At 35.7% G+C, this 225,938-nt stretch overlaps 17 protein-coding genes and 2 long non-coding RNA genes across 37 annotated transcripts in view; 9 read left to right on the top strand and 10 right to left on the bottom strand.

Annotated features, from left to right (window-relative positions):
* The window catches only part of LOC119070916 (aryl hydrocarbon receptor nuclear translocator homolog), a 145,370-nt gene extending 126,263 nt beyond the window's left edge, over positions 1-19,107 (bottom strand). Inside the window, exons 1-2 of one of the 2 annotated variants that reach the window (XM_037175453.1) lie at positions 18,888-19,107; positions 18,553-18,613 (exon numbers count right to left, since the gene is read on the bottom strand). In XM_037175453.1, coding sequence (XP_037031348.1) covers positions 18,553-18,613; positions 18,888-18,915 — 89 coding nt within the window. In that variant the 5' untranslated portion in view covers positions 18,916-19,107. The remainder of the gene's footprint in view (positions 1-18,552; positions 18,614-18,887) is intronic. The other variant, XM_037175452.1, reaches the window with a different exon arrangement.
* Positions 19,108-20,694: 1,587 nt separating this feature from the next.
* On the top strand, positions 20,695-22,898 carry LOC119070930 (guanine nucleotide-binding protein subunit beta-like protein). Its single transcript, XM_037175474.1, has 4 exons — positions 20,695-20,909; positions 21,251-21,459; positions 21,812-22,270; positions 22,617-22,898. Exons 1-4 carry the CDS (start codon positions 20,801-20,803, stop codon positions 22,791-22,793), a joined length of 954 nt encoding a protein of 317 aa, XP_037031369.1. The 5' UTR covers positions 20,695-20,800; the 3' UTR covers positions 22,794-22,898.
* A 12,272-nt stretch (positions 22,899-35,170) lies between these two features.
* On the bottom strand, positions 35,171-37,980 carry LOC119070918 (protein Spindly). 2 transcript variants are annotated; one of them, XM_037175456.1, is made up of 9 exons: positions 37,734-37,980; positions 37,176-37,558; positions 36,945-37,110; positions 36,779-36,870; positions 36,526-36,649; positions 36,326-36,467; positions 36,160-36,258; positions 35,500-36,095; positions 35,171-35,442 (listed from the first exon to the last, which is right to left on the bottom strand). In XM_037175456.1, exons 1-9 carry the CDS (start codon positions 37,873-37,875, stop codon positions 35,252-35,254), a joined length of 1,935 nt encoding a protein of 644 aa, XP_037031351.1. In that variant the 5' UTR covers positions 37,876-37,980; the 3' UTR covers positions 35,171-35,251. The 2 variants fall into 2 exon arrangements, with proteins under 2 accessions (XP_037031351.1, XP_037031349.1); XM_037175454.1 differs by having other exon boundaries at positions 35,171-36,095.
* A 1,800-nt stretch (positions 37,981-39,780) lies between these two features.
* Positions 39,781-53,169, top strand: LOC119070921 (wiskott-Aldrich syndrome protein family member 3). 5 transcript variants are annotated; one of them, XM_037175463.1, is made up of 6 exons: positions 39,781-39,964; positions 49,203-49,710; positions 49,792-49,926; positions 50,019-50,807; positions 50,873-51,089; positions 51,183-53,169. In XM_037175463.1, the coding sequence occupies exons 2-6, from the start codon at positions 49,324-49,326 to the stop codon at positions 51,359-51,361; spliced, it is 1,707 nt and encodes a 568-aa protein (XP_037031358.1). In that variant the 5' UTR covers positions 39,781-39,964; positions 49,203-49,323; the 3' UTR covers positions 51,362-53,169. The 5 variants fall into 5 exon arrangements, with proteins under 5 accessions (XP_037031358.1, XP_037031359.1, XP_037031356.1 ...); XM_037175464.1 differs by having other exon boundaries at positions 39,781-40,061; XM_037175461.1 differs by having other exon boundaries at positions 39,781-40,061; positions 49,792-49,950.
* Positions 53,170-69,381: 16,212 nt separating this feature from the next.
* Positions 69,382-84,944, top strand: LOC119070906 (tRNA selenocysteine 1-associated protein 1). 4 transcript variants are annotated; one of them, XM_037175432.1, is made up of 6 exons: positions 69,382-69,713; positions 69,781-69,891; positions 74,886-74,896; positions 83,986-84,113; positions 84,181-84,633; positions 84,740-84,944. In XM_037175432.1, exons 1-6 carry the CDS (start codon positions 69,423-69,425, stop codon positions 84,868-84,870), a joined length of 1,125 nt encoding a protein of 374 aa, XP_037031327.1. In that variant the 5' UTR covers positions 69,382-69,422; the 3' UTR covers positions 84,871-84,944. The 4 variants fall into 4 exon arrangements, with proteins under 4 accessions (XP_037031327.1, XP_037031328.1, XP_037031329.1 ...); XM_037175435.1 differs by lacking the exons at positions 69,382-69,713; positions 69,781-69,891; positions 74,886-74,896 and adding exons at positions 83,285-83,354; positions 83,412-83,514; positions 83,606-83,883 and having other exon boundaries at positions 83,946-84,113; XM_037175433.1 differs by lacking the exons at positions 69,382-69,713; positions 69,781-69,891; positions 74,886-74,896 and adding exons at positions 83,267-83,354; positions 83,606-83,883 and having other exon boundaries at positions 83,946-84,113.
* On the bottom strand, positions 71,990-77,593 carry LOC119070908 (low density lipoprotein receptor adapter protein 1-like). The gene is made up of 3 exons (XM_037175437.1): positions 77,339-77,593; positions 72,859-73,044; positions 71,990-72,794 (listed from the first exon to the last, which is right to left on the bottom strand). The coding sequence occupies exons 1-3, from the start codon at positions 77,379-77,381 to the stop codon at positions 72,208-72,210; spliced, it is 816 nt and encodes a 271-aa protein (XP_037031332.1). The 5' UTR covers positions 77,382-77,593; the 3' UTR covers positions 71,990-72,207.
* Positions 84,945-85,946: 1,002 nt separating the features above from the next.
* On the bottom strand, positions 85,947-87,196 carry LOC119070910 (mitochondrial fission 1 protein-like). 3 transcript variants are annotated; one of them, XM_037175440.1, is made up of 5 exons: positions 87,028-87,196; positions 86,803-86,979; positions 86,555-86,671; positions 86,318-86,488; positions 85,947-86,258 (listed from the first exon to the last, which is right to left on the bottom strand). In XM_037175440.1, exons 1-5 carry the CDS (start codon positions 87,037-87,039, stop codon positions 86,121-86,123), a joined length of 615 nt encoding a protein of 204 aa, XP_037031335.1. In that variant the 5' UTR covers positions 87,040-87,196; the 3' UTR covers positions 85,947-86,120. The 3 variants fall into 3 exon arrangements, with proteins under 3 accessions (XP_037031335.1, XP_037031334.1, XP_037031333.1); XM_037175439.1 differs by having other exon boundaries at positions 86,555-86,668; positions 86,800-87,196; XM_037175438.1 differs by having other exon boundaries at positions 86,803-87,196.
* Positions 87,197-89,474: 2,278 nt separating this feature from the next.
* On the bottom strand, positions 89,475-91,090 carry LOC119070911 (mitochondrial fission 1 protein-like). Its single transcript, XM_037175441.1, has 5 exons — positions 91,000-91,090; positions 90,398-90,550; positions 90,021-90,134; positions 89,785-89,955; positions 89,475-89,720 (listed from the first exon to the last, which is right to left on the bottom strand). Exons 1-5 carry the CDS (start codon positions 91,063-91,065, stop codon positions 89,598-89,600), a joined length of 627 nt encoding a protein of 208 aa, XP_037031336.1. The 5' UTR covers positions 91,066-91,090; the 3' UTR covers positions 89,475-89,597.
* Positions 91,091-96,599: 5,509 nt separating this feature from the next.
* Positions 96,600-97,937, bottom strand: LOC119070912 (mitochondrial fission 1 protein-like). The gene is made up of 4 exons (XM_037175443.1): positions 97,654-97,937; positions 97,247-97,360; positions 97,009-97,179; positions 96,600-96,944 (listed from the first exon to the last, which is right to left on the bottom strand). The coding sequence occupies exons 1-4, from the start codon at positions 97,771-97,773 to the stop codon at positions 96,822-96,824; spliced, it is 528 nt and encodes a 175-aa protein (XP_037031338.1). The 5' UTR covers positions 97,774-97,937; the 3' UTR covers positions 96,600-96,821.
* A 940-nt stretch (positions 97,938-98,877) lies between these two features.
* On the top strand, positions 98,878-103,917 carry LOC119070907 (lysosome-associated membrane glycoprotein 1-like). The gene is made up of 5 exons (XM_037175436.1): positions 98,878-99,086; positions 99,803-100,156; positions 101,341-101,556; positions 103,254-103,496; positions 103,582-103,917. Exons 1-5 carry the CDS (start codon positions 99,029-99,031, stop codon positions 103,671-103,673), a joined length of 963 nt encoding a protein of 320 aa, XP_037031331.1. The 5' UTR covers positions 98,878-99,028; the 3' UTR covers positions 103,674-103,917.
* A 2,172-nt stretch (positions 103,918-106,089) lies between these two features.
* Positions 106,090-107,196, bottom strand: LOC119070646 (transcription factor IIIA-like). The gene is made up of 3 exons (XM_037175075.1): positions 106,719-107,196; positions 106,587-106,661; positions 106,090-106,516 (listed from the first exon to the last, which is right to left on the bottom strand). The coding sequence occupies exons 1-3, from the start codon at positions 106,745-106,747 to the stop codon at positions 106,150-106,152; spliced, it is 471 nt and encodes a 156-aa protein (XP_037030970.1). The 5' UTR covers positions 106,748-107,196; the 3' UTR covers positions 106,090-106,149.
* A 2,993-nt stretch (positions 107,197-110,189) lies between these two features.
* LOC119070956 (UV radiation resistance-associated gene protein) lies at positions 110,190-112,772 on the top strand. The gene is made up of 5 exons (XM_037175511.1): positions 110,190-110,403; positions 110,537-111,990; positions 112,053-112,127; positions 112,215-112,502; positions 112,568-112,772. Exons 2-5 carry the CDS (start codon positions 110,540-110,542, stop codon positions 112,695-112,697), a joined length of 1,944 nt encoding a protein of 647 aa, XP_037031406.1. The 5' UTR covers positions 110,190-110,403; positions 110,537-110,539; the 3' UTR covers positions 112,698-112,772.
* Positions 112,773-114,891: 2,119 nt separating this feature from the next.
* Positions 114,892-117,614, top strand: LOC119070696 (odorant receptor 94a-like). The gene is made up of 5 exons (XM_037175149.1): positions 114,892-114,998; positions 115,781-116,053; positions 116,110-116,221; positions 117,146-117,412; positions 117,606-117,614. The coding sequence occupies exons 1-5, from the start codon at positions 114,892-114,894 to the stop codon at positions 117,612-117,614; spliced, it is 768 nt and encodes a 255-aa protein (XP_037031044.1).
* Positions 117,615-118,625: 1,011 nt separating this feature from the next.
* On the top strand, positions 118,626-119,695 carry LOC119070642. Its single transcript, XM_037175071.1, has 2 exons — positions 118,626-118,738; positions 118,823-119,695. Exons 1-2 carry the CDS (start codon positions 118,681-118,683, stop codon positions 119,617-119,619), a joined length of 855 nt encoding a protein of 284 aa, XP_037030966.1. The 5' UTR covers positions 118,626-118,680; the 3' UTR covers positions 119,620-119,695.
* Positions 119,696-125,780: 6,085 nt separating this feature from the next.
* On the bottom strand, positions 125,781-136,522 carry LOC119070681. Of its 2 annotated transcripts, none has more exons than XR_005086544.1 (3): positions 135,161-136,522; positions 126,367-135,093; positions 125,781-126,297 (listed from the first exon to the last, which is right to left on the bottom strand). It is a non-coding gene; the product is annotated as an uncharacterized LOC119070681 (long non-coding RNA). The 2 variants fall into 2 exon arrangements; XR_005086543.1 differs by having other exon boundaries at positions 125,781-127,267; positions 127,323-135,093.
* On the top strand, positions 134,596-153,509 carry LOC119070682. Its single transcript, XR_005086545.1, has 2 exons — positions 134,596-134,725; positions 153,113-153,509. It is a non-coding gene; the product is annotated as an uncharacterized LOC119070682 (long non-coding RNA).
* LOC119070679 lies at positions 136,565-208,947 on the bottom strand. 6 transcript variants are annotated; one of them, XM_037175120.1, is made up of 6 exons: positions 208,929-208,947; positions 191,422-191,517; positions 148,814-149,318; positions 148,468-148,747; positions 138,877-139,014; positions 136,565-138,781 (listed from the first exon to the last, which is right to left on the bottom strand). In XM_037175120.1, the coding sequence occupies exons 3-6, from the start codon at positions 149,306-149,308 to the stop codon at positions 136,917-136,919; spliced, it is 2,778 nt and encodes a 925-aa protein (XP_037031015.1). In that variant the 5' UTR covers positions 149,309-149,318; positions 191,422-191,517; positions 208,929-208,947; the 3' UTR covers positions 136,565-136,916. The 6 variants fall into 6 exon arrangements, with proteins under 6 accessions (XP_037031015.1, XP_037031020.1, XP_037031017.1 ...); XM_037175125.1 differs by lacking the exons at positions 191,422-191,517; positions 208,929-208,947 and adding an exon at positions 154,331-154,933 and having other exon boundaries at positions 148,814-149,088; positions 149,149-149,318; XM_037175122.1 differs by lacking the exons at positions 191,422-191,517; positions 208,929-208,947 and adding an exon at positions 154,533-154,830.
* On the top strand, positions 199,998-201,988 carry LOC119070680 (carboxypeptidase N subunit 2-like). The gene is made up of 3 exons (XM_037175126.1): positions 199,998-201,355; positions 201,424-201,790; positions 201,850-201,988. Exons 1-3 carry the CDS (start codon positions 200,041-200,043, stop codon positions 201,887-201,889), a joined length of 1,722 nt encoding a protein of 573 aa, XP_037031021.1. The 5' UTR covers positions 199,998-200,040; the 3' UTR covers positions 201,890-201,988.
* Positions 208,948-217,643: 8,696 nt separating the features above from the next.
* LOC119070664 (replication protein A 70 kDa DNA-binding subunit-like) lies at positions 217,644-219,875 on the bottom strand. Of its 2 annotated transcripts, XM_037175098.1 has the most exons (5): positions 219,220-219,870; positions 218,975-219,155; positions 218,764-218,920; positions 218,071-218,272; positions 217,644-218,007 (listed from the first exon to the last, which is right to left on the bottom strand). In XM_037175098.1, exons 1-5 carry the CDS (start codon positions 219,239-219,241, stop codon positions 217,709-217,711), a joined length of 861 nt encoding a protein of 286 aa, XP_037030993.1. In that variant the 5' UTR covers positions 219,242-219,870; the 3' UTR covers positions 217,644-217,708. The 2 variants fall into 2 exon arrangements, with proteins under 2 accessions (XP_037030993.1, XP_037030992.1); XM_037175097.1 differs by having other exon boundaries at positions 218,764-219,155; positions 219,220-219,875.
* Positions 219,876-225,938: the final 6,063 nt, after the last annotated feature.

The following is a 225,938-nucleotide window of genomic DNA, read 5'->3' as shown; positions in this document are numbered from 1 at the left end:
AATTTGGATTTGAAATGAAAAATATTTTTTTTATAGTTTCAATGTCAATAAAATGATATAACGTCGAATTGTTTAGTAAAATTCATTTTAGCGCAAATAGACGACCATTTCTTTCGTTTCAGCACACATGTCGTCGATTTGTGTGCATTTTTTGTGCATATAAAAAAAGACAAGTAAATTGAATACCGCAAATACATTTAAAAAGGAACATTCGGTGAAATACTTTTTAGCAATTCAATTGTTTATTTGAATCATTTTATTAATTGAATACACAGAGAAAAAATTCGGATTTAATGTTTAATCTACGGAAAGATTACGAATATTTTAAATATTTCGAAAGATTTCGTTTCAATCTTTTTTCAAAGATTACAAAAATTAAATCTTTCGATAGATTGAGTTTCGGTTTAAAATGTCTAAAATTGATAGTAGCAATTAGAAGTGAAGATTTTGCCACGAAAATGTTTTGTTTTTGTTAAAAGTTCATTGTCCTGGTATCTAGAGTTTATGATTAGAAGCTACTGCCATGTGTAATTTTTAGTCATCTGTTAGCGATGCAAAAGTAAAAACCACAGCATCCAAATGTTTCAGATTTTTTTTTTTGCTTTTCTTAAAGGATATTGATTTTCGAGTAAAGAAAATCGGTGAAAAAGTAAATAATTCTTCCATGCAAACTGGTCTGTTATACTTCTTAATCAATGGTACAATTAAATATGGGTGAAAAATATCGTTATTATAATATTTTCCATACGCTTATGGTACTTTTCAATAGTTTTGCCAGGCTCAACTTCCTTATCGTTGCTCATACAGATTTATGAAGTATGATAATAGTTTATTAAATAATTGGTAAAATTGAAAAAAAAATGTTGCCTTCGATTAGGATTTGAACTCGTCTACTATGATGGTTACCTCAGTTGGTACAAATTTTTCGTTCAGAAGATTAATTTTTTAATCTTTGAAAGAGTAAAATCTCCGTAACAACGGTGCGAAAATAAATCTTGCTAAGATTACGAACCCAATAGCTCAGTGGTAAAGTACAGGACTGGAGATACGGAGGTACCGAGGTGAACGAGTTCAAATCCTGATCAAATTAAGTAAAAAAAAAACATTTAATTTCAACTAAACAAATATTTCCAATTTCAGAATAAATAAAACAATTAAATCTGACTCAATATTTCAAATAAATGTTGGAAAAAATTTTTTAATTTCAAAATAATAAAATTGAAATCCCTTTGAAGATTTCGATCTAATCCATCGACAGATTATTTTCGAAAGATTAAATGCAAGTAATCTTTCGAAGATTTGCAGGCAAAAATGCTAATTAATCGATAGTTCAAATTCAGTTTAGGGCAAAAAGTCTGTTTAAGAAATATTTAGAATGAATGAAACTAATATTTAGTCAAATTAAAGCAAAATCGTCCAATATAATTTCTGTAGGGATAAGCTCGCGGAAGCTTATTTTATATTTTCCATTACGTATAAGGAAAATTAAGTTCGCCCGAATGTAAGAGGAAAATGACTAAACTGAAATTGGTCTCCGCGGAGGCTTATTTTTACAAGGTTTTTGTTGATTTGTTCTTTATTTCATGCGGCATGCGGGTGAATTTTTATGCGTACATTTCAGAGACTTTCGGATTTGTAGACAAAAATGCTCGTTAAATCGAGAGTCACTTTAGGGCAAAAATTCTGTTTAGGGAACTTATTTTTAGTCGAATTATCTACGAGTAATTATACCTAGAGGGAGGCAGCCATCACAGCCCACAAACCTTTTTATATTTTTTGAGAAGGAATTTGTAGTTGGAAACATTTAAAATTCCCCATTTGATATAATAGTTATTTGTTAACCAAGGAAAAAAAATGGAAATTTCATTTCGACTGTGTTTTCTTTGTGGCCAGAGCGTAGCGAATTTTTCACCCGAGAAAATGAAATTTCCTACTTTTTCCCCGAGGTCGACACATAATTTTTCACAAGGCATCCGGAGGTTCATCGGAGGTGAGAAAATGACTATTGTCTCTCCCATCGAAATCAAATGGTATTATATCTGAAGTTATCTCGTACGCGTACATTTTCTTTTTGATTTCACAAAGTTGCCGATCACAAAAATATGCCGTCGATTCATATGCATTTTTTATGCATAGAAAAATAAGACATAACAGGAACAAGCAATTTGTCTTACAAGAAAGTTGGTAGCATAACAATAAACACCAAAATGGTTTTGTGAGCTGGGCTGTTTATAGACGGTACATTCCCTGCGAGAAAATTGTTTAGTTAAAATTCAGCGAGTTTTACTATTTTCAGAAAAAAGCGTCCTTCGAAAATTGAATTGTAGTTATGTAGTACGAAACATTGTAATTTTAGAGATTACCCGGATGATCCACAAAGTCTACCTTTCTCACTTGCTTGCAGCACTATCAAGATTGCCTGTCTTTTTTCTATGCACAAATTATGCATGCAAAGCGACGACGATTATTGTCGTCTTTGTTGATTTGTTCTATGCGGCATGCGGGTGAATTTTATGCGTACATTTCAGAGACTTTTCGGATTTGTAGACAAAAATGCTCGTTAAATCGAGAGTTAACATTCAGTTTAGGGCAAAAATTGTGTTTAGGGAACAGAATGAAACTTTTTTTTAGTCAAATTGTAGAAAAATCGTCCGTAGGAATGAGCTAACGGAAGTTAGATTTATATTTTCCATTATGTATAAGGAGAATTAAGTTGGCTCGAAGACAAATAATGTATTTCATGTTTTGTAAAAGGAAAATGACAAAACAGAAATTGGCTTTCGCCGGGGCTAATTCTTACAAGGTTCTCGAGGAACATTTTCTGTAACATTTTCTGTTGAACGGAACCTGCCTGTACTAGCACAGTGAGAAAAGTCGAATTCATCCGTGTACAAAATCTCTGAATTTTCCAGAGATTGTTTGAGAAGAAATTCGTAACTTTTTAAATTCCCCAGTTGATATAATAGTTATTTCAGAAATTTTGTTTGAAAATGATTCCAACTTATTTATTTGTGGGAATTCAATCCCGTATGATTGCTAACAAATATCATCGCCCGTAGGCATATACGATGACAAAGAGTTTTACTTATAATAATTCCTAACCGGTGGCGCTATTAACGTTATTGACCCGGAGAATGGCCTGAACCCTTCAGTGAGGAAAAGAAAAGCAAGATATTATACAAAATTGAATTGTTTCCCACGATTGTTTCGTTTGCTCAGCTGTTGATATCGCATACAGGTCATTGAACTAAGCCAATTGATCAGCTGTGAGGTGGTGATTGACATTCGTATTCATAATCATAACAAAGGACATCGTTGACCAGTTTCCACTCGAAACACTTGTTTTGACGCCGCGTTCTCTTTGATTCAACTAAAATTGTGCTCGATAAATTTGTCCTAAACGGATTGAAATTTAAAGGACCTTGTTGGATAAACCATAACCAGATCGACCAGAAAAATGAAATTCTCAGCGAGAACCCATTTGAAGTGATGAGTTTGGTTTTTGCTTGACTAGTGTGTGACGAATATTTATTTCATAAATGGAGCACTAGTTGATGGGAACGAAACGTGCTTAAGATGAATCGTTTGGTGATAAAGGAAGGAAGCGTTCGGTGGAGTAAACCAACGGCCAAGTCCTGTAATTCGACACCAATACTGCAACGTTGGATGATTCAGTTGTTTATTAAAGCGATGAACCAACACAAAAATTTAACTGAAACTCGATCAAAGCTAAGTGTTTGTTGATATTTTATCTACATTTGTCAACTTCCCTTTTACTTAATCCTAGGTTTGCAAGTGGGCCAAGTTAGGGACTAATAGCGACCCCAAACATGGGTACTGGAACAACCATGTTCGTGGGTTGTTTCAAACGATTCGGTCATCAAACTGTATCGGATGACCATGATATGGATGTGACTCGAAAATTTGTATGACTTCATGAAACGCTCCGGAATTTTTGTGATGATACGGTCAGTGAGTTTGTTTTTCTTTTTTTGTTGAATGGCTGACTGGATTGTATTTATTGGTTTTTGTTGATCCGATATGACCTAATTGTCCTTATAACGTAGCTATTGTTGTCGATATAATTATTGTTGCCGGATGGAGTTTAATCCAATAATTTGGTGTTGGTCTTCCCGACCCCAAGTACGTTCATCAGCTCTACAACCGAATTTCTTTTGATTGGCCACCAACTCATCAAGGATTTGTTGAACAATTTTCCAATAATTTCCAAACGGTAACGCCCATTCTATGATTTCGAAAAAAAATTGTCACGTTCGGACCAAATTTGAAATACGTTGAATTAAACGCAACGCCTTTAAATGGAAAATCTTCGATTCTGCTTGCTGCTAACGGTTGATTGATTCAAATACGACGTAAGGGTTTCGTCGATTGTAGGTGCGGTAGACTTTCGCTAATTGATGCTGCTGCTTGTTGAATTCTGGCGAGTTTGCCAGAACAGTGCCATTACATTTTCTTTTTGTTGTTCGATGACCCTCACTACCTCGCTTATTTTGAATTGATTGATTGGAAACTTTGTTGCTTCCAGAAGGTCGAAGTATGAATATGTCAGCACAACGGAAGCATCGAAAATACTGAAAGCTACGTCATACTTTTTCGATACAGTTTCTTCATAGTTTGATTTGAAAACTAAAATCTGGTTGACTCCATCATCGTTGTATTTAGCATCGTTAAATTTTTGTCCCATAAAAGTCGTGACGACCTTGAGTTTTCTTATCGAGAAGTATCTTTGTAATTTCATCGACCTTCAATTTCCTCGTAGAATTCCTTCCAAATCTTTGATATTTCTGTTCATGTATCTCCAATAATCTTTGCATTTTAATATTTTCTATTCATTTCCAGATATTCAAACACACAGTAACGTTTGGATCAATTTGCTCATGATGACGAAGGTCAACTCTACGACCGTTTAATTATGAATTTAATAGATTCCAATGTACGGTTGATTTTAATAAAATTGTTGAATTAGTTGCTGACTTCGTTGTTCCTCTTCACCAAATTAGGGAAACCCTTTGCCAGATGAATTACGTTAATGACCGTCGATCCACAGAAAAATGTTATGCTGGCAAAGACTGTTTCTCGTACTGTGTATAGTATGTGTGGCGACTTTCATTTTTGTTCGTTCGCAATTCGTTTACTTGATGATGGTTGCACTTTATGTGATTTTATTAAAAATTAATCTTGTGCGGGCCGGTTTAATATGCTGTTGCCCTGATTATTTGATTTTATTACAATTATTTGTGGCCTGTTAATTTTTTCATAGTCGTTTCTTTAATTTCTCGGTTTTTTGTCTGTTTGGCCGGAACTTTTCCACTGTCGGCGTTTTTAACTTTGTTTAGCCGATAGTTTTATGTAATTTATTTTAAATTGTTTGGTGTAATTGATCGATATTTAATAAATTTTAAATTCGCAGCCAAATTACAGATGGCCTTCCTTTGTTCTTTAATTCAATTTTTTAATAGTGGACTGTATTTTATTTTATTTCACTGGGGAATTAAAAAAAATTTGACTATTGTCTCTCGCATCCGGAAATCAACAAAGTAGAAATGTATGACAAATCAACAAGCACGACCACTTTTGTATGCATAATTTATGCATAGAAAAAAAGACTTGTGTAAGTAAATAAGAAAAGTATACATCTAATCCGGGTAATCTCTAAAGTTTAAAAAATTTTCTCACCAACTAATTTGCTATAGGACCAGCACTTTATTTCTTATATGCATATTTCTTCATACATATTTATCTTGAAATCGTTAAGTTTTGTCCTATTGAAGGCCAATTTCTTCAGTCCATCTTGCACAACGCAAATTTAATGCTTATTATCCCTTTTACGAAATTTTAGTGAAGTAAAACTGTGTGTGAGTTCACCTATTTACGCAGTTGAAAAATTGCGTTATTTTGCACCGTGTCCAAATTACCACACGCCATTCAGCTCACTATTTTATAGAAAAAAGCAAATCAAATTTTACGTCTAACGTCTTAATGTCAGTCTTTATTTCTATGCACAAATTATGCATACAAAAGCGACGACAGTTGTCGTGTTTGTTGATTTTTGCTATAGGTCAACGCACTTCAAGCAAAAGTGATCATAGTTGACAGCTGCCAAATAGAGTAATATTTTGTATGAAATGGTTTTTTACAGTGCTTGTACAGTTGTGTGACACACTGTCACGTTTCGGTACCCCATTTAGAGTACCACGCATGCTTGAAGTGGCGTTGTATCGGGTACATCTCATAAAAGTGAATTTTTGAACGTAACTTTCACAGAATTTTTGGATCTGTAGGCAAAAACGGTCGTTAATCGAGAGTTAAAATGCAGTTTAGGGAATAAGTCGTAATGAAACTAAGTCAAATCATCACAAAATCCTTCGCTGATAACATTTATGTAAGAAATTGGCCCGCGAAGCCTATGTTATGATTTTACCTTGAACAAAACATACGCCTCTCTGGAAGACATTGTAAACGTTCTGGTTAAGGTACTGCGAAATTGTGCAACTTTTTTTTTATTTTCACATTTGGATCAATTTTTCATAAATTATTCTGTGGAAAGAAATTTGTATCCAAAACGACGGCCCATTATAGACACTCGGTGGCTACATGCAGATTTGCAACAGATTTGTTGGTGTAGTCTTCGTTCTTCACTCTAACACCAGCTCGAACACCAGCTTTATGTTGCGCAGAGGCATTTCGTTTTTAGATGCGACAATTAAATGAAGCGGAGACGCTTAATTGAGATCGTGCACAAACGACTCCATATATCCACTTGAATCGACAGAACAAATCAAACATTCTTCAGGTCATCTTTAATGATCGCTAAACGTAGGAAATTGCGACTTCCTCTGATCCATCTGTTCAGTTTTTGATAACCACATACAAAGCTCTCTTTTTGTCACCGTCCGATCGAAGTTTCAAGCAGTCGCAGAGCAGATGAAGCGGTGATACAAATTTCCTTAGCAAGCTATCTTCTCTCTTCGTAGTTGACGCAGTGAATCTAAATCACAAGCACTTCTTATCTAGAACACAGCATCTAACTCCGGTCCCAGTAACAACAAATAATATTGTCATTCTTTGGCTGGCACTATGCGACCAACTTTCATGTAAGACAAAAAAAAACCCAACCCGCTCATCTCTAGTCGACGGAATAATACATTTAACTATCAACAGAGTAAAAACCTGTTTTTCTGGAAAAGTTTCTAGATCCGTAGGCCCATCTTTGAACTTAATCTCGGGAATTCCATTCTTCGTCGATTAAAAAAAATAATAATCAAAATCGGTTTTATTTCCATAAGATCGGGGGGAATAAACAGTTTTGAGATATCGTAAACAAAATTAAAATTGACGAATTTGCCGACCACAAAAATATGTCCTCGATTTAAATGCATTTTTTATGCATAGGAAAATAAGACAGGAATATTTTTCTTATAAGAAAGTTGAACTTTGTAGTTGCAATGTCAATAAGATGATATACGTGGTATTGTTTAGTGAAATTCATTTAGCGCAAAGAAACTGCGAGACAAATATTATGTTCCTGCCTTCTTTTGCTATGCATAAAAAAATGCATATACATCGACGACATATTTTGTGATCGGCAACTTTGTCAATTTCTATCTATTTTTCAATGACAAAATCATTTTTTTTTGCATTTTTGACTTTTTTTAAATGTTAAAATTAAATCTATTTTGAAAGTGTTACACTAAAAGCAAATAAAATGCCGACAATTCATGGATTACTTCGGAGGACAAAACAGTTTTGAGATCTCGACAGATATTTGTCTTACATGAAAGTTGGTCGCATAGTGCCAGCCAAAGAATGACAATATTATTTGTTGTTACTGGGACCGGAGGTAGATGCTGTGTTCTAGATAAGAAGTGCTTGTGATTTAGATTCACTGCGTCAACTACGAAGAGAGAAGATAGCTTGCTAAGGAAATTTGTATCACCGCTTCATCTGCTCTGCGACTGCTTGAAACTTCGATCGGACCGGTGACAAAAAGAGAGCTTTGTATGTGGTTATCAAAAACTGAACAGATGGATCAGAGGAAGTCGCAATTTCCTACGTTTAGCGATCATTAAAGATGACCTGAAGAATGTTTGATTTGTTCTGTCGATTCAAGTGGATATATGGAGTCGTTTGTGCACGATCTCAATTAAGCGTCTCCGCTTCATTTAATTGTCGCATCTAAAAACGAAATGCCTCTGCGCAACATAAAGCTGGTGTTCGAGCTGGTGTTAGAGTGAAGAACGAAGACTACACCAACAAATCTGTTGCAAATCTGCATGTAGCCACCGAGTGTCTATAATGGGCCGTCGTTTTGGATATAAATTTCTTTCCACAGAATAATTTATGAAAATTGATCCAAATGTGAAAATAAAAAAAAAGTTGCACAATTTCGCAGTACCTTAACCAGAACGTTTACAATGTCTTCCAGAGAGGCGTATGTTTTGTTCAAGTAAAATCATAACATAGGCTTCGCGGGCCAATTCTTACATAAATGTTATCAGCGAAGGATTTTGTGATGATTTGACTTAGTTTCATTACGACTTATTCCCTAAACTGCATTTTAACTCTCGATTAACGACCGTTTTTGCCTACAGATCCAAAAATTCTGTGAAAGTTACGTTCAAAAATTCACTTTTATGAGATGTACCGATACAACGCACTTCAAGCATGCGTGGGTACTCTAAATGGGGTACCGAAACGTGACAGTGTGTCACACAACTGTACAGCACTGTAAAAAACCATTTCATACAAAATATTACTCTATTTGGCAGCTGTCAACTATGATCACTTTTGCTTGAAGTGCGTTGACCTATAGCAAAAATCAACAAACACGACAACTGTCGTCGCTTTGTATGCATAATTTGTGCATAGAAATAAAGACTGACATTAAGACGTTAGACGTAAAATTTGATTTGCTTTTTTCTATAAAATAGTGAGCTGAATGGCGTGTGGTAATTTGGCACACGGTGCAAAATAACGCAATTTTCAACTGCGTAATAGGTGAACTCACACACAGTTTTACTTCACTAAAATTTCGTAAAAGGGATAATAAGCATTAAATTTGCGTGTGCAAGATGGACTGAAGAAAATTGCCTTCAATAGGACAAAACTTAACGATTTCAAGATAAATATGTATGAAGAAATATGCATATAGAAATAAAGTGCTGGTCTATAGCAAATTAGTTGGTGAGAAAATTTTTTTAACTTTAGAGATTACCCGGATTAGATGTATACTTTTCTTATTTACTTACACAAGTCTTTTTTTCTATGCATAAATTATGCATACAAAAGTGGTCGTGCTTGTTGATTTGTCATACATTTCTACTTTGTTGATTTCGATGCGAGAGACAATAGTCAAATTTTTTTAATTCCCCAGTGAAATAAAATAAAATACAGTCCACTATTAAAAATTGAATTAAAGAACAAAGGAAGGCCATCTGTAATTTGGCTGCGAATTTAAAAATTTATTAAATATCGATCAATTACACCAAACAATTTAAAATAAAATTACATAAAACTATCGGCTAAACAAAGTTAAAACGCCGACAGTGAAAAGTTCCGGCCAAACAGACAAAAAACCGAGAAATTAAAGAAACGGCTACTGAAAAATTAACGGCCACAAATAATTGTAATAAAATCAAATAATCGGCAACAGCATATTAAACGGCCGCACAAGATTAATTTTTTAATAAAATCACATAAAGTGCAACCATCATCAGTAAACGAATTGCGACGAACAAAAGAAAGTCGCCACACATACTATACACAGTACGAGAACAGTCTTTGCCAGCATAACATTTTTCTGTGGATCGACGGTCATTAACGTAAGTTCATCTGGCCAAGGGTTCCCTAATTTGGTGAAGAGGAACAACGAAGTCAGCAACTAATTCAACAATTTTATTAAAATCAACCGTACATTGGAATCTATTAAATTCATAATTAAACGGTCGTAGAGTTGACCTCGTCATCCATGAGCAAATTGATCAACGTTCTGTGTTTGAATATCTGGAAATGAATAGAAAATATTAAAATGCAAAGATTATTGGAGATACATGAACAGAATATCAAAGATTTGGAGGAATTCTACGAGGAATTGAAGGTCGATGAAATTACAAAGATACTTCTCGATAGAAAACTCAAGGTCGTCACGACTTTATGGGACAAAATTTACGATGCTAATACAACGATGATGGAGTCAACAGATTTTAGTTTTCAAATCAAACATGAAGAAACTGTATCGAAAAAGTATGACGTAGCTTTCAGTATTTTCGATGCTTCCGTTGTGCTGACATATTCATACTTCGACCTTCTGGAAGCACAAAGTTCCAATCAATCAATTCAAATAAGCGAGGTAGTGAGGGTCATCGAACAACAAAAAGAAAATGTAATGGCACTGTTCTGGCAAACTCGCCAGAATTCAACAAGCAGCAGCATCAATTAGCGAAAGTCTACCGCACCTACAATCGACGAAACCCTTACGTCGTATTTGAATCAATCAACCGTTAGCAGCAAGCAGAATCGAAGATTTTCCATTTAAAGGCGTTGCGTTTAATTCAACGTATTTCAAATTTGGTCCGAACGTGACAATTTTTTTTCGAAATCATAGAATGGGCGTTACCGTTTGGAAATTATTGGAAAATTGTTCAACAAATCCTTGATGAGTTGGTGGCCAATCAAAAGAAATTCGGTTGTAGAGCTGATGAACGTACTTGGGGTCGGGAAGACCAACACCAAATTATTGGATTAAACTCCATCCGGCAACAATACTTATATCGACAACAATAGCTACGTTATAAGGACAATTAGGTCATATCGGATCAACAAAAACCAATAAATACAATCCAGTCAGCCATTCAACAACAAAAAGAAAAACAAACTCACTGACCGTATCATCACAAAAATTCCGGAGCGTTTCATGAAGTCATACAAATTTTCGAGTCACATCCATATCATGGTCATCCGATACAGTTTGATGACCGAATCGTTTGAAACAACCCACGAACATGGTTGTTCCAGTACCCATGTTTGGGGTCGCTATTAGTCCCTAACTTGGCCCACTTGCAAACCTAGGATTAAGTAAAAGGGAAGTTGACAAATGTAGATAAAATATCAACAAACACTTAGCTTTGATCGAGTTTCAGTTAAATTTTTGTGTTGGTTCATCGCTTTAATAAACAACTGAATCATCCAACGTTGCAGTATTGGTGTCGAATTACAGGACTTGGCCGTTGGTTTACTCCACCGAACGCTTCCTTCCTTTATCACCAAACGATTCATCTTAAGCACGTTTCGTTCCCATCAACTAGTGCTCCATTTATGAAATAAATATTCGTCACACACTAGTCAAGCAAAAACCAAACTCATCACTTCAAATGGGTTCTCGCTGAGAATTTCATTTTTCTGGTCGATCTGGTTATGGTTTATCCAACAAGGTCCTTTAAATTTCAATCCGTTTAGGACAAATTTATCGAGCACAATTTTAGTTGAATCAAAGAGAACGCGGCGTCAAAACAAGTGTTTCGAGTGGAAACTGGTCAACGATGTCCTTTGTTATGATTATGAATACGAATGTCAATCACCACCTCACAGCTGATCAATTGGCTTAGTTCAATGACCTGTATGCGATATCAACAGCTGAGCAAACGAAACAATCGTGGGAAACAATTCAATTTTGTATAATATCTTGCTTTTCTTTTCCTCACTGAAGGGTTCAGGCCATTCTCCGGGTCAATAACGTTAATAGCGCCACCGGTTAGGAATTATTATAAGTAAAACTCTTTGTCATCGTATATGCCTACGGGCGATGATATTTGTTAGCAATCATACGGGATTGAATTCCCACAAATAAATAAGTTGGAATCATTTTCAAACAAAATTTCTGAAATAACTATTATATCAACTGGGGAATTTAAAAAGTTACGAATTTCTTCTCAAACAATCTCTGGAAAATTCAGAGATTCTGTACACGGATGAATTCGACTTTTCTCACTGAACTACATTGCTAGTACAGGCAGGTTCCGTTCAACAGAAAATGTTACAGAAAATGTTCCTCGAGAACCTTGTAAGAATTAGCCCCGGCGAAAGCCAATTTCTGTTTTGTCATTTTCCTTTTACAAAACATGAAATACATTATTTGTCTTCGAGCCAACTTAATTCTCCTTATACATAATGGAAAATATAAATCTAACTTCCGTTAGCTCATTCCTACAGCGGACGATTTTTCTACAATTTGACTAAAAAAAAGTTTCATTCTGTTCCCTAAACACAATTTTTGCCCTAAACTGAATGTTAACTCTCGATTTAACGAGCATTTTTGTCTACAAATCCGAAAAGTCTCTGAAATGTACGCATAAAAATTCACCCGCATGCCGCATAGAACAAATCAACAAAGACGACAATAATCGTCGTCGCTTTGCATGCATAATTTGTGCATAGAAAAAAAGACAGGCAATCTTGATATGTGCTGCAAGCAAGTGAGAAAGGTAGACTTTGTGGATCATCCGGGTAATCTCTAAAATTACAATGTTTCGTACTACATAACTACAATTCAATTTTCGAAGGACGCTTTTTTCTGAAAATAGTAAAACTCGCTGAATTTTAACTAAACAATTTTCTCGCAGGGAATGTACCGTCTATAAACAGCCCAGCTCACAAAACCATTTTGGTGTTTATTGTTATGCTACCAACTTTCTTGTAAGACAAATTGCTTGTTCCTGTTATGTCTTATTTTTCTATGCATAAAAAATGCATATGAATCGACGGCATATTTTTGTGATCGGCAACTTTGTGAAATCAAAAAGAAAATGTACGCGTACGAGATAACTTCAGATATAATACCATTTGATTTCGATGGGAGAGACAATAGTCATTTTCTCACCTCCGATGAACCTCCGGATGCCTTGTGAAAAATTATGTGTCGACCTCGGGGAAAAAGTAGGAAATTTCATTTTCTCGGGTGAAAAATTCGCTACGCTCTGGCCACAAAGAAAACACAGTCGAAATGAAATTTCCATTTTTTTTCCTTGGTTAACAAATAACTATTATATCAAATGGGGAATTTTAAATGTTTCCAACTACAAATTCCTTCTCAAAAAAATATAAAAAGGTTTGTGGGCTGTGATGGCTGCCTCCCTCTAGGTATAATTACTCGTAGATAATTCGACTAAAAATAAGTTCCCTAAACAGAATTTTTGCCCTAAAGTGACTCTCGATTTAACGAGCATTTTTGTCTACAAATCCGAAAGTCTCTGAAATGTACGCATAAAAATTCACCCGCATGCCGCATGAAATAAAGAACAAATCAACAAAAACGACAATTGTCGTCGCTTTGCATGCACGATTTGTGCATAGAAAAAAAGACAGGCAATCTTGATATGTGCAAGCAAGTGAGAAAAGTAGACTTTGTGGATCATCCGGGTAATCTCTAAATGTTTTGTAGTACAAAACTGCAATATAATTTTCGATTGACGCTTTTTTCTCAAAATAGTAAAATTTGCTGAATTTTGACTAAACAATTTGGCAGCTGTCGTCGCTTCGCATTAATATTGTGCATAGAAAAATAAGAGAGTCACTTATCTTGGCTTGAGTGCAAGTACACTTGGCTCAAGAAAATAAAATTGTTTACTGAATTTTTGTACATTTCACCCGATCGGAAGTGAGAGTACTGAAGTCTGAACGACGTCGGTCCAGTGGTTTGAGAACTATGAACAAAAAACATGTGGAGCAAAACATATCAATTGTCATTAAAATACTTTGAGTTTTTTCAAACAATGTTCACGGTGCCTTCGAAGCCCAAAAAACCATGAAATAAAGATTGCCCTGCAAGTTTTCAGAGTGCTGAACAAGTTCATCGAGAACCTTGTAAAAATAAGCCTCCGCGGAGACCAATTTCAGTTTAGTCATTTTCCTCTTACATTCGGGCGAACTTAATTTTCCTTATACGTAATGGAAAATATAAAATAAGCTTCCGCGAGCTTATCCCTACAGAAATTATATTGGACGATTTTGCTTTAATTTGACTAAATATTAGTTTCATTCATTCTAAATATTTCTTAAACAGACTTTTTGCCCTAAACTGAATTTTAACTATCGATTAATTAGCATTTTTGCCTGCAAATCTTCGAAAGATTACTTGCATTTAATCTTTCGAAAATAATCTGTCGATGGATTAGATCGAAATCTTCAAAGGGATTTCAATATTATTATTTTGAAATAAAAAAAATTTTTCCAACATTTATTTGAAATATTGAGTCAGATTTAATTGTTTTATTTATTCTGAAATTGGAAATATTTGTTTAGTTGAAATTAAATGTTTTTTTTTTTACTTAATTTGATCAGGATTTGAACTCGTTCACCTCGGTACCTCCGTATCTCCAGTCCTGTACTTTACCACTGAGCTATTGGGTTCGTAATCTTAGCAAGATTTATTTTCGCACCGTTGTTACGGAGATTTTACTCTTTCAAAGATTAAAAAATTAATCTTCTGAACGAAAAATTTGTACCAACTGAGGTAACCATCATAGTAGACGAGTTCAAATCCTAATCGAAGGCAACATTTTTTTTTCATTTTACCAATTATTTAATAAACTATTATCATACTTCATAAATCTGTATGAGCAACGATAAGGAAGTTGAGCCTGGCAAAACTATTGAAAAGTACCATAAGCGTATGGAAAATATTATAATAACGATATTTTTCACCCATATTTAATTGTACCATTGATTAAGAAGTATAACAGACCAGTTTGCATGGAAGAATTATTTACTTTTTCACCGATTTTCTTTACTCGAAAATCAATATCCTTTAAGAAAAGCAAAAAAAAAAAATCTGAAACATTTGGATGCTGTGGTTTTTACTTTTGCATCGCTAACAGATGACTAAAAATTACACATGGCAGTAGCTTCTAATCATAAACTCTAGATACCAGGACAATGAACTTTTAACAAAAACAAAACATTTTCGTGGCAAAATCTTCACTTCTAATTGCTACTATCAATTTTAGACATTTTAAACCGAAACTCAATCTATCGAAAGATTTAATTTTTGTAATCTTTGAAAAAAGATTGAAACGAAATCTTTCGAAATATTTAAAATATTCGTAATCTTTCCGTAGATTAAACATTAAATCCGAATTTTTTCTCTGTGTATTCAATTAATAAAATGATTCAAATAAACAATTGAATTGCTAAAAAGTATTTCACCGAATGTTCCTTTTTAAATGTATTTGCGGTATTCAATTTACTTGTCTTTTTTTATATGCACAAAAAATGCACACAAATCGACGACATGTGTGCTGAAACGAAAGAAATGGTCGTCTATTTGCGCTAAATGAATTTTACTAAACAATTCGACGTTATATCATTTTATTGACATTGAAACTATAAAAAAAATATTTTTCATTTCAATCCAAATTTTAATTGTCTAGAATGCTCACAAAACGATTTTGGTGTTTATAGTTGTGCGACCAACTTTTATGTAACACAAATATTACGTTGTATGTTACTGTCTTCTTTTGCCACGCATAAAAAATGCATAAAATCGACGACAAATTAATTTGTCAACTTTTATTTTGTTTACGAGATCTCAAAAATGTCCCCCCGAAGTAATCCATGTAATTCGAAGTAATTCTATTTGCATTCAATGCAACATTTCAAAATGTATCTTATGGTTGTAATTTTAACATTAAAAAAAAACTCGAAAATGTAAAAGGAAAAACTGACAAAGTTGCCGATCACAAAATATGTCGACGATCTATATGCATTTTTTATGCATAGCAAAAGAAGACAAGTACAAACACCGTAAGATTTGTCTTACAGGAAAGTTGGTATGTACAATACACGGAAAATAATTTGTTATCTCGTATCACGATGAGTAAAAGTACCTAGATTGGAAGCTACTATTTTTTATATAGTTTCAATGTCAATAAGATGATAATAACGTCGAATTGTTTAGTAAAATTCATTTAACGCAAATAAATGACAATTTCTTTCGCTTGAGTACACAAATTTGGAAAAAGAATGGGACATTTCTCTTCCATAATGTAAATGTAACACATAAACAATTGATTTTGCTTTGTTTAAATTACATGCACATCACTGATGTTGATTTATTATAAAGATAAACATATTTGTATAAAATGATAAACATTTGGTGTGATAAAAAAGTATTTCACCGAATGTTCGTTTTTAAATGCATTTGCGGCATTCGATATAGTTTCTTTTTTTGCTGGGATTGGGTTTTTGCTACTGGGAGAGAGAACGTACTAAAACGTAAAAAGCTGTCAAAAGATGTGACAGAAGGATTAGCTAAATATACTGAAATCAAACATTTTAGAGAATTACTCACTGTAAAAGATTTCACATCAAACTCTCTGCTAAACAATAGAAGTAACAGATTTTCATCGTTATATGGCGAGCATGTTATTAATTGTTAAAAACGGAATGCATTTTCACGAAGTGCCATTTTTATGAACGCTCTCCTCTGTACACAAAAAGGATTCGTTTTCAGGAATTGACAGAGCTTTCGCATTTTATTGAACGAATTGAAGTGATTCTGTGTGAATATTTGTTTTTTAATTAAAAATATTTTAATTTCTGACTAAAGGGCAGTGGTATTTGAAATAGCAACAAAATTCATAGCCAATCTCAATACTTATATGGGGAGTGTGGGAAAGGACTGACAAATACTTTAAAAATGAAATAGAACTGTGAACTTTGTATAGTTAGGGCTTTAAGCCAAGAGCCAAGAACTCTGCTTCTGACTTCGGACCATTATTTTTTACTTGAAGTGTTTCCATTACAAAGAGCGATTTATAAAAACCGACCGACAATTTCGGCTAAATTCAATACTATTCGTATCTTATCGCATGCGGACGTTACATTACATACACACACGTGTTGTAGTGTTGCATACGGAATGAATAAAGATAGAATTGAAATCAAAATTCAAAATGGTTCTTATAATTCGACGACAACTCGACGGATGTTAGGCCGGAAGCAGACGAGCAATTTTGAAGTGATGGTATTGACAATTAAGCTGCGTCTTCCATTGTAATTCTATGTTCACCACAGACTAAACAATGGAAAAGTAACGTTTTTGTCGATCCCATCAAAAATTGAACATGTGTATCCAGGTTAACGTTCGTCTCGTTTTCATTCCGAGTAAATGCACAAAATTTTAGGCAGAAAACACACGAGCAATTTAGAGCTGCTGAGATTGACAATTATACTGCGGTTTCTATTGTAATCCGATTTGCAACATAATTGTCGTTTTCAGTAATGCAAAATTGCTCGTGTGTTTTCGTCTTTAAGAAAAGAATTGACCAGTTGATAACCTGTCACAACAAATTGCTTTTTCGAAGGGAGTGTCAAAGTTCTTTTTTCTTATTTCTAATGTGGCAAATAATCAGACTGGAAATCGAAGACTGAAATTGTTTATTTTCTGTTTGGAATCTCATTGGAAAATTCCAATCAGTGAATAGGTAAATTGAAGGGCCAATTCTTGAGGAAATACTTCCATGAAATTTTCTCGAATTTTGATAAAAATGTTTTTGAAGACGTTTTCAGGAAATTTCGATAAAAAATCATGAAAATTCTAGAAAAAAATTATCTCAAAAAAGCTATGGTGAATGGTGTCCCATTCTTGGGAAAAATACAATACGTTGAAGGTCACCTAGTAGCAAGCCGTTTTAATCATTCTATTCCATTATAAAGTGTTGAACAATGTTCCACCCATTTTTTTAAAAGCCTAAGACCTAGAAGCAGAAAGCTACAATCCCTTTGACCTTAAATTACAAATTCACTCTAAAGATTCAAGTTATCGCTTAATCAAGAATAATTACCTTGACCGTGAAAGTAAAGACCATTCAACATTCATACAATTGTCGTTCATCAAATCCAATTCAACATTAGATCATTATGCATCACATAAACAGATCGGTTCTCATACAGATTAACACACGTTGAATTTTAGCTTATTTACAATTCTCTACTTTTTCCCATCATAATATCGAACGTAATGATTTTCTATCGTCATCGTCAGTCTCAGTTCAATCGTATGAAGAGAATTTATTATCGCAAGACCTTTAAGACCTATTATCCACTGTTGAGTTGAGTGTTAAAAACACCATCTACGGAGTCTACACAATGTTACATTTCTTTCTAATTCCGTTTGACCATTTAACATCAATTTATTTACTCCGATCTTGATGAGTGTCAATAACCTTGAGTGTAAGCGAGTACTAAGTTTTTCGTTCGTTTTTTCTTCTTCTTCTTTTCCGTCCTATTTGTTTCAAATCTTATTTAATTAACGAAAGAACAAAAAACAACAAACTACCGAAGGTGTCTATTGTGACGCTATAAATAATGAGACAACTAAATGATATCATTGCCGTTGTTGCTGTTCAATCGAACCACTTGAAACTTTACAATCTAATCGTCTGATGATATTATTGATAATTGAAAATTGCTTATTTAATCGACAACAGGCGGCATGAAGTAATAATATTAGAGACATAACTTTTATTCTGTACTTACCCAACGCTACTGGCGCGACGTTTATGTATAACCACTACTTCTGCCGATGGTGGGTTAGTCCCTGAAATGATAAGACCACACACAGAATAAGGAAAAGTCAATCTAAATTACACAATATTTCGGTGAATCGATGTAAGCCCCATTGCAAAGCAATAAATAAACAACCGAAACGTAACCAGACAGACTAGACGTAAAACAATACAGACACCCAGTAACCCGACAAAATCGAATTCACGAAAACATTAAATTTATTGATCGCATTTTTTGAGTGGAATGTAAACTAAATTTTGATAATCACACACAAGAGGCAAAATACAGAAAAGTGTATACCGTACCTGAAAAAGGGTGAGTTAAAGTCGACATGTGCTGGATAACATCTGAACAATGTACACAATTTAAATAAACACAAATTGTCTTTTCGCACAATCACTTGAATTCACCGTCAATTTTCACTTTGTTGTTTTTTTAGAATATTTTTTTACATAATTCAATCAAATGTTTATAGTATGCAGAACGCCATTTTGCTTGACGAAGGAATATGACACTCGGTATGTCACTGGTTTTGATTTTTAGTTTTATCACGTTGAATTTCCATGTAAACACTGATTGTACCACTTAAATTACCAAAGACCGATTACCAGTAGGAAATTCAACCTAACAAAAACAAAACAATTTCTGGCCATTGCATGTCGAAGGAATATGACACTATGGGACACTATGCAGATGACACTTCATACATTGAAAAAAAAAATGGTTTGCGAATGAAGTACTAAAATGTATGTGTTTTTGTTAGGTTGATTGTTCTCGTAGGAACTTTGCTACGTTAGCAAAGGTGTGAGATTTGTAAAACGTACTGGTTTATGACAAAATCAATAAACACTGAAGGTAATGAAAACCCACCGCGGATCAGAGTTATTTTGGATCCCTTCAGTTCATTATGACGGGAATGTGTTTTGAAGGGGAAATTTGATTTAAACAAAGAACTTGCAGGAACTGTCAAATGCTTGTATAAAAGAATTTATCATTCATTTTACACTTCCTGCAAGTTCGAATAAAAGAAGATTTCTCTGTCATAAGTCTATGTTCCAAGGTCAACCTGTCAAAAGGTCATCCATAGAGACATTACGAAAAACAATTATGTTTGACAAAATGTTCAGAAAAGCGTTGAGGTTATGGGTCTGTGATGCTCTCGTTCGTTTTCGGCTTGTCGAAAATCGTTTTTACAGTACAATAGAAGATGGGGCAGACCTATTTTCATGTGAATTCATTTTTGTAGCGTTGCCATAGTCATTTTTTTGTGACTAATGTTGTTGGACCATTTGCATTTACGAAATTTTCGTTTGATTTCTTTTATAACAATAGTTATTTTTGGCAACGAAGTGAAAATTATTTGAGCTTGTTTAACATCATGTGCCTAAAAAGCATTTACCAGAGCTGTTGCCTACAGCCTACAACGTTTTTCCCATTAAGGGCACGGAAAGTTTTTCTTTTCGGCACTGAGTTGGGAAAATAGTTATATGTGGTGGACGGTATATTTTAGGCAATTTCGGGAGTCTTAAAGAAATTTAACACGGAATTTGCATCAATGAGGCAAAACGGAACGACTGTGAATTCAGACTTAGATTTCGAATATCTAGGCTAGAGCAAAATGTATGTTCTGAAACTTCAAAAATTTAGGCAACCTAGATAGCCAAAATAGACTGACCAAGTGCTTATATGTCAAAGATCTCGAATTTTTTGTTCGACATCCGTCCCCTATCAGTTATTGCTTGCTTATAAGTGCTTTGCTTGCTTATACGACTCATTTTACTCTGTTTCTGAGTCTTCTTCATTAATTTCGCAACATTATTCTAATCTGAACAAACCAAAGTATATAAACACTGAAGGTAGCGCAGTCCCTCAGGGAATATCAAGAAATACGTATGACTCCAATACATATATTTACAGCATGTTGTGCGCATGTGTAATGATATACAATAAATTCACCTCAAAGTAGGGATTCGTATGTTTTTGCGGATCTGCGCTACCTTCAGTGTTTATATACTTTGGAACAAACAAACCAAATTTCAAATTTCGTGTCAAAATTGTACTAGATTGATAGTCGTCAGTGCCACCTTGTGACATTTTCTACAGAGCCCGCATGACATTTTGCAGTTCAGTGCGTTTAGTGTTTGACAACCTGAAAGCTTCCTTTCTTTTCCAAATTTACGTTCGTACTGGTTGGACGTCTTTGTAAATTTAACTAAAAATGAGTGAATCGCTCCAATTGCGTGGAACCCTTTTGGGGCACAATGGCTGGGTTACCCAGATTGCCACCAATCCAAAATATCCCGATATGATTTTGTCTTCATCAAGAGGTAAATTGATAATTTTATGCCGAAATTTCATTCATGTCGGTGCACGGTGATTATGTGCCTATGTGTAGCTCTTCGCGAACGATTTGAATATCTTTCGGAATTGTTATCATCCGTGATGGAAATGTGGATTTTATTATTAGTTTGGGGTGGATTGGGATTGCTGAATCGAATTTGTCGAACATTTCCAGAGATTTTTGATGAAAATAATTGTTTGTGTCGGAGATTGAGGTTATGTCGATTTCTGAGGTTGTGATGTCAACATTTGGGGTGGTTATTGGTTATGTTGTCGGTTTCCGGTATCCGCAATGTCATCTGAAGCACGATTTTTTTCCATTTTACAGACAAGACGTTGATCGTTTGGAAATTGACTCGTGATGAGACACAATACGGCATTCCACAGAAGCGTTTGTACGGTCACAGCCATTTCATCAGTGACGTTGTTCTATCGTCCGATGGCAACTACGCTCTTTCCGGATCGTGGGACAAAACTCTACGACTGTGGGATTTGGCTGCCGGAAAAACGACTCGCCGATTCGAAGACCATACCAAGGTGTGAAGAGAAGTTTTATTTATCTTATAGTGCGGCTATGAACACTGATTGACATAATATTGTCGGCGCTTGCATTCACGGAATGTTTACGTTCTGTAAATGCAGCGAACGCAGTGTGTGGGGTACGGGGGGAATGTAAACATTTGAATGAAAAAAGAGCCTTTGCGAGGCAGAAGAATTTTGTTGCCGATTGTCAGCTACACGCACCTATCAGTGGAACTTGTAAGTTGTACAATTTACGATTTGAAACTCCACGTTTCGTTTTATTTATACTAGTAGCATTCAGCACACACACACCTGATGCACCATTACAATCTCTCTAACATTTTTTTTTCCTTTCCTTCCCCTCCAGGACGTTCTGTCAGTTGCATTCTCCGTAGACAATCGTCAAATCGTGTCCGGTTCTCGGGACAAAACCATCAAATTGTGGAACACCTTGGCCGAATGCAAGTACACCATTCACGATGAAGGTCATTCCGATTGGGTGTCGTGCGTCCGATTCTCGCCGAATCACAGCAATCCAATCATCGTATCCTGCGGCTGGGATCGTACCGTCAAGGTCTGGAATTTGACCAACTGCAAGCTAAAGATCAACCATAAGGGACACAATGGCTACTTGAACACCGTCACCGTGTCTCCCGATGGTTCGTTGTGCACTTCCGGCGGTAAAGATGCCAAGGCTCTGTTGTGGGACTTGAACGAAGGCAAACATTTGCACACTTTGGACCACAATGACATCATTAATGCATTGTGCTTCTCGCCGAACCGATACTGGTTGTGCGTCGCTTTCGGACCATCCATTAAGATCTGGGTAAGTCAATCGATCGTTTTGTTTCGTTTGTAGATATTCTGATGATGCAAGGAGATGGAAAATTGATTTGCTGGCATTGACAGCCTCAAAGTCTGTTCCGACCCGGCAAGACAATTTTCCATTTCCCAATGTTACACGGCATTTGAGTTTTATTTTCCGTCTTTGTTTCTCTCTTCTACGGATTGAACAACGATGCCAGAGTAAAATTGGCTTTTAAACGTTGTGCGTTGACTTTCCATTCAATGTATAGCACCTGTCTAGCCTTACACTGACTTCTGTTCAGAAATTGATATCCTTTCTCGAGGACCAAAATTTTAATTTGTTTTTCTTCATTAAATATTTGCAGGATTTGGCATGCAAAAAGACCGTCGAAGAACTTCGTCCCGAAGTTATTTCTACCACATCGAAGGCCGACCCACCACAATGTCTGTCGCTTGCTTGGTCCGTCGATGGTCAAACTTTGTTCGCTGGTTACAGCGACAATACCATTCGAGTGTGGCAGGTGTCCGTTTCAGCTCGTTAAGTAGGGGAACAACAACATGAAAAATTGAAGAAGGCGGTTGGCCGGATGTTTTATATTTTGTTGAAAGAAAATATAAAATAAAAAGACAATTTGCTATGACAAAAATATCTACAGTTGTTCACCATTTTTATTGCTAGTGATTCGATGGTCCAGGGAGGGATGGGAGGAAGAAGAAGCGCGCTCTGTCGCCAGTGTAAATAATGTTTTGTAACTTAAATTTACTGTTAGGCTAAGACTTTTTTTTAATATACGAATTTTGACGACTTAAATCGATGATTTATTGAGATGGAATGTTAATTCGTTGAAAAGAAAGTCTCCCCCCCAAATATCTGGAAATACAGTTCAATCGGTGTAAGTCATAAGACTCGGTTCACATTTAACGAATCAAAGTTATACAAACAGCATCCCGATTGTTACCATTGATGCTATAACTCGATGTTAAAATCTTTGAAAACAACGCTGGGATTATTTGTTTGATTAACCAAGTTATAGATACAAAAGAAAAGCAGAATAACATCGATATTTTGCTCTTTATATAGATATTTCAAAACATGCACAAAATTTCACTGTAGAAGCACACATTTCATTTATTCATCCAACATATCGGCACTGTTGACATGAGTCATTGCATGTGTGGTGTCGATGGACAGCAGAGACTTCCAGCATTCCAGCAATTTTAGTAAGTGCGTCTCAGGTGCCTCCGAAACCTGCAGATTTTACCAAATATGAGGGAAAAACTTTGAGCTACTATGTCGGCCTCTATGTAGTTGGTCTCCAAAAATATTTTTTTGGTCATTAGTAGAGGAAATGTTGCTCTACTGCTAGAACTATTTATTAGCTTCATTCCTCAAGTATCCACGCCTCTATAACTGTTTAAAAATCACGTTTTTTTTAACTTTAGCATGTCTCTGCCGGCTTCACTTGCACCTAGGGTACCAAATTTTTGTACATTTGTTATTAGAATTTCAGGCACTATCGATTGAAACCAAAACCAATTTTCCACCACTCTCTCTGTAGACAGGATGGGCTATGCACCAATGTCACCGACGGTACGGATGAAAATCAAAAATTTTTGTTGAACCTTGTTCAGGGCTCCGAGATGACTATTAATATCCAAAAATATCAAAAGTGCATCGAAATGCTCAGTTAAAATTCATTCAACCGCACCGTGTACTATTTACACAAATCCCGGAAAAAATAGTATTTTTCGTCACAAGTGACGAAAAGTAGAATTTTTCAGGACTAGTCTTAAGCTTGTCCTAACGAGGCGAAGCCGAGTAGGATAAGCTTAAGACGTGTCTAAAAAAAAATCTGCTTTCGTCACGAGTCACGAACTACGTTTTCTGTGCCGTAAGGATCATAAAGACTAAAAACAAAACAAAAACATTACAACAATTTCAGCTTTTCTTAGCAATCACTTTTCGATCGTAGGTGCAGTGACGAAATACGTCGAATTATGATTCTAAGGCACAGAAAGTCTTTTTTTTTAAATCGGGTCAGTAATCAATTCGGCTTATTCAACTATTTTGCTTCAATGTAAAATTACTGCAATTTGCAATGTGTTATTAGCTCGTAGTGGATCCGAGTTTGAGTTAGGTACTAAAAGTGGAAGCCTACTCGGCCCTAAGTTTTGTGTGTGCATATAAAACGCCGGCTTTGGAGGTGAGAGAAGATGACTACGGATGTTGAAGTCGCACCTAGCGTTTTTAGAGGTCTATCAATATTCCTGGCAATTTAAATGAAATATAATTTGAGATTGTTAGGGCGAAATTCTAAATAAAAGGCTGCGAATGAGAGAAGAATAAGGTGAAGGAGAAGGACGATGAAGAAAAGAGGATGTGCGAAAAGAAGAGGCTTTTGTAAGGATCTCGCACGGGTCTGCGCAATCTATGTTTTTCTTTAATGGCCCATCGTGCCGGACACCTAGGCAAAGATGAAAGTTTTTTCTAGCGATTATATCGCATTGGTAACGTCCTTAGTTCACTCAAGCTTCATAATTTGGGTAGTTGCGGTGTGTTTGGTGGCTGCAACGATGTACACACTGAATGAATCGTATGACGTAACCCAAATACGATGAATTTGTGTACATATGTCTAGCCTACATTAAGGCGAGATATCAATTTCGCACCTAACTTTCCTCAGAGAGTAATTACATACTTCGAGGCGTGGTTCGGAAGTCACGTAAAGCCGGTGGTCCAGACTGAACTTGTTATTGGCTGTAAAAGGCTGTTAGAACGGTCTCAAAACCAACAAATAAATAAATAAATAAAAATCACTGTATTTTGACACCAATATCACGGCAGAGTAAAATAAACCAGGCAGGAGCGGTTCATTTTCGAAACATCAAATAAGGGACCTAATACATGGGATGAAAATGAACTCAAATGAACACTGACATAAATTGAAAAATTTTATTCGCAAAATATCAAGGGCTACTAGATTATTCAGGTCCCTAGTCAAACAAGCGCTACTGCCTGGTTAACTTTACTCTGTCGTGCCAATATAGATTATTTTAGGATGCGTCACCATTGAGATAGACATTTGTTAAAGACGTTCTAGTGTTCCAACACATACTCACTACTCACCCCTCCTCAACAATAAAGAAGTTTTTCCCGAAACGCACTCAAAAACTAAGAACGTACATCGGGGCCCAAGTAGCATTTGATAACCGCGGTTATAAACGTTACTAATTCGTTGCCAACTTTTTCGTTCTACAACAGTTATGTAACGAATAAGTTGTATTCAGTTTAACTTATTCGTTATATAACCGTTATACAACTAATTGGTCATCAACCAATTTTAAACGAATTAGTTGCAAAACGGTTATTTGACCAATAAGTTAACCGATAATATTTGTTGAAAACTTATTCGTCCAGAAACCGTCATACAACCAAAAAGTTCGAGTCATTACTTTAACTAATTCGTCGTAAAACGGTCATGGAACTTTATAGAAATGTTGATTATCCGTCAGTACGAATCAAGACGCCATGATGGAAAGTTCGATTTTTTGTAGATTTTACATCTACTTCTTTCATGTTTCAGTAGTTCGGTTTGAAAATGTGTGTGAAAGTGTGAAAATTGTCAGCATCATCGTAATGGAAAACCTGCTATTTCAGTGTAACTAATAAATTTTGAAAAATTTTCTTTATGCCAATTTGTAAATCAATATTTTATTCACCGACTTCACTATTTTTGTCTGCCGCTGTTGTCGAAGTTAGGTTTCTTATGTCTTGTTAGGTCTTTGATAGGAGTTAGGATCGACAACAGTATCATCCAATAAAAGTGAATTTGATGGATAAAACTTTGTTGAATTGGCATTAAGACAATACAGTGCAATCTTTCGTTATCGAAAATGTAGAAAAAGCACGTCTGACTGACTGAATTGTTAACCAAAATGGAACTGTGACTGAAATAAGAACGTCATCGTGTCTTTTACACACCAAATGATGAATGATAAAAACATCTTCTCAGTGCATAAATAATGTGAATTGATTTACGAATATTATCCTATTGCACATACAATTTTCCAGATAAAACGTGGGCTTGAAAGTGAAGCTAGAAGCTTAAATCAATGATATACGAAAAAGTTGTGAAACGGTGGAACAACAGTGTTACAACGAATAAGTTAGTCAGTGCTGAATTTCCAAATGTGACTTATAAGTCTTACGACGGTTGTACAACCGTCTCACAACTTTTAACCATTTCGTTGTATAACCGTTATACAACTAATTCGTAAAAAGAATTTCGCAACTTTCGCAACTGGGCAAATACCGTTGTACAACCGTTATTACAACGTTGCGGCAACGTTGCGACAACCAATTCGTTATCGTCTAATTTTTACAACCGCGGTTAAATTACGATTATACAACCGAATTTTAACCGTTGAATGCTACTTGGGGGAGCTCAGAACAGCATTCAGTAAAATCGGTTGGGTTCCTTCCCCATACAAAATTTTTCATTTCATGAAATTTCATACACCCCTCTGAAACCGTTTTATCACAAAAGTTCTGTGAGTGGACATATTTTGATCGAAGTTAATTTTTATCTTATAGTCAGAGGTCATACATTCAGTGGGGTGTCCCAAGAAATACGTGTTTGTCCCAAGACTAGGGCTTGGTCCTACAATTTAGTGCGAAATCATAAACTGTATCCGCCTAACTTCAATGGCGTTATCTATTAAATGAGTTGTTCTGGTCTATACTAAGGGAGAATCCTTGATTAAGGAAAAATTGATTGTTGACCCCGTTATTAATCATAGCGATCGTGTTACGTACGGTGTATTTTCTGTTGTAAGACCCATAGTCAAGGGAACTAGGTCCCAACTAATGGGTGGGTTAGGTCTCTTGACTGATGAATTTATCGGAGGACATTCTTTTATTTTAATTCAAAACTTCATTCTCTGTATTAGGACCATAGAATTACATAAGCCCAAACGCGTTGCAATGAGTTAAAAACGACTGTAAAAAGGAACTTTATCGTTTAGAAAGCCTGCATTGTGCCTAGGGAGTTGCGGGATCGTATGTATTTGATAACTTTACAGAAATTATATCGAGCGACAAAAAGACTTGTTGTAAAGTTATTAAAAAATTTTCACTTTTGTGAAACTTTGTAAAATAATTTTGAAATCCAATTCGATTCTTACAGTGAACGACATCTCAAATGTCTCACTGTCAAATTTTTCTGAGAATTTTATTGTGTCATTGCAAATTCACAATGACATTCTCTGAAAAAAAATGACAGTGAGACATTTGAGATGTCGTTCACTGTATTTGAAAAATGCCTAAAAATTGTAAAAACAAAAAGTTTACCCAAAAAATGTTTGAAAAAAAGTAAAGGAAACTAGTCACAACGACTTTTCTGAAATCAGGCTGAACAAAGGGAAGTCCTATGTCTTCTTCAGCGTAATGCGTTTAAATAAAATCATTATGCAAACACACACATGTAAATGATCATCATTTATTGCAGTTTATTGCTTTTTAACGTAGAAACTATTTTAAAATTTCAATTAAGTTTGGCCGGTTGTCGATACGTGAATTTGGTAACTGTTCGAATTAGCATGAGCATTCGAGTCCAAGACTACCCAAAGAACCCTGAAGAGTTGCAAGGATTTGGTCCAAAGTGGCCTTTAGGGTGACAAGAGCCGTTCGTACGTCAACGATGATGTTATCAGCAAGAATGCTTACTTCGATGAGAAGTGTTCTGAAAATAGCGTAAACTTCTTCGATCAATACACCAAAAGTGCAGCCGGCTATGCTGTGGAGCTTGACCAATAATTCAGTTACGGTTTCACCAACGATTTGGAGGACCGATCGGAGAGCCAATTGAAGTTCCGCAAGTGCTTGATCAACGGCAGCGCTGACTTGGCTGAGGAGTTCGGCAACGGCTGCTACGACTGTGGCGAGAAGATCTTGTACGGCACAAAGAAGGTTGTTAAGAAGACCGTCAAGTTGTGCAACGAGGCCATCAAGATCGCCAGTGACATTGTCAAGGATTCCTCCAACAGCGGCAACAACGTCGTTAAGAGTGGTTCCAACATTGCCAACGAGACCACCAACAATGTCGGTAAGTCCACCGCATCCACAGAGTGGAGTGAGTCCTTGGATTTGGGCAACGATGTCGTTTAATGCGGCGGTGATGGCATCAAGCAATTGCTGTACAACGGCAAGAATGTTTTCAACGGCAGAGCCTAATTGGCCGAGTACACCTTGTACGCTGGCAACGATTCCATTAAGAGTACATGACAAATCGCCAACAACATCGGTAACTGAGGTAACGACACCGTTTGCTGTGTTTAGAACACCTCCGAGTGTGCTGCCCAAGTTCAATTTACCCAAAAGTGGGGTAGCACTGATGGACTGTAAAGAACAATTTATCAAATTTTACCCATTTGTATAATGGCAAGATGAACTTACGCCAACGGCAAGAACAGCCAAACAGACGATAAGTTTCATGGTTAGGAGTGGTTACAATTGACGAAGCAAACTGATAAACATCGATGAGCGTCGCTGGCCTTATATACTACACGACCGAATGAAAATCATCGTCACCGCCTGATTAACAAATCGAAAAGAAAATTAATTCGCAATCGATCAACTGAACAAACAGCATCATTGCTTGTTATCTTCAAATAATAATTCAGTTTTGCCGAAAACTGCTTCACCTCTTAGTTACTTTAGTTCAATGAAACAATAGCATATCATGTTTTTTCATTAGGACCAGATAGGTGCCGTTTTGACCGAGATATGGTGAAAACGTCTAAGGATGTAGCGAATGTAGCTTCGCTTTAATCATACAAAATTCAAATTTATCTACGAGTCTAGCTAGATATTAATCTACGAGTCTAGGTAGATATCAAGGGTGTCGAAGTGAGTCAAATAAATTGACAGTAACCTGGATAATTATCATTTGTTTCGAAACCCTCCGTTCCTTTGTTTATTAAAAAAAAAATCCTTACAAATACAATAGTCGTGATACAATTAACAGGGAAATTTCCCGATCGGTAAATATATGCGACGGGAGCCTTAGGCTGATCTGTTGGTCCGGTTCTGAAAAATCGTGAGGCTGTCTAAATCGAGGTTCTTCAGATCCATACCCTAGAGAGAAAATACAGGTTTACCTAGCAGATTATGTCTGCTTCTGCTGTATCTGGTACAGTCACTAATTATATGATAACCCTTTTCCTCACCGTAACCACATTGGCACTTCCGGATTATTCTTTATACACATATCATAAAGATGTTTTTGTTCAAGTCACAGTGGTCTGTGACTACTTCAACTACACTCTCTTCCCATTCACGCTTTTTGCAATTAAACCGAAAAATCCATTTTATTGCTAGTCTATCACGAATATATTTCCTTACAAGACTAAATAATAAAAATTGTCAAAATTTCGAATCTGTTGTCGATAGCGCGAAGGTAATGCAATTTAATAACGCTAATCGGATGTGCGGTGGCACGAAAGATCGATACAAACAAACAATCTCCTCCCTTCATTCGTCCATACTATATCTACCTTGGTAGATCCAAAACAATAATAATCATTCAAAATCAAAATTATACACAAAAATGTGAGCCAACATGCGAATTGAATGCTCTAAGTGAGTTTAAACGTTTCAGATGTTATACATTAAAGTGCTACCGACTGCTTTCTGTTAACCGTTCACGTTCAGAAATTTACTAAGTGATATTTTGACCAAAATATGCAATCTAACTCCACCAAACTTTAGAGAATGAAAAAGGTATTCCTAACAATGCAGTTTTCACTCATTTGCTAACTCGGGACAACCATAATCACTCGACGAGTCACAAACGGAGGCGTAAACACATAGGACACCAATACTTTGTACGGGTCTAAAAATGCACACCATGACCAAAGATTTTTAGAGATTCTTTGTTAAAATTCGAATATAATTTTCTCAAATTCATAAAAATATTGATCCAGGAGGGAAGAAAGTGCGTCAATCATTAAAGTTGCGCTCATAAATAATTAAGTATTTTCATCCGATAAAGATAACTAAAAAACCATCTGGCGAATAAATTTCGCTCAACAACAAATTCGCAAATTAATTTTGTTTACTCGGACTAAGTTATACAGAGGATGAAGCAAAACTGAATCAGTCAAAAAAAACCTTACAGAGTAAATGTGACGCAAGTCCTTGTGTTTTGACTTACAAAAATAGCGATATCAGCGATATCAGTTATTTTGTAAGTTAAGACACAAGGACTTACGTCACATTTCCTCTGTAAGGTTTATTTTCACAGATAAAGGCAGGGTAAATTGAATTAACTCCAAAAGTTCCAAAATTGGTTCCGGATTTCTCAAGTTATTGAGTCTGGATAGTCTAATAATAAGTGGTAATAAAACCAGGGATCACGACAGAGTAAAGTTAACCAGGCAGTAGCGCTGATTTGACGAGGGACCTGAATAATCTAGTAGTCCAATATTTTTTGCGAACAAAATTTTTCAATTTATGTCAGTGTTCATTTGAGTTCATTTTCATCCCGTGTATTAGGTCCCTTATTTGACGTTTCGAAAATGAACCGCTCCTGCCTGGTTTATTTTACTCTGTCGTGCAGGGAATGTTTTTGGGAATTTTTATTTGAAAAAATTCCGATTTTTTGTAATTCTTCGGAACTTTCCCAGAATTAAAATTCCCAAAAATAGGCCCTGTTAATGAGTGAGACAACATTAAATTGCAGGGCTCCAACAACCACCTACAAATCCTGACAAATGATGGATCTGAAGACCTTAGTGAAAGTTTGTTCACATTTGATCTATTAAAACAAAATTAAGTGGATGGAACTGCTGTTTCCACAGATTGTTTCCGTTGTATGGTCCTCAACCAGAAATTCCAGTACTACTCTTTCGACGCTCTACGCTTTCATAAAGCAATGGAAAGAGAAAACTGCATCATCGTTTGCCCAAGCTTCTCAAACAAATTCTGACAATTAGTCAAAGAAACGAGATTCAGTGACATCCTCGCAGACCACTGCTCAATAAATTACCATCTGAATTTGATAGGTTTTAGGGGCGCAAATTGCGGATATGTCGAAGCACCTGAGCACTACCTTTGACATTGTCCAGCGTTTATAATGAACCAGGTGACAGTTCTTGGTAACTTCACTACTCAGTACAGTTCCATAAGACACATCCGCCCGAGACACATTCTCTGGTACATAAATAGTACTAATTTCTGAGGGTTCCACCTACTTTTCCAAATCCTTACTTACGTAATTTTTGTTGTGGCTTGAGTGAATACTTCACTCTCACAGTTGCCAAAACAACAAATTCACAAGCGGGTCCGCTTCGGGTCGGGCTATAACGTCCCGTCCACGTCAAAATAAAAATTGGGAAACCACGGACGCTCATTCAATCTTTCTACAATTTTTGTAGATCAAGTCTGATCATTTAATTCAATCCATTGTTCACCCTCAACAATAGAAATTTTTAATTCTTCGACTCGATTCACTAGGACCAAGATCTCGACATTTATTTGGCGAGGTTTTGCTAATTCCTTTCCGGCAATCCAATATATTACACCATTTGCAAGAACTAAACCTGCTAACAGTCCTTGGACAATCTTCAGCGTTGATGATGCTGCTTCCTCTGCTGCGCAACATTGTAAAATATTGGTCGTGAAGTGTATGGCACTCCCAAGCATATTTGTTCTCAGATGACGTCGTAAATTCATCAAAGATCTCTTTGTTTTACGTACCTTTATTTTCAGATCGTCAATTTTGGTGCTCGTGGTAATGTGCAGTCCATCTAATTTTAAAGCTTCCGTGCGAATACGAGTCATACTTTCGCCATCAGTCGCCCTTGTCCAACGTCTTATTAAAGCTTCAATTATATTGACACCATCCGACATTTTATCGACATTCGAACGAATTAATTGCATAATAACGCGGTGCTTTTGAATTTTGTATTTGGCTTCATTGATCGAATTCCAACCGTCTGCGATATTTGGGAATTGATTTATAATTAGGGTCGTGGAAGCCCAACCGTTGCTTGAGAATGTCTTCAGTGCGCCTCGCTTAAGATTGTTCATTTCCATATGTGCTTAATAAAGCTTACAAAGCCAACCGTGCTAGTGAGAAAACCGCACTCTAATTTCCGAAAATAATGCTAATTTTGTCAATGAAATTTAGACAAAAGAATTTGATTTGATTTGGTGACTGCGTTAAAGATAACGTCGTGAATGCGGTTGGTTCAACGCTGCGTTAGTTAGACTTTTCAAACTTTTCATTTTGCATTGTTTAATTATACAAAGTTTCGATCGAGCATCTTAAACTTTTTCACAAGGACTGATTTCTAACACGTTGCCGGCTATTCTTTAAAAATATTGTAAATCTCAGTTCTAGGAACCTTGACAATCTTGGTTTATATCTTAAAGGCACTGACTTGAGCTTTCCAAAAAAAACTCTTTTTTAATAAAATCGTTTTCGAATTCGCGTGAGCTTAGCAATTTTTCTCGGGACACCTTTCGCGATAATCGCTACATCGACACCATTTTGTAATACTTAAGGCCATCTTCTTTATCGCACTTTGTTACAGTTTAGAGCAAACAAAGGGAACGTTTGTAGCTGTAGGGTTGGCCAAGCGAGTCCTATCGAGTCGAAACAACATTATTCTATGGATAATGAATGAACATTTTCATTGATCAGTGTGAAATCGATTTGAGTTTTTGTTCAATTTTCCATGTTTTCAATAAAATTAAAAAACTGTTCCGTTCGGTGTTTCACAGCTAAACCTGTTACATACGGCTATTCATCTGTTATCGATAACGACGACAGAAATATTGACAAGATCTGGGTAATGTGGTCCCTTATATAGTAAGATGCATGTTTAAAAAAATTGAAGTACAAGATTTGAAACCAACAGATTAAAAATACTTTGATCGATGGAAGTAATCTCCGATAATAATACAGGCAATATGCTTTCTATATGTAACAGGTTTGCATCTGTGCTTCATTCTTCTTACGATTACCTATTCCATTCAGACATACCTCACACGATAGTTTGTACCTTGATTTGTAGATTTTATCCACAGATGAAGTTAAAAAAGTAGTCAAAAAGTCGTGATCGGGAACATCTGATGGAGCTACCCTGTCTGAGTGAAGATATAGATCATTAGCGGTCTTCCGCTATTTTATAGCTGTGCTTCAATTCTAAGGCAGTAATGCCTTCTGTTCTTAAATGCGAGAAATATCAGTCAGCAATATATGTAACTTCACGCTACGACCCCGAAAATCAAAATTATCTTGGAAGCAAGGAAAAATCAATTTTTGAGAATGAAATGAAAATACGACACACTCTAGTATTTGTCTCAAATGTATGGCGAAAATTAAGAGCTCGGAATTGTTAGGTCTCTTAGACAAAAGAATTTTTAGACCCGTACGAAGTACTGGGGTCTTATAGGTTTACGCATACGTTTGTAATACGTCGAATTGGACTCCCTGAGTAAGGGGAAACCTATTGTGGTTGTCTAGAGATGCCAAATCCGCGAAAAAAAAAATGTCCGTCTGTCCGTCTGTCCGTCTGTCCGTCTGTCTGTCTGCACGATAACTTGAGTAAAACGCATCCGATTTTGAAAATTCTTTTTTTTCCCGTTTGGTAATGTCAAAAGACAGGCTAAGTTCGAAGATGAGTGATTTTGGATCGACCCCTCCCGAGCTGTGGCCCAATAAGTGCTTTACGGTTTTTCGAAGATATCTCCGGACATTTAAACGTTAAACTTGTAAGTGATACGTCAAATAAAAGGTATTTACAATACCGATCGACAAAAAAAAAGTTTATGGAAATCGGATGACCGACTCGTGAGTTAGACCCCTTGGTGTGGAACAGACACAGGGCGGCAAGCAGTTTTGGCTTGTAGGTCGGCCACATTTGAACATATTTCGTCTGTTTTAGCTTTATTAGATAGGTATTGACCGTACCAATCAGGGAAAAAACATTTTATGAAATTATGTTCTCCGGAGCGTGAGCTAGGTCTCTTGGAGTGAGCTCTTATCTGGCTACTCGGAAGTACAGTGAACGTGGTGTATTTTGACAATATCTCGAGTAAATTTTGACCGAATTTCATGATTTTTTTTTGTTTGAAAGGTATTAACGAATGTAAAGCGTCGGTACTATTTCCGGTCTCCTAACAAAATGGCTGCTGGCGGCCATATTGGATTTTATTAAAAGTGATATAAAGTGGGAAAAATGATACTTAGAGAGTTTCTGTTAACATGGAAATAATGTGTTAAGTGTGAGGGGTTTCAGGGATTCCATATATGGACATCTATATATACCTATATACAGCTATATTGAGCTATATACAGGCATATAGAGCTATATAATAGCATATTCCTCTGTGAAATGTTTATTTACAGTGAAATATAGTTAAATATAGCGGTATATAGCTGTTTAAATAGGAATTTATGAAATCTGTCTTCGTACGGGGCTGTCTATATTGCCTCCGGCAATTTAGTTGTATATGATAACAAGGCAAAGAGTGGATAATGTAAGTGATTTTAAAGGGAGAATAGTTTTTCAGCAGAGAAGAAAATGAAGTAAGAGAAATGAAGAGTTTCACATTAAAGGCTTTTGATACGAATAGGTGTTTCGTACGGGTCGGCGTTAGCCAATTCATGGGAACCCTTTCGGAGTTGACTTGGGGTGGCCCGGAATTCGTCGATGTTTTATGTTGATCTGTATTATGGAGCTGTAAAATTAAATTGATGTCTTAGACATTCGGACTGACCCTATGGGCCTGAAATCTCTTGGATTTTTGCGATTTTCCTCTTACAATTTTCGAAGGACCAGTCCGCCCTTGGATGTCTTCACTGCTAAATACAACCTTAATTTGAAGGCAAATTATGTTTACAAACGATCGTTTAGAGTGCAAAATTGTCCTCTTTAATAATGCGAAATCTCAATAAACAAATTAAAAAAAAAATCATTTTCCTAAATCGAATCACTTGGCCGGCTTTTTTGACGCTATAAATATCCTCTTTTTGATGGCAGTCTTCGGTACATTATCCACTTTATCCTCCTTTCGTTCCGCTGACGTCTTATCGACGGCCGGTTTCATTGTCGACGTACGATCATCGAATTTCACTTTCCTATCCGTCGGTATGTTCGGACTGGAGCTCGGCTTCAATATCCCTGCAGAAGTTGTTAGAGATTTGATTTTCGGCCGAAGGTTCGACGGTAAGACTGTACCTGAAGAATTTTTGGTTGCAGTCGATGATGGGGTCGCGGTGGACAGATTCATTTTCTTGCGCATTGTTACACCGGAATAGTCTGTCGGTTGCGGAACCAACAATTTTTGTTTTTCAGTTTTATTTGGCTCAGCTGATTCAGTACTACTTGTGGGAATGCCGTTCGGTAGAAATGGCTTCTTAAACTCATGTTCTGGTTCATCCACAGGCTCAACTTTAACGTCGGTTTGCAACAATTTAATGTCCGATTGTAAGGGCTTCTGAAGTTCATTCTCTTCTTTCATATGGCCAACAGAATTGAGAATCGCATCGGTCGGCGGTGTTTGCTTCGTATCCGCAACCACTTTATCACGAACGTTATTGACATCTACCGCAATTTTTGAATTAGTTTGCGGTGATTGCAATTTTCCTATCGATCTTCTCTTAAATCCTAACATGGACCGTCGACCGCCAATATTCGGAGCAACATTTTCATTGTCAATCTTCCGCACTCTTCGATCGATGTCCATGATAGCACTGAACGGTATTCTGTTGTCTTCCAGCAACGATTCTCGGTCAGCAATAATGCAACGGGATTTAAGAGCCTCGAATCGCCATCTAAAAATTTAGAAACAATTTGTCAGACGGGTCACTCAACTTTGTACTCGAGATTCAAACAGACCGGGCCGATTCTTCTTCGCACTGACGCAGTTGGCCGGCAATGGTAACTTTTTGCAGAGAGCATCGGTACAGTTTATCCTTCAAATCGTTCGATTCAGACCTGACGAAAATGAAAACGGGTTACATGGGTCATATGGGATGATCCAGCCGTTAAAGGTTATACTCACTTGCACAGAGCTACCATTGGATCCAACCATTTGACATCACTTTTCTTGACCATTTCACTGAGACACTCCTCGGTGAATGTGAGCTTCTTGTTGATAGCCTCGTTTTCCTTCATTAACTCGGTGATTCGTTCGTTTAATTTCTCTGAATTTCAATTTACATTAACGTCGCTCAACGTATCCATTCGATTCGAACAACTTACCGGTATGATGTTGCTCGGCATTCAGGAAAATGTGACTGCAGACCTCCATTTCCTTGTACATGGCCGTATTTTCACGCTTCAACTTACGCACTTCCTGTTGACACTTTTCCAGTTCGTTTTTCATCTAAAGCAAAACGATTGGTTAGTCATCTGTTAAAGCGATAGCGAGGACAAAGAATGAGCTTGAGTCGTCGTAGGCGTTCTCTCGCCCATCGTAGAAGAGTCAATAGACTTCTGCCAAGCGAAGTCTTACCTCGATATAATTGGCCTTTTGTGCGACAAGAAGAGCTCGCATTTTCTGCCGTTGATCGTCCACCTCAGCGAACAGTGAATTTCCGCGTTTAGCTAAACGATTGATGACACAATAGAAATACGATCACTGATGGTTCGAACAAGAAAAACCATGCCACCGAACCTACCCGCAGTATCTGACTCCATCCGAATGGCATTCAATTCACCGCTCAATTCGATGACCCGTTCCTGTGCCGTTTCGTACATCTCGTTCTTCTCCTCGAGCTCGTTCCGTTTCGATTCCAGATTCTCCTCGGCACATCGCAAACGGTCCATCAAATCTTCGATTTTATTCTGCGGAAAAAAGGTAAACGGGGTGTCAGGGACCAAGTCACTATCGTCGTATTCAAAGTTCATACTTCGGATTGAAGGTTCGTTTTCAACGCATCCGTTAACTCCGCTTTGAGACTTTCAACAGCTTCAGCCAAATCATCGTTTTCCACTTCAAGTTCGGTAATCTTTTCCGTGTAGATGGACTGATTGTTGTCGACTGGAACAGTCGCTATAATTTGCTTCTCTTCGCCACCTCCTCTTTTCAAGTCCGCTACCATCGCATCTAGCTCATCCCGAACACTTTCGACACGTTCCAACTCATCTTTACATGCCAGCAACCGGTCCTTGCTCTCTTGCAAATCTTCGCGGTGTTTTTCGCTAATCGCTTCGATGTCTTTGGCATGTTCAGAGTTGATTATTTCCAGTTCGGATGACAAATGATTTTTATCGCTCAATGCCGTTTGTAGTTCTGGAAGTAAACAATTTTATATCTGTTAACGAGTACAGTCATCTGTTATCGACAGCGGCGACAAAAATGAACGGTGAACTCAGGCTAGCGTTTTCTTATAGATGATAATAACATCGTTAGCAGTCTATGTGTGATTTGTCACCATTCGCGGGAATTTTTGTGAAAACTCATTTACCTCGTCGTAGCTGATGAATTTCTTGGAGTTGCCGTTGCTCGGAATCTTTCAATTCATTACAAATTCCGTACAAGACACTGTATTCTCTAATAATTGATTCTCTCGATAAGACTGACAAATCATCAACCGATTTACAATTCATTTTTGCAAACTAAATGCTACTACTGCACGTAATTTCTATGAATTTGTTCAAAAGTTTTTCATTCCCTTCATTCGAACGAATTGTTTATTTCAACGTCTGCAAAAATGACAGCTAGATGCGTACTTTCGTCAGACATATGTTGCCAGTGTTGCCAGTTATAGCTTGCATCGTGACCAACGACAACGAAGACCACAACCATTAGGTATAAAGTGTTATGATGAAAAGGAAATATATTGACAAGTACCCAAAGACAACTTATAATAGACTGGTCTTCGGTCCTCTCGCTCTCAACGTAACATGTTGAAAGAGAAAACAATATTTTGACAAGTACCCCGAGGCAAGTTATAATTAACTAGTCTTCGGTACTCTCGTTCTGATCATAACAGTCTATAGTTGTTGAGTGTTGAGTTTAATGTTTTTGAAATGGTTAAATTTGCTTAGGTTCTGAAAGAACCGGCTTTGGACGGGCTTTGAAATAGATTGTGGATTTGAGAACTACTTTAAGGGACCGTCAATGATTGACGGTGTCAGTCTTCTGTCACTTCACACGAAATGGTGATCGAAAATTTAAATTTCCTAACAAATCAATTGGTTTTTAAATTTCGTATCTCAAAATACCGACTTGACGGCATCGCACAATTTCCACAATCTATTAGAGGACCAATGAATCTGGCATATTCCAAGAAATTTCAGAAATTACTATTTCCTTCATGTTACAAAAAGCTCAAAGAGCAGAAAATTTACACTTAAAGAGAAACATCTCTAGATTACGGCGTCATTTAGGGCGATTAGCCCTATCGCATATGGTTCTCTTATCTGCAGACGAAGTTCTAAAACAGAGAGTACAAAGGCTCTCTAGCAACACCTAATCCTAAATATGTGGACAAGGTGTATGTGTTGCTAGAGAGTTCCGAGCGTTCCGAGTTTGGGTGGGCTTCATATACAGACAACAGGATTGTTTGGGTTTGAGTAATACATAACGGGTCGAGTTCGGACGGGTTTTGTAAAAACCTCAACCCGCTCACTTCTAATTGAAATGACAGATTTTGTGTCAAACAAAGTTAGAAGATACTAACTGTGCTTTCATACAGCAATGCGAAAGTGACAGATGCGAAATGTTTCTTTTGTCCTAATGTCAATGAACAAAAGAAAAATTTCGCATCTGTCACTTTCGCGTCGTTTTGTATAGGCACAGTAAGGTTGAAATAAGCACTAGTAGATGTGGAGTTGTGGCACGAGGTGGTCAGGTCACTTTCCACTTTCGTTACATACAATGCTTTGTGCATGCAATAGAAGCATCTAAAGTTCACAATTTTCGAACATTATGATGCTGTGTTGCTTAAAGACTTAAGAATACTGCTCCTAATTTCCTTCAAATGGACGTTTTGGTACGGGCTTAGGAAAAAAATGTACAGAGAGGGTATTGACTATCAGAATTAAGTCGTATCGTTCAGAATAGTCTGGGTTCTTATGTCAATCCGCGCGCTAGGCGTTTCCCGAGTTTTTCAGTGGAAGCAATCGATTGGCCTTGAAAAATCATGAAACATATGTCTTTTTCAAAAATAGTCATTTTTCATACATATGCGCGCGGACTGGTTTTTTTAAACATAAGAGCCCAGACTAGAAGTCATAAAAAGCTATTAAAGAAGAAAGGAAAGTAAAATTTGTTAACACACCAGAGCATCTGTACTTTCTTAATCTTGGTTCTCGTTAATTCGTTATGTGAGTAAAATGAGAAGGTGAGGCGAAATTTTGTGAATTTTTGTTTATCGAAATCCATTAAGCGCAACCGGTTGAATTAAATCTTTGCGCTGTCATCATGGCTCAATAAAATCTACTACAACACCTATTCCATTCCATTACGACAGAATGTCGTGACACATCAGCCGACAAGCGACAAAACCCTCTGAAGAAACACAAACGCAATCTACTACGGAATTTACAATCGTAAAAAAAATTCGGTCTTTGCTAAGGAAAAGCAGAAATTTTAATTATTTTAATCGTCCAATCTGAATTTAATGTGAAAATTGTTGTGAAAAGTGTTGCATTTTATTGACGGATAATCGGACATTATTGGATAATCTAATTGGTGAGCGTGAAAATTGATTACTCACTTGTCCGCACCCATAGTCGTCTTTCTTAAAAAAAAAGTGACAACTCAATGAATGGTGGAGTTTCTTTTTGCGGTACAAATTTTTTTTTCTTTGAATTGGTCTTTGCTATCAGCATAAAATCGGTTTAAATTGATGCAATTTTATCATCTGCAAATTATTCTATTGCAAGCAATGATCACAATACAAAAACCAAGTGTTCCGTGCTAATCATTTTGTTCCATTTGTTTTGCCACTGTATACGAATTTCATATAGGACTGTGAGACCGAAGGAGTATATGTGTAATAATGTCGGTGTAGAAATGGTTTTATTGCTTTTAAGTTTATTGATTTTGTTTAATTTTGCTGGAGCAAGATAAGATTTTCTGGGTGAGGTGTGTGTTGGTCATTGATTGATTCGATTGTGTGATTGTACATTGAATGTATATAATACGTAAGTGGACTGTGACTTTAGAAATTTTTACGCCGATTGGACCGTGTGGTAAATTGGTTTTTTATGTAATTAATGTGACACGTTCCAATTACATTTCGTGCTTTAGTAAATACCACGGCAATGAGTGTTCGACGACAGCATACCTTGCATTTTGCGAAATAAAACTCAATTCGACTAAATCGACCAAGACCAAGCGACTACATTCATAATTTCGAATGCTGTTAGCTTATCGCCATTGGATCGGTTAGTTCTTTTGTTTACAATATCGCCTAGTGTTTGATACAAAACCATTTACGACGCTAATTTTGTCATAATCTTTGCTACAAAACAGAATTTAATTTTGTCATCGTTGTCCGGCAACGGATGACTAACCGTTTCTTAAAGGTTATAAATTAACGTTAAACTTAGCGTTTTTACGCTGCGATACACATTTTGTTGACAAAAGAAGAAAAAAAAAATTAACAAAACCACGAATAACGCCCCATTCATTTATTACTACAAAAAAATGTGCTCGCATTGCGATGATAAGGAAGTTGTACTTATCTGCAATTGAATTAATGTTCGTTGTTGAACGTATATATTAAGTGACATATTGCATCCATAAATGTGTTGTTCAAAGAGACACACACAATACAAAATGCATTTATTTGTTATCGACAGCAAACAGCGAAAGCGGTGCCGGTGGCCATCAATTAGTGAGGTTTTTTTTTTATCATAGGAAAATTTGCGTTAAAACTATTGAAGTAGAAGATTTGGTATCATGCCCTTGGCCACAGCCCTGCTTCTAGCATGAACATATGAAATATTCGGAGGCTGATGAAATCACAGTAGACAATGCGTTTCTGTTATACAGATAGATGACTTTCTTTCGTTGTATGAGTTAAAACATACAATACAAACAATCCTAAGCGGTGGCTCGTATCACTAAAGCCTCCAAATTTGACACTTGTCAATTCAGTGTTCATGCTAGTAGCAGTGCTGTGCCTTGGCGATACATTTTAGACAAAAGAGGCAGATTCAATGATTAAACTGGTATACGTTCAACTATATGCGCCCGGGTGCAAATAGCCTAAAATACACTAAATTGCACAATAGTAGGGTTTCGAAACACCCAATTGGTAGGCCAGTCTGTACAAGGAAGATTCAAGTTACTTCGGTCGAAACACCGAATTGTTAGACCAGTTTGTACAAGGAAAAATGAACTGTTGCAAGACTTTATGGGTGCAAATAGTATTTTATAGTCTATTTGCATCTTGGTGCAAGTAGTCAATGAAAGTACATAACAGGTATGGCCGATCGGCTAATTAATATTAAACGCACTCACAATTTGCATCAACATAAATCAACATAATTGCGGAAAACAAACTTTTTTGTCATCTGGGCGGGCGGTAGTATCTTAAACGCATTCATTATTTATGTCAAAATAATATGAAAGTGAGAGCGTTTGAATCCGTTTTCAAAATTGTTAGGTCCTCCGCAGTGACATTACACCATACTTTACATTCATCGGCGGATAGACCATACATGTTGTACGATTTCATTGCAAATAGTCACTTCGTTTGTAATATTAAATAAGAGAACACCAGCCGGGGCTCATATCTTAGTCGTCTTTATCGATGACAGCCGTTTCTGAAAGGTTATTTAAACATCAAATGGTCTCCATTAAAAGTCTCACCCATTTAACTGCTCATAACTGTTCGTTTCGTCAATTAGCACGAATAAAATGTTGCCACATTGATAGCCGCGCGTGAATAGCACCATAAAATGCATCCACCTCATTTCGGATAAATTATTTCGGGAAATTAAAAACGACATGAAAATGTTACGCTGCATCAATAAACGACGTTAAACAAGCAATAAAACGTCGACTGTTTCTTTCCGTGTTTATTTACTTAGAGTGCATGTAGTATAGAGACAAGTCACAAACAAACAGTGTTCGGAGCTGAGAAGGAAATAGAAATATGAAAATAAAAAGATCGGAGAAGTTTACTCTTCTGCTTTTATGACCGAACCGGAAAATTATTTTCTTTTCTTTTCATTTTTAATGACGGATTTTCGATTCAATGTGCATGGTGTGAATCTGTGCCACTTCTACGGTGTGGTGCATTTATTTTCAATGAAAATACAGATGCGACAGTTGATTGCTGTAAAGTGAAAGATAACATTTCAACCTCTCTCGAACAAATTCCGGACTTCGTCGGAGGTGTTGAAAGTTGTGTAATTACAAAACGTTTTTCGTTTGAATAAATAAACACAGCGCGCAAAACGTTTTCCATTCTTTACAAATGTGTTATCAATGAACGACCCAATTAGTTAACGATTTCATTGTTACTATATTTACACCCATAGACATGATGGGCTACAATAATTTATTTTTACAAATTTCTGAGAACAATCACTCATTTTCTGTACAATTTACGATGATTTTCGATTTTCACCAGTTGGTTCAGACAACAATTATTTCATGGAAAAACGATGACTCACGAAATGACTGAATGTCTCGTAGAAATATTTTATTTTACAACTTATTTGCTTCAATGCTTCATACTAAATACGATATTTGTGTATCATGACGTATGGTGGTGGCGTAAGACTGATTACGCAAACGACTTTTGAAACTCAAAAACTGAAAAAGAGTAGGTCGATTTTCTGTCACAAGAACTCAATGTATCGCAAGTAGTAGAAATGCCACTTTTGAGTTTCTAGCTTCGATCCAACAGTAAATGTAAATAATTATAAAATTTATTCGAATAAGTGACTCCTATTGTTTAGTTCGATTAAGCAAACATTCCTTAAATACTCACGCAGTGACTTTATGATCGGCGCTCTGTGTAAAACTCAAAAAAAGACCAACTTTATTTCATTTCGCGATAACAACATAAGTGCTCCATTTCCTGAATTTGGAGGAGTCATTGTTTCGGTCCTTCATGTTGCTAAATATCATTAAAGACATTGTTAGGTTTGAATTTTGCCATTTCCCTTTGTATGCGCAAAATTTACGTCTTTGTGCAGAAGATAGCTAATTCTTCACCGTTCGAAATGCTTGTGGATGGAAAGCAAGTACTTTCTCATCATTTGTTACACAGTGATAGCTGTTTACAGCTGCTATACTACAAGCTCTTAAAGCTCTTTAGTTTACATACTGTTTTACCACAATCACCCGCTCGTATAATTTGTAAACTCGTATAAACATATATGAGTCTGTGAGGTTGTGTGATTGGACCAGCTGTCAAACAGCTGAAGCAAATAGTGGTTGTGGTTGTACGTATGAAAGTATTGTTGGTCGGCGAAAATTCGCGCTAACTCCAACAAATTCAATGATAGTTACGAAAACTGTTCCTCCATTGAGCCGATTCGAAATTCTTTTGGAATTCTCATACATTTTGCGTAACAGGTGAGGGGTGTTCCTGAACCGATTTTAGGTTATAATTTTTGCAAATCAGATTTGTCTTCTGATTATGGTTCTTAGACATGAAAGAATTAATGTCGAAGTGATAACATTCGAATGGTGTCTAAGAACCAAAAACAGAACAAAAATCTGATTCGCAAAAATTATAACCTAAAATCGGTTCAGGCACACCTTGAGTGTCTCGAAAATCCTTATTTTTGCTTTACGTTATTTATGAACGACACCCTAAATGGAGTAAACAACAAAGGTGACAGATTTAATCACGACTCTTACAAACCTTTTACAAACGTTCAACGTATCAACGACAACAAAATGATTAAATCTATTACTTCATTTGTTCAAAGTATTTGATAGTGTTTAGTGCAGAATCTATCCGTTCAATGATCCGTTCTTCATACATTTCCCAATATAAGAAAGCACTTGCGAGAGCTAATCATTTTTCTTTGTCGTCATTGTCGATAACAGATGACTGTACGTTTCTATAAAATGCGAGGAAGTTCAAGTGTCGAGATAGTTTCGGTTCAAATAAGTTCAAATAAACTGAGCAAAATGTGTATGTTCTATAGCAAGACGGCAAAATCAACAAATTCCATCGTCAATGCTTTATAAACAGCAAACAGTTTCTTCAAATAAAACACATTTCCCGTTTAATGTTTAACAATATTTAGCCGATTCAGTCATTTTTGCGCCGCAAATCACTATACCGCAAACGCTTAAGTGAAGCGAAAACCAATTAGCAATTTACAACATAATTTTCACATCAATTCTGGTTCGCATTTTCTTCACTGTGATATATACACAAACCGGCATTCTCCATCTCAACATGACGTGAAGCGATGCAATTTCATTTGAAGCGAATTTTAATAACAAAAAAAAATATTTTTTCTCGATTCTAATCCAATTTTTATTGAAGTGAGTGAGGTCGGTAACTTCTATCTTCTGCGTTCGGTTTTTTTTTACAATTCGTTTTGGTAAACGTAAATGTAATGCTAGGCATAATTGAAAGGAAACGAACTCATTTTTTTTTATATTCTGATTTAATTGAGTAATTGAGTTCGCTGCTAATTTGTTTTTCAACCATTCGTACGCACATTTTATCAATGAAATCACATGTAACTAATGATAGCATTCCATAGTAATCGTTGCCAATAGATAGCTATGTAGTTTGTGGTGTCGTTTTTTTTTTATCATTTCAACTACACCCAAGTGGCTAACATATTGAACCGCATTAATCGTAGTGCCTTAGCGGTCTTAAACTGTAGAGAAATAGAAACATAAAATACGAGGAAAAAAATGTATAATCCTCGGATGTATGGAGACGTGTAGACAGTATACGTGCGTAAACATAATAAACAACAGGTCAACTACATAATGTGAAAAAACTGTTTAATCTTTGACTCGTTCGTATCAAAACGTTCCGTTCTTTTCGCCGCTTTTAAACGATGATGAGAGAGTGTTGAGGTTTTGTTATTTGTTTTCTTTTGTAGTTGTAACATGATGGTTCGTGTAGTTATTTATTGATAATAAATGAGATATATTCGATTTGGCTGCTAATGATGTTATACCAACAGTAACAACAGAGAGTGAATTGAATGAACGAGGGGGTTGTTGAGTTAATTTTTGTTTGTACCGTTGATGCATATCGCTAAATAGACCACCTGGGCATGAATGATGAATGATGAATGATATAATATGAATAATGAAGTTGGTAAGTGTTTTTACATGGTACATTATTGATGACAATCATAACTGAAATGAATTACGGATCGGCTAGAGTTAGTAATTGAACGAAATTTTTGTACTAAAAACTAGGGTGGATCGATTTTAAAATATTAATTTTAATCCAAAAAGCACATAGTGTTTTATAACCGGCCGAGTCCCCAGATATTTTTTTTAGAATTTTTTTTACGTTTTAAGGGTGCCGTGCAATTTTTATAACGCAGAGACCATTTCCTATAGAGTGTTAAAAGAGAGTAGAAATTTTGACATATCACCCATCGAGCTCAGTTAAATTAACTGGTTTTCCCCTGTTTTTCCTGGCAACGCTCGTAAGGAAAACGTAGGACTGGTGCTGAAAAAATCGACTTTTCCTGGCTTCGTACAAAAAATACAATTTTGCAATTAGAAAATGCACGTTTGGTTGATCATGCTGAGGAAACTCAGGAAAAATTTGTTTTTTTCATTTCTGAAATATGTTGTACGGCTGCACTCAGCTTTTCAACGATACGTCACAATAATGTAAAATTTCAGTCCCTTCTGAAGAGACAATTTTGAAGTTTTTATTGTCTGTGTATGGCATTATTGCTACCATTCACTTCATGCGACAAATAAACTTTCCAAAACGGTCACAAATTCTTCATCTGAGTTGCCTAAGTTACGTTCAGTCCGAGCTTTGACTCGAAAGTTGAGCAATTTTCGTTGGGAAAAAATCTTTTCTTTCGGAGAAATGGAAATGAAAATGACCGTTTATGGAACCTGTGCCTTTTAGATTAGAATTATTATTTTTTCAAATCGATCCACCCTATACAAAATCATATCTTAAAGCTAGAAATGTTTACCATGACCAGACTCTGATTAAAAATCTAATTTACTTGAAAGGTATGAATGTTGCATGAGCTGATCCCATTCCGCACAGTGTTGATTATGCAAAATTTCTTTCTTGTTAACAGAAATTAATTAAAAAATTTTTTCTTTTCGAACAAAATTGGAAGAGAAAATTCCTCTACCTGAACATATCTCACAATTATTATTTACGTTAAATTCCGTGTTGTGTGGCTATGTTTTTCATAAAAATGCGCTACGACTATGAAATTGCCAATTGAACCTCTAGCATGCATAACCACAACCGTGAACATCCGTTTTCTGAAATTGATATTGTATTTTTAGATCGACTTCGTTATTATGTTGTCTCTCTGTTCGTTTTAGCTGTTAGATATAGTCAAGCCATGTATACCAGTTACAACACCCCTTTTTCTTCAACCAACATTCATTCCGTTCAATTTGTACTTAACAATTTACGGACAATTTAACGATTCAACACATTATTAACCGGTTGATAAGCATGTCATTTGAGATTTTATAATGAGTGAATCGATACGAGCGAAAACTATTTTAGCAGAAACTCCGAGAACTCGAAATTATTCGATTGAAAATGTTGGGGCGTAATTTAAACTTTACTCAAATTTCGATTGTGAATTTTCTTTGCTCTGTTTTTTAAGTGTACAAACATTCGATAAGAGAATTCGATAAGACTTGTTTACCTTCTGTGTACATATACATTGCATGACGTAATTCATTTAAAAAAACGAAAAAAAAACTGTTTTGTGGAGTGGAGACACGAAAAATTAATTCCACACAATTTCCATTGATTAAACAAAAAAAATGTGTTTGTCTCCCATTTGGTTTGCATTGATTCTATGTTTCAAAGTCGATTGTCGAGCGAAATCTACATTTTAGCTAATTGAATCGAATATCAGTTTTAATTTTAGCTCGAAGGTTAACAACAGTTTCGTAGATAGAAAATATTTGCTAATTTGCTGTGCAAATGACTTGCTATATCAGCGCGACAGCACAACCGAGACATTATTCCTTTGTTCGAATTCAAATTCAACGAGAATTTGGAATTGTGTATTCAATTCATCTCGATGACGTTTGCTTATTGTCATCTGAATTGTGCAAACACATTCTTGTTAGTTTTGTTTTAATCAAACGTTTCTACCAACAGGGTGTAGCCTTTTAATTATAGTAGGAATTCTCTTGAACGTGTATTTTGAGTGCAAGAGGATTTTCTAATAGAAAATCCTTCAAGTATTTCCTGAGGATTTTGTAGGATTCTTAAGGATTTTTCTGTTCAATTTCAAAGGAATTACAAGCATTTTTATACGATTTTTAAGGATTTGATTTTCAAGGATTTTCATCAAAAAAGAATTTTACCGTCTGCACTATGCGAAAGTGGACTATTACATAGCAATTTACCCCCTGCGAAACGACCCATTTTCGTTGATATTTTCGTTTTATTTTTCGTGAATTTCTAAGTTGACTATCGCATGGGATACACAGTCAACCGGAATAGATTGGATGCAGCTAAGTAATTCATTAATTGGAAACAATTTGGTTATACTCGCAAACTCCTACGTTTTTTGTTGAGCAACTCGCGTTCGGCTCTACACTTGTCCAAAACACAGTTTAGCCTGTTGCTAAAAAACACACGAGGGTAGTTTACTTCTATCACAAAATTGTTACCTCATGTACTGAATTACTTTCGTGGCATCCAACCTAACCTACTATTTATACGGATTTTCAACGAATTTGAGGAGTCAATTTTAAGTGCAAAGGGATTTTCTACGTTTATCTGCACCTCGCCCATGATCATTACAACTTTATTCTATTTGAACTTGTCTCTTGTCCACACAGCTCTTACATCAAAGTCTATTGTTTGTTTGTTGCTTTATTAGACGTGATGTGTGTTATTTCCCTTGATATTGATTTCCGTTTACAGTAAGGTTTCTTTTCGTTAATTTTTCTCACGGACCTCAAATTACAAAAACCTTTGGAAAGTAGGAAGTCCTTTAACCTGTTACGGGCGGCTACCATCTGTTAATAACGAATTCAGGAATAAGCAACAGGCTTCAGCTGGAAGTAAATTTATTGAATCAATCTCTAGAAAATGCTGGATCAAATGAAATAATAGATTCGACAGTAAAACTGCTGATTTGCTCGTCGTATGTGAAAGGTTAAAACTTAGAGCTATACAAAATATAAAATTATAATTGAAACGACCGCATTACTTTTCCAAATTGGTCTTAAATGCGAGAAGCCGATATTTGTAAATTGCCTTGACAAAGAATTTTCTGAGGATTTTCAAAGACTTCCATCAATTTTCAGAATTTTCTTTTTAAAGGACCTTTTCCGGATAGCAGGATAGCCGTAAATAACAATGAAATTACGGAAATTAAATTTTGTTGAAGGACCTCTCGTGCCAGACATGTTGATGATTTCAAATCTTGATAAAGTTTCAATAAAAATTTAATTTTTAAAGTTCAGTCGGCGTTTGCATTTGGGATTCGTGCCTCTGATAAAATATCACATTTTCACTTTCTACAACGAGTGTGGGCCGAGACTGGGATGATATATACAGTTCTAGTCTGCTCTCAGACACAAAAGTTTTTCTCAAATTTTCTTATTTTTTCCCTAATTTTCCCAAATTTTATTCGAACTTGATGAATCCCAGATAAAATTCAATCACGTTTTGTCTTTTAGGTTCCTGATCAGAAGCAAGACCAAAGTTGATTAGATTTTATCCTACGATTTAAAAATTTTAAAATTCCCGCTAACTGAATCACAAACTGACCGCCATTTTCTTCCCTTATTTCAGATTAAAATGTAAACGTCTAGTCCACGCACTTACACTCAACTTCAACACCGCACCGATTGAATTCCATTAGAAGCAAATTCCAGACATTTGACCAGAAGCGTGACACAAGTGGCCGGAAACAATGCCACTACCCAAGCGTCTTATCGAACCGATTCATGTGGCTCGATCGGGCTACGCTCGCGAAGACCTTACCGAACCCACCGAATTGGAAACGGTCACGAACACAACACTCACCAATATCATTCGACAATTGTCATCGCTGTCAAAGCATTCCGAAGATTTGTTTGGCGAATTGGCTCGAGAGGCTGGCAATTTGTCGGAACGATCGAATTCGCTGCAAGCACGCATCGATCGACTAGCCATTAAAGTGACACAATTAGATAGTACCGTAGAAGAAGTATCGCTGCAGGATATCCAACTGAAGAAGGCATTCAAAAGCGCTAGTGTATTCGATCAGCAAATATTTTCCAGAGCTACTATGCCAGCTCCGATGCTAGAAACTTATAAAGTGAGTAAAAGCAATCCGGAGAAAATGTTCTACTTGTTCTGTTTCTTCACCGATAACCGTAACTTTCAACATTTTGCGTAGACATGTGATAAACCTCCACCATTGGACAAACTGAACTGCTATCGTGATGACGGTAAAGACGGTCTTAAATTCTACACAGATCCCAATTACTTCTTCGAGCTGTGGCGTCAAGAAATGCTTAAGGATACTGAACGGGTAATGCATGATCGTGGCAAAAAAGTAAGTTTTCCCGATCCATCCTTCAGTTTCATTGTTTCACTGATATCCTAACGAAAATCCCATTTCAGCCGCATAAACCCCGAACCGAACCTGGAGGCGGTCAACGGCACAAGAAACGCGTTAGGATACCGTACAATACTCGCGAGAAACAGCGTCAAATTGCGCTCGGTCACGGTGAAACACTGATGCCAAATAATGTAATCTACAGAACGCCAAATTCAGTGATCAGCAACGAAGATTCCGCATACAATAGCATAAGTGGTCATTATGACGGTCGACCGCCCAGACCGAATTCAATCGAATTGAGAAGAAGTTACCCGGCTGAATCAGTTGATGGTGGCTACCCGCCACATTCGCCTCATTACCAACAATCCACATATCCACCAGTCTACGACGATAATCTTTATAATTCTCAAAATTTGTACTCATCTGGCGGTCAAGATAACATTTACTCACCCGGCACACCATCACGAACGAAACCGAGACCTTCGCAACCTCCGCCAGCACCACCATCCAGTGGCAGCACTCCGAATGCATCAAATGCTAATACACCAACACGCGGACGCAGCATGTCGACCGGAAGAGATGCATTACCGCCACCACCACCAGTTCCCGAAGGCATAATGTCGCCGCCACATCCAATGAATGGTGGTATTGTAGCGGCAAAAATGATTGGACGTACGCACAGCACATCTCGATCCGGATCGCCACAATTGAACAATATGCAACACGATCCGAACGCACTAGTTATGCAACAATTGAACAATCAAATTAACAATTTGAACAACATCAACATGCAAATGACACAATTAAATTCGTTGAGTGATCTTCCACCACCGCCACCAATACCAGAAAATGTAAGTCCGGTTGTGACTCAATTCCAAGGATTAAATTTTCTAAGCTTTTTCCTCTCCTCATTCAGTTATCGCCAAAACAGTCGCCTCCGAACGCAGCAATTCCTCCGCCTCCGCCACCTTTGCCACCGATTGAAGGACCACAAAGTCCGCCGTCAGCATACAAACCAATGGCAAACGGTGACATCAACAATGGCATCATTACGCCAAAGAAACTGAACGTCAAAAAGATTGTGCCACCCGTGGATGATTCACGAAACGATTTATTGAAGGCGATTAGAGACGGTGAGTGTGATGAATTTGCTTTTCCACCTTTTCTTTAAGATTTGGGATCCTTCTTCGATTCGATTTCAACTTCGATTTTCATCTCATTTCCAGGCATCAAACTACGAAAAGTGGAAAAAAGTGAACAAAAGGAAATCGAACGATCGACTGCTTTCCATGATGTTGCGTCGATTCTTGCACGTCGTGTTGCCATTGAACTATCCGAATCCGAAGATTCGGAAAGTGATGACGATTCGGAGGGATGGGTTGAACCGAACGAAACGAATGCTTGACCGGCGGTTGTGGACAAGGATAAGAAGAAGCTGAAATAATAAAATGTAAGGACTCTCTAACACTTTTCTTTTCTGAATGATGTGCATGTGGGTGTGCGTGTGGGAAACACAAATATTTGGATTTTATTTTGTCGTCGGTCAATCAAACGTCGGACCTTCATATGATATAAATACTCTAGAAGGGCTCGTATCAGTGATGCAGCAACTGATGAAAATTATAGATAAGTCGACAACACAGTTCCCGGCATCATTTCTTCTAATAAAGCGGGAATTTCGAGGAACTTTTTGTTTCGTTTAAGAAACCGTCAGACTTGCTACTTCGTCCCTTGCTCGACTGCGTTTAGCAAGTGATTGAAGATAGACAGGGTGTTTGGGCCTCGCAATAATAAAACAGCGGCTCATTACTTGTTCCGGAAAGAGAATGGCCCTGCAATAAATCGGATTTTGTTTGTTAAATTGTTGGTCGTACTATCGGATTCATTGATTGATTCTGAGAATTGAGCTCAAAAGCTCGACCTGAAAGTTCAGTCTACTGTTTAACTGTTGAACTGGCTATACTGGGCCTTTCCGATGTTTCCCAATGTTTTTTCTTGCATATATCGACCGGTGGGATTTTTGGTATCTAGTCCGACCTGACCTGTTCAGTTAGCTTATATGGGAACAATTTTCACCCAGAGAGTAACGAAGCTCGTTCTCCTTAAATCGTTTGCCGGCTTTCAATGATTAACGATGATTCAAGGCTGATTGACCAAATCGTAGTTCAGCCAATCAAACAACGAATTTTTAGTTTTGTGATAATTCATTCCATGAAATTGTTAAATCGCTAATCAAACGTGTCGCTTATACATGCTTAGTGACTCAATTTATTTTCCTAATCGCATATTGTTACGACTCGCACACTCACACCGCATTTCTTTTTGTAGAATTTTGGAATGATTTCCGCGACAAAGTGAAAACAGTTTTATTTTCATGTGGTATGATTAACCTTACTTTCTCCACTCAAAAGACCATGACAAAATCATGTTTTGTTGACTCTTCGTGTCTGATGACAGTTCTTGAGAGAAAATGTCTATTTCCTTCCCTCTTGTTTTGACAGGGGAGGAAATATAATTTTTCTCCATCGAAATGTCATCTTTGTTTTTGTTGTGGAAAATTGTTGTGCTCACCTCTGGAAGAAAATAGCAAATTCCAACTAGATAGATTCGCGCTAAGAGTGCAAACCCTCGCTCTCTTGTTAGAATTTCCTATTTTCTTCCACTTGGGGCAACCAAAAACTCTTGAAAATTCGAAAATAACGTTGTTGATAAGAAGATCAAAGAGACGGATAGGCATTGGCATGCAAACGTCTCGATAGCTTATAACACTGATACTCCTTTCATTTGATACAACAAAATAATAAAATACTAAAAGGTGGATGACACACGTATTATAATGAATGGAATGAATGACCAGTGAAGAAGATGTTTTTTGTATTTTGAATTTTGCGAATCATGGAATGTGTCAAATATAAATCACAACAAAAAGGCAAAAGAAAAATGATTTTTTTTTTGCTTCCAATAAATTGTGTCTGCATGAGATTCGAAATGTTTAAAATTATAACAATAACAAACAGAGAGAGAAAAAAATGATAGGAAAATAAATGATAATAGCGATAAAAATCGAATATGGAACAATTTGTATATTTTGAGTACACTTTTTAGACTTTTGCATACAATTAAAAATTCACAAGGTAAAATATTAATGAAATACGCAAGTAGTTTACTGACAAATTTAAAAAAAATCGAAAATTTAATATTAAAATTTGACTTGAAAACCTACAAACATGAGCCCATAATTTAACCAAGACATGCGAATAGTACGAATGACCTAAAAAAAATGTCCTCTGTCGGACCGAGGTGAATGGGACCGTGGCAGATGTTTTGAAGCGGTATATTTGACATTTTCTTGAAAACTTGTCGATTCCTACTCGCATACATCTGATAAATTTTTTGTGGGTTAGAGGAAGATCGAAACCAGTTAAAAGGAAAGTTTCTAACACATTTTCGTTTGATGTAGGTATATTCCAAATATGTTCCGCCAAACTCCAATTTATGTGTTTGTCATGATACAGTCGATGTCGACATCAGCTGATCGATTCATACTAATCGAAACAAATTAATGTCTAAATTTCACTGATGTTTACACAATAGGTTTCTTCCAAGGCCGTTCAAAATGTCAATCGTCATTCACAGAGAAACACAACACAACCTCACTTTGAAGTTTTAACGAACAAATTTGTTTAAGTTGCGGTTATGTTCGCTTCTGTGGATGACGGTCGGTTGTTTTCGGCCTGTCAAAATTCGTTTTTACCGTACGATGGAAGAAACCTATATGTTACACATCATCTGTGTCATGTAATTTCTGTTGAGAGAACAGGTACATTTTGATGATTGATCGAATGAAACGAATTAAATCAGTAAGAACGTTGCAATGAGTTCACTCAGCGGTACCAACTTTTACTTCCTTTCAAGTAATATCACGGTCAGCTTGATACCAAATCTTGTACTTCTTTAGTTTAACAATACGTTTCTCTAGTTTCTCTATATGAAAAATCTAGAGATTTTGATACAGTGGTGATTATGGCTGAACAGAGGTCAGTTACCACAAATATTAATGATTTATTACAAAAAAAAAAGAATCTGCGAAGTGGAAGTCAAAATTGACCCCCAAAACATACGTAGCTCAAAGACCATACGCTAAATAACAGTTCATAAAAGATATGCCACTCGTACTAAATGTCTTGGCAAAAGATAAGCTTGTAGCAGGAATGCAGGACTCATTAAATAACTTAAAATAAAATATTCTTGCCTTTGGTGGCGATGTGAAATTCAATTAACTTTAAATTATTATCAACTATCAAATCACCGGATTTTCCTGAGATTAGAACGTTCCTAACATTTTAAATCGTTAAAAAAAAAGCCCAGGTTTGTAGGTCCTTAGTTCCATCTGAAGCAACGGTAACATCGGAACCAGTTAATAAACGAAAAATAAAAACAGAAATGAAGCTCAAAATAATTAAAAGTAAAATTTGTAACGCAAAATTTATAGTAATGACAAACCAATTTTTTTGTTTATAATTTTTCAATTAAATAATTTAATTTGTATAGTTAGGTAAGCTTCAATAGAAAGGAAGAAAGATCCGAACACATTGTTTCTGCAAAAAATTATAATTTAATTAAAACATAATGACGATGATGATATAACATTATATGATTATACTCTCTGTATATATAAATATATTATTATAAACAAGAAATAAAAATAATAAAATGAACGATAAAAATTTATTATTAAAATTTAATATAAATAAAATTACAAACAAAACAAAAAAAATATTTAAATAAAATCCACAAAATGCTATGAAGTAATAATGTAAAACCGTTTAAATAAAGAAAATTATTATTACCTAGTACATTGCGTGTTGTGAACTGAATCTGAGCAGAGAGCTGGAACATCAGTGGAGTAACAATTCTTTGATCGTATCACTTTTAAGGTAGATCGATTTACAAATTTCAATTTTATCCAAATACAATATCCCATGACCGTCCGAGCCTGATCAGTTACTAAAAGAACTTTTTTTATGCTTAAAGGGTACCGTCAGAGCATTTTGTTATTATTTTTTTCGTCATTATCGATAACAGATGAATAGCCGTCGTATGTGACAGGTCAAGGAGACTTTGGTATTCTATTTATAGTGCTAGGTACCGGATTGGTGATTTTCTCTAATATAACATTGCTGAAGTTCTAAGAAGGCTGAAAAGGTTAGATAAGGTATTCACTTTTCATAATTGAGCCAATTCTTTCCACGAATTACCTAATATTTTTCACTTAACTAGAAACATCAACTTCTTTTAGAGGGATTCTTTTGAAAAACAGCCTACTGAAATCGGAAGCATTTTCCAGTGGACTTTTTTATATGTGCCTAGGAAGGTATTCGACCCTAGAAGCCAAAACCACTTTCAAAAAAATTCTTCAAAGTTTGTGTGCCTTTGGGCCAAATAGTGTCTTATGTGGTTTGGATGCATCTACGATGAAATAGAAGTTGAAATGTTTAGGTGTACATATTTCATCATAGATTCATCCAAACTTCATAAGACCCTATTTGGCCCAAAAGCACATTAAATTACCTGTCAAATGACACCCCACTCAACCATGTACGTTTTGTGTACCTCGAGAAATTTCAGTAAGAACAGTGTAAGTCTTCGGTTGAAAACTTCAACTGCACATATTTCAGTGTCAATGAATTTTAAACCCAATAAGTCCCTATTCCGCTCAATAGTACATGTGATTACCTTTCTAGTGACACCCCACACGACCCTGTACGGCTCGTGTAACTGGAGAAATTTTTATAAGAAAAGTGCAAGTTTTCGGTTTTTGATCACCTTTCACCAGCCACACAAACATCGAAGAATTTTTTTGAAAGTGGTTTTGGCTTCTAGGGTCGAATACTTTTCTAGGCACATATAAAAAAGTCCACTGGAAAATGCGTCCGATTTCGGTAGGCTGTTTTTCAAAAGAATCCCTCTTAAGTAAACCACCTATAGGTTTATATACCCGAAATGTACATTATTCAATGTTCACTTCAAAAAACATCTTCATTTTTTTTTCGAAAAATATCAGCTGAGTTCCTTAAAAGTACCTTAAATTTTACACTGCTTCATTTTTAGACCCGTACGAAGTACTGGGGTCTTATAGGTTTACGCATACGTTTGTAACACGTCGAATTGGACTCCCTGAGTAAGGGGAAACCTATTGTGGTTGTCTAGAGATGCCAAATCCGCGGAAAAAAAATGTCCGTCTGTCCGTCTGTCTGTCTGCACGATAACTTGAGTAAAACGCATCCGATTTTGAAAATTCTTTTTTTTCCCGTTTGGTAATGTCAAAAGACAGGCTAAGTTCGAAGATGAGTGATTTTGGATCGACCCCTCCCGAGCTGTGGCCCAATAAGTGCTTTACGGTTTTTCGAAGATATCTCCGGACATTTAAACGTTAAACTTGTAAGTGATACGTCAAATAAAAGGTATTTACAATACCGATCGACAAAAAAAAAGTTTATGGAAATCGGATGACCGACTCGTGAGTTAGACCCCTTGGTGTGGAACAGGCACAGGGCGTCAAGCAGTTTTTGCTTGTAGGTCGGCCACATTTGAACATATTTCGTCTGTTTTAGCTTTATTAGATAGGTATTGACCGTACCAATCAGGGAAAAAAAATTTATGAAATTATGTTCTCCGGAGCGTGAGCTAGGTCTCTTGGAGTGAGCTCTTATCTGGCTACTCGGAAGTACAGTGAACGTGGTGTATTTTGACAATATCACGAGTAAATTTTGACCGAATTTCATGAATTTTTTTTTGTTTGAAAGGTATTAACGAATGTAAAGCGTCGGTACTATTTCCGGTCTCCTAAAAAAAAGGCTGCCGGCGGCCATATTGGATTTTAGTAAAATAGAAATATCTTGGGAAAAATGGTACTAAGAGAGTTTCTGTTAACATGGAAATAATGTGTGTGTGAGGGGTTTCAGGGATTCCATATATGGCTATATTGAGCTATATACAGGCATATAGAGCTATATAATAGCATATATTTATCTGTGAAATGTTTATTTATAGTGAAATATAGTTAAATATGGCGGTATATAGCTGTTTAAATAGGAATTTATGAAATTTGTCTTCGTACGGGGCTGTCTATATTGCCTCCGGCAATTTAGTTGTATATGATAACAAGGCAAAGAGTGGATAATGTAAGTGATTTTAAAGGGAGAATAGTTTTTCAGCAGAGAAGAAAATGAAGTAAGAGAAATGAAGAGTTTCACATTAAAGGCTTTTGATACGAATAGGTGTTTCGTACGGGTCGGCGTTAGCTATGTTTTAATGAATGATACCGGTCTACTACATTTTTATCTCATTGGTCCGAGCAAAAAAGCAATTGTACAATGTAAATGAATAAATGAATTTATGCAGCCAATTTTATAATGGCTACCTATGTAATGAACGAATTGCACTGAATTGAATTTCATTATGAATTATTGATGCGAGTCGTCGGTCTGGGGTTAGATTACATTTGAGTGTTACATTTCGAAAATTAATGTTCAACCAATTTCAACGAATATTACGTTAGCCGTCACTTAGGTGCGTCTTGGTTGTACCAGTCCGAAAGAATGTTGTTTTTAACAATGATACCGCTACTGCCAGCAATGGTTCAGTGTCACAATCAGAATCATGAAGGATTGCTCATCAATCGACTAAATAATTTTTTCGGCTTCGATCACAACATTTTCTTCCTGGACTCTTCAGTTATCAACTATCCAGACATTCCATATAATTCTGCTAATTTCATTCCTCAAACAGTTTATGTTTTCGGCAAGGACAACAATCTCAACATCAACGACACTCAAATAACTAAGATGACGTCGGTCAGCGGAAATACCTTTCTAATTGTAGTCGTGGACCCTTCACCATTTCAAAATAACACTCAACTGTTGGCTCGGGTGAAAGTCATTCGAATGCTCCATGTGAATGTGAAAATTGGGATGTTTTTCACCGGCAACATTACATCAATGGTTGACATAGAGAAACTGTTTCGATGGAGTTGGAATTTTGGAATTGCGAATATATTCTGTGGATTTTACACGAGCATTGATGGCAACGCGTCGCCGTCATTCAACGTTTTCCGATTCGATCCGTTCAGCTCAATTATGATTAATTTGACGGGAAGTGAGTCTCTGCAGAATTACTTTCACGACAAAGCACCAAATTATCGCGGATATCCGCTTCGGATGATTTTACTGAGTTTCATACAATTCAATCTGTGCGACGTTAACTTTTGGATAGAAATCAAGGAAGCCTTTAATGCGTCAATGTTGCATAATATTCTGAGTCTAGATGATTTACTAGATAAACAATTAGAGGAGAGCGAGTACGATTTTACCATGTACGAATCACATCATAGCCGCAAAGTCGGTGCAAAAATACCAATTTATCCACTTAGAACGGTAACCATAGTATTGTTGGTTCCACATGCTAAGCAACGCTCAGGCATTATCGGATATATAGAAAATGCAACGTGGAAACTTATTTTCGTGCTCACTTTTATTGCCGTTACATCAGCGTCTCTCTTTCTAACCATCAGCGGATATTTGAAAACGAAGAAAATTTTAATTTTACAAAATGTTGCTGATGTCGTACGTCTGCTAATGAGTGATAACGGAACCATAAATTACGGTCAACGTAATCGCGCAGATGTTTTTGTTATTATGCCGTTGATCTTCGTCGGATTGATTGTAATGAACGGCATTTTGTCGGCATTTCAAAGCTATCTTACTTTGCCACTGTATGAGCGTCAAATCGACACGATCGATGACCTATTCAAGTCATCAGTTCCTATTTTGGAAGATGATAGTGTTTTCTGGACAGGCCGACCAACCGAAATGTTAGAATATGTCTCACGACACGGTGGATGGGGCGAAAAAATACGTGAAGGAGATTGGCAGAAAGAAGCCTCTAAGTTCAACAGTTCCGTTGCATTTTTCTTGTTAGGATATCAAGCTCAAATATTCATAGAAGCGCAGAAACAACTGAGTTTGAAAGCCTATCATTTGATGAACGACGACGTGAGTTTCGATACATTGTTTGCAACGTATCAAATTTCCGATTATTTTCCTTTTGTCGAGCGAATAAACGAGATAGCTCATCGTTTGCAAAGTGCTGGATTGATCCAAAAATGGTATAGTGCCGAAGGTGATATTGAGATTAAATATCTCTGGAAAAAAAATCGTCACCGCCGATCGGAAACTACGGGTGACGAAACGTACGGCAGCGCTCTGAAAATTCTTTGGTTCGGTTGGATCGGCAGCGTGATTGTATTTGTTTGTGAAATAATTTGGTATAAATTCAAAGTGCGAATTGAGAACTTGAAGAACAAATTTGGTTCTAAGTTGAAAAGAATTAAAAAAGTGCTTCTTCGTTAAGGATTACGAACCGATCTTAGGGAAGTTAAAAATAAACGGCAATCGGTTATTTTTGAAAAGCAAAACTAATTTTTCATAGATTGACAAGCTTGTGAAGCGAAAAAGTTTGATTCTTTTTAATCCATCCCACACGCGACGGTAGCTTTAGCCAAAATTTTGTTGAAATGCAAGCCAAAGACGTCATTATATTTTAAGTAACTTACGATCATGCGAATTTCTAATAGATATGGTGAATTATTGAAAATACAATTGTGTTCCTGCAGAAGAACTTATACGCATTACATTCGCGATGTCTTCTACTTTGCATCGAATTTTTTGTGACATAGAGGACAAAAATATATTTTCTGCGTTCCTCGATGTTGACGCATTGTGAAGAGACTTATTTAAACAAAAAGTTGATTTCCAGAGCAAAAAGAGAATTGTTAATCGATTTTACGATTTGATGACAGAATGTCGATAAAAGTTTTACCCAGAAGTGATGTCGAGGACAATTTAATTGTTAATTGATTTTGCAATCAATTTCTTAATGGCTATGACATGAACGAATTGCACTGAATTGAATTACATTATGAATTATTGATACAACGCGTCGGTGTGAAGTATGCTCTCCATTTCGAAAATTAATGTTAAATTCAATAAACATTCCGTTAACTGTCATAATAAATGCGTGTCTTGATTACACCAGACGGAAAGTATGTTGCTTCTAACATTGATACTACCAGCAATCGTTCAATCTCACAATCGTGAAGGATTGCTCATCAATCGACTGAATACTTTTTTCGGCTTCGATCACAACATTTTCTTCCTGGACTCTTCAGTCGACAACTATCCAGACATTCCATACAAGGATAACAATTCTGCTAACTTTACTCCTCAAACAGTTTACGCTTTCGACCAGGACAACAATATTAACATCAACGACACTCAAATAACTAATATGACGTCGGTGAGCGGAAATACATTTTTAATTGTAGTCATGGACCCTTCACCATTTCAAAATAACACTCCACTGTTGGGTCGGGTGAAAGCGATTCGAATGTACCACGTGAATGTGAAAATTGGAGTGTTTTTCACTGGCAACATCACATCAATGGTTAACATAGAGAAATTGTTGCGTTGGAGTTGGAACGTTGGAATTGCGAATATATTCTGTGCATTCTACACGAGCATTGGTAAAGATACATCGCTGTCGTTCAACATTTACCGATTCGATCCGTTCAGCTCAATTATGATTAATTTGACGGAATGTGAGTCCCTGCAGAATTACTTTCACGGCAAAGCACCCAATTACCGCGGATATCCGCTTCGGACGGTTTTGTTTAGTTTTATGGAAATCGATATGTACGACGCTAACTTTTGGTTCGAAATCAAAGAAGCCTTTAACGCGTCGATGTCGCGTACTATTCTGAGTCTAGATGATGTACAAGATACCAAAGCAAGCATGAGTGAGCTAGATTTTGGCATGTACGAATCCGCACATATTCGCAAGGTTGGCGCAAAAGTACCAATGTATCCACATAGAATGGTAAATATAGTATTATTGGTTCCACATGCTAAGCAACGCTCAGGAATTATGGGATACATGCAAAATTCAACGTGGACACTTATTTTCGTTGTCACGCTTATTGCAGTTACAGCAGCGTCTCTAATTCTAACCATCAGCGGATATTTGAAAACGAAGAAATTTTTCGTTTTAAGAAGAGTTGTTGATATCGTCAATCTTTTAATAAATGATAACGATGCCATCAATTACAGAAGACTTCACCGTGCAGACGTTTGTGTTATCATGCCATTTACATTCGTCGGATTGATTGTAATGAACGGCATTTTGTCGGTATTTCAAAGCTATCTTACTTTACCGCTGTACGAGCGTCAAATCAATACAATTGATGACCTGTACAAGTCATCAGTACCTATTTTAGAAGATGACAGCTTTTTCTGGACAGGCCGAACAAAGGAATTATTGGAAGATGTCTCACGACATGGTGGATGGAGCGACAAAATACATCTAGGAGATTTTCAGGAAGAAGCCGAAAAGTTCAACAGCTCCGTTGCATTGTTTATGTTAGGATATCAAGCTCACATTTACACAGAAGCACAGAAACGATTGAGTTTGAAAGCCTATCATTTGGTAACCGGCGTCATTTTCGACACATTGTATGCAACGTATGCAATCTCCGATTATTTTCCTTTTGTCGAGCGAATAAACGAGATAGTTCATCGTTTGCAAAGTGCAGGATTGATCCAAAACTGGTACAATGCTTACAGTGATTTATACGTTAAACATGTCTGGGAAAAAAATCGTCACCGCGAATCGGAAGTTACCGGTGACGAAACATACATCAGCGCACTGAATATTCTTAAATGGTTCGGTTGGATCGGCAGCGTGATTGTATTTGTTTGTGAAATAATTTGGTACAAACTCGAGGTGCGAATTGAGAACTTGAAGAACAAATTTGGTTCTAAGTTGAAAAGAATTAAAAAAGTGCTTCTTCGCTAAGGATTACGAACCGATCTTAGTCGTAAAAGTCAAAAAATCGGCTAACCCTCGGTTATTTTTGAAAAGCTTAGATTGACAAGCTTGTGAACTGAAAAAGTTTAATTGTTTTTAATCTGTCCCACACGCGACGCTAACGTTAGCTGTTATTGAACAAATTTTAGGTTTTAGATGCAAACTTAAGTCATCATCATGTGAATTGCTAAATGGTGAATTATTGAAAACGCAACCGTTGGCTTAAAGAAGAACATTTACGAGTTACATTCACGATCTAGCAAAATATTTGTGACAGAAAGGACAAATAGACTTTCTGCATTACCACAGCACTGCTACTAGCATGAATATTGGAGGCTTTAGTGATACGAGCTACAGTTTGGGATTGTTTGTATTGTATGTTTTAACTCATACAACGAAAACAAGTCTGCTATCTATATAACAGAAACGCAGTTCCTTGCTGTGATTTCAACAGCCTCCGAATATTTTCTATGTTCGTGCTAGTAGTAGTGCTGTGGCATTACTCGATTTTGAGGTACTGTAAGGACGCTTATTTAAACTAATAGTTGATTTCCGAACCATAACGAGAATTGTTAGTCGATTTTACAATTCAATGACGGAACTGCATTGCCGTGGAAAGTTTCAACTAGAAGTAAAGTGTCGAGGACAATTGACTTGTGATTCGTTTTGTACTAATTTGTTTAATGGCGGTGATATAAACAAATTGCACTGAATTGAATTGCATTATGAATTATTGATGCTAGCCGTCCGTATGGAGTTTGCACACAATTAGGAGTTTTAGTTCGAAAATTAATATTCATCGAATTCCAATACGCATTACGTTAGCCGTCACTAATAGCAGTGTTTCGTGGTTGTTACCAATCCGAATCCGAAAGCATGATATTTTTAACATTGATACCGCTACTGTCAGCAATGGTTCAATCTCACAACCAGAATCTTGAAGGATTGCTCATCAATCGACTGAATAATTTTTTCGGCTTCGATCACAATATTTTCTTCCTAGACTCTTCAGTTGACAACTATCCAGACATTCCATACAAGGATAACAATTCTGCTAACTTTACTCCTCAAACAGTTTACGCTTTCGACCAAGAAGGCAATCTCAACATCAACGACACTCAAATAACTAAGACGACGTCGGTCAGCAGAAGTACATTTTTAATTGTAGTCATGAACCCAACCCCATTTCAAAATAACACTCTACTGTTGGCTCGGGTGAAAGCGTTTCGCAACCTACACGTCAATGTTAAAATTGGGGTGTTTTTCACCGGCAACATCACATCAATGGTTAACATAGAGAAATTGTTGCGATGGAGTTGGAATGTTGGAATTGCGAATATATTTTGTGCATTCTACACGAGCATTGGTCATGATATGTCGCCGTCGTTCAACATTTACCGATTCGATCCGTTCAGCTCAATTATGATTAATTTGACGGGAAGTGAGTCTCTGCAGAATTACTTTCACGACAAAGCACCGAATTACCGCGGATATCCCATTCGGATGGTATTACTGAGTTTTTTAAAAATCGATAAGTACGACGCTAATTTTTGGTTAGAAATCAAAAAAGCCTTTAATGCGTCGATTGCGGATAGCATGTTCAGTATGAAAGATGTGACGACTCGAACATTAGACGAGAGTGAGTACGATTTCTTCATGTACGAATCACATAATAGGCGCAAAGTCGGTGCAAGAATACCAATTTATCCACATAGAATGGATGCTATAGTATTGTTGGTTCCACATGCTAAGCAACGTTCTAGGCTTGTGGGATACGTACAAAATTCAACGTGGAAACTTATTTTCGTTGTCACGTTTGTTGCCATTACAGCAGCGTCTCTCGTTCTAACCATCAGCGGTTACTTGAAAACAACGAAAATTTTCGTTGTAAAAAGTGTTGCTGATGTCGTCAACCTTTTAATGAACGACAACGCAGCCATCAATTATGGCAGACTTCACCGTGCAGACGCTTTTGTTATTATACCTTATACGTTCATTGGGTTGATTGTAATGAATGGCATTTTGTCGGCATTTCAAAGCTTTCTTACTTTGCCACTGTACGAACGTCAAATAAACTCTATCAATGACCTACACGAATCAACAGTACCTATTTTAGAAGATGACAGTTTTTACTGGACAGGCCGAACAGCCGAAATATTAGAAGAAGTCTCAAGACATGGTGGATGGAGCGACAGAATACATCCAGGAGATTGGCAGGAAGAAGCCGATAAGTTCAACAGTTCCGTTGCATTTTTCCTATACAGAAGTCAGGCTTATATTTACACAGAAGCACAGAAACAATTGAGATTGAAAGCCTACCATTTGGTAACCGGTATGAGTTTCGACATATTCTATTCAACGTATAAAATTTCCAATTATTTTCCTTTTGTCGACCGAATAAACGAGATAAATCATCGTTTGCAAAGTGCTGGGTTGATTGAAACATGGTATAAGACAGCGAGCGATGAACGTATTAGATATCTGAAAAGATCAAATCGTCAATTGGAAGCTGCTGATAACGAAACAGACAATAGCGAACTGAATGTTCTTTGGCTCGGTTGGATCAGCAGTGCGATTGTGTTTGTTTGCGAAATAATTTGGTATAAATTCAAAGTGCGAATTAAGAACTTGAAGAACAATCTTTGCTCATGGTCAACAAAAAATTAAATTTGTGTTGTTGTCGTTGTTTCTTTGATCATTGAATGTAATTATTCCCTTGACTGAAAGTCAAGGGTCTTACGCCAGAAAATACCCTAAAATGTTTGTTACCACACAATGTATGTAATGTTATCAAAAACGTAATTGTTTGTAACCTATTTTTCTTTGTCATCACGATAACTTGAGTAATTCATAACCGATTTTGATGATTTTTTTTTTTAATCGACGAGGAATGAAATTCCTGAGGTTAAGTTCGAAGATGAGCCATGTCGGGGTAAAGCCCTGGAAATTATTTCAGAAAAACAGGATTTTACTCTGTTGATAATTGATAATACACCACTGATAATTGATATAATTGATAATTCCCTTCACTGATGATAATTGATAATCTAATGTGTTATTCCCTTGACTGGCAGAAAATAGTGAACAATTTAGGTTCTTAAAATTATACATTTGACATTTGTAAGGTCAAGTTCGACGATGAGCTATATGGGATCACCGCTTCGGAAGTTATCCCAGAAAATAGAAATGCAATGTATTAAATGAACATTATAAATGATATTCGATAATTGGTATTTGATAATTGATAATTGAAATTTTATATTTGATAATTAACAAGCGGCACCCAAAATTACATGTAATGAAAAAAGTCAAGCAAATCTAACATTAGACAACTCCGACGAGTGTGATGTTTGCGGCCAGATCGAAGCGAGGGTCGTAATTCACACGAGTCGCGGTATCTTATTGTCACATTAGACAACTCGGACGAGCAAGTTTGCGATCAGAGCAAACCTAATATTAAACAACTCTGACGAGTGTGATGTTTGCGGCCCGAGCGAAGCGAGGGTCGTAATTCACACGAGTCGCGGTATCTTATTGTCACATTAGACAGCTCGGACGAGCAAGTTTGCGATCAGAGCAAATATAATATTAGACAACTCTGACGAGTGTGATGTTAGCGGCCCGAGCGAAGAGAGGGTCGTAATTCACACGAGTTGCGGTATCGTATTGTTAGACAGCTCGGACGAACGAGAAGTTTGCGGCCAAAGCAAATCGAACATTAGACAACTCAGACGAGTGTGAAGTTTGCAGCCCGAGCGAAGCGAGGGTTGTAATTCACACGAGTCGCGGTTATTTATTGCAAAATTAGACAGCGAGTCGTGATATTTTGCTTATTACAAAATAAATAAATTTATGAGTAATTTGAGATTTTTTAGATCCTAAATGTGATGATGTTTAAGGTCAAAATATTGTCATTTGCTTGGACTACAGAAATTGTCCATTCTTAACCAGATGAAAAAATCAATGAAAATAAATTAAGATATCGATATAAAAGTCTAATCTGATTGACTATGAAGTTTACCAACATTACCAACCAGCAAAAGATAACATTATTTTGGGAAAATTATCAGTCAAGGGACCCGACCCGCCCAAAAAGGTGGGACCTAGTAATTGGGACGATTTTCTCGGTGTCTGATCAAAAATTAAATATTTAAATATCTTCCCTGTCCTGTGATAAAAGTTTATATTGTCAGTACAATCTATCAGACATAAAAATTCACGTCATAGGTGCGTCAAAAATTTGAATTTACAACTGACAGTTGCACAAAATAACGATGACGTCACATAATAAATGTCAAACACTAAGTGCGAATCAATGAACGTCAACACAAGGTATGGTCGAATGTAATGAGAGGTGAGTTTGTTTATATGAAATCACCATGTGTCCTCCGGTTTGTATGAACAGACCATAACTGGTTTATATTTTCATTGGTTAAAATGACCCGCTATGCTACAACTAGTGTCTTCTAAAAGAATCACACCCCGTTTTGCACATCAGATAAATGTTTGCCATGATCTAACAAGTTGAGCTGTGTATTGAATACCGTTTGATAAATAAATGTTCAACAACTTGAATTATGATGAATTATGAGTCAAATTAGATGACGAATGACTTCTACTTTGTGACAATACTTACGAAACGAAAATGCATAATTTTAATGTAGAACGAGATGCTCATACTCATGGAACCCAGGTAGTCTGACAAGGTCACGTCAAAGCACTTACAGTAAAAACAAAAATATTTGGAAAGCTCGTGAGGAACGAATAACAAATTTTTTAGTGAATCTGAGTAACTACGATTAAACTGGACAAACTTCATTCTATCAAACTTATATTACTTCACTTAGAACAAGGTATGTTGTGCTGCTCATTCTTCAGGTATAGCCAGGTATGTTACGAGTGAAGGGTTAAGTGACGAGTACAGTGAATATCATCTGTTCGTCGATTAAAACCAAAATTTACAAAATCGGTTCAGATTTACTGAAGTTATAGTGCAACACAACAATCGAACGTTCTAATTTTTTTTTGCCATCAAACGTTACATACATTTCGGTATTTTCCGTTTTTTGCTAACATTTCACAAAATCGATCATAGTGAACGTATTTTATGATATAAGGCCCTTGACCCCCTTGACTTAACATTGTTCAATAGCGTGACCTAATTGCAGAGAGATGCTAATATGACGGCTGGTACTTAGATACCACAGCGACAGTGCGAGCATTAGTTGTGAAATATGCTGCAAAAATTCGCTAACAACAATTGCTGAACTTAATTAGAAACAAACATCGGTCTATTCCATAACTGTGTCATCGTAAGCTTATCATTTAACTCTTTTGTTATCAAAATTTGGAACATCCATTCATTTGAACAAAAATTTCAATGTGAATTCTGTGAGCTTCGATTTGCCGGGTACAAGCATGTAAAACCTTTTTAAGAGGTTCCGAGCCTACGCTGAAATTGTAGCCTACATTTTTATTCAAAGCTGACATATTTTTACTCGAAAATGTGGTCGTACATTTTTCAAAAAGGGCTCTCGTAAAAAGATATCAGCGATCAAAAATTTCGAAACGCAGAAATGTAGGCTACAATTTCAGCGTAGGCTCGGAACCTCTTAAAGACCCCTTCGGGGAACCCTATAGCCTTATATCAATATTAAAAATTTATTGAAACAACGCACTTGTGCGTTGATTGAAATGAAATTCTGTTGGTTTGCAGCATTGTATATAAACAAAGTGAAGGTAATATGCAAATCCTCAACGGATCACAAAAATACAGAGCCCAACTTACGGGTGAATACTTGTTATGTCGCATCACCGGTAATGGGGTTGAACGAATTATACATGATCTAGTCATAAAACAAGGCCAAAATAATAGGAATTTACGTGTCTGTCGGGTGAGCTACATGCGAAAATGCCAAGAAGCCACCGTCCAAGATAGACTCGCACATAATTTTTCATGTAAGAGGTCGAAAATTCGTGAAAATGTAAAAAAAAACTCCCGTTTACGGACCGACACAATCAATCAATGTCAATGAGCTATAATCAAAAAGTACTGAATTAGCACTGCTGATGGTTACTACAGTTAGAGGCAGTGAAATTTCATCATGAATTTGCTTCAGCTGCTTTTCAGCTGATCCACACAAACAATCAAAACTGTTTATAGTTGTTTACACGGGCTTACCACTACCATTTGAGTGCGTGTAGCAGCTTTCAACCGTATAAACAGTTTTGATTGTGTGTGGATCATCTGAAATAAATTTATGTCGAATTTTCACTGCCTCTGACTGTATGAGCTTAAAAAATGGACAGATCTGTGAAGAGTTAAGAGTGGTTTGAATAGGCCAGATCCCATCGAAAATGGCACAATGGTTTTCTCAAATTTTCTTTCTTCATTTACTACTACTACTTTCTTCTTCTTCTTCTTCTTCAGCCTGTTTCTATCCACTGCTGGATGTAGGCCTCTCCAACTTCTTTCCATTTCGTACGATCCATTGCCATTTGCTGCCAATTTGTACCTGCAATATTCTTAATTCCGTTTGTCCATCTCTCTGGTGGTCTACCTATAGCTCGTCTTTTATATGGTCGCCAGTTCATGATCTTTTTGGTCCAACGTTCGTCCTTCTTCCCCAGCTCCATTTCAGAGATGCTATTCTTTCCATGACATCAACGACCCTGGTTTGTTGTCGAATCCATAGATTCGTCATTCTGTCTCTGAGTGTTGTTCCAAGCATACCGTTCCATGGCTCTTTGTGTCACTCTCAATTTATCTTCTGATGCTTTCGTTAAAGTTAACGTTTCCGCTCCATAAGTGAGCACTGGAAGGACACAAGTGTCGAAAACTTTGCGTTTCAGACTATTATTCATTTTGCTTTTGAAAATTAGTCTGAGTTTTCCGAACGCTGCCCATGCAATCCTACGTCTTATTTCTGCAGTTTGGTTATCCAGACCTAACTTCAGTTTATGTCCTAGATATACGTAGCTGTCGACTCGTTCAATGACAGTGTCACCAATTTTGATTTCTCTGTCGCCTCCGATGTTGGTCATGACTTTTGTTTTCGATAAGTTCATCTTGAGGCTGTTGTAGCATAAGCTGAGCCTGACCTAGATTCGCTGCTATCGGTACAATGTCATCAGCGAAGCGGAGATTGCTCACGTACTCTCCATTTATCTTTATTCCCATTTTACTACAGCTTAACTTCCTAAAAACATTCTGCAGAATCTTGGTGAATAATTTCGGATAAATGGTGTCACCCTGCCTTACACCTCGGCCGATTGTGAATTTCACCGTGCTCTTATGAAGTTTTATACATGCTACTACTTTACTGTAGCTTAAATCCTTATGTGCCAAACAGTACCATTCCACAAGCATACTTGTTATCGCATGCTCTTCCTCAGTCATATCTATTTTTGAATAAATTTAAATTCCCAAAAATTTTAGCGCCCCAGAAACTGACAACTAGTGTCATAACAACATTAACAGTTGCCAGAGGCATTACCAGCTGACCAAACAGTCAGAGGTAAACAAAATATTGAACTGAAAACCGATGAAGTTGATAAAATTATCACGAAATGGAAAACTACGTAGTTTCAGTGTCTTATTCGTGTTGTTGATGGTCATCGGATTTATTGTTTACAATTTTGGAACAATACTCGATAAATTGAATACACTGCTGAAAACTCCGCAAATACCAATACTGAGAACACAGCAGACTATGTCCGTTCCATCCATCAATTCATTCTGGGGTGACTCAATCAGTGATGTAACAAATATTCCAATCGATGTGCGTTCTCGTGCAGAAGAAGTGGTCGTTACCGAGAAAACGGTTCTGGTTGACGTAAGTTAATCTCTTAATTTAACTGCAATGACTGAACATTGCAGTAAGACTGTTCTTTGCTCTGCAGGGAGTTACCATATTTTACCGAGAATCGACACAGAGTGTCAACAGCCTGGTAACACTGCTGCTGTTGCATGGAAAAAGTTTCTCGTCGAAAACTTGGTTGGATTTGACGACAATTGCCCTCTTCACAGCTGCGGGCTACCGAACCGTTGCTGTCGATCTTCCTGGATTCGGCAATTCAGCCAAACTAACAGCAAACAGCGACAATGACAAATCAACGTTTTTATCTAAACTGATAACGAAACTTGAAATTTCAAAACCAGTTATCGTTAGCCCCAGCTACTCTGGCTATTACACGCTGCCTTTGTTGGTGAAGAATTGGAAATTATTTTCCGGTTACATTCCAGTTGCACCCGTCGGCCAAGAAGTCATCGAGTCATTAAACTCATGTCACGAACCGAGCACAACGATTGATAATCTAGCTATCATGAATGAAAGATTCAACCGTCTGCAGGACTACTTCAAAGAGCAAGTGAAGAACAGAGTGCCAGATGTTTCGTGTATTAAAACGCCTGCGCTAGTGATTCATGGCGAATACGATAGAAGCAAATCGTCTGCACTTCTTTCGCTGCTTCCTAATGCAAGAACGTTCGAGATACCACACGGTAAGCATCCGTGCTACTTGCAGAATCCCGATTTGTTTCACACGGTCATCTACGATTTTTTGTTGAGACTCGTCGAGGTTGAGAGTCGACAATAGTCAGGCTGTTTAATAAACAGTGTTTATGCTTCGATCGACAATTTGACTTACATAAAATGGGTTCGGGTTGGTTCAGGTGGAAATATGGTTTCGAGTTTGGTAATTTGCTGACTCATGACTACCCGTTTGTGAAAGGTTAGACCATTATTAGCGAATGGAGATAGAGAGAGAGAGAGAGATAGAGAGCAGTTTTTTTTTCTTTGTTTTTTTTTGAAAATGGTGAGTAAACGGAGTGAAGTGCGGATTAAGCTTAAAGGTCACGTAAACAGAGAGTGAATGCGCTGAAGCCTTTATAAGTTTCAGCACCAGAACACAATTGTGGCCTGTTCGAGACATTAGTCCGATTTTGTCATGGAAAGTAAGCCACCGAGTTCAGTTAAAAAAAAATGGGTCAATTGATCGTTAATCTGCTCGTGTGATTTTGGTTTGGAGATTGTTGGGTTCAGTTGTTTAAATGAACCACGGCAGAGTAAAATAAACTGCGCTACTGTCTGGTTTATTTTACTCTGCCGTGAATTAAGAGAAACCAATGTTTCGAGATCACTATTAAAACTATGTCGGCCCCATTCACAGACTATTCGTAAAATCTACCTTAAACGGTTTTCTCCCTCTCTCCATCCCTCCGCTAAATTTCTTGAAGTCAAAGATCGAAGACCATTGAGGCGGCTTAACACTCAAAAAGGTCTCTTCGTTCTCATTCCGTTTACTTGATTGAATGCGATTAAACAATGGCGTACATGTATTTAAACAGTGCATGTTGTAACTGGCGTTACCTAACATGTGAGCTATTGTTTAAATACATCTATCAAGTGAACGGAGACGTCAACGGAATGAAAACGGGAGGGATCTTTTTGAGTTTGAAGCCGCCTCTATTTCCATACGAAACTGATCTAAAACTTTAGATATTCGCAAGTTCAGTAATTGTATTGAGTCGAAGCGGTTTTCCTTCATATAAAAACTACTATTTCTGAATAATGAAAGTGTCGAAGACTATTATCGTGAGGTGTGCTGTTGTTTCGACTGTAAAATTTTATATTTAAAATCAAAGACAATAAAATCCCCCGAAGTTTTCTAATTTTTCATTTCGTTTCTTATCAATGCGTTTGGTCCAGGGCCTATTAAGTCGAATTAAATTCGCCAAAATTCACCGAAATTTTTCAAAATTTGCCAAAATTTCAATTTCCAATTTCAAAAGATGAAGAATTTAGGCGAATTTAGACCAGGGCCTGGTTTGATCCCTATAATCAGCTATGCAAACTCCATTGAAGTTCAATAGTAACTAATGCAACACGTTGCGAGGTTTGATTGTGATGAAAGATCATGTGACAAAAAACCTACTTCGCAGCGTATGTTGTTTACAAACGTTGTTCGTGAATTTTGTGGCGAGAAAATTAACTTGTTGAATGCAAAACATACCGTCAAACATATCTTTTCAGAAAAATGATAACAGATTCTGTGAGCGAAGCGATCAACAAACTTTTAACTATCAGTTAAGACCCGAAAAACTTCCATCTTTTTCTAATATTCGTTCTGTCTTTTATTCAAAAAAACAATATTTCACATGCAATACTTACAGAATCCCTTAAAACAAAAACTTATTATTGATACAATAAACACAAGCCTCATAATAACAATCACATAAATAGCTTCCAACAATTCCATGAATCGATCGTTTTCCACGATCATATCATCACTTTTCACTGTCAATCGCTTCAATCCCCAAAGTTCAGTTCAAGAACAATTAATCATTTGTCGTTCCCACAATGAATCGTCGTGCAATTTGGATTTTGTGAAATGATCATCATTGTCGGCGTCATTGTCCTCAAACGATACCCATGTATTCTGCAGCAGATTCCGATGATCCTTGGCACATATTTCAGCTGTAATTTCGGAATGGAAATCAATTAAGAGGCTTCGGATTTCGTCACTATCCTGTGCCTGCCGTTTCTCTGTACAAGTTACAGAATTCTGATTTTGACGCTGTCCAAATTTGTACTTCTTCCGTTGATCTGATTCTCGCCAGATCTGATAGGCTGCGTCGAAGCTTCGCGCCACGGTCAGAGTAACTTTATGCGTAACCTTCCGTTTCGGACACAAAAATGCATAACAAACTAGGGATTCTGTATCGGACGCGTTCCGGTTATTGGTGTCCTCACTTCCAACGAATGCAAACACGTTGGCATTGGCTGCATCAGCCGAACAATACGATATTTTATATATTGACACTCTCATTAACGATTCACTGGTTACACTATCGAACATTTCAATACCTTTCGATGATATGGTCAAGTTGATTCGTTGAAGCTTTCTGTTGCTAGCTGCAATCATGAAGAATATCAATTAGTGATTAGTGCGTTCAGAGAGTAAGTAAAATCAAGCTACCTTTTGCTGTTGATATGATAGCCTTTACTGCCTCAGCTGTTGCCTCTTCGGACCTTGCCGATTCAATCACCGTATTTCCCAAATATTTCAGCGCAAACGTTTCCGATTCAGTTTCATCATCAGCGTCGCAATGATTTTCTGATAAATCTTTTAAGCTAGTTGCCAGCGCCCATTCTTCACTGAGCTCTGCAATCGAATAAAAAACCAGTTTCAATTAAAAATAACTCGATTTTCTCCAATCTTAATTATACGTTTTATAGCCGAGAAAAACTGCATTTGATAATGAATTCCATTATCGTAAAATAAAATGAATTAATTTGGCATAAATGGGCAACATTGTGCATAAATTACAGGCGAGAATTACAGATCACTTTTTGTGTGTGAGTATTTATGAACTCAAGTTTGTTGAGCTTATTTCAATTCAAAATTATACGACCTTTTCGATCGTTTCAATTTAAGCTTAGGAGCTAAAATTTTTATCGGAGTGCATATGCAGTGATAGACTCTGAAGTGAGGTATTGTGCGATTGTACAGTGGGAATTATATTTCTTCGACGTTTTTCGGTCGGATTTGATCGACAATGAAGAATGAGATTATGAATTTATGCTTGCACCGAGGCTTACACCAACCTCTGAGAGACTAGTACATGTTCCTAGATTATCATTAGTTGTATTGCAAGAGATTACAGGGGCGCAGACGTACTTCCAATTCAGGTGTAGCAATTCTTAGTATTTGCCAATTTTTAAAAAGGATGGTTGACGTTACAACGTTTTAGAAACGATAAGTCATCTGTTGTCGACAATATGACAAAAAATAAATGAAAAACGCTGATCCTGCCCTTTTATACAGATTTGGTTTGCTTAAAAACCATTGAAGTAATAAGTGTTTCATTGTAAAATCTTTTACTTCATTTATTAAACATACAATTTGGTTATTTTAAGTGAATCCGGAGCGCTTCTCTTATTTATCTCATCGACGGTGTGGACGATAGATCTTATGCACTTCAGCATGTCAGCTTCACTTGGTTCGGGCTACAACTCTAAAAATTGCCTAACATCTGCCGTCCTCCACAGAGAAATGTTAAATTGGTACACATGCGGCGAGAATTCTTTCCCATAGGCGCCATCTGTCATTCACATGATCCTTCTATCTCGCCGTACGTAAACCAACTTAACATTCCTCATCAGATACGTAAATAACTATTTAGTAATCTGTTGTCTGCAACCACTGCAGCAATAAGAGTTTGACTATTTGTGAAAACGTTTGTTGAAACTAATGAAGTAAAAGATTTTGTATCAAACATTCGGCATTCGTAAGGAAAAGAACTGACAAATTCAGTGATTTGTAAAAGATCTACATCAATCATAATCAGAAGAACGATTACAATTTCTGACCTCCTGATTGAAATGTATTCTACAAAATCAATCACATATAACTCGACTACATCAACTTATTACGCCACACGTAATCTAATATAATTATCTATATATTGACTACCTATACCAACTAATTCCGTTCCTATTTGTCAAACATAATTTCCAGTATTAAATTTTGTAGCAATTGAGTGGCGCCGCGATAAATTTTCTTTTTTTTAAGCTGAACTCAATTTAATAAAAGAAATAAACAGTTAACTGTCGTTGTCGCACGATCATTTACAACTTTCTTGTTAATTTTCGATAATAATGAGAAATTTTTATTCAATAAAATTGGAGATTGTTGATGTCAATAATTAATCATTAAAAGAAGAAAACAAGCACATAAAATGTGATGCGCTCAAGAGGATCAGACGCTTCACTGCAACTACATTGTGCCAGAGTATCGCACATATACGTACGATACTTGATGGAAGAAGAAAAAAATCGAAAAACGGTTTTCTGAGACTTACGTACACGCTTTTCTTGTGAAAGGTCGTTGTATGATTACAGAGAAAATAATTACCGAAGAAGTGAATAGCACTTATCTAATGAAGTAGTCTTAAAATAGAACAACTGTTCGAACAAATCATAAATTTATCAAAATATTCGTACATGAAGCAAAAGTTTCTTTTTATGAATGAAAAAAATTACTGGTTGTGCGTGCAGATCTGAACGTGTATGTGATGATGATCTAGTATGTATATGCAATGGACTGCCACAGCACTGCTCCTAGCATGAACACTGAATTGACAAGTATCAAATTTGGAGGCTTTTGTGATAAGAGCTACTGCTCAGGATTGTTTGTATTGTTGTCTTAACACATACAACTCATATAAGACGAAGAGAAATATAACTTTATTCTTTTACAATCGATTAGGTATCTGTTAAAGACAACGAAAAAAAAAACGATGATAGACGACGGTCAGAGATAACGGAAGCTAACGCATCGACTCTACTAGTGCTCTACGGCACGATCTGCCGTTTTTATTTCTATGAAGATGAGTTCAGGCTGGTGTTGTTTGTTGTTTGTTGTTGTTGTTATAAAACTTATAGTACAACTAAAGAAGTACAAGATTTGGTTTCTAACCGGCACTAGGCTATCATTTGAACAAAGAAAATTTGAGAGATTCATGGCTGCGAGCTTCTCATTTTTCAGTCATCAATGTGTCTTAAAATATGAGAACCATTTGGCGATTAAAATATTAGATCTACTGATAATACTGACCACAAGCAATAATATTTAATCTGATAACTGTGGTGACAACAACACTGTCTACCGATTTTGCTGACCAGAAAAAAAGGTTCAGTCGCAGTCAATCATCAATATTTTGCTAATAAATTCCTTTCTCATACACATCAGTATCAACTGCATTGATACAACGATAACGAATTGCTGATGCTGATGTTCAAAGTTGTATATACCTACTAAAATGTAAGATATTTTTGAATCAATTAATTAAAAACAAGATTCCACAACATTTTAATGAAAGGTATGCTTTCGCATGTGTTTTTAAATTTCCTATTAGTTGTGAAAAGTACTGAACTGCTGTTCCATTTGGATAACACAAACTCTTTAAACAAATAGAAGTCTTTCACCTAATAAAATCTATTACTTCTTTAGTTAAGAGTCAGCCAAAACCCGCTTGGGTTGACAAAGGCTGCTAAGTAAGTAAGTAGTTATTGAATTATATAAAAGGAGGCTAGCGCCGTCACAGGAGGCTCATGGGATGCAAAAACGAAGGCTATGGCAAACACACAAACTTTTATAGTTCCATATTTCAATGTCAGTATGGCCTTCAGTGCGGGCTACAACTCTCGCACACGGTTGAATGTCTTTACTTACGTCTCTTGCAAAAAAAAATGTTCCTTTACTAGGGAGGAAAAATGGACTTTCCGTCCCTAGGGAAAAGTCTTTCCCTCCTTCGTAAAGGAAAACTACACTCAGGAAATAATTGGATATTTCGTATCACGATGAGTAAAAGTACCGGCTAAAGCGCTCTAACACTTTTACTGGATACGAAATACCAAATTCCTCCTTGATAAGGCTTGAAATCGACTTACAAAAAATCCACTTCGTTTTGCCTCCGTTTAGCTCGTCTCTTTCCTATTGTTTAAAAAGGAAACGGAAAGAAAACGGAGTGTTTTTTTCGAAAGTGGAAAGACTAATGCTTGATGTTTTGAAGGATATAAGGCGAAGTAAGGACATATTGTTGTAAGTAGCTTTGGATCATATACTAATCTCCTTTTATTTTTCTCTTTCAAGATAACTGTTCTTATTGCAAAATCGGTCTGAATAAATTTTCTCAAAAATTCACAAAAAAATTTAGCAAACGGTTGATAATATGATAATTATACTTAATCACTTATGCATTTCATGAGCATATCGTGATGTCTTTTCGCAATTCTTTGTGTAGATGATATACCAATCACCCATGCACAAATTGTGCAACACAATCTGAACTAATGTAGGACCTCAAACATTTCCATTTATACTTTGTATATTCTCTCAGATTAGTCGACCTTGCAACGAATTTAGAAACGATTATCGGGGTCGCATATAGATAGATTCGCTTATCATCAGAGTATGTTTTTCATGCAATGAACTTTTGATGAATCCACAAAGCTTTAAAAAGCATTTTGGACCTGTGTCTGGCAATCGCTTTTCTTTTTACAATAAATCGGTAGATGCAAGCAACAATTAATGCATAGCAAAATAATTTACGATTTCGGTATAATCGCATCAATGAGCAACAAAAAATAATTGATCGAGTTCAAACAGTTCAGAGTGTTTCTTGGGGTGATAAACCTTTAATCTCGTTTTTTTTTTTTAAATACTGTTTAAGTCTGAGTTTAGGCTAATTTTGGCGTAATTTTATTGCAGCAGCAGTTGTTCGTGGCTATATTATTCATTAAAAATTAGTGTTGCAAACTAGTAAATTGCCAACATCCACTGTCATCGTTTTAATTTATAGTTCTCGGTTCAGTTAAATTGCTTAATGCTTTGCATTGCTCAATTATTAAATGTGGAAACAAATTACGGTTCGAAAAGAAACATTTTCACTTACTTCTGTGCTTGCCATTATTTTTCCACTTTTTTAGAAATGCCATGGCAGCTTCAACTTAAATATTTCTAAAGGAAATTCACTTTTGAAAAGAAATTATTTTTTTTCAAATTAACTGTTAATCCCACGTCCAACCGTACAACACTCGTAAATTATTATTATCAACAGAAATTTTCAACTTGATAATCTTTTGAAACACAACCGTTCGCCAGCACAACCGTTTTCCGTCTGATACGAATTCTTTTTGTTTCATTCACTTTATTCGCCATTTGAAGTTTTCCTTTTTGCATCGCAACATTTTCTGATATTGAACGAGATTCGGTTTCTCAGTGTATGGGTCAAATCTGCAATTATGTATTGTGTGATTGGATGCAATGGAGTGAGAAGACGCGTGTGGGTATTTATGAGAACATAGAGGTTTTACACTGCAGATGATGAATGGTTGAAACGTGCATTACTATGGTATCGTCTCGGACAATATTTTGATGTAAAAGAAGGGTATGGAATGGACTATGGACGGAAAGTAAATCGAATTATGTGAAAAGTTTTTGTGGAACCAGATCTCTGTGTAACTTTGTCTTTTTAACATTTTCACCTTTTTTGGGGCGATGTCACAGACCGCAGTTTCACAAGCCCTTTTTGTAAAATTTTTCCTTTTTAGGGAAGAATGATTTGTGTATAATTTGTTTAGCTTGAATTTTTCTTTATATTGTAACGATTTCTTCTCATTATTTATAATGCAATCTACTGCAAGTTTTCGCAAATTTATGTACTCGGGTTTTTTTTTCTCGCGTATAATATGTTTATTTATAAGGTTTATCACCTTACGCATATTTGGACAATAAATCAATCAATCAATCAATCAGAAAAGTTACTAATTTTCTTGTTTATTGACCTTAACAAAACCGATGCAAAAACTGAACTTTTCATATTTTTAGCTTTAGGAATGTAAATGACGATTATCGTTTCTTAATAATTAAATCTATTACTTCTCGGACGTAAGATTTTTCACAACGCTGGTGAGTAAATAGTCACTTTCTCCCTCCACCTCCAACTTCTGAAGCCTTTGTTGTGAAAAACGTTGTGTTTATCGCGGGAAGCAATTGGAAATTACATTTGATGGGGGACTCATGGCCCTCGTTGAACAATTTTACTTTTAAGTAGAGTGACAACATTCTTTAAGTAATAAAAAAATACCCTCGGCCACTCGGCCTGGAAATATCAATATTATGGCATGTGGGATATCATTGCGAAATACCTCATCAAATTTATCAAAATTGTCCAAATTTTGGTTGCAACATTTTTTCAATTGTAACAAACCTGTCCCTGTCTCGTTGCACCGTCTGCTTGCAAAAAAATTCCTTTCAGTTTCTGTACCGATCATCTGTTATCGAAAAATGACAAAAATAAATGACGAACTCTGGACGATGTTTCGTTATATAAAAAAACGAATAATAAAACAAATGAAGTAAAAGATTCGATATCAACCAAAAGAAGTAACAGATTCAACCATAACTAACTCATCGTATTTTGAACATCAGAAAGCATTCTCATGAAAGATTTATATTTTGCCAAAACTTTTCCATTTAAATGTCGGAAGTAAATTTCAATAATATTACATTGCCTGACATTGAGTTTAAACAATCAATTGGTTTCAATACAAGAATCCGATAAAAAAAACGTGACTCATTATGATGGACAAGAGTAGTTTTTCGTTGAAATGAGTCAATTGATGCTGTAATATTATAAATGATTCCTTAGAACTGGTTTATTTCATCATACACAATTTTTTCTCTTCTCTTGTCTGCAAAACCTAAATTACCAATTGCACATTAAACACCACCGTGGTTCATATGTTGATATATATAAGTTCCGATAATAACAGATAAAGACATGCTGTGCATACAGATATGAGTTTTTAATATTGTTCAAACGCACAACTTGTTCAACACGCACCTTTTATGCATAATGTTGCACTCACTTTTTCTTTTTGGTATACCTACTTAACTTGAGTTTAATGAAAAGCGGCTGATAATTAAGGCTACATTTTCAACCGAGTTTCTCGCCTATCGTTATGCGAGTTTCTGTTCGCTGTACTTTGGACTTTGTTCTCTTCATGCAAAAAAGTAGATAAACTCAACATATGGTCTGGTCTGGTCAGCCAACATCATCGTTATTATGTTATAATGATTTAACATGCACATTAAGACATGCAGTTCAGGACAATGCAAATTGGAAAATTTGACCTTTTGGCAAGTATTTTCGATTTTAATGATTGCACGCTATAGCAAACTTTTAGAAAAACTCCATTTTCGGATGAGGGCTGGGTTTTTTGGGCAAATTTTATAAATTCTTAGAAGTCACGTTTGAGGACAAATAAACAGACAATGTAGATGTACTATTGCATTGGCTGCTTATTTGCAGTTATGAACACCTAAAACTGACACCACCGTGTTATCATCTATTATTTGTTCAGTTCCAGGGTCTTCTTTTGAGAAACGATTTCAAAAAATTGAAGAAATTTCAACAAAATCGAGAAATTTGTGACAAATTTTCTCGAAAGAAGATCCTGTTTAGTTCCTTTGTTTCACACATTCATATCTTGTTACTAAAACATATTTTAATGTGTGGACCAAAGAGAACTAATAAGAATAAGTGATTGATAACACGGCGGACCCATGACTCTATGCTAAATTCAAAGAATGTTAAAGTTTTGTTCTCAAATTTTGGTCCACATGAACATAGATGACACAAATAAACGATTCACGATGGTATAGTGAGATTTTATATAGCAAATATAAGACACAACTAATGAAGTAAAAGATTTCCCTTCAATCGGTTAAAAAAACGTGTATCGGAAAAAGTAACAGATTCGATAATTGAATGGGATTGCAGTCTGAGAAATGGCAAATGTTATTCAAAACCCCACTTTTAACCTAACACTGAAATATAAATTAAGCTCGAGCCATGAAATTTCACACTGTCCGGTTGATATGTAATGTGTTACAATAAGTATTTAGTTTCACTAAAACTTTACAGCCGCATATAGTTACAGCCAATGTTAGCATTTATTGCATCAGCCAATTTGTTATGAAAAGGTAAAGCCATAAAGCTATGCGTAAAACGTTTATCGATTCATTATGTGGGTCAAAATTATGTTAACCTATTAGAAACGGCTAGTCATCTGTTATCGACAATAACGCCATAAGTTGGCGATGAGTACTTGCTTAACGTATGTCTGCACGATTTTTAATGAAGTAAGCGATTTTGTGCTATTAGGCAACACAGTGAGAACTAACCATTCACAACTAGAATTGAATTTGATTATGATATTCCATTGTACAGCTACAAATGTTGAAGCATCAAACCAAGCATTAAAACTATTTCAATATTATCTTTCATATTCGCAAAGGTCGTGTAGTTTAGAAGGAATTAAAACTGTTCTTAAACTCGGCAGTTTAATACGCTTTACATTCGACATGGTCACCAAAGATTATTTTCATACGTAGACGACACATTTTTGTGAATTGAAAATACGCAGTTTCATTACGCGTTTATATCACACAAAGTCTAATAAATTATTGTCGAAGAAGTTGTTGGTTCACTTTAATATATTAACTTACGATAGTAAGCTTGCGTAATGCGTCATCAGCTTATGTAAAACATGTTTTTTAATGCGGCATCGGCTTATGTCAAACTATAGTGAACTTTAATATATTTCGACCGTGACCATTAGTTTCAAAACTCATCTTTGGATTCTTTCATCTCTTTCTTGCATATGGCTCAAATTCATGGGATAGAAAGAGAAGAAGATAGAATGCCAAAGATGGGTTTTGTAGATGGCACTGTTGTTTACAACAATTATGTATAAATTTTATATTGTTTCGTCATACATTGTTTCCTTCACTATTCAAATTTGAGGCGCACTTTTAAAGTGACTAATTCGACAAATAATGTCGACCTGTCAACGACGGGTAGTTATAAAGGCTAGGGTCATATTGATATTGACCCGATTATGTGTGAGATATAAATATTTTCAATTTCAGCAAAATAGTAAATTTTAGTAATCAAGTACACACGAGCGATAACAACCTTTTTTCTCTCTCGTTGTTAGTCACGTTTTAGTATTTGTGTTATAGTCAAATTGAATATTATAATATGGGAAGATCGAATGTTTTGGTTTCGATTTTTTTTTTTGTTTAGATCTACTAATGTAGGCAATTAGAATGAAATAAATTGCGTTTTATAGAGAGAAATATGAACTGAGGACGTCTGTTTTATTATTTAATAATTTGAGCGGTCAAAGATCAAGGAGCGTTGTCATATTCGTCTACGTGTTAGATAAATTTTAGACCAACACATAAGTTGCATCAGAAGACTAGTATACACACACACATACACACAGCAGAGTAAAATAACCAGACAGTATCGGTTCATTTTTGAAATGTCAAATAAGGGACCTAATACACTATATGAAAATAACGTCAAATGAACACTGATGACATAAAATGAACTAATATAAGGCTGACTTAAGAGCGATATCAGCGATATCGTGAAAAAGTCGAACAAAATCAAACATTTTGGGACAATGTGTCAATAGTGTAGTAGAGTTATAGAATTTGATTCATGTTTCAATTCTATTGAAGAAGTATCTTTTATATTTTCGATTTGTTCCTACCTGTTGGTGAACAATGAACAAAAGGTATGTCGAATGTCAAACTTTGGCTGGATCTGAGGGCATAGCGACGGCATGTCCTCCGGTTTGTATGAACAGACCATACCTGGTTTATACTTTCATTGGTGTAAATGGCTAAAAAGTAACCTCATGCTAGAGTGTCATGAAAATGGTTTTTCGATAATTCAAGGCGATAGCATTTATTTTATAAAAATTTTGAAAGTTTGTACGAATGAGCACCACTGAAAGACCTACAGATAGGGTATGATCAACGGTCGGTGCAACTTAAAATAACTGGTATAAATTATATTTCCTTCTGGCCAGGTCAAGGCGCGATGTATAAACCTTAACTCTCATCATAACAGTCTATACAAAAAGTTCCAAGTTGTAACGTTACGAGCGCGGTATCATCTTTGTAACGTTACAACTCTATTTAAATGTAAATTTTTGGTTCTGAAAGTAACGTTACAAGACGTAGAGTGTAACTCTATGTTACAAGATAATCGTTATGGTAACGTTACGTCAATATACCAAAAATAACGATAACATACCATTATGACGGATGCCTGCCAAGTGATATCTCCGTAACCTGATTAGTAATCAGTGATTACCTTGGTTTAATTTTTGGGATAATTTATCGAGCTCACAAATCTTTTACTGCATTCTTGATCTCAAATTGAAATAATTATCATTATCTCAAAAAGAACAAGTTAAGACACCTCTGAGTTGATCACGAAGGCGATGACACACAAATTTTGACAAAAAGATGCTTATTGTGGAACACACTCGTTACATAAATGTCAACTTGATAAAAACTCAGAGAAATGATAAGTTGTTCGCCTGTGGCGAGATAGAAGGAACTAGAAGGAACATGTGAATGACAGTTGGTTACAATGGGAGGCAATATGAGAGAATTGGTGTGTGATTCTCTCACAATCTCTCCCATATGAGCCAACTGTCATTCACATATTCCACAGGCGTACCAGAGAAATGCCCTGTGATTTTTTTTTTCAAGTTGACATTTCAAACAATCTGTAATGAGTGTGTTCAACAAAAAGCATCTATTTGTCAACATTTGTGTGTTCGTGAGTGTCTTAACCTGCTCTTTCAGAACCTTGCATCTTCGCACGTAAAAATTTATTTTACGCCATCTGGACGTAGATTTAGTATACTAGCACTTACAACTCAAGTACTGCGTACTTTACTAGGTGGAGCCGCCATTTTTCAATTTAAAATAATGTCAGCACTGAATCACAGTTACCGGTTATCGGTTCATTCGTTGTCAAGACTGTCTTTGAAGTTGTTGTGTTTTTAAGTGCTTATCATCGACTTGTAAACAGTGTTGTAAGTTTTGCAGGATTTTGAATTGAAATTGTTGGTTTTAATAATACCTTTGATCAGAGGACTGACGCGTGTCGATTCCTGTCGCATTTTACTATACTTAGTTTGCATTTCTGTCCTAAATTAGGCGCTTTTGCGGCACAATAGTTTACTTGACGCTTAGGTGATAAACAAACGTTTTCCATAGTCTTATCGATACTTAAATATTGTGCCGCGTCAATAGTAATCAATTCGGTGGGTTTTCCAAATTACAGACATCACTTGCTGCCAGAAGCTCTCACAATCATTTAACTCACAAAGTTACCCAATATGAATCTTGTCCACTGCCAATTATGGATGGGAAATCTGGAGCCCTACATGACGGAGAATTTCGTTATCGCAGCATTTCGTAAAATGGGCGAAGAGCCGCAAACCGTGCGTTTGATGAGAAATAAGTACACCGGTGAACCAGCTGGTTATTGCTTCGTTAATTTTATGTCCGATGAGCAAGCAATCGATGCCATGCACAAATTGAACGGAAAGCCCATACCAGGTAATTGAGCAAATCGAGATGTGCGTAGCAGAGTGTTTTCATTCAATTTTTGTGCTATTTAGGAACAAATCCCATCGTACGGTTCCGCTTGAACAGCGCCAGCAATTCGAATTCGCAGAAAACGGAACGGGAGTTTTCGGTATGGGTCGGCGATTTGAGCTCAGACGTCGATGACTACAGTCTGTACAGATCGTTCTCGACCAAGTACACATCGATAAAAACGGCTAAAGGTAAGATTGCCCAAACACTAAACCACGACAACGTACCAATACTAACCGGCGGTGTTCTTTGACTCAGTTATTCTAGACACTTCGGGATTCAGCAAGGGCTACGGTTTCGTCCGCTTCGGATTAGAGGAAGAACAGAAAGCGGCTCTGTACGAGATGAATGGATACATCGGGCTTGGTAGCAAATCGCTGAAAATCTGCAATGCTGTTCCGAAACCAAAAACTGCAATGACAACTGGAACGACCAGCACCACATCGACTACTACCGCTATCCAGTCTGGATATGGTACAACAACGACAACGGATTATTCTCAGTACTATGATCCCACAACGTACTGGCAGGGATACAGTGCATGGCAAGGATACGAACAGCCAACGACAACTGATTATACGGCATACTATCAACAGCAGGCTGTTGCTCACGTTCAGCAGCAGCAGCAGCAGCAGCAACAACAACAGCAGCAGCAACAACAGGCTCAAGGTGTCTACCAATACGAGCATCAACAGGAAGATGATGATTTAGGTAGGTGACGTAGAATAGCTTGTCTGCATTTGTCCAAGATAAAATGCATGTTGTTGATGGTTGAACCGTTTCTAAGCGATTAATCGGGGGAAATTATTCTTTTCAGCTTTGGTCGAACACAAATTTGTGCTGGACGTGGACAGCATGAACCGCGATTTGATTGAAAGAGATCGCAATTTCTATGATGCACTCGAGAGTTCGAAGTGGCTGCCGATCGAACAGCTTGAGGTATTTTAGAAAATCAAATTTTCTCAGTTCATAAGTTGTACAGAGACGGAGAAGAAATAAAATAAAAAATTTAATTGCAAAAACGACAAAGATTTTTACAAGATCATCGCGGAGCCTTGGAAAGCATATGATTAGTATGAATCAATGAAAACATCGGCAAATGGAAATGATGCGATAACTTGGTAGCTACCGGGAAACATTATGTAGTACATGAATAAATCAGGAAGTCGAATAAATTACGGGGAAATGTATGGACGAGGAAGTCATTTTAGTGCGTGGGGAAACCACTCCGAAAACTGCGGCCAGGACTATGACTTTCCGTGGCTGCTTTTGACTTCCGTGACTTTTGAATAGAATCTGGATATCGACGAATTTTCATGACTTTTTGTGACTTTCCGGGATTTTCTATGACTTCTCTGGACGTGGCCTTCCTTGACTTCTCACGACCTTTCGCGTCTACTTTACTTTTTGACTTTCCGGATAATTTTGTGACTTTTTTCGTCCCAGAGCAACGACTTTTTCTGAGCTATCTGAAGAAAACATTGTTTCCGTGACCAAGAAACAAGTTAAATATATGACCAAATGACTGGAGTACATATTTTGAGAGGAAGGAAATTTAATTTATTACATTGAACATTGGACATAGAAAGAGATCCCATGTGGTGGGCCATAGCATCTGCAACCACGGTTCAGTGCTATGGCTTGACAGATCATTGTCACTTCTAACCACTCATTTGGTTATATACTTCTTAATTATAGGCCCTGATTCTGACTATAACAGAGACCCAAGCCATGACGCATCAATCGAAATCTGAGCCAAGAACTTAAATGCCATCTTCTTGTCTACTTACACATGAGGTTCGTCATCGTCAGGCGGAGAATGGTCCTATAGGAATTCAAGTGAAGGGTGAATGAATTGCGATAAAGAGTTTTTTCGAGCTAGTTCGGCCCTGGTCATTAGTCACTTTAGCGACTTGCTAAATTACAGACAAAAATGAGGTGTTTCATCGCTGCTACACCAACTGCTACATCTAGGCAAGACTGTAAATTGCGTCCCAAAATTCTTAAACAAAATACTCAGGGAGCTCAGGAACAAAAAATTGAATTTTATTTCCAATTTAAAATAGTTTCTTACATCTCCTCTAGCACCTACAATCCTATTTACAAATAAATTAAATTTATCGCTGAGATCTTTCCATGTGAATGTTGGTTTTGTTTCGGTGTAAAAGTTCGATCACAAAATCAAATAAATTGCAAAACTATTGCCGCAGCTTCCAAATTACGATACCAAGACCGACCAGACCACCGACAGCTAACAATGTACCAGTACCTTTACTGATCGCAAATTTGGGTTTTGTTCTTGCTTCTACCTCTTTGCGCTTGTATTCCAAAAATTTCTGTAACAACGGTATACTGTTAACATGTCGTTGTTTGCCACATAATTTGAAACACTTACTTGCCACTCAACGAGTCGATGCTCTTTGGGTAGGAGCTCATTTACGGCACCCAGAAACTTTAAAGCACCACAATAGAGCTCGAGGCGTGCATGTCCGAGAGATATGTAGAAAAAGCAATCCAAAGTCCTTTGTGGATCATCTCGGCTTATACCTTCCATCATAATGATCCCCTGATCGATTGAAATTCAAAATTAGTATCGACCTAAGTATGTAAGCTATCGATTCGAAATGTTTACCTTTCTCACGTCCATGTAGTAAAGACTTCCGATTAAGCGCCTTGCATATTCGTATCGAAGACGTATCAAGAGCTCGTCGTTGTCTTCCAATTCAAAATACACTTTTTCAACTTCCTGAAAAGAAAGAGTTCATTGAACCGTTGACGAAAGCAAGAAGTCGAATGCAATGGCGCCAAAAACAAATGATTTCGAGATTTGCTGTTACGTTTCTTTAATTTACGTTGCAAACTATTTTGTGTTCTTACCACTATTTCGCTACTTCGTCTTATCTCCAATAGATACCCCATAAATTCTTTATATTTTTCTACACTCAGATTTGCCTCTTTTGCCTCTTTTTCCATTGTCGCTTCCATCACTTTTTGCCTTATCTCTTCTGCCTCTTTTTCCATTGCCACTTGTGCCTCTTTTACCATTACAGCTTGTGCCTCTTTTACCATTACAGCTTGTGCCTCTTTTTCCACAGCCGCTTCTGCCTCTTTATCCATGATAAATTGACCGAAGTATTAGCTAAATTTCCACAGGCAATGAGAACTGAATTTTAGCAATTTAGCAATTTGTAGACACGTCCTGAGAAGATGAAAATATTTGTGATGTGTTTTGATCTCGGTGATGAACGAAAATGGAGCGAATGAACACAGGGATCAATCTCAAAGGAGGGGATGAAAGCGGTAAGTTCGATTAATCGGTAGAAAATATTATCATTAGAGCGCCTAAAATTCAAAAAATTTCACAAATTCGATTGGTCTTGGCATAGAGTTACGCTCCTGATAATAAGGCTCGGAATAGGTCAGGTCTGACCTGTTTTATTTCAGGTTGACCCGAACCTGATCTTGACCTGCTTGGTGCTTCAGTAATTCCACTGAGATGTAACGTGGATAACCGCTAGATCCCTAGGAAGTACAGAAGTTACAAAAATTGAAAATACAACTTTGTATATGAATTGAACCTTCTCGAAAACATTTCCGAACATTTTACAACCGTAGGACCACGGTAGAGTAAATCTAACCGGTTTATTTTACTCTGCCATGCGTAGGACACCCTGAAAATCACAGTTTTCCACGTTACAGATTCAATTTTTTTTTTTCGAAAGTTCCTAATAGCTGCGTTTCGTCTCTGTATCGATATAGAAATTACAGATTGCGTCAACAACGGCAATACGTGTTTTTGTCTGATTTGAAAATACTCCTGATTTTTGTTTAAATCATGTGCTTAAATGCAGTTGTTATCTTCAGGTCAATCAGACCAGGCTCAGGTCAAACCTGAAATTTTCATTCAGGTTCAGGTCAGATTCAGGTCAAGCTATCTCTGGTTCAGGTCAAGATCAGGTTCGACCTGAACCTGATCTGAATATATCAGGTTTGTACATTTCAGGTTCAGGTCACGTCAAACCTGACCTGTTCCGAACATTACCTGATTACTTTAAACTTAGAATGCATCGCTTTGAATACTTCTTTTGCGAGCTTCACTCGACCGTATAGCCGAAAACGTACCTGAAATTTTGCGTTGCTGAGATGACGACGAGGAATACAATTTTTGGGGTCAAGTTCGTAGATGGGTGATGTCAGACCCCGGATCTCGGAGTTATTCGAGTCTAGTTGGGAGAACAAAATTGTTGGCCTAAAATCTATGTGCCTAGACACGCTGCAATAAATTGTAAACGACTGTAGAAAGAAACATTTAAATCGAACGCATAGATTAGGAGATAATAGCACAGGAAGTCGGCTAACGTTCCAAAATGATATGGGTTTCGAAGAAATAAGAACTTCTTCAGATTCCTTGAATTCTAGAACTGACGAGACGGTGGATCTAGTAAGGTGATGTAATTTTGGGAACCAACCTGCTGCCATTTCAATAATCCAGGAAGTCTAGAGGAGAACCCAAAAAACCTCCGAAATCCATCAAAATCCTACAGTTCTAGAACTGGGAAGATGGTGGACCATGAGAAGTGGTGCACCTTTGGGAACCAACATATCGTTTCAAAAGCTAAAAAAATTATTGAAATCTGGTTTACCTTCAGTTACATGCAAAAACCCAAAGTATACAAACCACTGAAGGTAATGCAGACCCTCAACGGATCAGAGTTTTCACGTATCCAAACTTTGAGGTGTATTTCCTATGATCACAATACAATGTTTGTACGCATGTGTATCGATATACACCTCAAAGTATGGATACGTGCGTAACTGCTATTTTGCATTACCTTCAGTGGTTTATATATTTTGCAAAAACCATCATCTCTCATTCTACGGCCAAGCAGCAACATCTAGATTTTTAAATGGGTCTCCGAATCTGAATGGAACCATTATGCGAGTTGGTTGAACAAGAAATTTATGTGGTGAAACAGAGGGTGTGTCCTGCTTCTCACGACGCCGAACTCGGCGTCGAGAATCTGGACAATGGTTTCTGGGTTGAGGTTTTTGTTTGTGTTACTAGACTGCGACAGCCAGACAACCAAATCACAGACGAGTTGTGTCGAAGAATCTGACCAAATGGTTGGAGTTGGGTCGGTTTTGATGGAGGACGTGCATCGCATTGATTGTAATTGGACATGGAATAAGAAGGTAACGAGTCTCTGTGGTCTGTGGACTGCACCTCTTCACCTAAAAGAGTGCTCTGATCGAACTGTTTGGACTAGGCACACATTCAATCCTCAATGAATCATTCTTAATCTGAGACAAGTATGTAAATGAGAACTTCTGGTCTATCTATACCTGTGGGATGTGGGTAAGATCCAATATAACTCTTTCGCTTTCGGTAGACGTTAGAATGGTAGCAAAAATATTAACAAAATACCGAAACTCAGTGAGTTGTGAAGAAACAAAAAAAATGAATTTTATTTCACTTCCATTTAAACGCTCCAAATAGCGTCTTACATCTCCAATACATCCTACAATAGCTTACGACCTGTAATTCTATTTACATAAATTAAACTTAATCGGCATGCAATTCTCAATATATTAGTGGTTTGGTTTGTTTGATACAATAGTAAAATTTCGATCACAAAAAGGGAAAAATAATTTCAAAATCATAATGAATGGCGAAACTATCGCCGCAACTTCAAAAGTGCCAAACCAAGACCAACGACACCACCGACAACCAAAGCTGCACCTGTAGTGACCACCAAGCCTTTCTTTGCATCTTTCTTCATCTTATATTCGAGAAACTCCTAGAACAACATTACTGTTACGAGGCGAAATACTGCTGTTTGCCACATAATTTGAAACACTTACTTTAAACGCGGTGACTTCCGAACTTTCCGGCTCGACCTTTAAACTGGCTTTCAGAAGGTCTATCGCCAGGGTGTAATCTTTGAGACGTGCATATCCGATAGCTAGAAAGTAAAGATATTCCCGATTTCCTTGTGGGTGGGATAGCGTTAGATCTTCCATGAGGAGGAGGCCCTGTAGTAATTGAAAATTAGTCTTAACCATGTTCAATTAGTCGGATGGAAATTCAAAAATTTTACTCTGTTGATGTCTGAAGCATATCGACTTTTGATTAGGCACACTGCGTAGTCGAATGTAGCCTGATTCGTGATTTTCTCTTCTTTAGTCGCTTTAATGTACACTCTCTCGTATTTCTGAAAAGAAAATGTTGATTGGACAAAAGTAACAAAAATTGAATGAAGATCACGAATAGTAAGTGAATCCAATGTATCCAAAGCTGTTGTGAAATCATCAAGTTTCAATATTATAATGTCGAAGACAAAGGCGCTAAAACAAATGATTTCGCAATTTTTTCGAATGAAAAACGATTGACGGGTACCCATTCCACTATCCATATTGTGGTGAATCACCGAGAACATTTTCCTTTATTACGATGCAAACTAATTTTTGTTATTACCATTAATGTAGCTTCTGGAATCGCCTCCGTTAGATACGCTTCAAAAACTCCATACTCCTCCAATTTTTGAGTTGGCTCTTGGGCCGCTCGTGACATATCTGACATGATAATTGCGTCCAAAATATTGGCTAAATTTCCACACGTAATAAGAATGGGTTGTGATTTTCGCCATCTTGTTTTTGGCAAAAATTGCATGTATGTAGAAAGACTAACAGATGACGCTAGGAGTAACTCTATGATAAATTTGAATATTTGTATGGAGGATGTGAGATTTTTCTGAATCTAAAAGTTTTGGAGTGCGGAAATCAAAGTTTTTGATTTTTCTTGTTAAAATTAAAATGTTTTCTGTCGTATAAAAATAGTTCCGCATGAAATTTCAAGAAAAAATAATTATTCACTGGAACTATTTTTAAACGATGCAGAACGTTTTATTTATAACGAGAAAAATCAAAAACCTCCATTTCCGTACTCCAAAATTTTTAAATTCAGAAAAATCTTACATCCTCCATACAAATATTCAAATTTATCATAGAGTTACTCGCAACGCCATCTGATTTCCCCTGATTTCCCCTCTCGTTGAACGAAACTATATCACAACCCATTGAATTTTTTGCGATTCGTAAACACGACCTAAGATGATGAAAATATTTATGATGCGTTTTCCTCATAGACGAAAATGAAGCGATGAACGCAGTGAACTGAACATTCAAAGGGAGGGGATGGAAACGGTAGATCCGATGAATCGGTAAAATAATATGTTTCATTAAGGCGGCTAAAATTCATAATTCAGCAAGTTCCATTGGTCATAGTCACAGTTTCTTTCAGGTTTTGAGGCATTCACTGATGCTTTGTTTAACTTGTAAACCTTTTGTAAGACAAGCACTTCTAGGCAGGACATATAAATTTGCTAGTGGCTTCTCCGCCCTCCATAGACTTTTAAAGATAATTTTGGATAATTTTATATCGAGGAAATTCACTGTTAAAACGGGTTCTGCGTCAGCTGCTTTCGTGAGTGTTGTAACTTGTTCATTTACATGCTTTGTGGCTGAAAATCCTTTTTCTTTTCATCGAATTGCATGAACATCCGACAGCCTTGATATGAAAATCTATTGCATAGCTCGGGATAAAACGAAAAGTCATGTTTTCGTGTGTTTATTGATCTCGGCTTAGCATTGGATCTGCTAAATTCACACTGGACTTTTCAACTATTTACAGTCAGTGACAGTGAAATTTCAGCATGAATTTGCTTCATGATCCCATATATACAGTGGAAACTGTTTAATCTTGTTTATCCAGTTGAAGTCGCTACACGCACGCGTATAGCAGTGATAGTATAAAAAGGTTTTGATTGTTATGTGGATCTTTTTTTTACGAGCTTTTTACTCGTAATGGATTGGTATATGTGCAACGCAATGTCAACGACAAGCCGATTTGTATACTTCACATCAGCGATTTGGAACAATTTCTTCCACCATCCTTTGAACGCGCCCCATCGTTCCTGTCACGCAATAATCGTCGTCGTACCAGAAACCATTCGAAATGGAATTCACGCGTTGCGGACAAAGAAAACGTTTCGACTCAGAGTGGTGACACGAATGACACTCCGATGGACACTCCAGCGACTCATCAAGTCCAACTGACGTTGCCGCCTACTTCCTCCTAGCGGCTACATCAATTCAATTCGGTGCATTATGGAATATGGAATATTTATGGATCTGGATTACTGATATGGTCAAGTTTTTTGTGTTTATGTTTATTGTGTTCATCAAGAAAGTTATTTCTGTTATCGTCGTTTGCCTCTCGATCTCAAGTTTTCATTTCATTAAATTAGAATTTGTATTAATTGGCGTTTTCTTAGGTTTAATGGTAATCATCGGCAGTCTATCTGGAAGTGACACATTCCCAACTTACGTGCTACGCGGTGTTTTCGATGTCTTCTAGGACTAATGCTAATCTGAACTCTGTCCGCAATGGATCGGTATGTATACCCAATGTAGTGCTCAGGTCTACATTGAAAGCTAATGGTGATCGTTTGAATTTTTGTCATGTTAACGCGGGTAGCATTCCCCCGAAGATTGATGAATTTCGTGCTGTCTTTGAGAAAACTAATTCGGATCTTGTCATAGCGTCTGAAACCTGGTGCAAGAGCTATCATTCGGACAAGTTGATTGAATTGTTTGGCTTTGTGTCTGTCAGGAATGATCGGTATGCTAAGAAGAGTGGGGGGGTAATCTTATACGTTCGTAAAGGATTGTGTTACAAAGTCGTCAAGGTCTCCGATAAGATTTCTTCTGAGTTCGTCTTTATTGAGATTATCTTCCCTGACTCTAAGATGCTGGTTGGCGCTTACTATAAGGCTCCTAATGTTAAGGAGTTGGATGTGCTTGAAGATGTACTGCTTGAGCTCACGGTGGCATATGATGATGTGTTAATCCTAGGTGACTTTAATGAGAATCAAATGGGGACAGTTAATGGCCGGTGTGACTCCTGTTTGAGTAGGTCCTGCAGTAAGTGTATGTTTGCCGACATTATCGGTAAATTTGGTCTGGAGTCGGTGGGTGACATACCGTCCCATTATCCGTTCAATGAACGACCTTCGCTTATAGACCTGTGCCTGACGAATAGGCCTGAAAAGGTAATTTTCTTCAATCAGGTGTCGCATGGCATGTCACGTCATGACTTGCTTTTTGGATCTTACAGCTGCAACAAGTCGTTGGCTAGAGTGCCCCGATTTAGGAGAAATTTGTTGCGAGTGGATGTTAGTGCGCTTAACTCTGATGCTTCTTCGATTGGATGGAATGCTATTTTTCACTCAACTGATGCAAGTGATATGGTGGACATCTTCAATGATAAAGTTCTCTCTCTTCTCGATGCGCATGCCCCTCTGAAGCAGGTTGGGGCTGACAAGTCTCTGTCCTCTACTCAGCCTTGGTTTACGAATGAAATAAAGAGAGCTATCCTTGAGAGAGATGTTGCAGAGTCCGAGTATAGACGTGGTCGGGTAACAAGGTCTCACTACTGTCGCCTCCGCAATTTGGTGACTAATCTGATCAAGAAAGCTAAGTATGACTACATGCAGCCTAAGCTTCACGCTGGGCTCGGGTCGAAGGCTCTCTGGAGGAATCTGCGGGAGATTGGTGCAGTGTCGTCGAGTAGCGTTAAACCAGAGTTTACGGCCGGTGAGTTTAATGCCCATCTTGTTAAGCCTGATCATACACGTGGTGCTGATGATCACAGAGCAGCCGTCGCTTCTGCTCCGAACCGTGATGCATGTTTTAGCTTCTCCAACGTGTCCAGTCTCGATGTTGCAAGGGCTGTTAACTCCATTAAGTCAAATTCGGTTGGACTGGACGGAGTCCCTCTGGTGTTTGTTAAAATGATTTTGCCGTTCGTCTTGCCTCCGCTTACCCACATCATTAACTACGTTTTCACGTCCTCTGCTGTGCCGCGTATCTGGAAGCTGTCAAAGGTGCTGCCGGTTCATAAGAAGAGCAGATCTCGGGGATTAAATGATTTTAGACCGATTTGTGTGCTCCCTTGCCTGTCGAAAGTGTTAGAAATTCTAGCGAAGGAGCAGTTGGTTGCGTACCTTAAATCGAATGATTTGCTTGACAAATACCAGTCTGGTTTCAGGGAAAAACATAGTACGAGTACGGCGTTGCTTCATGTCTCTGACGAGATCAGAAAATCGTTTGAGAGGAAGCGTCTTACGATTATGGTGCTGCTTGACTTCTCCAAGGCTTTTGACTCTCTTGATCACTCTAGACTCCTTTCTAAGCTATCTGCTGGGTTCGGCTTTGAGGCTTCGGCTGTTAGCCTCATCAGGAGCTACCTCGCTGATCGACACCAATGTGTCAGCATTGGTGGTTTCGTGTCAGAGCCGTTGCGCAATGGATCTGGGATTCCGCAGGGCTCGGTCCTGGGCCCGCTTCTTTTTTCGCTATATATCAATGATCTGCCAGCGTGCTTGAGGGCGGTTGCACACCACGTGTTTGCTGATGACGTTCAATTGTTCTATTCGTTTGATAGGAGTCGTCTGAATGAGTCGGTTTTCAGATTGAACCAGGATCTGCATGCGGTCAGTCGCTGGGCACGTGTGAATCGTCTATCATTGAATGCGAAGAAGTCTCAGGCGATTGTTTTTTCTGAGCTGAGTGATGCGCTACTGAAGACCCAATTGTTTCCGCGTATCCTTCTTGATGGTGTCGTAATACCGTATATGGATGAAGTGTTGAATCTTGGCCTCCTCATGGATAGGAAACTCTCCTTTAAGAGTCAGGTGAAAGTGATATGCTCTAACGTGTTCTCGAGGCTTCGTAGCCTTTGGCCTAACGGTCACCTTTTCTCAACGAAAATGCGTTTAATGTTGGTCAAGACCCTCATTGTACCGGCTTTCACGTATGGCGAGTGTGTTTACTCAACCAACCTTAGCGCTGCTGACGTTAAGTCACTCGAAAGAGCTTTCTCTGCCTGTGTTCGTTTCGTGTACGGGTTAAGACGCTATGACAGTACTCGAGATTATGTGAATAGGATTTTTGGCTGCTCTCTGATGACTTACATCAGACACCGGCGCTGCTCTGCATTACATAACATTGTCAGATCAGAAAGTCCACCATATCTGTTTGATAAGCTGATTCACGGAAGCTCGTCGCGAAGTAATGTTTTTTTGGTACCAAGGCACCTCACCGTTCAGTATAATCGCTCGTTTTTCGTCAGAACAGTTTCTGATTACAATTCGTTGCCTGTCAGTGTGAGGAGAATTAACTCGGCTGCGGGATTTGGAAAAGCTTGTCTTGACTATCTTAGCATGCATTTGTAGACTTGTGGACTAACGGGTTGCTACTGGACTTGTGGTACAGAGTTCATTGCGTCTTCATGATTTATTTCGTTCGTAAATGCACGTAAGTTTTGATTGTGTCCTTTGAGCCCTGTGTTAATCTATCGAGAAGTATAATTGCCCTAGTTTTGATGATTACCATTACCCCTTTCTGCCATTTTTGTTTTGTCTTTCCTAAATCGTCACAGTAACGCCTAACTTTAATTTTGATTTTAACTATGCCAATACTTCGTATCTAATGTTCGTCGCTGAATCTGATCATGTTTCTTTTCTAATTATCGTACTGTGTATCGTCGTTAATGTCTTGCCCATATCAAATGTAAATATTATTATTATCCTAAGTGTATTCGTAAGGACATTTGTATAAGGATTCATTTCCTTCTTGTTCTATTTATGTAATAAAAAGTTGAAAGTTGGATCCGCTGAAAAACAGCTGAATCAAATTCATGCTGAAATTTCACTGCCTCTAAAAGTAGTCCTTGTTATGTAAATGACTATAATGGAAATGGTCGGACTAGATTAAATTAGATTATAGTTTTGGGAGGCCTCTTCTTGACGAAGCAAAAACCAGGATCAAGGATCTTTTGTTCCGTTCTCGCTTACTTCCTCAATCAGGGAACATTTCCGGTTTTCGATTGGAAGATAATTGCCATCTTAGAGGTCAAAATATCCGAAGGTGCAAAACCTAAAGCTTGTGAAAAGTGGGAAATCCCTAAAGATATGTACACCAGTCCCAGGTGTTAGACCACAAGAACATAGGGTTGCCATATTACTTATTTTGCGCGGCAAGTATTTCATGTTTATATTCATTCGTCATTTGGGACCATCAGATAGACTGATCTATTCTGGATGATCGTTAAGCTTACATTGGTTCGTAACTGCACCAACAACTATCCTTAATTCCATAGGAAGTGATAGGAGGTCATTGCTCCAGCATTTCGACACAAATGGTCAGAAGGCTTTCGGTGTAGCACTCCATGGTAGGTCGTCCATAGTTGCTGACTTAACAACCTTCGACAGCCTCAGCTTCAGCTCCGGCTTTGTAAAATTCTCTGAATAGCGGTATACCTTAGTAGCCAGACTAAGGTCACTTGATTACGGACAAGCTTTTTCAGGAAGTTTTTAAATTCATCGACCAGGTGCTTAAGGCTTTGATCTAGGATTCTTTATCGGTGCAGATACAGATTGGTTGAAGCTAACTTCATCAGCAGAGCATCACTCTAGGATCGCTAGAACTTTTGCTAGAACTGTTCGGACTATGTAGGACTCAAACCTAATGGATCGAAATTATTTACTTTTAGCATTTACGCAAGACTTTAGAATGCGCCGCAAAAACATTATAACAAAATAACGACACCGATGAACTATGAAGTAACAAAAAATTGAATTTTATTTCGCATCCGTTTGGACGCTCAAAATAGCTTCTTACATCTCTAATACAATATCATACACCACTCATCATTCTATTTACATATAAATTAAGTCTACCGCTGAGATCTTTCAATATTAACTGTTTGGTTTGCTTAGAAGGAAAATTTCGATCACAAAAGAGAAAAAAATAATTTCAAAATCAAATGAACGGCAAAACTATCGGCGCATTCTCAAAAAGCTTAGACCAAGACCGACGATTCCACAGATAAGCAAAGCTGAACCGGTAGTGACGGCCAAGCCGATTGTTGCTTCTCGTTTCATCCTGGCTTCAAGATATTCCTGGAACAACATTACTGGTTACAAGGTGAAATGTTGCTGTTTGTCACATAATTTTGAAACTTACTTTCCACTCTACAAGCTGCTTATTTTCTGGTGCAGTCAGTGAAAAGGACTTCAGACACAGTAACGCATTGGAGTATTCTTTAAGACGTGCATATCCAAGGGACAGGTAGAAAAAGTATTCTCGATTTCCTTGAGGGTGTATTATGCTCAAATCTTCCAAGATAACGAGTCCCTGTTCGACAGAACTTAAAAATTAGTCTCGACCACGTCTAATTAGTCGATTTGAGTTAAAATTTTACCTTACGTATATCTCCATGGACCGCACTTTTGATTAGTTCCGTTGCATAATCGAATCGAAGCTTATTTGTGAGCATTTCTTCTCTTACCGCTTTAAGATAGGTCTTTTCCATTGCCTGAAAGGAAAGTTGAGGAAAAGTTGAATAGAGATCACACGGATTGCAGTAAGTGGACCAGAAATCCAGGGTGAAATCACTTGAGAAATTATCAAATTTTTTCAAGTTTTACGTCGAAGACAAATGGCGCTAAAACAATTGACTTTGAGAGTTTTGCGATAGAAAAAGAATTGACTGTTACGCATTCACTATTCATGTAGCGCAAAGTCAGGCGTCACCAAGAACAGTATCAGTATGCGAGAAAACAGCAAAATGTTTCTTTTGATACGATGCAAACTATCTTGTGCAATTACCAATATCTCAGAAGCAGTAGACGACTCGTTTATATACGCTTCAAACAAAGTGAGATTGTCGTCAACTTCCTCTGGTACTGCTTGTACTTCTTGCGAGGCTTCTTGTGCCGGTTTTGCCATGATAAATTGACTAAGATATTAGCTACAGTTCCACACGATATTTCGATTTTAATAATTCAATTTTAACAATTTAGGGATTCCGTAGATACGTCGTCCTGAGACGATGAAAATATTTGTGATGTGTTTTGCGAATAGAGATCTCGGTGATGAACGAAAATGGAGCGATGAACTCGGTGAACGAACTTATCAGGATGGGAAGGAAACCGATATTGTATAAATCCAATGAATCGGTAAAACATTGAATGTTGAATTTGGCCGCCAAAAATTTCAAATTTTATGGATTCGGTTGTACCCAATACAGTTTTACCAATTATCTATATGTCTGATCGGTCTGTTATGGATTATCAGGTATATATTACAACGTTTACAACCCAAGGCAAAGTATTTTTGGTTTGTAGTTCGAATCTAAAGTTATGTACATAATTCGTGTTAACAAACGAATACTCGCCTTCATAAGAACGACTTTTCGCGTATCCGTTTTCAACAATGTAGCCCACACTGCCAGCGAAATTGCGTAAAGGACCTTTTGTACCTTTTCTCCCCTCAAAAGGCAATGTGAAAATCATATTTTATTGACGCTTTGTCTGATGACAGTTCGGGAGGCGTGGAAAGTGTCTATTTTCACCCCGAACTGTCACCTTTATCTTTGTTGTGTAACTAATTTATGTTTTGGGGGAAAAGCGGTTAATCGAACCTCACATATACATGTGTTCACGTCGGGAAGAAAATAGAAAATTACAACTCAAACGATTCGCTCTGGCCGTAAGACTTTGCTTTTGTTGAAATTGCCTATTTTCCTTCCTCAGTAAACAAATAACTATTACTAAGTAGCGAGACATTTAGTTTCTTTGGTAGAATACGAGACATTTCCGAGGACATTCCGCTTTCATCGCAAGATAACGTCCTATATGTTATGTCTAGATAGAACGAAATAATCTGAGCCAGTTTTGTGTTTGTTTGTGTTTATCTCGGTTTGTTGTTATCATGTTCGTTTATTCTTCTTTTAGACTAATTCACTTTGCGGTTCATCCACATACACTGTGAAAAGTCTTGTCTGTATAGCATGATTCGTATGGTTCATTTGCATATGTCATTGCAGGCACTGTCTTGAAAGAAACAAGCAACTTCATTTTGAATTCATCCCAATACATAAGAACACATTTTCTACGACTGATATAGTTACGACTGTTTAACAAAAAAAAAAGAATTAAAATTTTGTGATATTTCTATTAGTTAACTAAAGTATTCGGTAAAAATGGCCCATAAAAAAGCGTCAGTCATTTTGTTAATTGTTTTAATAAGTTGTGCTTGTGGTAAGTCAAATTTTTGGATTGATTTTGAAGTGGGGCAAAAAAGGGGTTTTTTTCCGCTGGTCGTAACAATCAATTTTGATTATTGCGAAATCTCAGTCAATGGATTCTCGAATAAAAATCGAAATTATTGAATTTTTGACGGCGTATTACATGGACAAAGGCATTGAATCGATATTTTTTGCTGCCCCGTATCATTCAATTTCGATTAGTCATACGAAATGTGTTTCTTTGTCTCGCCGTGTGTATTGACTTTACAACAATTTTATTTTTCATTGATTACTGTTTCGACCCTAACCTGATCTGTTATTTATTTATGGCGTCGGTGATAGAGATAACTGCGATTTAAGCTACTATTTAAGCTACAGATGTACAGTTATCTAATTAACTATTATTTGATTAACATAAATAGTATTATCTTATCCGCCCGACGAACGTCATATTCCACCACCATAGTTTAGCTATTTCCATCATTCAAATAGTATCCGATTTTTTTTTCGTTTCAATTCAATTAGCATACAAAAGCTGATTATACGACTGTCGAACCGTTTGTATCAACATTTAGGTAAAATAGGCGTCACTTTGAATGAAACTCATGTGAGTGACGTACGTTTGTGATGGAAAATTTCCCTACACAGACTGTTCTAATAACAACTCTGGCAATTTCCGTTAACTATCATTTCCGTTGACTAATTTTTTTTTCGTAAACAAATCTTTAGCTCAAGAGGAAGAAAGAAAGAAAACAACTACAACAACAACAACAACTGAAGCACCGACCGATCCGACAACCAAATCAACAACTGAGGCTCCACCGGAACCTACAACCACATCGAGCACATCAACAACAACGCCACCAACCACCACCACTACTACAAGCACTTCAACGGACCCTACAACACCCACTCCAACTACTTCAACTACTACGACACCAGCCCCAAGTACTACTACTGTTGCCCCATCGCCTGTACCAGTTCCGTCACCAGAGTATAGAAAATGGACGTTCGGCGACAAGAATCAAACTTGCGTTATTGTTCAATTGGCTGTGCAATTGAATTTGACCTATAAGAATGTTGGTAAGTCTGAAATGGGGTAGTAACTTGGCACACTTTTCAAGGATAATTTTGGAATTAGAGATGGGCGGGCTAGCCCGAAAGACCGAATAGTTGATTGGCTCGTCGGGTTTTGAGTCATTCGAATGAGCTCTCGGTCGGGTTTAAAAAAAATTGTTTTAGGCTGTTCCGGCCCCGAAATCATAGCCCGACATAAATTCGAAGCAACTTCAGACATTACTTTTCCATTCATGCTCATACTGCTCAAAGCTCAAAGAACAGAAAATTTTAACATTAAGAGTGAGCAGGTCGTGTTATGGACTCTTAAAGTCCGATGCATCAATATTGCATCAATTTTGTTAGGATCGACTGTGTCGCAATTACCCCATGGCACTGAAAATTCGACGATTTTCTGAAGAAGTGTCGAGTTCCTGAAGAAATGACGAGTTGTCATCGATTCTTCTCTTTCGTTGATACTCATGTCGTCGAATTTTCAGTGAAATTCATTCTACTTTGACAAATGTCTTTGGCCCCACCACAACAACACAATTTCTGTGTGACTCACACTCATTAGAAATGCAAACATACGTTCCTCGTTATAATGGATGAAAACTTAAGTAGAAGTTATCGGTCTGGTGCTATTACGGTTTATGTACCAATTCCAAACAAAAATTCCAAAGACATTCTGTGATTGTGAATTAATGTTTTGGAATTCAAAATGATGACCTACACAACGGATGCGGAATACAGTTAATCATTTGCATCATCCAGTCATTCATTGAGTCATTCATACGGATGAAGAAAACAAATTCCGAAATGATATTCAAAACTAAATTTAGTCATAAAATGGTAATTCAGTTGATTCAGTTGGTCTCAAGGATATTCTTATCAAATTTCAAAACATTCCGAATGCAACACAGAGTTGCTCATACACTTTCTTGATAACAGGCAAACTGACGCGTCTGCACAATTTATTTGCAGTTCTCTTCTATATGCATTCATTGTACTCTGTTTGTATCAAGCACACAAATGAAATGATTTATGTCGCCTACATAAATGCAATGTTTGCAGTTTTGTCTTTATGCGCTGCTATGTACATCATGTATAGTTCCTCCCATCGTTTCGTTTTCACTGATAAGACTGTATTTGTATAATTATTCCATTAAATATCAGCAAAAAATTTATTGATTTTTCTCTCATTCAAACAGCCGATAAGGACACAAACGTTCTGTACAACATTCCAGTCAATGATACCAAAGTTGCCGAGGGTTCGTGCGGAACCGCTAATCAATACATTACTGTTACATGGGGACAGAAATCGCAAATGATGCTCCAGTTTACAGCAAATGATACGGCCCAGCAATTTATGTTGTCGAAGATCTATTTGTCCATCAATTCCAGCGATGTGGCTGCCGATGCTAAAGGTAAGACCTTTTGTCGGGTTGATTGTTTTTGTTCATCAATAGGGTGGAAAGTTCTTGTATTGAATGGCCTTGTTAATGGAGAAGACGTTAGATATTGACTGACTGACTGACTGTAGGTTAGTTGAAGTGTGGAGGTATTAGACAAAGCTCTTTGCTTTGTAGAAGAAAGAATCTTACGACAGATTTGACAAACGCAGACCTGGACTGGCCAAAAGGCGGTTTTTTTTACATGCACCTCGGACTGGCATAAATCAATTTTATTAGAAGCCGGACTTGACAGTTTCGGTTCGGGTTAAATCCGAAATTGAAAATTAATTTTCTGGTAGGCTCAACCCGACGCCATTCCGAACCTCAATCGTGTTTAAATCTGTCAATTCCCGTAATGAATGAATTTTGTGTTTGAGGTCATAGATATTCCTAGTCAATGAAGCGTTTCCGAGGCATTCTTTTGAAAAACAGCCTACCGAAATCGGACGCATTTTCTATTGGAATTTTTTATATGTGCCTAGAAAGGACTTCGACCCTAGTGGCCAAAACCACTTTCAAAAAAATTCTTCGAAGTTTGTGTGGCTGGTCAAAGGTGAGCAAAAACCGAAAAGTTGCAATTTTCTTACAAAAATTGCTCCAGTTACACGAGCCGTATAGGGTCGTGTGGGGTGTCATTAGAAAGGTAATCACATGTACTATTGAGCCGAATAGGTTCTTATTGGGTTTAGAATTCATCCACACTGAAATATGTGCAGATAAAGTTTTTAACCGAATACGTACACTGTTCTTACTGAAATTTCTCGAGGTACACAAAATGTACATGGTCGTGTGGGGTATCATTTGAAAGGTAATTTTATGTGCTTTTGAGCCAAATAGAGACTAATGTGGTTTGGATACATATGCGATGAAAAAGAAGTTGAAATGTTTAAGTGTCCATATTTTATCATAGATGCATCCAAACCACATTAGTCTCTATTTGGCTCAAAAGCACATAAAATTACCTTTCAAATGATACCCCACACGACCATGTACATTTTGTGTACCTCGAGAAATTTCAGTAAGAACAGTGTACGTATTCGGTTAAAAACTTTATCTGCACATATTTCAGTGTGGATGAATTCTAAACCCAATAAGAACCTATTCGGCTCAATAGTACATGTGATTACCTTTCTAATGACACCCCACACGACCCTATACGGCTCGTGTAACTGGAGCAATTTTTGTAAGAAAATTGCAACTTTTCGGTTTTTGCTCACCTTTGACCAGCCACACAAACTTCGAAGAATTTTTTTGAAATTGGTTTTGGCTTCTAGGGTCGAAGTCCTTTCTAGGCACATATAAAAAATTCCAATAGAAAATGCGTCCGATTTCGGTAGGCTGTTTTTCAAAAGAATCCCTCTTCCAGCTTATGATATTTTGGCGCAAAATTTGAAAACGCCACAGCAGTTTCAAATTTTGCGCCAAGATATCATAGATCTAATCATCTCATTGGCTGGGAACTCTTTTAAATATAAAATTGTGTCTTGTTAAGATGAACAAACGGATTTGAGAACAAATTCTGATTCGTCGAAGGAAACAGGAAAGTTATTAATTAGCGCGAAGAAGGTTCTTTAACTTCAACTTCGTAGACGGGAGTGTAGTAGAAACAATTAAGTAGGCAGTACGGGGCGACAGTATTCCCTGTTTCTCAACTTCTTTCCACTTTCCAGCTAATCAAACCTTGGAGCTGTACCACATCAACAACGATTTCCCAACCTCATTGTCGATGTCGTATCACTGCAACAAATTGCAAACTATTGGCTTCACAAAAGTCGATGGTAAGGAGGTTGTTGCCAACGCAACCATTTCCCATGTTCAATTGGAAGCATTCCATAAACAAAACACCGATCAATTTTCAACGGCACGAGACTGTGAGGCTATCGATACACCGGATATTGTTCCGATTGCTGTTGGTAAGGATTGCTATTTGATTTGACAATTAGGAAAAGAAATTGTGTCGCCGAGAAAGGGATCGATTTATCTGTGTTTCTTTCATAGGATGTGCCCTGGCTGGTTTGGTCGTAGTTGTTTTGATCGCTTATCTAGTCGGACGTAGACGTGCCCAGAATAGTGGTTATTTAAGCATGTAAAATGATGCGCCATACATTGCTACGGAGAATCGGACGGATTTCTTCGATTTGTATCTTTCATCGTATTAAATTAAATTTTTTTTTGTTTTGTTTAGAAACAGTCAATTTTTCGGCAAAATTTTTAAAATGAATTTTCTTCTACCTGCGAATTTTGTATTCTCGTTGAAGTGATTGGTTGAATCGGCAAATATTTTTGTAATTTTATTTAAAGTTGAATAATAAAGCAAATATTTTGACGGTTTCTTATGTTGTGAAGTTAAATTTGCGCAAAATAAATCGAAATTTTTCCAAAATAGAAACGATCTTGTTTTAATAAACATGTTTCTACTCGGATAACTTTCCCGGACCCCGGAAATATTGCAATATCCTGGTAGCCTAGTAGCTTCGAAATTGTTTCGAAAAACAGTTGGATTGTTGGAAAGTCAACGGGAAACTGGAATCAATGGGAAATCGAAGTCACCGATTACGGGCACATTGAAGTCAACGGCAAATTATAAATATCGAGAAAATATTTAAAATCAACGGGAAAATTAAAGTTCCTGTGTACAGCACTCCTCCTAGCATGAACACTGAATTGACAAGTGTCAAATTTGGAGGCTTTAGTGATAAGAGCTACCGCTTAGTACTGTTCGTATTGTATGTTTTGACTCATATAACGAAACAAGTCATCCATCTTTACGAAAGACACGCAGTGCCTACTGTGGTTTCATCAGGCTCCGAATATTTTCTATGTTCATGCTAGGAGCGGAGCAGTGTGGTGCCGCAGGGAATTGAAGCCACGAAGAAATTGAAGTCAACGGTAAATTATAGTCAAATTAGTTGGCGTAGTTAGTTCACCATTGTTAGGGGCCGTACATAAAGTATGTCATTCTAAAACCGACATTTTTGCCTCGCCCTTGTAACACATGTGCAAGCTCTGATGACCTTTTATATTGGTCTTTTAATTCATCGGTTTTAAGATTGAAAACGCGGACTCTTCAAACAAACGGCTAGTCATTCCATTCGGAATTTAGAAATGCATGGTACCGATGGAATTCTTTTTTCGTTACGATTTCAAGAGTCAAAAAGTAGGGACGAAAATTTCTACCACAGAAGCTACACTTTTCGAAACATCTCTGCCACTTAAAACGACAAATCGAAGTCATCTTCCTCATTTACCCTTTTGTATCAAATTTGGGACCAGCAGCTGGTCACCATGCCCACATTAGGGAACGATTCAATAATACTACTGGTAACAGTTCTAAAATAATTTCCATAACTAGCAACAGCTGGAATTGCTTCAACGGATCAACGTGGTGATGATTTCTTGTGGACTCTTCTTACTTACGTGTGGATGTGACGAGTACCCAGGTTGGTGCTATCAAAAAAAGAGATTAATGCACACCCACTATAACGGTCTACAATCACGGATGCGTTCCTAATGGACAGGACGAAAAACCAGTAGATTCTAGCTCTACTGTATCATCATAGAAATCACTTTTCCAATTCACTGTTCCAAAAAGCCGATCATTCTTACCACCGAGATTTTGCATACGCTGCATCTCACTTTCGGGATATGATAAGATACGACATCTACTTCGAAATTCGTTCAAAAATAATCAAGTAAGTCAACGCACTTCAAGCATGAGTGATCATAGTGGTTAGTTGCAGAAAGTACTCTACTTAGAGTACCACTCATGCTTGAAGTACGTTGATTAAGTTCATAAAATGTTCTCAGTATGTTACTGTTTGTAAATATTGTATGCTCGGCTGAGTTTGATGAGAATTTTCGTCTTCCTCCTTACATCGAGCCGCTGTCTGTGAGGAGAATCAATCAGTGTGATGCTCTCTGTTTGTGTTTGACATCTTCCGTGGAAAGATTGATGCGAAAAATCACAGCACTGCTACACTTGTCAATTCAGTGTTCATGCTAGTAGCAGTGCTGTGGAAAAATATAACCGACAAGCTCAATGTTTCTGTTCTACTTCGTACTTTAAGGAACTTTAAACTATTTGATTGGAACAGCATCGCACCAACTATGGACTATTTGAACCAGTCACAAACATGTCAAAGATATTCAACAGAATCTGCTATGATCGGCTAGACAAGGTGACTCGCTACTCATTTCGTCATCATGTTAATTATGGAATGTTCGGAAGTCAATGTACACATGAAGTCGAAGCGAAGACCGTATTGCTATTCACAAAATTATCAATTTATTGTTTCACCATTTGCTCGAATTTAAAAGAAGAAAATCGTTTTTACATGCTACATGCGTCGAAAACCGTACTTTTCATGTTTCAAGCACTTCTTTCGACGCCCTTAGCATGTAAAATCCATTACAAAACTCGCGATAAAAAGATGAAAAGTCTCGTTTTTGTGTGTTTATTGACCTCGGCTCCACCTCGGATCAACAAAATTCACACGAAAACTCTACTTTTCATCTTTTTATCCTTGTCATGTAAAATACTATTACATAATCGTTAGTCAAAGTGCTTCAATTCAAATTTGATTCCTTCGCAGCACAATTTCCCTTCTCATTGTTCATGTCCATTTTCTGTCGACTCAACTGTTCGGAAAACATAACATCCATTTTGGTACGCTTGCCCGCATTCTTAACAATACTCAATCCGTGCGTGGTTGTCAGATGTTCGTTCAACAGATCGGAGGTCTCGAAATGAGCGTCACAACTTTCAAAGTAGCAATTGTGCTTGCCGGGCGCACTCAGTTCTCGTTTCACTGCGATGCGTCGTGGCGGAGCCGTCGATGAGTCTTTGTTCGGATGAGCATTTTTCAAGTGTTTGGTCAATTGGTGTTTTGTGGTGAAGCCTTTATTGCAATTCGGTATCGAACATGTTATGTATCTGACAATGGATGGATCAGAGATTTACAATTTAGTTCTAAGGAGTGTTTACTACCTACGATACAACTCACCTGCCATCATAATGTCTTTGTATATGCTTCTTCAACATCAGTTCTTCCGAAAACGAGTTCGTACATATGGTACAACTAAATTATGATTATTCGTTATTAAAGACGATTAGATCGTACAGAAAGAAAACTCACTTGAACTTCTTTGTTCCACCGTCCATCATCGATCACAAAACAAAATTTCAAAATTCAATTTTAAACACAACCAGCAACCAATCCAGGTTTCACCATTAAAATTGCCATGGCGCACAGTGTTGAAGATGAGCTATTCACTGAATAATATTCTTCACGCGTACGCCGAACCGCTGGTAAATATAGATCAAGAAAAACCAGTGTTACAACAGGTCGCTTGAGATGTCTTCGGTGTTATTTGTTTGGGTTGGTGACCTTGATTTCAAGAGACTTTATTCAGCGCAATTGTTTCAGCTGCTTTTTTTTCAACAGATGGGTTTTTCCTTCACATTGTAAACTATTTCTCTACACTGAACGTCGTTCTTACACGATACGATAAAGTGGCATTCAATTTGTGTGTTCTCGTAATATATTAATCGGATGGCAATTATAATGTACCCACTCTTAACAGTCGATGGTATATATGCTTCGGAAATCTTTTTTACATTCATTCGTGTCTTCTATTTGTTATTAAGAGAATGAATGCTGTCTCTCTCGTAAAGCTTACACACTACCTATGCCATAACGATACAGATGTTATTTAAGAGAAAGTCTTAACGTTTTCGATGATTTTGAGTTAATTGACTTAAAAAATATCCATACTGAGATTGAAATTGAATGAGAAAACGATAGAGTCGTTCATCCATGTTAAGAACCTGTTGAAATTAAGGTATAAATAACCATTATGCAACAAGTTGCGAAATGGGGTGGTTACAAGCAATTGTAAATAGAAAAATTTAGTATTGCATCGGTTCTGTAATACTTCACATAATTTCGATGAAAATTTTTTTTTCAAATAATTTTGTTAATCTGTCCAATCAATTCGGTTCGGTTGTATCAAAATTCATAAAACGGTGCTAATGTTTCAGCATATCCCACTTGGCTGCATATTTCTAGTTGCTACTTTTCGTCACTAGTAACAAAAAGTAAATCCACCAATGAACCATTAAAAAAGACCCATACGTCACTCAAATTAGGCTTGAGAAAGTCCACTTTTAGCAAATCCGTTGCAGAAATAACTATTATACCAAGTTACAAAAAAGCGAACAAAAGTTTTACTTTTCGTCACTGAGTTGAGAAAAAGACAATTACGTCATCTGTTATCTTATATGTTAGCAAAATGCTTGGTAAAATTAATGAAGTAGAAGATTTGGTTATGCTTAGTTCAACAGAAGTCTGTAATCGGTTAAGTAAATAGCTAACATCAAACATCATAATAAAGCGATGTGAATAGAGCTAAAAGACATGGTGTTTATCTCTCGCTCATTTATCAGTCTTGATCAGGGGCTATTTAGTTGAATTTTTAGCGAATTTTGGCGAATTTTGACGAATTTTGGCGAATTTGACGAATTTTGACGAATTTTGGCGATTTTTTGTGAATTTATACATGATTTTAAGAAATTTCAAAGAATCGTAAAACTTAGTTACATATTTTTGGCCAAGACATTCTAAATATCTATTTTTAACCGGGAAGCCATGATGGTTGTTTTTTGGCCAAACGATGACAAATGTAATAGTTTTTTGAATTTTACATATATTTGTGAATTTGGTAGATTCTTGCATATTTTGGTTATGCTATATCACAAAACTAGCAAAATATTCCAAAAAACATAAATTTGTAAGAAAATTTTCAAAATTTAAATTTTTTAATTTGGGAGAATTTTGGCGAATTTCGACGAATTTTGGCGAATTTAGGCAAATTAATTCGACTAAATAGCCACTGGTCTTGATGATATTTCCACCTGGATTTTATTTGATTTACCAAATTCTTCAGAAGCTCAGATACCACTTTATTCCAATACCATTATTAACCAAGTTCAAGTGGTAAGCTATACCACAAACCCATTTCAACCATGAGCAGGATGGCATAAGGAAATCTGGCACACAGTACTAAGACACCACACTGTTCAACTACGTAAAGGATGAACTCGCACAAAATTTCCCGTTACCAAAATTTCGTAAAAGTTGATGACAGGGCTAACAAATATCCAAAGCATTAAATGGATTTTAAAAATGTCACTTTTTTTTATCTTGTGCCAAAATCCCAGATGCCAGAAGGATCATCAATAGTGGATTATATTGTTTCGAAAGTAATTCATAATTGTGTGGTTTTAAGCAACAAGCGTTGGAATAGTTATTTGCATCACTTGGATTGAAACCACGTAATTACAGTATACGTGTGAATTCGTATACCGAGAGAATAATTTTTGCATGAGAATGTATGTATCGTCGAGACGAAGTCGAGACGCAACATACATTCGTATGCAAAAATAATTCGCGTGGGATACAAATTCACACACATTCTGTGATTGAGTGGTTTCAATCCAAGTGATGCACAAAATTTTACACTCGTCACACCATGAAATACACAAACAACAAAACCAAATACAAAGCATTTTTATCACATTGTTACACATCGCTCAAGGTTAAACTTAAATGTATAGAAGAAGTATAAGAATAAAAACGAAACCGAAAATGCGCGATACAAAGACGAACGAGTCGATCGTTCGATGTGCAACACACTACTCGTTGATACGGAGAGTAAGCTCCGCCTTCGTATCAAATTTCTCTCTTTGACGAATAACATAAACAAACTCCACCATTAAGCAAAACATCGTCTGAATCCCTAGACCTGTTTGCAAGGTCTGCTGAGAGAGAACTAAAAAAGTGTGGTTTCCGATAACTTTTGACGCGTGATATTCAGTGTTTTCATGGTTTGGTGAATGTAAATAACCATTTGACTACAAGTGTAGTGTCTGCATATCCTAGCTGAAGTCGAGATACACGTGTCAAAATAACAGTTTCCAAAGCTTGCAGAGCACGCGAATATGTTAGTAAGTTCAAAAAATTGATTACGAATGTAATGAATGACTAAACAACATGTAATGAAACCCTTCGATTAATTGTAGTGGGTTTTTGGCACAGCACAAATTGTAGTGGGGGTTTTGTATATTAATGGTAAAGTTCATAAAGTGGAACAATAATAAAATTCGCTAGGCATCTCATCTGAGACAGTTCAGCGTTGCTCCCTAGAACTATTGAACATGCTGGAGCTATGCGGTTCAATTTTTTTTTTTAATAAATGAAATGAATTGTTGACTTTGCCCTCGGGTCGATAAATTTCACATATTTATATCATTGATAAGTATGTACTATTACCGACCTCATGTACATGTTACATTGGAGGTGAATGAAAAATGTCCCTACACAACACTGTTGACTGTAACCAATAAATCTGACAGTTCTCTTGTTCAAACACTTTAAGTGTAACCACTTTTGGCACAATTTTTTATTTCATTAGTTTTCAGAGAGCGCAGGTAAGAACTGACTGATCGATTTAGTTTGGTGCAGTAAGCAATTGAATTTACCGCTAAAAACGAATGAATCCAGATTCATTTTCGAAATGAACTTGCCCCTTTTTGACATTTTCATATCGTTCACGCATCGCTCGTATTCTTATTTATTTTGTTGTGAATGTCAAAATTTACTTTAATTTTACACTTTTTCGACATTTCCATTAAATTATTAAGAAATCAAACACATCGAAAATCGTAGTTCGAGGAATTAAGATTATTTCCAATCGCCCACGGTTTGACCGAAAAGGCAGATTTAAAAGCGACGTCCTTACAAGTTAATTAGACAATGCAAGGTACGTGTTCCAACTACATATCTGTCATTGCTTTGTCCTGTTAAAAATACCAAATCACCGTCTCGCCTAATTCCATAAACAAATAAAAAAACCTCCCAATCCTACTACAACCGCCGTTTATTCCGCTTAACAGATAATGTTTAATCGACCAAGATGTCGAGATTGGACGGCTCTGGCTACCCAGCAATTGCGTCTCCGCAACCTGATACAGATATCTGGCCACAATATCGTATGCGAACCAAAGTGCAGCATTTACTTTACCTTGCATCTGACGTCGATGTCGGCGCCGTTTTTCACCAGCGAGAAACTGGAATCGTACAAGAATGCCATTTGGCCGGAGATAAATTGCCAGAGCATAGTCAAATCAACGTCGCATAGTGTCTGCATACGTGTTTGGCAGCGTACACAGCAAACAGCCGATAGTGACACAGCTGTTGACAAAGTGTTGTTTTTGTGGGGCGTTTACTTTTCGGGCCTGGTGCCCATATCGAAGCGAACGGATGTGAAGCTCAACGAAAATTCGCTGGTCTTTCACATTCACGGTGGATTTTTTACGTCGACCAATTGCCTGGAACCGGATAGTGTGTACAAACAACTGCAATTCATCGGCGTCATTGAGACGAAAAAGTCACTGCAACAGAACTCCAATTTGAACTGTGATGCGATAGTTTTAAGTAGCGAAGAATTAACCAATTTACGTGGAAAGGCGAAAGATGATACGCAGGACGTGTATGCGTCACCGAGAAATGGACATCACAATCATAATCACGACTGCAATGAAGTGCCGGACAAGGTCATCAAGTATCTGTACAGTAATCCCGAATCGCTGAAGGTTCGGTACATTGAAAAGAACTTTTTCAAAACGGAAATCCGGCTCAGCTACAACGTCGACAAACTGCTATTACTGCAGGAGAAACAGCGGACAATGATTAAGAAGAGCGCCAGCGCCAAAGAATTGGTCGACAAGATTTGTATGCGAAGTGCGTTTTGTTTGAACCTGGAACTGATAGCAAACAAAGCGATGCTGTACCGACCCAGAGGTAATCCGTCGATGGGACGCACGTTAAATCGACTCCTGTTCCAGCAACCCGAACAACCGAAACCCGAGATTCTATTGCAGGCGCAAGAGCTACGTCGACGCATCGAAACGGCCAAATTCCGGTGTCGGCTGTTGGTTCAGGAACGGAATCAAGCAAAGATCAAACTCAGACAATTGGAACACAAATTGGGAACGATCAGTGATGCAAACATCGAACAAGAAGCGTGGCTAATGGCCAACTACCGCGGGTTGGCTAGGGAAAAGGATGCCGAGACGAAAAGTATTATGAACATTCGTGATCAAAATGAGAATTTAATTAAAATGGTAAAGGCACTGGATGATCGACGACATCACTTGTTGCGCGAATTGAAAGAGATTTACTGCATAAAGCGGCGGGAAAATGCAGTTTTTATGATAAACGGAGCTGCGTTACCGAATTTCGATACCACAAGTTCGGATGTGATACCGCCGTTGGAAATAAGTGTTGCCTTGGGCTACGCTGCCCACATCACATTAATGTGTTCGATAGTCTTAAATTGCCCGTTAAGGTAACTTACATCCGCAACTGCTGAGTATTTTGCACTTCCCAACTGATTCGTTTGTGTTTCAGAAATCCAATCATTTACAAAGGATCGGCTTCTCGTATCCGGGACAATGTCAAAAACCTTTCCGATCATGAACGAGAGTAAGTCAATACCGAAATACACCTCCATCAAGCGGAGACTATGTTGATCGACCTTTACGCTGACCGCTCCTCTATGCTTTGTTTCAGATTTCCGCTGTATTGTCGCAATTCGTTCTGGTCGGAGCCGCTTCAATATGCAATTTATTTACTCAACCAAAATATCGCTCAGATGAAATTCCATCTCAGTTTGCATAAAATCGACTTGCGAACCACTTTGTCCAATTTATTGGATCTGCTCGACGGTCCACCGCCATCGGCAATGGTCGATCGGCTGAAAATGGAACCGCAACAGTCATCTGTATCCGGATCGTCGGTTGACTTGAAGGTAATGGTGCCGATGCACCAGATGGCTGCCAGTCCGGTTGGTGAAAAGAGGTGAGTGGATTAATTGAAGTGGATGGGGCTGAATCTTATTGTCGTTTTTTTTCCAATGATTTTAGAATTTGTCGTTCGGTGGGAAGTTATACGGATGAACCGATTGGTAACAGCAAAAGTAACTTTAGCTCGGAGCCAATACTAAGCGCCGGACAAGTTCAATTGAGTAACTTCAAAAATGACAGCGTTATGTAGTCCTCGATGCAGTTTGTAACTATCGGACAAAATTAATTTATTTAAAGAAAAATATATATTCCACAATCCACAGTCTGTTGCTGGTTTTTTATTGAAACGATTTTTGTAAACAGAGTTCTTAATGATCGTCACAGAGGTACGGATTCATTCATACGAGGGACTATTTTTGGAAAAACGTTTTTCAATCCTCTTCCTACATTTTTCCTAAAAATATTTTTGGAGCCTGGAAAAATTTGGGAAAATTATTTCGCAAAAATTGTCACTGAGAGTCACTCTATCATTGATCCACCGAACAAGTCTTTAAACATAGAATTTAGGGCTATAGCAGGAACAGGAACGAAAACTTTTCGAAAAGTCATAGTTGCAGACCGATTATAGTCTATACTCGTCTATACATTCCACACAGATGACTTACAACTTTTCTAAGAAAATCACTGAAAGACTTCTCCCATTCAGACTTCGTGGCAAAATCCGAGGAGTTATGTTATACTTCCAGACGTTTTTCGCTTTTTAATGTGGAAATGCATCACACGGGGTTGCTAGTTAGATCCACTGAAACTATGAAGTAATTTTGCTTTGTAAATCGGAGCGCTGAAATGAATAAGAGAGGCGAAAGAAGAGATAAGGTTACCCGAACCCGCAGAACGTTGTTGTTATCAAAATTTCTCTCCTACCTTAGATTCCATAGGAAGATCGTTGAAACGTCGGGTTTTAAAAATTAAATTTGGGTTCGGTCGGGCATCAGTTTCTCTGGCTCAGGGTCGTAGGAATAGTAATTTCCATATCTCTTGGACGACTAATTTTAGGCACGGCAGAGTAAAATAAACCAGGCAGGAGCGGTTCATTTTCGAAACGTCAAATAAGGGACCTAATACACTGGCTGAAAATGAACTCAAATGAACACTGACATAAATTGAAAAATGTTATTCGCAAAAAATATAGAGCTACTAGATTATTCAGGTCCCTTGTCAAACGTCCACTCCTGCCTGGTTAACTTTACTCTGCCGTGTTTTAGGCAATTTCGCCATTTCCAAACGAAGTGGATACACAAAATTTTTTTCAATGTAAATGGACGAAAACTCTAGTAAAGTTTTTAAGCTCCTTCATTTTGGGTTCTGAATCATGTAATATGACTCTCATTTGTATACTACATGTGTCAAAAACCGTAGCTTTCACCAGGCACTAGTTTTTACGCTCTCAGCATATAAAATCCATTACCTAGATTAGGCTAAGTGGGAAACACAAAGAAAGTAAGAAAGAAAAAAATGATAAGTCGGGTCTTCGTGTGTTTATTGACCTCGAGTACGCCTCGGATGAACAAAATTCCAACGAAAACTCTAATTTTAATCATTTGTTGGTTATGCAAATAATGATTTATGACACTCAATCTCCCAAATAAAATTTAAAACATCAATTTTCGTAACGAGTGACTTTATATAAGTTTTGCACAAAAGATGTGAAAATTGTCAACCGAGACGAGGCCGAGGTTGACAGCAAATCATGTTGAAAATTTAGAAATTTGACTCGGGCAAAAAAGTTACTGAACATCAGCTTCAGCTTTAATAGTAAGGTACATACTTGGTCACGTAAGTGAGTCATGATTACGCAAGTTTGAATGTTTGTGAAACGAGTGGAGGCTTTCGAAATTTTGAAATTCGCATCACTGACTCATTATGCAATACAATATATTTACACACAACGTAATTCCCTACCTTCCGCAACATTCCAATAAAGTACTGCTACGTTCTCAGTTCATTTCCAAACATATTGAAATTAAAACATGGAATTTTCTCTGTGAAAATCACATCTAATTTGAATTCATATCCAAATGAATAAATAATTTCCCCAAATCAAATAAAACTAAAGCTCAAATCAAATTATCAATCAATTAAATATTTATTCTCGTCGTTTAACAATTAATTCACAGACCCAATGTTTTAGTTAACATTTAATTAGACTGGTACGACACATAAGAGTATCTTGGGTTTACTAGACATAGGATAACATTCTCATAACATTCAGGCTGATCAATACTGCCTGAGTTTTAAAGATCACTAAGTGATTAGTATTCGGTAATAGACATTTGACAGTAAAACACATAATACTTTGCTATTAGGTAAGTGTAATAAATCATATCGATAACACATACCATTACGTCACAATCGTGACTATGAGCTCTATTTACCATCTACAGATGGAAGCCAGAGAATCGACAACAGATGGCGTTACTGCTGATTGGCTGATAACGCCACCTGTTATCATTTCTCTGATAGAAGCACTACTAGACCATGAGCTTTCAAAGTGAGAATAGGCAGTGCCTCTCAGTTGTCTCAGTCTAATTCTAGTTGAGGATTTTATCTCATCAGGTTTATCGGTGAGTTTAAATTATTGTCAGCTTGCCTCATGTTACCAAATGATGGTTCTTATGAATTCCGTGCGAGTATAATCTGCAAACGAATTGCGTTTGCCTTCGTCAGTTTGTGTATCGATTCTACTTTGACTGAGTTACTCGTTTACATTTCAATAACCAGATTCAGTTTCGCCGCAAATGTCAAGAAAAATGGTGATATCTTCAGATCCAACCGGTGTGCTTAAACTAACTCTAACGTTTTTCACAGTGTGTGGACTGTGGAGGCCAGATAATAAATTTTTCTGGCCCTACATCGTCTATGCGACATTTTTCCAAATAATTTTTCTCTTTTTCTATGTCGGCTTCAAATGTTCAAATTTCTTATTTTTAACCGACGCTGGTACAATTATCAAAGAGCTGTACATCTGTTGCAGTGAATTGTCGTTAGTTGTTAAAGTTATCAATTTCCACTATTACCAGAAAGATCTAAAGAACTTTCTGGTCAACATTAAGTCGTTCAAACTGTTATCCTTAGCGGAGAAAGAACTTTTGGACGAAAGGCTAGCAAAATTCACATCCATTTTGGTCTTTCAACTCATTTGTGTTGCAGTAGCTATCGTCTTTTCCTGTGGAACCCCATTCTTCGCAAGGGACACGGTTCTACCGTAAGGATATTCAATTTTGGTTAGCTTATCAGAACGTGAATATCAACAAAAAGTCTCATCATATCTAGTTATCCTGCTTGGTATCCGTTGGATTGGTACAATGAACGGAAATACTTTTGGATCGTCTATTGCTACCAAGTGGTGGGCATATGCTACGAAGCAAATGCCGTTGTTATACTGGAAATGTTTGTCATCTATCTGTTGATTGTTGCTGGTGCTCATTTGGATATTTTAGCGATGAGATTGTCTAAATTGGGTGAATCTGCACAGGACCCAACAAATATCCGCAGTCATGAGCATGATCTAATTCAGAGCATTGACGTACATAACGAGATTCTAACGTTATTTTCTGATATCATTCTCATCATTCTAGAATGTTTTAACGTAATTTTCGTAGGTTCCAGCAATCCGTCGAACGAACGTTTTCGATTCCACTTTTTGTTCAGTTCATCATCAGCGGAATAATTTTGTGCATTACCAGTTTTCAAATTGCCATCGTAAGTTTCTCGGTATAATTAGGCTAATGCGTAGGGTGTGTCCCAAAATGAAGAGATCGAATTTGTTAGGTCTCACTCTTCAAAAATAAATTATTTGTTCTATTAGACCTCTTTTGAAGTCGATTTATGCTGAAAACAAACAAGACATTGAAAACGTGTTTTGGTCCTAGTTTTCATTGACAAATGCAGCAATCGTAATTTTCGATAGAGAAATTTCTAATTTTATTTGACAGTTGCTACAATTTCGTCATGAAAACAAGGACCAATAGTTATTTATGTAACGTGATGTATATGTGTGAGTGTTTTCTCGCACGCGATGTTCGTTTGTCTTACGAGCAACGCGAGTAAGACAAGAACATCAAAGTGCGAGAAAACACTCACACATATATACATCCAGTTACATACAACATGCGATGTTTCTCGTTTCAGTGCGAGAAAAGTTTTCTCGCACGCGATGAGAAACATCGTGTTGCATAAAACATGTTTTGAATGCCTCGTTTGTTTTCAGCATTAGGGTGGCCAGAAATTTGTTGAAACGTAGAATCACAAGTTTCTCGACTTGCCACTACTCCCAGCCGCACAACCGAACATATCGGCAGATGGATCAAAATTCGCGGGAAGTGCAGTACTTTGAAAATACTTTTAGGGGGGGATGAAGTAGTGGCGAGTTCGAAAACTAGTGATTTGAAATTTCGACGAATTGCCGGCCACCCTAAATCGAATCCAAAAAGTTTCTCATTGACCAAAAAACTTATTTGTTCGTTTAACACAACCATCTGTGAGGGTAGGACCTAACAGATACAGACTTTCGTGTTTGATATCAGTTGCAAGCCCTTGGTCTTTCAGACGTCCTCTCTTGAGTTAACAAGTCGATTGCCAGCGAGTTCTCAGTGTTTTAAACGGGCCAAGAATGTGATGACACATTTTCCTTTCTAGATAAAACCTTCTGAGGATATCGTCAACCTAATTTTCTACTTGAGCTTCACCATAGTCATAACATTGGAAATATTTCTACCCTGCTACTTTGGAACAGAAAATATCATCAGAAGTAACTACCTCACCACAGCCGTATATTCCTCCAACTGGACGGCATTGTCTAATCCGTCGAAAAAGATTATGGTCACTCTAATGGAAGGATTGAGGAAACCGAAAATCCTGTTGAGTGGAAAATTGTTCAGCTTGACGTTGAGTACGTTTCTGGTGGTAAGATTTGAAAATCGATTGAATAGCAACATTTCTGAGGGTACGACGATGTTTGTTTTTCAGATTTGTAATAGAACTTACAGTCTGTTTGCAGTTTTGAAAACTTATATGAAGTAGATGGCTATCATGACGTGAAGGTTTGAACCCACCATGACTCTCATATTATCAACATAATTATTTATACCGACCACAGGTGAATTAGATAGAAATAACAAATATATAGCTGTTTTGGGACGATAATTTTGCAATTTTCTCGGTAATTTGTGAGATTCTTCAATAAAAATTGGTCAATTCGAACTTGCAAGGCCATCTCTTTCTTTTGAGAGACAATTAAACGGTCTTCACAGCGAACTGCAGTCGGCGACTGTGAAAGTAACATAAAAGACGTATTTCGTTCCAGCTGTTTTTCAGCTGATCCACTCATACACACAATACTTCTTTTATGACATTAAAGAGTTTTACTACTAACACAAGCATGTGTTCATCTACTTCAATCGTCTAAACAAATGTACGCACTTTTGTTTGTATGAATAGATCAGCTGGAAAACAGCTGAAACAAAATGCGTTACTTATTTCAAAGTCGCCGATTGTAGAATAGAATCTAGTAAAATACAATGTGTTATCAGATATTTATCTTTGGTTCTTTGGTTCTACGAAGTACTGACATATGGTTTGCAATACTCTCACAGTGGCCATCGAGACGGAGTTGCGGCCAAAACGGACTTGCTCTTTGACACTTTGGTTAGAAAAAGTTCAGAAAAACTATCTTGCCACCACTTGTACGCAATTCGGCACCTCTGCTCTATCCATAGAGTTACACTCGAGAGGTAGCATGGTGGTGCATCGGCACCCAAAAATTACATGGGCACCCAGACATGTTTAAAAATGACATCGACACCATGCCATTTCTCGAGTTTAACTCTATGGCTCTGTCTGAACGACATAAAGTACTTACTGAATCTATTTCGCTTATTCTTTTACTCTATTAATTTTGAAATGAATCTTTGTCGTCACTGTCGATCCGAGATGACGTCTGATTTCCAATATAGCAACGTTGGACATGGTTAAGGCTTGTCAAGTGAATTAGTTCGTTTTAGGTTTTCAAATTTTCCGCTAAATTTCAATCAGTTGAAACGGTAACGCCATTGTCACCAACCGCAAAAAAAATAGTTGTGCGATGTGCGATGAATTCGAAATGTCAATTTTGTATTTTGCTATGCGTCTTCTAAAACGGTCAAACAATTTAGTTAAATTGAACATTCCGAACAATGAATAACGGAAAGAAAATTCAATCAAATGATCTATCAGATTCAACCACGGCTTGCGGTAAGAATTCATTTTGTTCGTCATTTCGTGAATTAGTAGTGTTCTTGGTATACGAATTAAACATGTCTTTTCTTGGTCCTTCAGGTGCAAAAGGATTAACAACAAAAAACAGAGCGTCGCTCATATCGAAAACTTCCAGAAATAATCCGACAAATACGAAAGTACTGGGCACGTCAAACCGAACGACGATCGATCCGATTAAAATGGGAATATCATCGCTGCCGCGAAGAACGACAATATCTACAAGGCGAATAAGCGGAACGTACCATACGACCCAGCGGTTGAAGAAGACACCAACGACGCTGGCGAAGCGAATGACGATAGACGCAAAATCGTTCAATCAAAAACGTGATGCGACTGACAGTTCGAAGACTTTATTTGCCAAACCTAAGAAAACAACCGACAAATTGGCGTGCCCCGTCCCGTCCTGTGACATGACATTCTTCTACAAGACTTCCTTGGCTGCGCACGTCAAATCGCATGCACCACAAAATAACTGTGAACATTGTGGTCGAACGTTTGGCATTCCCACAGCATTGTCGAAGCATTTACGCGAGAATTGTACGAAGATATCGGTTGCTGGGCGAAAGAAACTACTAGAAAGTGACGCCAAGCTGGAAAAGCAGAAAACTCCTGTCAGAAGTCCGAGATTGAACCGTGCCAGAGATGAGCTGTTAGATTTAGTGTTCACGTCGGAATTGGACCGACTGAAGGCGGTTCCATTTAAGGATTTTGTTCCCATCAAAGGTATCGGACGGACTCCAAGAAAGTTGATAAAATGCTACGATTGTGGCGAAAAATTCAAAAATCCACTGCAATTTGCAACACATGCAGAGCACTGTGATGCGCCAAAAGTTGATTTGAAGATGAATGCAATCTAAGATTTATGTGTGCGTGTGTGACTGGTGTGACTCCGAGGCAATAAAATAAAAATATTTCTGAATTTGTATCAATTGACGAGCTGTGTTTCAATTAATACAATCGAACACTGACCTCCCGGCCCGGTGAATCGTTCCTATTTTGAAGGAATCCTGAGATGACTCTTTACGTTGGTTGTCTATTTTGGCTTCTTCATGGTTTCCACAACGCACAAACATAATTTGTTCTACGCAAAAACAAATTCGTTAGAAGTTACGATCCGCGGTAGTTACCATTGCCGTACAGTTATGATTCATCGATGGTAATAACTTACGTGGCCATTCAAAGCAATAGTTTTCTAGTGTTTCCAGATATTCAGACTAATCTAGAGTTTTGAAACTTCGAGTGTTACCAATCTACGACCCAACTCTACACATTTATTACCTGACACGTTGAAATTGAATGAAATTGAACCTGCTGAAAAATCGAAGGGCAGATGAGCCCGGAAAATTCTTTTGCACACTCAAAAGAAAATCCTCAAAAAATTCTTTAAATTTTAAGAAAAACCTTGAAATTCAAAGGGACACCGTGTAAAAATGCAAGAAATCCTTTGAAATTAACAGAAAATTCATTAGAATCCCAGAAAATCCTTAGAGGAATTTCTTCTAGAAAATTCTTTTGCACTAAAAATCCACGGTTATCTGCCAGTCAAAAACAATTCCCGTTATCGATACCATTACATCTACTCTAATCATATGACTCTAACAATCGTTTGTACAGTTGAATTTTAGCTTTTTTCGATTTTTTGCTCTGTATCAACTCTTTGCAAGTATCAGTGCAACAGGAAATTTTTCAAAAAATCACAGTACAGTCAAAGGCAGTGAAATTTAAACATGAATTTGCTTCAGGTATTATTCAGCTGATGAAAAAAATTCAATCAAAACTGGTAATGGTAAGACCTTGAATAAACAGTTTTGATTGTTTGTATGAATCATCTGAAAGTCTCAAATTGATTGAGTGGATTTTTTCGTGGATTTTTCTAATTTTGCATGACTATGTGATTCCTTCCGTCAGCTGGAAAAAACCACTAACAACACGAAAAATCCACGAAAAACTATTGTATGGAACACGACACCGGTTTCCATTTACAATAGAATTGTTCTATGGTATCTTCAAATTTCTTACCTTCGCCTAGAGGTGTGCGGGCCGATGTTTTTTTGAAGCCCGTCCGGCCCGAAGCCCGGTCCGAAATTCATTTTTAAAGCCCGGCCCGAACTGGCCCGACGTATTTATAGCCCGTCCGGCCCAAGCCCGATCGGGCCGGATAAAAACTCGGACGGGCCGACATTTTCGGGCGGCCCGAAAGCAAATTTCATATAAAAAAGTGCGCGAAACTTTGAAAATCGGGCCAAAAATTTGATTTTTTAGGTCCGGTCCAAGCTCGGCCCGACAGATTTGAAGCCCGCCCGGCCCAGGCCCGCTCGCCACATCTCTACCTTCGCCATTAAAGTATCAGTTTCTATATTTTGAAAGGAAATGACCAACGAGTCTCAGTCTGTCGAAAATGGATCGTTCCGAAACAGATTCAAAATCTTGACACCACGATAAGTTGAGTATTACTCAATGAGTAACTAACCGGCTGCATTTTTTGAATGTTATTTTGTTACCTATTGAAAATGATGATTTAGAATTTGGGTTCGGGAGTTATTCAAAAATTATGACCTGGTCCAGTCCGACCACGAGAATTTTCATGATAAATTTCAGAAATCTTTATCAATGATTTGACCAAGCGATTTCTTGAAAATAGAGTCCTCTGTCTTCTGTTATGTACCTTGTCTTGAAACGATATCAGTTGATGACGAAAAATTCTGAGAAAATTAGAAGAAATTTCAGAAAACGGCGAAAATTTAGAGAAAATCAATTACAATTGCAGCAGCAATAATTTAGGATTTTTTTTTTTTGCAAAACATTTATAAGGTAAAAGCAAAATAAAATGATCGAGTCTGGTGTTTGACAATTGAATTTCAATTGTCAAAAACCAGACTCGATCATTTTATTTTGCTTTCATTTTAATGATAAAATAATAGTAAAAGTATGACTTTTAAGTCACTTTGCGAAATCATCGACCAGCTTATATGAAATTTGAAACCAATGGGTCTCCGATCTTTTTGAGTTATATCTTGTTCGAAAGCTTTCTCCAGACTGAGTAATTTGTAGAAGAGTTTTCTTCTTCAAACACAGCATGGCTCCAGCAGTACTTTTACCTTGACAAATTGACGATTTTCGAAGGTGTCCGGAGGACGGCGCGATCCTGATACCTCCAAAGTAATGGTATGGGATGTCATCACTAGGTACCTAGATTAGAACCCTATAATAATTGCCAAGGTTTAAGTGGTCGCGCCGGCAACAGTATCACTTTTTCTCGATTGAATCGCCGTCGGCTTGAATCCCGATTCCAAATAAACAGTTCGAAGTTTTGGCGAATTGACTCTTAAGAAGCTTTACACCGACTCGGCCTTTTGGCGAAAGGAAGTTGTTTATAACTAATACAGCTCGTCCAGTCACGGAAAATGGACGAAAAAATGAATGTGGATACAAGTAAAAAGTCTCGTTTTTCTTTGCATTAGTAATTTAATCATTTTTTTGTTTATTCTAATATTTCTTTTCTTTAAATGTTAATGTTAATTTACACAGTTACATCATTAAACACAATTTTCTTTTGTTTTTTTTTTTTTTTTTACTTTTGTCTCTGTAATATTTACATCTATTATCTGAAACATATTGGTTTTTTGGGGTGAAAATTAAATTTCCTTCCTCCAAAATATTACGTTCCGTTTTTTTTTTGTTTTTAATTTTATATTTCGGATAGAAAAATGAAAAAAATTAAAATTAAAAAATCGATTAATTTCAAAATATAATTTTCGTTAAGTTTTTTTTGTTTTTGTTTTTTGTGAGTAAGAGCTACGAATACAAAGGGAATACAATAAAGAGAAAACGCTAAGAATTTCTTTATTATTGGTATAATAATAGTGATACGAATAAAAAAAAAGGGAAAAGTAAAATGTAAAAAAAGTTAATCAAATTGACGAACAAAAAAAATTATTTTTTAAAAAATTTTCTTTTCATTTTAAAATTTACAAAATCTATCACAAGTTTCCGATAATACTTTGGTCATTTCGTTTTATTCATTTTATTTTAGTTTTAGGATTTCGGTTTTGCTTCTTTTCGTTTTTTGATGTTTTGTAAAATTAATCAAAAATTAGTTTTCATTATAAAGAAACGGATCATCAAGATGGAGGTGTAAGTGTAAGAGAAATCAGTACAGTGAAATAAAATGTTGCCTAATTTTTTGACAGTTGAATAACTCTTATTTTCGATGAGACACCACTGAGGTCTCCATTTCGAAAAAAGTGAAATAGAAAATTCTTTTCCATAATTCGTTTGAATTAGATGAGCAGCTGCTGCCGCGATAGATTTGCATCGAGAAAGAAAATTAATGAAAATTTCTTGAAAATTCATTTTCGAGAATGTCAAAGTGTACAACTGGTACTGTTACCTATTTTTGAATAAATGTTACATCGGTTTCATTAAAAAGCAACGAATTTTGGAAGGTCATTTTCGTTTTTCCAATTTTCTATAGGATGTCTGTTCTGTAGTCATCGAAAGTAGTTTTCTTGAACAACCAAATGCTACATTTCAGAGTAGTTACTGATTACACTTAACGTGTCAACGGGTTATCTGCAACCTTTTACCGACGGTAAGCATACGTATCGAGTCTGTCCCGTTTTTATGCAATGTCCTTGTTTACCAATTTTCATTTTGACGAGTAGGAAACTCGCACCGGAGAGATAAGATTAGGACCTTATCAAATTAACAATGTCCAAACTTGGCGACGATCTTGTTCAGCTCGAGCTGCAACCGTCAAACTTGGTAAAGTAAAAAGTTTTCCAAGCAAAGACTAAATCTACTATTAACAGAGCATAGAATGCGTCAGACTCATAATAAGCTTGAAAGCTTTATACGCTGTTTCAATCATTTTTTTTTAACGCTCAGAAAACGGAGTTAAGTGCGTTTTGTGATTGAGTCGCATATCAGCAGACATTTAGTTATATCTCTCTTCTAATAACTCTCGGTCTATAGAGTGTTATCGAGGAGATATTGCGGCTCAGTTAAACGTAAGGTAAATATGCAATCGAAAATATACAATGACGAGTACCCCAAGGCAAGTTATAATTTTCTGCGAATTCTCACTCTGACCATAACATTCAATAATGAAATTCCTCTCATTTTGACCCATAGATTAGTTAAAATTAACTGGTCACATATTGTTGGTACGTTAACACTATACGGTTAACGGATAACGAAGATCAATTAAATTAAAGTGGTCTCGAGTCGAGGGTAAAAAATGTATGAATGGAATAAATCGGAATTCAAAGTTCGTCATTTTGACAATGGCCTCGAGTTTAGTTTAACTGATCCGAACTAACTGGTTATTTAGAGAGCAATGTAAATGTGACAGATGTGAAATTACAACTCAAATTTTCATTCATAATTCGCAATTTGTGAATGAAATTTGGAGTTATAAATGTGCATCTGTCACATTTACGTTGCTCTCTAACTCATCAGTTAGAATATGATAGCAGCACATTTTATGGTTAATTCTTATCGTCAACAGATGTCACTACCGTCGGCAAAAGGTTGCAAGAAAAAATCAAATCAAATAAAAATTAAGAAAAATATAAAACCAAAAAACGAGATTAAAAATTTGAATTTTTTTGTTTTGTTTTGTTTTTACTGTGAATTTTATCTATTTCTTGTGTTTAAGTTTAAAATGTAAATTTTTATTGGATTATTTGTTTTCAGTTTTTGTTGTGGTGGTGGTGGTGAATGATTGAATTAATTTAAGATATGAAATTGTTTTTTAGTTAAATTGTAATAAGTTTTGTAATTGGTAGCCCAAATAACAAAAATATTTTATATTTCAGTTGTTTTACCAGATATAAATTATGGTAATATTGTTCAACCAAAAACGAAACGGTTACTTATACTTAGTTTTATGGTTGTTTGAAAGTGTTTGCCGAGTTGTACAAATTAGGTAATTCAAAAATAGTACTCCGGTTATATTAAGAGTCGCATAACAGTTGCGTTGATAGTTCTGCTGCAGCTAATTCAACAGTTTTATTAATGATGTACTAACAGTTGCATAAATTGTTGTAGAACCGTTTCCTTTACAGTCGAACAGTGATTGTCTCAACAGATGTATTAAAGCTGTTTAAACAGTTAAACTACGGGCGCTTTAAATATTGCACTACGGTCGCTTTAACAGTTGAACTACAGTTGCTTCAACAGTTGAACTGTAGTTGTTTTAACAGTTCCATTACGATCGTTTTAACTGTAACACTACGGTAGCTTTACCATTGCCCTACAGTTATGACGATTTTTAAAACAGTTGTAGTTTGGAAGTCCAAACAGTATCAATACGGTTAAACAACTTTCGGCTCAACTAATGCAATACGCTCTCTTTAACAGTTGCACTAAGGTTTCTTTAATTGTTGTACTAAGATCGCGTTAACTGTTGCACTGCGGTCGTATTAACTGTTGCACTACGGTCGCGTTAACTGTTACACTATGATCGCGTTAACAGTTGCATTACGGTTCGTTTAACAGTTGCACTACCATATGCTCAGATTATTTCAACAGTTGAATTACTATTTTAATCAGTTGTGGTTTGGTATCCCGAACAGTCGCACTACGGTTGCCCCAACAGTTAAACAACTCTTACATTAACTGTTGCAATACGATCACTTTAACAGTTGTATTACCGTTGTTACTAAGGATTTTCTCAATAGATGATTTACATTCGCAACAGCCCTTGCACGATGATTGCTTGAAGCTGTTTTAACAGTTTACTACTTCTACCTCAACAGTTGTACAACGGTTATGTAAAGAGTCGCGTTTTGATTATTTTAATTTGAACTACCTTAATTAGGTAATATTTCCAAGAACAACTTTCACACATCTTTCGATTAAAACCAATCCAAAATACTATCAGCAAATCTATTGAGATGGATTACCGATGGAGTATACACGCTATCGAAGATATTTTCCTGCATCCTTCTTAACGGCGGCATACTCATATCACAGAAGAAACCCAGATCCAGATATCTTGTAATGAAAGACTTGATTCAGACATACGCAGATAATGTTTAATGAACAAATAAGAGATGAAGAAAAAATGGAATTACGCCACCATTCCTATGCACTTAAAAAGTTTTCATATCGGTGGGTTTCAATGAGATAAAAATAATTTAAAAAAAAAACAAAAGAACGGAATAGAGTTTTTGATAAATGTAGGCTCAATATTGTGGATCGAATCCGTCATCATCTGAATGATGGAAATCTTCATCGTCTTCTTTTCGTGCGTTTGGATATTGGTAGACAACTTTCCGTTGTCGGGTTTTTGCATGTTTCAACCACTCAACCATATAAGTGCTGTACTGCTTGAGGGTATACTTGGGGTATTGCGAGCGAACACTTTTAAAAATCAAGTCATTCAGAAACGTAAGTTTGAGGAACGGTTTTTTGTCTGCAGTGCCCCTCCATGTGTAATGTTCTAATGCAGTGTCAGCGATTAAGTACTTCATTTTCCGGCGAATTGAATCTTTTTCATCTCTACCACCAAGCAAATCGATTCGGTTTTTCTTGAAAAAAAAAGCAAAACAATAGTTCGATACTTCGAGCAACCGTACAATAATTTGAATAGTTCGTACCATTCTACGTTTGAAAGGTAGATCTCTCTCGATGTACCAATCTAATTGCTCAACAGACGGTTGACGTTTTACGGGGAAGTTTTTGTCGAGTTCATCAAAATCTTCGTTCACATCTAACGACTCGCCTACATCGTCATTTTGTCCTTGGTTGAGCGACACTTTCTTAACAAAAACTTCCCATTGGGTCTGCATACGTGCTTCATAATTCATACGTCTTTGCTCCGACTGTTTGAAGATATTCTTAATATCATTTAGACCCGACACAATTGCTGAAGCGATCTCACCTAACACAAAATGAATTGAATTAGTTTTTTCTGGTAAAGACGGCAACATTTTCAACTTTTGGAATGTGCACGAGTGGAATTGACATAGTGGGTAATAGTGTAGTAGCAAAAAAAATTGGTTTGTATGGACTGTTCGAAATTTTCGGTTTCGCTTTGGTATAGACCAGACAAATTCTGATAATCGACTCATCTCTCTGAGACTAAATTTATCTACACCGTGTAATTTAGCTTTTCCTTTTTTTTAAATTACTGTCGGCGACTCAATGCCACCATCCGTGCACAAGTCCTGTATTGCGTAGTGAAATTATTTTGCTAAAGATTTCATTCTCAGACCAATTTAGCTAGGCTGATGATTTTCGTTTAAAGTTATAATTTAACGCGAAAAACGACTCTCAATTAACCCATAATTATAAGTGAAAATCTACGTCAACAACTACGGAAAACGAAAGCTTCTTTACTGATTTGATCATTCCCAACAGGTGGAGGCATCGTCACACTTGCTGGTCGGATTACAATGTCCTCGATGACATTTAAACCAGAATGTTTTTTAATTGAAGGGTTTGTCACGTCTTCACCAAATATGCCAGTACCAAATTCGCTGTGCTTGTGTTCATCCTCTATGTAAGAAAATGGTTAAAGAAACTCGTAAAATTGGTATTAGGGTCCCATTACTTTTGGGTTTTCGAACCGGATTAAGTATTTTCTTCTTAGCCTCGAATGATCCTGAATTTAAGGCAGAATAGATGTTTTTCACCTGATCGTCTTCTGATACATTATTTTGGTCGTCAAGGGGTGCTAGGTCGACTTCTTCATTGATTGGAGTGGATGATTTATCGATAGTATAAGCTTTTGAATTGAATTCTATTAAACGAAACTATGAACAAACTACGTTTATTTTCAAAAATAAATACTCGCCATTTTCAGTAAGCGCATTTTCGATTAAGTATTGCTCCTTCGTGATAGTTGAGCTTACTTTAGCTTGGTTCATTTTTATGAGAGGGGGTGGTGAAATTTTCTTTTTGCCAGCGGCGGAAGCGGTGTTTATTTCTAAGAATTTTACAATCAAAAAGAATTTTACGAAACTGTTGAGATTGAAAACTACTTCCTGATTTGAGATAATTCTCATAACGAGGCTTTTTAACCACTCCGCCTTTTTCTAATGCAGGATCTTAAACAAATTTATCATTTAGAGTTGAAGCGACCTCATTACTAATTTACAATAACTACTTTTGGGCTTTACACGAACATTTGACCGTGGTGGTATACCAAATTTGTTTTTATTTGGCTCTTAAAATTTGAAGGAAATGTTGATAAGTTTTTTTGTTTAAATAAAAAAATATACCTCGCGTGCTCAATTTGGCTTTATCCTTATCCAGACACAGGCTATGGTATTTATTGCCTTTTGCTTTTAGCTCAACATTTTTCGGTTTGGAAGCTAAATGTTTCCATGTTAATAGCAGAATTATAACTGATTTTCAATATTACCATTTTCATTGTTAATTTTATTGACCAATGAACTCATGTCTATCAAATCTGACTTCAAGTTCTCATTTTCATTAATGGGACGCTTCCGTTTAAGTTGTTTACGGGCCTCAAATTCTCGAAACGAGTCCGAATTCCGATGTTTAGAATACATCTTTTCAAACTCTAAAGCTTCTTTGAAAGTCGCTAAACAAATGATAAGTAAGGGGTCAAAGATCAAGTGATTTTACTCTGTTGCGACTAAGAAATAACGTAAATATCAGCGCACATAGATCAACGAAACATTCATATGTTGCGACTAAAGTTTGGATAGGAATCGTGAGTTGAATTTGCTTCTGCTTCTCTCCCAAAAGTGTTTTTATTAGCCGAAAGTTTTCACGAAATAGTTTCGACTGAAGTGGTAAATTTAATTTATTTTTAATCTGAACAGTGAACTTGCCAAATTTTGAAATTATTCGAAATTTGAGCCGTCTCTGTAATAATAGTGTAGACAGATAATTGGATTGCTTGTGGTCAACAATAATTATAATTTTTTGTTCAAGCGACTACACATAAACGGGTCGAAAATCGCGTCGAATTGATTACACAAATTCTTCAGAATAAAGCAACAGTTTCATTGAGTTGCTCAAGATTTCGCAAATTCACTTTCAAGTTTAAAACATTTTTTAGCAAATCAATTATTTAGTGCAGCGCAGACTCTGCAATTAGAACTCTTACATATATTTTCCCATAAAACAGCGCTTTTTGTTTTTTTTTTTTAAATAAAAGTTGTATGAAGGAGTGTATCGTCAATGATCTCAATATCCACTATTAGTTTTTACACAATTTCTTTGATAGCATTCATTTAGATACCAGTGTTGATGTTGATGGTATTTTAGCACATTATGATAAAAAATCGGTTTTACCTATTGAGCTTTTTAAGATCCTGCACATTGTTGGCGTCCAGTCCGACTGTGGGGGAGTCGGCTTACTTCTATCGACCTCTCCGGGTGGCCAAAGGAGAATGTTACCATTAACCCATAATTCTGGAGATGCAGTGACCATCAATTGTGCATTTTCAATCGTTTCAGCTATACAGTACAGCTCGATCTCTGCTTCAGCTTGAGGAGACGACATTTTAAATTTTCGCTTGAAGTTGTGAAGATTTTTTTCGAATGATTTTCACTACGTCAGGAAAATCTCAGCCAACTTATTTTTCTTTGTAGAGGCGCTTAAAATTACAGTCAAATTCGCCTACATTGACCACCTTAAGGGACCAGACTTGACCCGTCACAAAGATGGTCATCTAATACAAGTTTTGCTTTTCATTCTTCGTTTTTTCTTGTTTGCGAAAGTAAAAGTAAGGGGAAAACTACAACTTTGCAAAAATAAATGTTTTGCAATTCGGATTGAGAAAAGCGCCATACTCACATGGAGTGGTCAGTATGTTTCTACTGCCTTTGAATTGTTAACGCATACTGGCGCTCATTGTATTAGGTTACTTTTATCAGAAACAAATGAAATGAAATATAAACATAGCTAGGTTTTTCAGCGTAGCTATTTTTAGCAGAAATTAAGAGATCCATCGACAATTGAAGTACGAGATTTTGCCACTTTAGGGCTTTTTTTGCGAATTTTTATTCCAAAATAAGAATAATTCTCAGGTATAAATTTCTGAATTTTTCGTCATTTTTTAGAATTTTTTCAGCTCTCATTAAAAAAAGAGTTTTTAATGTTTCAATAAATATTAAGAAATCTTAACAAATGTAACTCATTAGTGAACGTTTCAATGTGAAACACTAAACGAGTTTGGAGATTTGTAATCGAATTCGTGAAAAAATGTTTCAGCCATAGATAATGTCCTCGAACTGAGGTCGAAATATTTGGTAGGAAATAAATAACATTCGGCAATCCCGAATCAAAAAATTTATTCAAAAACACTAAACGAGGTTTTTTAATGCATAGTAGAGTTGAATCAGAGTACTCCTAATGTCTCCTTGCGTGAAATATCAAACCATTCAAGTATTTCAATTATCTAATCATCGAAACAAACAAAACTATCATTATGTTAACATCAAAGAGAACCTTTCAACGAAAGCTTAAAGCGAAAATAGATGAGATTCAAATGGCAGAGAATATTGCATTGAGCTATTCAGAGGTACGCTAATCGAAGAAATTTTTGTATTGCATCGTAATATAAGTAAAACTTGACGTGTTTTAGGAGCTGTTGTGATTTGTAAATGATTGCACACAAAATTTATTTAGCAAATGAATGTCTAGATTATTATTTTATGAATTTTTGTTAGGCTAAAAATCTAGCACCGATAAGTGAATTTGATTCGTTAGTACTTAGAAAAATCGGGTAGTTTGCATTATTTCACTTACATAGTAAAAATAAATGTTCTTTTAATTGTTTTAATGAAACCACTTCCTAATAAAAAAAACCTTCACGCAACAGTCAAATATGATGGCTCCACATGCAGAAACCGATTTTGAAATGGAAGCATCCGATACTGATTTTTATATGCTGAGCGACTCCGAGTTTATAAGTGAAAGAGATGACTCCGACTGTATGAGTGAATTTGATACCAATGATTGTGAAGGTAGTGTAACAAATAAAACTCCTTAAGAAGGATCATTTATACTCCTTTCTGAGGAATTGTTCTTAATAGTAATTATGTTATCAGAACCTCAAAATTGTACTCCTTTGGACGATTCGCAAATCGATGATTTAGAGCTACAGGATTTAGCAGAATTGAGCGAAGTTTTCGAGTTCGGATTTGACGTTTTTGCTTACATCAAAACTATAGACTATAAACTACGAAAGTGGGCGATTGATAACAATATTCGGTTATTTGCCCTGAGCGAACTCTTGAAAATTTTGAAGTCAAATGGTCACCCTTCCTTGCCAGTGGACGCAAGAACACTTCTGAAAACACCAAAAAAAGTCGATGTGTTCAAAATGGGGTCTGGCGAATGTTGGTACGGTGGACTTAAGAGTAAATTAATCGAATTGTCCAAAAAGCACAACTGTTCGGATTTACTTGAGCTCACTATTCATATCGATGGCACCCCAATTTATAAAAGTTCGAAATCTGAGTTCTGGCCTGTTCAGTGTAGTATCAAAGGAGTCGATATGAAATCGTTCTTCGTACAATTGTTTAAAGGATCGTCGAAACCCGATAGTGCCGAAATATTCGTCCGACCACTTCTAAACGAAATGCATGGGTTGTTAGCAAATGGGTTAACTGTTGTGCAGAGTGGACACACCAAAATTTTGAAAATTCGAATCGACAAATTTATATTAGACGCTCCTGCACGGGCATTCTTAAAATGCATCATTGGGCACAACGGCTATTTTTCTTGCGAACGATGCGAGGAAGAAGGAGAATATTTATGCAAAGTCAAAGCAACAGTTTCAAAACAAAAAAAAAGTGCAGGACATGTTTGTTTAATCGGAACTCGTGCTCCACTTAGAACAGACGAGTCCTTCCGAAACCAAGTAAACGAGCAACACCACCACGACGACTCTCCGCTAGAAGAACTGCCGATAGATATGATTCATGACATCCCGTTGGAGTACCTACACCTCATATTGTACGGCTGTATGAAGCGGCTTTTGTTGTTATGGGTCAATGGATGTAGTAATTTGAAACTATCTTCTAAAGATGTTTCGGGAATTTCCGAAAAGCATATACAAGCCGGTGGTACGAAGCCGTCCGAAATTGGTAGAACCAACAGATCACTGAATTGCTTAAATTTCTGGAAAGCCACTGAATTTCGCACATTTCTGCTAAAAACCGGTCCAGTGGCGCTACGCGGGTTCCTTACTGACGAAATGTATAACCATTTCTTAGCACTTCACTGCGCAGTGACAATATGTTGCAGCAAACCATTGTTAAAATATTTACCTGTTGCGAAACGTCTATTTCGATCATTTTCAAAAAGATTTGGAGATATTTACGGAAATGAGAATTCTACGTACAGTATCCACTCGGTGATACACGTAACGGACGATGTAGAACGCTTTGGTGTATTTGATGAGTACTCTGCGTTTCCTGGCGAGAGTAATTTGGGTTTTTTAAAAAGTTTGGTTAGAGGAGGTCATTTGCCATTACAGCAAGTTATCAAAAGAATTGCTGAAAGAGATGCGTGTGAAAAAATCCGTGAATACGAAGAAAAACAAAAAGTTGCATCCGAATCCTTACAAAAAAATATTCTGCGTCTTAAGGACATTCGATTGGATTCATCTGAAAAAAATCGATGGCTGCTTACGAAGAAACTTGAAATTTTCATGGTTGACACAATACATCAAAACGAAAATTCGGTTGTGTTTGAAGGTGCCATTCTTGTTAGCAAATACCAGGAAAATTTCTATGAACTGCCGATGGAATCAAGAAATTTGTTTATATATAAGTCTAAGCTTATTTCGATATCCTCATCCATTACTTTAGACGACATGTTTTGTAAGTTGTATCGGATTGAAATGGACGAAGAAACATCCGTCTTTTTCCCCTTACTCCATTATACACAATAAACTGTTTACAATTCGCTTTTATATATATGTCGAAGAGATTATTTTACTTTTTACCACCCCCTGCTAGCAATTATTGCCACATGTAGTGGACTGCAACTCGCTGCAGCTTCTATTCAATACACAATATTAGTCTAGAAATTAACGACCAACGTTGACAACTTAATTTTTGACTTTACTCATTCGTAAACTTATTGTACAACGTGCTATAAGGGGAGCTTTATTCCTTATTGACTAACAACTAAAGCTCCCCTTAAAGCGCGTTGAACAATTAGTTTGTGAATGAGAAAAATCAAAAACTAAGTTGTAAAACGTTGGTCGTTAACTTCTACACTATATAAAACTCTCTTGACTTTGAAGTGATAAATACAAAATAATCTAAAATTGGCGGCCAATGACATAGTACGCAGATAGTCAAAGTCGAGTTTAAGACTTTGTCAGAAAAATAGCCAAGCAAAGCGTATCAAAGAGAATGCGAAGCAAACGCTCAGCGGATCACGGATATTCGAGGCGCAACTTTCGTGTAAATTTACAATAAATTCACCTCAAGGCATGGTCCTGCGTGTTTTGTGGATCACTTTCTCTTCGGTTCATAGCAGTACATAGCTTTACGGCATAAAGGTCGCATTTCTGATATGGTTTTTTGTACAGATTCTATGGAAACTGCTTCTTACTTTTACGTTTTGAACAGGCATCATCTTATTCCGAAAATATTGATCCGATTCTGATTGATATGAGTTCTAGAACTGAAACAGTCATACATTTTTCATTATTTCACTTTGTTTACACAGCATTATTACATGCCGATGAAGTATGGTTTTTTCACTTATCTCAATCAATGTGTTTGTTAAAATTTGGATTCTTTCGGAGGATTTAGCTCGCCAAAGACCACACAAATAATAATTGATGTTTCCTCTTAACTTATTCAATATTTGCACTCAAAGTCAAAATTCTTCGAACAAAATGAAAACAGAAACAGAAATGTCATCAAACGAATATAACATGTGAGTGTACCACTATCTACGCAAACATAAACAAATGTGTGTGTCGCAAACGTCAACAAGTGTGTGAGTCGCAAGCATTTAAACTCATCCTTATAAAAAGATGATTTTTTTTTGTAATTTGCTAAAATGTACCATGAATACATGGTACTAGTATCAAAATAAATGCTATCAAAATAAAACCGAATAGAATTAGGTTAATATTTTTCTGTTGTCGTATGGAGACCATATACATCTCCATACGACGACGTTGAAGTTATTGAAAATAATGGAATGATGTATATGCGTAGTCTATGATATATTTTTTTGAATAATAAATAAAATGAAATGACATTTTTGGTACTAAATTGATTGAAGAAAGTTTGTCGAATGTTTAAGATAACTCTGTCAAAGGGTTGGAGAATCAAAATACTATTGTTATTGTGTGAAACCCATTTACAAAAGGAGTAATTTGTATTAAAGATTCATTCTTTGGCATCTTAAATAATCAAATAAAAATGTTTGAAATGATTTTTTGGATTTAAATTCAATGTTTTCAGAAAATCGGGAATTGCGTTATGGTGATACTGGTTGGTGGTATTTCATTAAGTCACTGTACCGATAGGTGTAAGAGAAACGTTGCATCGTAACACAAACCGTTAAGAACCGTTAATTGTGCTATTTTTTTGAATGTTCCATAAGCAACTCACGGTCGGGTTTTCGCTACTGTAACACTCGATCAAATACGTTAGTCATAAATGACAACATTTCTTTTCCTTAGTCGCTATTTACAGAAGAAAATTCTTTGTCTTTAAAATGGCTGGTTCTGTTGATGTCAAGAATCCAAGAAAACATGAAACATCTTGAGATTCCGAGCTAAAGGAATCTCGAAGCACAATAGGTGCTGCATAGAAAATACGGTGGGAGAATTATACGAAGTTACATCTTCAACAATTACAATCCAATCGAGGTTATTCAATCCGCATGCGATTTACATGTTATAATACATATACATACGTAAATGTCGTAACGTTGGTAACGCATGTGGAATGAATAGCGTCGATTGGATTATAATTGTTACTTCTTATAATTCCCAGACTGTAGCGTTAGCTTCTTAAAAACGGAGCAAGAAAATAAGAAACAAAAAAATCTAAGAAATTTTTGACGTTTTAATGGTTATTGTAGTCTCCCACACGTCGGATCTTAATCAAACACATTTTAAGATTTATTTCCGTACCGAAAAGTAGTGAGAAATGATCTGCTTCAAATCCGTGTTTTTGTAATTCGGAAATCGTCCACGAATACAACGTATAATGATATCTGTGATCACCAGCTCTTTGAAGGCTTTTTTTATCAGTGAGCCATGCCAAGAAAGATGAACGAGAATTCGGGGAGCGAAAATAAATGTCATGATAGCATTTAGAAGCTTCAAAGGGTTGTCGCCGTTGAGTAAATTGATTACGTTTTCCTACATAAGTATGAATGGTACGATGTCACTTTGCAAATCTTTGAACTGAAATTTCTTTTTCTCTTACCAATTGCTTTCGAACATTCTCTCCTCCTCTTAAGGAATGTTCTAAGTTGTCCACCTGACGGATAGTTGTTATTGGAAATCGTAATGTTTCCATGATGTTATCTCGAGTTTTCTGCAGAAAAATGTGTATTTTGGCTCGATACCCTTATTACGACAAAAATGTGACAGGGGTTGCTAGATATTTCCTAAATTATTTACAACCCCCATTTTCTAAGGGTCACTTGGCCAGATCATTCAAACGATATCGCATTTTACATTCTCTCGTCGATCTGACCCCAAAGTTTACAGATGGTCGAAAGCACAATCACCAGACCTAACGATAGAATGTAAAATGTGACATCGTTTGAATGATCTATACAATACGGGTGATACTATAGCGGATTTTCATACTAAAAATTCACCACGTGATGATTATCGTCGAAACGATACATATGTGGTCATTTTTTATAAGTAAAATCATTAGAAGAGGTGTGTGTGTGTGTTCCCCTATATCTAATATAATAGCAATCTGTTTGACCTCCCCAAACTTTACATAAGTGATAAAACCGTATTTACAACTTTTATTGCAAGTTGCAATTTGCAACTGTCGATCAACCTTCGATTTTAGTAACAATTCCGTATTTACAACTTCTATTGCAACTGTTGATCAACCTTTGATGATAAGTGATTTAACCGTTTTTACAACGTCAATTGCAACTGTCTATCCACCTTTGCTGTGAAGTGATTTAACCGTATTTACAACTTCAATTGCAACTGTCGATCAACCTTTGATGGTAAGTAATTGAACTGTTTTTACAACTCCAATTGCAACTGTCGATCAACCTTTGCTGTGAAGTGATTGACCCATTTTCACTACTTCAATTGCAACTGTCGATCAATATCTGATGTTAAGCGATTTAACCGTATTTACAACTTCAATTGCAACTGTCGATCTACCTTTGCTGTGAAGTGATTGACCCGTTTTCACTACTTCAATTACAACTGTCGATCAATATCTGATGTTAAGCGATTTAACCGTATTTACAACTTCAATCGCAACTGTCGATCAACCTTTGATGGTAAGTGATTGTACCGTTTGTACAACGTCAATTGCAACTGTCTATCAACCTTTGATGTGAAGTGAGTAAACCGTTTTTGCAACATCAATTGCAACTGTCGATAAACCTTTGATGTTAAGCGATTTAACCTTACTTTAACTTCCACTTCAACTATTGATTAATCTTTGATATGAAGTAATACAACTGGTTTACAACTGAAAGCGTTTCAACTGTTGATTAAGCTTAGATATAATGTGATACAACTAAGTTTCCAACTCTATAATTTAACCGTTGTTACAATTTGCAACTTTAGTTGCCGTTTGCTATTTGGGAGGTACACTGTAAATACACACTAAGTATTTTGTTTGTTTTACTATTATTATTTATGAAGTACATGTTTGCTTTGTTTTCATTGTTAGGCTATAAAAACCCATAAAAGTGTCATTTTCTATTTAATGCTTTAGCAAGAGAGATTTCTCCATTCTATGTTTATTCATCTTCAACCAAACAAAACCAATTTTTTTTCTGTCTCTAAAAAGTCTGTCTTTTACGTGTTGTCTCTAAAAAAATGTTTATTTTCACTTGAATAATGTCCCTGTATCATCCTTTGCATCAACGAACTACCGAAAAAGGCACGCACCATCGAAATCGCACGAAAAACATTTTTTTCCCTTAACATTCAAATCTACTGCCTCCTTTCGTCCGCCCTCTTTTCCACTTCTAATTTAACGTATTATAAATATTGTCTCTGGACACGCCACTGCATCCGCTCATTTTACTACTACTACCTGTATCACGATCGCGTCCGCTCGACACAGATATCCGTATACTACTACCATGCTCTCGGCCCGCAGCTCCGCTGGTCGCACCGCTTGCCGGCCCAATCGAATCTGAACAAATTTCCGAATAAATATTTTCGTTGTGATGGTGATGATGATTGCCATTCTGTTGGACAGTTTCGTCCGGTTCGGACATAACCAATGAGTCGCGCACATTGCTGTACGGCAGATCATCGTACGAATTGTCTTCGACGAATGAAATTCGATTCGAATTTGATGCCGAGTCAGCCGATTGCTTTTTCGTTTCGTTGATGTTCATCTTCTGCGGAACGGCAAAATGTAGCAGCTGATGGAGGCTGGACGATGATTTGCTGTGCTGTTTGGTTTTCACGTGGAATTCGGTGTACATCTTTGGACTGATAAACGATTGCTGGTGGTTGGACAGGCTCATGAGACTCGTTCCCGGTTCATTATCGTTTGCGTCGGTTGATGAGGGGCCGGGCTGTTGAGATTTGTGGTGGCGTTGGTCGTACGATGTTGATGCCGATTCGAATTCAATGTTCACCAGGTCGGGTTTGTTGGCGGACATTTCCGATTGTTCCGATCTCGTGTCCATGTCTTGTAGTGACATGCTCTTCTGGCGCAGTTCCGAGCTGTCGATTTCACGCCGGTGATCGACACCGATCTCTGAATTTGGTCGTGTCGACACATCTTTCGCATCTAATCCAGCGTTTCCGCCGAAACGCTCGATTAGCAATTTACTCATGTCTTGATATCGATCCAAACTCATCCGCTTGCTCTGAATGTCCATTTCAGCGCTGCCGAACGATTCACTTTTGTCCGTCGATTTCGAATTGCGAAACCATTTCTTTTTGGTCGATTGAAAAACTTTCATTTTGGAATTGCTGCTGCTGCCGACACTTTCCCGTTTCTGGGCTTCCTTATTTTCCATATTTTCCAAATCGTTTTTACTCAAAAAAATGATGGAATCTTCCTTCTCGTGCGCGATCATACTTTTCTCGCGCCGCAACAATCGCGGAAAGTGCAAAGGTTTCAATATTTTCAAACCTTCGGTCTTTGGTTTGCCGGAACCGTTTAACGTGAGACTTTTCACATTGGTAGCTAGTTGTTCGAATTCGACCAATTTGGTGAAATTGTCAAAGTTGATCTGACAAAATTTGAGAACGTTTTGGATGCTCAAATTCGAAAACATTTTCTGCTCATTTTCAAAGCCCAAAAAGCATTTGATAAATCGCATGTCCTGTGTGACCGGTATTTTGTGCAAGTGCAACGGTTGACGAGATTCGGACTCCTCTATGGAACAAGCTATGACTACATTTTCCGTTGTCACCCGATTGATGACCAGCAATTCGGGTATTCCGTTGCTGCCGTTGACCTGCGCACCAGACACATATCGAATGGTAATCGGTAGTTCTGTTTCCGGTGTAATAATGGTATTGATGCGATGCACACAGTCGTTATTGAATTGTTTCTGTGCAGAACCGACTGCCTGTACCGCAGCTCCATCCGAGTGATTCTTTTGCAGGATGTGAGGTGTCGTTTGTTCGATTTCGTAGAATTTTCCTTTGGTTGTTAGTGAGACGTAGACAATGTGACGATTCTCGTCCAGTAATTGTGCGTAACGACCCTTCTCTTTCTCGCGAAACGAATTGCCGTTCATTTTGGTTGCCGACGAAGACAATGCACTGGAATCCTGTTTACCGTCTTCGAAAACAGCCAGCAGTCGAAATATGTGACCGCCTCGAGCGGTTCCCTTCACATAATGCGGTCTGGGTGGAAAGTTATCTGTTGAGATTAGAAGAGAAAGGGTCCAGTAAATGATCGGTCTGTCGTGTCTAATTAATTTGATTTGCAAGTTGCAGGCGAACCGACTAACTTACCAGTATTTTGCGTTTCCGTATACACTTGCAGACTATCAACCGATAAAAATTTGTAAACTCTTTCTCGTACAAGTTGCACAAGAGTCGTGTACATGGTGGCGGCGGTGCCATTTTTATCGTTCAACGTTGAAAAATATCCTGCAAAAAGTAAATAAAAAAAATTGTTTTATGAATTCGTTCCGTTCTTCCGATTCAAAAGTTTTAATAGTTAAGCCCGCAGTTAGCAACAGATTCAAGAGGTTTTTCATCTGCATAAATTCATTGAGAAAATGAAAATTTTAATATTTCATAGAGAAAACATGCAAAGATGTGGGGTATTATATACATAAGTGAGTTTTAACTTTGTAAATTTTCGAGTAATTTATCTTTCGGTACATGGAGTTGTTTCGCTCAACGAATAAACATTTTTTTATGCCTAAGTTGAGAACACAACGCTTGAGAAATACTTTGAAAAAGATATCTGAAAAATGCTTGAAATATCACACAGTTGAACTACATTCACCGACCATTGAATGCACGTTGAACTAATGTTTAAAGTTTTGTCTTAGTTTATTTTAAAGTTCCTTTAAATTTGAGTTACCTCAGACATAAAAATGAATGTTTCGAAAGTTACAAAAGACAATTCGAGATCGCCAGACTTTGAGATTCTTCACTTAAAATTAAATGGCTTAGCGAAATAGCATCTTCAGCATCTTGTGGAACAATGTACATTTTTTTTGTACATTGAGACAATAGGCAACACACGTACGACACACGCATCCATTGGTCCCAATGACGTCTGTGGTTCCGCTGCAGCCGCTTCACAAAATTTTTAAATAGTAATGGAAACGGGACATTTATTGGTGCTTTGAGTTCAAATAACAACCCACTGTCATTGGGACAAACAGAGACATATCCAACTCACTGTGGCGACATTTCTGCACATTCCATAAGTTTCAAATTGTTGCCTAGTGAATCCTTCACTAACTGAATATAATGTAGTCAGCGACAAACATTTTTGTGACGAAGTTTACATGCTCCAGGTGGACATGTATTCCTACAAATTCCCTGGTACGTCCTGTTAATAGCCACACGCACGCGAGGTCAGTGGTTAAATCGTTTAAGTATATATCTTTAAGCATTATAAATATAGAAAAACGTACTAGTTACTTTGCTCAGCTGAAGTAAAGTTCAGACTCAGAAATTACTGACACTATTTGTAGGCTGAACCACAACAGATTGAAGACAATTGAAATTATACTCTGATGATTAACCATACAATCAATCTAACAAACGACGACATTTGAAATCACGACAAAAAAAATTAATTAAATTTGTGCGGTCTACGAGGCGGTGTTTTCAACAATGCAATCTTTAGGGCTTTGATATTTGAAATCTATATAATAATCATGTAACGTGCACAGTATATATATTCATTACGTTCAACACAACATGACCGTGACAATCTGACAGGGCAATAATTAATATGAGTTCAATTCACCCAACAAATCTATTGCTACACAATCGCAATCGTTATTATGAACGGAGGCATACTGATGTAATCGAACTTATATTTTGAGAAAACCGAACTAAAAATTAAACTAAGTTTGTTTAAATGTATTTATTCACTTATCCAATTTAATTCAGTCATACCAGCATACATGCATGAAAGGCATTTACTGAAAAGCCATTATTCTTCTTCCTAGTAATCCAAATTGAAAGAAAACTAATTCACAATCACTCCTTCCGTTCGCACTTGCTACTTTTGCTTGGATCAAACTCGGTCTGAGTTAGAATTAGGATTTCAGGTTCAATTTTTGAACCTGAAATGGCTCAACCCGACATATATCTGAAATTTTTAGATCAGGTCGGGTTCGGGTAACCCGAAATTTTTGGTGTGAAAAGTTCGGATTACCTGATCTCAACCTGATCTGACGATCTGTCCCGAAAATTTTCAGGCATTCAGATTTTGACAAATCAGATCTGGGTCGAACCATTACAGGTTCAAATCCATGTTAAGGTCGAACTCGAAATCGGAATTTCAGGTTCAGAATAAAAACAGATTTAGGGTTAACGCGAACATAAACAGGCCTACCCGAAACCGTTCCGAACTTTATATATCCGGGATTGTTAGCTATACCAGCATTACTCAAATTCTCCTGAAAAGTCGACCTACATTTACATAATACCTTGAAGCGAATATAGATTTCTATGAGCGCTAAAGGGGTAACGAATCACTTAAAACTTTCGGCTATCAATATAAAAACATCGAACGAGATGTTGTCAGTATATTTCATCATCGTGAATTCCCTTAACATACCTACTAACATTAACCATACACAAGCAGCAGTCGTCCACTTAATTATATCAATTTTCATTGCATATTGAGGTATAGACGAACGGCTTTTCAATATTTTAATCCACAAAATGTTATTATCGAATGATTAATTATATATTAACCGTACCCAGTACCCATATATCCAATGTACCCATACCCATGTCTATACAATGTATAGTACACATAATGTAACTTATGGGTTCCGTTTACAAACAAATAAGTTTATTAAAACTAACCGATTTTCAAATCAACCAAAATCAATAATACATTTCAATTATTCAGTTCTGTCACTCTCTTCTGTCTCGTCGTTCGCTCTCCCTCCCTCTCTCTATATATCCCCTAGACTCTATTATTATTACATAATGCGGTTCGTTATGTTTATCAGATTGATTGGAATTAAAATAGTTTCAGTTATTAATTGTTGTGTGGTGTACGGTATGTTTGCTTAAAAAACAGTGAGCTGAATGGAATGGTATACCTATATAAAAGCTACTCTACGCTCGGCAATTGGCTATTCAAACTTTGTGTTCAATATGGGAACATTTAACTTCATTGTAGCCAGTAATTGGGAACCTGTAAAATGTTTTTTTCCTCCTTTATTCGATATGTTCAATGAGTTTTGGCTTGCACGTTTTTATAATATATCCAATGTGTTTGCCGGTGAACGTGGTATGCTTGGCATATCGTAGAAAGGGTTACAGCATTTTTGTGAAAACTTTTTGCAAATGGAATTGAGGCTAGTAATGAAACTGAAGTACAGAGGAGGTTTTTGTGTGCAAAAAAACGTTTGTTTGCACCGTAAAAATAACATTCACGTGGAGTGGATGTTTTTTTGTTGTAGTTACTTGCTTCGAAAGAAAGTTTATTTGCGAACAACATATTTTAGGCTTCATGAAGAAATGACGGGACCTAAAAATAAAACTCGAAGTTTGCGAAATTTGGTTCTTTTTTCTCAATGGTACTGATAGATTTGCCGGTGAAACTCACTTCAAGACAAGTTCACAAGTTTGGCAAAGAAGAATATTAATGGAAATTCTTGAAAAAGAAATTCAGAAATAAAAAAGTCTCCGCCGGTAATGAATTTTCTATGCGAAAATTTCCTGCTATTATTATTATTCAGCCTTATCCTCTTCTCTTCTATCCATTTAGCATAATTTATAGAAATTATGAAAATCTTCTTCGTAAAATCTGCATTGTAGATTGTAAGATTATTAATACGAAAATAAACAGTCACTTATATCTGAAAATGAAACGTCTCTACACAATGGCATCGGAATTCCCACAGTGAATGTATATATGGAGAAGATACAAATAGATTACTATTCGGAAGAATGTTTAAACAAATAGCAAAAAAAAATAGCCATATGATTAGCAACAGTCAATTACATATTGTTCTCGTTAACGTAAGATATATTTGAACATTTTTTTTTGTTGATCGTTTTCCATCACTTTTATTGTATAATAGATTATCACACATGCGATCTAAACGTGTACGTTCCAAATATGAAACCGTGCCTAATTCAAATTTTCTGTAACCGAAAAACTGCTACGGGTGCTGTGGGTGCTACTGATGCAATGGGTGCTATGGATGCCATGGGTGCTATGGATGCCATTGGTGCTATGGATGCCATGGGTGCTACAGAAGCTCGAAGGGTAAGTGAAAGAAAGAGAGCAACGGAATATATAGGTCCGATTGAGGAAGTATGTTTAACGAATTCAAAATCACTATAACGAACAAGGTAACTATTACAAACTATTCTCGACATAATTAATCAGCACTCAAAAGAAGATCGACAAGAGAATTCTTTAAGTTTGAAAAAAAAAATTTTTTTTTGGAAATTCCTATCAACTTCCCATGTTATTATGACACTGAATTATTCTAGAGGAATTACTTTGAAAGACTCACAGGCCTCGAAAATTTTAACTATCGAGAAATCATAAGTCTCTAGTAGTAACAACTCTTCATGGTTTGTGACTCTGGATGAAATTGTTATTTCGGGAATATGGATGATATGGAAACTGTTTCTATGGAAACCGATGATTTAGGAACCGTTGTTTTGCATACCCATAAAATGTTCGTCAGTTCATCGACGTTTTCTTCGGTGGACACCAAGGGCAATTTTTGGGAAAACTTTCTTCTATACACTGAAGGATTTCAAACGGTTTTTTCTCACATTATTGCGATGACCGTGAATCCATTAGTGGACAATGTTGCAATGCATGTATACGTAGTACACCATACCGATCACATACCAACTGAAATTATGTAATGCTTCTGCATTCGGTGGTGCTATGCTATAGAAGAATCATGAAAAATGCTAAAAGTACAATATTCATAATTGAAAACAATTGTTTCTTAAATCCACCGGCTAAATTTATAGAAATATTACTGAAGTTATTGTACGACTTTGTATTCTATTTTTCGAGAAAAAGCAACCTGAATTTGTATGTAATTGTCGAGTGCAGTTCTTAGAAGCTGTATAGGTAAACACGTAAATGTAGGCAATTGTTTAATTAATTATAAAAAATTAATGAAACTCTTACAACTCTCGGAATTGAATTGAAAATGAAATTATATGGCTTAGGCTTGCCTTTTTCCATCATAGGTTCACTTAATTGTGCATATACACATTTTGTGTTTTAAATACCATGTTTATTGTTTTAAAGGCAAAAAAAAATAAAAACAAAAATTCGATGTATAATTGGCCAAGGTTATTGGAGCTATGGAAGCATGATCATTTGAATTACAATTGTTTCAGTTTTAATATGGTGAGATTTTTATGAATGCTTACGTTTGTATTGTAATATCGCATACAACAACACTATAAAAGGCAAGAAATTCAATTTTATTATTTCGTGCGATATGATGTGAATCAATGATTAGCTGATGGTGGGTTGCTTAATTTCCGAAAATGAAAAAGTTTTTTTTTTGTAAAAATAAAAAAAACGTTTGCCAATTGCCCGTCAATATGAATTGAGCGAGGAATTGAGAAACTTTTTTTCTTCAATACGAATTGTAGGCATTCTTTTGTTACAATCCGTACTGACATAAATTGCAATAGTCAATCGAACGGAATATTCTAATCTGTTGATACTAATCTTAAGACAGGCTGTCTAATTGCAACAATACTTTTAGGATCTCATATCTGAACAGAAATTTCGTAATTAATTGGAAGGTGTTGTACAGCTGCTGATGTATCGTTTTTGTAAGAGATTATTTCAGGCGGTAAGCACTGTACATATCAGCAGTTTTACTATCGGATCTATTACTTTGTTTGATCTAAATATTTGCAAGAGATTGATTTCCAATCTTTTACTTAATTTCTTTGAACATTTTTTTTATCACCGTCGGCCATATAGACGGACCTTCGTACCCATTGTTCTTCTTTTCAAAACGTTTTTATTCTCAGAAATCGTACACCTGTCATTAATTCCTGAAGTAACCACTTGATAACAGTTGATAACAATCCGAAACCCCTCGAAAAAAACTGTTTAAAGACAAAACGTCAAGAACAAAAACGTTTGATGGGTCTTTATATTTCTAGAATATCCACGATCAGGAGATCGGATGGATTATCTGTTACAGTGTACAATGTAGGCCATTATGGTAAACAATCGAAGGGCAAATATGCCCGATAATCACCGCTAATATGGTTGCCGTCTGCGAAAGGTAAAAAGGATGACTGTTTCGTAATTACTGTCCTATGCAGAATGTATACATCCTCTTCTCCAACTTTTGAACACATTTGAATGGCCCCTCCATTAAGCTATTAATACATCTGTATCATACCACCAACCTATTGATTGAAACAAAACAACAATGAGCCAAAAGTGGAACACACAGTGACATGAAAAAGGGAGCTATCAAAAGAAGGATATGTGAAAATGTCTCAATTCAGTGTATTTATGAGGTAAGCCGCAAATCAAGTCATGGTGTCTTTGAGCAAACGACCTATTGTTCAAATCGCCGGTACGTTTACATCGACGGTAAAAGTAGACAGGGTATTTTAACCAGATCCTTCTACAAATTGTCCATGGGTTATAGATGAGTTCCTAGTTCAAGTCTGAAAAACATCATCCGACCATTCGCGCAATCTCTCTAAATTTACATTTCGCATAAACTTTCCATGATATTCTTAGTGTGACCTCTCTAGTGTATACACATTTCCAACGGGTTCACAGTTTATCGACAAACTTTCATAAATTATGTAGCGCAAAGTGTTCGATCGGATCGGATTCGAAGGTATGTATATTATATGGATGTCCCTTTATTCCATGCTAAGCACTAGTTTTTATTTGGAAGACACACAGGGCATATATTACACATCAAATGATTGATTATGATGTTCGAGAATTTATTTGACTTGAAACTAAATATACAACACGTTCGGCACGCGCACCATATATATATATATATATATATATATATATATATATAGAGATGGAATATCACCACATTACCCCGTTAAGGGACAAGTTATAAATTACTTGTGTCTATAATAAACATACACCGAGAGCTTGTACATGTCTCTGATTTCCGAAATGAATATACGAAAATTATCCGCCTGTTTATTTATTCAAACGCAGGGAATAAACAAAATGTTAAAATTTATGTTTGTCGTTCTCCAAACGTATTTTATATAGTCGATGATATCAGTAGCTGCATGGTTAAATCATATTAAAACTATCAACATTCATTGCATAACAAAGTCGCATAAATGTTGCGTTTGCACTTTGAAGGCTCACAAATCGTTGGACTAATAATTCTGACAAATTTCTGAATTTTCTTTTCAATTGAATGATTTGACTTTTTAACGAACTTTTTAATGAACTGTCGTCATGCACTTACATTCATGCATGCAGTGTGGTTGTGGTATTTTAGTTGGGAGTGAAAAACAATTGACAAATTTCCACGTTACAAAATTGTACGCGCTAACGAACTAAATCGAACATGTTACAAAAAGCTAAACAAAAAAGAACCGAATGAAATGTACCGGGCAAATATATATCTGGTGTGTGGTAAATTGATAAATGCGTCTAGTCTAGCACCGAAATCATATCAAGGTCGTCGATTGCGACAGATGTGTAAATGGATTTCTCTATACGGTTATAGGTAGACATCGTATAGACGATACAATTTCTGTATAGTAATAGGGAGTGGAAACTGAATCGAGCTCACTTCCCATCCAATGTGAATGTGCATCGGTCTCTTACATTAGATAGAGAGACAGATTTTGATGTTGTTGTTAGTTAGTTATAGGCTCTTTGTTCGGTAACGGTGATGTAACGAAAAATGAAGAGAATGTGGAAAATCGCCTTCGAATACATGCGGAATGAATCATATCCATAATGGGCCTAATTAGCTGTGATAGTAATTAAAATGCAGCGAACGTAACATAGTGAATTGAGTGCGAAACATCGTCGACGATCATCGATTCGACTAGATAAAATTGGTCTTTCGCTTTGGTTCATTTTTTCTTCTTTCTCTTTTTTTTCAATATTTCTATAGAGAGTCTGTAACACCACACCGGTATAATACACATATGAAGTACTTAATAGGGTGGGTCGAGTTTTTCCTTTTTTTAAACACCTGACCCCTTATTGCACTCAGAATTAAGACTTGGAACTGGTCAGGTATCCCTTGATCTGAAATCAATATTCAAGTCGATTTAACAACTGCAGTTCTAGGACTCTAGAGCTAGTTTTGATGTTGGGTGGTAGTAGAGTTACGATACATCGCTTAATGAGTTGTGTTTGACATGTGTGAGGTGCCACCACTACTATTGACTGAAGTTAATAGCTGAATAGTCCCGAACGAGGGAATTTTCTGAGGATTTTCTTTGAGATTTTCAAGGATTTTTCTTTATTTTCAAGGATTCTTTGTCGCTTTCAAAAGATTTACAAGCATTTTGACACTGTTTTTATGGTAAACGTCAGTGAAACTTAGACATGAATTTGGTTCAGCTGTTTTCCAGCTGGTCCACTCATGCAAACAAAGAGGATCTTTATACGGTTTTGCCACCACACGCTCGTTTCCTCCGTATAAAGACGTATAATCACTTTTCTTTGTATGAATGGACCAGTTGAAAAACAGCTGAAGCAAATTCATGTTTTAGTTTCACTGACGTCGACTGTGAAGTTTTTACTGTGATTTTTAAGGATTTTCTTAAAGTTTTAAGGATTTTTTTAAGGATTTTCGTAGCAAAGGGTTTTTGAGTGAAAAAGGATTTTTAATGTTGTTCTACCCGTCGACCCCGAAAATCAAAAATGCGCTTAAGGCACGCGAATAACAAATTTTTGAATAAACCAGCTGGACCTTCTTGAGTGTTTTTAGGAAAAATAAAATGAAAAATTCGACCCACCCTAGCTGCTCATACCTAAAATTTGTTGATCAATTTGCATTTAATGTTGCAAACATTAAAACGTACAAAATTAAGTGACCGCACGTTTCGAGGAGACATGATTTTACAACGAGCGAAAGAAATAAAAAAAACGATTGAAGAAATAAATATAAAACAAAAACAAAAAAAAACACATCGAGACTTAAAGACTTTCTAAACGGTGTGTTGAACATACACACAGTGTACACCTAATTTTTTTGGTCGCTTTTATAATTCCAATAAAAGTTTTATCAAACACACAAAAGCGATTTTATAGATTTATATTCTCGAACTCGCTTATGGTTCCCGATATTATATAGGCTGAGGTATTTTGTGTTTTTTACTTCAAAAATTTAATTTATTTGAAACGATTAAGATCTCTCGGCATTATGTTCCATTTTGCGATGTTTGTCAGAGAGAGGGTACTTAACATGAAACCGTTTGTGTCTGTGTGCCAGAGAGCTAGATACACCATTGGATAAAAATGGATGGATGGATGGATGGATAGAGATGGCATAGGTATAACAACACACAGCTTTATTTGAATTAAATTGTGAATTTAAGGAATTAACACGCACATCTTAGGAAATGTCAATCTCAGATAAGTGTGGCGTAAATAATGAGCCAAAGAGATTAACGTGAATTTATAAGATGTTTTGGATATATCTATGTTGAGATGTTATAACTGTGTGTAATGTGCTCTGGATTTTGTTATGTAACAAATTCTGTGGACTCGACTGGATTTTAATTGAACAGAGTTTTGTGTTTAAAAAATGTCTTAGATACCGTAATGAGAAAAATTCGGACTGCCTTTCCATCAATGTTATGAATTTTGACAAGACAACGGGAATGCGAGAATTTATTTATTTAAAAAAATGATTTTTTTAAACTCACCTGGAAATTCTTGTGGTATCATGACTCCTTTCTTGCGTGCCGATCCATTTTTCGTGCTTACGCCATGATAGATTTTCCGATTTTTTAGATGTCTGAACAGCAAACACAGTTCACCGTTCTGCTTTGCCTTTGTGTCTTTCTTTGCGCTAGCCGACGATCCCGATCCATTCGAACTGGACGACTGAATGGTCTCGTCGCCGAATTGTGATGAAATCCGGACTACACGTGGAAGTGGACACCGTTCGAGAAACATATCAGCCGGTAAGAGTTCCGTGTGTGACTATATGGGAACGGAAAGCGTTAAGTGTTGGTGGATTCTCCGATAGAATGAATTTGTATCACTTACCTCGCTGCTGAATTTGGAACCCTTACTATCACCCGTCGAACAGTCTCCGCCCGAACTCAACGAATTCATTTTGTAGCGATTCTGTTGCTGCCGTTGCTTCAGTTCCATTTCGTTGCGCCGTGCCAGGCGGGCATTTTCGAAATCGGCCACCGAGAACATATTGGCACTCGTGTCGTGTGAATTAAATCTACGCAATTTGGGTTTATGGCCTTCCTGTGATGTGACTATTTGTAGCGGTAAGTTTGTTTGCGAATTGAACAGTGGTGTTCGCGATACTGCCAAATTGTTAACGTTTGGTTTTTGTAAAAAAAATATTGCATTCTGTGTGATTGTACCATTTTTTGTGTTAAGCTTTTGCTGCTGGGACTTGGATGGTGGCGTTGACGGTTTTGCCATGTGCGGGCTACTCTTAATTAACCAATTGGCCAGATGACGTTGTCGTTCATATTCAATATTTGTTCTGTGAATCTCTGATAGTTTCAACGATTCAGTCATTGTATAGCTTCTGTAACGAGAAAAGAATTTTCGTTTTGTTAGTATGCTGGAAAATCGATACATAAATTTTCAATTGAAAAGACGACGGTGAATTATACTTATTTCTTCGTCTTTGAAGGAAATGTGTATAATATGCCCGGCCCTCCCTCAAACATTCTTACATATAAATAAGCCGAACGCTTTTTGTTCAAATCAATGCAGACACAAGATGGATCTACCGAAGTCTCTGCTTTATAATTTATAAAAGAGAAAATTTATGGTACTCTCAAAAGCCAGGGGGTCTAATCGTGATTCAATTTATCAAAAAGTAAAGAGCATCGTTCCGCACAGAAAATGAATGGAATATCGGTGTGTATATACACAGAGCACACAGCAATTTCACATCATTGCAAAATACACCGAAAAATTTATCTAATCACCAAATAATCACACACCTTTCCTACACACTCCATTACATACATCCGCTATCTAACCTAGACAATTTCCAATAAAAAGACGACTAAGGTGTGATATATTATAGTAAACCACCTGAACAAAACCAAAGGAAAAAAAAAGAAGAATCGGCGACTTCAAGAGGCTATTGTCATTCGAATAATGTTTTATGTGCACGTTAAGTTCAGGGTCGCGGGAATGAGTGTGTGTGTCTTCTCCCTATATACAAAAACTGAAGTGGGTACGTTCTCATCAAATCCATACGCCCGTTAAATTAAAATTTATTCAATTCATGCGTGTCCCGAGGTGAAATGCTTTGGGTATGTTATTGTGCCTTTTGATTGCGAAGACAACGCGTTGAGCTTTGCCATCCTTTGCGAAATTAAATACGTGAATCTTATACTCCAAGCGGACAGAAATAAAACGAGATGAAAATGGAATACGTGAAACAAATAACGTAACAATCGTATACTCCAGAAGCTCTTACTCATTCTGCAATACATAGTCGGACTCATTCTCACAATTCTGACGTCATATTATAACACTATGTGCACTGCAATTGATAATTTCCAAATCCGGATTCAATAAAAAAAAAATCAAAAAAAAAAATTGCAAACGAAACTCTTCAAAGATATTAACGGAATGAAATTCAAATAAATCCACTGGGGCGCTTAAAGGCCGTAAATCACAACTCTGTATAAAATCCCCACTGGATAACGGCTACTTAAAACAGTGAATGTGTGAATTCGGATTTAAAAAAAGCACAAGAATGGAGACGATTTACATTTACTACACGTTCTATATATAAACGCACACGTTACCATATCAACCTGATTGATTGGCACTTAATATCTTCCAGATAAATTTATAATCACATTGAGATATTTCTTTGATAAAAATGCACGCTCACAAGCACTTTTTATTCTCTCTACACATTCTATTTAGTTCCCATGTTACTCATTGTTACTGAGTGTTTACTGATTCCGATATACAAATATATAGTATACGCCGACAGTGTTACAAAAAAGAATTATAATTCAAGATAATGACGGAAAAAAATTTATGAAGAATGTTCGTTCAGTACTGTACAGAGTATATTTTGTCTGTAAAAAGCATTTCATCATTTCCATACAGTGTATGGTCACATATATATACGTTTGACTCATAAGCAGTTGTACCTTTTTTTTGAACACTATCACTACAGAATGAAAAAAGCGACAACTAGCAACACGATGTCTGCCATACATGCAACATTCACACAATATGTCGTAATCGCAATCGGTTATTGATTTACTTGCATTTAATAATAAATATACGAAATAGGAAAAAAGAGACCCGTGCGGAGGGTGTGAACAGTTAGTCACGTAACTGAAAACTACATTTTCCGAAACTCTCTTTTTAAAGATCTCTCCCATGAAAATTGTTCAACGGAATGTTGAAAATTCTATCTGGATTTTGAGTTATTACAACTAGCGGAGTAACCGGACCCAGATTACTATAATTTCAAAGTTTTTTCTCTCAAAAATAATATCACGCATCAACAGTAAAGAACTTCCGGGAACTGTTAATGCTTAGTTTCCTTTTACTAAAAAAGTACTCCGTGTGAGTGACAAAATTGAATTTTTTCAATTTTTCCTTTGTTTATTTGACAGCTCGCTTTCTCACGGAGTACTTTTTGTTGAGTGGAATGGAAAATAAGGCGTTTAAACAAAATTCTCTTCTTCATTTAACGCTTCTCGCAACTTCAAACAAAAGAAGATTTCCCCGTCATAACAGTTTGTAACTTTTCCTCAGCAGTCGGTATGCTAAGTCTCAAGTCACCAGCACTTTCTGTACTAGCACACTGTACGACCGAGTAAACCGACTGCCTATACCCTAACTGACATTTTCATGAACCGTTTTAGATTTTTTTTCTTTCTTGTTTGAAATGGGTACCTCTGGTACCCATTACGATCGATTTGGTTCACCTTTGAACATGGCCTTCCTTTTGGAATTACTTAAACGAGGAAAAAAGAATTATCAAGATTATTTGTGTGTGGCTGATTAAGCATCCCTGGCTTGGCCTGGCCAACTATTAAAAGCTTCCCCTTACTTTACTCATGGATTCGAATTCACCTTCCTTCAAACGAAGGTTTGAAAGAACAAGTTAAGACGCCGATGAAGGTGGGTGGGCACAGACTTAATTCGTTAAACGCACTCATTACAGATATGAATTTTTTTTTTGTCAAGTTGAAATAGTCAAATATATTTTCATGAACCTAGTTGTCGCCACAGAGAAGTTTTTGTGCTACCGTCCTCGTAATTAACTCGTATCTTTACCTGTTCTTTCGTAGCCTTGTAATATTAAATCTCTGAGACCCCTGTACTTCGTACGTGTCTGAATATACTGAAACTGAAAGAACTTAAGCGAACCCAATAGATAATACCGAATAGATAACGGCTAAAAATAGACAAATTAAAATGTTGAACAGTTGAACGCTTTTTTTTAATATGAAATGTAATACTTTTCTAGTAATTTTTATTTGATTAAAATAACGAAAAGCAACAAGAAATAAAATAGCAAAAAATGGAAGATAAGAAACGAAATTTAACTGCTTCAATTTACTAACAAAACTGAAACAAAATGCTTGTAAGATTGGAGAAATGTGCGTTGTTCGTTCCAGCCACTCGTTACGTCGTCGGTGTATTTTTTTTCTTTCTTTAATTAAAAACTACAATCAAATCCATAAACCGAACGTATACTTCTCTATACGGAACATTTATCTTCCTCTTCGTGTGCCAGTGCCTGTATATTCATGTCTGAGCATATTTTTGTAAGCAAAGCTTCGTTGGTTCTTTTGTGCGCTGAGAAATGGAATCGACATAAAGAAGACAAAGAGCATACAAAGTGAGTGTTAAGAAGTGGTTTTATCTTAAAGAAAATTGACGTCATCCACGTTAAATGACAAATCTATTTTGGCCATTGTTATTTTGCAACGTGCAGTGACTTTGTATGTCCTCGATTTTACAAGAGGAGACTTGGAGACATTTTTTTTGTAGAGAGAGAAACTTAAACTAAACGACAAAAGCGTTTGATGTGAACGTTTGGAAATATTATTTGCCGTTGTGTTACGTCCTGGAAACTGACTTCAAATTGATTTATAGATTCATTACGTCCCTCGTCACGAAAAACACTCTCCTAACGGCGTGACGTCATTTGTGAACTGTCATTTAGTAATTTGTTTTAGATATTCGCAGATTTAAAACAATATTTCTGGAAAAATATGATTCAATTCACTATGAAAGTCTCCACCCAAATGTTCATACTAAAATTGAACATCAGTCCCTAATGTCTACACACATCAGTGATATACTGAAACATACGTCGATAAGGTATACAAAGAAAATGAAAAAATTGTTTGCTCTACGCCATAGATAATAAAACTTAAATAAACAAACGTTTGTCTCGAGATGCACAGCAGTTGCTTAAGTGTGTACACATCACACCATAAAGTCTGTACCTACACTGCACTATTAGTTCCTGTTCATTTTTGCATATAAGCTTATCTTAAAAACTTGCCAAAAGCGAACATTAATAATTTATGATGGTCACTTAGCACGATAATGCCTGTTGCAATAATATGTTAAGAGTATAGAGTGTAGGTTTTTGCCGTACTTATCTGATTACAAAAAAAAATTTCCTTAAAATTTATTGATTACGCCACACTTCCTTGAACTCATTATCGTTTTGAATAAATATTTGAGTTCCAGCTGAACATTTTAGGTCAATGAAAAAGGGCGTCGAATTCGAATAAAAAAAGGAGTAAGAAATTAGCGAACGAACAACAGAGTCTTGGATGAAAATTTTGGGACTCTAGAGAATAAAAGACCTCATAGGAGGTAGTGACATATTCTTGACCGAGACATTCTTCACATATTTATGTTTATCATAAATAGAGATTATTTCGGCCAATAATATGTCATTGAGTCCTACGACTCGTAGGTTACGAGTCTTTGGTTGCAAGTCTGCTAAAGACATAGCTATATGGCTACGGTAGGTCAATTTTGATAAATTATTTCAGGAGGAACTTCAATCTAACGAAAAGATCAACTTCAATACTTCCCAAGAAATTCTGTAATTCAAGTAAAAATTTCTGACAAATAAATTTTTCATTTCAAGAAGCCGTTCTGACTGGTGCCCAAGAATAGAAATTCCAAAAGAAAGAATGAATAGTCGACGGTTCTTCAATAACTAATAGTTTCTTCAGGAAGACATCGTTTGTTCTTGCCGTTTCTTTACCTCTTTCACATTTTGTTCCATTCCCCTTAACAAAATTTTGAAAAACGAAGACGTTCTGAAGAAACCGGGAGATTCTGGAGAGCCGTTGACTATTCAGCGTAATGATTTAAGTGGAACAATCTGCTTGGAATTAGTTCAAGCACGAAATAAACGTACTGCCCTAGCGAAACATATCAACACAGAATAACTCCGCAAAGCAGATTCGGTCTCATTCATTCCATAATAGGTTTCGAATCAAATCCAGATGTTCACACATGTTATGACCGACATACATATTGATTGCTATTGTTGTTATCATGATAAACACTCACCGTACTCAATTATTTGACAATACGAAATAAATAAATGAGGAGAAAGAATCTTCCGTTACGATTTTGTTTTTTCAATTTTAGCGACAGAACATTATTTAACAATAAAACTCACAGCGTGTCAACTTCAGACAACAAAAAACCAAACTCCATTATCATTATCCGATCTAAATATGAATTTCTATAGAGTTTAAGCACAACTAACCTGAAAACGATTTATTCAACAAGCTAAATTGTCGCAATCTATTCACCATTCCATCCATGGAATCATTAACCGGCCATTATCATTCAAATTATCAACAACAAAAAAATAACGTGACGGCGATATATGTATGGTAGAAGAGAAAAAAAGTGTTTTTCCAAATTGTCTTGTTAAATTCACTAAAACCAACCATCACACCTTGTTAAAAAAAATATCACAGAACGTTGTTGTGGATTAAATGCTTTTTTTTCATTGAATATTGCAAAGCCACACACAAAAAACTTTTATTTTAGATTCGAAACCGGCATTATCACCTTTTACACATTGCCATTATGATAATTTTTCGAATGCATTCAAATTACTAGACTATGTAATTATGTCAACAATCTAACAGTAAACCGACACGACTGATATTGGCTCTATGGGAGAGAGGCATAAATGGCTGAACCGTCTAACTAGCTTCGTGCTGATACGTATATAATACTATATATACTCGTCGTGAATTGATTATAGGTTTCAAAGGCATATATACATTGACTGGCGCGCGATACACACACACAACTCCTTGATAATCTGTATTTTGCATGCATTTATTATCAAATTACTTACAGTAGCGGATAAAATGTTCGAATATGTATAGAATACACACGATTCGATTGATACGACTGTGTTTCTCGCACAGAAATTGGTACAATTCATATGTTTACACAAGAGGATTCACTACACATATCGGTATACACAGTACATTGGTGAAGAGAGTCCCATTGACGCAATCGATCATACTCATCAAATCAAATTACTGCACTGCAGTAATAGAATTCCAGGAATCATTTATATGTATTGATAGTGAGGCCCTCCAACCATTTGTATACGGATTATTTGTTGTTGAGAGCTCTTCGGCACTTGATTGTGCAATTTGTCCGGGTTGGAAGGGATACTGTAGCGGAATGTCGAAACTGGGCGGCTATCAGCCACGAATATGAATGAATGTTAAATGCTTTTGCAGCAACAGACACGAAGCTGAATTGAAATTGTGTAAACAAAAGAGAATCGATGACGACATGTTCTGGACGTTCATGGTCACATTTTCGATTTCCAAGTGTTTTTCTTTCATTTTCAGCAGGGACTATTTCAGTCATCGGAGAAAAATATTACTTTTCCCAAATTTCCCAAATTTTTCAAAAAACGTAAAAAAATTTCCTAATTTTTCACTAAATTTTCCCAAATTTTCCTGAAATTTCCAGAGTTTTCCGAAATTTTCCAGAATTTTCACGAAACTATTATAAATTTTCGTAAGTTTTCTTAAAATTTTACAGATTTTCCTAAACTTTCTTCAGGCAATATTTAGGCAAAATTTATGAAAATCGGGAAATTTCGAGAAAATAGCCCCTATATACCAGTCATCTAGATGTCTGCATCAAAAAACTTATTTTTGTCTCGGAATTTACGAATGAAATTTTCAAATACTTTTGGTTTTCTTATAACCGCAATGAATGGTAATTACTGGTTTTACGTCCGCATGCAAATTTACGACTTAAATTCGAACCGAAGCGAAATCTTTCTATCATCCACTGTTTTTCTGCATTGTGGTTTTTCCCTTGCAAGCATTCTCGGTACGTTTCTCTTGATAAATCATCATTAAGCGTGCGGTTTAAATTTTTCGTGTTAAGTGATTTTTTTGTAAAACATTTCACAAAATTCATCATGATGACGAACGACGACGGTATCAGAGAGTTACAAGAACATTGCACTGAAGATGATGAACGAGAGTTTTTAGTGGAAATTACAAGTTGACATCTCCGTTGAAGTACATCCTTTCGTTTTATCACGATTGTAAATGTAGACGATGATGAATTGCGTGGCTTAGATTATATTGCAACGTTCGTAAAAATGTTAAATTTGTTTTTTTTTTTTAAATTCGAAAAAATGTCGTGAGGAGGAAATAGTGGAACATTCTTGGTAAGATGAAATTCATAGAGTAAATGAGTGTACTTTCCTGGTTCATTAGAAAAAAAACTGCCAACGGATGTCGTTGCAAGATATTTATAATTAAGTTACGTTGACACGCTGAATTAACGATGATAACTTCAATAGGGGATTGCCAATTCTATGTTGAGTTAAAAATGAGATTATGAAAGTAGGTGGAATTAAAGCGTTTTAAGTTTGACGAGGATCTTTAACGACGAGAGGTTTGACGTACACTTCAGTTGAATACAAACTTTTCTGAGGTCTCCTTTTCGATTATATTTAAAGGACACTGCCATGAAACGTTGTCCTTCCAATGACAATTTACATAACCTTCTACAAATGATTTGTTTATAAAGCAAAGAGTAATTTCTGTCTGTGAATTGAGACGGGAAGTCTAATACTGCAAGCGTACCAGTTAAGAAAAATATTCTCTTCAATTTGTAGATACCATTACATGTTATGAGACTGAGACAAAGTATTCTTTGCTCTGAATGAAAAATGTTATGTGAAGCATGTGAAATGACACGACGATATATCACCAGGAAGCTAAAATAATAAAATGTGCAGAATGTGAGCTCGATGAAAACGGAAGCAGCGTGAATTTCGTGGATGAGAGGTAACGTGAGGTAACGTATTGCCTTTCGTTGTGATCTCAAATTTCAGTTTTGAAGATTATTAACCGAGCTGAAAGCACAATACTTGTCAAGACATTAACGAAATATTTCACTAAATTTTGCTAATTTTAGCGAAATAATTCACTGAATTTAGTGAAATCTGTCACTAATGTCTTGACATTTTAGATGAATAAAATTTAGCGAAATATTTAGTTAGTATACAGTGTTAAAAGAGCGTAATAACAGGGGAAAAAACCAGTTAATTTAACTGATCTCGATGGGTGATATGTCAAAATTTCGACTCTCTTTTAACACTGTATTAAGTATAGTTTCGACTCAACAAAAAATACTCCGTGTGAGAGACGTGAGAGAGCGAGTTGTCAAGTAAACAAAGCAAAAACTGAAAAAAAAAATCAATTTTGTCTCTCACATGGAGTACTTCACTGATGAAGGTGTGCGGAAACGCATCTCACTTCTATTGTCATTAAGTAACAATCGCTTAAATCGGTAGAGTCTATAGCGAATTTCAATTGAAATAAAACCAAAATAAAAAATCAGCAAAATTGACGCCCTCATACGAAAAGTGATGAACTATTATGTGTCGTCAATTGAATTTCTTCTTTTTCATTAAATTAATATCATTGACATCTGATACAGCATATATATCGTATATACACATAGACATCATATAATATAATGTAAACACTTCACATATAAGACATCTCTGGTGTTCCATAATACGGTATTTCATTTGTCCTGAAGCTATACGTAAATTTATGTAATTCAATTCATCAAATCTGATCTCTTGAACCATCAACCATTCATCCTTTCTAATTTTCTCTCTCTCCTCTCTTACACTCTCTCTCTCTCTCTCTAGGTTTCTTAATAAATTCTTATCTTTCTTCAATTTCAACAATCCACATCATTACATAATATAACCATCTGAAAAATTGGTTTTCCCATATGCATTGTGTTTAGTTATACCATCCGATCCATGCTACAATTGATTATTCTTCAATTTTATCTGATTCCATCTCTTATCGTTTTGAATATTCATTTTCAGTGTTACATGCAGACTGTATGTGTTTGGTGTGTAGAACCGATAATCTAGCGTTCGATTGTTGTAACAACATATATATGGCGAATGTCGCTTATACTCTCAGCATGAAATATCCAATTCCTATTTTACATCCAACAACGATATATTCCAATTCCAATGATAAGTTTCACATATTCGATCAAACAAACCAATCCCTTTTTTTTGGTGAGTGGAGCTCTTGTATAGTGAATATTCGAAAATTGAATAACGAGTATTGTAGCCGTTGTCGTTCGACCGTACCCAATCAGTGCCACCCAATTCCAATTCGACAGAAAAATTGTGTAACACAACGAATTCAGAAGAGAGATATAGGAGGAAAGAAAAAAAAATAAAAGAAAAATTGAGACAAATTTTTGCATTTTCTATAAATAATATTGGATATAAGTAGAGGCAAGACAAAAAAAAACTACCTTCTGTATCTTAGAGGCATTGAGTTGTATGTTTTTGTATTGATTTTATAGTCAGATTAAGTTGTATTTTCAAAAGTCGATATTCTTTTAATATGGCAAAAATTTGCTCGTAGCTACCTGTAGTACATTTACTATACGATACCGTCTGGCAGTCTACCCCTACCATTACTTTTATTCTATTTTTTCTTCAATTTTATTATTTTACTATGAAAATGATTTAGTTTTGCGTGAAATGAAAAATAACGAAAGACAGAAAAAACATTTTTTTTACATAAAATTGGCAATATAATGGGTTCATGCTCGGATAATCATGCACCATGAATATAATGCAATATCCTCCTCCATTGACACCGAAGTACTTTGTAATACACGTATGATATATATGTTGTGTATACGCGTTTTTCAAAGTGGATGGATATATGCAAAAAAGTGACTATTATTCACAAAGCCTACAAATACTTGTTAAGGCAACCTGTCTGAAGTATCGCATGTACTTACTTCGGAGCTTTTTTTTATTATTCTACGTACCTATATACTGTGTACGCGTATAATGTACATAGATAAAGTGCACACACAGTCATACAACACAATACATTTTATGCATTTTGAATATTGATGTAAGAACATTGATTTTTTTACGGAAAACTCTTTTTTTTTGTTCTCTCGTCTTTTTATTTTATTGTTCTCTGTGGCATATACCTTCAACCATTGTAAAACACAATGAAGTAGAGAAGAGAAAAAAATAAATAAATAATTTCTCTGTCATATTAGGTACATACGTAATGCACACCAAAGTAATTTTTATAAAATGATGGAAATGTGCACGAACAAAATGTCTTTGTGCATTGCATGCATTTATAAACAGGTAAACTGAAAGGTACAAAGAACCCATAAAGACGCATATTAGTCTCAGTGGACATTTAATAAATAATTTTATAATAAATAGTTATGCAAACAAGTTCTTTTTTCGCTCTCTTCGCTCTTCTTGTAGTTTTAATTTTATGGAAAAAATAAATAATTTTTATAGGCAAAATGCTAATGCACTCGTATGACATAAGGTTTATGTGAGTGCTTTAGGTATATACCTGTATGTAATGACAGGCAATGTTTTGTAACAAATTAAAGAATATTTTATCTAAATTGTTTACAGACACGATATGACGTGTTCCATAATTTAAGAAAATATTTTGTATTGGAACAAAGACCACTTTTCTTTGAATAGAACTTCTGTTCCCTTCAAAATAATCATACTGAATTTATAACTAAAAGACTCTACTATTACTACCGGATTACTTATTATACATGTCATTCCAGTCGACGGGGGTTGATTGCAGTAATACAAATGAATATTTTATAATAATTCTCGTTGTAAGTTAACGGATAAAGTAAGTTCTCCACCGCAATTTTAAACCAATTTCCATAGAATTTTAAATGAATCAAAAGGAAAGTTTTCCGAGAAGCTTTTGTAGATGTTAAGAATTTACAAGTTAGCGGAAATTGATAAAATAAATTCCATTTATTGTACTTAACTACCTGCAACTATGCGAAAGCCTCCATCAAATAAATCCGTAAAGTTTTCGTGTTTGCTTTTGTGTAACACTCGCTAAAACAAATTCACAACTAATCACGTATGGTATACGGAGAAATAATTAAATTTCCTTGGTAACAACGACAATTGAAATGAGACTTTGAAATCGGTCGAAATGAGAATTGTTCAAATAATGAAATATTTACAGACGCTTCTACTTTTGAAGCGATTACTCAGGACAGTTCACATAAATTAATGTAGGTTATTAGAAAATGTGAAGAACATCATAAAATATTGTAAAAATGATAGCGCAGTGACTACACTGACTCAATGAATATAATTCTAATATCGAATCTATTACTCCTTTCGTCAACAGATTGATTTTCTACTTTATTAGATAAAGAACTGTTTTTGGAAAAACATCTTTTTTAAATTTTCCTAGATTTTCCCAAACAAAAAGTTTTTTTTTGAAAAGGAAAAATGAAGAAAAAAAAATTGTAAAATGTGATACTCAGACAGTATCCTTCACAGCAATACGACTTATTCCGTAGGATGGCGAGTTAACAAGAAGTAATCTTAAATTATATCAAAAGTTAAGCCTTTGAAATCTTTCGTAGAAACTTTTGCAAGTGAAACCCCCAACTGGAAAAAAAGTCTTACACCAGACGGTTCGGTCATCCATCCCATTTAACAATCACATCATGAAATATACTTCATTTATCGTATACAATACATCTCCTATTGTTTGACGTGTGTCGCACAGAAAAGGTGAAATATTTTAAACAATTTATTACACCTAAAGGTGTGTATACACAGTACACACACAAACTGTAAATAAATGTATCGCGTAACACCTCTAATAGATCTTATCTGAATTTCAATAAAATAAAATTTATTTAAGAGAGAGAAGAAAAAAAAATTATTTGAAAACAACAATTTCACAATGTTCAACAGATTTGTGCAATTATTAATATAGTATAGACTGCTCGGGACTACGTATGTTTATTATACGGACGAAGTATAAATTGTCGCATATACAATGGCAACTAGAGAGATTCGACATTACATTCAATAGCTGAATAGTGGTAAAATTATTATTATTAAAAACTGGAGTGTGATCAATCCGGTATGACTTGTGGCAGGTATATATAGCATATAATATGCAAACAAAACGTACGACCGACAAGCACTATTTTCTCGTTTGTTTGTTTGCATTTTTTTCTGTTATGTTAATTTGAAACAACAATAAACACGTTTTTATTTCGGTTGATGTCAATTAACAACACCTCAAGAATATTTTAATTAATTTTTTTTTCTTCGCTGTTCCTTTCCATTTATTATGTTTTTTATGAAATTTGGGGATACCGAATCGATTGGGATTAAAAATCGACGCGTAAGTAGCGTTGTTTCCTAATTCAAATTCTTCAATTTATTTTCGTATTGAGTATTTAGACTCTTATCGCTAATTAATAATCAACAATAAAATGATTTGGCCTTCGGAAATACGGTTTTTTGTTGTCTTCTGACGGTGCCTTTAACTGGAGCTTAAAGCTATAATGCGATAGATTTCTATCGTTCGGTTTTATTTTCGAATATAGGTTTAGTCGCGAACTTTACATACACTTGTTGGTTGTCGTTTTTTTGTGTGTACAGCACAACACTGAAAACCTTGGCTCGTTGATTTTTGTTTATACTTAATTTCAATAAGACAAGTAGTTTACTCAACCACACAAGGAAGTGTAATTACAGTGATTTTATCAGTTGTTTTCGGTTATTTTTACGAAAAAAATACCAAATCGCTTTTTCAAATTGATCTCTTTGTCTAAATCGGCAAGCCGAATCGAATAATACTTGATCCCCATAAGTATAAACACCAACTATTAGGGGAGCTAAAAATTCGAAAATTTTCAAAATTGAAAGCCACACCCTCAAAAACAATTGGCCTACTTAAAATTTGAGAATCTCATCGCCATTATGTAGATGTTTTTTTTCATCCAACTCACTTACAATTTTTCGAAATTCAAAATGAGAATGGTGTCGTTTGAAAGATAACGTATGTGGTTTCTCGGAAAACATAGTTTTGGGATGATTAAGTCGTTTGAGTTGGTGGGGTGGAGTGGATGAAAAAAGCTTCAAAATGGCTATAAAATGAGATTTTCGAAGAATTTTGTCAATCAATTCTCATTGTTTTCTGAGTCAAGACAACTCACTTCTGGCCAAAGTGCTTCTAGACAGTTGCCAAATAGAGCACTATTTTGTATGGAAATGTTTTCCAAATTTTATTACATTGCAAAAAATGGTTCGATATCCTGTCAACTTTCAATTTTAATTAATTTTGAGTACCACTCATGTTTAAAGACGATATTTTGTGGGCTTCAAATTTTTTTCAATTTTCTGGCTACCCTATATGACAATAATACTGAACCGAAAATTTATTAATTTCGTTTTTCGAAAATTTTCAATTGTAGAAATGTTTCACGTAAACAAAATTTAATACCGAAACAGAGAATTTCGTGGAAGAAAGCACATCCATACACACATAATATTGGATTTCAAAACGTGATCGCAAATTCAATTTAATGTGATGGGAGAACGGTTTTTTTTTGTTTGCATTCAACGAGATCATGTTGAATGAAATCTCTACAAAATGGTTTTACAATAAACATATATGAACGCGAATTGAGTAAAATGCAACTCTATTCTGAACACAAAAAAAATCTTATTTAATAACAGCACCATCATTATGATCTCGGATACGGTGTATGCTGTTATGTGGTAAGTTAAGTATTCAGTTAAATTATGATCTGTTTGTTGTAACGATTTTAATTCGATATGGAAGTGAGTAACGCATACGATTTTATATTCGTTATGAAGTATCATAAAACTGAGCGACTTATTTTCGGCCAAGCCATTTTTAAAATTGATTTTTCACCCTTTTTTCGACCAAATAAATAGAAATGTAGATCAGGTTGTCTGAACTTTGCATGGAAAGAATTATTTTAATTGAAAGTTTCATCTCCTGATACCACCACCCCATAATTTCGATGACTTATAACTTCAAGATTTTCTCACCATAGTGCGTCGATTCCAAAAATATTTAAAGTCAGACAGAACACCTACCTGCCGCGAACAGCTACTAATAAATTACTTATCAAGAAAATAGCTTCCTTTTATCAGTCAATACAAGTTTGCACCGCAGGTTTTTCTGAACACTTTCGAGCTTTCATATGTAGCTGTGCAAAACATTTCCAAAACAAAATGAAGTACTAGATTTTGTAATGAACGCTGAAATAACATTTACCTAACAGAACTAACAGAATTAATGATTGTATAGCTTTTACTGCGTTTGCACTGTTTATAGCAGATTTAGTCAGTCAATTTTCGGAATATTTAATCGAAATGAAAAAATTCTAAGCTGTTACAACACAGAAAGTAATTAAATTTCTAAGAACGAAATAGAAACACGTACGTGTTCGTTTACACATCGAAAACATTTCAATCAAAGATTTCATTACAAACTGGGCCTGAATAAGTCAATCAAATTAAATTCTCCGGAGAAAATAAACTGTTAAAGAAGAACTGCTCAACAATCATATATCACATGTATGGCATAGGGACCGTCGAGATTAACCTTATTATTCTTACATTGAGAAAGTTTTTTTTGACGAAACTTAAAATCTGATGGTGAATCGGAGGCGTTACTTTCGATTGTTATAAAATAAAACATAAAACATAAACACACAATCAGTCAACACTTTATAAAGTATTGTTTATTGTGAGATCACGTTCGACGATTTTTAATAGATTTTTTTCTCCTTGAATTGAATCGAACGAAATGGTTTAATTTTTTTTAATCATCATTGTTGGCAACACACAGCGACCAACCCATTAGTTGCGTGAATAAAATGGTAAATTTTGGAGAAAACAGTTCTTTTTTTTTGCTGTCTTCGTAAGTATGTTAATACTTCTTTTTCACATAAAATAAATCCTTTGTTGAGTCACTTTTGCAAACCGAAGCAGATCAGTTTTTTCTTTAAATATAAATAAATGCGACGTTCGCAGAGAGGAAAGGGATGGCCAATTACGTTCATTCAATAGATTCCATTGTTATGTTCGATTGTACAGAATTTGATTCACGTATTCTATCAAGAAGCATTTCTGTAATTTACGTCACAATTAGAGCAAAGATTATGTATGTTTCTTTGCCCTTGGTACAGAATGTAATGTAAGCCACACCAAACAGTGTATGATATCACCAAAGGTGTGTTATCTGCTATCGACAGAGACTACAAAAATAAGCATTGAGGTCTAGCTCAGGTGGTGTTATAGAGTAAAATCTATGTTAAAACTAATGAAGTAAAAGATTTTGAAGCAATCAGTGGAAGATTTTTAGTTGTAAAGAAGTACCAGACTCGACAACTGTACTAGTTAAGACATTGCCGCCTGTAAAAGATTCATGTGAATCACAGAACTTCTCCTAGCGAAGCAGTGCTGTGCGTGAATCAATTATTCGATGGAATTCAAAACTATCTCCAAGCACGCAAATAAAACTATGAAACGGGCAATGTAACCTTAACCTCTTCAGGAGAATCTCGTAACCAAACTGTTTATGTACAGAGTTTGATTCATGTATGGTACAACAAAGCATTTCTGAATGTCATGTCGCAACTAGACCAAAACTTGCTTGACATAACATCTCCACTATTTTTATGTCTGTTTCTTTGTTTGGTGCAGAATGTTTCTCTTTGAGAGCCATTTTGAATGATATCATCTGCTGTCGACAACGAATAGAAAAATAAGCAATGAGGTCTAGCTCAGGTGGTCTTATTATAGTAAAATCTATGTTAAAACTAATGAAGTAAAAGATTGTGAAGCAAGAAATTGAAAATGTTTAGATCAAAAGAAGTAACGGACTCGACAACTATACTAGTGAAATGATTGTCATCAGTGATAGATTGGCGCAAAATATTTTTTATCTACTTACGATGGAACTCTTCGGCAAAAACTGTTAGCTCTCCTTTCACCAAACTCGAAACCGAGTAATTTAATTGAATTTTAACGTGCTCTTTGACCCACAAATGAAATATAAAATTTAGCATCATCTGAATGTTTAAGCTTCCGAATTGAACGTCCAATTCAAATATGTACAAAAGACCAAAAGCACCGAAAAAACAGCACAAAAATCATCGCCTCGATTAATAAGAGAATTAATTTATTATTACAATTCATTAAGCAGCTAAAACGATTTACCAAAGTTTTTTTTACCGAAGATTATTCTGTTTGTTTAGATGAATCTCCTTTCCGTTTGTATATTGTAACCATTAGGATATTACCTTCAACGAATTTAATTCAATGTCACGTTCGAAAATTCGATTCATCCATTAGTGCTGGCTGAACGTAAAAAACCGATACGATAACACTTCTGTATTTTGATACTTCCGAACACCCACATATATATATATATATTACAGTGTCTATGAGAGATGTTTATCATTTTTACACATTTTTTTTGTTTGTTGCCTCGTTTGTTGCACAAATGTACGTTGGTTGTTAGATTAGTAAAAATGCGGATAGTGTCTGTCCAATTAGCAACCATTCAATAATTGAATTTAATTCAACCTTACCATATTCAAATCATATTTTTTATATGAAATGTGTACTCTCTGCCATATATTTCATTGCCGAGAGGAAAGATTAAATTGCGTACCGTGCGGACATGAAGTGTATGAAATTTATATTACAAACATGGGCTACACAGACCCGTACGATATCGTTTCTTTAGCCTATTCTTTCTTCACCTCGTCCTTTTTTCATTTCCTCCATTACCCTTTCGGAAAACCTTAAAATACTAGCTCAGGAAGCTCCTACTTTTTGATTATTTTTAAGGAAAAAAAAGTTTATTGAAATCAGTTGCGTTTTACTCGAGTTACCCAGGGGAGGAACAGACGAGCATTTTTGTCGCTTCGTCAATAGTAGTCACAGAGGAACAACGCATGGAATAGTAGGTCAATTTTCAATGTTACATAATCGACCGCAAATCTATGAGACCTTGTTCTTCGTATGGGTCTAAAAATTAAATTGCAATTTATGGTCATATGGTCATCGTTGTATGTTATATAAAATTATAAATGTTGCTGAGTACTACTTTGTCGACATGTCGCCATCGCATATGATCATTATTAACAGATTTTATAGTTATGTGCCCAGGGAAAGATTTCAGAGGTTTTTCTTTTCTTTTCTTTAATTGGAATGTCTTTGTTTGAGTCTTTGTTGGCTTATTCTAATTTTCCAACGAATGTGTATGCGGAAATCACTTCTCATTTTTATCGAGTCCAATTCGCTTAAACGATTAAAATGACGTTCTTTGTTTGAAAATAAATAATTACTGTAATTGACAATGCTTTGCTGTGCTCTTTATTTGCATTTATTCTGTTGCGAACATTAAAATTAATTAAATGCTCCAATAGTTGCAACCATGATGGAGGTACTGGTGGAACTTCCCACTAGCGATTTATTATTTAACAAATAAATGTATTGCAAATGCCCTAAAAACTTTTTACATTTTTTAGTGATTGAAATTGTCGTTTTTATTAAAACTTTTTTTTTTAAATAATTTTTATCTGTTAGGGTCATTGCTCGCAGGCTCAGACTAGTTATTCAGAAGTGTATTGACCAAGCGAAATAAAAAGTTGCATCAACCAACTTTGACAGAAAAAAAATCGTTTTGTGTATGTAACGTTTTTATGCGCCTGAAACTGTCTTTTTTGGTGATAGGGCAATGAAAATTCGTCAAACAAACAACCCTTGTCGATTTTAATTATATCCTGGACGTTCTGTAGAATGACGTATAAATGAGTGGATTGATGGTTTAGATTTTTTCAAGAAATGACCTCAGTGCGTATATCACCTTCGATGGTACTGTGCCTTCTGGAGTTTCCCAAAGAGGGTTTTCGACTTTTAAATGATTTTTTTGTTGTTAATTTTTGAGCTTTTTACCAAAGAGTTGTATGAAGCCACCGAGGAGCTTTTTCGAGAACGAAATTTCAAGACTTTTGACACACATTAATGAAGTGGAAGTCGGCGTCACTAGAGCGGATAAATATTTTTCTAATCACACTGACGGCTCTCGATTTTTGAGATCCATAGGATCGGACCGTTTTAACAGTGCTCAGTGAGAAGTTGAGCGAGATCAGTAAGAGTCGAATACAGCTGTCTTTCAACAATTATTTTACCTGTAAGCCATGCGAAAGCTGCTTTGTTTTGTTTACAAATCTGTCAGCAGACTATCGCACCAGCAACTCAATCGAGTGGTGGAAAGCAGACGAGTTAACAACTACGCTAGTGAGTTCAAACGTTTGCTTACTTTTATCCTTTTAAGGTATTTATTGAGTCGTGCTAGGGATCAGGCGTAATTTTCTAATAAATACATTTGTGTGACCCACTCGTCTTTAATGTCATTGATCCCAAAAGCGAGAAAAAATCTAGTCAATATTTTTAACAATTAAAAAGAGAAAATCTCAGATCAGACACAGTGAATTGTATTGAAGATTGAAAAAAAAATAAAATATTTTGAAATATTTACTGGAACCGAATGGACGTGTAATTCGGATGAGTCAACCTATAAAAGTCCGAGACAAATGATCGTTTCGATTTTTTCATTTATTTTTTTTATTTTTAAAATTATTTTATCGAAACTGTTGCATGCCATTACTTAATTCAATTATTCCACCTAATTAATTAGTCACATGTAATACTAAAAAAAAGACCTGATTGCATCGAAGCATTTCGTAAATAAATAAAAAGTACACAATGTTCTACATGCATGACCAACTGCAAAACAATAGAAAATATTTTAATATGGAAATAATATGAGTAAACAAATGCTATTCCGCTCGTATGACTTAGTGCATTCGATATAATTACGTTAGATGACATTGTGCAAGGACATTTACACATAACAGAAAAAAACTAACTCAGCGAGAAAAAAAGAACTTTTGTGTTTTTTTTGCGTTGCTTATTATATTTCGGCACATCTGGCTGAATATTTAAACATCAACTTTTCAAAAAGATTTCGTTTGACATTATTTATGAAAATAAATGACAACAGAAATTAGGAGACACGAAGATCATTTGAAAGACAAGTTGGTTGTAATTAATATTAAACGATGATGACATTAAAATAACGAATGACACACGGAATGGGTCTGGTAGAGGTCATGTAATAGTTATTTGTGAAAGGCGAGAAGAAAATTGAAAAGTTAGGCCTTTTTATGAAAGTTATTGGCCCGAGTCGAAGCCGAGTTCATTAATCAGTCGACTAGATGCAGCTTTCATTATTCTTCCGAACGATCTACTCTACTTTTCTGATTATTTTATCAAATGTCAATACTTTTCGAAACGGCTAGATTATCTGTTATCGACACTAACGTCAAAAATGTGTGGTGATCTTTGCTTAGTCTCGTTTTATATATAGCAAAATCTTTGTTAAACGGATGAAGTAAAAGATTTGATATACTTAAAACAATAGAAGTAACAGATTTAATGATCACCTCGCTACATATCTGATGTATCAAAAAGATAGGGGTCGTACTACGGTCGACAATACCTGCTTTTGATCCTAGAATCAAATTTGGAATAGATGAAATAGAGGAAAATATAAAAAATCGAAAATCCTGGAATAACAATTTACATCGTGAAGCCACAAAACGTGAACAAAACGTGTGCTTATTGCTTAAGTAGCTTAAAGTAAAAAAAAAACGAAAACACCATCGAGACGATACATTATTTATGTATGTAGAGTATTGACATATCGAACAACGTGTTGTCGCAAATTGTATGCATTTAATGGTATAATCTCATAACAGAGCCGTAGGCAGCAACTTTTTCAATGTATACGCATTGAAAGTAGAGATTATCCGAAATACGGTGCGATAGATGAGGAATAGAACAGATAGACATATAAAAGAAGAACATGTCGGTTGAAGAATTATGGCTTGTTCCTGTTTAACCATGCAAAGGAAAATCTCTTTATTTTCAGTGTGACTAAAGGTTTCACATTCCATTATTTTCCGTCTATTCAATACATAATTGACAGTTGAAATAATAGTTCAAAAAGAGTATAAGCAAAATCTTCAAAAGTTTGGAATGAATAGATCACAGAGATCGTGATATGATTTTTAAGACACTTACTTTATCCGTTAATCGCATCAGCTGTAAGGTAAGACGAGGATTAGTAGAACAGACTTCTTGATTGAACGTTCTGGGACTAGATTTCCGTATCAGACAAACTTCAACATTGAATTTTTCTAGCAATATATCGCATTAGTAACGTCCGACACACTGAATGATAAATAAATAAATTTGAGTAAATAATGTCTAGCATACATTTAGGCGAGATATGCGCTTTACTTTCCCCAGATAGTATTTGCATACTTTGAGGCGTAAAAGGCTGTTAGTGAGGTCTCAAAACAAACATCTGGTTAAACCACTACGACTCTGTCTCAGACACTACAATGTAATATTCTAAAGAGTAAGTTGCATAGTGTAATGAAATTTTCAAATATCTTATCCATTTAATACGGGTATCGGTAATGGCATGTACAATATGAGTGTACATTGTGCGCTTGCCTTCAATGAAGAACAAAAAAAACTGTTAGCAACAAAACACTAAACCAAATTTGAATTGATAATTTTCCTTTTTTTTTCTTTTCTTTTATTTTAACCGATTGAAATTCCATAAAAGTACATTTTTTGTGATGCACACACGCTTCTCATTCATTTCAGACTTTACATACAGATCTTTTACATTAGCACAAATCACAAAATGAACATTATAAGAGATGCATTCATTTAATATCCATGTTTTTTATGGCTCTCTGTACGGACTTAAATTTTATATATTTATAAATCGCTGCTTGGGGGTTATGAATAGAAATATTATATTTCGTCTTTGACATTCAATCTTTATTTGCCACAATCGATCGTTTGTTCGATTTGTAGAATTTTTCTTTTTTGCTTGTGTTGCCTCCGTACTTCTTCCACATTTTTTTCCGCCTTATTAGAGAAATTCTTTTCTTATACTGAGAACTCGGGAATAATTATGTATATTTTCATGGCATGCACACAGTGTACAACGGAATAATTCTTTATGTATTCGGTATGATATCATTATTTATTATGGAAAAAGGTTTATTGCATTTATTGATTTCTGGATTTTATCTTTTCTCTCTCATTTTTTTTATTTATTTATTTTTTATTAATTCTGAGAAAGCATATCGGAAGTTTACCGAGTACTTTAAAGGTAAATAAATGCAGTTTTTTCTTCTTCATCTGTCTTGACAATGATGTTCATTGTTTCAATAGACGATTATGTTTTTTATGGAAACCAGAAAAAAATGTCGTATGTGCGGTGTGATGAATCCTATTTTCTCCACTCAAAAGGCCATGAGAAAATGATGTTTTGTTGACGCTTTGGATGTATAGACATTTTAATACCTTTTGGTTTGACAGGGTAGAAAATGTCTACTTTCTGCCCTCTTGGTATAACAGGCGAGAAATTGTATCTTCTCACCTCTTGTTTTCACAGAGAATAAAACAGAGATTTTCTTCACCTAACTGAGACTTTTATATTTGTTTAAAAAAAAGGTTCAACAAATTGACGTTTTTGAGTCGTGGAGCAAAACAAATAAATCACACTGTGCACATATGAAAAACTCGGGCGATCATCGGCCCTTGCTTCCCTCTAGCCGCAAAACTTCAATCTTTCTTTGAATTTCCAATTTTGTTCCCTCTTTAAACAAATAACTATTTCTTCCCTATATCTACGATAAACGTTCCCAGACGTTCGTCTTTATTTTCCGTCATACTGCACTGTAAAGAATGAATTTGAAAAGATTTTTTTTATTTGTAAAATAGAAATTTAAGAGAATAAAATTCTTATTTTGGAAAAGGATATTGGGCTGACGATATAAATGCTGTGAGAAGTGGTGTGTAGAATTTCGTTGCTGTCGTTGATCGGGTAAATTAAATAGAGTGGAATGACAAAAAGTATGTTAAAGAAACTAAATAAATTATTTCTGTGGGAAATTAGGTTTACTTAATTCGCTCATCGGTGCTTCGCAATTAATCTGTACGCTTCTACCCTCATTACATACAGATTTTTCGAAATCTCTGCATTTGACGAGACATTGAATGTCTAGAATTCTATATAGCCCGGATGTTTTGCACCCAGTTCAATATCAGGTCAACATAGATGTAAGACATCGTTGAGCAATGAAAGGTGTGCTGGCATACGTTTTACCGATAACGTCTTGGATGTGATGTTTGTGTCCCTCACAGATGTGTCCATGACGATTTTGCCTCGGTTTCACTCATGAGTAACTTAAATAGGTTTCGTTTTAAAATTCCTTTAGAAAAGGGATCCCAAGAGCATATTCATGACCATGGTCTTATGTATAAAACAAATAAATTATTTAACCTTTCACAAGACATGGAGTGGTATAACAATCTAAATTGCCAATACTACAGTTAAACATTGATGAAAAATCTTTTACTTCATTTGTTGAACCATGTTTTTTGCTGTAAAAGACGAATTAGCCAGAGTTCGACGTTAATTTTTCTCATTGCTGTCGATAACAGATGATGCATTACACATACTGCTTATGATGTGCAACTGGCCCGATTAAAGAACTTAAAGCGTTGACTAGTTCAACAGCTTCCTCTCGCCAATAGCAACAACGAATTACGTTAATTTTTGTCGGAAGCGTATAGCGTAAATACCGTTGCAATATGCTCTGTTTTTTCAAAAAGAAATGATTTTGCTCAGTTAAAAAATTTCGAATTCTCTTTTTTTCTCAACTTTGTCGTATACCGAAGTGTCCTTTGAACTGATTGAAAAAAGCAAACACGTGGCATGCATATGATTTATAACGGCAGACGTCTCAAGTTATTGAATTAAACAGTAACGCGGTAGATCTACGCTAATTTTAAACGCTCGTTGAAAATTGTAACTAAAGATAAAAAAAGGCCAACCTGAACGTTATATGCAAAGTCTATCGCGCGAGTTTTTTTTTCGTTCAACAAATTTTTCTCCCGAAATGCATTTTTAATTTTTAATTTGCGCGTATCTCCGTTGGGTATATTCATCATAAATCATTCATGTAGTGCAAAATATGTTTAGAATTATTCAGAATAAAAAAATAAGCCGAGACGTAAATTTCAGTTGTTTTATATATAGATTTTATCATTGATGTTGTTCGTCGTGGAAAAATGAATAATGAAGTGTTATGGGCTCTTTCCTCAGTGTTATTGCAAGAGAGCACAGCCTTACAACTCGTGTGCACAACAGTCAAAGAAAACAAAAGGAAAGAATAACCGAAATAAATCTTTGACGAGTTATTACAGAAAAAAAAAAAAATATCCAAACAAATTAAGACGAAACGTGTACATCAGTTGGTTTGTGGTTTATTTCATTCGCTACTTTTTCGCATAAGTATACGATATTCGTATAACATTCACATCCGAAAGGTGTGTCATCATTATATTGTTGAATATGCAAAATAAAACCGCAAAAATATTCTTAAATTAAAAGATAAGGCTAAGTTCTTTTTGCTACCTACTCGCCTTAAAAAAAAGGTATATGCGCTGCTAAATGCGCATTGGAAATGCCTGTACAGTTGCACAATTTTAGCAAAAAATTTTTTTTTTTAATGTGGTTAGCTACAAAATACAATGGCATTTTATATTAATCGGGTACGGATCTTTTTAGATATGCACATCATGTGACACAGAGGAAAATGTTAAGATGGAATAAATTTTCTCGCCAATTTTTACCTGTTCAAGAAACGTTAACCTTACAGAAACGACTAATCTGTTACTCCGATAACCGTGGTATAATCGAGGGATGACGCACTCGGGATTAAATGGATTTAAATCCATTTAATCCCATGTATTTCTTGGATTAAATGTATTAAATGGATTAAATTTGAAGGAGTGCGTGACCCCTCGGGTATAATACTAGTATTAGATAGTAAAATGTATGTAAAAATATTGACTAAAAACGAATGAAGTTGTAGACTTCGTATAAAGAACTAGGCAGTATTTTGAACAAATGAAGTAGTAGATTTAACAGATTAAATGACGATTTGCTTAGCTCTTAATACGTTTAGTTCAAAGCAAATATTATATTTCTTCCTCGATCGAATCAAGGTTTAGAATCTCGTCGAATAATCAAACTTCGTGAAAAACAAGTTTTGGACAGATGACGAAAAGTGTGTGTTGCCTGGCAAGACATAGGTGTATTGATGACATGTATGTCAAAACGAACGAAGTAAAAGATTTGTATCAAACAAATGAAGTAACAGATTAGATGACTATATAACTACATGCTTCGAAAAGTGTTATTTAAACTCGATAGAAACTTCGGTTCAAGTTTCTTCTACTCCATCCTGACTAACGTCGATCAAGTTCCTGAATTTTTCTCTGTGTGACTTAAGAGTCAGAGGATAAGCTCAGCATTACCCGCCCAAAAACGAAAACGAAAAAAAAGAAACTTCGAATTCATAATTTCACGGACTGCATAATCATCAGCAGAAATACACTTTTTTTTACATCATACCACAAACCACAAACGTCTGCTCATAAATAATTTTTTTTATAACCTTCTTGATGTCCATGTTAGGTTAGGTACATAAATGCATAAAAATGCATATTGCATTATGCACACGCGGTAACATAATACAATTTAATTAAACTGTGTGTGCAAGCAAATGATCGTAAAAAAAAGTATTCTGTGTTGTGTACGAGAACATTGCGCATAGTAACTGAATATAGTTTCATTTTTATCGTCCAACGGTTACACACATCTATACGTGTACATTCCGTGTTATGTGCCGTAAAAATTTTCATAAACCATCGTATGACAATAGCATTTTTAAATTATATTTTTCATTTATATACATACATATAGCCATACGTCCAATTACATCAGCTGCTTGAGAAGGTCGAACAGTCAGTAAATATAATTAACAATTGGTTATTAAGTTAAATGCACACAAAAGAGCTTTTAAATGCTGTTGGTGTGGTATGTCTATAGATAGATAGACACACTACGGTGTGTGGTTCTACTTTAATAAAGTTCGACTTGTGCTATGAATGATGATAGATAGTGTGTGGAGAGTCATGGCTGACCATAAAATAATGCTTTGTGCTGATCGATTGTGGAATGTTTCTATTTTCAAAATTTTATTACGAAACCTCACACAAACCGTGATAGATTCTCGATTATAACTATTTGCAAAATTGATCGCTGACTGGAAATTGAATTCTTTTGTTCATGTTGCCTTTAATCGGAATAAATTTTAAGATACGATTCGGAGAGGATTTGATTATGGAATTTTTCGGGAATGAGTCGAAACTTACTCAAATTGTAATGGTTTGTATTGCAGCTGGTTGCCGCTAGATTTAACTTCTAAGTGTTGTGTTGCTTTATGCATCCAAATTGAAATGCTATGTTTTGCTTGTCATTATTTATTTTCCATTTATTTTGACCGAATGCATGGAAAATATTTTTTTGATCGACGGACTTTAGTCAAATAAAATGCCATCGTGTATCACATGATCTCAGGTCTCCGGAACAGTTTCAATCGACCCTATATCGGCTTTAACGTAAATTGTGAAAAGATCAAATACTAGGCATGATTAAAGCATGCTTCACGATAAATTGGCGAAATAAAATTTGGGATTAGAGTGCGACGACTTTACTGTATCGTGTTTAAAACAACACAAAATTAATTCAGAAAAGGAGGAAAATTTAAAGCTATTTTCTCCTCATAGTTACCGTAGTTATAAAAGATTGAAACAAATCTTGTACTTCAATAGTTTTAACATGGATTTTGCTACAGTAAGCCACTATCGCCACAATGGATGAATTCCGTACGTAATTGGGCATTTCATATTTATGTACTTTCGTGATACATGTGTTAGACGGTATATCGGTAAAAGCCTAACAATAGACCTAAAAATCCGAAAGTGCCATCCAACGTATCACGAAGTTGCGTAAATACGAAATGTCCATTTTTGTACATAATTCAGCACTTTGGTCGCCGTCGGTAAGATGCGAAAGTTTATAATGTTATGTGATCAAAGCAACAGTTCCAATTGAAATTATACGAAACTTGTATATAGATGCTATCATAGCATTGCTAATGGAACTGACATTGAGTCGATCCGATTTTTTTTTATTAAATGCAAATTTAAGTTCACTTTAATTCGTCTGAAATTAATCTCCGCGGAAGAAAGTTCAACGGAGCAATTCTCCGATTATTCAATTTATCACAATGTTCCTTTTACCATCGAAAGTGGTAATGTACTCGCCACATTAGCATTGATCAATCACTGCACATAAATTATAACATTCAATATTCATTGTTACAGAATGGATGTTCTAATTTCATTTACCGAAAAAAAATGTTCATGACCTGATTATGCATGCAACAAAAAGCCAACAAAAAAAATCAGTTAGAGCTAAACGTTCTCTTACACCGTCCAATTCAATTTCAAATGTCTGATATGATTAATTTTTGTGAACAAGTACCGATAATTGAAACGTATTCATTACAGTCAAAACTGTCTCTCTCGTTGCTGTTTTTTAGTTTTTTTTTGCCCACTTCGAACTTTCCACATCATTTCAAATCAATAAAGCTTTTGAAATTAATTAAGACAACATAAATTATAATTGGCGACCCATTGGGAGCAGATATTTCGGCTTTGTATAAGTAGCCGTCCGTCCATACACAACTATTATACATTATACGGCAAAGAGATATGCTTCAGACAGCAAGAGATGAGGGTAGGATTCTTTTTTGATTTCTTTCGGATTTTTCCTGTCGCTTTTCGTTTTGGAGTTAGGAAACGAATATCAAAAATTCAGATGTAGTGTCTGCAATCCCTGCCGAAAAATAAATGGAATAATTCATGAATAATGAAGACATCTTAGCAGCATATAAAAACCGCAAAACTTGAACGGGTAGTGGATGGATGGAGAGATATGTTGATAGTAGCTGTAGCTATGTTTAGACAGGCGTTGTATCGATTAGCGTTAAAAACATTGCCAAAAGACGTGCGAAATTACCTAAATTTGAAGTTAAAATCCCCTCAATGACTTAAATCTAACAACGATGTTTAGTGGTTTAACGGTTGATAAGGTAGTTTAGTGGTTCGATTCTCGAACAAAGATACAGAAATTAGGCAAAATATTGTATCAACTAAGTGAGCAGGGATTTTTCCCACATTTATCAGATTGAATACAAATCAAAAAAAAATTAGAAAATTGATGAAAATCTTGGACAATGTGGGAAAATCGAGAAAAATCGATGAAAATGTTGGAAAATTCAAGAAAATATGGAAAATGTTTTATCAATAAAAGTCACCGAAGAAAAGACTGTAATCCAGGGACTATTTTAAAGAAATTAAATTCTTAAAAAGTCCCAAATTTTTGCATCACTTTTCGTCATATTATCTGAAAAGACTGTCGTTTTTACGACCTTTTAAGTGGTTTTTTCATCGCTTTGGGCTAAACCTGCTATAATCCCTAACCATCTGTTATCGACAATAACAAAATCAATAATTTCCGGCAGTTTTCGTCTTTTATATTAATCAAATGCAACATATATCAAAAGAAGTAAAAGATTTTGTATCTTTGACACCAAAAACAAAACAAGTATTAGATGTAACGAAAATGTTGGTCTGAACGGTATAGTGTAGCGTTGTAGTGGAACCAGAATTACCATTTTACACCCAAAGTTGATCAATATATAATTTCATGATCACAATACATGATCGATGATCATATGATCAATCATTTAAATATTTTCTTTTCGCTAATGGAGAACAAGAAATCATACTTGAATTGATCGTAGTAGAAGTGAACAGCAAAAAAAAGTGTCTAGATATTGAAGTTACATAACACACGATAAAAACGGGCATAAGACAACGTTATTATTGCTGAACAAATAAATGAATTAAAAAAACAATCCAATCGTGTAAGTGATGGATTGAATCTCAGTCTCAAGTGTACACATTGAAATTAATCGATATCGTCAATATAAATATCGAATCTTTTATTGTAACAATTATTTACAATAAAAATAAATAAATAAAAAAACTTAATCGCTTAGAATTTATAATTAAACATTTGAAATCACCTTGGAATTGAAAACATACGACGAATTGTGCAATATAATTAAAATTGAACTGGAAAATGGATATTAATCTGTCATCTCTCTTTGGAACCGTATATATATATATATATATCTCTACGTGAATATGGTCACATAGTATATCATAGAGTGACGATATTGTTTCAATTTGTATTAATTGCACGTTGTCAATATTTAGTTTAATATTAAAATGTAATTTGAGATGCGGTGTGCTCGTGTATGTGAGCTTTGTGTTGTCGATCAATTTTCAGATGAGTAAACTGTATATAGCTGGGTGAATTGTATACGCATCGTCTGCCTACATTATTTGTCACCAATGTCCCTGAGAACCGAGTATTTATATAGGATTGCGTCTGCATATGAAATGTATTATAATGTATGTGACATTGCAAAATGATTAAATTAGTAATTACGAAATTTCATTAAGATTTAATCGATGGGATTGCAATTGAAAGTACTTCATTAACTGTATCGAACAAAGGGAGATCGTTTTCGCAATAAAGTTAGCTTGTGACCAAAGTTTGAAATTTTCACTTGAAATAACTGGGTACGAAACCATGATTATCGCTGCGGTTCAGGGTATATTTTTCATGAAAATTCTTACCATAATCTCCGTTCCATTATTTTCCCAAGTTTTTTTTTACATTTTTCCATTTTCACAATTTCTTTTTTTGAAAGTTAGGGAAACTCTGGGAAGATACGTGAAAACTCAAGAAAATATATCAAAATGTTTTCCCAAAAATAGGCTCTGGATTATCATCATGACAAAATTGATATTTCGTTTATTTCAATGGATCGAGAGAGAGAGAGATACAGTAGAGATGGTAAACGGCAGACCTTTATTCAGAATATTGTTACGTTTCGTCTAGTGTTTGATATCAAATCTGATACTTCTTTAGTTTTTATATTATGCTGTTGAAACTTGAATCCCTACAATAAGTTTTCATACCAACAAAGTAGGTGAACTTTGAATAGAAGTGATTAAGAGACAATGAAAAGACACCAACACAAGGACGTCTGGAAAGCAAGAGAAAAAAGGCAAAAATTGCAGTTCTGTAGTTGTAACTCCTCGGCCACGGCTCCAACCAGCAATTCACCATCCAAATTTCATTTCACATTTTTTTTCGACTATTTGCACGAACTACCATAAATTACTCGATAATAAATTTTCAGAGTGTGCTGTGTGTGCATAAACTTTACTAATATTTCACGTGCAGCTCGCGACCAGTAAATAACATTCTCCTCGTTAAAAAGTAATTCACATTTCGAATGATACCGGGAATTTGTTGAATTAAGTGCACAAAGTAAAGGAACGCATCACGTGCACCTAACTATAACTTTTATTATTGTTAATGTAGTCTAGTTGAAAGGGAACACAAGAATCTGGAATGTAGAAATGAGTTTACGTATCGTAAACTGTGAAAAGTTTGTCTAGTCATTTCAGGTAATAGAAAGTTCTTCAAATGCAAATTATGTGTTCGTTCTATCAAATTTTATACGTTTTATGACCTTTTCAATTTATTAAATGTCGCACTACACTCAAATTTACTTTATTACCATTTTCAATTTCGACTAAACCAATTATTCAAATTTATCTGAATATTTTTTTTTTTTGCTTCTCTCTACACTTTTTTTTCTATACCCCGGTTGGTGTTTGCGCACTGTGATTGAATTGCTATTTTTGATTGATGCCTGCGAGCAACACCGAACTGAACATGTCAATATATATTTGATTAACTAAACCTCCTCATATCCACAAGCATTTTGTGTGGATGGTGGTGGTGGAGGTTCTTTTACATCTTCCTCTTCTTTTCATTCTTTTTCTTCTTCCCAGAGCGTTCATGGATTTTACTATTTACGAGCTTTCCATAAGCCTCAATTCGTTGTATTTTCGTTTGACGATTTTTGCAAGTTTGTGGGATATTCAGAATGAAATCAGATTTTACATTTTACAGCAAAACAAATTTGAATTTAAATAAAGTATCGGTCGATCGATATTTTTTTTTATTTAACAACAGACATAGTATTTTATCGGTAAGCTACTCATGACAGTAGCTAATAAATATCCCATTGCAAATATCTGAATTGACTTGGCGTTTTAATGAGGATTACATCGAAATGAAAAGACGTTTGATAGAGTATGAAATATTACAAATTAAAGTAGTTTATTTCGAACAAATTGAAGTAGTTTTGTTCGATTCAAAATCTTTTACTTCGTTTGTTTTAACATACATTTTGACCACTAGCCCGAGATCATTGATTCATCTGTGCCTCTGTCGTTGAAAACAAATGACTAACAACGAATAGACTCAATGAATGAACTAAACAAAATTCTTCTCTAAAAAATCGACCATTTACAATGAATCAATTCAGCATTCAATGAATGGCATAATATAACGACTGTGTGGAGTAGAATCCAATTAGAAATACGAGATGATTTTATAAAAATGACATTATTGTAAAACAAGAACGAGAACATTACTAGGAAAGATTCATATTTCTAACAAGGGATCATGTTATGTATGTATCCAAATAACGACGTACTTAGCTTTCCCAGAAACTTTTATGCTACCAAATGGATTTTTTGCTAAGAAAATGCAATTTTGATTTTACTTTTCAACTGAAAGCATGGGAGGCGTTCTTTTCATCTTTATTACTGGAATGGGGATTCTACAACGCAATTGATTTAGCTTTTTGTATGGATTGTGTTCTTTGTAATCAGTTAACTGGTAGCGGTAGTAATTCTATGGAAACAACCGCAATGATTTCATTACCAACACAATATTTATAGAAACAAATTCCATAGCAAGTTACATCATGGACAAATAGTATCCACTTTTAGTATCCGCAAGGAAACTTAGTCTCCACAGCGAAACTTGGTATACATAACTTTTCCATCATGAGGAGATTACTGTTCTGACCCTGGCTTCACACAAATCTGTTAGGTCCATACAAATTTCTCAGGTAATCTGCCACGGATTGACATAATTACTGTATCCAGGATTCAGGTCAAAATAGATTGATTCAGGTTCAGGTGAGAGCGTTTTATTTAACACAAAGTCTAATTTCAATTAACCACCTGCAACAGAGCTGTGTTATCTATGTAAATAATATTAACCCATTCTCCACCACCCCCATCCATCACATCCATACCCAAGTATAATTATGCATGGAAATAATATTTATTTATCAAAGTTAACTATACGATTCTCATTAACGAAATGATATCAAATATCCTGACACATCTAATTTCCCCGGGGTGGTTATTATTGTGCACAGCTCCGTTTATATTTAAACTGACCTGACCCACCTTTCCATGTAATCAAACAGAAAAAAGGTAGGCAACAACAGCAACAGAAAAAATAATAATAATTTATTAGAAAACATTTCAAAATTTGAATTTTCTGTGTTTATTCAATAATCACAACAGCAAATCTAATTTCAACCTTCCTTGCACGCGACAGGAAAGAAATTCACACTTTTGATGGTTGTTACCATGCAATATCACATGATAATGTACTCGGCATGGTGTAAAATGGAATGGCATTTGTATATGGGATAGGATATTATATGGTATGTTGTAATGTATTTATAGTTAATTCAAAAGTGTTGTTCAATTTTGTGTTTAGTAAGACGGAAATTTGATGGGTTCGTTTACCGAATGGGGGGTAGTAGGTATATTTCGATGTTAATACACACCAAACGAAAGGTGTTTTTAGAGTGATTTGGCCCTTTTTTTGCAGCCGTTTATGGACGTCTACTCATTCGTTATTTATAGACCGAAACATCTAGGTTCGATCGAATATAATCCCCTTGTCAGTCACATTTAGCATAACAACACCAATCAATCACTTTAAAATTCGTTTTCCGTTTAATTGAATAATAGAGGACCGGGTTTTAAATGTGTGCATATAGGGTGCAGGATATTTTCGAAATTGACAGTAGAGCTCTTCAGGAGTTCTACTCTTCCAAAATTACTATGAAAATGTTTCGACCTGTGTCAGTTCAACATCTATGCAATGACGTCATTTAGAACAATACTTTCCAGTATCAGATAATAATTATGTTATCGATGGCTATGTTAAGGCTAATGAAGTAAAAGATTTTAAATCAAACTCTGATTTTTTTAAAAGAGAAACTAAGGTACATACTCCTGATTGGAACACATAAGAAAAATGAATGACTCACAAAAATGGCCGTTTCTTTAAAGGAAATTCGTTTACAGTACGATACTGTGAGCCTTTGCAGCAAATAAATTCAACTTCAACTTTTAATTTAAGTTCTAATTCGAAGTACTACTTACAGTACGATAGAAAAGTTTTACTTTTCGTTGTGGCCTTTCTGATATTTTTCATTGTTTAAGGCGTGTAAATGTAAAATGCAGTGATTACAAAATGCATAAATTACTTCGTTGACTTCCTGCCTTACGCAATAAAAAATGTTATCAGTCAAATGAACAATTAAACGAAACTTTAAAATTAATCAAATAAACATTAAAAATTAATGTTTTTAAATGGGAACGTCCATTCGATGTGACAAACAAAATTTAAATTATTTCAATCGTTGAAATGACTTTTTTTTAATCGAACCAGCTTACAATTGCCGATAAACTGTGTAGTCTCAGTCAATTAACGAAAACAGAAACAGAAAAAAAATCGAATTAAAAAATAATCTACACGGAGAGAACTGATGTAAAAGATATTTTAGCTTTAGATTTCATGTATCGCAGAACTTACACAAATTTTTTAGATCTGCTTTAGAGAATTCTAAAGCTTAGAACATCTAACTAAAATGTGTCAGTGGGAATCGGAGTACAACGATTGTTACGTGATTGTTTGTTGAGCGAAGAACAAAAAACGAACTACATCAAGTAGACGTTGGTGTAGTATAAGTAGCGAGGAGGACACCACTCGGGTAATTGATTACACACCCTGCTCGGAGATTCCGGTAATTAAACGGAATTGACAAGAATTGAAAGGAATTGACAGGAATTAATGGGAATTGAAAGAAATTGACAGTAAGTACCTTTAGAAATTGAAAGGGAATAGAGCGAATCCGGCAGTTAGACGAGTTGCTCCGGTAATTGAGGTAATTAAACGGAATTAAAAGGAATTAGAAATTGCTTTGCCACTTTTTTGGCCAGCAGCTTACCCCGCGATAAGTAGACTCGTGGATAAATGTTTTAAGAAAAAATGCAGTCAAAACTACTCAAACAAATTGTAATTGGCCCTCTCTCACTAACATGGTGCGGTATTATAAAATTGTCAAAATTATTCCAACAGCAAGCAAATCACAATATAAACATTGAATCTAAATCTATTATATTCTCCTAACATGTTTCTTCTTATGTTTGAATCTTTTACGTCGTCAGTTCCAACATACGTTTTACTATTTATATCTATGAGTCAGCTAAAAGCTCAATGCTCATTTATATTGTCATTGTCGTTAACAGGATGTCTTGCAATCAATATGTGCACTACATACAGTGCTGATTCATATTTTTTGAGAATTTTACGCGATTTTTAGTGTAGTGTAACTGACTAAAATTCAATTTTGATTAAAAAGGGACATAATTTTTAGGGCAATGCAGCGCGAGTGCAGCACCAACTTAATGAAAATTAACTTTTTGCTTTCGTCGCTAGTTTTAGGGAAATTGAAAGAATAAAGTGTAAGAGTAACACGTGACCTATATTCGCGAAATTTTGTGGGGAAAATCATTAAAATTCAGAAAATTAACGAAATTGGTTGAAAAATTACAAAAGTTTTTATTAGTTTTAGTATTAAATTTAAGAAAATTACAAAAAATTAAGAAAATCTCGAAAATTTTGAAACAAATTCCAAAAATTAGCAAAACAAAATTCTGGAAAACGTCTCCCAATAAAATGAAAGCAAAATAAAATGATCGAGTCTGGTTTTTGACAATTGAATTTCAATTGTCAAAAACCAGAGTCGATCATTTTATTTTGCTTTTACCTTAAATGCTCCGCAGTAACAGAGCCTATTTTTGGGGAAAAAAATCGAAAAAATCAAAAAAAAAATCTTAAAAATTCCGATAATTTCTAAAAATTTGGAAAATTCCAGAAAATTGACGAAGATAGCGAAAGTTCTGTCATTGTAAATTCTGATAAATTCCGAAGAAATTCCGCAAAATTCTAAGAAAATTTTTGTGATTTTTTGTGAAAGTTTTAAAATTTTTTTTTCGTAATTTTCAAAATTAAAATTCCCAAAAATGGGCCCTGCTACATGACATTACTGTAAAGCTATTAAAAGTGTCGACAGTTCAATCGTATTACAACTCGATTAAAATAAATTACATTATAATTACGCCTTAATTACAGTCCACTACACTTCGATTGTACACTTTTTTAAATGCTAAAAGCGAATTATAAAATTACAAGCGACAATGTCGACTAATTGCACATTTTCATTAAATTGAATTTTTTCAAGTACGATTTACTATACAAATCCATAAACAGAGCAAAGATTTTTTTTTCTGTCCATTATATGTGTGTGTTTGAACCAAACCTTAACCATTTACAACTTTAATTGTGCACAACTGAAACCGAATTCTTCTTCATTCTAATCGTTCCGTCAGACCTACTTAAAAACATAAAACTTAATAAATTTCAAATAAAATTAATTACATTAGACATTTTCTCTATATCTGACACGCAAACATATGAAAAAAAAAACGAAACATTTTCATAATATTCATTCTCAACGGTTGGATTTATATGTTATATCAAAAACACAGTATAAGCCACCACCATATGAAAATGGTTACATAATAAACGTAAAATAGAAGAAGATACGAGAGAAGAAATAAAAAAAAAAGAATCTCCACATGTAATTCACATATGATGATGATGATGAAACAGAGATATGAAAATCTTAAAGGAAAATTCATACACATACTTTGTAGTTGACGTTCTTGTAATGGATTTTGCGTCTTAAAACATATTTCGTATTCAGAATGATTGAGTGTTCTTGACGGGCTATGGGTGAATTTTTTTTTTTATTCTTCTCATTTTCATTTTATTTCATTCCACATAAACATACCATAATGTCATATGGTGTTTATTTAAAAACATTATTCATTTGCAAAATAGATAAATAAATTGATGATACAAGCAAAATTAAAAACATAAACTATCCTAACCACGACACCGACGGGCGACGATATGAAACTTAATTAATTTAATGTGAGAAATTAATGTGTGCACTAAACTTTGCGGAGACTTTTCTTTTGACAAAAATGCGAAGCCTATAAATTTCAAGAAAAAAGAGTCTTAGGGTTTTTTTTACAGCAGTCATACTTCTTTCAGATTTTATTTTAAAAAGGATGAACGGACTAATAAAATAAACAGAAATTTTCAAATATAAATTTTCGTTAAAACTTGATTTACATAAAGGCGAAATTGATGCACTTAAAATTGAATTATGGCTTTTTCGGATGTTAAATTTTGATGCATCACACTTCAGTACTTTGAATGTGTGTTGTGCATCTGTGAGTCAGTTTAGTCAGCAATAAAACGTAATTTATTGGATACTTAAAGGTGACACATTTGATTGATAGTTTTGTTATGTTTTATGGCTCGAAAATGTTATTTTCGTTCAACATTTTCTTTTAATTGCATTTTATATACCAAAGGAAACTGTATGTGTGTGCATATACGAATGGTCTTCTTATGTTTCGAGAAACAAACAGAAAAAAAAATCAAGAAAAAGAAAATTGAATATGTTATTCCCCCCAGATAAGAAACCATTTTTTTTCACTCTCGTTATTCTTTTAATGTCTTTTTGAAATCATATTTCATTTATTTTATCAACACAGAGCGAGAAATAAAAATGTAACCCAGGACATGTTTATTATTTGCTTCGTTATTTGCCAGATAGTAACTCGTTTTTCAGTTTTAATATCAAGCAATAAAAATGCATCTCATGCATCTATTTATATAGTTTACAAAATGGGATGAATTCATTTTGAATATTTAAACAAGAAAAAAAAAATAAAAATTCCTTCTAGCTCCCTAGAACCTCCGTAGTTTCATTCATTAAGTTCAACAGTTAATGAGGTTGGTCATCAACGAGCTCCGATAATTGAATTTCTAATCAATTTATTACGGAGATAGACTGTCAGCATTCTTTTCAATCGCTATTCCCTAGCGCCGAAAGTTACTTATTACAACCCTAGGGATGAAAAGTAAATTGAATTTAAGCTCAAAAGCATGTCAAATCCATTACTTTTGGGATAAAAAGATGAAAAGTCTCGTTTTCGTGTGTTCATTGACGTTGGCTTCGCCTCGGATCAACAAAACACATGAAAACTCTACTTTTGATTTTTTTAAACCTTGCTATGGAAAAGACTACTAAAACACGAAACCCTAAATACAATCTTCGGAGCCCGACGTTAAAAGAGACCCATTAAAAAACGCAAAAAACCACCGACAACCCAAACAGACCGGCTGACCGAAACCTCGAGCCGAACCCAGCCCAAATAAAAATATTGAAACTCGCTGACACAAAAGCCATATGGAAGTGATACGGGTTACTCTCGGGTCTGGCCGGGCTTTTTAAAATGTTCGTGTAGCTTGCTCATCTCTAGTTGTAAATGCCATACTAAAACTGAATTTAAAAAAAAGAAATGGCTTGTCAGTCTGACAGGATGGTTTTGTTGAAAGCTCCAATTTTTAATTAGTCAGGCACGAAACCCCCTACACAAATTAGGGTTTATTTTTAAATTTCATAGTTGATGTGGCACTATAATCTTAATTTGGCATCACTTTTTACTTTTTGTGTTATTAACTGCTGAAATGAACACTATATGAGGAGAAATATGCATGAACCGAAATTTTTACTTAGGAACTGTCTTTTTGTGACGGTTAGTGTATAATTCTACTCAATCTTCATTTGGCTCTCCTAACACTCAAAATTTAAACGTCGTAAAACAAGTGTACGTTACCTTGCGACCCATGGTCTGGTCTGGTCAAATCGACAAATGAATAGGAGTTTTGATTTGTAACTTCTCTTCTTCTAATATCCACGAATCCTATCCAAACAAGACGTTACAAGACCCAGACTATGCAGATTGTTGAATATCAAAAGCAATTTAGTTCTAATATTCACTGAGATAAGTTGAGTTGCACTTACACTGTTTAAATTATGACTCGAGAGTCATAGAAAATCTGGCAATTTGCAATAAAAATAACGATTTTATCTCCGATTCAAGGTTTTATCTGTGATACAAGCAGTTGGTGCCGCAGGTATAATATTTTTGTTCAAACGTTTCCATTGCAATATTCGTTCGATTTTGGATTCGTTGCAAGAATTATGAGTGGCTAGCCCTATGGGAAAGCTTTTGAGAGCTTTATGTATACTACAAAACTAACGGAGGACTGAGTTGTGTGATAACATTTGTTGCTACAAATTCTGAAAAGAAATCAGAGTCCGTTCTAAACCGATTTTTATTTGATTTAATCCTAACCCAATGTAGCATGAAGTACAGAGGCAGTGACGCAAATATACCAGACGACTTTCAACAAACAACTTTGTATTACAATTTAACGACAATACCAGACTCAACGTGTAGGTAGCAGGTACGTACTTTACAGTCATTTAATCGATAAAGAAAAGATGTGTATGACTCAATCATTCATATACATATTGTTTGCACACACACCCCTCATAACCATTCCGACCCACAATGTAAACTAACCGATTGCGTTCAGAATAGAATCTTTTGTTGCAGAAAATGGTGATTCGGAATGAATTTTCATAGAGTGGTTTCAGCATCATCAAAAATTCAAGTTTATAACAGCAAAACTATTCAGAAGGTTTGTTGCAAGCCACAACCGCACAAACCACATGAAATATATAATGTAGAAAAGTTAATTTGCTTTTGTAATTCACAGGTTCTAAGCGAACAAAAAAAAAACGACGAAGATAATTTAACGTGTAGCTGCAAATAAATCACAAGATATAATGAATGGATATCGTTATACGTGCTGAGGTGGTGGTGGTGGTGTTATTTTCCACATTATACAGACACCTCATTTATTCCGTTGTAATGTGAAGATCTTGGATCTTTTTACAGAAGAAGGAAAAAATGTCTTAATCACGGTGCCCTTGTCAAGGTCATCAATATCTTAAGACATACATTTTTTTTCGGCATGTCATCGCCCAGGTAATGTATGTGTATTATTGACTATCTTACTCCAACCAGTCACGAATTATAAAAGATACATTAATTTCCGCATATCTTGTCTGTATACCGAAACATACATGGTTTCTTACGCCGAAAGAAATATGAAAAATGTATAACAGAATATAAGTACAGTACACACAAAATTGTTGTACAAAGGCAAGGCGATACAATCTTGTTATATTGCGCGGAGACCATCTGTCGCCTAATTTGTTATTACTTATTTTTACACATTATTTTTGTCGAGCTATTTGATGTCGTCGTGGTGGAAGGTATGTGTATATATATATCATCATGCCCATATCTATATATACCTGATTGTATATACGGTACGAGTATATACGATATGCACACCTATATTTTTCCGAATGAACTCTCTTAAACATACATTAGCGCGAGTCTTATCGGAACGAAAAAACACTTAAAAGATTACACATATGGAACAAATAAAACCAATTCTCGTTGTTGTTGTTTTTGTTTCCATCATCGTTGGTTCGTATACTTACAATACTAAATGTGCATTTTGTGTTGTTTTGGAAAAATATGGTTTATGGTGAGTTTTATGGTATGTTTATTAATGGGAGGAAGGTAGGTTACATAAATAAAATTGCAGTCATGTTTACGATAAAGTATAATACGTTTAGATATCGCCTGTATATATTGTACGTGTGCTATAACTTCAAAGAGTTTCTTTTTTGTAGCACAGAAAAACACAGGAAGGATGACGACGACGACGACGACGCGAGTGCTGAGAGTGACTTTTGAGCAATGTAGTAGTCTTTTGAATTTGAACTTTTGACCTCAATAAATTGTTGTTTTTTCTTCGTGCAAAAATAATTTTGACATGGCGTTATCTAACGACAAAATAATTTGAATTGCTAAAAGTTCTTCTGTATTCTGCATTTTTCTCAAAATAAAATTGTTCGGCGGCATAACAATTTGTGCTGGAATCTGCGTGACCTTATTTTGTGACAGTGGAAATACGAAAAGGACAATAAGCCTCGCAATATGCAAAGAACAAGTTTAACCTGTTACAGACGACAAGCTTTCGACCAATATTATTATCGGTTCTATTACTTCCATCGATCAAATTATTTATATTAGGTTGATTTCAAATCTTGTACTTCAATTTTTTTATCGCGCATTTTACTATATTAAGACATACATTACTCAGAGCTAGTCATTATTTTTGTCTCCGTTATCGATAACTGATGAAAAGCCGTGTCTTTTACTTAGTTTGTTTTAAACACCTCTTAACGTTTCATATACAACTCTTTTAGTTCAATTGTTTTAATCTCCATACAATTGGTGTATAAAGCAGGGCCTATTTTACGGAAACATGTTTCTCAAGTTTTTGAAAGTTTCCAAAATTTTTCTTAAAGATTCTTAAAGTTTCTTAAGGAAACTTTTCTAGAAACTCTAAGAAACTTTGAGAAACTTTAAGAAACTTTTCAGAAACATTTTGGAAACTTTCAAAAACTTGAGAAACATGTTTCCGTAAAATAGGCCCTGGTATAAAGGGACACTAAACATGGCTAGTTCTGTATTTTTTTCGCCTATGTCGATAACAATTTGTTATTGACAAATGACTAGATATTTATCTCGTTACGTTGAAATTTTCCAATGCTGAGGTCTCGCAGATACAGATACGCGGGGGACACACACAAAGTATGAAATTTTCGTAGAAGATGGATTGTCAAATTTGACAATTTCATAGTAAGTGAATTCTGTTTTGTGTGTCCCCGCGTATAAAATGGCGGTCTGCGTGACCTCCCCAACAGTCTATAGCCTTGGAAATTTTCGACCGAAAAACAATTGTCATTCCTAGCAATTTCTATTTTATTTTGTAAACAGATTTCTATTCTATTCGATAATGGTGTGAACTGAACTGAACTGACGGCAAAACTACTTACGAATTCCGTTCATTCCCGAAACAACTTATTAAAACATTTACACAAACGTTATGTGAATCCATTCAACTTTGCTCTGATTTGATGAAAATTGGCGTGACAACGATTTATTTCCATAGCAAAAGTATTATATACACAGTGTGAGATATTTATGGGTTCATTTCAGTCGATATGTATTCGAGAAAAGGATTATTCCTCCAGTCACTATGTAAGACGACAAAGTTACGAAACGTAATATTTATTCGGAAATCGTGTGCTGAAATGTGTCGCCTGCTTGGAAAAAAAGGGACTTCTTATAATTTACATTTACGGGGGTATCGATTGTTTCCTTGTTGCAGAAAAGAAAAAATGGGAAAAGAAAATCGACTTGAATGTATACCAGCAGCACATTCGCGAATCGTTAAAAGAAAATATTTTATTTACGAATTTAGCAACATCCGATCGGATGATTAAAATAAATACGCAACGTACTTGTTGTGGCGAGGGGTAACCGATTCAGGTTAATACGGGTCATATTAGGTCAATGAAGGGACGAATAAATCACCCGTAAATGTTCGTTAATTATGGAGGAAATGTGAGACGAAAACTACCGACTTGGTATCAGAGGCGTGTCGGTAATGCTGAGGTTAATGAAGTTGACCTGTTTAGAGAATTTAATACGTACCACCGACATATGCAAAGGAAAGTCACTGTTATTTGTAGTGGGTACTATCTTCGCAACATTCATTGTCAAGTTCCCTACAAGACAGCTATATCTAGCAAGAGCTAAACTTGATCTTTTACTAAGCAGCGCTCTAGTAACTGCATTCACCTTACTTACGAAATTAGGAGGCCTAACATTGGACAGTGTCCGCTATTACGTTATGTTATTAGTGTATAAAGACAGTGTAATGAAAGTTGCGGATACTGTCCGAGGCCTCCTAATTTTGTAAGCAAGGCCAATGCGGTTGCTAGAGATCTGCTTTGTCTTTTACGAACCTTAACGACAAGAAAATAATCTATCACTCAACCCAAAAAATCTGTTTTGGACAGTGTGATACCCCTCGTCATGCGGTGTGTAACAGTCTTTGCGTCAATAACTGAAGAGGAATTGTTTTATTTTCCCTCCGTTTTCGCGCAAATTTTGTCAGGTGTTCATTCATCCTACACAAAATTTTCTCTCTACCCAAATTTAAAACCGCATCAACTCAGGAAGAATAAGCTGCTATCAAATTTAGAATAATAAATTCGACAAACTTGCCGCACCGTTCGTCATGCAAATCCACTGTGTGTACATTTAAATTCAGCAACTTTTTATTTTCGCTGCTGCTTTAAAATGACAAAATGATTTTCTTCGTAAATTGCGATAGAGAATGTTACACAACTCAAACCGGCAGCGGTTTTAAGTTCTTAAATTGACGTTGTTGTAGTATATTTGCATTAAAAGCACGTTGACATCGGTGCAGTTGCGTGTGAAGAGATGAAACTTTTTTTTTTGTGAAATTTATGCACAATATTTATACGAAACATCCGAAACGAATGGCAACAAACCAAACAACAAAAACGAATTTAAAAAAATCAACAGCCAGGCAACCATAAATTCAAACCAAAAATTGTATTATACAAAAACTATCACAAAGAGTCCAGCGAGCGTAACACCCACACGCATAATTATTACGGCATTGTAAAAAATCTCAACAAGGAAATAACGAACAAAAAAAAATGTCAAAACATCATAAAGTCTATCAGGAATTCCATCAGCTCAAATTACATGATTCTTGACCATAAAATAAAGTTTTTTTTTTAATTGTTTGCATTTTGTTGGCTATTTTGTTTTGATGAAAGTGGTCACGTAATGCGTACATAAAATTAAAACTGTCGTAAAATCATGAAGCTTTATAATTATAGATCTTGCCAATTTCCATTCATATTTATGCTAATTTCGGAAATGGCTATATTGAACTTACCAATTAAATACAGTCGATAGTTCAATCCAACTGTCATCTCATCGTTTATGGATTGGGATCGGTTCCAATTTACCAGTCGTACAGAGTAGGATATGTCTGTAAATAAAAGAATTTTGCGTTAATACACTTGTCGATCAGAATACGAACACTTACAGACTACAAACCCAGAAAGGGCATCAACCGGAATTCCTGTTTAAAGGAGGACATGCAAATACAAAACACAAAAGTTGAATTAATTGTGTCATGTTATATAAAAGACTGTATCCATTACGCATGAAAAACTTAGTGCAGAAGAGATGAGGGACTTTGTGAGAGATTTCTATACCTGTAACCCTCTCTAAATCTTGCATTTTTAAGTTTTTTTTCTGCTTTGTGGACACTTTAGGCTACATGCAATTTTACGAACATAAGAAAATTTTCGGAATCAATCCGGTGATACACGGTCTTATGTTGATTCAAAAATTCGAATAAAAGGTTAATCTTGTAACCATTCAGGATTTTTTAGAGTTGCTTCGATTTTAAGGTCATAGAATTGCTATTCTAAAGGTTAAGAGACAATCCACTACTGCTTTTTTATGAATGATTCTATTTCTTTGTAACGATATTTTTTCCGCTACGCGACGCACTGATCGCTAATAGCCTTCGTTCATATAACTACAAGGGCAATTTGTAAAGCAACATTCTGGGCGCCAAATATGCATGTTCTAGGTGACTCAAAACCCTTTTGTTTTTGTCGAACCCATCGCTAATTCATTCCTGCCCATATGGGACACTGATAGCACCGAAGCTAACTGTGACGTAAGAAAAGCCAACCTTGATTATGGTAGCTCTTATTTTACTAATGTCACAGTTAGCTTCGGTGCTAGATAGAGCATTGACCATTGAATTCTCCGATCAATATCGGCGAAATGCATAGATTTTTCTTACATGTCTCGACATACCGAAAGTCATTCTTTATTAGGGATCGTTAGCCAAACAGCCGCTAACTTTGAATTCAACGGTAAAGTGAACCATAACACTAAATTCACATTGGGAAAGGCGTTACCGTTAGCTTTGCAGTTGAATTTACAGTTTTCTACCGTTTTGCTAACGTTCCCATCTGCGTCTTACGCGTTAAGGTTGCGACGACGCCAGACGCGACCATGTCTTACTTATCTCTTCGCCCTGTCACTGACATCAATGTATTTTTAATGCATTTATGGGCATTGTTGACACAATTATTCATTGTAAATGCATTTGATTATGACGATTATGGCGGCCCTACCTTCCTGACCTAGCTGTCCCAGAAAAAAAAAACGACTGCGCATGTATGTCACAGCGTTACCAACCATCTGTATTTTTCATGAATGAAAAATAAATCCTATCTGAAGGTAATTCGATGCGCCTACGTCAAATCGGGTATATCAATGGCGTCTTATTGCAACTTATGCAAAAAAAAAATTAATAAAATTGCAATACGTGATGAGGTATACGAACATATGTAACCTACAGATTTTATTAACGACAGAGAATGAGGTGCGCCCTAAATTAACATAATTTCGCTTGGTTGTTTTGAGTTTTTGTTTTACTTCTTCTAAATTTTTTAATTTTACCAATCGATGACAGTGCTCCGAGTCGATAAAATCATCACCATGAAATATGGAATGTGTTTAAATTTGAAATTCAATATGAGCACACTTCTTGTGTGTTAATGACGCTCTTAAGAAATAATTTCAAGTTTAAAACTGACTTTACGAGTCTTTTATCATTAAGTATAAATTTACCACATTTATTGTTTCAAAATAATTTTTTTCTCGTTCGTTGAGCCGATAAAATATTATTATTAACATCTCTTGTCGTGAAGTGTAAAATTTTTACCTAATTTTAACAATAATGGATGAAAAAAAACATACGGTGGGACCCGTACGAATAGTGTACGTAATATATACTAGCTAGTTGTCCACAAAAGTCATTTATATTGAAACCACACTGCAACACTGCACCTTCAATACATGCCACTTAATCTTATCTCTATAAATTATCTCACTCTGAAATTGTTTACAACAATGTTGACAGCCCCGTACGAAGTCAAATTTAACAAAAGACTAGATAAACAGCAATATACCGTTATATATCGCTATATGTAACTATAAATGAACATTTTACAGCTGAAAATGTTAATATATAGCTCGATATAGATTTATATACCTATTATATAGCTCAATACAACAGCATATAGTTATATATACATGTCTGTTGACAGAAACTCTCAATCAGTATTATTCTTACCAAGATATTTCACTTTTACTAAAATGTAATATGGCGACTGTCGGCCATTTTGTTTGGGAATCGAACACAGTATCGCAGCTTTACTGGTTTCGCCGCCTTTCAAATAAAAAAATTCATGAAAATCGGTTGAAATTTACTTGACACTTTTGCTTTTTTCACTGCACGGCCTAAGTAGCCCGACATGCTCTCAGTCCAAGGGTAAACCGAATTTCATGAACTTTGTTTTCCCTGGTTGGTATTGTTAATCCCTAGTTCCTAACTAATAAAGCAAAAAATATTTGAAATCAAATTTGATCGACCTATTTGGAGAAAAACGTCTTATACGGGTTCAAACCAAGGGCTCTAACTCATTAGCCGGTTCTGCGATTCCTACACATTACAAGCGTTTAAATATCCGGAGATTTCCCCCTCTCAGTGAGTCGATGATGGTAAACGTGTAAGACCACAGTACTTCATACGGGTCTAAACATATCATACAAAACTGGCCGTCCGTGAATCCCCATGAAAAGACGATGAAAAAATGTTTAAAAAAATAATAAAAAATAATTGGCGTAGGTGTAAGTACGGTAGGCAAGGTTTTTTTCAGATTCAACAACACTCTACTCTAATAACAATAATCATAATTTCAAATGTAAATATTTAAGGTTTTTCTTCAGCATATGTTACGATTTGTATACCGATCTAATGAATATGTAATTCGAGATTAAGTTACTTGTTTCTAATAAACATAAATTTTAAATAATTCATTTGACGATTAATTTATTGTTCAATATAAATAAGAAATAATCAATTTATAGTCACGGCACAGTCGCGAGACTGTGTGCTAAAACACTGTGCTGTTCAGTTTTTCGGTTTTAATATATAAATTCACTCGGTTGAACTGGTACATGTTGTTTTTGTTTTTTTGTTGGAAAAAAATGGAATTCCTTTTCCTGTAACAGAGAATTCTTGGCTTGGCTGGCTTTTAATTGAATTATTTTGCAAAACAACGTAAAATATTTTTCAACGAACGGCTATAAATGCTCAAATTTTAATTTCATTTTGTCTGTAAAGTATACACTTGACTAGTTTGGAAAATCAAAATACAAAATTTTCGTTTGATTGTGAAACCAAGTTTTGTGTAACAAAATTCCATCTCTCTACATTAAATTGTAAACATTTCCATTCAGAGGTCAGTGTGTAGCTCTATCTTCAATTGACCATTCCCATATGATATTTGTGATGGAAAGCATACGGTTGGCAAGCACGTAAGAGTGCCATTGATTTAGCTAGTTGTTTTTATCTTCAGTGGTATGGATGCACACATAGAATATAACACCACTCATGACACAATTAAGATTTATATGCAACACAACACACAAATTTCGCTATCTGTTGCTGACAGCGATGACAAAAATGAGCGATGAGATCTGGTTCAGGTGATCGTATTATAGTGAAATGTTTGTTAAAAACTATTGAAGTAAAAGATGTTGTGTAAACGTTTTGATTTTTAATAAAAGAAGTAATAGATGTCCTGGTTTAATGACAATACACTCAATTGCCTTATGTGACAATTTTTCTGTCGAAATGACGTTTCCATATTATCCCATCCGTTATGAAGGCCTTCGCATTACGAATATAACTACTCAGCTCACGAGTCAATTAGTCAATCCGATCTAAACGTTTTGGAATTATTAAATCTAGTACTTCATTGTGTAAAGAATCAGTGTTTGACACAAAATCTGTAACTTCAATTTTTTTTTTATACATTTCGCTGTAATGAGAGAGCACCAGATAGAGAGCTAATTGCTTATTCTTGATGTCATTGTCGATAGCAGATAACTATCTATTTCTATAACGTTTCAAGATTTCTCTTAAATCGCTCAAATATTTAGTAGATTTAGTGGACTGTGCTGACAAAAAAATTAACCTTGATTTGAAACGAGATTAGGGGCCGTTCAAACAAGACCCCGTAAGTTTTCATGACAAACCACCTGATATTTACGCAAACTAAATCCAGAAGAGCTAAAGCTAACACGCACGCCAAACATTATTAAATGAAAAGCCCCAAACCGAATTTTTTGATTCTATAACTCGTCCAAGGTATGACTCGAGGTTGCTACAAGGAGGAAAATTTGTTAAAAATATTCTGCTACAGTAGGTGGTAAAACATCAAACACCTGATAAGAATGCTCTCTCAGCAGTTTTTTTTTCGTCTCTTCATTACTGTGTCACTGTTAATGCTTTCATTGGTCGCTGGCCAATTTTCGGTTGAATCAACTTACAGAAAACATTTGTTCGGATAACTAACGTTGGATGTGCTAAATGCGAACCCCATATTGGCGGAAATTGCTTTCGTTTTCTACATTTACTCGGCGGTAATACGGTTTGCGAGCAGGGACTATTTTCGGGACAACATTTTACCACATTTACTTAAATTTTCGAAAAATGTTCACATTTCTCCAAAAAAAACAACAGTTTTTTGTGGACAATTTTGGAAAATTTGGAAAAATGTTGAAAAATGTTGGAAAATGTTTTTCAAAAAATAGTCTCTGCTTGTGAGTGTTGTACTGTGAAAAACGGAAAAACCCGTATAGCGAGTTAAATTTAATCAGGTCGTCGTTCAATCACATCCTCTATTTAATGGTATTTCTGATAACACTAAAATTTGGTTCGAATCACGTCGTAGACAATGTTCCCGGAAAAACATTTCCTATCAAAAATAATTTATCAAAGCTCTAGAAGCTTGAAGCTTCGACAAACACATTTCCGCATCCTTTTTATCCGGTGCACAAAAAGCGCGACAATAATACGTATAAATCGTAAACACAAAATCCGAATAAAATTTATTCCCTTCAGTCACATCTCAGTTAAAAATGTTCTTTGTTGAAAGCAAAACATAAAACGGTAGCATTTCATGGCACCGATCGTAAAATGACAAATAGAATAATTGCATTAAAACGTTTGAATGGCTGGAAAACCTTTAGCACCATCATAAATTTTGCATAACAGCAGCAAATGAACCACAAAATGGTAAAAGCGCAATGCATATAATGTAACTTTTCGACTTCCTCCGACGCTAAAACGGTTTTTTTTATTGTAATTTATGATTTCGATAATATTATTTAAATTTTCTTAAAAATAATGTGCATTTATACGTTAAGTCTCATGATAAAAATTCTTTAAAAAGAAAAAAAGCGAAAAATTATTGTTCAAAAGGAGGTTAAATTTTAAATTACAGTTTCGCTTAGTTAACATATCAAATGAAATGAAAAATTGTGATTTTTACATACAATTAATTATATTACTAATGCATTGTAAAGTCTGTGAGCATTGAGCATATAGTTTGTAATAAAACACAACAAAACAATTTGTTACTTTTTCATTTCTATTGCATTAAATATAATGTTGTAGAGGGTGTCTCACTGACACTGTCTCAGTTGGATTTTTACGTAATTTTATGCAATTCTGTTGCAAACACTTTTCCATGAGTCACTTCAATGACATATTGACGCCCTTTTCATCACTAGTGACAAAAAGGATTTCGATATAACCGTTTTAGGCAAAAAGTACATATCAATGAAATTAAGAATGAAAAAGTGAACTTTGCGAAGAAATCGAATAAAACAAAGTATGCGACACGTTTCGAAAGGGATTGTTTTTAGCTCGCTTCACTCGTTAGATAACTTGACATCTAGTAAAAAAGTATTTCTTCCATAAATTACTATTACACTTCACTTCATTACATAGTTACTACATAGCGTAAATATTCCTTTGATAAAGTTGTACTTTGTACGATCGAAGCAGTGCGTCAATGAAATTTCATATTTACGCACTAGTCAGTCAAAGTGACGTTTGTACAGATGCTGATTCCATTGCCATTCGTGCGTAAATGTGGGTACAGAGTAGTAGGTACATTAACGTAATTGATTTCTGTCAAACGATGTTATGGTCGTTGTGTTCAGATTTAGTTTTGGGCGGAACGTGAAGCGAAAAACATTCGTAATTCAATCCGCTATTTTGAATCAATAATATAAGATTATACCTCTTGCCAAAATTATTATAGAGACCAGCATTGCTGGTCGAGCCGAAGGCGAGAACCGTTATGACGACTTAACAATTTTTGGCAAGAGGTGAAAACACTTTTTATCTGCCGAGCATCCCTATTTCTCTTCTGATCCTGAATACATAAATGTGTACCATTTCACGCGCACACATTCTGTCGTAAACCTTGACATCGCGCCAAGTTAACAATTTTCACATTCTTTACGTAAAAGCTCTTTTATCAGAAACATATTTACAGAAAAGGAAACAATTGTCGAAAGAGGCAACTTTATATCATAGACCAAAGCACTTCAAGCATGAGTGGTACTCTAGATGCATTGGCATTGTAAAAAAATCTCTAAAAAAAATCACACAAAATAATACTCTATTTGACAGCTGTCACTACAATTACTCATGCTTGCAGTGCGTTACATGGACATAGTCTTTTACAAACAACATGGGCATTGCCATATAAATCTTTGACTTTGTTTGTTGGAAGTATATCGTGTAACGCTTTCGATACTAATGATTGAAATCACTTATTTCATTTAAAAGTCGCAATACATAATTTGAGGTTTGTTTAAAAATCATTTTAATTGGATGATTTTCACACATAATTAATGTATATTGGATGGTCATACTGCTTTGAATGCATTTTTAGAATAAAGGACATCAAATTGAATTCAATATTTAAAACAGCAAGTGTCCCTTGAATACATGAATCAAATGCACGATTATCATATTTTGAAAATAGGAAAGATAACATTTCTGTCAGTTGTCTTTGTGAGGTGATTTTTCATCGAATTTCGCCCATGATGCCTCTAGGTACTTTAACTCTGTGGATGTGTACAATTGCTTTGATAAGCATAGGAATTTGTATCCATTTAGTTAACCATTTGTTATTGACAACGACGTGACGTAAACGATAACTGGAATTCTCAAAGAGATATACTAAAGCTAATCAAGTTGAAGATGTATCAAACTTCATGCGATACTTTAAACAAAATTTCAGTTAGGGCACAAGTTAGACACAAGATTTTGTGTACGGCAACGGAATTCTCATTTTTTGCAAACGTCACTTTCACGCACTAGTGCGTAGATGTACATATATGTGATGTATACCACTGATGCCTGGGACACCCTATCAATTTTTTAAAACAAAATCATAAAATATTAATCCGATTTAAAAAAAAAAGATTAAAAATATGGGCGCAATAAATGCATTATGAACGAAATATTACCGAACATCATGCACTTTCAATGTTTTATACATATAATAATGTACGCGTCGATATTGTCGATGATGGGTTATTAGCTTTCAATGGAAACGAAATAAATTGGTGCTTACATTATATAATATATTTACAATTCAATTAAAATGTTTGATAAATTAATATATACATGGAACCTGATTCTCTCGGTGCGGTCTGTCGATTGTTCGACATTAATATTTAATTGAAATATGTGTGTAGGGGAGAGTACACAAAGGAAATTCCTGAATTTGAATTATTTCATTTTAATCTATTTAGGGATTAAAATATTGGGTCGACCTTTTTTGTGTGGATTTATTACCTTTTCAACGCGATTGATCTCACTTTAATAACCTGATGCAGAGTAAAATACACATCTATCTGAAACATTTACCTTTTCAATATCAAACCTTTCAATTTAAGATCGAAGATCTATTTCATCCTAGTCCATCCGCGATCCACGACAAATAGTTTGCACAATGCCCATTAGCATGCGCATACCTAGTGAGTTATGTAACAAAAATATTCGCGTATTTAGCTAATTGTCCATAAAAGACATTTATCTTGAAATTAATAAACCTTTAACTGCTTCAGTCTCAGTAAAAGTAAGTAAAGGTTGCAAACCATTCAGAAACGGATCATCTGTTATCCACATCTATTACTAATGTAACCGATGAGCTCAGGGTAGTCCTCCCTCATATAGAAGTTTATAGAAGAATGTGTAAACTAATGAAGTAAAAGATTTTGCATCCACTCAGGGCCAAAGGAAATAACAGATTTAGTGATTTCATCTCCACAAACTTATCGTTGTTACCTTTCCAGTGATTGCGGGGCTATGATTGCAGCTTCTTATGAAAATGTCGTGCGTATGTGATATACGTCTTTTAATCTATTGGACCTGCCTCTAGATATAGCTGAATTTCATTAAATCCATTTTTAACAAGAAAATAACTCAAAGTACACAATCTTATCAATTCAATGTACTTAAACATAGCATAATCTGTGATTTCTGTAACTCTTCTCCAGGTGGTATGATACTTATGAACATTTTACGTACAGTTCACTTTGAGCCATCAAGATGATAGCTCTAATCATCATTTCTACTCTCTTAAATGTAGTGATTGCACAACAGTCTTCCTTAAGGTGTACTTATGCCCTCTACGGTGGAACATATACCTGTGATCTAACAATAAATAATCCGAATGGATTCAATAACTTTACGGAAATCGAAGGTATTCATTTGGAAGGACATACCAATGCTGACGTAACGACTGTGTACAGGGTCAGTGGCGTTAGTACAAATGTACCCAGTATCATTTGCGAACAATTTCCAAATCTTGATTCCATTGGGATGTACTTTACTGGACTGATTGCAATTGGTGATAGTGACTTTGCCGGCTGTACACGGGTTACTGAACTTGGCTTATCTGCTAATTCGATTAGTTCAATCTCAGCGGACGCCTTCGTCACCTTGCCCAACCTTGTGGATATTAATTTGGACACGAATTCACTGACAACTTTGCCGGAGAATGTGTTTTCGAATCAACGAAATTTGGAGGACTTGGATTTGAGTTTCAATCCGTTCCAAGATATACCAGCTGGTGTATTCCGGCCTCTCGAAAATCTTCAGTATCTCCATCTCATCAGCGCAAATCTCAATGCAATCAATAACCAATGGTTTTCAGCGAATGATCGTCTTATCTACTTGACGTTGGCAGAAAATCGGGTCACACTGTCGCAAGATAGTTTCAATGGATTGGAAGCGTTGCGTACACTCGATTTGGGAAGTAACATGATTACTCAAATTCCACCAGGAGCTTTCGCACAACTGCAGAATCTAGAAAACTTAAACTTATTCCGCAACGGTTTAACGGAACTTCAACCGGATTTTTTCGCTGATCTCAGCCGATTGGTGTCTCTTGACATCAGTTCTAATCCGATTCAAGTGATTAACTCGGGGGCATTTCGAGGACTGGACAATCTTCTAGAGTTATACATGTCACAATGTCGTTTACGGCAGCTGCAATCCGATAGTTTTGAGGACTTAATCAATTTGATATCGTTGAATTTGAATTTTAACGAAATCGAGGAACTTCCGCAGGGTGTTTTCGTTCCGATGCCGAATCTTACTTACATCGGCTTGTGGAGTAATCGTTTGAAGACTGTACGAAGAAGTAGTTTCGGAACATTGACTAACTTGGAAGCGTTGGATTTAGATGAAAACATTGTGAATGCTCTGGATAGAGCAATCATTGATGATGCGACCAGCCTTGATACACTTAGTTTCATTGGCAATCTGTGTGCCAACAACTATTTTCTGAATTTTCGAATTAGTCGAGCTCAATTTTTGGTCATGCTGGAGACATGCTTCAGCAATATGCGATACATCATAGGTAACATTGAATTGAAGTGGGTGAAGTAGAATAAAGTTGTTCAATTTCACACTTTCTTTCGAGCGTAGACACAGTAACTGAGGGCGACGATGCATTTTCGTTCTTCGATGGACGAAATCCTGGAATTGTCGTACGTGTTAACACCACCAATGAAGTTCAAATTGCTCTCACACCATTCGACTTTGCATGGCGTCCAATGATCGAAATTTTCATTGGTGCATCGAACAACACAAGATCCGTTATTCGGATGAATCAAGACACGAATGTTGTCAGCGTGCCCACACCAAATATTATCTCGCCCGATCAATGGAACGATTTTCGAATCACTTGGGTGAATCAAATTATTCTGGTTTACAGTGGAAATGATGAGTTCCCTTTCATGGCTTTCGCGATGCAAGATTTCTTCCCGGTTAGCTTTTATGGTTTGAGGGCTGTGTAAGTACTGGTTCATTGTCGTGTAGTTGAATTGTTCTCTAATTTTTTGTATTTTGCAGTGGAACAAGAGCGTCATGGAGTGTACAACCTTTGGATTAACGTTCGCCGAACATGTATCAATTCGAATGGACTTTGAATTATTGATATAAATTGTACGACCTGTGACCTCGTGTAAATAAATTTTGATTCATCATTGGTGACAACTACAGCGCTGTTACTTACTTCTGTTATTAACACTTGTGGTGATCGAAAAATCAAATTCAGTATTCGAACAAACATTTTAAGTGACAACCAAGTCTGAGAAGTAGAGTAGTAACCTTTCAGATATCTGTTATCGACAATACCGACGTAATGAAGCGACTGGCTCTCACATATATAGTGAAAAGTATAGTTGAACTAATGAAGAAAAAGATCTTGTTTCAAACATTAAGCGGGCGATACTTGAAACAAAAGAAGTAACAGATTGAACGATTATATGGCTCTACGCCTCAAAATAATTATTATGGTGTCATTCTGTAGCGCACAAGCCGCCATGGGGCGTAGGGAGCTGAGCTAATATGTGCACTTCATACATTTTTAATTTTTTCCTATTATTATAGCGTGAGCGCACGCACGTGAGGGAGGGACGCACTATTTGCCATTTTAATTAGTCGTTGAAGTACTAGATTTTTCATTCACTGAAACAACAAGCACCGACCCTTACAGTGCGAAATGCCTACGTTTATATTATGAAAAAGTGAATCTCGCACTGAGTGAGATTAATACTCAATCTAGAGTGTCAATAGAAAATTTACGATCAGGTTGCATTCATTTCCCTCAACACCCTCTAAATCGACTTCGCACCAATTTGTTAACACCCTAGATGGAGCTCGCACCCATTTGCAATTCCTAGTAACTCAGAAAACACCCTAGAAAAAATGTGTGGGTGTGAGATTCTTACTCTAGAGTAGGAATCTCGTTCGGACGTAGATTCCCGACACTCTAGAATTCGAGGCCAGTCTCGTAGACTGAATAGTATCTGCGAGAATCGAATCGAAAGCATAAAATAATTTCGAAAATAATTTTGTTGACTGTATGACCTAGGACTTTTCTGGGTATCTACACAGGGTAATGATTCACTTCAGTGTAATTACAATTTTATTATTAGATTGTCCCGAAACAAAAAACTGAATGAAAAATTGAGTGTTTTTTATTGCGATTATTCATCAGCTTCAAAACAAGGGTTAGGCTAGAGATAATTGTATACGACAAGCTCACACAACGTATATATTTAAAGTAAATATATACTCATATGGCCCGTATCGCATATTTATGTGAGCATTGCGACGAGTGTTCAGATTATTCAAACAATTTTTATCAATTCGCATCGATTTAAACTTGAAAAGGTAATATCTTATCCACATTGTACATACGGACTGACTTGACCTTGACAGTGGATAATATTTGATTTAGCATGTCTATTTCAAAGCGAAGCACCGACAAGTTACACCCTAATTTGCACATTTACTCAAAAATAATGATAATTAACATTTCATTACATTGACGTTATTTGTAAGGCAGACGGTGCGAAGTGAGGAAAAAAAAAAGTTTTTATTCGAAAACGAAACGATGTAACATGAAACATTTTTATGCAGAAAATAAAATTCCATATCAACAGAATGAATTCGCACATTAAGCTCTAATTATCAACCATGCCCGGAGTTCATACACTTTGCGAGAAAGAACGTGTATGCTTGAGAGAAAAAGAAGAACGAAAAAAAAGAAGAAAAATTCCGTTTTCCAAAGGTTATATCAAGGGTAAAATGCAAAGGAAACCACAGTTTTGGGTACAGTACATACAAGGAAACAAAAAATCAATTCTATAAATTCTGTACCTGTACAGTTCGTTTTCGTAGAATGGTTTTTCGATGCTTTTTACATCTCATCCATTATTCTTATTTATAATCTCCCTGATCTCGTGAACACGAAAAGTCGCTACTGAATGAAAAAAAAAAACGAAAAAAAAAGAATTGGAGCGAACGTCAGCTTGAAATTGAAAGTAGATGGGAGATGATGCCAAAAAGTGTTTAACTGGACGAAATGTAACAAAGCAAAAATGAAATGTCCAATTTTCAGTTATACCATAGCAATCTAGCTCCAAGCATTTCCATTTAAATGTGATATGTCCAATTTGTAGTCTATTATACACATTCACACAAAGAAAACATGCATCCTGTATGTACGAAAGAAACGCAGAGTCTACCCAGACTTCATGTTCTTCTATGTTCTATGCTTGTAAGCCAGAGTGCTATGGTTATATCCATTCATTCCACACAAAAAGTTAATATTTTGATTGCCTTGAATTTATCAAACTAAAATTCTGAACAATATGTCACAGCATAAAAAACAACCTGAAACTGTAATTTGAAAACATTCAGTCAAATTACAGTTTTAGTCGAGTTTCAGTAAATTTGATAACAACAAAAAAAGTCAGAAAAACTTTACGCTTGTTGAATTTTAATTTGATTTAGTTACTTTTAAAAACCTTGAGTTATATTATATCCGAATAATATTCTAGTGACGCATTCTCAATTCTCGCTTCTCTCGGATTACCAAGTATGTTTTTACTGTATCCACCTATAAAAAAACCTGGAAACGGAGAATAGTTGACGAAGGTATAGGATCAAGGAAAAACATGGAGACCACATCTTTGTACGAGGGCTCGATTGCACTGGAGGCAATTTTTAGATGTCCCATGATGATTGTTTATATCAGGGACTATTTTTGTGAAAACACTTTACCATATTTTCTTGAATTTTCCCACATTTTTCTTAATTTTCCAAAAAAAAGTTAGGGAAATTTTGAAAAATTTTGTAAATTCGTGAAAATGTGGGAAAATTTAAGAAAATATGAGTAAATGTTTTCGTAAAAAATAGTCCCAAGTTACTGGTTGAAAATATGCACACATGTTAAAGTCAAAAAATCACACTTTTAATCAAGACACAAGTTTGGAGAACGTTAGGTGAAATTCAAACAAAAAATTAGTAGTCCAAGGCCGTATATTACTGGCTGCAAATAACGCCACGAAGTAGACCTAATTCATTTTATTTTGTTTTCCTGTCAATCTTAACAGTATAGAAAAACAATAGAAAAGTTTGAATTAGGTCTCTTTCGAGTAGCAATGTGTACGTAACAGTTAGTGTTTGTTCAAGAACGTACGTGGTGTACGTTTCATTCTTGACCTCTTTCCCTCGTTTCGTTTCAATTTTAGCCCCTGCCCTGTTCGTGAGTGGCAAATAAATGTTGTATGGTTATGTGTGCAATGCTGTACACTTGGGGAGATCACGCGTATCTAATATAGTTGTGAGATCTCCTCTTGCATATGGATCGACCTTGGGTCAATTACCATAAAGTATTGCTCGCAATTGCGTATGAAGTACCTTCCACTTCAAGCAAAACACGCAGCCATTCCGTTTTAATTTTTTACAATGTCGATTTCGTTACGTTTAGGTTTTGACCGGTAACCCGTCAAATTTTCGGATTTCTAATTTCAAAAAAGAATTGACTTCGGGTTCGGGTCGGGTTTCCATATTTTCTTTGAACGAATGGGTGGTCGATTTTTGAACGTTCAATTAAACCGGGTTTTAAGATTTTCGAAAAAAACAAACACCGACCGTTCTCATAGGACGTAGGTATGTTTCGGGCGAAAATATTATGCGCATAAATGTAACGTGAATATTTGGTCGTTCGTCACAATGTCCTTACTTATTTGAATAAAAATATATTTTTGTATTTTCTGTTTATTTCTTTTAGCATATTTTTTCAAGCATCACCATGTGATTTCTTTCCGGAGATATCCCAACATTTTTATGAGGCCCCATTATAAACACACATTTCAAGCACGATAATATTAAGCCGCCTGTTCGGTTCTCACACACGAGAACCATTTTCAAAATGTACATCATATGGGCAGAAAAGAAAATACTTTGTTGCAAAAGCCAAAATAGATTTGGGCTTTATGTTCCGTTTTTTTCTTCTTCTTTACATTTCATCTGTTGTTGCTCTCTCGTGTTATATATTTCTTTCTCAGAACCAAAACAAGTTTATTTTTTGTTGGGTCCACAATTTGATTGACTTCGGTGGTAATTATTTATTTTTTTTCCTGCACGAGTTGTTCTATGGAACAGATGATAAAACTATAATAGAAGTTGTGTGTGTGTGTCTGTATAAACATAGTGAAGAGACAATCATTATTTCTTCGGGTTTTTTTTTGTTCTCGCTATAACTGGAGGAACATATTTATTTTTCATGCTTCGGGGCCGAAAATGAGGGCAATTTTTCGAATTTTCTCGGGTTTCCGGCCCTCTGCATGAAAACTCACATGTGCACCTGTTTGGGACGGTTGATTTAAGGCACTTTCGCTTGTAAGCCTCACTTCGTTCGGCCTACAATCCGCGAAATTTCCTTAAATCAATCGTCCAAAACAGGTACACAAATGACTATACTTATTTTATACCGACTAGGTAACATTAATCCACTCAGACATGATAGTTAATACCTACGTACAAGTTTTTGTGGAAATGAAATCTATTTGATTTAGGAGGTTTTATACTGAAGTGACAAGTAATGTACGAAAGCTTCATATATGTTTGTTTGAACTAAGATCAAACAGATTAAATAAATTCAATTAGTTGATTAGTGTTTGGGTATTTGAAACAGTAAATTGATGCATTAAATGGACATTTCAGAGAGAGATATAACATTGAAGAGTTGATTCGTTTCAACTTTTATTGTTTTAATTGTCGCAAATTATTTCTTTGTGCACTTTAGTCTTGACTTGAATTGGATTGACCTCACTAAGTTAATGACGCTGCAGATTCTCAGCGGATTATGATGGTCAATGTGTTGGACAATCTATGCTATCGACTGTTACGATAATAATGAACGACGACCTCCGGTTTCAATATCGTCTTAAATAGTAAAACGTGTATTAAAACAAATGAAGTAAAAGATTTTGCACTTAAAGATACTTTAAACATCGCAAGTAGTAGTCTTGCCGTATTTTTCTTTATGCTGTAATGGAAGACTATCATCTACTAGGCCCCATCTTTTGGATGGGTCAGATCCCTTGACTGACTGACTACTTTTCTCAAGAAGATTTTTGTAATCCGAGCAAAAAAAAATCACTCTAAAAGTATATAAACGTATACCAGGGTATGCGTACCCTACTTTCGATACAAAACACGTATATGAGAAATTCCAGCACTTGATCATATACTGGCTCATACGTATTTTCAGTACTTAAGAGGCATCGACGATTTGCTGAAAAGTATACATTTGGGTGATTTTAAAATACTGTCTTTTGGTGATATATTTCCACCAAAATTATCATTTTTCAAGTATGTACGACCGCAATAACGACCACGAATGTGTTAGCTTTCAACATAAAATAGATTTGGTTGTAGCAGTTTGACCAACCCTGAGAAAACTGAGCACTTTATGAAAATTTCGGTACACTGGTCACTTTTTTCAGAACTGGTCAAGTGACTACAACCAAATCTACTTTCTGTTGAAAGCTAATACATTCGTGGTCGTGTGTTTTGAAAAAAGGATTCTGATGAAAAGATACCATCAAAAAGGCAGCACGAGATACAGACCCTGGAAAGAGGCGAATTTCTTGCTTACATATTGAATAAAAATGAAACTCGTGTGATTACGGCCCTCGCTTCGCTCTGGCCGCAAAGTTCACACTCGTCCAAACTTTAATTTTTTTCTTATCATCGATATAAAGATATTACACACACAAAATTTTGGAATGAATCCTAGAATATTACTCCAGTATATTCCATTAACGAGTTTAACCCAAAAATGTCTTTCTTAGTGGGATAATTGTCTTTTGTGGACCATTAAGAATTACTCAACTAATAACACGATAATATCACGGGACGATACAAAAATTCTTTTAGGAATATCTCTGAGATCCCCCGACCGTCATAACCCAACTTTGAACTTATCATCGGGAATGGAATTCCCCGTGGAATAAAAAAAGTTTTTGAAATCCGTTGAGGATTACGTCAAGCTATCGTGTTATCTAGGAACGAGACAAAAATTCTTTTGGGAATATCTCTAAGATCACCAGCCCGTTACGACCCATCTTCGAACGTAGCCTTCGTAATTTTATTCCCTGTCGATTAAAAAAAAGTTTTTGGAAATCCGTTGAGGATTACGTCAAGTTATCGTGTTATTAAGGAACGAGACAAAAATTCTTTTGGGAATATCTCTAAGATCACCAGCCCGTTACGACCCATCTTCAAACTTAGCCTCAGCAATTTAATTCCCCGTCGATTAAAAAAAAGTTTTTGGAAATTCGTCGAAAACTACTCGAGTTATCGTGGAATCAAGCGACCAGACAAAAATTCTCTTGAGAATATCTCTAAGATCACCCGTCCGATAAAACCCATCTTCGAACTTAACCTGAGGAATTTAATTCCCCGTCAAATAAAAAAAAGTTTTTGGAAATCCGTCGAAAACTACTCGAGTTATCGTGGAATCAAGGGACGAGACAAAAATTCTTTTGGGAATATCTCTAAGAACACCCGACCGTAGTAGCCCATCTTCGAACTTAACCTGAGGAATTTAATTCCCCGTCGATTAAAAAAAAAGTTTTTGAAAATCCGTTGAAAATTACTCAAGTTATCGTGTTATCAACGAATCATCAAAGTGTGACAAACATTTTCTGTATTTAAGGTTTTTGGTCATACATTCATGCATTTTCAATCATAGTAGTGATCATTGTGTGACAAACATTTTAGGGTGTTTATCATCCGTAAGACCCATGACTTTCAGTCAAGGGAATTATCTTGCCGGAATAAATGCAAGTTCTGACTAGAGCACGTTCAAAATAATGAAGTGAAAGATTTGAATTCAATCTGTTTAAAATATTAGGTCTAAGTAAAAGAATAGCCGATAGTAATATGGCTGATTTGTTTGCTGTTTGTGAGAGGTTAAAAATCGATGTGTCGTAGAAATCGGGTTATTTGATATCTCAAATCAGTTTTATCATTGCACGTGATGAAAAATTGATAATATTTAACGAAAGGAATGTATGCAATTTACTCATCTTATATTTCGTCTTAATATTAGTAAATTCCCTACTTACGGCTAATCACTTATTTATTGCTCCTTAGGGTATCGTACTTATAGTAGTCTTACTCCTCCACAATGTTTATCACCAGCGAAACATACCTGAAATGAAAGTTGAAGACAAATATTTAGTAATTGTCGGTCAATGATAAAATGGAATAAATATCAATAAAAGAAGAAATTTGAATTTAAAATCTGAAATGGAAGCCTTCAGAATCAGATTTATTTTCAATTTACCTGGTGCCTCTCTTAACTCAAGTTTTTATTTTAAAGAATTTAACAAGACCTATTGGCACTTCTAATACACTGTAGATGGCGTCAAGTTTCTATGAAAATACCAGTGCCAATTTTTTTGAATTCTAATTCCAAAAATATCAAAAGAAAAAATCGGAAAAACTTCCGAAAAAATTCTGAAAATTTCCAAAAATAGGCCTTCTAAAGCTAAGTAATACAGTCAGATGTGAAATGAAATAGTTTCTGTAAATAAAGTATAGATTCGATTCGATTAGATTAGAGTTTTGGGAGGCTTCTTCCATTGAGAAGCAGCAGCCCAGATCAAAGATCTTTTGTTGCCTACTCCCTGACCTTCCTACTTCCATTAGGGGAATTTCCCTGTTTTCGACAGGGTATATCCTCATCTTGGAGTTCATGACACCCGAAGGTGCGAAACCTGATAATCCCTAAGGATATGCACACCAGTCTCAGGTATCAAGCCACAAGAACAGATAAAGTCTATTCTGTGGAGATGAACATTCGTGACAGTATCGATTACTCGCCCTACTCGCCTTATTACCAATCGCGTAAGTTTAAGGAGTTCATTACTCCAGGATTTCGACACAACTGGTCAGAAGAGTTAGGTGTGAATTCCTCCTTCGTATAGAGTATAGAGGCATAATATCCTGGAGAATACCGAGATTCCTACACGAAACTGATTTGTGTCACCCACTTGTGACGTTACATGTATTATCGTTTCCTGACACCTATAGAGGCTACTCTATTTCTATTTACCTAAGCGATGACGCGTCGGTATTTTTCGATACGGTTCATTAATGAGCAATTATAGTCATTGGGCAATCTCACAGAACGATGTTATAATTTTGACGCATTCGATCTTGTCGTACGGACGTCCCATCCCAAACATTAACTATTGTGGAATATCACCAAAGCAATTCCCTTGTAACTCGATTTGTATCAATTATGCGAAACAAATGTTGAAGCGACAACTGTCTAAGTCCTTCATGTCAGTTCAAAAGACTTTACTGAATTACTTCGAATTCGAAACGACTATACGAAACCGTCCTACGAACGGTTAATTTAAGTCAATGAAAAACAAAATGCAAATTCACGATGGGGAAGCATCGGACTTACTTTTTTTTATTTATTTATCCGACGAGAAGACTAAAACTAGAATTTAATTAACAGTCCCTGGAGTAACTTGTGTAACTTCGGTTGACACAAATTCCCTTAATTCTTCATCCTCCATAGCTTCTACTATGTGAAGAAACGAAACAAAAAATTATAATCAAATTCCCATTTTTAATTATTTTAATTTATTCCAAGCATTCGAATATATAATTCAAAAAAGCATATCGCAATTTCTGTTATAGGCCGCGCTAGTTCAGTTCATACAGTTTTTCCATAATTTTATACAGATATGTGCGACACTTCGAGCGGAGTGATATACGTAAAGTGTGTTGAATGTAGATAGTGTTAGTCAGTCAACAGTCGAAATAATTAAATTAAAAAAAAACTTCATTTCATTCCATAAAGGCTAATTTATTCAAAACTTTTATCCATATTCGGATGAAAATTTTTATCAAATAAATTGCGATGATAATTATATTCAGCAGAAATATGTTTTTTTTAACGCTCATGGAAGTTGTGCAATTTTATGACATTCATTTCATTCGTTAATTTTCAGTTGGAAATTATGTGGCAAGTAAATATTAAAATGTGAACAAAATCCACACAATCCCGAGTCTTGGTCCGAATTATTTAATGATTTTCATTAGAATCTCATCACGGTTGATGTTTGTTGAAATTTTGTTGAACGAAAATGTTTGCGCGGTAATTAGTGAATTAAAATCCACTTTTTTATCGGTGTGTGCTGGGTACATGAAATGAATTTGCTTTCGCTGCATAAAATATTATGGGATTTTATTTGTTTTTAATTTTTCGTTTGGAAATTAATTTTCGGTTTGATCACAATTTAAATTGCATGCAATTTGTTTGGAAACAACAACTCACATCAAACATGAGGACCTTCACATTTTACAATAATAAATTGTAAATTTGAAATATTGAAATAATGTTGTTTTTTCGGTATACACCAAATGTATCCCGCAAAATTTTAATTGTTGCGGGCAAAACAAGTTAGTTTTATTGTTGTTGCTCTTAATTAAGCCATTTGTCGAAATTATGTGAGTAAAACATTCCAACAATTTTATTAATTTGGAAATGGTTTAACCGCAATTATGGAAAATGCTGCGAGCAGTAAGATTTTACTTTACTGAATACACATACGTGTTGCATGACATTTTACAAAATATTACAAAATTATTATAAATTAACAATTATTTTACGACGTACTGCCAAAGTAGTTTTTTTTTTTGTATATTTCTATTTGTAAGTAGGCATTGATGACAGCGCTATTCCCTTCATTTCCGTGTATTCAGTAGGGCTATTCCCTTCATTTTATTTATACTGGATATACGAGTGTATATCCAGCATATCACGTATATCGAGTATTAGTTTGACAATTGCCATTTCCAGGTGATATTTTTTACGCGACGGATTTTGATCAAACAAAATGCCAGCGTGTAGCGCGAGATTCTAGGAGTCCGGTAAGGTAATGAGACTTTGGAAAAAAAAATCTTTTTAGCACATTGAAAACAACGTGTTTCCACAATCTTATCGCTCAGCAGATATTGGTCTGTCTAAAAAACTAATTACCTAGCCGGACTGAGATATCGCGCTACATGCTGGCATCTTGTTTGATCAAAATCCGTCGCACAAAAAGTATCATTTTCTTCCAGGTGGCAGTTGTCAAACTAATACGATTATACTCGATATACGAGATATATTCAAATATACTTGATATGCTGGATGTACGCTCGTATATCCAGTATAAATAAAATGAAGGGAATAGCCCTAGTATATTTCAGTATATCGAGCACACTTGAGTATATCTCGTATATGGAGTATAGTCGTACACGTTTGACAACTGCCACCAGGAAATTTAATTTTTCGCAACAAGTGACGAAAAATATGACTTTCCGTTGCATGTATAGCTATAAATGTTGTATGCAACTCGATGATAATTGCTTTTTTAGACGCACGATGTGTAATTGATGTGTATATTTTTGTGTAGATTGTCACTCGAGGCCGTAGGCCGAGTGTGACAATACACATCTCGTGTGCCTAAAAAAGCATCTATCACTCGGTTGTATAAATAACTATTTTCCGGGACGGATTTTGATCTCAGAAGTCCGAAAAGAAAATTTGTTTTTCAATCGAACCAACGTTCACAGAGCGATAAGACTTTGGAAACACTTTGTTTACAATGTGCAATACAGATTTTTTCCAAAGTCTTCTCGCTCGGTAAAAGTTGGTCCGATGGAAAAACTAATTACCTTGCCGGAATCCTGAGATCACGCGCTACACACTGGCATTTTATTTGATCAAAAAAAGTCGCGTAAAAAATATAATTTTCTTCCAGGTGGTGACAACTTATCTAGCAACTTATACGATTATGCTCGATATACGAGATATACTCAAGTATACTTGATATACTCAAGTATACTCGATATACTGAATATACAGAAATTAAAGGATTAGCCCTATTGACAAAGGGCGGAGAAACAACATATGACATCTGTTATCGAAAGTAATAACAAAAATAGAAGATGACGTCAAACTAATGTTGTCTTATATAGCGAAATGAATGTTCAAACGAATGAAGTAAAAGATTTTGTATCGAACACTAGGCGATACATTAAAGAAAAGAAGTAATAGATTCGATAAATTAATGTAAATACATTTTCTGTTTCGTCTAAGAGCTCCGTCTAAAGTTTTCAGCTCAATAGTCGACAGATAAACTAACCTTTTTACTAACCGCTGTATAAAACATACTAATTGTTTAAGTCTCACAACCCACTCCTTAGTGGGGACAACTCAGTCTATATCACAAATAAGTGGATTTTTCCGGAAACGCTGCCATTTACAAGTGGCATAAAGAGTATTGAGAAGTGAGAATGAGCGAACTTACGGTCAACATAGTTTTTTAGACGTTCAATGTTTTCCATTTTCAATGTACCGCCTAGCCCACAAACACCCAAACCTTTCAAATTGGATGTCAATTCGCAATTGCCCCAAAACTTACGTCCGGCTGAAGCTAACCTGAATATTGTCAGACCCTAAGATAGACTTCTGAATTTTCTACTTTCAATGCATCGATAAAAATCTGCTACTTCATCAGTTTTAACATGCGTTAGTGCTATATAATGAAACATCAGCCAGAATTCTTATTCAGCTTATTTTTTGTCGTCGCTGGCGTTAACAGATGAAATAACAAAAACTATAAGTGGTTTATTGATACATGCTCGTTACTATTATTATGAATAAGACTCTCTCATTCACACACCATGTGTTTTCCCTTGCATAATTCATCATGACAATATTGAGCCTGTTAATGTTCATAAGGTTCGGAGATTCCCGACTAGTCTCAAAATACGCAGAAAACAGTAATAGCCTTAATGTAACGACACTTGTAATGGTGTCAATGATACCCCGTTGTAATGTATTTTACGTTTTCATGTGTCGGGGCCGAAAATGAGTGAGTTTTGAGATTTTTCTCTGGTTTTTGACCCCTTACATGAAATTTTTTTTGTAACTCACTTCGTTCGGGCTACAACTCGCGAAATTGCCTAAAAACAATCGTCCAAAACAGATACACAAATAACTAATGTAACTTGAATACCCTTCACACCGACTTGTGCAACGTAAAGTATCTGACAGCGACTACAAATAATGTTACCGTCGGATTATCGCCGAGTTCTCTAATAGGCGATTCAGTTAGTCTTAGATGACCTAAATTTGACCTGTTCCGGTACTTTTTCACAGTTTACATCTGTCAATTCGACCAATTTTTCAATGCGATAGAAGATCATGCAAATCACACAGTAACACCTTTTCTTTTTATAAAGTCTTTGCGAACAATGAGCATCATATTCCGATCAAATAAAACACATAAGTTCAACCTTTTCATGACTGCAAACACAAAGGTATAAAAATTGCCAAAGGTCAAATCAATCACTAACCAACTAACACATAATTTGAACGAAAACCGTTACATTTATTTTCTCTTTATATAATATATGGTATAAATGAAAACCACCTACCGTTGGATACAGTACATTACATACGACTCAACTGTATGAAAGAACTTTTTAAACATAAAAATCCATTGAATTATTGCAAATGGTTAAAAAGAGAGAAGAGAGCGAAAAAAAAGTTCTACAATGCATCCAGTCGACACATAATTGATCATTTCCTTTTGCGATAAAGTAATTAAATGAACAGTGAAAAAGTTGAAGAAAAGAAAAGCTGCCGCACCACTTTTTCTCCATTACTTTATTAATGGTTTTTAAGACTTTGGTCTATCACAGACTTTTATCTTTTAACCGAGAGCAAAAGAGTTCAAAAGAAGATTGAAGATTTAGATTCAACATGAAAATACATTTTATTTATCCATTCAGCAAGATGATCTATACCATCGATTATTGATTGGTTACGTTTTTGTTGTATAGTGGTTGTATCCCAATCGAAAAAAAAAATTCATTTTCTAATGTACAAAATTGAATTGGAATATTGAATATTCCAAGTTTTATTCGGTTACTTTGGCATTGGAGCAAGATCCATCCATACACAAAATGATGATATATACACACGTAAACGCTTTCCGTATGCGCTAGAGATGGTGGAACAACCGAACAACAAAAAGTTGTAGACGTTTAATGTCAGACGGTTGTTAATGAAAACTACACCAAAAACTCATCCATCATCGAATAAACTAAGATTAATGATTCGGATAACAATGAATAAATTGCAAATTGAATGAATACATAAATGCGATGATATTGTATAGATATTGCAGGAATAGATGTATACGACGTGTTTGTGCGGACGGTGTTTTCTATGCTTGAAAACTTCATGGTTTCTTTGAAATAAGCATTTCGATCGAACGAACACTTATGTTTTTCGTCAGTCTCAGTCAAATGCAGCGATATTAAAGACTTTAAAAATTTGATTGGTAAGTTCCATTGACATTGATATCCGAATCAGAGGTTAATACGTTAGGAGAACAAATTGGTAGTGCAGAAGTTTTGGACACTTTTGTTTTATTTGTGATTTTGCGAGATAACTGTTATCATTGTAATTGAATCGGATTTCATTTACAAGATGATTCTGAAATATTTCTTAAAATGTAAAATATTTCGTCGAGCCGTTTATGATCTTCGCCGAAAGTGCCCATAACCCTAGCAGTGTTCGTATTGTCATACCTATTCGTTGTTTCAGATACATTTCTGATCTGTTTTCACTAGTTCGCTCCTGGATCGAATTTCCTGACCACAGTGTTCCAAAACGTTACTGCCACATTCATAAATCTATTTTTGACATCAGTACGTCACTTTGTGACCCCTTTATGTCCGGAATTACCGTACAGTAACAGTAGACTTTCGAAAAACCAAGAAAAAATTTTGTTGGTTTTTTGGGTTTTGGAGCCCATTTTCCCCGTGAGGGGTTTGTAAATTTTCCATGTTAAATATAAAAATCCTAAGGACGTTGCAACTTGCATTGAGACACCTCAAGCATACTCCTTATGGTATTTTCTATGTTCCCCTGCCCCTCGCCTTCACTTACTACTGCAGAAATGTTAGAGACAACGATTTTATTTCATGAGGCTTTTTTGAATTTTTTTGGTTATTGATGAAAATGTGGAATAAGAGATCTGTTTTACAGCGATTGGTGAGCAGGTAGGTTCGGGAACATAGAAAATACCATAAGGAGTATGCTTGAGGTGTCTCAATGCAAGTTGCAACGTCCTTAGGATTTTTATATTTAACATGGAAAATTTACAAACCCCTCACGGGGAAAATGGGCTCCAAAACCCAAAAAACCAACAAAAATTTTTCTTGGTTTTTCGAAAGTCTACTGTTACTGTAGGGTAATTCCGGACATAAAGGGGTCGCAAAGTGACGTACTGATGTCAAAAATAGATTTATGAATGTGGCAGTAACGTTTTGGAACACTGTGATGACGTATCAATGAACTGTATTGACTGCAAAAGGTAGTATGATGTAATTTTGCATCTGTTACCGATAACGACTTCAGGAATTAACGACAAACTTTGGCTAATACGGTCTTATATATCAAAAAGTATATTCAAAAGAATGAAGTAAAAGATTTTGAATTAAAACTCCTGAGACGTGAAATTTAAAGTCCCCAAATACATGCCGTCGCTACGAGAAACTTGATGAAGTTATATTAAAACTACTGACATGATTGCCATCAACTTCAAACTTTTTTTCTATCACAGGCGAAGCGCGACGATCGACTATTCACATTTGTGCAGAGAAATGTTTCTCTCATTTTCATTTTAAGTTATGGAACGCTAAGTGCTAACAGATTCAATTTATGACATTGTGAAGGTATCTGCTTTAAGTCTGCACACATTTCTAACATTAGTTTCGGCAACCGAAGAGATGTATCAGTTGGACTTATCTTTTTGATTATTTTGGTGACTTTAGGACGACAAAAATTTGCTTTACTCACCTCAAATTAGTTGGTGAAAAATTCATGTCGTTTGTTGTTTTTCTTAAATTCCAACAGTTCCACTTCTCATAACATGCTACAGACATACACTCTGTCCACATTAAGTCAGTTGCTTTGTCCACTCGTTCTACTAACATATGAAACATGTGTAACTTGTGGGACTGAGGAAAATGTAGAGTCGCAGAAATATTGCTGTAAGTATTTTGAGGTGAGTGTAGTTCACCCGTGACTTCGAAACCTTTATTCCACCATTTCCGGATCACTTTAATTCATTAATGCTTCCAAAACTCAGCACCAACGCCCACATCCCAGTTTAATTGTACAAATTATACCCGGAAAATATTTCTATCCAAAACGAAATTATTCGGTTAACGACATTGATTTGATTCACCTTTTTCGATCGTACAGCACGTACAGTAAATGTATATTTAACAATGTACTTACATTGTTTAAAATTATGAATATTCCAGGGACTTATAGACATTGAAAATTTTCGGTAATTGTCTCTTCTTCAATTTTTTTTTTTGAAGAACGAATAAGGAAAGGAAATGTTGCCAAAAATATAAATTTCCATGTTACCTTAACTGATGTTCTTTATAGAAAGTTTTTAACACCACAGTAATGTCCGAGCATATTTTATAGCTTAATAGAATGGGACGCCCATTTAGGTACACATTGTAGTACTAGGCCCCACCTCTTGGGTGGGTCGGGTCCCTTGACTGACTTGAAGAAATGTTAATTATTAAAATCTGTAATTAAGATATTCTTTTATACATTGGTATTTACGAGTAGAAACACTTAACCCGATTTTGGGCTACTGACTTCAGTTTAGAAACATGTAGTTGACAAATAAATCAAAAGCAAAGTGTGGGAAGTGGCTATTCCGTTCTTAAAGCAAATCGTGTTCAAAAATCATTCATTATTTATTGTATTAACAATGTAATGACAAATTCAATGTGAAAATCATTTTTTTATCTCTTGTTCGTACCAAGTCATCATGTCTTGTGCAATTTTGATATCTGGACTTGGTATGAACAAGGTATTTTGTGCGATAGTAATGGTTTTCGATCCATTATATTCATTGAGAATACCATTGTGGATGAGCACAGGTGTCCCTTCAGATTCAAAATCGTTGTATGCAGTGCCCCACAAAGTCAAGAGAATGCATTGCTTTGAGTAGTCAGTGATGGTCAAGTCGCGCTTGATCTTGTTTTGACCGACAGATTGAGATCCCCAATTACGCGCAATGATTCCAATAAAATCTAAATGAAATTAGGGACAGGTTAATTCCACACTATTTTCAAATTATTTTTATAATAACTTACCACATCTGGAGCTTTTCTCAAACAATTTGATCTCTTCTATCTTTGAGAAATTAAATCGTAATTGCGATACGGACGAGTCATCAATTTTCTCAATTTTTGATGCACTCAGCAAGCAAATGTATAGACCACATCCAACAAATAATGGGAAATCTTTGGATTCATTTTTGACATTGAAGTTGGTGAGTCTATATGCTTTGTTGAACTGTAGATATATAGAAAGAAAATTGCATTTTAGAAACAGTACATAATCTGGCTAGTTGTACTCTTATATAGCGAATTATGTGACGAATGAACAAGTGACGAAATTCGAAGTATTCTGTAAATAGTGATTTTGGTAGAAGAAAATGTGTTGTAATATCGGAAATTGTGTCTACGAATGACTACAGCTGTACTAAGATAATAATTTCAGCCAATGAAGCTAGTTATAGCGGTTAGTGTGAACCAACATCAAAAATGACCGATCGAAATGACTTGTAAGTTCAATATTGTGAATACAGTGGTACCTTTCATATAGCGTTCAACAAACAACAAAACAGTCTTTTACTTGCCACCCGAAGATGGCATCTCATCTAAGTGTTCTTGCAACCTTCGGGTGGCAAGTAAAAGACTGTTTTGTTGAATGAAATGGTCAACTTTGCGGTAATTTTTGATGAATACCATTCGTTTGTTAAAAGTTAAGGTAGAAAATCTCACCTCAACAACATCGAAGAACGTTTCCGTTTGCTGAGGAAATACAGTGACCTGAACTTCTTGATCTCCATCCATCGCATGGAAGACGAACATGTCTCCATTTTTAGTGGGGCGTTTTTCTGATTTAAATGACACTCGGAATGTTACTGGACGGTTGTTGCTATTAAAATATTTCCTTAAAGATTTTTGATCGAAAGAAGTAGTAGTTACGTACCTCACGCCTACCGATAACTCAGACAATTGAATTGGTGATTTTTCACTTGTCTCTTCAGACTTATTCCAGACATTGTAATCGTATTTGCTGCAACTTGATGTTGGCGTTTCCGGTGGTGTAATTGGTTGGTTGTTCCACGGATCAAATTTTACTTTCTTATTTTCGTTTTGATTGTTATTATCTTGATAAAGAACACAAGTCGGTCTTCAATCGTTTATTTATTATTCGCAATATTCAAAAAGTACCTGGCTTGCGTTTCGGCGGCATCTTTAGATTTTTTACGAGAAGCAAAAATTAAATATTTTTCTTTGAAAGGAAGAAAATTGAATGACTTTCTTGAAAGGCTTGCTAAGAGAAGAATGAATGAATTTCAATTCTATGCTCACTAAGAAAATTTAGACGAGTAAAGTTTTTTATGTGATAGGTGAAAAACGTAGTCTCACGTCACAATAGATATGAGACTACTTATTTCGAACCTTTGAAACTTTCGTTTTTCACTAGGGATGTCACTGAAAGAATAGAAAACTCTCGGGTCAGTCAAACATCAGGGATGTCACTGAAAGAATAGAAAACTCTCGGGTCAGTCAAACATTTATCATTTTTTCTTTTTGAAATTATTGTGAGCAAGCATTTTCCTTATGTGACTTGTGGATTTCGTAGGGATTACGTCTCACTGTACTAGTAGATTACATTGTATGCTACGGAAGTAAATCAATAATGAAACAAAAGGTTAGTTTTATACTTCGCCTTCGGTTCAGATGTATACAACACTACTTGTATAGTGAGTTTTTTAAGTACCAGTCTCGAGTGAAAAAAATTTTGAAGTGAGATATCTCAAAAGCTAAATCTGTCGAAATCAGATATCTTAAGTCTCATAATCTATTGTTCTTCTAGACTCAATGAGACTTGAGATATCTGATTTCGACAGATTAGACATTTGTGAGACCTTATTTTTACTTGGGACAAATTTGTTTCCGATTGCAGCATTCAACATATTCTGAAAAATGAGGAATAAGTAACGAAAGAATTATGGTAAGGTTTGATTTGAGTTTGTGCTGCATGGCAATTGCAATGTTGATCAATTTTTCAATATTTATGAGAGTGGGTTTATCGTTATTATGAATAAAGTCCTGGTCAATAAACATTATTAAAAGGACAATAAGCGCAACAATTTTCACAGTAGTTTTCCAAAGAATTCCAATTTGTATACTGTCCACATTGAGGCTACTTGACATTACTGTGGACACTTGGGTAAAAGTCGACAATTTTGATGATATTTATACTGTTTAACAAAAAAGCCAAATTTGTGTCTTTGCAATTAGCCAATATTTATTAATTCGTTTTTAAATGTTTGTATTCATCGCTTTTTATAAAATGGTTGTCTTTTATGTCCATGTCCATTAGTTCGGTCTCCGTGAATCGAATTCCGAATTTCATTGCTTTTCGCCTGCACGTCTTTATCGACGTGCTTCACTTCTGATTTGTAAAATCGTCCATCTGATTGAGAAGAAATTTTTGTTCAACGATGTTCAGAGGAGTGGAGAAAATTTGAAATTTTTTTGCAGAAGAGCTATAATAGTTAGGTGCATTGCCGTAACGAAATGATGATTAAGACACAATTACAGATCGTCGTTAATCTTAAGGAAAAACTTATGAAAAAAAGACACGAAATTGTCACTCTCAACATGTTTGTCATATTTGAAAAGCGAAAGGAATATGATGGCACATTCTAAAGAACGGAAATTCGAAAAAGTTTCTGCACACAATTAGGAAATTAAAATACCTTCTTCAGATATGGCATTTTCTTCAACTGCGGTATCCGTCAAATTGTAAAAATTTCGTTTCAATTGATCGTATTTCTTCGACAACAGTAAATATTCTTTGAGGGCGATATTTCGTCGTTCACCAGTTTCCGCAATTATTGTCTTTCGTTCTTCGTATCCTTGTTCGTACCAATTTGTAGGTTCGTCCATGGATTTCTTAGCAAGATCCTCTTCACTTCAATTAAATTAAAACAAATTCAACTAATGTACAAGACTACACACTTTTATGTAATATTGCTGTACTTACGACATAATGCTTTGAATTAAATGTAGATTTTCAATCAATTCTCAGTTTTTCTGCTGACTGAACGCTTAAGTATTTTTAAAATGACGAAAAGAAAATTCAAAGGCAACTAATTGTTTTTAGGGGGTCTTACTAGAATATAATAGAATTATACGAAAATCAATTACATTTGATCTTTAGTTTCCAAGTAGCATTTTTTCCTATGGAAAATCGTTAGTTGATCTTGTGAAATAGATTTTGATTTTTCGAATTTTTAATCTGAATTGAACCTTTGAAAAATTGTACATTAGATCGTTTACGTAAATAGCATTGATAAGCACTAGAACAGATATTTTTAATGGACAATTGTCTCGCTACAACGCACTTCAAGCAAAAGTACAAGGATTGACAGGTGACAAATGGAGGAGTTTTTGTATAGATTTAATATTTTATAAGGTGAGAGTTTGGTGCGATGATCAGCATCGCGGAATTTTAAAATCCCATACAAATTTTATTTCTAACAGTGCACAGTCCTGTTTCAGAACTTTGTTTATGGTATCGCATATGCTTGTAGTGCGTTGCTATCTTGTAAAGTAAACTAGAACGCAAGCAATGCAGTGGATATCCTATAATAAATTTACATAACAATTTTAACTACTGAGGCACCCCCTGAAAATTTACATATAAAACGATACTGTTTGGCAATCTTTTTTTTGTTGACATTAGTTAAAATATTAAAGATATTTAATTTCAAACTTTGATTTTGTGTGATCATTTAACTTATTAAGTCGTTGAATCTCTGCTTTTTGTTCTCGTGTTGGTGGAATTTGAATGTTTGAAAGAGGAAAATCTCTACAAATAGCTAGGTCATCCATTACTTTTACGCGAGTTAGTGGTACGTATGATGTAGCTATTTCCCTGGGAAATGGTGGTGGGGGAAAGTTTAAATCAACCACAACTTTCTTTATGGTTTGACCCTGACTTTTATGTGAAGTAACACCAAAATATGGTACTATAGGAAACTGCTTTCTTTTTACCTTTACAATTGGTGCTCTCATACATCTTTTTCTTAAAGGAACTGGTAACATTTTTGAAATGTCAACACTAAATTCTTGTTCCTCTAATGGAATCGGTACTATTTTCGGTGGTAAGTTTTCTAAGTTTGGAAGATTGTCTGTATTATTAAATTCTATCAATGCAAATACTGGTTTATGAATGTAGACAGAATTTTCTGGAAATATTTTCGTATTAACATTTTCATTATTTTCTGAATCTAGATCGTCATAAATTAATTGTTTGAAAATTCCGACTGCCCCATTGCTTACTCCTAGTTCTGTATATAAGCTTCTTGTTAACGTGACATACATGTTTTCTACTAAAGGTAAATAGCCAGGTAGATTTTGAGTTTTGTTATCATCTAAAGATAAAATGTACTGTGCAATTTCTTTATTTTTCTTTGAATTAACAGAAAATTTGTCATTTGCAACACAAACTATCAGTGGAGTTTTATTATCCTTTGCTAATTTTTCAGCTGCTTTATTGTTTATACGAGTCCTTAAGTCATTTCTAAATACTATTATAGGTGCATTATTCCAGGGTGACTCGTTCAGTGATTTTACTTCATTGTCAATTCTAACAATACGTTTTTTTAATTCATTATGGTCATCTTTATTGGCATTCCCCTCTCGGATTCTATTTTGAATATCTAATAAAACTTTGTCGGTTGTTCTCATTTGCTCTTTCAATATGACAACTTCATTTATTTGTAACCATAATGCTCTTCCAACTTTTTTTCTAATTAGTGAATTATTCACTTTTGGTAGTTTTATGACTTGTCGTTTATCTTTCTTCGCTTGAATATTTTCTTCTTTTTGTTTTATTGTGTGTTCCTCTTCTAGTTGTATTATTTTATCTTCTTCTGTTAGATTTTCGATAAAAATTTCTTTTTTATTTTTTAATTCATATCCTTGTTTCAGAATGTCTGCGTAAACCGGTAGATCCATTACTGGTTTATATTGTAATAAATCACCAAAAAAAACTATATTTTTACCACCAAAAGGTAATGTTGCATCTGCCCCAATCTTCCTTTGCTATACTCATCAAACGACTTAATTTAGCTAACGTGTCTAATCCTATCATAGAAACTTCATCAAGGAAAACGTATTTTATATGTTTCCATTCCATTTCTATGTTCGATTTTTAGTTTGAGATATTTTTGTTAGTTGTCGACAGTGTAAAAATGACTGGCATTGTTAAACCGTCGATACCCATTACGTTAGCTGCCGCAGAAGTTGGCGCTAATTCCCTAAGAATTGACAATCGATCAGTCATTTTGAAGTATTCAGTTAATGCTTTGGTCAAGTGAGATTTTCCTGTACCAGCTGAAGCAGGAATACACATTATAAGTTGGTCTTGCCTATTTGCATCATTATTGAAAGAACATTTTTCGTCTAAATGATCAGTTATGATTATAAAAGCTCGACGTTGTTCTTCATTTAAACTGTAATTTTTTATAATTAAATCTTGTGTGGTAACATTAAAAGAACGAACAGCGACTTCAGGAATTTTATTGCTGTCATCACCGAATGATTGATCAAAATGAAAACTGTTAGAATCATTAGTTTCATCTGAAGTACCATAAAGTATTGCCTTTCTACCGTTTTTCTTTTTCCAATTTTAATGATAGTTGCCATTTAATATTTTTTTGATGTAAATCATGTGTGGCACATATTAATGGCTTTAAGTTGAATTTTGCACTTCTTGAGCGAGTTTGATTTGCAGTGTTTTTAATTATTTCATCAGGTTCACAGTTAAAAAATAAAATTTTTATTTTCATCTATTATAAATCTATTAGTTTTTGACAGAGCTTCTATTGTCGAATTGATGTATTCACAATCTTTTTTATTATAAATATCATTTGGTTCTTCACACATATCAAGAAGATTTGATAATTCCTCGTCTATTTCTTCGTCAGATTCAGATTCTCCGTCTAATCGAGTATAGAATGGTGGCTCTGCATTTACTTCTTCCAACTGCTCTATTAACTGGATTAAATGTTCATTTTTTTTCTTCTTTGGCACTCATGTAAAAGTTCTATATTATCAATGATATTTTTGTGGGAAAGATATTTTTCTTTCTCTTTCCATGACTCTAACCAACTTTCATTAGGAGAGCAAAAGATGTGTATATGTTCTCCAAGGAAAAAATAATGTTAGAATAGATCTACAATATCTTTCTTGAGTAACTTCTCGATTTTTTCGAGGAATTTGTGGTCCTACTAGCACTGGTATTACTGTTTTAACACGCTGTACTAATATATGTGTAGATGTCTGTGGATGACATTCATCGAAAAGATATCTTTTTTGTGCTGGCCTGCCTTTTGTTTTTTGTGGCACATCGTCTATGTCTATATCTAAGTTCATTTCCTTAAACATTTCTTGTTGTTCTTGCTCTTTTAAAAGTTTTTCATCTGATTTATCTTTTTTTTTCTTTTTATATTTTGAAACAAATTCATATAAACATATATCATTTAATTCTGTTGGTCTGAGTTCATAGTCAACTCTCTGGTTAATTAGAACGAAATTTGTCTTGTCAGCGTTCAGTTCTAATTCGAATTGTTCCTCATTTTTTTCTAAATTTATGTCTTCTTCCAATGGAACGTCGTTTTCATCTAGTTCTATTATCGATTCCCTATTTTCTTCAGTTAAATCATTAGTTTCAATTTGATTTACTCTATCTAGGCCGGTTTGTATATAACGTTCTATTCCAATAAGAAAGATATTTTGAAAGGTTTGATTTGTAAAATGATCTTGATAATTCATTAAATAACTAGCTACTTGAACACCAGATAATTCATTTTTACTAGCTATCGTGTTATAACATTTTAAAATTAGTTTTCTGGAACGTTCTAGTATGTCTATATTTTGATCTGAATTATTAGACGATTGTTCTTCAAATGTATTTACAGCTTTATGTATTAATGAGAATATATCATAAAAAGACAGATTACTTTTAGTAACATAATCTGTAATATAATAGCATAATGCTTTTGCATCTTTACCGCTGAAAATATATTTTATATCCATGTTACATCGACATGCCGAAATAATAGTCTCGTTATAATTATTTAGCCATTCATTTGTTCGCTTCATTTTCAATTCTCCAGTATCTGGATCTATTGATGATTTTTCTACTTTTGCTCGTGGGAATCGCATTCTACAAGTTGTTTTTTTATCTGTTAATTTGGCATATTTGTAGCAGGTTGCATTGTGACGATGAATATTAGTTTCAGTGACTAAATTAATTAAGTCTTGCGCAAATTTTTGTTCATAGTTTAAATCGCGCGGATGAGGTGTAAAAATGCAGGCAGCTGGTAGATCCCCTTTTAAGTACTTCCAATTTTGATAAGGGGATTTGGTTTTTTCAGATTTGGAAGTATTATCAGACATATCATTAGACAGATTTTCATAATCAGATTCAGAGTTGACCATAATATCATCATATTCGTCGATATGGTCTCCAATCGTCTCTTTAACAATATCTTCCAAGTATTTTATTAAATTTTTTCGAAATTCTGGGTCTGCTATCTTTTCCATCATATCTTTTGGTCTTAGCTTATGTAAGAGCCAAAGGAGCATGTGTACATGAAGGCTTCCCCTTCCTTGACTTTCTACAGGTCCAAAGTACGAATCCATTGGTCCAAGAACGCCGCCCATAATCAATGCAGATATTATATTTTCAATTAAGTAATTAAAAAAAGTTGCTGTTGATACTGGGTGTGATGCAGTTATTTGCGATCTAACATATCCAGATGGAAATTTATTAAAAACATTTTCAAAGTCAATGTCTACACCACAAATATAGAGTGATATGGGATTGCAGGTGTCTGCAGGGTTTATTGTTAAAAAAATATGAGGTA

This window comes from Bradysia coprophila (genome assembly GCF_014529535.1).
Source record: "Bradysia coprophila strain Holo2 chromosome IV unlocalized genomic scaffold, BU_Bcop_v1 contig_106, whole genome shotgun sequence".
In the NCBI taxonomy this organism is placed as follows: domain Eukaryota; kingdom Metazoa; phylum Arthropoda; class Insecta; order Diptera; family Sciaridae; genus Bradysia; species Bradysia coprophila.
The sequence above is the reverse complement of the archived record's forward strand: the minus strand, read 5'-3'. Positions and strand labels throughout refer to the sequence as shown.

Excerpts from the sequence above, each read along its gene's own strand:
- LOC119070930 (XM_037175474.1), top strand. The coding sequence starts at position 20,801 with ATGAGTGAATCGCTCCAATTGCGTGGAACCCTTTTGGGGCACAATGGC. Across the intron at positions 20,910-21,250 it reads GATTTTGTCTTCATCAAGAG|ACAAGACGTTGATCGTTTGG; the intron begins GTAAATTGATAA and ends TCCATTTTACAG. Across the intron at positions 21,460-21,811 it reads GATTCGAAGACCATACCAAG|GACGTTCTGTCAGTTGCATT; the intron begins GTGTGAAGAGAA and ends CTTCCCCTCCAG.
- LOC119070918 (XM_037175454.1), bottom strand. The coding sequence starts at position 37,875 with ATGAATTGTAAATCGGTTGATGATTTGTCAGTCTTATCGAGAGAATCA. Across the intron at positions 37,111-37,175 it reads AAACGAACCTTCAATCCGAA|AATAAAATCGAAGATTTGAT; the intron begins GTATGAACTTTG and ends TTTTTTCCGCAG. Across the intron at positions 36,650-36,778 it reads AAAAGGCCAATTATATCGAG|ATGAAAAACGAACTGGAAAA; the intron begins GTAAGACTTCGC and ends GTTTTGCTTTAG.
- LOC119070921 (XM_037175461.1), top strand. The coding sequence starts at position 49,324 with ATGCCACTACCCAAGCGTCTTATCGAACCGATTCATGTGGCTCGATCG. Across the intron at positions 50,808-50,872 it reads CGCCACCAATACCAGAAAAT|TTATCGCCAAAACAGTCGCC; the intron begins GTAAGTCCGGTT and ends CTCCTCATTCAG. Across the intron at positions 51,090-51,182 it reads ATTGAAGGCGATTAGAGACG|GCATCAAACTACGAAAAGTG; the intron begins GTGAGTGTGATG and ends TCTCATTTCCAG.
- LOC119070906 (XM_037175432.1), top strand. The coding sequence starts at position 69,423 with ATGAAGTTGATAAAATTATCACGAAATGGAAAACTACGTAGTTTCAGT. Across the intron at positions 84,114-84,180 it reads ATCGATAAAAACGGCTAAAG|TTATTCTAGACACTTCGGGA; the intron begins GTAAGATTGCCC and ends TCTTTGACTCAG. Across the intron at positions 84,634-84,739 it reads ACAGGAAGATGATGATTTAG|CTTTGGTCGAACACAAATTT; the intron begins GTAGGTGACGTA and ends TATTCTTTTCAG.
- LOC119070908 (XM_037175437.1), bottom strand. The coding sequence starts at position 77,381 with ATGGCATTTCTAAAAAAGTGGAAAAATAATGGCAAGCACAGAA. Across the intron at positions 73,045-77,338 it reads AAATAATGGCAAGCACAGAA|AGCTCAGTGAAGAATGGGCG; the intron begins GTAAGTGAAAAT and ends ATTCGATTGCAG. Across the intron at positions 72,795-72,858 it reads TATCATATCAACAGCAAAAG|CTAGCAACAGAAAGCTTCAA; the intron begins GTAGCTTGATTT and ends TCATGATTGCAG.
- LOC119070910 (XM_037175439.1), bottom strand. The coding sequence starts at position 87,039 with ATGGATAAAGAGGCAGAAGCGGCTGTGGAAAAAGAGGCACAAGCTGTA. Across the intron at positions 86,489-86,554 it reads ACTACATGGACGTGAGAAAG|GGGATCATTATGATGGAAGG; the intron begins GTAAACATTTCG and ends TCAATCGATCAG. Across the intron at positions 86,259-86,317 it reads ATCGACTCGTTGAGTGGCAA|AAATTTTTGGAATACAAGCG; the intron begins GTAAGTGTTTCA and ends CCGTTGTTACAG.
- LOC119070911 (XM_037175441.1), bottom strand. The coding sequence starts at position 91,065 with ATGAGGAAAACGCATCATAAATATTTTCATCATCTTAGGTCGTGTTTA. Across the intron at positions 90,551-90,999 it reads TACGAATCGCAAAAAATTCA|ATTCTTATTACGTGTGGAAA; the intron begins ATGGGTTGTGAT and ends AAATCACAACCC. Across the intron at positions 90,135-90,397 it reads TTCCAGAAGCTACATTAATG|AAATACGAGAGAGTGTACAT; the intron begins GTAATAACAAAA and ends TTTTCTTTTCAG.
- LOC119070912 (XM_037175443.1), bottom strand. The coding sequence starts at position 97,773 with ATGGCAAAACCGGCACAAGAAGCCTCGCAAGAAGTACAAGCAGTACCA. Across the intron at positions 97,361-97,653 it reads CTACTGCTTCTGAGATATTG|GCAATGGAAAAGACCTATCT; the intron begins GTAATTGCACAA and ends CTTTCCTTTCAG. Across the intron at positions 96,945-97,008 it reads AGCAGCTTGTAGAGTGGAAA|GAATATCTTGAAGCCAGGAT; the intron begins GTAAGTTTCAAA and ends ATGTTGTTCCAG.
- LOC119070907 (XM_037175436.1), top strand. The coding sequence starts at position 99,029 with ATGGCCCATAAAAAAGCGTCAGTCATTTTGTTAATTGTTTTAATAAGT. Across the intron at positions 100,157-101,340 it reads TTTGACCTATAAGAATGTTG|CCGATAAGGACACAAACGTT; the intron begins GTAAGTCTGAAA and ends TCATTCAAACAG. Across the intron at positions 101,557-103,253 it reads TGTGGCTGCCGATGCTAAAG|CTAATCAAACCTTGGAGCTG; the intron begins GTAAGACCTTTT and ends TCCACTTTCCAG.
- LOC119070646 (XM_037175075.1), bottom strand. The coding sequence starts at position 106,747 with ATGATGGACGGTGGAACAAAGAAGTTCAA. Across the intron at positions 106,662-106,718 it reads GGTGGAACAAAGAAGTTCAA|TTGTACCATATGTACGAACT; the intron begins GTGAGTTTTCTT and ends ATCATAATTTAG. Across the intron at positions 106,517-106,586 it reads CAAAGACATTATGATGGCAG|ATACATAACATGTTCGATAC; the intron begins GTGAGTTGTATC and ends ATCCATTGTCAG.
- LOC119070956 (XM_037175511.1), top strand. The coding sequence starts at position 110,540 with ATGTTTAATCGACCAAGATGTCGAGATTGGACGGCTCTGGCTACCCAG. Across the intron at positions 112,128-112,214 it reads CTTTCCGATCATGAACGAGA|ATTTCCGCTGTATTGTCGCA; the intron begins GTAAGTCAATAC and ends GCTTTGTTTCAG. Across the intron at positions 112,503-112,567 it reads AGTCCGGTTGGTGAAAAGAG|AATTTGTCGTTCGGTGGGAA; the intron begins GTGAGTGGATTA and ends CAATGATTTTAG.
- LOC119070696 (XM_037175149.1), top strand. The coding sequence starts at position 114,892 with ATGGAAGCCAGAGAATCGACAACAGATGGCGTTACTGCTGATTGGCTG. Across the intron at positions 114,999-115,780 it reads CTAGACCATGAGCTTTCAAA|TTATCCTGCTTGGTATCCGT; the intron begins GTGAGAATAGGC and ends CATCATATCTAG. Across the intron at positions 116,054-116,109 it reads GTACATAACGAGATTCTAAC|GTTCCAGCAATCCGTCGAAC; the intron begins GTTATTTTCTGA and ends TAATTTTCGTAG.
- LOC119070642 (XM_037175071.1), top strand. The coding sequence starts at position 118,681 with ATGAATAACGGAAAGAAAATTCAATCAAATGATCTATCAGATTCAACC. Across the intron at positions 118,739-118,822 it reads AGATTCAACCACGGCTTGCG|GTGCAAAAGGATTAACAACA; the intron begins GTAAGAATTCAT and ends TTGGTCCTTCAG.
- LOC119070679 (XM_037175120.1), bottom strand. The coding sequence starts at position 149,308 with ATGACTGAATCGTTGAAACTATCAGAGATTCACAGAACAAATATTGAA. Across the intron at positions 148,748-148,813 it reads GTTCCAAATTCAGCAGCGAG|TCACACACGGAACTCTTACC; the intron begins GTAAGTGATACA and ends GTTCCCATATAG. Across the intron at positions 139,015-148,467 it reads GATACCACAAGAATTTCCAG|GATATTTTTCAACGTTGAAC; the intron begins GTGAGTTTAAAA and ends TACTTTTTGCAG.
- LOC119070680 (XM_037175126.1), top strand. The coding sequence starts at position 200,041 with ATGATAGCTCTAATCATCATTTCTACTCTCTTAAATGTAGTGATTGCA. Across the intron at positions 201,356-201,423 it reads CAATATGCGATACATCATAG|ACACAGTAACTGAGGGCGAC; the intron begins GTAACATTGAAT and ends TTTCGAGCGTAG. Across the intron at positions 201,791-201,849 it reads TTTTATGGTTTGAGGGCTGT|TGGAACAAGAGCGTCATGGA; the intron begins GTAAGTACTGGT and ends TGTATTTTGCAG.
- LOC119070664 (XM_037175097.1), bottom strand. The coding sequence starts at position 219,241 with ATGCCGCCGAAACGCAAGCCAG. Across the intron at positions 219,156-219,219 it reads GCCGCCGAAACGCAAGCCAG|ATAATAACAATCAAAACGAA; the intron begins GTACTTTTTGAA and ends TTCTTTATCAAG. Across the intron at positions 218,273-218,763 it reads CGTTCTTCGATGTTGTTGAG|TTCAACAAAGCATATAGACT; the intron begins GTGAGATTTTCT and ends ATATATCTACAG.